The following is a 275,049-nucleotide window of genomic DNA, read 5'->3' as shown; positions in this document are numbered from 1 at the left end:
CCCATGTGGCAGACCTGGAAGAAGCACCTGGCTCCTGGCTTTGGATAGGCACAACTCCGGCCATTGCAGCCATTTAGGGAGTGAATCAGTGGAAGGAAGACCTTTCTCTCTGTCTCTCTCTCTCTCTCTCTCTCTCTCTCTCATTCTCTCATTGTCTGTAACTCTACCTGTCAAATAAATAAAAATAAATCTTTTAAATAGAATAATTTTCTGCCTTTATATCCATGCCCTAAAGTGATCTGACACCTAGCAGTCTTGACACTGTAGTGGTAATTCCTTTTGATGAGCCCACCTCTCCTTGCCAAACTTAACCCAACCACTTTTAAGTACTGCCTCCTCTTGTCATAGTATGGTATCCAGTCCACTCACTGCAGCCTAGGAGAAAATGGCTGAGTGTCCTCTCAGAATGAAAACCAAGGGGGAGAGCTGGAATTTAACTTCGATAGGGCTTCCAAAGGAATTCCGCCTCCTCCACCCTAGGGCCAGACCTTAGCAGCTAAATTTTCCAGATTCCAAACATTAGGACAGTTGCCTGGCCAAGCTAGCTGTTCCTAAAGCTAGCCAATCCATTTGGAGGAATGTTTTCTGTTTGAGGGGCCCTGGGAGTTCACTTTCAACAGGAAGCCTTGAGATCTTCCTGCACTCTCTTAAAGTGCTAAAGTGTTTTAAATATTTTTTCTCCATCAATGGGAAAAAATATTTAAAGCACTTTAGCATTTTTTTGTTAGCCATAGCGAGACAATTATTCCTCCTTGCCTTAAACTATACATCATCTTGTAGCCGGTGTTCAGATGCCTGCCTCCCCTTGGCCCAGCTCCTAACTCTGTCTTCCTGCTAATGCAAACTCTAGGTGTCTTGAGTGGTGATGGTTCAAGTAATTGGGTTCCTGCTACTCCTGAGGGAGACCTGGATTATGTTTCTAATTTCCAGCTCTGTCCCAGCCCACTCCACCTGCCCCGTGTGTCATTGCAGACGTTTGGAAAGTGAACCACCAGGGGCCAGCGTTTTGGCATAGTGAGTAAAGCCTCTGCCTGTAACACTGGCATTCCATATGTTCACTGGTTTGAGACCCCGCTGCTCTACTTTCCAGCTCCCTGCTGATGTGCCTGGGAAAACAGTGGAGGATAGTTCAAGTGCTTGGGCCCCTGCACCCCTGTGGAGACCCAGAGGAGGCTCCTTCTCCTGGCTTCAGGCTGGCCCAGCTGGCCATTTGGGGACTGAGCTGATGGATGAAGGATCTCTTTCTCTGTTCCTCTCTGTGTAACTCTTTCAAATAAATAAGTAAGTCTTACAAAAAAAAAAAAAAAAAAAAAAAGAATCAACAGATTTCTCCCCCTCCCCACAGCACACTCTCAAGTAAATAAATTTTTCGACTCTCACCTGATGCCCACCCTTTTCTGCTCAATACACTCTGTTCCCACGATTTATCTCTTCCAGGACTGGAATCCAATTTAGCACCCTTTGGCTACCTTTCCACCTGCTCCTATTTCCACTATATCCCATACTATAATTCTCAACTCTCTGTAATTCTCCATTATTAGAAAGGCCTTTTTTCCTATCCTTAGGAAAATCTGTTTTAACTTAATTGTACTTTATTTTTTCTCTCTGGATCAATACATCTTAGCCACATGGCAATTCTTCAGATGTCACTACTGAATTTTTTTTTTTTGATAATTCAATAGTAGTACCCATTTAGATTATAATCTCTTACCTTTGTTGATCCAAATCTTCTATTAAGACTGCTTATCCCAGTCCAGGGTGCTTGATAGCTCTGCCAGAATTAATATATTTGAAACAATGTCTTCTTAAAGAAGTCTGTACCCAACTTGTGGCCTATTATAATATTTTTTTTGATTGTTCCCCCTGGGTGATACTCAGTGTTCCTGACTTGGCTTTACTCTTGAACTTTATCCTCCTGCAAGGCCTTACTAACCTGACAGTCTACTCTAGTTCTTGGTTCCACATTAACTCTAAGCTGCTTCAGTTACTCATTTTAACCTAGGCATTATCCTGGCTCCTCCTGATTTCAGTTGAACTTCAAACCTAGCTGTAAGGCCTTAGTTAGAATTCTGGTATCTCCTAGTCCTGAATAGAAAAATAAGACCTAGGGTTGGGCATTTGGCACCATGGGTAAGCTGACACTTGGGATGCTCATATTCCATATTGGAGTGCCTGGGTTTGAGTCCTTCCTCCACTCTTCATTCTGGCTTTCCAGCTAATGCCCACCATGGGAGGCAGCAGGTGTTGGCTCAATTAATCGGGTTTCTTCGACCCACCACGTGAGAGACCCAGGTTGAGATCCTGGCTTCAGTCTGGTGCATCCCTGGCTATAGCAGGCATTTGAAAAATGAGCCAGCAGATGGAAGATAGATAGCTAGATCTCTCTCTCTCTCTCTCTCTCTCTCTCTACCCATCCTCTACCCTCTTCCCTCTTCCCCCTTCCCCCTTCCCCCTTTCAATTAAATAAATATTTTGTTTTTTAAAGATTTTAATTTATTTATTTGAGAGGTAGAGTTACAGACAGAAGGAGAGACAGAGAGAAAAGTCTTCCATTTGCTGGTTCACTCCCCAAATGGCCATAACAGGCAGAGCTGGGCTGATCCAAAGCCAGGAGCCAGGTGCTTCTTTCAGGTCTCCCGTGATGGTGTAGGGACCCAAGCACTTGGGCCATCTTCCACTGCTTTCTCAGGCCATAGCAGAGCGCTGGGTCAGAAGCGGAGCAGCTGGGACTAGAACCAGCACCCGTATGGGATGCTGGCACCACAGGCAGAGGCTTAGCCTACTGCACCACAGCAGTGGCCCCTAAATAAATATTTTTAAATTGAAAAAAAGAATAAGAGTGTAGACTACAGTCATTTATTAAAGATCTACTGTCCAAAATTCCCCCAATCTGTTGTCTTTTATTCATTCTCCACATCTGAACTTCACTAACATTCCTAAGCAAGTTTCTTGATCTCTCTAAGCTTGTTTTCTCTTCTGTAAAAGGAGAAATATGAGGCCAGTATCGTGGCCCATATGGGCACCAGTTTGAGTTCCAGCTGCTCCACTTACAATCCAGGTTCCTGCTAATGGCCTGGGAAGGCAGTGGAAGATGGCACAAATACTAGGGTCCCTGTCATTCATATGGGAGACCTTGGTGGAGTTCCAGCCTGGTGCAGCCCTGCCATTGCAGCTAATTGGGGAATGAACCAGATAAAAAGTTTTTTGTTTTTTTTTTTTTTTAAAGGGAGCAACTATAACATCCATCTCATAAATCCTTGTAAAGATTTTATTAAGGGGCAGGCACTGTGGCATAGTGGGCTAAACCTCCCCCTCTGGCTCCGGCATCCCATGTGAGCACCGGATCGTGTCCCGGCTGCTCCCCTTCCGATCCAGCTCTCTGCTTATGGCCTGGGAAAGCAGTGGAAGATGGCCCAGGTGCTTGAGCCCCTGCACCTGTGTGGGAGACCCAGAGGAAGCTCCTGGCTCCTGGCTTCAGATTGGCTCAGCTTCTGCCATTGAGGCCATTTTGGGAGTGAACCAGTGGATGAAAGATCTCTGTCTCTCAAATAAATAAAATATTTTAAATATTCATCTTTTAAAAATATTTTAGTAAATAACATATATGAAGTGTTACCTCTGGGCTTAGCCCTTGATAATGTTAACCGAATATGATTGTATTATATATTTATGGAGTTTGACCAAGTTTCAGAAATTCAGAAAGCTCTTTATCAGCAACTCTCTGCTGCCCCCGTGAGGATGACTTTTTCTAAAGTCCATGACGAAAACGCCCTGTCTTTAACACAAGCATCTAATTAAAAATTTAGTCAATTTCTATTTGATAGTTTCAATTAAATGAAATGCATATTTATTCCATCCCATTCTTCTTTTTCTCAAATAACATATCAGAAAACTTCAATTCTTCTGAAAATGAGAAATGCCATCTCCATGATAGTCTTCTAATTTATTTTTTATTATTTTTTTATTTTTATTATTTTTTTTTTTTGACAGGCAGAGTGGACAGTGAGAGAGAGAGACAGAGAGAGAAAGGTCTTCCTTTGCCATTGGTTCACCCTCCAATGGCCACCGCTGCAGCCGGCGCACCGCACTGATCCGATGGCAGGAGCCAGGAGCCAGGTGCTTTTTCCTGGTCTCCCATGGGGTGCAGGGCCCAAGCACCTGGGCCATCCTCCACTGCACTCCCTGGCCATAGCAGAGAGCTGGCCTGGAAGAGGGGCAACCGGGATAGAATCCGGCGCCCCGACCGGGACTAGAACCCGGTGTGCCGGCGCCGCAAGGTGGAGGATAGTCTTCTAATTTAGTAATCTAGTAACGCTGGGGAGAAAGGAAAGTGAGTCATTTATGTTATCAATTTGTGTTAAGCATTTGTTGATATCAGGTACTGCGATAGGCATATGGGATAAGATGTACAGTGGTTAACAAAAATAAATAGGGTCCATGTCATCTTCTTGGAGCTCACTGTTTACAGGGGTAGACAGCAAGGAAGTAAACTAATCAGTAAACAGTTATAGATTGAGTTGGGTACTATGAGTAAAAGAATGGAACATTATGACAGAGAGATGAATGACAGGAGGATTCTTTTTGAGGAGGTGTGGTGGGAGCTTCAACCCACAAGACCGGAAGAAGCCAGCCGACTCATGGAGAGTGGGGAGCAATGCACTAGGCTGAGCAAAGGACACCTGCAAAAGGCAGGGAAGAGCTGACAACCTGAGACATTCACTTCCCCACGAACCCGTTTAGCTGCTGGAAGTCACTGCTTTTTAATGTTGCTACTCATAAATCTCTATTTAATACTGTTCTTTTACTAAAAATCAATAATGTTACCTTTTTGATCACTAGAACTCACCATCTATAATTTTCCTACTTGAAAATGTGGCCCATTAAAATACTAAGAATCCTGTTATTTTTGTAATTAATCATTCATGAACTTAAACAAAATGGGTTTTCCCAATTTTTTATATTATTTCTTAATGTTTTATTCCAGGCTTTAGATTCTTACCTACATTTTTATATAATGAAAATAATGTAATTATCATTACAAGTGGTAACCTGTTTACCTAGATAATTCGTGAAAGTCAACAAAGTTATTATAGATAATAATAGACTTTAGTACAGTAGAAAATAACATGTGAAAAGAAATATTCATTATGTGTACAAATTAAAGTTATAATAGAGAAAAAGACCTAATAGTAACAAACAGATAAAATGCCTGGGAATAACCTTAGCAAGAAATGTGTAAGATCTCTCTGAACAAAAAAAAAATTTTTTTTTTAATTTTTTTTTGGGCTGGTGTTGTGCACAATTAAGCTGCCTCTTGTGATGCCAGGATTCCATATGGGCACAAGTTTGTATCCTGGCTGCTCCACTTCTAATCCAGCTCCCTGCTAATGGCCTGGGAAAAGCAGTAAAAAATGACCCAATTGTTTGGGCCCTTGCACCTACATGGATGAAGCTCCTGGCTTTGGCTTAGCCCAGTGCTGGCCATTGCAGCCATCTGGGGAGTGAGCCAGCAGATGAAAGATTTCTCCCCCCCCCCACCTCTGTAACTCTAACTTTCAAAATAAATAAGTATTAAAAAACACCACAGCATCATGAAATTTAAAAAAAAAAAAAAAAAGTCATGGATTTTGAGAGGTAGAGAGACACAGCTCTCCCATCTGCTGGTTCACTCCTTTAGTGCTTGCAATGGCCAGAGTTGGGCTGGGAATTCACTCCAAGTCTCTCCTGTGGGTAGCAGGGACCCAACTACTTGAGCCATCATCTGCTGCCTCCCAAGGCCTACCTTAGCAGGAGTCAAGTACTGGAGCTGGGTATCAAACCCAGGCACTTTATTGGGACACCAGCATCTTAACTTCTAGAATAAATGCCCACCTATGAACAAAATTTTTAAATGTCCACTCAAAGAAAACTTGAACTCATGCAGAGGAAATAGTATTGTGTTCTCAGAATGTCAATTTCCCAAAGTTGTCTGTAGCATTAATAATATCAACTAGTATCAGCAGTATTTTTGAAAACAAAACAGCTTATTTTAAAGTTAACATGGAAAAATAAAAATAAAAATTCTGGGGATAGGTGTTTGGTGTAGCTGTTAATATGCTTCTTAGGATGCTCATGTCACATATCAGAGAGCCTGGATTGAAGTCTTCCAATTCCAGCTTCCTGATAATGCACACCCTGGGAGGCAGCAGAGTGCCAGTTCCAGTCCTGGCTATTCTTCTTCCAATCCAGCTCTCTGTTAATGTGCCTAGGCAATTAGCTGAAGATGGCCTAAGTATTTGCAATCCATGTGGGAGACCTTGATGAAGCTCCAGACTCCTAGCTTCAGCCTGGTCCAGCCCTGGCCATTGTGGCCATTCAGGGTATGAATCAGCAGATGGAAGATACTCTCTTTCTCTGTATGTCACTCTCCCCTTCAAATAAATAAATGAGTCTTTAAAAAAAAAAAAAAAAGCCTGTTTACTAAAAATGCATTATAAAGCTATAATAACATATAGTTGCATATTGTCCTATGAATGAACAAATTGAGAACATAATAATAGGTCAAGGTGCCACTATAGCTCAGCCCAAAAAGGCGGGCTTTAATTGCATCAAGACAAGGCACTTCCGTAAAGAAGTCTTTAAAATTTTTTTCTGCCAAAAAAGATTCCTAGTATTCATAGAGGTATTCCCACCACAGTTTAAAAATGCCCCTGGCTTATATACTCGCTGTAATAAGAGCAATCATTGGGCCACTCAGAAATGCAGATCCAAATTTCTTAAAAGCGGAAAAGGTGCCCCGAAGCAGGGAAATGAGCAGAACGGTGTCCCCTAGCCTCGTCAACAACAGGGGGCGCAAGTCCCACCGCCATCAGCATCGCAGGCTTATCCTGCGGCGTAAGCAATTCCACGGTGGATTCACTCTTCCGAGCAACAGAGAGGAGTGCCGGACTCGATCTGAGTAGTACTGTGGGCACCAGCATCTTAACTTCGTCCCCGGGGTCCCCGGGATGAAACGACAAGCCGTTCCAGCGGGGGTGAATGGACCTTTACCTGCAGGGGCAGTTGGACTGGTCCTCGGCCGAAGCAGCTCTGAATCACCTGGGGTTACTGATTATACTGGAGAGATCAAAGTTACGACAGAATCAAGTTTATCAGAGCCTCCCTGGGGGTCGTATAGCTCAAATTATAATCCTGCCTCTTTGGCAAATAAGAAGAATAATGTGAGAATCTCGCGGAGACAAGGGGTTTGGCCGTTCTGATGCTTATTGGGCACAGCAGATTACCATGAGCTCCTACTCTCTGCCTACACGTGCAAGGCCGAGCATGTGAGGGTCTCCTAGACACCTGGCCGATGTTTATATCATTGCTTGGCACAGCTGGCCCGGTGACAGGCCAGTAAGAGAAGCAAATGGGAGGTTGAGAGGACTGGGACCTCCAGGCAAGACCTTTAGAAGCAGTGCTGCCCACGTTGGCAAGGCCCAGATGCTAGTCAGGGCCATTTTGAAGCATCCATAGTAGGAGACATTGCAGTGAATCTTTGGGAAGGGATGTCTTGTCTGCTCTTAATGTGCATATGGTTAGTGAAAAGGGACAAAAAATGTTGACTAAAATAAACTAAATTAGGTCATGTCTCAAAAATAATACAGCCTATTCAAACAAAAACAAGCTCCAAAAAGTAGGCTTAAGATACCAACCATTCTAACAGTAGTCATTGATTGTTCTCCACACCCTCGTGTGCACCCAATAATTTGGAAATCTGATGAGCCCATAAGGGTGGATCAATGGCCTTTCTCCAAGAAGAAACTTGCTCACATTCAACAGTTAGTTAAGGAATGACTTGATGCAGGTCATATAGAACCCTCCAACAGCCCTTGGAACACTCCAATTTTTACTATTCCCAAAAAGGAAATAGAGATTACTTGACCTAAGAGTGATCAATGCAACTTTTTTTTTTTTTTTTTTTTTTTTGGACAGGCAGAGTGGAGAGTGAGAGAGAGTGAGAGAAAGGTCTTCCTTTTTGCCGTTGGTTCACCCTCCTCCAGTGGCTGCCGCCACACCAATCTGAAGCCAGGAGCCAGGTGCTTCTCCTGGTCTCCCAAGCGAGTGCAGGGCCCAAGGACCTGGGCCATCCTCCACTGCACTCCCGGGCCATAGCTGAGAGCTGGCCTGGAAGAGGGGCAACCGGGATAGAATCCGGTGCCCCGACCGGGACTAGAACTGGTGTGCCGGCGCTGCAAGGCGGAGGATTAGCCTATTGAGCCACAGCGCCAGCTTGATCAATGCAACTTTGCAGCCTGGTTTGCCTTCACCTGCCCAAATGCCACTTTAATGGTGATTGATTTAAAAGATTGTTTCTTTACCATCCCCTTGGTGGCCCAGGACACCTTTTTGCCTTTTCTGTGTGGGCTATTGATAATATAGCTCTAATGCAGACATCAGTGGAGAGTTTTGTCTTAAGGCATGGCCAGTAGTCAGTCCTACTCTATGTCAAAATACGTTGACTAAGTCCTTTAGTCTGTATGCCAATGTTTTCAGAGGTTTACCTCATCTATTCTATCGATAATATCCTGATAGCATTTCCTTCTCTAAACTCAGACAGGTTTATCCATACTTAACACAGGCCGTGCAGATGTGGGAACCTAAAATTCCCAAAATTCAATATACCCAACTTTCTGCTATTTGGGAACTTTAAACAAGGAATGTTCTATTAAGCTACAAAAAAATACAAATTGGACATGATAACTTGAAGACATTAAATGATTGGCAAAAGTTATCAAGAGACATCAACTGGATAGGTCCGTTTGTTAACTACAGAAGACCTCTCTGGGTTTTTTACAACCTTTCAAGGAGACTCAAATTTAAACTCTTCCCAAAAATGCACCTCTGAGGCCCTCAAAGGGATCCAAAAGGTAAAAGGGGCATTACAGTCTGTTCAAGTATCCCAAGTCGATGAACAATTACTGTTCCTTATACAGATTAATCCCACCTCAGTTTCCCCTACAGGTGTTGTCTGCCAGGATCCTAAGCAGGTACAGATCATAGAATGGGTACACTTAGAGCCAGTGCTGTGGCCTAGTGGGCCAAGCCCACCAGCATCCCATACAGGCACCAGTTCAAGTCCCAGCTGCTCCTCTTCTGATCCAGCTCTCTGCTATGGCCTGGGAAAGCAGTAGAAGATGGCCCTAGTGCTTGGGCCCCTGCATCCACGCGGGAGACCCAGAAGAATTTCTACCCAGTGAAACCTGGAAGAAGCTACTGGCTTCTGGTTCCTGGCTTTAGATCGGCCCAGCTCCAGCCATTGCATCCATTTGGGAAGTGAGTCAGTGGCTAGAAGACCTCTCTCTATCTCTCCCTTTCTCTATCTGTAACTCTGTCTCTCAAATAAATAAATATTTTTTAAAAATCAAGAATGTTAGGGGCTAATATTGTGGTACAGTGGTTCATGAGAGTATCCACTTCAGGGTTGGTTCCAGAATTAAAGGAGCTAATGTTTTAAAAATGTTTGGGATAGTGCATAGAACATAATATGCAGTCTGTGCATTTTAAAATTTTCTTTACCTGTTTATTCTAAGTGTGAACCTAATTTCCCATAGCATTAACAGAGAATGAGTTATAATTTACAATAATTATTTGTTGAAGTTGCCTGAGTAATCATAGGCAATAGAAAAAGCAAAGATTTCCAAAATCGGCTACTCATCTCTAGTGACTCTCTCTCTAGGAAGATGTCTCCCTGTAACAGAGCCCACATTGCATTCACCACTCTGAGGTATCTTCCAACATACTGGAGCCCAGACCAATGCCTTAAAGACCAGAGAGAGCACATGTTTTGAGCTCTTGCTCTGATGGTTAAGATGCTGATTAGGTTGCCTGCATCCTAAATTAAGAGTGCCTGGGTTCAATCCCTAGCTCCAGATTCTATCTTCCTGCTAATGTGGACCCTAGAAGGCCATGGTAATAGCTTAAATAATTGAGTTCTTCCTAACCATCTGTGGATTTGGAGCATGTGGTGAGTAAACCAGTGAATGAGAGCTGTCTTTCTGTCTTGTACTCTGTCTTTCAAATAAATAAATAAATATTTAAAAGAAATAAAAGTCTCTATGTTTATATAATCCTAAATTTCTTCCCCTAATGCAATATTTTTATCTCTTTCTGTCCCAGGAAGCTACCTTTTCTCATGTTGACTTACAAAGGAACTATCAACTATATTTAGGGGCTCCTCATGCACACAACTGTCCTGTACCACCAGAACAATGGTTTGCCATTAGTGCATTTCCTGAAACTGAGTTATTTAATGAATCCTGTCTAAGTCCTTTTTTATAGCTGTTTTAGGATAATTTCCATGAAGACAGAGACTCTGCCTGCCTTGTGCATTACTGTATCCCAATGCTTAGAACATAGTAGGAACTCTATAAACATTTGCTCATGAATGAATTATTCTTCTAAAAAATGGTGAATCTCTGAGAACTGCACAGGTCCTTTGTGCAGCTCAGGTGGCAGCACAGGTAAGTGCTGCACCAACTGTGGGCTAACCTGAGGCATTGATCACCTTGGAAGAGAAGAGGTGAGGGTGAGATTATGCCAATAAAGTTGATCATACCCTCCCCACTGCTGAAGTCAGAGGAGATCTACTTGCCCAACTTGAGTGTCACCCTGGATACTCACCCCACCCTGGAGCACTAACCAGCACTCTCTGGCTACACCCAGCACATACCTCTGGGTGTTCACTGGAACAGCAGACACTCCACTAAGCCACAGAGGAATAGTTCAAAGATAAAATCCACTCAGAAAAAAACAAGTATTTCCACAAATGCCTAAAAAATAAATGTAGAAATTCAATAAACAAGAATAAGGGGCCGGCGCCGTGGCTCAATAGGCTAATCCTCCACCTTGCGTCACCGGCACACCGGGTTCTAGTCCCGGTCGGGGCGCCGGATTCTGTCCCAGTTGCCCCTCTTCCAGGCCAGCTCTCTGCTTCGGCCAGGGAGTGCAGTGGAGGATGGCCCAAGTGCTTGGGCCCTGCGTCCCATGGGAGACCAGGAAAAGTACCTGGCTCCTGCCATCGGGTCAGTGTGGTGCAGCCGCAGCGCGCCAGCCACGGCGGCCATTGGAGGGTGAACCAACGGCAAAGGAAGACCTTTCTCTCTGTCTCTCTCACTGTCCACTCTGCCTGTCAAGAAAAAAAAAAAAGAAGACAACGTGACCCTCCAAAGGAACACACAATATTTAAATATTAGAATATGAATATGAAGATATTGGTGAAGATTGATCATAGGATTACTCATAAGCAATGAGAGGGGCTGGCGCTGTGGCACAACAGGTTAACGCCCTGGCCTGAAGCACTGGCATCCCATATGGGTGCCGGTTTGAGACCTGGCTGCTCCACTTCTGATCCAGCTCTCTGCTATGGCCTGGGAAAGCAGTAGAAGATGGCCCAAGTGCTTGGGCCCCTGCACCTATGTAGGAGACCCAGAAGAAACTCCTGGCTCCTGGCTTCAGATCGGCATAGCTCCAGCTGTTCCAGCCAATTGGGGAGTGAACCATTGGCTGGAAGACCTCTCTCTCTCTCTCTCTCTCTCTCTGCCTCTTCTCTCTGTAATTCTGAATTTCAAATAAGAATAAAATATTTTTTAAAAAGAAGCAATGAGAAACAAATTCACAAGTTAAAGAAATCAATATATGACGAGAAGGAAAAATTTCCCATGATATCGAGATTTTGAAGAGAAATAAAACAAATATTAGAAATCAAGAACTCATTTGCCAGTGGCGCGGCTCACTTGGCTAATCCTCTGCCTGCGGAACCGGCACCCCGGGTTCTAGTCCTAGTTGGGCTGCCGGATTCTGTTCTGGTTGCTCTTCTTCCAGTCCAGCTGTCTGCTGTGGCCTGGGAAGGCATTGGAGGATGGCCCAAGTGCTTGGGCCCTGCACCCGCATGGGAGACCAGGAGGAAGCACCTGGCTCCTGGCTTCAGATCAGCGCAGTGCGCCGGCCATAGCAGCTATATGGGAGGTGAACCAATGGAAGGAAGACCCTTTTCTCTGTCTCTCTAACTCTGCCTGTCAAAAAAGAAAAAAAAATCAAGAATTCATTAGGTTAAATAAAATACACAGTGAAAAACTTTAACAACAAGACTTAGTGAGGCAGAAGAAAAATAGCCAATGTCCAAAGACCAATCTTTGGATATATCACAGGCCAAAAAAAAAAACAAAAACAGTGTCCCAATGTATGAGTCTTAGTTTCTGAAGGTGTGGAAAAGATAGAATGGGTTAGAAGGTTTATTCAGTGAAATAATTACAGAAAACTTCCCCAATTTGAAGATAGAAAGGGACACCAAACTACACGAGTCACCTAGAAATCCTAATAGATATGACCAGAAAAGATCTTCATAATACATTGTAGTCAAACTCTCCACCATAAAACAAATAAAAGATTTTAAAATGTGCACAAGAGAAATGGCAGATTACTTTCAGAGGATCTCCAATTAGCTGATTTCTCATGAGAAACACTACAGGCTAGAGGAGAATGGAGAGACATAGTCCAAGTCTTAAGAGGAAAACAAACTATCAACCCGGAACACTGTACCCTGCCAAGCTGTTATTTATGAATTAAGATGAAATAAAGACCATCCATAACAAACAGAAATGGAAAGAATTTGTCACCACTGGCCCAGCCTTACAAATGATGTTTAAGGATGTGCTACACACAGAAACACAGAAAGATAGTCATCATTATGAAACAATATGAAGGTATAAAAATCTCACAGTGAAAGTACAAAGGAAATCCAAAGAAAACAATAGGAATATTTATAGGAAAATGGCAGGGCCAAATCATTACATATCAATAGTAATCTTGAATATAAATGTCCTAAATTCTCCAATTAAAAGATACAAACTGGCTGAATGAATTAAAACACAACACATTATTTACTGTCCACAAGAAATACACCTTGGGGCCAGCGCTTTGGTGTAGTGGGTAAAGCTGCTGTCTGCAGCACTGGCATCCCATATGGACACTGGTTCAAATCCTGCTCCACTTCTGATCTAGCTCTCTGCTATGGCCTGGGAAAGCAATAGAAGATGACCCAAGTCCTTAGGCTCCTGCACATATATGGGGTACCTGGGAGAAGCTCCTAGTTCCTGGCTTCAGATAGGCCAGATCTGGCCAGATCTGGCAGTCATTTGGAGAGTGAACCAGTGGATGGACGGCCTTTTTATCTCTCTCTACCACTCTCTGCAACTCTACCTCTCAAACAAATACATCTTTTTTAAAAAATAGAAAGAAACACACCTCATCAACAAAAATACACTCAGACTGAAAGTGAAAGGATGAAAAAGATATTGGGACTGGCACTGTGGCGTAGCGGTAAAGCTGCTGCCTGCAGTGCCAGTATCCCATATGGGCACCAGTTCAAGTCCTGGCTGCTCCACTTCTGATCCAGCTCTCTGCTATGGCCTAGAAAAGCAGTAGAAATGGCCCAAGTCCTTGGGCCCCTGCACCTATGTAGGAGACCCAGAAGAAACTGGCTCCTGGCTTCAGATCGGCTCAGCTCCAGCCATGGCAGCCAATTGGGGAGTGAACCAGTAGATGGAAGACCTCTCTCTCTCTCTCTCTCTCTCTCTCTCTCCCCCTCCCTCCCTCCCTCCTTCCCTCCCTCTCCTTCTCTCTATGTAACTCTGACTTTCAAATAAAATAAATAAATCTTTAAAAAGAAAAATAGAAAAGATATCCCATACTAATGGAAAGCAGAAATGAACAGGTATAGAAATTCTAGTATCAAACAAAATAGACTTTAATGCAAAAACTGTTAGAAGTGACAAAGAAGGGCATTATGTAATGATTAAGGGATCAACAAGAAGGTGTGACTATAAAGAAATGTATATGCACCCAATATCAGGGCACCTGGCTGTTTAAAAAAAAAATGTTAATGGATCTAAAGGGAGACATAGACTACAATACAATAGTAATGGGGGACTTCTACACCTGACTTTCATGAATGAACAGATCAACTAGACAGAAAATCAACAACAACAACAACAACAACAAAAAAAAAAAAAACAGGGTTAATCAACACTGTGGACCAGATGGATCTAACTGATATCTGCAGAACCTTTCATCCTATAGTTGCAGAACACATATTCTTCTCATCAGTGCATGGAACTTTCTCTAGGATAGATCATATGCTAGTCTTTAAAGCAAGTCTCAAGAAATTCAAAAGAATTGAAATCATAAAATGCATCTTTTCTGACTACAATGGAATGAAGCTGGAAATTAACAACTCAAAAATCTCTAGAAAATATGAAAGCACATGGAGACTGAATAGCATGTTCCTGAATGAACAGGGGTCATAGGCGAAGTCAAAAGAGAAATTGAAAAAATTATGGAAACCAATGAAGACAACAACACAACATATCAAAATATATCAGATACAGGCAGGAATGACAGGCTAACAACTAAGTACAAAACCTCCTGCAGTGCTGTGCCTTCTCTTTCAAGCACACGCAAACCCAAAGCAGGTAGCTACATATGTCAGAAGGTGGGATTGTGAGAGGTGATTAGGTAGTGCCTCTGGAACACTCTGGGGGAAGAGGGACTCTATCTGAGCAGCAGTAGAGGTTGATGCATGAATCTAGTGTAGCACTAGATATCCAGTCAACCCTACTTGTCAAATAACCTTCTTTTACAATCTGGTTTCTGTGGGGGCATTTTATTCTGTGAGAGAGACTGTATTCTTTTTTTATATAAAGATTTATTTATTTTATTTGAAAGAGTTACAGAGAGAGAGGCGAGGCAGAGAGAGAGAGAGAGGTCTTCCATCCGATGGTTCACTCCCCAAATGGCTACAACAGCCAGAGCTGTGCCGATCCAAAGCCAGGAGCCAGGAGCTTCTTCCGGGTCCCAGACATGGGTGCAGGGGCCCGTGGGCCATCTTCCACTGCTTTCCTGGGCCATAACAGAGAGCTGGACAGGAAATGGAGCAGCCGGGTCTCAAACCGGTGCCCATATGGGATGCCGGCGCTTCAGGCCAGGGCGTTAACCCACTGCGCCACAGTGCCGGCCCCAAGAGAGACTGTATTCTTAATGATTTATTAATAAATTGCCATTCCACTTTAAAAAAGAAACAAAATGTATGGGATACAGCAAAAGCAATGATAAGAGGGAAGTTTATAGTAATTGGCGCCTACATTAAGAAATTGGAGATGCATCAAATAAATGAGCTATCAGTGTATTTCAGAGACCTAGCAAAACAAAAACAAACCAAACCCAAAAATAGTAGGAGGAAAGAAATAATTAAAATTACAGAAGAAATAAACAAAATTGAAACAAAAAAGAAAAATCAGTGAAATGAAGAGCTTTTTAAAATTTTTATTCAAGGTAAGCAAACTTCATGTATTTCATAGATACAGATCTAAGAACATAGTGATAACTTCCCACCCTACCCTCCCTCCAACTCAGGCTTTACCCTTTTCTCCTCCTTCCTGTCTTATCCCCTCTCCTATTTTACAGTGATCTACTTTCAGTTTACTTTATACTCAGATTAACCCTACACTAAGTAATGAGTTCAACAAATTGAAGAAAAAAACACTGTTCCTCAACAGTCGAGACAAGGGCTGTAAAACAATCATTGAAACCAAAATGTCAATTTCAATCCTATACATTACCTATTAGGTACTCTATTACTTACCACAGATCAGGGAAAATACATGTCTTTTTGAGACTGGATTATTTCACTAAGTATAATGGTTTCCAATTGCGTGCATTTTGTTGCAAAAGACAGGATTTCATTCTTTTTTATGAGAAGAGCTGGAATTTTGAAAAAATAAACAAAATTGATACACCATTGGCCCAACTAACCAAAAAAAGAGGAAGAAGACTCAGATTAATAAAATCAGAGATGAAAAAGGAGATGTAACAATGGATACCACAGTAATAAAAATAATAACCAGGGATTACTATAAACAGCTAATGCCAACAAATTGAAAAATATTGAAGAAATGGATAGATTCCTGGACACATACAATTTACCAAAATTGAGTTATAAAGACATAGAAAACCTAAACAAACCAATACTTTCTGATTGAATCAGTAATTATGACCCTCCCAACAAAAAGAAGCCCAGGAATGAATGGTTTCATTGCTGAATTCTACCAGACTTTTAAAGAAGAACTAATTCCAATTCTTCTCAAGCTATTCAAAACAATTGAAAGGAGGGAATCCTCCCAAATTCTTTCTATGAAGCCAGCATCACCTTAATTTCTAAACATGGAAAAGATGCAACAGAGAAAAAGATTTACAGACCAATTTCCCCTATGAACATAGATGCAAAAATCTTCAACAAAATATTTGCTAATTGAATCCAACACTATATCAGAAAGATCACTCATCAGACCAAGCAGGATTTATCCCTGGAATGCAGGGACAGTTCAACATACACAAATCAATAAATGTGATGCATCAAATTAACAAACTGAAGAATAAAACCATTTGATTATCTCAATAGATACAGAAAAAGCGTTGGATAAAATACAACATCCTTTCATGATAAAAACCTCAAGCAAATTGAGTGCAGAAGGAACATTCCTCAACACAATCAAGATACCTTAAGACAAACTTACAGCCATCATCTCATTGTATGGGAAACAGTTGGAAGAATTTCCACTAAGATCCAGAACCAGACAAGGATGCCTGCTTTCACCACTGCTATTCAACATAGTTCTGGATGTTTTAGCCAGAGACATTAGGCAAGAAAAAGAAATCAAAGGTGTACAAATTGGAGAGGAGGAAGTTAAACTATTCTTATTCACAGATGACATGATTCTATATAGAGAGAAACCAAAAATCTCCACGAATAAACTATTGGAATTCATAAAAGAGTCTGATAAAGTGGCAGGATATAAAATCAACACACAAATTCAATAGCCTTTGTATACACAGAAAATTTCATGGCTAAAAAACAACTTCTAAGATCCATCTCTTTCACAATAGCTATTAAAAAAAAAAAGTACCTTGGAATAAATTTAATCAAGGAGGTAAAAGATATCTACAATGAAAATTACAAAACATTAATGAAAGAAATAGAAGAAGATACACAAAAAGAATGGGAAAATCTTCCATATTTATAGATTAGAAGAATTAATATCATCAAAATATCCATACTACTGAAAGTTGCAGATTCAATGAGATCCCAATCAAAATACCAATGACATTCTTTTCAGATCTAGAAAAAATGGTGCTAAAATTCATATGGAAACACAAGAGACCCTAAATAGCTAAAGCAATCTTAAAGAACAAAAGCAAATCTGGAGGCATCATAATACCAGATTTTAAGACATACTATGGGACTGGTGCTGTGGCATAGCAGGTAAAGCCGCCACCTGCAGTGCAGGCATCCCATCCGGGCACTGGTTTGAATCCAAGCTGTTCCACTTCTGATCCAGCTCTCTGCTATGGCCTGGGAAAGCAATAGAAGATTGCCCAAGTCCTTGGGCCCCTGTGTCCGCATGGGAGACCTGGAAGAAGCTCCTGGCTCCTGGCTTTGGATTGGCACAGCTTTGCCGTTACAGCCAACTGGGGAGGAGTAAACCAACAGATGGAAGACCTCTCTCTCTCTCTCTGTCTCTCTCTCTCTCTCGCTTGCTCACTTTCTCTGTCTCCCCCTTCCTCTCCTCTCTCTGTGTAACTCTGACTTTCAAGTAAATAAATAAAACTTTAAAAAGGGGGCATACTACAAGGCAATTATATTCAAATCAGCCTGATACTGGCACAAATAATAGGCATGTAGACCAATGGAACAGAATAGGAACTCCAGAAATCAATTCACACATCAACTAATCTTTGACAAATGAGCTAAAATGAATCTCTGGAGAAAGGACAGTCTCTTCATTTGTTGACAAATGGTGCTGGAAAAATTGGATCTTCACATGCAGAAGTATGAAATAAGACTCCTACCTTACACCTTATATAAAAATCCACTCAAAATGATCAAGGATCTAAGCCTATACCCCAGTACCATCAAACTACTAGAAGAGAGCATTAGGAAAACTCTGGGACCCCTGACCCGCATGGGAGACCTGGAAGAAGCTCCTGGCTCCTGGCTTTGGATCAGCACAACTCTGGCCATTGTAGCCATTTGGGGAGTGAACCAGTGGATGGAAGACCTCTCTCTCTGTCTCTGTCTGCCTCTCCTCTCTCTGTGTAACTCTGACTTTCAAACAAATAAATAAATCTTTTAAAAAAGAAATGGTCAAAGGACTTGAAGAGGCATTTTTCAAAAGAGGAAATTCAAGTGACCAACAGACACATAAAGAAATCTTCAGGATCACTAGACATCAAGGAACTGCAAATTAAAACCACAATGAGGTTTCACCTCACCCCAGTTAGGTTTGCAATCATCCCAAAATCAACAAACAATAAATGCTGGCAAGGTACCTCAATCCACTGTTGATGGGAGTGTAAACTAGTACAGCCATTGCGGAAGACAATATGGAGATACCTCAGAAAGCTGAAAATAGATATTCCATATGACCCAGGCATCTCACTTCCAGGAATTTACCCAAAGGAAATGAAATCAGCATATGAAAGAGTTATCTGTACCTCTATGCGTATTGCAGATCAGTTCACAGTAGCTAAGATACAGAATCAACTCAGATGTCCATCAACTGATGACAAAATGTGCACACACACACACACACATACATATAGTATACTACTCTGCCATAAAAGAAGAAGGAAGCCTTTCTTTTGCAACAAAATTGATGCAACTAGAAATCATTATACTTAATGAAATAAGCCAGTCCCAAAAAGACAAATACCATGTTTTCCCTGATCTGTGATTACTAACAAAGTACCAAAAATGTAATGTATAAGAGTGCAGTTGGGCCGGCGCCGTGACTCACTAGGCTAATCCTCCGCCTTGTGGCGCCGGCACACCGGCTTCTAGTCCCGGTCGGGGCGCCGGATTCTGTCCCGGTTGCCCCTCTTCCAGGCTAGCTCTCTGCTGTGGCCAGGGAGTGCAGTGGAGGATGGCCCAAGTACTTGGGCCCTGCACCCCATGGGAGACCAGGATAAGTACCTGGCTCCTGCCATCGGATCAGCGTGGTGCACCGGCTGCAGCGCGCTGGCCGCGGCGGCCATTGGAGGGTGAACCAACGGCAAAAGGAAGACCTTTCTCTCTGTCTCTCTCTCTCTCACTGTCCACTCTGCCTGTCAAAAATTAAAAAAAAAAAAAAAGAGTGCAGTTGGCATTTTGAGATTCAATGATCATTTATAGCCTTTTGTCTACTGTTGAGGAACTTTTCTATTTGTTGAAATCTTTACTTAGTGTAGGGCTAATCTGAACTTAAACTGAAAGTAGATCATTGTAAAAATTAAGAGTGGGGATAAGAGAAGAAGGAGGAGGAGTGTGGGGTGAAAGTATCACTATATTCCTAAATCTGCATGTTTGAATTTCAAGAAATTTGTTTAGCTTAGATAAAAAATTAAAATAAAAAATGGTGACTCTGAGGCCTGCACAATCTTTCAATCTTTTCCTGACTCTCCTTGTCATGCAATAAGCCTGTTCACTTGCACACACACGTACAAAACACACACAACTTACTACAAAAACACTGAATTCATCTTCTGATAAAGAGAATGTGTATTATTTATTATTGCAGGCCTGCAAAAAGACAGGAAAAATAACATTCAAACCCAAATCCCATTCAGAAAAGGATTTTGGAATTTATAGAGTTAGAGCAAATGGGGTGACACTGGTAGAAACCAACAAAACATGATAGACACAGAGGAAAGATGTGGGGCAAGTCCATGTGCCTTCACATGCGTCACATGTTCAAAGACAGCTGTGTGATGAACCATAAGGAAATTCTCTGGACAGTCTTGAGTTGATTCCTATAGGCTCCAGTTACAGTGTTGGCTGCAGCTACTTCTGTCCAGTTTTATCAGGAATCCTAAAAAGCCCAGTAGAGTTTCAGTAAAGACAACTATTATGGGAAAGGAAGTTATTATGCAACAGGCAGACAAATGACTACTATAAGCTGTTCATTTGTTAGGTGGTTGCTGTTATTTTTCATTTATTTGAGAAAAAGACAGACACAGCTGGCATCTGCTGGTTCACTCCCCAAATGCCTACAATGGCAGGGCAGGCTGGGCTGATGCAGAAGCTGGAAGCCAGAGCAGAACATGATCCAGGTCTCCTACATGGGTGGCAGAAACCCAATAACTTGAGCCATCTCTGATGCCTTTCAGGGTCTGCTTTGGTGGGAAGCTAGAATCAAGAGCCAGAGCTGGGTACCAAACCCAGCACTTCAATATGGGACATGGGTGTCTCAACTGGTAGGCTAAATGCCCACTCCCTTGCTTCTGATCTCTTCTGAGAATTACTTAAAACATGAACAAGCTAAACCCAGGGCCTGTGTTGTGGTGCTGCAAGTGAAACCACTGCCTGTGATGCTGGCATCATCCCATATCAGAGTGTGAGTTTCAAGTCCTGACTGCTCTGCTTCTGATTGGTCTGGCTCAGCCCCATACTCTTGCAGCCATTTCCACTCTTTAGGGAGTGAACCAATGGGTTAGGGACTCTTTCTGTCACTCTACTTTTCCAAATAATTTTTTTAAATCTTATTTTTAAAAGGAAGAGGCTAAATCCACAATTTAAGAACAAACTGTGCCGACGCCCCGGCTCAATAGGCTAATCCTCCGCCTTGCGGCGCCAGCACACCGGGTTCTAGTCCCAGTCGGGGCGCCGGACTCTGTCCCGGTTGCCCCTCTTCCAGGCCAGCTCTCTGCTGTGGCCAGGGAGTGCAGTGGAGGATGGCCCAAGTGCTTGGGCCCCGCACCCCATGGGAGACCAGGAGAAGCACCTGGCTCCTGCCTTCGGATAGGCGCAGTGGGCGGGCTGCAGCGCGCTGGCTGCAGCAGCCATTGGAGGGTGAACCAACGGCAAAAGGAAGACCTTTCTCTCTGTCTCTCTCTCTCACTGTCCACTCTGCCTGTCAAAAAATAAAAATAAAAAAATAAGAAAAAAAAAAGAACTAACTGTACTCCAAAAGAAATTTACAGGGGTGGTTGTTGTGGTTCAGCAAGTTAACCAGCATTTGGGACACCCACATTCCATACTGAGTGTCTGGGATTGAGTCTTAACACCTCTGTTTCCTATTCCAGCTTCATGTTAATGCACACCCTGGGCAGACAAGTATTTGGCTCTCTGCCACCCCGGTGGGAGACCTGAATAGAATTCTAGGCTCTTTGACCTGGCCCAGCCTTGGCTGTTGCAGGCATTTGGAGAATGAACCAGTGGATGGAAGATTTCTCTGTCTCTTAATCTGCTTTTCAAATAAATGAAAAATGCACTTTAAAAAAAAGTTTACTCTACAAAGCTACAACCATGCCTTTAATAGAGACAGGAATTTTCCCTGCCTTGGGTCTCCTACGTGAATACTGGGGCCATCCTCTACTGCTTTCCCAGGCACACCAACAGGAAGCTGGATTGGAAGTAGAGCAGCCAAGAGACTCGAACCAGAGCCCATATGCGATTCTTGCATTGCAGGCTGTGGCTCAACCCACTACAAGACAACACCTGCCTGAGACAGCGTTTTGTATTATACGTATAAGCTCTACTTTAAAAAAAAAAAAAAAGATTTTATTTATTTATTTGAGAGCGTTACAGCCAGTGAGAGGGAGAGACAGAGAGAAAGGTCTTCCTTCTGTTGGTTCACTCCCTAAATGGTCACAATGGCCAGAGCTGCACTGATCCGAAGTCAGGAGCCAGGTGCTTCTTCCTGGTCTTCCATGTGGCTGCAGGGGCCCAAGAACTTGGGGCCATCTTCTACTGCTTTCCCAGGCCACAGCAGAGAGCTGGATTGGAAGAGGAGCAACTATGACTAGAACCGAGGTCCATATGGGATGCCAGTGCCGCAGGTGGAGGATTAACCTAATGTGCCATGGTGCCGGCCCCAGCTTTACTTCCTTAAGTGATCTAATGTAATTTTTCAAACCAATGGGGGTGGGGGTGGGGGAGACAGCGTGCAGCTTTAAAAAGACAGCATTTCTGATGCTTATCTTGTGTTAAGATATTCACTAATTTTTTTTTTTTTTTTTTGACAGGCAGAGTGGACAGTGAGAGAGAAAGAGACAGAGAGAAAGGTCTTCCTTTGCCATTGGTTCACCCTCCAATGGCCACCGCAGCTGGCGCACTGCAGCCAGCGCACCACGCTGATCCGATGACAGGAGCCAGGTACTTCTCCTGGTCTCCCATGGGACGCAGGGCCCAAGCACTTGGGCCATCCTCCACTGCACTCCCTGGCCACAGCAGAGAGCTGGCCTGGAAGAGGGGCAACCGGGACAGAATCCGGCGCCCTGACCGGGACTAGAACCCGGTGTGCCGGCGCCGCAAGGCGAAGGATTAGCCTAGTGAGCCGCGGTGCCGGCCGATATTCACTAATATTTAAAATATTGATTGACTACTTAATCTGTGCCAGGCACTGTATTAGGTTTTAGAAATATAGCATCTGGGGCCAGTGCTGTGGCGCAGTGGGTTAAAGCCCTGGCCTGAAGTGCCAGCATCCCATATGGGCGCCAGTTCAAGTCCCGGCTGTTCCTCTTCATATCCAGCTCCCTGCTATGGTCTAGGAAAGCAGTAGAAGATGGCCCAGGTCCTTGGGCCCCTGAAGCCATGTGGGAGACCTGGAAGAGGCTCCTGGCTCCTGACTTCATATCGGCACAGCTCTGGCCATTGCGGCAAATTGGGGAGTGAACCAACGGATGGAAGACCTCTCTCTCTCTCTCTCTCTCTCTCTCTCTCTCTCTCTTCTTCTCTCTCTCCTCTCCCTCTCCATGTCCTCGCTCTGTGTAACTCTTTCAAATAAATAAAATAAATATTTTTTAAAAAGAAATATAGCATCCAACAATATTGAAGAATAATCCCCACCTTGATTGAGCTTCCAGGATATCAAGATAATTAAAAACCTTATAAAATATGTTATGGTCATTATAGAGGAAGTATTTTCAGGGCTAACCATTTCCTGCCTGCCTTTGAGAAACACCAGCTAGCACTGATCACTTTCATGCTTTGATATTACAAGTAAGATTTTGTAAGTCTGGCTTCACTATTACATAAAAGCCATTTATCTGAATTTTATCCTGAAAGTCTGTTAAGTGAATGAATGAAGGGTCATGGCATATGTAGTTACATCAGCCCTATAAGCATAATTAATCTCCTTTTAAGAGCAAAGAAAATGCATTTTACAGAGTTAAACTAACTCTCCAAAGCTTTATGACAATTAAATTACAAAGCTTCATTCCAAATCTTTTCTCTCTGTACCACACCACATGCGTATACCTGAAATGGAATGACTTTGTTTACCCTGGGAGAGAGATCTTTAGTGAAAATATTACAAAGCTTTGCCTTAGCCTTATCCAAGTTTTTATGAAAGAAATATATAGCATGCTAACAAAAGATGGAAGCCACAGTATCATCTCAATTCATACAGAAAACACATTAAAAAAAAAAAAAAAAAAAGCCCTAGCATCATTTACAATGAAAACTGGCAACACACCAGGAGCAGAAGGGGATTTCCTGAATCTGGTAATCTATGAAAAGCTACACCTAATATCATGCTTCAGGGAGAAATACTGACTCATTTTCCCTCTAAAATCAGGACAAGACAAGAATATTTGCTCTAACACTCTTTTTAAAGAAAGAATTTTATTTATTTATTTATTTATTTATTTATTTATTTATTTGAAAGGCAGAATTACAGAGATGGAGGGGGAGAGAACTCCTGCATCCACTGGTTCACTCCCTAAACAGCTACAATGGCCAGAAGTGGGCCTGTCTGAATCCGGAAGTCTGGAGCTTCCTCTGGGTCTCCCACATGGATGCAAGGACCCAAACACCTGAGCCATCCTCCACTGCCTTCCCAGATGTATGAGCAGGGAGCTGGATGGGAAGTGGAGCAGCTGGGACCTGAACCAGCACCCACATGGGATGCTGGCATCACAAGTGGCAGCCTCACCCATTACACCACAACGCAAGCCCCAGCACTTTTTTTCAACAGAGGTTTCAGCTAGGGTTATTAGACAAGATGTAGCAAGATTATCAAATTTGTAGATGTACTATAGAATTTGTTGATTGCTAGAACAGCATCCAAAATTAGTGCCACAGGCTTGGAATGACTCAATAAACAAGATACTTAGAGTCAAAATCTTTGTATTTATACTTTTAGAATACTTTTTAAAAGATTTATTTGAAATGCAGAGCTACAGCAGGGGAGGTGGTGGACAGAGAGAGTAAAATCTATTTGCTGGTTCACTCCCCAAATGGCAATAATGGCCCTGACTCGTCCCTGTGGAAGCAAGGAGTCCAGAACTCCATCTGGGTCTCCCACCGGGGTTACAGGAGCCCAAGAACTTGAGACATCCTCTGCGGCCTTCCTAAGCACATTAGCGGGGAGCTGGATCAGAAAAGGAGCAGAGGACTCCAACTGGTGTTCCCATATGGGATGTAGCAATGCAAGCAGTTGTTTAGGTTTTAAAACCCACTGGAAGGTATAAAAGTTTGCAAAGGATTGCAGAATACTCGTTGTGCATATGATTTGTTTTTGGATGAATTAATTCTACACTAAAAAAATGTCTATGTCTAGAGCTGTCCATGAATGTCTATTCTAGGCTAGCCAAAGCCAAGTTTTCCAGTGACTTTTATTCTTAAAATTTATTTTATTTATTTGAGAGGCAGAGACAGAGAGAGAGGTCTTCCATCTGCTGGTTCGCTCCCCAAATGGCAGCAATGGCTGGAGCTGGGCGGATCCACAGCCAGGAGCCAAGAGCTTGACCCGGTTCTCCCAAGCAGATGCAGGGACCCAAGCATTTGGATCACCTTGTACTGCTTTTCCAGACCATAGCAGAGATGCTGGATGGAAAGCGCAGCTGCCGGGACTTGAACCTGCGTCCATATGGGAGGCCGGCGCCGCAGGCGGACGCTTAGCCTACTAGGCCACAGCGTCAGCCCCTCCAGTGACTTCTACATTCCTGTAGCAGTGATTAAGGACTCTCCAATTCCATCGTGCTAATTCTTCAGGACAGAGACGGCAGGAGTATAACTGTACTTTGATTTCGTTTCTAATAATTATCCAGGAGTTTATAACCTTTCTGATGGATAATTGCTTCGGCTTCTCCCACCTCACCGGAGTTCATGTAAAACTAAGGAAGTTTCTTCAAAGTGGAAACACGAAAATCGTGCGTTTCAGGAAGGCTGAAGAGTGCCTTAGAAGAGCCAGAAACAACTCTCTCGGGGTTTGGGGAGGTGCCCGGAAGAGTTTTCTGAGGTCGCTATTCTGAGCATGAACGGAAGTCACCCTTGAGCTGCCTGCCAGTGATTTTAATAACAGGTACCGTATTCAAGAAGTGGTAATCCGTTTCCACTCAGTTCTTCCTGATGCACCCACAAGCAGGTGACCAGGTGACAAATTTCTTTATTATGAGGAACTAGATTGCATTTAGAGACATCTAAAAGAGACCTAACGCCTCACTTTCCCATAGTAAAGATGGTGGTACTCTGAGCCTAAATACCGGTAACACCACTTCCGTGATTCCCTTGTGCCCTGGACCAAGATGGCGGACGAGGCCACACGGCGTGTTGTTTCTGAGATCCCAGTGCTGAAGACTAATGCCGGACCCCGAGATCGAGAGTTGTGGGTGCAGCGACTGAAGGAGGAATATCAGTCTCTTATCCGGGTCAGTTGTATTTCTGTGGCCAGCCGCGTCTCGGACGGGTTGCGGGTAATTGGGTGTCCTTAGAAATAGGCTCCGTGTGGAAGCCGTTTCCGGTTTTGAAGTTTAACGCCTAAGTTCATAGAAATGGGATGATTTTGGGGCTGGGGGATTCTGGAGGGATGGTGGGGAGGAGGCTGAAGAGTTTAGGGTAGGATCACCGCGGGGCCAGACTTAGAGACTAAACACAGCAGTTACGTGACGGACACGCCTCCTCGGAAGGTGACGTGTCTCTCTGACTCCGGTGTTTGCTCTCCTAGATGTAGAAGAGAGGGTAAAAAGTACTACTTGGGGCCCCAGGTTTAAGTCTGCCTCTTTTTGCTCCCTCCACTCTGTCTGAGGGAGGGACGCTCAGGAGGGCTGGAAACTCAAGCAGGTATTCCTTGCAGAGAATTGCAGATCGCAGCTCCTAGTTAGAAACGAGACTTTTCAGCTAATTTTTCTGCTATCGAAAGAGAAGAAAATTCTTTTCCCATATAGTGGTCTCTATGTTTCATTGGCCAGCAGCTCTCCCACGTATTCATTCACGGGGGAAAAATTTTATTATGCACCTCTTACCAGCTATGGAGGGGATGCAAAACTGAATAATATGGATTCTACTGAAGTAGACGAAACATTATCCTACAGTGGTTAAGTGGAGAGTCAGGGATAGACACGGAAACAGCTAGCATGTTTTGACAGCTTGAGATACCCAATTCAGTATGGGCTTACTCAGAGAAGACTTCTTGAAAGAAGTAATACTTGAACTAAGGTTTAAAGGGTAAACATAAGTTAGCTTCTAAAACATAGGGGTAGGAGGATACTCAAGGCATAAGGTCAGTGTAAATAAAGGCATGGAAGCTAGAAATGGCTTGAAGTATATGAAGAAATGCGAGTGCTTCAGAGCGGCTAGGGCACCAAGTGTGAAGCAGAGAGTAGTAAACAAGGCTAAAGAGATAGGCTTCAGAACTTGGATTTTATTTTGGAGGCTTTGGTAAGCCATTAAGCTAAGGAATAACATGGTCAGATTTGGGGTTTTTTTATTATTATTATTAATTTATTTACTTGAAAGGCAGAGTTGCAGAGAGAAAAGGCAAGAGAGAGCTTCCATCTGCTGGCTCACTCCCCAAATGGCTCTAACGGCCCAAGCTGGGCCTGGTCAAAGCCAGGAGCCTGGAGCTTCTGACTTGAGCCATCCTCTGCTGCTTTCCCAGGCTCATTAGCAAGGAGCTGGATTGGAAATGGTCTCAAACTGGTGACCATATGGGATGCCCGCCTCGGAGGCAGCTGCTTTACCTGCTATGCCACAAAGCTGGCCCCCAAATATTTGATTTTATGTCAATCACAGTGACATTACGGAGGGAAAAAAATGTTCTTGGCAGGGGTAAAATTGAAGGTAGAAGATAAGAAAGGATGCATCATTAATCCAAGGGAAAGAAAGACGATGATCTAAGCTAGGCAGTTGTGGTGAGGCTCTGAAGACCGTTCCAAAGGGAAAATCAGAAGGACTGGTGGAATGGAGGAGAGAGGGTCCAGGCTGATTCCCAGGATTTTGGCCTGGGTAACAGTGACTACTAACACTGCTGTCTGAGATTGAGTGTGCAGGAAGAGGGATGGGTCTGAAGGAACGTTATCAATTCCAGATGGAAGTGCTGAGTTTGAGGTGCCTGTGAAATGAAGGTAGAAATGTTGATATACAGTTAGATACTGTAGTCTGAAGTTCTAAGGCAGGGGTGGAACATCCAACCGCATTGGCTTGTGAAGCCTGTGAAATTGTTTGAACTGGTCCTGCCAACGCAACTGCAGGCAAGACTCGAAATTCAGTAAGTCTATCACAGTCTAGTTTGCTTTATTTTTTTAAGATTTATTTATTTATTTATTTATTTGAAAAGCAGAGTTGCAGAGAGAGGGAGAGGCAGAGAGAGAGAGAGAGAGAGCTAGCTATCTATTCACTGGTTTACTCCACAGATGGCTGCAACAACAGGATTGGGCCAGGCTGAAGCCAGGAGCCAGGAGCTTTATCCAGGGCTCCCATGTGGGTGCAGGGACCTTAGCACTTGGGCCATCTTTCTCTGCTTTCCCAGGTGCATTAGCAGGGAGCTGGATCAGAAGTGGAACAGCTGGGAATAGAACTTGTACCCATATGAAATGACAGCACTGCAGTTGGCAGTTTTAGCTGCTCTGCCACAGCGCTGGCCCACAGGCTAATTTCAAGTTGATAATTTTATATGGCCCATGGATGATGTTATAAGTGTTCTAATGGCCTTGGCAGAAAAATGGTTCCCTACCTCTGCTCTAAAGAAAGTTCTAGACTAAAAGTAAAGATTTAGATGTTATGAGCATTTGGTGCTAGCAGAAGCCAAGACTAATATTGTCTCTAAGGGGAAGGTGTACCATGAAATGAGATGTGGGTTGAGCACAGAACTGTCAGAAGTAAAATAGGCTGGTGTTGTGGCATGGTAGGTTAAGCCACAGACTGCAATGCCAGCACCGCATATGGACACCAGTTTGAGTCCTGGCTGCTCCACTTCCAATCCAGCTCCCTGATAATGTGTCTGAGAAAGCAGCTGAGGATGGCCCTAGTGCTAGGGTCCTTGCACCCATGTGGGAGACCCTGAAGAAGTTCCTGGTTCCTGATTTTGGCCTGGTCCAGCCCTGGTGATTGCCACCATTTGGGCAATGAAAGATCTCTCTCTGTCTCTCTCTCTATCTTTCAAATAAATAAAAAATAAATCTTAAAAAAAAAAGTTAAGTGGCATAGTGGGCTAAGTTTCCACCTGCAGTGCTGGCATCCCATATGGGTACCGGTTCATGTCCCGGCTGCTCTTCTTTCAATCCAACTCTCTGCTGTGGCCTGGGAAGGCACTAGAAGATGGCTCAAAGGCTTGGACCCCTGTAGCTGCGTGGGAAACCCAGAAGAAGCTCCTTCTGCCTTTCAAGTAAATAAGTAAAGCTTTAAAAAAAAAAAAAAAAAAAAGACTGGCCATTGTGGCCAGTTGGGGAGTGAACCAGTGGATGGAAGACTTCTCTCTCTGCTTCACCTTCTCTCTGGGTATCTCTGCTGGGACTCGAACTAGCACCCATATAGGATGCTGACACTGCAGGTGGTGGCTTTACCCGCTAAGAAAAGCTGGGAAAACATACTGAAAGAGAAATTATTTTATTTTGTTTTGTGTTGGGGGAGGACTGCCCTCGCCTCCCCCTCCCCCTCAAAGGCTTCATTCTCTGCTTTTAGTATGTGGAGAACAACAAGAATGCGGACAATGATTGGTTCCGACTGGAGTCCAACAAGGAAGGGACTCGGTAGGCAGACCCTCTTGGGAGGTTTGGGTTGGGAGTCTTACCTATCTTATGCATTTTAGTGTCCCAAAGCCACGGCCAGAGCTTCCCTGTCACATGTTAGCTGTCCCCACTCTCACAACTTCACAGTTCCCCAGTTCCCATCCCATGAAATCCTCCAGGCTGGTGGCCTAAGCCACGATGTTATTGAGTGTGGAAAGAAAGGGAACACTGAACTGAGGTTTGGTCTTTGTTACAGGTGGTTCGGGAAATGCTGGTACATCCATGATCTCCTCAAATACGAGTTTGACATTGAGTTTGACGTGAGTGTGTTGGAGTGGGAGATAGGAAGGTTAGTAGAAGGGGCAGTAGGTGATTGTTCACAAGGTCATCTTTCTTGAAGGGACCAAAGGTTCTTCAAATGGGAGGGGAAAGCCGAGGTTTGAAGCAACTGTAAGTTACAGTTACTGACCCCCTGGTGTGTACAGGCTGCTTGGGGAGTTTATGGAACATTTCAGTCCGACCAAGGAACACATGTGCTTGATTAGACTAGTTCCTTGCTCTCCTGGTCTCTGTCTTACGAAGGCTTTGTGATTCCTCCAGATTCCTATCACATATCCCACCACTGCTCCAGAAATTGCAGTCCCTGAGCTGGATGGAAAGACAGCAAAGATGTACAGGTAGGACCGCACGGAAGACGAGGAAAGGTCAAACCAAGCTTTAGGAAAGAACTTAGGAGGCTGAAGATTTTGAGTCTGCCGATCAGAAAGGCTGCAGCCTCCCTCTGATAAGCCTGGGCAGAGGACTTGGTTACTTGGTTTTTAATGCTGACCACTGGTAGTCTTCCTATTTCACGTAGCAGCACAGAGGCTGCTGCTGTGGTGAACTTTGCATGTCAACACCTTCCTCTTGTACCTCTCACAGGGGTGGCAAAATATGCCTGACTGACCACTTCAAACCTCTGTGGGCCAGGAATGTGCCCAAGTTTGGACTAGCTCATCTCATGGCTCTGGGGGTAAGTTTGTATTTTAGTATATGAAGGGGAGGCCCTGAGTGGTACAAGACAAGTAGCCGAGGGTAAAACAAGGAATACCCACCCACGTTGCCCCCTGGGCATGTTCGCTCAGCACCTCTCTCCAGGAGGGAGAGGCTGATGGAACAAGAGGCATTGACTGGGTGGTGGTAATCTCACAGGGTCTCCCTTGTATTGCAGCTGGGTCCATGGCTGGCCGTGGAGATCCCTGATCTGATCCAGAAAGGCGTGATTCAGCACAAGGAGAAATGAAACATCAAGCCACTGAGGCGCCGGCAGACTACGTTTCTGTTTTCCTGTGCATCGTTCTTACTCATCTGACTGCTCCCTCCCATACTCCCCCTCCTCTAGACGTTACTAAGTAGCTGCAGCAGGCATTGCTGGGAAAAGGGGAAAAAAATACACAGTATCACAATTGAGTTTCTAAATTAGGCTGCACAGGGAAGGGAAGGACTTGGGCCTAGGGAAACCCGGAGGCGATTTCTATGCCCTCCCCAGGTGGAGATCCTGGAGGCATAAGGGGTGTACATAGCCCTTTTCGTTTTCGGAAACAACCCATCAATAAAATAAACAGCTGCTTCCTCGGTTAGCCTGTGGTCCTCATTGGTGGCTGTTAATAGAGACCCATGAACAGCTACACCAGGTTGGAAGGGAGGGGGAAATGGAACGTGCTGTGGTCAGGAGCCGGGCAGTGTAAGGGAATTCGACCGCTGTCCCTGCTGCTGCTATCTGCCGTTGACTTTTAGCGGTGAGCCGTGCTTCCCCCTAGTGCTTTGTCCTGCGAGGAGCTTGAGGAATGGTTTTTGCAGAGCCAGCATTCCTTGCCCTCCGGGAATCTTCCCGTCCCTATGTGGAGTGCTAGATGCTTCTCCGCTGTTCTGCAGGCTAGACCCAGGCTTGCAGCCGGCCACACCAACACCACTGTTGTCTGGGAAGGATCTGTGCTGCGAGCCTGCGACTATCGGGGCCGCGCCATTCTGGGCCACGGGATAGGGCGAAGGGACGCAATCCCTCAGAAACTGGCTTTGCAGCAGTGTTAAAGACCACTCTGGGCTGGGCTGGGAACTAGCGGTCCTAAAGTTGGCTGCGTTTCCATGGTGTCGGCCGCGGAGCCAGCGGGGCGGGCCCACGCAAGCGCCAAGGAGGTGGGTGGGAGGACGCCGAGCGTGGGTGCGCAGGCGCTCTGAGAGACGGTGAAGCCGGTGGCCGGTGGCCGGGCGGGACCAACAAAGATGGCGGCGGCCCCTGCGGCGGGAGAGATCTGGGCAACAGCTGCGGCTAAAGCTGCAGCCAGGCCCGCGGGTGGGCTGCTCGGGGGCAATAGGGGGTGGCCCTGAGCTGGGGCCTGGCCCCCAGCTGGCCTCCCCCGCCGCCTCACCGGGGGACAGGTACGGGTCCGGGGCGTTATGGCGTGGGGAGGGGGACGGCCGAGGGAAGACTGCTCCAAGACCCAAGAGGACTCTCGCCACAAAGGCAGAGGTGCCGGCGAGCCAGCGGGGCCTGGGAGAACTGGGCTGGAGGGACAGCATTCCCCGACCGCGGAGAATACGCGCCGGACCCCGTAGCCAATCAGCGGCCTCGGCCTTTCTGCCCTCGAGGGGGGCGGATCCGGGTAAAGCCTTGGTGTGGTGGGAGAGGTGCAGAGATTCGGGGTCAAGGAGTTGTGCCTTCTTCCAGGACCACTCCCTCCCGCTGAGCCCTGACACCATGTCAGTGGTTGGAAGTGGTTGGGGGGGGGGGGGGATGGATCGCAAGTCGCCCGTTTAGTCTGCCTCATTTGCAACGAGGAGGGGCCGGGGCTGAGGATGGAATATGCTGCCTTTTGAGCTACCCTTGCATCCACACTCCCGTCTGGCCAGAGGTCCTAAGTGACCCAGGGCACATTGCACTTGGCTAGCCAGGTATGAAAGCCCTTATTAGGAGCTTATAGATGATTTAAAGACCACCCCTATAGAGACTCCCGCTGGCTTCTCTGCAAGGGAGGGGGTGCAGGATACAGAAAGGATCAAAGGCATGGGCTGCTGTCATTCATTCATTTGCTTAGTCGACGGATACTAAGTATTTCCTTTGTGCCAAGCACCATGCTGGGTATGGGGGAAATAGTAACTGATTGGTTAGACACGCTTCCTCCCTCAGTGCATGTAGAAGCTAGGACTGTAGCTTAGGTTCCCATCGCTGTCCATCCCCAAATGCTCACCCTCTCTTCTCCTCCCAGGTCCAGCCTGTGGTATCCACAATGCCCCAGGCCTCTGAGCACCGCCTGGGCCGGACCCGAGAGCCACCTCTTAATGTCCAGCCCCGAGTGGGATCCAAGCTACCATTTGCCCCTCGGGCCCGCAGCAAGGAGCGCCGCAACCCAGTCCCTGGGCCAAACCCCATGTTACGACCTCTGCCTCCCCGGCCAGGTCCCCCAGATGAACGGCTCAAGAAACTGGAGCTGGGACGGGGACGGACCTCGGGCCCTCGTCCCAGGGGACCCCTTCGGGCAGATCATGGGGTTCCCCTGCCTGGCTCACCACCCCCAACTGTGGCTCTCCCTCTGCCATCCCGGACCAACTTAACACGTTCCAAGTCTGTGAGCAGTGGGGACTTGCGTCCAATGGGGATTGCCTTAGGAGGGCACCGTGGCGCTGGAGAGCTGGGGGCTGCACTGAGCCGCCTGGCACTCCGGCCCGAGCCACCCACCTTGAGACGCAGCACCTCTCTCCGCCGTCTTGGGGGCTTTCCTGGACCCCCCACCCTGTTCAGCATACGGACAGAGCCCCCTCCTTCCCACGGCTCCTTCCACATGGTATCTGCCCGGCCCTCTGAACCCTTCTACTCTGATGACAAGATGGTGAGGACTTGTGTGCCCATGCTCCCGTGCCTCTAGTTTGCCTTTCCAGATCCCCTTCTCCCTAAGTTCCTTTCTCAGCCCCTCATTACACCAGTGGACTCTCTCCTTCCCTATTCCTAGGGTCTCGTAGACCCTTTTCAGGTTTTCCAGCATCGCGTGCCATTTTGGTTCCCAAGGAATTAACCCAAGTGTTCAGAATTCTTCTTTGAGTCCCCAGATGCTTCCTGTCCCTTGCTGCTGCTCCTCCCCTAGGACTCTGCCTAGGCCTAATGAGTCTCTGGAGCTGAAGAGGGGCGGGCTTAGAACATCTGAGCTAATGTGGTTGCCCATTTTCCTGAGCTAAGTGAGCTGGACTGACTGCAGCTGGAGCCAGCAGGAAAGGGCCACGGGGGCAGGAGGGGGTTTTGGGGGTAGCAGGGTGGGGGTGGGGAGCAGCTGGGCCACAATGCCAGTGCTGGGAGAGTTGCCCCAGGAGCTGCAGCGCAGACTAGCTGGGCAGAGGAGGAAATGGGGCACAGGGGGGACAGCCATGGCTGAGTCTGTGGTCCATTCAGCCGTGATGGGCCTACTGCTCATGACCAGTGAGGTAGGGAGACTGGAATACCCAGTGAGAGAGGCACATGTTGGGTGGGGGAGGCCGTGGGCAGCAGGTGCCAGGTAGAGCGTGTGGGAACTTGCTGATTGTACCCTCGCCTCCTAGGCTCATCACACGCTGCTTCTGGGCTCTGGTCACGTTGGCCTCCGAAATCTGGGAAACACGGTGAGAGCCCTTCTGTCCTCTAGAAGGAACGTGGAGGTGTATTGGGCAGCGGGCAGGAGGGGCACCTGCAGGCTCCAGCGGGGGTGGGGGCGGGGCGGGGTGGGTGTATGGAAGTGGAGTCTGGAGAGATGATGGCAGTGTCGCTCCCGCTCCCCAGTGCTTCCTGAATGCCGTGCTGCAGTGTCTGAGCAGCACTCGGCCTCTTCGGGACTTCTGTCTGCGAAGGGACTTCCGGCAAGAGGTGCCTGGAGGGGGCCGGGCCCAAGAGCTCACCGAAGGTGGGGCAACAACTCCTGCTTCCTCCGTTTAGCTCCCTCTCCCCCTGGCTGCCAGTGCTGGTGGCCCCCAACCCTTTAGTCGGGCACTTCTGTATCCATTTTTCCCAGTGCCTGCTTTGCCAGAGGCTTTTTTTTCCTGCCATCTGAGCCTTCCAGTGCTGGCCTCTTCCAGACATTTACTTCCGCTCCCCTTCCCACTCCCTCCCCAACAGCCTTTGCAGATGTGATCGGAGCCCTCTGGCACCCTGACTCCTGCGAAGCTGTGAACCCTACTCGATTCCGAGCCGTCTTCCAGAAATACGTTCCCTCCTTCTCTGGATACAGGTGGGAGAGTCTGGCCATGTCTGAGGGTGAGGCCAGGTGGGGGCCTGGGCAGTATTGTTCTGGGCCTGGAGGTGTTTTTATCCTGCAAGTGGGGACCCCATCTGGGCAGGGCTAGTGTCTGGATGAGGACGGATCGTGGCCCACACTCTCTCGTCTGGCTGTAGCCAGCAGGATGCCCAAGAGTTCCTGAAGCTCCTCATGGAGCGACTACACCTTGAAATCAACCGACGAGGCCGCCGGGCTCCCCCGATCCTGGCCAACGGTCCAGCTCCCTCTCCACCCTGCCGAGGAGGGGCGCTGCTAGAGGAGCCTGAGTTAAGGTAAGGGCCCGTCCCTGCCCTCGTACCCCCGGGAGTTCCGCAGCGACATGCAGCCTTCACAGAACCCTGCTAGTCCAGACTGAAGTGGCAGGGGCTGGGAAACCCTTTAGTGTACAAAATGGTTTAAGAAGCAGTGCAGAAGTGAAAGGAAGGACGTGGGGGAGGAAGACTGAGGGGTGCAGATGGAGGCAGAAGATATGCTGGGGACGTCACTCAGGAGGGAGGGGACAGTTTATAACAGAGCTCCTTAGAAGGGTTTGAAGCTAGGTGGAGGGAGACAGCCTGTTCCCTTGTGTACATTTTCCTTTCACCTTGGATTTCCCCCAGAAGTCCCTTGAAGCATGACTCCTTTGACTTTTCCTGGAAGTCCAGGGGAGGAGCTGGGTTGTGGGTGGCGTGCAGGGCTCTGTGGTGTTGGGGGTTCCCAGTGCTCCTGCTGCCTCACGGGTGCTCCCCACTTCCCCTGATCTGTGGTAGTGACGATGACCGAGCCAACCTAATGTGGAAACGTTACCTGGAGCGAGAGGACAGCAAGATTGTGGGTATGGAATGGGGGGAAAATGTGGGAACACGAGTGGGGGTGGGGGAGGGGTACACAGGCTTCAGAGGAAAGAAAAGCTGGCATTGTCAGGGGGGTGAGAGCAGGACCGGGTGATGGAAACCAGAAATAGCGTGGGGAGTTTGTTTGGAGTGTTGGTGGTGGGAACGGACCCGGCCAGGGAAGAGGCGGGTATCAGAGAAAGCTTGTCAGGCCCCCAACAGTGACTCGTTCTTCTGTCCCTTTGCTTCTGTCCAGACCTGTTTGTGGGCCAGTTGAAAAGTTGTCTCAAGTGCCAGGCCTGTGGGTATCGCTCCACGACCTTCGAGGTTTTTTGTGACCTGTCCCTGCCCATCCCCAAGGTGGGATTCCAGAGGATGCCAGGGGTGGATGGGACGGGGGTTCTGTGACCCGGCCCTAGCCACCTCCAGAGTGCGGGCGGGACTCCTGTGGGTCTCTGGAGCGGAACTGACGCTGGACTGATTGAGAAGAATCCGAAAAGGAAATGGAGACCACACTGACCCTCCCTTCCCTGTTGCCCCCTGCTCTGCAGAAAGGATTTGCTGGGGGCAAGGTGTCTCTGCGGGATTGTTTCAGCCTTTTCACCAAGGAAGAAGAGCTAGAATTGGAGAACGCCCCAGTATGTGGGGGTTCACAAGGGATGTAACAAGGGTGGGACAGGAGGGGGCCTCCTGGGGAAAAGGGACCGCGAGATGCCTTAGTGTGGGAAGAACTCACATGTCTGGGCTTGTGTTGGAGCCTCTGGTACACGGCCTGGTGCTCCTAGGGCAAGGGGGTGCGGCCGGGGTTACGGCAGCAACGGGGAGCACACCACATTTGAGAGTGGACTGCGCTGGAGCCGCCTGGGGGGAGGAGCGCATCAACCTAACACCATTTGGCGTTTATTCAGGTGTGTGACCGGTGTCGGCAGAAAACGCGGAGTACCAAAAAGCTGACAGTGCAGAGGTTCCCCCGAATCCTCGTGCTCCGTATCCTAATCCTCAGTTTCTTATTTCTCTTAGGCTATCTCCCCTGCGTTCTCTTGCAGAGGCTGGCCACGGGGAGCTGAGGTCTCCTTAGGAAAAGCCTAACCCCCAGCCTTCCTTCCAGGGCGCCCAGTATGGGTCGGGGGAGGGGAGAGGACACTATTCAGGCCCAGTCCCCTCTAGAGATCCCCCCGCCTCCCAATGCTCCTTAACCAGGGCTTAGATCTGAATCGATTTTCCACCTCCCGAGGCTCCATCAAGAAAAGTTCAGTAGGTGTAGACTTCCCGCTGCAGCGACTGAGCCTAGGGGACTTTGCCAGTGACAAAGCCGGTGAGTCTGGTGGGGAAGGCCCCATGGAACCCTGAGAAGGGGGCACTGCACTGTTCTAAGGAGTTCTCCAACCCCTCAGGAAGCCCTGTATACCAGCTGTATGCCCTTTGCAACCACTCGGGCAGCGTCCACTATGGCCACTACACAGCCCTGTGCCGGTGCCAGACTGGTTGGCATGTCTACAATGACTCTCGGTGAGAACAGCCTCCTCTTGACTCCCGCCCGTTCCTGCTGCAGCCCTGACACCCTGCCGTGAGGCCCACGGGAGCAGAGTGCCTGGGGACAGGCGAGCTGGGGTCTCTCCTGAGCGCTCCCTGGATGCCCTGGGGTTGTCTAGTGGGGAGGAGGGACTCTACAAGGCTGGTGACAAGCCTCTCTCCCCATCTCCCTTCCTAGTGTCTCCCCTGTCAGTGAAAACCAGGTGGCATCCAGTGAGGGCTACGTGCTGTTCTACCAACTGATGCAGGAGCCGCCCCGGTGCCTGTGACGGTCCCTTTAAGCCCTGGCACCTGTGAAACCCTTTCAACACCCTTCAGCCCCAGGCTTCCCATTTACCTCAGAGACGTCTATTTTTGTGTCTTTTTAATCAGGGAGGGGGGGAGGGGGTGGCTGTAGCTCCCGTTATTTTTTTTATTAAAAAGTACCCTTCCAACCTGGAGGCTCCCTTGTCTCCCAGCCCCCTGTACAGAGCTCACCAGGCCCCGGCCCATGTACAGCCCCCAGACCCTCTGCAAACTCACTTTTTTGTGAATAAATTTATTAAGAAAAAGTGATGTCCATAGTTGCATTTGTGCCTAGTGGATGGAGGTGAATGAATTGGGCCCGGGGATCTTGTTGGGACCCAGTTCTCTCTCTGAACAGATGGGGGGAGGGGGTGCTCAAAGTCCAAGGGGAAGGGTCGCGGGGTGGGGGCGGGGGGCGTGGACCCGGACATGTGTGCCTGAGCAGTGAAGGTTTTGTATTGGAAGAAGGAAAACTCCGAGGAGGCCAGAAAAGGGAATGCAGGCACTGGGGCCGCGGGTTTCGCCGGCCATGGGGGCTGCCCCTGGAGGGCGAGACACCCAAGAACCCCTGTTGACAAACATAGTACGTTGCCGGGCGGCCCTAGCTCCCGTAGGCCCCATCTGTTGCTAACATCAAGAAGCTGTTTGTGGAGCCGCCTCCCCGCGGACTGCCTCCAGTGTCTCCATCTATTTTCCCTACAACCAAACCTCACGAGGCCCTGCCTCCAGGGCTCTCGCCCTTATCTGGGCCTGGGACGCCTGAACTGGAGAATGCGAGCTGCAGGATTCTGCGCGGGCCCTGGGACGGGCAGGGCCGGTCACGACTGCTCGCTCCCATTTGGCACTGAAGCAGTTAACCTCCAGTTCCACTGGGCGGCCTCTTAGGCTGCCGTCGCTCCGCTGGGCGGAGTCACCGCCCGTTCAGTGTTTTCATTGGTGAATGTGATCCGGGGCCTTCAGGACCCACCAATCCAGAGGCAGGAAGAGTAGAGTCAGACGCGTGCCGCGAGAATAGAGTGGACGGAGAGTCGGAGGGGCCGAAGGTTTTGGGGGCGGGGGAGTGGCGGTCTGGAAGCACTTGTTGGCCGGGTGAGGTGTGGGGAGGCAGAGCGCCCCCACGCTCGGGCCGGCAGACCGCCGTTCGACCCCTGCGAAGGCAGATAGTGTAGGTGTGGCCCTTATCAGCCACTCAGCGGAACACCCGGCGGGGTGAAGTCTCACGATTTCCACCGCCTCACGTTCCCCTACCTCTCGTTGACGAGTCCTGGCCCCTGAGCGGGGATCTCACCGTTGCACTAGCCCATCCGCGCGAGCTGCCTTGGCTTCTCCAGAAGCAGTGAGTGGCCGGGGTGGAACGCGGAGCCGGCGGGGCCTCTGGGACGCGGGGCGCTCTCCGATCTGCCTGTCCTTTTCGCCCCCTGCTCCCAGGCTTCCCAATGGGTCGGACCGTGGTCGTGCTGGGCGGAGGCATCAGCGGCTTGGCCGCCAGCTACCACCTGAGCCGGGCCCCGCGTCCCCCTAAGGTGAGTGCCCCACCCGTTCCAGAGGGAACCTCATTTGGTAACTCTTCTTCACTTCCAACCAAAGCTGGGTGGCCCCTGGCCCGCCTCTTTCCGCACAACTGCAGGCATGCAGCAGTGGCTCCTTCTCTTTGCCAGGTGGTCCTGGTGGAGGGCAGCGAGCGTCTGGGAGGCTGGATCCGCTCAGTCCGAGGGCCGGGTGGTGCAGTCTTTGAACTTGGACCTCGGGGGATTCGGCCGGCGGGAGCGCTGGGAGCCCGGACCCTGCTCATGGTGAGAGGCCTGCGGAGTGCCGAGGAGCCAGGTTGTGGAGGGGGCTCTCACCAGGGGATCGCGTTGAGGGGACGGCGACTGTGTCGTTGGGTGAGACCTTTGCTTAGTTTCTCCTCTTCCTGAGGGCGTGTGGAGAGTAGGTTTCCGAGCTTGGCTTGGACTCGGAAGTGTTGCCTGTCCGGGGAGACCATCCAGCTGCCCAGAACAGGTTCCTGTATGTAGGCGGCGCTCTGCACGCCCTACCCACTGGCTTCAGGTAACAGGGTCGCCTCCTCATCCTACTTTGCACCTACCCTCGATTCCTTCATTTCTTCATCTTCCTGTCGACCCTCTGGAGCTGGGCTTTGGGGGGGGGGGCTGTAACTCAGGAGCCCCCTCCTCACTGTGCCTTCCTCCATGCAGGGGGCTCCTGCGCCCTTCACCCCCTTTCTCCAAACCTCTGTTTTGGGCTGGGCTAAGGGAGCTGATCAAGCCCCGGGGCAAAGAGCCTGATGAGACCGTGCACAGTTTTGTCCAGCGCCGTCTTGGACCTGAGGTGACACTGCGCGAAGCCCCAACCTACTGCAGAGCCCCACCCCTACTGAAACTTGGCCTGTAGGGGCTCCTCTGTACCATTTGGGGATGCCCACTTTTCTTCTGCCCACCCCCAATAGATCCCAAAGCAGTGTAGGGAGTGGATGCTTCCGCTTTCTTCCCACCCTTCAGTTGTGGGGGGCGGGGTGCCCTCCAACTCAAACCCCACCCACCCCCAGGCCCCACCGAGCAGGGGCAGTGGAAATCAGTCAGCGCAGCTTATTCCTTGGCCTCTCAGTTCCAGTCTCACCCTTAAGGTGGCGTCTCTAGCCATGGACAGTCTCTGCCGCGGAGTGTTTGCGGGCAACAGCCGTGAGCTCAGCATCAGGTCCTGCTTTCCCAGCCTCTTCCAAGCTGAGCAGACCCATCGTTCCATATTACTGGGGCTGCTGCTGGGGGCAGGTGAGGGGCGCATTGCTTTAAAGGGTGAAGCCATTAAGGACTGCCAAGGTGAGGGACTGGGATGGCCGTAGGTGCTACTATCTTCATGGTTCTTTTTTTTTTTTTTCCTCTGTAGGGCAAAGTCCACCGCCAGACTCAGCACTCATTCGCCAAGCCCGGGCTGAACGCTGGAGCCAGTGGTCACTCCGCGGTGGACTGGAGATGTTGCCCCAGGCCCTTGACACCCACCTGACTAGTAGAGGGGTCCAGGTTCTCAGAGGCCAGCCAGTCTGTGGGCTCAGCCTGCAGGCAGGAGGGCGCTGGAAGGTAGGAGAGCTCGCTGATAAAGCTGTCTCAGCCTGTGTCTGAGTGGTTTCACTGGGCCAGGGTTGACGGGACTGGGGTCACTCATTGTCTTCCTGCCTCGGGAGCTGCTTAGACATACTTTGTGAATCCCTTTGATGCAGGTCTGCGGTTAGAAGCAGAGCTTGTAAGTGGCTCAGGGCTGGGGAAGAAACCACGCAGCTTGGCTGATGAGTTCAGGCAGCTGCTGGCGCTCTCTGGCCCACCCCCCACGGTGTAGAGAGGCGTGGTTTCTGTGCAGACTATACAGTCATTCCATCTCTTCATCCTGCGTCAGCACCCAGTCTCTCCTGCCACTTGACTGCATTGGAAATTGAGTGAGGCAGCTAAAATCTGTTTACCCATAAAATTCTCATTATCTCCTCTTGTCTCTCACATGGTTTGTCGCCTCAGGTGTCTCTCGGGGACAGCAGTCTGGAGGCTGACCATATTATTAGTGCCATCCCAGCTCCAGGTAACCGGGTTGCCATCTTCCCCTTCTCCAACCGGCACAGGAAATAGCTGTACTTTCCTGGGACAGGGCCACCCCCACCCCAAACTGGCCATCCCTATGGGTGTCTAATCCCAGAGGGTTGAAGAAATTGCAGTAGGGACTCCTCCTGAAACCAGGCCTCTCCCTGGTCTCGTCCAGCGCTGAGCAAGCTGCTGCCCGCTGAGGCTGCGCCTCTGGCTCGTGTCCTGAGCACCATCACTGCCGTGTCAGTAGCAGTGGTGAACCTGCAGTATCGCGGAGCACATCTGCCGGTGCAGGTACGACGGAGAGGAGCAGGGGGGCCCCGGGCTCCAGGAGGAGCCCTTCCTTCCTGACCCATGCATTTCCTCCCCTGCAGGGATTTGGACATTTGGTGCCATCCTCAGAAGACCCGGGGGTCCTGGGAATCGTATATGACTCAGTTGCTTTCCCTGAGCAGGATGGGTCTCCCCCTGGCCTCCGAGTGACCGTGAGAGAAGAAAACTTTGTCCAGTGGTATTTCCAAAGGGCTCCCCTATGCCCAAGTGCAGGCCAGGCCGGGCTGGTCAGCGCTGTGTTCCCTCTCTAGGTGATGCTGGGAGGTTCCTGGTTACAGACGCTAGAGGCCAGCGGCCGTGTCTTACCTCAGGAGCTGTTCCAACAGCAGGCACAGGAAGCAGCTGCCACACAGCTAGGGCTGAAGGAGCCACCGAGTCACTGCTTGGTTCATCTGCTCAAGGTGGGTCGGCGTAAATTCCCCTCAGCTCCCCGTCGAAGGCAGGGCCTGGTGTGTTTGCTCCTGTATGCCAACCAAGGCCTGGGACCTCAATAATAAACTTTCCCCTGCATCCTCTCCTCTCTCCCCAGAACTGCATCCCGCAGTATACAGTAGGCCACTGGCAAAAACTGGGTGAGTTGGGACAGCAGCTGGGCTGAGGAGGGCCACGGAAACCAGACCCCCCCCCAGCCATAATGTTCCTTATCCCCCTCCCAGCCATAACGTTCCTTGCCTCCTTTCCTTCCAGAGTCAGCCATGCAATTCCTGGCTGCTCAGAGGCTGCCCCTGACGCTGGCTGGAGCCTCCTACGAGGGGGTTGCCGTCAATGACTGCATAGAGAGTGGGCGCCAGGCGGCAGCCAGTGTCCTGGGCACAGAACCTGACTCCCACTCATGAAAATAAAGGTTCCTGCAACTTAGCTTGGTCTGGCTGTTCTGTCCCCAAAGGGCATAAGGACAGAGAGGGACAGAGAGAGGCAGAGTATGCCTGGGAGGCAGAAAGCGGGAGCAGAGGCGAGACAAAGTCCTTTATTAGAAAATATATCAAAATCCCAGCCCCCTGAGCCAGGACCAGAAGAGGGAGCTGCTCCAGCAAGGCAGAAAGTGCCGAGGGAGGGGCCTCCTTCACCAACCAACTTCCCAGGAACCATAAATAGAATAAATATTCACAGAGGTCCCAGGAGAAGCCAGATCACTCATGGAGGAGAGTGTTCTCCACGGAAGAAGAAGGGGCTTGGGGTCCAGCCCTGCTCCTACCCCAGGGGCAGGGGACCCCCGGGAGTTGTCACTTAAAATCATGACAGCAATGATTCACAGTCATAAGTCCTGGCAGGTGATCCTAGAAAGAGGGACCCCCAGGTCTAGAGGAGCCCAGCTCCAGCCCAGCAGTGAGGAGAGGCTCCCGGCCCCCAGTGTAGCACTAGCGTGCAGGGTCCTCACATCCCTCCAGGAGCAGCAAGGACCTGAGGGCGGGGAGACACCCCCCCTTGGATTCAGTTTCATGATTCAGGTGGGCACGAGGGAGGGGTCAGTGTGAGCCACGGGGAGCTGTGTGGTTGGCAGTAGGTAGAGGTCCAGGCCTGACTGGGGGCCGGCGCTGCAGCATCTCTTGACGGAAGGCCTGGGAGGAACCAGGTGGGTAACGGGGACCAGCGGGGGCCTGGGGACCCCGAGGGTCAGTCCCAATGTCTGCGGTGACGTTGGTGTAGAGAGGACCCAACTCTCGAGCCAGCAATCGGTATGTCAGTGAGTTCATCCCATCTTGTGTCCAGGAATTCTGGGTACGGACCAGGAGGTCAAATCTGAGGGTCAGAGGTTGGAGACTAAGTCCCAGAAAGGAAGAACCTTTAGGAATCTCCTGTCCAGGGCCACAGAGCCCCGAGGACCGGTCCACCCTCCCTACCTGTGGGGGTTTTCCTCGTTGCCCTTGTCTCCTCGGTGCTTCACCATCTTATAGTGTCCTACGGAAGTCGGGGGCCGAGAGATCTTCATGCCAGCCAGGCGCACCCTGTGGGGAAAGCGAGTGGCTCTTAGAGGATTCGAGTGGAGGAAAGTTGCCGACAGGTAAACGACAGGAGCTAAGGCCGGCAAGGAAGGGATTGCACGTTTCTGTCCAGAAAGAACAGCTGTTTCTAGTTAGGTGAAAAAGCTATCAGGAACTGGGAGGAGGGAGGTCAAATGGAAGGAAATGGCCAAAGAAAATATAAAGGCTGATGTCTCTGAGTCCTCCGGACCCAGTGCCAGGCTCCTGGGGCCTTGTAAACAGCTGGCAGAGCTAGGTCTGCACCTCCTAACTTTGCTTCCAGAGCAGCTCCCAGGAGAGGCCATTTTGGGAAAAGGATCGGACAAGACTGGGAGTTGCTGACCCACGCTCGGCAATTCTTATTTGGAATAGTGACTGAGCGACCCCAACTCCTGCCCCCCTAGGCCCTGTGTTAAAAAAATGAGGGGTGGGTGGCATTGTGATGCAGTAGGTTAAGCAGCTGCTTGGATGCCTGCATCCCATATCCCTCATCTCATATTGGAGTTCAAGTTCAAGTTCCAGGTACTCTGCTTCCAATCCAGCTTCCTGCTAATGGAAGTCAGCAAGAGATGGCTGAAGTGCTTGGGTCCCTGCCACCCATGTGGGAGACCCAGATGGCATTGTGGGCTTCTGCTTTTGACCTGGCCCAGGGGGGTGAACCAGTGAACAGAAGATTCTGTCTGTGTGTGTGTGTGTGCTCTGCCTTTCAAGTACATAAAAATAAACACACTTTAAAAAGAAAATTTTTAAAAAGAGGGTAGAACCAGATAATCAAGACTTAAGTGAAATAAGCCCCAATTCTTGAAGCACAGAAGCAAGGAATGAAGGCAGCCTGGCTGGGAACCAAAAGAATGCATCCATTTAGCATTTGCTGGGTGCTTTACATACAAACAGAGGATGGGAATCCACATCTTCACGTCGGGTGTCCTCCCAGAGGACACAGAGGCAGGGCAGGCAGTGGCTCCAGCATACCAAGCCCCAGTATTCACACCACAGACATGAATCTAGGTCAGCTGAGGCTGAAGGTTAGAATGTTTCACATGCTAAAAAAGCAGAGTTGGCATCCCGCCAATGGCAAGGCCTTTTGTTTTTAAAGTGATTCTGGGCTACATGGAGCACAGCCATTTCCCCCATCCCTCAGGAAGTGGTCTGGAAGCAATGCTAGCAGAAGGCAGGACTAAACTGTCCCAAGCTCCTTTCCAGCTCAGAAACCCAGGATGCTATTCCCTGTCGATCTCACTGCCTCTCCCAGCAGTAGGACTAACCAGATCTGGGAGACTGAGGGGTGACAGAGTGGGCAGCAGTGTGCGAAGCCTGAGCTGGGTAGACTAAGGGGAAGAAATGGGTTTGGTGCAGGACCAGGGAGCTAACGGTCAGTGGCTGAAGGGCGATGGCCAAGGGCGGGTCTCAAAGGGCAGGGACCCGGCTGGAATAGGAAAGGAGGCGGTGGCAGGAAGTCTGACCTGGTAGCGATGTCATCATCCTCACCGCCCCAGCCCCAGTACTCGTTGGGGAAGCCGTTCATCTTCAGGTACTGGTCAGGAGTGAGCGCCGAGACCCCTCCGAAGTACTGCGGGTATGGGAGGCTAGGGAAAGAAAGATGCTTGCACTCCAAAGGCTTCTGGGAAGACATCCCTGCCCACAATCCTCTTGGTCCCCCTCCTTCCACTGGGGTGTTTCCCTGCTTCCCCAGCCACACCCTCTACCTGTATCCAAACTTGTTCATGGCAACAGCAACATGGCGGGGTCCACGGGGGTCACACACGTACAGGTTGTGGTCATTTTCAGGCAGGAGGTCCACGTCATGTAAGAATAGGCAGTCCCACTCTTCATCCCGCAGGGCCTCCCGCACCCCAACATTCAGCAGCTTTGCCCTGTTAAATGTTCCATTTCCAGCCTGAAAGATGACAAGGGAGAGAGATCAGGCTGTGTCTTTGGCAGCCTTAAGAAGAGAGGCCTGATATATGAAAGTGGAAAGAGGGATAGCAAAGTGGAATGTAGGGCAAGGAGAAGTCACTGGACAAATTCTTGCATATCAGTGTGTGCCTGACCACCAACAACCATGTGGAACTGCTAGTGTGAAAATCATGGCCGGCACTGAGGCTCACTAGGCTAATCCTCCACCTATGGCGATGCCACCCAGGGTTCTAGTCCCAGTTGGGGCACCGGTTCTGTCCTGGTTGCTCCTCTTCCAGTCCAGCTCTCTGCTGTGGCTCGGGAGGGCAGTGGAGGATGGCCCAAGTGCTTGGGCCCTACACCCACATGGGAGACCAGAAGGAAGCACCTGGCTCCTGGCTTTGGATTGGCACAGTGTGCCGGCCGTGGCAGCCATTTAGGGGGTGAACCAATGGAAGGAAGACCTTTCTCTCTCTCTCTCTCACTAACTCCGCCTGTCAAAAAAAAAAAAAAAAAAAGTTACTGCTCTTTGCCTCTTCTTAGAGGGTTCAGTATCTTGCTCAAGGTCACAAATGGCAGAACTAGAATTTTAGACCAAATCTGCCAATTCCAAATTTGCACAGGTTAGTCTAAAAATCATAGAAAGGTACGGGCAGCGGGGATGCCCTAAGCAGGGTTAAGTGTGAGACTAACAAGTTTGGAGGAGCAGTGCCAGGTACTTCTCCACATTTGACAGTCTGCCTTCTTTTTTTTTTTTTTTTTATTATTATTATTTTTATTTTTGACAGGCAGAGTGGACAGTGAGAGAGAGAGACAGAGAGAAAGGTCTTCCTTTGCCGTTGGTTCACCCTCCAATGGCCGCCGCTGCAGCCGGCGCACCGCGCTGATCCGATGGCAGGAGCCAGGATCCAGGTGCTTTTCCTGGTCTCCCATGGGGTGCAGGGCCCAAGCACCTGGGCCATCCTCCACTGCACTCCCTGGCCATAGCAGAGAGCTGGCCTGGAAGAGGGGCAACCGGGACAGAATCCGGCACCCTGACCGGGACTAGAACCCGGTGTGCCGGCGCCGCAAGGTGGAGGATTAGCCTATTGAGCCACGGCGCCGGCCAGTCTGCCTTCTTAAAATGATTCCAGTGATCCCGGAGAGTGAAGTGGCATTTGCCTGAGACGTCCTTACAGAACAGCCAGGGTGGGGGTAGCGCTCAGAGGTACCTGGTGAATGACATAGATGCCATAAGCAAGCTGCTGGCGCTGCAGGAAAGGGTGCAGGTGGTAGAGCAGCAGGCGCAGGTGATGCTCCCGGGCACGATGGGGCACAATAATGGCTGTCCGGGACCGAGGCTCGCACCCTGCAGGGCGGTACCGGCCCCCTGGTTCCACCCGGGGATTCCGTGCCACAATCTCAGCCAGCGATGGCACTGGGCTAAAGGACACCGACACGGGACCCACTGTTGGGAAGGAATGGCAAGTTCAGGGGTTGGAGGGGCAAGCCTGGGAATACTTCTACCCCTGGCAGCTTGGTTCTGGGGTTCACTGGGAAATCTCATAAGCCTTGGGCTCCCCATCACTGGGACAACTGAGGCCCCTTACCTACTGTCCCCTTAGGTTAGTGTTATTTCCTCCTGCCTCACAAGGTTGCAAACTACAAATGGGGGAGGGAGAGAACAGGGCTTCCAACTAAATCATTAAACCAGGGTTCATCTACAAGGGAAATAATTCTAGCCTGGAGCAGAAAGTCCATAAATGGGCAGGCTATGGAAAGCTGTGACCCAGAGCAGGAGCACGGGCTGTATTCCGCGTGTCCTCTACCTCGTTCCCAACCACCAGAGTACCTTACTCTCCTGGTGTCACATTCAGTCCTGCCACTCCACGCCTGCCCTGGGCCGCCCGTCCCCACAGCCTGTGCTGTGCATCACCTCCTCCTCCCTTTGGCACTCACCTAGGAGAGGAGATCGTTCTGGACAGTAGGGCAGACCTTGAGGAGCTGACGGCCCCCCTGCCGCCCCAGGGGCCCCAGGCAGGTGACTGAGGTTGCTGTAGACATCTCGGGGGTGAGAATAGTCAAACGTCGGCCCCTGATCTCGGCCAAACAGGGCGCCGAGGCTCCGGAAGCCTCCCAGGGACAGGTACATCATGACGGCCAGCTGGGAGCCCACAAGCAGGGCCAGCGTGCAGGGCCGCTCCAGCAGCCTCCGCAACATCCTGGCTCAGGTCTGGGGAGGCAGAGAGGAGAGTTCTAGGGACGGGCAGGGAGATCAGTGCATGGGGATGAGGGTGGTGCCCGGGCAGGGTAAAGAGTAAAGTCGCTGACAAGGAGCACACAGGTGTACAGTCATGCAAGGAAAACAGCCCAACCACCACCTGTCACTCCCCCCAGTTCTGCTCCCCTCCACCTCTCCCAAGCCCCTCCCACCATCTACACTCAGTCCCCGCCCCCAAGAATGCTTACATCATTCCAGTCCCAAATCCATTTCCAAGAGTGTCAGGAGAACCCCTCTTGCGACTGTAGAGGGGGCAAAGATAGACTTACCTATGTTCAGGCTGTCGTCTTCAGGGTCATGGGGACTCCAGGAGGGCCCCGGGGAGCGGAGATGTGAGGCATTATCTAAAATTGGAAACGTCACAGAGGACAGAGGAAGGCTCCATCCAGCGCTTCACCAGCGAACCCTGGACCAGCTGGAAGAGAAGTGGTTAAGGATAACCAGCCACCTGCATGGGCAGAGATCAGAAAGAAGGGGCAGGCGGTCTCCCAGCAGGGAAAGCGAGGGAAAGTGACTGGGAAGAAAGCAGGAGAGCAGATGATGAACTCGCCTTCCCCCCAACCTGTCCCAGGCTATCCTGCAGCCATAGTGCCACACTGTCCGGTCCATACTTAACCGTCCCTACCCCCACTCCAACAAGACGGACTTGTCTGAGGGCTGCGGACGAGGCAGCTCCTGGAGACACTGCTGCCCACCTTCCCCTCTGCCCCGGATCGAAAAACCATATGAGGGGCGAGACGGTCACGAGGGGGCTGTGGAGCAGCCTCAGGAGAAGCCAGGGTGAAGAGGAAAACAGGCTCCTTCCGTTCTTCACACGCCGGGGAACCTGCTCCGCAGGTGCAGCGTGCGTGACCACCTGGGACCTACACGCAATCAGCCCCAGAGTGCGGCGGGGAGCAGGGTGGGGGTGGCGTCCTCTACCTTCCCTACCTTTCCCCGGTCCCGGCCGGGTGGAGAGAGCGGAACTGCTCAAGGAGAAGCGGAGAGAGGGAGGGCCAAGGCAGCGGCGGCCGGGGGTACCTGGGCGGGCTCACCTGGAGGGGCGTGGTCAGCGCTCTGCAGGGGGTTAGAACCCAGTCGGACCGAAGCACATCTCTCCCCTGCCCGTCTCCTCTTTGCATTTGCCCTACCTTGCAGTGTGAGCCCACCCGGCCCCAGTGCAGACTTCCATCTGAGACCCCGTCCCTGCTTAAGCTTGGCTCCAGCCCTTAGCTGAAACTTCTCACCCTCCTGACCTCCCAGACGTTTCTCCGGGGCCTCTCCCTCCACCGTCCCCAGCCCACGCACCTCGGTTTCTGCTTCCCAGTCGTCACCGCCACCCCGACAGCCGGGCAGGGTTCGCTACCGCCATATTGGAAGCGGGCGCTGTGGGCGGGGCCTCGCGTCACGGGGCGGGACTGCGGGCGGAGCCTCCTGGGCCGGCCCAGCTCGGGGTCCCTGCACTTGATAGTATGGTGCTTGGGACCCCAGGGGCTCGTCCGCCGGCTCTAGTCAGTTGTGGTGAAACTGGAGGCCGGAAGGGGCCTGACCCTTCGGGGAATCTGCGCAGGGGCTCTTGGGCACCTTGCAGACTCCTAGCGGAATCCCATTTCCCACCCCTCAGAATTGTGCAAGCAGTCGCTCAAGGCCTTCATTTTCCTCAGGCCCGAAACGGGACCGAGAGACCGGTGGGTGGGACGGTTTCTGGGCCTTGGAAAACCTCACTGCCAGCCTGGAGCAGGCTGAGCCCCTCTCCCTGAGTGTCTGTAGCGCCCGCTGCGGCTTGGTGCCACTTAGTATCACAATGTTTCGTGATCAGGTTCAAAGTTGCACGCTGTTCCTAGTATCCTGCAGGCCTTGAAATAGAAACTGTCAGTTAATAAAACAATGAAACATTGAGAGAAGGAAAGGGCAGCGCCTGCTTTGATGTAAAAATGTATTTCCCCAGATGTTAGAGTAAAATGGACACGTTGATATGCAACATGTTTTATCTTGTGGCTTCCACTACCTCTTACCATTTTGTGTTCCTTAGCAAACGTTCACGCTAGGGACATAATAGAAGGCTTGAACAACTCAAAGTCGGCCTCAGAAAGATATGTGCATGCACTGGGGGAGGGAGGCATGTAAACAATATAGTGTTGGGGCTGGCACTGTGGCTTAGTAGGCTAAACCTCCCATGTGGACGCTGGTTCATGTCCTGGCTGCTCCTCTTCCCATCCAGCTCTCTGCTTATGGCCTGGGAAGGCAGTAGAGGATGGCCCAAGTGCTTGGGCCCCTGCACCCACGTGGGGGACCAGGAAGAAGCACCTGGCTCCTGCCCTCAGATTGACCTGGCTTGGGCCATTGCAGTCACTTGGGGACTGAACCAGCGGATGGAAGACCTTTCTCTCCATCTCTCCCTCTCTCTGTCTGTAACTCTGACTCTCAAATAAATAATCTTTTTTATAAAATACAGTGTGATAACTATGATAACCCAGAAATGACACCCAATGTACACTTGGAGATTCCTGGAAGGCTGCCCAGAAGTGATGGATAGTGGGAACTCCAAGGGACTTGTCTATAAGCATATCCTTCCACTTGATAAGATTCTGTTTTCATGAGAGTTATTCCACAACACTTGGAGTTAACTGATCTGCATGCAAATTCTGCCCTGACTGGTGAGTTCAATTAACCTACTCCCCACATTGTGGAGGGGAAAAAGGTTCTTGCCTTCATTTTCCTATTCATTTTTTTTTTCAAAGATTTATTTATTTATTTGAAAGGCAGAGTTAAAGAGAGAGAAGGAGCAACAGAGAGATCTTCCATTCACGGGTGCACTCCCCAAATAACTGAAACAACCAGGGCTGGGCCAGTCTAAAGCTGGGAGCCAGGAGTTCTTCTGGTTCTCCAACATGGGTGCAGGGGCCCAAGGACTTGGGCTATCCTCCATTGCTTTCCTAGGCACATTAGCAGGGAGCTGGATCAGAAGTGGAACAGCTGAGATTTGAACCAGTGTCCATATGGGATGCTGATGCTGCAGGCTGCGGCTTTAATCTGCTTTGCCACAGCACCAGCCCCTCCTATTCATTTTTGTATTCATAATCTGAAAATTTTCTGTTCTCTAGATTTTCTCTTGTACCAGTTATAAGATCTGCCACTTCCTTCTTGAGTTAAATAAAATCAATGCATGTTCATTTTTATAGGTGTTGGCGAAGACTGTCTCCTAAACTGAACTTTTAACAGGCTGCTCTGAGCCCTCTGTTTTGATTAGGTCTTGGTCCTGGGCCCTATCTTGAGCCTGCCTAGCCAGTTTTAGAAGAATCCTGCCAAGTCAGTGAATAAGAATCTGCCCTCCCCTGCCCCTCCCTTGATAGCGAATCACTGTCATGTGACTTCAGCAAGAATCCTGTTAAGTGGGTTCAGCAAGAATCCTTCTACTCATGAGGCAATTTTCCTACTATACATTGACTTCCTGTGCCCAGGGACTATAACTTCTTACTTGGAGCTGGTGTCATGGCACAGCCAACGATGCCAGGATCCCATACCAGATCGCTGTTTTGAGTCTTGGCTGCTTTGCTGCTGGTCCATCTCCCTTCTAACGCACCTGGGGAAAGCACGGAAAGATGACCCAAGTCATTGGGCCTGCCACCCCCGGGGGGACCCAGCTGGAGTTCCAAGCTCCTGGCTTTGACCTGGCCCAGCCATTTGGGGAGTGACCCAGCAGATGAAAGACATCTCTCTCTCTCTCTCTCCCTTTCTGTCATTCTGCCTTTCAAATAGATAAAAAATAAATCATTAAAAATAATCCCCGCCTCTTGCTGTATTAGGATTTGAGCCACACACACACCCCCTCCTTATTAACGAAGGCAGGCACCTCCTCCAGGAAGACATGATCCCGTATTCCATGCTAGGTGCCCCTCCTCTCTTGTGGCACATATTACACAAGTCCAAAAGTTTTGCCCTACCTGATTTTCTCAGCCACAGATTGTGAACTCTCTGAGGATAGGAACCACATGGGACCATGTTTTCCCTTTTATCCTCCCCTGAATGCAGCTCAAAACTTTTGACAGAAATTCTACAAAAAGCCCATCTTAGATGTAGACATTCCCTTGGTATATTCAATTTATCATGCTAATGTAGGAGTTGAAGTGTGGGGAATTGGATGTAGGGAGCAAGCAAAGCAAAAGATCCAAGGAAAAGAGAATCAAAACACATTGGCCACTAACTAGAGGCCGAAGAAGGGCCAAGCATTTACATGGTTGTATGAAGTTCTGACAGTCTCTCCATCAGCCAGGTCATAGTATATCCATCGTACAGAAAAAGAAACCAGATCTAAGGTTATATTATTATATGCGCATAAGCAGCAATGCTCACATCCAGTTTCACTCACATTCAGTTTTCCTTTCCAGGTGCTGGGAGAGCACAATTACAATAGTTTACAACCATTACACAATCAAGATTAGTCTGTTTGCCTATGTAGGTTGGAGAGCCAAACACCAGAGCTAGTCTTTCGTGGAAAGAAAGTGTGTTGTGGGGCCAGCGCTGAAGTGTAGCAGGTAAAGCCGCTGCCTGCAGTGCTGTCATCCCATATGGGCACTGGTTCAAGTCCTGGCTGCTCCTCTTCTGATCCAGCTCTCTGCTATGACCTGGGAAAGCAGTAGAAGATGGCTCAAGTCCTTGAGCCCCTGCACCCATGTGGGAGACCCAGGAGAAGCTCCTGGCTCCTGGCTTCGGATTGGTGCAGCTCTGGCTGTTGTGGCCAATTGGGGAGTGAACCAGTGGATGGAAGACCTCTCTCTCTCTCTTTGCCTCTCCTTCTCTGTGTAACTCTGACTTTCAAATAAATAAATAAATCTTAAAAAAAAAATTGTATTGTGAGATGCTCAAGAAAGAAGTGAGGAGAAATTCTCAAATCTTATTCCCTGGACAGTTTTACAGAAGATATTTATTGGAAGCAAGGAGTGGAGAGGGGGGGACATGGCAGTCAATTGGTTAATAAGAAAGAGGACTTCCTGGCCCGGTGCCATGCCGCGCTGCGGCTCAGTAGGCTAATCCTCCGCCTTGTGGCGCCAGCACACGGGGTTCTAGTCCCGGTTGGAGGACCAGATTCTGTCCCGGTTGCCCCTCTTCCAGGCCAGCTCTCTGCTGTGGCCAGGGAGTGCAGTGGAGGATGGCCCAAGTGCTTGGGCCCTGCACTTGGGAGACCAGGAGAAGCACCTGGCTCCTGCCTTCAGATAGGCGCAGTGCGCTGGCCGCGGCGGCCATTAGAGGGTGAACCAAAGGCAAAGGAAGACCTTTCTCTCTGTCTCTCTCTCTCACTGTCCACTCTGCCTGTCCAAAAAAAAAAAAAAAAAAAAGAGGACTTCCTGGTTCTCTTGTGTAGGTGCAGGTCAGCTGCTACATGGCTTTTTGTACAACACAATATAAAAAAAAATGGAGGCCTTGAGCTTGGCATTTGGCCTACTTACTTATCAATTAAAATGTGTGTAGCCTCTATCAGAGTGCCTTGGTTCAATACCCAGCTCCAGCTCCTGCTTCTGGCTTCCTGCTAATGCAGACCCTAGAGGCAGTGGTGGTGGTTCAAGTGACTGGGTTCCTGACACCCATATGGGAGACCTGGATTGAATTCCCAGCTCCTGGCTCCAGGCTGTTGCAGGCACTTGAGGAACTAGTGGATAAGAGCACTTTCTCTCTTTGCAGATAAATACCTTTTTTTTTTTTTTTTTTTTTTTTTTTTTTTGACAGGCAGAGTTAGTGAGAGAGAGAGACAGAGAGAAAGGTCCTCCTTTTTACGTTGGTTCACCCCCGAAGTGGCCGCTACAGCTGGTGCGTTGTGGCTGGCACGCTGCACTGATCTGAAGCCAGTTTCCAGGTGCTTCCTCCTGGTCTCCCATGTGGGTACAGGGCCCAAGGACTTGGGCCATCCTCCACTGCTCTCCTGGGCCACAGCAGAGAGCTGGACTGGAAGAAGAGCAACCAGGACAGAATCCAGCACCCCAACCAGGACTAGAACCCAGAGTGCTGGCACCGCAGGCGGAGGATTAACCTAGTGAGCTGCAGCGCCGGCCAATACTTTTTTTTTTTCAGTACAGGTTCTTGATTTTTTTTAAAGATTTTTATTTATTTATTTGAGAGGTAGAGTTATAGACAGAGGGAGAGACAGAGAGAAAGATCTTCCTTCTGTTGGTTCACTCCCCAAGTGGCTGCAACGGCCAGAGCTGTGCCAATCTGAAGCCAGAGGCCAGATGCTTCTTCCCAGTCTCCCACGTGGGTGCAGGGGCCCAAGCACTTGGATCATCTTCCACTGCTCTCCCAGGCCACAGCAGAGAAATGGATTGGAAGAGGAGCAGGGCCAGCACTGTGGAGCAGTGGGTTAAAGCTCTGGCCTATGGTGCCGGCATCCCATATGGGCACCGGTTTTGGTCCCGGCTGCTCCTCTTCCGATCCATTTCTCTGTAACTCTGCCTTTCAAATAAATAAAATAAATCTTAAAAAAAAGAAAAAAAAAAAAAAGGAAGAGGAGCAGCTGGGACTAGAACCAGCACCCATATGGGATGCTTGGTGCCGCAGGCGGAGGATTAACCTGCACCATGGCACGGGCTTATCCCATATAGGTACAGGGCCCAAGGACTTGGGCAATCTTCTACTGCTTTCCCAGGCCATAGCAGAGAGCTGGATTGGAAGAGGAGCAGCCATGCCAGCACTTATAGACAGCAGCCACAACACCAGCCCCCAAGATTCTTTTTTTTTTTTAAAGATTTACTTTATTTATTTGATAGACAGTTACAAAGAGAGGTCGAGACAGAAAGAGAGAGGTCTTCCACCCACTGGTTCACTCCCCAGATGGCAGCAACAGCCAGAACTGTGCTGATTTGAATCCAGAAGCCTCCTCCGGGTCACTCATGTTGGGTCAGGGGCCCAAGGACTTGGGCCATCTTCCACTGCTATCCCAGGTCATAGCAGAGAGCTGGATCAGAAGAGGAGCAGCCAGGACTCGAACCAGTGCCCATATGGGATGCCAGCACCTCAGGCCAGGGCTTTAACTCACTGCGCCACAGCGCCGGCCCCTGCCCCCTATATTCTTAACTGTTCAGCTTCCCAATGTGTATTTGCATCTACATTATCTAGCCTGTCTCTATGAAGTTGTACGTGTGTGTCCCTTGTGGGTTTGTGGGGCCTGGTGCTGATCAATCAAAGACTGTGAGAGATGCAGAAGTCTATTTCCTCCTCTCCCTTTCCTCCCTAAGGCTACTAAAGTACCCTGGCCTGTCCCCATATAAGGTCCTGTTTGGGGAAGTGTTCAGTGTTGTTCCCTGCACCCGCCTCCCAGATCCCCCTGTCTCAACATTTTTAGAACTGGTGGTTTCCTCCAGCTGCCAGCTGGTTGCTCTTGCTGCCAATGATTTTGGCTCCCCCCCAGCAACAGTCAATGGGGAAGGTATTTAATTGGCTCAAAAGCATCCTCTTAGCCAATAAAATGTTAATACATGGAAATCCACTTCCTTCCCTTTTCCTCCCCCATAAGCCCCCAACCAATGAGATGCTGATTTTGTCGCTTAGTGTTGATCTGGTATTTTAGAAAACAAAATACTGTAATACTGTATGGAGATTAAAAGAGTGGGGCCAGAGAGGGAACAGGAGTGCAAATGCCCATTCCGCAGCACCCTGCCTCTCCCAGCTCCGCCACAAAAATAGTGGTTGGACCAATGCCCAGATTTCTTCTACTCTAACCGCAGAAGCAGAGAATCTCAGTGGAAGGAGAAGCTTAAAGAAATTGGCCCAACTGATTTATTGTCTCAATCCCCTTCCCTACGTCAAACACACACGCACACCACTGTGCAACCATAATGTGGTTGTTCAAACCCAGCTTGAACTTCTCTAGGCTAGGGAATATGGTGCTTCTTCTCTTGTCGCCCACCAGCTCTTCTTTGTCCCTGTTCACCTCTCAGACCAAACGGAACCATCTCAGTGCCTCCCTTTCCTCCTGTTGGTCCTCTGTCTACTCCTGCTAGAACATTCGTGTACATTCCAGCTCAGGCCTGGAAGTCAATAAGTAGTCAGACTGTGTAGACAGAGGTCACCTTGGCCGTCCCAGGGAGGTAAGTGTTCCCCACATTCCTAGCGAGGACTTGTTGGTCTCCTGACTTCCGGACATTTCGTAGAGGCTTTAAGCTATGTCTGGGAGCAGTGATCCTTCCACAGAGGGGCCAGACTGGCCTGGGACTCGGGGCTGAAATGCCCATGACTTCCCTCTGAGGATCTAACTCTTGCTGTCCCCCTTGCACCCTATACTCTCATCCATCTGCCCAATCACAGATGTGGTGTGTGAGATCAGTCCCTCTCTGGAAAAAATCTCTTTATGCTAGTAAGAACCATACTCAGTGAGCAAAGGGCTTGCTTCTTCTAAAAATAACGCATGTGAGGGGCTGGCATTGTGGCATTAGTGGGTAAAGCTGCTGTCTGCAATGCCAGCATCCCCTATGGGTATTGGTTTGTGTCCTGGCTGCTCCATTTCCAATCCAGCTCCCTGCTGATGGCCTGAGAAAAGAAATGTAAGATGGCCCAATGTCTGGACCCCTGACACCCATTGTGGGAGATCCAGTTGAAGCTCTTGGCTCCTGGCTTTGGCCTGGCCCAGCGCTGGCTATTGCAACCAGCAGATAAAATATTTCTCTTTGCCTTTCTCTCTCTCTCTCTCTCTAATTCAGACTTTCAAAACAAAGAAATCTTTTTTAAAGAAACAAACACACATGAAAAGTGGTTTACAAGGGGTGACTCACCACCAGTTGTACAGAAAGGTGAGATGGTATGATGGTGAGCTCCCATGGGCCCTGCCCAAGGCTCACCTTCCTTATACCTTCATAGCCCATCAAGTGTGGGACATGGTCCCTGAGGCGTTCATTTGGCCTTTTAAATCTTAGAGTTCCTTGTACTGCCCCACGGTGGCTCTTTGTGGAGACGTGGTACTCAGGATTCCATCCCATGCTCCTAGTGGTGGTGTTTATGCCACAGAACTCTGCTCACTGCACTAGAAGCTCAGAGCGTCAGGGCCCATAAGCACATCCACGGTGGTCCAGTTTAGCTAACTAGGTGAAACACCGGGAGCTCCTGCTCCCCCATTGGGGAGAAGGCCAGGGGTCCACACCCAGCGGCGGGAGCCACATTCTCTGGGGAGAAGAGTGTGGGTGGCCATGTTCTCTTGCTGCAGAGGGAGGAGGCGCTGTGCCAGGTCTGGGAGAATACAACATATCACAGAAGGCTCTGCATGGTACAGAACCGGGCTCACAAATCCTAGCCCCAGGGAGCACAGCACATACAACCGCCACAGCCTCTGTGGCCGGCCCCAGCAGTGTCTGGCAGCCCAGCTGGAGGGTGCCATGCAGTGTTAAGTGCTCTGGGTTCCCTCATTCCCCACCCCACATCCTCTGTCCATCCCCTCAAGGTTGTTTTTTTTTTTTCCACCTGTAGTTCATCACTCATCTCCACATTCAATCTTATCCCTAACCCCTAGCAGTCCTGCTTCTGCCACTCAGAACTCCAAGTTCTAGCAGGGTGCACCTGCCACCCTTGGCCATCCCTGTTCTGTCCGTGGCACACACACCCAGGACTGCCCAAGTTTCTTCTCAAGAAAAGTTGCCTGCTCGGACGGAAGAGCAGAGCTGCCCCTGTGCCCTACTGCCCCTCAGGTGCTGTGCACCACCTGACTCCCTCCCCTGAGTCTTCTTTGCGCTGTTCTGTCTGCCTCCCTCCCTGTCCCCTGCCACACCTTGTCTTGTTACTCTTACGAACTTCCATTCTAATCTCACAACAAAGAAGTCTGTTGGGTTTACACTGGTTGATTCTGGGGACACTGCCCCAGTCTCTCAGCCTTCATAAGGCTAACTTGTCACATGGCTATAGCCTTTACTATTTGGGAAAAATCTCTCATTTTTTGTACCCAGACCAGCCCTGTGGAACAGGTATTACTGGTCCCATTCAATGTATGGGTAACTCAAGGCCAAGGCTGTGCATCAGACTCGCCCACCAGCACCCAGTGAAGGAGAGGCTGAACTGCAGCTCAGTCAGGCCATGGGCCCCAGCTCCAGTGCCCTGTCTTCCACTGCGGTTCCCCCCAACCCCTCACCACTGCTGTCGCTACCAAGTGCCTGTTGGTGTTGATGCATTTGTCCTGTTCTGGTCCATTTTACGTGCAGCCAAGGGCTTGTTGTCTTCGTGTGACCCAGAACTTCCGGGGTGAGGCCCAGCAATGCCCTTTCTCTGACCAAGTCCTGCATCCAAAGGAACTGAGCCGGGTGGCCAGGGCAGGCACCACCTGCACCTGCTCCGCAGCTCCTGTGCCGAGTGCTAATAACCAACAGCAGCCGCCAGTCGTTGAGCATGTGCCAAGTGTTGGGCATTATGCTAGCTCTTTATTTACATTGTTTAATCCTCAAGACACATTTCTAAGGGAGGTATTATTATTATTGGCAAATGAAAAAACTAATGCTCAGAGACGTGGGGCCAAGGTGCAACCCACATCTGTCCGACTCCAAAAGGAACACATAAATAGCAGGATTCCATTTACATATTAAAAATATGGTCACCTCTCACTCACTGGAGGCCCAGCCCGCCCTTGCCTCGTCCTCCCCCGGGACATAAAATTCAGGAAGAGGGAAGGAGGGCACGTTGCACCTCACCCCCACACACACTCACACACACATGCACACACACACACACACTCACACATTTTCTCACCCACAAACACACTCAGATCACTTCTGACCAGCACCACCAGCCTGGATTTCCTAGCCAGGGTGTGGGCTGTGAGGGGAGGAGGTTAATTCCCCAGGACCCTAGTCCTCATCCCCTTCCCTGGTGCTAACTAAAAGTGAATAAATACTAAATAAATACAGCAAGGCCCGGGCCTACCCTGCCTTCCCCCTCCCTCCTGTGACCTGCAGGGCAGAGGGGGCAGTTAAGATAAGGGACTGTCCCCCAGCCCCTTCCATCCGCCAGCCTGTCACTGCCTCCCAGGGCAGGAAACCAGGGCAGGGCCAGCCTGCGTGTAGGGCTGAGAGGAGGGGCGGGTCTCACCCCGGGGTGGGGCGGAGAGCCCTTCCCCACTGTGTCCCGGCAGGAGGCAGCCGCAGGAGCCCCCTCCTTTCTCCCAGCTAGTCCAAGGCCCCGGTGCCCAGAAAGGGCAGCCGGGACGGTGAGGTTATTTCCTGCCTGCCCAGGGGCGCCGTCGAAGAATCTCCAGGATCTGCGCCCTGCGGTGCACCCAGTCCTGGGGAGTGGGGCGGGGCGCTGAGGGCTTCGGCCGGGGCACGAAGAAACTGTAGCGGAGGCGTGCGTTCTGCGGGTTGCCAGCCACCAGGACTTGCAACGTCAAGGGCTGGGCCAGCGGCCCGTGGCCTGACAGGGTCTCGGAGGCTGCGGTTGCCCCGCTGTAGTGCAAGCTGACTGCCCCGGGCAGGACCACGTCCGTAGGGGAGGGCATCAGTGTGTATTCCCCGTTGAGGGCATAGGAGCCATCTGGGAGCTTCAGGGCCAGGTAGATGCTGCGGAGGCTGGGGGCCCCCTGCTGCCGGACAAGTATATGGGTGGCCCCGGCGGGGATGGTGACCACGTTGTTGTATCCATACCTGCGTGGGAGGAGTAGACAGGCAATTTAGCATCTCCCAAATCCCTCAGGCTCTAAGCTGTGTCTGTTAGGGTGTGTGTGTGTGTGCGCGAGTGTGTATCCAGTCTAGATCGGAACTGCCTGCAGATGTGGACATGCACAACTTCTGCCCAGTTCACTGAGGGGCCCATCTAGACCCCGCCTCCTTGGTGCCTGTCCAGTTCCGATTCTCTCTCTCTCTCTCTCTCTCTCTCTCTGACTCAGCTCAGAGGTCACCTCCAAGGAAGTCTTCCCTGATGCCCACCGGGGTATGCAGCTTCCTGTGCCAATAGCCGCCACTGGCCCCCCCGAGGTGGGGGTGGGGGACCCTGTGCTGTAACCACCTACTCTGCCTCCTGGCTAGATGGTCAACTCTTTGAGGGCAGAAACAGGGTTGGGTTCACCTCTGCAGGCCCAGGCCCTAGCACTGTGTCCAGGCAGGTGGAGAGAAGGAAATGGTGTAAGAACCTGAATTTTCTGAAGGAGCCGGACTGCTTGCTGCAGCCAGAACCATCGCCGCCACACACCATGCACTTGTCAAACTTCTTTTTGGAGCCAATGACTCGGTCACAGCCAGCATGAATGCAGCGGCCCTGGACGCAGACTGAGGAGCTGTCCGGGGAACATGGGGTGCCATCTATCACCTGGGGAGAAGAGAGGGAACAAGACAAAGGGTTTTTTCCTGAGTCAAGGAGGGGTCAGCGCAGGGTCAGTCCTATGACGCAGTAGGTTAATCCTCTGCCTGCGGTGATGGCATCCCATGTGGGTGCCCATTCTAGACCCAGCTGCTCCTCTTCTGATCAGCTCTCTGCTAATGGCCTGGGAAAGCAGTAGAAGATGGCCCAAGTGCTTGGGCCCCTGCACCCACATGAGAGACTGGAAGAAGCTCCTGGCTCCTGGCTTTGGATCAGCTCAGCTCCAGCCGTTGTGGCCATTTGGGGAGTGAGCCAGCAGATGGAAGACCTCTCTCTGTCTCTCCCCTCTCACACTGTCTCACCCTCTCACTGTCTGTGACTCTACCTCTCAAATAAATAAATAAAATATAAAAAAAGAAAGAGGGGTCAGCACACCAGCAGAGAAGCTGGATGAGGTAGGGGGTGTGCATGGGGTGCAGCTAATGGATGCCAATCCCCATGTTAACAGTCACTGTAAATGCTGCCGTTTTCAGAGCACTAATTACGAGTCAGGCAGTGTGCTAAAAACTTTTTAAACAGTTCCTGTGATTTACGTTCAGTAAGTCACTCAACCACTGTTTGAGGCTTCCAGAAATGAAACACTAAGGTTTAGAAAGATCAAGGAACTTGTGCAAAGTTTTCATAGATGGCAAGCAGAGGAGCCAAGAAGGGACTTGCAGACGTAAGACTCAACAAGCCTTAATCTTGATGGCACTGCTCCTAGATAGACACTAGAGGGCGCCCAAGCTGTAGGAGTTCACCCTGGACTTGCTTCCCCCTTCTCCAGCCTTCACCCCATCCCCCCTCTCACAGGGAGGGAGGGCAGGGCCATCGGTGGTGTCCAGGAGGCCGGACCTTTGAGGGGCTTGGCTGACTGTGAGCCAATCATGCCTCCGCTGTAATTTGACAGGGGTAAAATGGACAGTGGGTGGGAGGTGGGCTTGCCCAGAGCCACACACTGTCACCAAATGCTGTACTAAAAGATGGAAGAGAGGATAAGAAACAGAGGCAAATGGAAGACTGGCACAGCCTCATTGGCCACTCATCCAGAGTCTGAAGCTTGCTTTGCCAATGCCCACACACACAAGTCCAAGCGAACCCCTGGGCCGGCCTGGCGTGGCTGAGGGAATGCCAGCCCTGGTGCTGTTTCAGTCGCCATCAGAAAGCAGAGGGAACCCGTAGGGCGTGTGTGGGCATAGAAGGGCCTTGGGGCATCCTGGTCCTCACCCGTGGTTCCAGCACGTAGTAGTAGCCCAGTGCTCGGGCCTGGCAGGTGAGTTTGCACTGGTCCTGGGGGGCCACACCTGTGTAGCGAGGGACCCAGTCCATGGGCCCTGGGAAGTTCTTGAAGAGGTCAGTGCGGTGGTTGAAGGCAGCACACTGCTCCTCGCGGAAGGTCAATGCTACCAGGGCAGAAAGCATGGTCAGGGCCGGCCCCTCCCTCCTTGTGCTGCCCGGGAACCCCTCGCCCCGCCCCCTCAGAATTCTAGACGTCTCCCCACCCAGTGCCAGGGTAAAGTCGCTGCCCCCAACAAGAGGAGCAATCGACACCTCCTAGGCCCCACCCCCAAGGGGCTGTCCTCCAAGGGCTCACAGCCCTGCCAGGCTCACCTGAGCCAGTCGGGCAGTTCTCCGTGTTGCAGGAGCGGAAGCGGGTCCGGCGGCCCTCACAGTACTTGCCCCCATTCCGGGGGACGGGCCGGGTGCAGTCCCGGGAGGATAACTGGACGCCGCCCCCGCAGCTCCGAGAGCAGTCGCCCCAAGGTCCCCAGGGACCCCAGCCGCCGGCCTGTGGAACCTGCAGTGGCACAGAACAGGAGAGGGTAATTAAGCACTCACTCCTGGGATCAGGGCCAGTGCGCCCGCCCCGCACTTCCTTTACCCCACTGACTGCTGCCCTGGGATCTCACATTGAAGTCTTGGAGCTGGTCCACGTGGAGGCAGCGGCCGCCCATGCAGGCTTGCGTGGGTCCACACGGCGTGCCGTCAGCCCAGGGCGAGTGCTTGGTCTGGCACATGGCATGGCCGTTGAGGTGGCCAGAGCACCAGAGGGCAGCACAGGGCGGTGGCAGCTGTGGACAGTGGTGCGAGTCGGGCCCGAAGGTCAGCTGGCACTGGCGATCAGCATCATAGTCCTTGCCAGGGAAGGTCGCGGGCAGATGCAGGGGAGCCTCTGGCTTGTCCAGCAGACAGTGTCCTAGGAAGGGGGTTGGGCACCAAGTGGGCAAGGGCTTGAGGACAGCATTTAGGATCAGCAGCTGAACACTTAGGCTCCCTGGGCCTGGTGACAACCCCTGAGGGCTCTCAGAGGCTTTCAATAGCAGCCACAGCTTATGGGATGCTTTGTGTGTGATGAGCATGGGCTAAAGGCTTGGCCAGCACGGTCTTATTTACTTAATCATAGCAAACACCTACTGGGCAGTGCCCATCGTTGTACCTATTTTACGTAGAAGCTACAGTCACAGAGACATAGAGCAACATCTTCTGTCACGCCTCTGACATCTCAAAGACACGATCAGGACCGAACCCAAAGCATCTTCCTCCCTCTTCTTAGAAAGCTCAGGAATTCTCGAGGCTGCTTCTGCCCAGCGGGAGTCAGCCTGCTGTTCCTGCACACCTCATTGGGTGACAAAGGTGCGCTCGCCCCCCTCACAGCCAGCCCGTGCTAGCGCTGGACGATTCTGGCGCTGAGAAGCTCCGATCTCATTCTATGGAGCCAAAATTTGCCTCCCCTCACTGTGCTATTTATTCCTGAAGGAAGTGGGAACCGTTCAAAGCCAGCAGCATCCCACACCGCAGAGGAAGCATGGTGGAGGGACTCAGAGTGGCCCACGTGGAAGGTGGCACAAGCGAGAGGACGGGGTGGGGGCGTGGGCAGGAACCCAGTCCTCCACGGGCCAAGGCGAGCGCCATCTGCCTACCATAGCCATTGTCCAGGAAGTTGGTGATGAAGTGGGCGCTGCAGGGGGACCAGGGCTCCTCGGGATCCACGTGCGCCATCACGGGAGCCATGACGTGGCGAGAGGTGCTCCCGTGCCCGTTCAGACTGGCACACTGCTTAGAGTTGTCATGCAGCATGTTGAAGACGTGGCCTGTGAGGACAGAGGCTCTGCTCGCACCCAGCACCCCTGTGCTTGCAGGGGCTCCAGCCCAAATCTGCTTGCAGTTGTGGAGAGTCATTCCCCACCCGACCCTGCCCCCACTCCCCTGCTGGGGTTCGGGGGGGTATTCCTCGACATGTAACCCCACAGCCTTGTCCTCCCTCTCCCAAAAGGAAAGCCCCTGCCTACACCTTGTAGGCGACATTTCCAACCTCGAAAGCACCCATTCTGCCACTGACTCCCCCCCAAACACACACACACACACACACACACACACACACACAGAGTCCACAGGCGGTTTAACACACTATATTATTTAATAGGAACATCTAAATATCTAAATGTTTGCCTACATCCAGAGCAGAGAAAGATAATGGCCCTGAACCTAGGCCTGGGAAGAGGAAGAAATACCTTGGACCCCAGCATGTGAATCCTGGGAGCCCACGACCCCTTCACCCCATCCCTGGTTCCTCTCTCATCCAAACCCCAGGTCCCCCATGGCCCACTCCTGCCTTACCCAGTTCATGAGCAGCAGTGAAAGCCGACTGGAGTCCATCATCTTCCACGATAGCACAGCTGCGGGCAGGGTCACACACAGTGCCCACATCAGCCATACCCAGAGTGTCACAGGTGGAGACCCCACACAAGTCCTATGGACAAAGAAGGACACAGAAGGTGCATGAGAAGCCAAGACACTGGGGGCCACTGGGCTGAGATCCAGCTGAGCGGGGATGTGGGTACCAGGTCCCCGGCCCTGTCAGGACCCAGCCGGCTCCATGAGGCTGCATGGCTGGGACCGGGTGCTGAGCTGTGCAGCTCTGCTGGGCCACGTCCATCCCGGGGCACACAGTGGTGCTTCTCGGGGCTGTGCAGGGCCCTTACCTGACGGGTAAACAGGATGGCTGTGTCGAAGTGGTCAGGGTCCGAGTCGTTCAGGGTGTTGAGGCCCCGCTGCCAGGCACAGAAGCTGCGTAGGGTCTGTGCAGCACTGGGCCCCACCTGGGGGCCCTCCTTGCCTGACCCCAGAATCACGAGCCGGGTCACCACCAGGCTGACGGGGTTACGGATGCTTGGGTGCTTGAAGGCCTTGGCCGCTGCTGCCATGACCGTCAGCAGGTAGCGCTTCAGCCCTGCACCATGAAATGCTGCCATCTTGTCATCGGCCACCACCAGGGTCTCCACGAATCGGCTCAGAGAAGCAAAGCGCTAGAGAGGGAAAAAAAATGGCAGAGGAAGATCCTGAAATAGCCTTCCAGACTCGTGCATTCTCCCTTTTCCCCTCCCTCGCTTCCTGGGTCTGGAACTCAGCAGAGCCAGCCAGGCCCCACATACCCCCACGAGATTCCTCACGGGTCTGGCTTGGGCCCTCCCCCGCCAACCCCAAATCCCAGGGCTTTTGCGGTAACTCTGAGGAATCAGCTGTCGGCTCTGAGAAGGGGAGGAGTGGGGGATGCCACGTCCCAGGGCTCTGCGTGGGCCCCAGAAGCGAAGAGCAGCTGGGGCTGCCTCCTCCTCCGGGAGGGGCTCTGGGGTCTCCCAGGCCTGAGTGTGGCTGGAGCCTGCAGGACTGGGAGCGTGAGGGCTGGGCTGCAACGTGTCTGCCCTGTGTGGTTGGAGGAACAATTCAGTCAGCAGCTAGGGCCAGGGCCAGAGCATAGCGTGGCGGGTGTGGGGGGAACGTCTGGTCTGGATTAAAACTAGAGAGGGAGGAGGGAGGAAGAGAGTGGGAGGCAGGAAAGGATGGAGCCTCAGGCAGTCTCTCAGTTGGTCCGGTCCGCAGAGTGGGAAGGGGGCTGACCAGAAGGAGCTGCGGGGTGCCTTTCCTCCCCCTGCCCACTCCCGTTCTAGGTTGCCAGAACAATTTTAAGGACAGCAGCAGCGGCCAGAAAGCCCAGCGGCCAATCCCCCACTCAGACCTCAACCCTCACTCCTTTTAACTGGGGTGGGGGTGAAAGTCACCGGACAGAGAGAATGGAGCCATGGCCAAGGCGAAGGCCAATGGGGCAATTAGGAGAGCTTGATTGCGGAGGACTGTGCCAGAAGGGGATGCCATGGCCAGGCACGGGTGGGGTGGGGCAGTGGTTAGTCCCAGCCTAGAGACTCTGACCCACCTCTGGGAACCCTCAGAGCAGATCAGCGGTCCTGCTGGCAGAGGACCAGAGCAGGGAGAGTCCAGAGCCAGCCCCAAGGAAGGAGGTGAGAGGAAAGAGGGGAGGCAAGGCAGAAGAGAGGGCAGGCGTGGCGGAGGGTGGAGAGGGTTAATAGGGGTCAGTGGGGCAGACATGGCGGGAGGGCGCTGCCTACCTTGGCTCTTCGGGGGCTGGGGCTGGGGTTCCCAGGAGGAGCCTTGACGTTGCACATGGGACCCTGGCCGCTGGCAGGACTCTTCCGGCGGAGGATGTGAGCTCCAGGCCCCCCAGCAGAGTTAAGGGTGCCCCCCTCCAGGGGCTGGAGGTGGAGTTCAGCCCCCCGGTACTGCAACACGCCTAACAGGGCTCCCCCATCCCAGTGAAGAGATGCCACTGACTCCGGATCGCCGTTGATGGTGCCGCTCAGGTAGGTGCCTGGCTCTGCCCCGCCCAGCAGCTCAGGCGCCTGGCCCAAGTACTGCACTGTCAGCCCCTCGACCCGCACGCCGGGGTCCTGCTCCAGCTCTAGTAGCAGCGTCTCCCCGAAGGCCGGCAAGCGGTACAAGAGCCTGGCAGAGGCGCCCGAGCCAGGCAGGATGCTGCCGTTGAGCTTCTCTGGAAACACGATCTCCTCCTCCCGGGGGAGGGGGCTGGCGGGCCAGGCTGAGGGCAGGAGGCAGGCCAGCAGCAGCAGCAGCGGCGGCGGCAGCGGCAGTGGCGGCGGTAGAAGCGGCCGCCGTGGCCGCACCAGCCTGGAGAGGGGCACGGCGGGGAGCAGCAGGCGGGGTTGGACTCGACACAGCCGGTGCCCCGCCAAGCCCCTCCCGGGATGCGAGCCCGTTTGGGACATGGCACTGGTGCTGTAGCTGGGAGGGACTGAGGCCGTCTGGGGCACCAGGTCCTCCACACCTCGCTTTGCAAAGTTCCTCTCTGCAGCCTGGGGGCTCGGACTAGTGCCAAGGTCAGGAGCAGAGTTTGCAGAGGGGCTGGGGACCTTCAGAGGAGACGGAGAAAACTTAGCCCTTAGGCTTAGGGGAGGTGCCTAGGGGTCTGGCTCCGCTGGTCTCTCCTCCTGCGCTCCCTCTCCTGGATCTTTGTCTCCCTTGCCTGTGCCTTCCGCAGCTTCTCTGTGCAACTCTGTCTGGTTTTCGCCTCTGTGCCTGCCCTGCCTCTGCCTCCTTCCGCTGTGCCTTTGTCTCTGTCTCTCTCCTCCTCTGTCTCTCCCGTGTCTATGTGTCTGCGGGTGTCCCTGTGGGCTCTCCCCAGCCTCTCTCCGCGCCAGCTCTTTTAAGCATCCAGCAGAGTGCCTGTGATTGGCTGATCTGTAAGCCACTCAGCCAGTAGCTCTGTCGGTGGGACTCAGACGCATGTATCACTGCTTCCCAAAATCCTAGTTTTTGTTTTCCTTTAAAAAAAAAAAAAAAGTGGGACTTACCCAGAGGAGGGGAATCTCTAACAGCCGGATGGATTATAGGCACCAGGCCAGCTGATGACCTAGCCTTTTCCCAAACCCCACAATCAGCTCTCAGCTGTTTCTTTCCCTTTTTGGTGGGACAGAGCCCCAGGGGAGTTTGGGAGTCAGGGAAGGGTCTGGCCAACACGCACAGATAGAGTCATGGTCCTGGGAGAATTCCTGCCCCTACTGTCTAACCTGCGTGACCTCCCCTTTCTCAGGGCTCCTTCCCGACACTCTCTGACCCTGGAGATGACGGGGTTTCCAGAGTTGAAGGGACTGAGTGGACGGCCCGGGGAAGAGGGTGGGAAACAGGTAAGGAAGTTTGGAAAGGAGGGAACAAAGGAAGGCGGGAGCTTGACTTGGCTCTGAACTGGAGAGAGTAGAGGAGGCAGTGACATTGGGGGGGGGGGCGGTGAGGAGCCAGTGATCTGGGCCCTTACTGCCCAAAGGTAGGATGAGTCTTAGAATGGACCTAGGGAGGAGGGGCTAACGACTTTTCTATTTGGTGGGAGGAGGGTCCCCTTTCCTGAGTGGCCACCACCCCACTCCTCCAAAGGCCTGGACAGCCATTCAGCCTCCATTTCCCCTCAGGGCCCCCCCCCCCAACTTCCTGACTCCCTGGCCCAGCTCCCAGTAGCTTCCCCCAGGCTCTTGGCCCTGCTCCTACCCACTCCCAACTGCCCTAAACCCTCCCCTTAGCCCCAGCCCAGGCAAGACTTGCTGGCTCTGGAAGCCAGGTTTGCCCAGTGTGTCTGTAGCAGGGAATCCCCACCTGGCTCCCTCCTCTAGCCCCATCTTGCCCCAGAACCCACTCGTTCCAGGAATATCTAGTGATCTTTTGTGTCTCATTCTCCATGGGGCAGGGAGAAAGTGGAGGCAGCATTGTGCCTAGCAGGAAATCAGGGCACTAAGAGCAACCGGAATCTAGCACCTGGGGTGGAACCTAGCGCCTGGGGTCAGGGAGCGTGGCCAGAGCCAGAGAGGCAGTGCTAGAGGAAGGAAGCAAATGATTTTTTTTTGCTTTTGGATTGGAGGGGACTCAGAAAAGAGATCTTGGGGAGGAACTCTCAAGGCAAGGAAGTAAAGGTTTCAGAAGTGGGGCGCTATCTTGCTCCCCTTACCCCAGGGCCACTCCTTTCCCCAGGAAATCCCCAGGAAGGAGGGTGCAGTCAGCTGTCTCTTCCCTTTTCCAGAGAAGGACCCCCCACCCCATGTTCCCATTCTCTATTCACTCTATGCCTCGTCACCTCCCGGCCCCCACATCATATCCGCCAGGATACTTCCTCTCCCTCTCCCTTCCTGCCCAGGTTACTAACACCTGCCCTGGTGTCCACCGCTTCCTGTGGCACCCACTCCCTTGGGACTACCAGACCCACCACTTGACCCCCCACATGCTCAGACCCTGGGGCCGGAGGAGTGGGACAAGGGATAGGAGAGCAGAAGCAGCAGGGGCAAGAGGCGCTATCACCAGAGGACTCTTACTGCCCCTTCCCACCGCCCCATCGAGTGAAGGACAAAGGGGGTGACTAAGCAGTGAAAGACAAAGGGCCTTAGAGTCACAGCAGCAGTGTGTGTGGGGGGTGCTGGCAGCAGGCAGGAGGCACAAAAGAGCCAGTGTCCCAGGCAGCCCCCAGGAACCCTCACCCCAGTCCTGGCTCAAGCTGCCCCCAGGGCCAACCAGCCTAGAGTCTGTCCTGACTTCTCCCAGGCTGGATTAAGGCAAAGAAGTGCAGTCTGCCCCATCCCCCCAACCCCCCATCACCACATTTACCGTTTCAAGGGCAGAGGGAAAAGAAGCTCTGAGAAAGGGTGGAGAATGAGGGGCCTAGGAGGACCAAGCTCTGCCCTGGCTCCACGGGGGCTGCCTCATCCACCCCAGGCCCTGGTCAGTTCCCACAGCCAGGGATCTGGCCCCACCCTTTGGTCGGGTTCCCATTAGGTCAATTCCCAGGCTAGAAGTCTGGCTTTCCTCTTTCTCCGCCGCGAAGAATTCCCTGTGTCTGCTGCTGCCCTGGTTTGTCTGCCCCACCCTGCCGCCGCTGCTGGTGGGCTGCGTCCCAGGGACTCAGTCTAGGCAAGGCCTCTTTCCAGACTCAGGGTGGGAGAGTTGTACACGGGTGGGTGGCCCAGCTGGAGCTGGGCTTGGAGGCAGAGGGGGAGAACAGCAACTGGCCTTGGAGGCTGGGAAACCCTTTGTCTGCACAGAATTGGGATAAACCTCTTGGTGCTACTTCATCTCTGTGCTGCTGTCCACTTCCCAGAAGGGCTGTGGTGAGGTCAGAAAGACAAGGGGTAGAGACTTGAACCAGGGCGGAAGTGGGGTGTGAGACATCTCCGAGGGTGCCTCATAGGTCCCTGATTCCGTAGGCTCAGGGGGGCAGGAGGATGTCCCTGTCAGTGGGGGCGACCACCCCTCCCCCATCTGGGATGAGGTGGCTCCGACACACCCAGGCACCCTCCCCCTCCTCGAACGCTGGTGGCCTTGGCATCCTACTCTTTTTTTTGTTTGGGCTTGGCTGGAGCTCTCAGACCCGCCCAGCCCCACTTGGGCCCCATTTCCCTATCCCGACTCAGGACATCTGGAAATTAGCTGGCTTTCCGGCTCCAAGTCTTTGGGATTCTGTGATGGGGAGGTAATTGGCAAAGTCTGGGGCTACCCCAGAAGGGCAGGGCACAGACACAATTTGGAAAGCAGGACGACCGCAGGAAGGTGGCCAAGGCGGAAGAGAGCATGGAAGGAACCCCCACGCGAGCGTGCGCGGGGACGGGGTGGGAGGGCAGTTTCCAAGACGCAAGAAGGCGACTGGGCGAGAGAGCGCCAGTGCTAAGTTTCGCTTGCTCCGGTTTAGAGAAGCCGGCAGACAGCGGTAGCAGGAACCTGCCCTCAGTAAAGATGACGGCAGTCACTGTTATTTAAGCACAAGTGAAGCCGAGGCGCGGAACCCGGATGTTGCCAGGTTCGCTGGCAACGACCCTGCCAGCTTCCAAGAGGGCGGCTCCATTCTGCCAATAGGCAAGAAGCCCACAAGGAGGCGCGCAGGAGTCACTTCCGCCCGGTTCTCCTTCCCGCAGGCTGCAGCCAGGGTAAGATGGCGGCGCTGAGGGCTCTGTGCAGCCTCCGGGGTGCCGCGGCCCAGGCGCTGCGACCCGGGGCTGGTGTCCGACTACAGATCCAGCCCAGCAGGTGAGACCGAGCGCAGCCCTCGGCGCGCTTTCCCCACGGCTAAGGTTTCTCCCGTCTGGGGACACCCCGCGGGCCCCTTGACCTCCTAGGTAAGAATGACCGAGGCCTGTGACTCCCTCGCCCATGCTGGAGTTTTCGGCCTCAGTATGCATTTCGCGCCCAGTCCGGCCATCAGAGGGAAGGGGGTTTTGGTGTCTTTGTGCCACGGGAGCAGTCAGTGGAAGGCTGGAGTCTGCCCCTCGGCTCGAGTTACTGGAGTGCCCTCTCCTGTTACACCTGAGCAGGGCTCTGCAGAGGAGTCAGAATGCCCTTTCCTTCTTTTCTTAGTGTTGACCTTGCATGAACGCCGTCCTCGCATTCGTATTCACCTGGAGGAGGACACGAATGTGACGGCAGTGTGCGCGGGGTGATGGGGGCAGCGATTTCAGCGCTAAGTTGTGAATAGAAATGAAACGGCTAGAGTTCGCGCTTATCTTGCCAAAGCGTCTCCAGCTCGTGTCAGTGACTTGCGTTGAAGACCCCAGGGCACTTTTCCCTGGGCCCCCTGAGAATGAATGGGGATAGAGGAACCAAGTGCTGCCTCGTCCCTTACCCAGCATCGCCCTTTGACTCCCCAGAGGTGCCCGACAATGGCAGCCGGATGTGGAATGGGCCGAGCAGTATGGGGGTGCTGTTATGTTCCCCACCAAGGAAACAGCCCACTGGAAGCCTCCCCCTTGGAATGGTGAGTGCCCAGAACCGCAGTACCAAACCACACCAATCCCTGCTCCAAACCGAATGCTTTTGAGCTCTCTGTCTTAGGTAGGTTAAACCTTAGCGCCTACTTTGCCTCACTTTTTCTTTTTAAGATTTATTTTTATTTATTTAAAAATCAGAGGAGGGGGTAGAGATTTTTCCATTCATTGGTTCGCTGTCTACGGGCTATGCTGACCAAGGCTGGACCAGGCCAAAGCCAGGAGCATCTGGGTCTCCCACATGGGTGCAGGGGCCCAAGGATGTGGCCCATCTTCCGCCACTTTCCCAGGCCATTAGCAGGGAGCTGGATCTGATGTGAAGCAGCCAGAACTTGAATCAGCGCCCATATAGGATGGCATTGGGGCAGCAGCTTAATTCCTTAGGCCACAGTGCCTGCCCCTTTGTCTCTTTCATCACACACTGCAACAAAAATGATAGCAGTGGTAATGTCAGGTAGAGAAGGAAAGCAAGGGCATTCCAGAAGAAAATAAAATGTAGATCCCAACCAGTACCCAAAAGTCTCCATCAAATTAAAAAAAATTTTTAATGTATTTGTTTGAAAGGCAGAATGACAGGAGGAGAGAACCTGCTGGTTCACATTCCCAGTGTCTGCAACAGCCGGGCCTAGCCAGGAACTCCATCCGAGTCTCCCTCCCACGTGGGTGCTCCTTTCTCAAGCACATTAGCAGGAGCTAGATCAGAAGCAGAGGAGCCAGAACTTGAACTACTACAATATGGGGTATTTAACTCGTGCCACAACACCTGCCCCAAATTATTTATTTATTTATTTTTAAAGATTTATTTGTTTATTTGAAAGAGAGTTATAGAGAGGCTGAGGTGGAGAGGGAGAAAAAGAGAGAGGTCTTCTCAAATGGCTGCAATGGCTGGAGCTAGGAGCCAGGAGCTTCTTCTGGATCTCCCACGCAGGTGCAGGAGCCAAGGACTTGGGCCATCTTCTGTTACCTTCCCAGGCCATAGCAGAGTACTGGATCAGCAGTGGAGCAGCTGGAACTCGAACCAGTGTCCATATGGGATGCCGGCACTGCAGACAGTGGCTTTATCCACTACACCACAGTGCCGTTCCCATCTGCCCCAAATTTAAATCTTTACCCTTAACTTTTTCCAGTTCAATCCATTTCTCTCTTCCTTTCTGGGCGATGGAGTTTTCCCACTGGCAAATGAAAATCTGAATTCAGACCATTTTTTTCCCCAAAACTAGCTCTTCCATTTGGCTTTTTGATTTTTATTAGCACCCTTATTCTCTTAATCCTTCAGGATTGAAAGTATTTATCTTTGGCTCTTGTTTCTCTCCTTCTCATAAAGATTTATTTATTTGAAAGCCATAGTTACAGAGAGGAGGGAGAAAAAGAGAAAGAGATCTTCCTATCCACTTGGTTACTCCCCAAATGGCTGCAATAGCCAGGGCTGGGCCAGGCCAAAGCCAGGAGCCTGAAACTTCCTCTGGGTCTCCCACGTGGGTGCTGCAGGGGTCCAAGCATTTGGGCCATCTTCCACTGCTTATCCAGGTGATTTAGCAGGGAGCTGTATCTGAAGTGGAGCAGCCGGCACTTGAACTGGTGTCCATATGCGATGGTGGCACCACAGCACTGTCCCCACCGCTCACCTTTTTCTTCAAAATTTATTTATTTTATTTGAAAGGCAGAATTAAATAGAGAGGGAAACAGAGAGAGAACTTCAGTCCGCTGGATCATACCCCAAAATGGCCACAGTGTCCATAGCTGGGCTGGTCCAAAGCCAGGAGCCAGGAGCTTGGCCCAGGAACTTGACCCATCCTCTGCTCCTTTCCCAGGTGCATTAGCAAGGAGCTGGATTGGAAGTGGAGCAGCTGAGACTCGAACCGGCACCCTCATAGGATGCTGGCGTTGTAGGCAGAGGCCTTACCCGCTGTGCCACAGCACTGGCCCCCTGTCATCAGATTTATCTTGCAGTAGAGCTTGATTATTTCAGTGGTCCATTTACTGGGTTTCTGCCACCCTCTCTGGGATCTTACATGGTGTCATCACCTTCATCCTTCCCAAACATTACTTTATCATGTCAGTTGTTCTGTTGCTTAAAAACCTTCAAAGGCAATTCCAGTTACCTTTAAAAATGAGTAACAGTGGCTGAGTGCTTACCACGTGCTCAGCAGTTTTTAGTGCATTATTTCCCTTAATGCCCACAGCAGCCCTGTGAGAATATGTGTTGTTCCCAGTATGTGGAATTTATGGTGCTGGGAGGTGAAAATCTGATTAAGGACACACAGGCAGTCTTGTACTCAGATCTGTCTGGCTTCAAAGCCCATGGTAAAGAACTTTAGTTGAGGGGCTGGCATCCCCTGTATGGGTGCTGGTTCAAGCCCCAGCTGCTCCACTTCCCATCCAGCTCTCTGCTAATGTGCCTGGGAAAAGCGGTGGAAGACGGCTCAAGTCTCTGGGCCCCTGCACCCACATGGAAGACCTGGATGAAGCTCCTGGCTCACGGCTTTGGCCTGGTCTAGCCCTGCCCATTCTGGTTATTTGGGGATTGAACCAGCAGGTGGAAGATCTCTCTCTCTCTTTCTCTCTCTCTGTAACTTTTTTTTTTTTAAAAGAACTTTGGTTGAAAGGTGAGCTCTGGTTTTAAATGTCAAATGCATTTACCTGTGAATAAAGTACCTACAGTATTTCACATTATTGTAAGGATTTAATGAAGTGATAATGCGTAGTGCCTGGCACATGTAAATCCTCCTTAAACGGTAATTGTTATTAATGTTACTGATGATTAAACCACTACCCTCTACTGCCTCTCCACCTTATCTACATTTTGGGAAGTCCTTATACAAGTTTCACAGGTACTTCCTTGCTTCTAAGATGTGGCCTGTGTTGATTTCATAGCCTGGAATGCCTCTTCTCTCTACTTTTCTGAATCATTTCCTGTATTTAAGAAGCCGTTTATAGCCTACTTGGGACACCTGCCTCCCCTATCAGTGCCTGAGTTCGAGTCCCACCTCCACTCAGAATTCTAGCTTCTTGCTAATGCAGCAGGTACTTGGGTCCTGTCATCCATGTAGGAGACCCGGATTGCAGACGTTTGGGGAGTGAACAGGAAATTTTTCTCTCTGCCTTTCAAATGGGTGAATAAACTTGAAGAAGAAAAAGAACCAGCTCCTATCCTATCTACATGAAGTTGTCAGAGTGCTCTCTTCCTTTAAAAAACTTGATGGGGGTGGGCATTCGCCTAGCAGTTAGGACATTTGCCTCCCATATCAGAGTGCCTGGGTTTGAGTCATGGCTCTGTTCCTAGGCCATCTTCCTGCTACTTTGCAGCAGGTGATGACTCAAGTGATTGGGAGACCTAGATTGAGTTCCTGACTCCAGCTTTAGCCTGGCCAGCCAAGCCCTAGCTTTTGTGGGCATTTGGGGAGTGAACCAGCAGATGAGGGTCCTTTCTCATGTTTGTGTGTATCTCTGCCTCCCAAATAAATATTTTTTAAAAAAGATTTACTTAGGCCAGCGCTGCAGCTCACTAGGCTAATCCTCTACCTGTGGCACCGGCATCCCGGGTTCTAGTCCTGGTCAGGGCGCCGGATTCTGTCCCGGTTGCTCCTCTTCCAGTCTAGCTCTCTGCTGCGGCCCAGGAGTGCAGTGGAGGATGGCCCAAGTCCTTGGGCCCTGCACCCACATGGGAGACCAGGAGAAGCACCTGGCTCCTAGCTTCAGATCGGCGCAGTGCGCTGGCCACAGTGCGCCGCCGGAGCTGCCATTGGGGGGTGAACCAACGGAAAAGGAAGACCTTTCTTTCTGTCTCTCACTGTCCACTCTACCTGTCAAAAAAAAAGAAAAAAAAGAAAAAAAAGAAAAGATTTACTTAGTTACTTGAAAGGCAGAGTTACAGAGGTAGATACAGATCTTTCATCTGCTGGTTTGCTCCTCAAACCCAATCCAAAGCCAGGAGCCAGGAACTTCGTCCTGGTTTCCCATGTGGGTGCAGGGGCTCAAGCACTTCGGCCATTCTCTACTGCTTTCCCAGGCGCATTACCTGGGAGCTGGATTGGAAGTGGAGTGGCTGGGGCTCAAACCAGTGCCCATTTGAGATGCCGGCGCTGCAAGTGGCCGCTTCACCCACTCTGTACCACAGCGCTGGCCCCCTCTCCCAAAGAAATTAAAAGCAAACAAAGAGGGGCCAACGCTGTGGTACAGTGCGTTAAAGCCCTGGCCTGAGCACCAGCATCCCATATGGGCAGCGGTTCATGTCCCAGCTGCTCCACTTCCCATCCAGCTCGCTGCTGTGGCCTGGGAAAGCAGTAGAAGATGGCCCAAGTGCTTGGGCCCCTGCACCCATTTGGGAGACCTGGAAGAAGCTCCGGGCTCCTGGCTTAGGATCGGCACAGCTCCGGCCATTGCAGCCATCTGTGGAGTAAGCCAGCGGATGGAAGACCCCTCTCTCTGTCTCTACCTCTCTCTGTAACTCTGTCTTTCAAATAAATAAAACTAAATCTTAAAAAAAAAAAAAAAAGACTCAATGGCTAAACCACTTACTTGGTAACCTGTAAGTTTGACCTTTGTTATTAGTTTTTCACATGTACTTATTTCCCAAATTAAAGTGTGAACTTCTTGAGGATAAAAACTGCCCTTTAGTGATAAGAAGCAGTAAGTGTAGTTCCCTGGTGGCCACTCTTCAGCTACATTGGAAGGATAACCTACGATAATAGTTAATGTGGGTCTTGGAGCTGAATAGTCTACATTCAAATTCCTGATTCTGCTACTTAGTAACTAGCTCTGTGATCCTGGAGAAATTGTTAAAGCTGTCTGGCCTCCATTAATAAAGTGCTACTGATGGTTGTTCTGAGAATTAGATCAGGTAAATAATAGAGTTCGTACAGTGGTAAACAATAAACTGGCACATAGTGAGGGCTGTGTATAACTATTACCATGAGTAAAAAGGATTTTGAGAGACGATGGAAGAGTGAGATCTGTGGTCCTTCTCCCCAGAAAGCTTAGCTCTCCCTCCCTTTTCCCGCTGTAGTGATCCTCTTCCTGCTTATGTTGGAAATTGGGAAATTACAAGGTATGGAAGCTGTGTAGGGAGAGGCTAACTCCTTCCTGGAACTTGGGGTTCCCAAGGGAATGACTGTTTCAACTGTTTCCTGCTTCTCAGATGTGGACCCTCCAAAGGATACAATGGTGTCGAACCTGACCCTGAACTTTGGGCCCCAGCACCCAGCGGCCCATGGAGTCTTGCGGCTAGTGATGGAATTGAGTGGGGAGATGGTGCGGAAGTGTGACCCTCACATTGGGCTCCTGCACCGGGGCACGGAGAAGCTCATTGAGTACAAGACCTACCTGCAGGTGGGTGGGTTAGCTGGGGCTGCAACCTGAGACCTTGCCAGTTTGCTGCCTCCAGACCTCAGAGGAGGAGGAAGAGGAGGTTTTTGGCCAGGGGAGCCCCCTGAGGGTATCTGGGCAGTCTGGGTTGGGAGGCAGGAGGGAGCTGGCTGGGGATGCTTGAGCTAGCTGGGCTTGGTTTATCCAGCAGCCATGCTTTGGAGCCGGAGCAATAATATTCCGGCTTTTCCCTGGCTGACTTTTGGCTGGCCCCTTTACACTTAACTCTAGTGCCTCAGTTTCCCTGTTCCTATATCACACGAGTGCGTCAGAGCTGGCGTCCTTAGGGGCAGAGAACGAGGAGAGAGACGTCAGCTCTCTAGAGTTAACAGCTGATTCTCGTATCCTCCAGCTGTCTGAGTTTGTTTTTGAAACATTCAGTGAGTCAGAACGGCCGCGCGCGGGTTTGTGACAGAGTTCGCCGTCTTGAGGAGAGCCGTGTGACTCAAGGGCTGAAGGTCACCTTCGAAGGCACTGGGTCTGGCATCGGAGCCTGATGTTTTGTTTAACGACCATGAAGAAAACAGATAATAGAGGGTGGTGGGGTTAGGGTCGAGAGCTAGCCCACTGTTGGGGCGAACAGTAACCGAAGGAGATTCTTGCAGAGTCGGTGCCGTAATGATTTCTAGGACCAGCATTCATGGGTTAACGCACGTCACAACGACATTAGGGCGAGAACAGGCTGTCCCAGAGAGGGAAGTCTTAGCTCCACCTCTTTCCTGGAAGCCAAAGTTGCTGCAGCAGACGGCCAGGACCTAACTTCTTGACATTCTGGGAAGGCCCATCTTCTGCCTGGGACTCCGTCTTCCTTAAACCCTTCACTCCCAGGTAGTCCGAAGACTAATTACCTCCCTTGCTTCAGTATCGTCATTTTAAGAGACTTGAAAGAGGGAAACGGAGAAGTCTAAGGCACTCATCTTCCCAGAGGCGCCACTCAGACCCCTGGCCTGTTGACAGTGGTGTGCTGGAGGCAGCTCCTAAATCTTCGGGGATTTTAGGAGTTGGTTGTTGAACGCAGCCACTATTAGCAATTGAAGGATATAAGCTCAGGATTCAATACGTTATCATAAAAGCCAAAGTAGGCAATACTAAAACTCACCACGTCGGCACTTCAGTGTTTTCCTGTGCTGTGCCTTTGTATCTGTAGAGTGGGAATGCTATGTACTGCGCCTGCGTCTCAACCTAGTGCTGCGTTCTTACGTGTAAGCAGAGAGCTCTCTGGTCTCTCTCTCTCTTTTTAAGATTTATTTGTTTATTTTGAACTTAAAACTGGCCACGGTGGGAGGATTTTCACGTGGACACTGGTACATATGATAAATCAGGGTCCTCCCCCACTTCGGAGAGCCAGCGTAGCACTGGTCGTTGAGGTGTCTTGTTCCACCTTGCCGGGGCCGCTGAGTGGTTGAGAGGGCTCATGCAGCATCAGCTTACGATGCCCCCTGGGAGTCTGTGGGCTCCTGGGCCTGCTCGACGTGACCCGGGCTCCTCCCTCTTTGCAGGCCCTTCCCTACTTTGACCGGCTGGACTACGTGTCCATGATGTGTAACGAGCAGGCCTATTCGTTGGCAGTGGAGAAGTTGCTAAACATCCAGCCTCCTCCCCGGGCACAGTGGATCCGAGGTACAGCCTGCTCTGGCTTGCTTCACAGCGCCTTCCCCAGCCCTTCCTCATCTTAGGACCATGGAACCCACACTTGGTAGTGAGACCCCGGGCTTTGCTCTGTCACCCTGGGTCCTGGGCTCCCAAGTCCTACTCTCCTCCTCGTCTTCACCTTCCCACAGTGCTGTTCGGAGAAATCACGCGGCTTCTGAACCACATCATGGCTGTGACTACACATGCCCTGGACATAGGGGCCATGACCCCTTTCTTCTGGATGTTTGAAGAAAGGGAGAAGGTATGAGAGGGGGGGAAGGATAGGACTAGGGAAGGAAGTACAGAAAGGTACAGAAAAGTCGAGAGTAGAAGGAGAGGGCGAGCAGAGAGGAGAAGGTGTATTGAACTTGGGTTGTGTTCTCGGGGACTCTGTCATGGTTGGGCACAGGAAGGCATGGGGCAGGGGAGAGAGCCATGCGTTGTTGGCTTTAGGGGCCCAGGACCTTGTCACTAATTCCCAGTGTGTCCTATCAAGATGTTTGAGTTCTATGAACGAGTGTCCGGAGCACGAATGCATGCTGCTTACGTCCGGCCGGGTGGAGTGCATCAGGTAAGTGGGCTCCCTGGCCTGGCTGACTTCCATCCCAGGCCTGTTTCCTCTGTGGCCACTGGGGGGCAGTGCTGGCTGGGGGGAAAGGCTAACCCTGCACACCCTACCCCTGCCAATCTCCACCGAGGGGGTCCAGGCTGGCTTACCTTACTGGAGGCTGTGCTGTGCTTCTTTGGCTTCTAGGACCTACCCCTTGGACTAATGGATGACATTTATGAGTTTTCTAAGAACTTCTCTCTTCGGATTGATGAGGTGGAGGAGGTAAGATAGAAATGAATGGGGGTGGGGGGGGGTCTCTTTTTCCCCAAATAGGCTTGTAGGCTTTTAGTTCCAGTTGTAAAGAAACACAGCGGTATTTGAAGAGTATTTGTGGAGGGTTTTAACATGTCCGTTTTGTTGATCAATAGATGCTGACCAACAATAGGATCTGGCGGAATCGGACAATTGACATCGGGGTCATAACAGCAGAAGACGCACTTAACTATGGTTTTAGGTGGGAGGAGCGCAGCTTCTCTCCTGGGGGTGGGGGAGTTCTGGGGCTTTCGGGGATGTGTGGTACCCTTCTTGCCGGGCTCTGAGTGGGTACCCCATGGCTGGAGTGTGGGGAGGGAGAGAGGAGCTAAGGAAGTTACTGGAGAGCGGCCCTTACCCCTGCCACCCCCTCCACAGTGGAGTGATGCTGCGGGGCTCAGGCATCCAGTGGGACCTGCGGAAGACCCAGCCCTATGATGCTTATGACCAGGTCGAGTTTGATGTTCCTATCGGGTCTCGAGGGGACTGCTATGATAGGTAAGGCCCTTATCCTTTCCCAGCTCACTGTCCAGCTACTTCTTCCCCTGCGTGACTTTCCTTTGCCACCTTCTTCATTCGCCAGTGTGCACTGGAGCACATATGTGTGTTAAGCAAGGTTGCTTGTCAAAGCACTTTCCACACTTGTGGCATCATCTTATTTGACCCCTACATTTTCCCTGTCTTAGGACTAGTCTGGATTGCTTGTTATGGCTGAGAAGGCTGCGGCATATAACTTGGGGATTAGTCTGGAATTATTCTGTTTGAGTGGTTGAGACTAGAATCTTCTGGATTCAGTGTTCTTTCCACGAGATTCTAAGCTTCAAATCCCTCTCCTGTTTACTGACACTTAAGTAAGATTTACTGTTTTTCTGGTTTTGAGTCCCTTTGCCTCTTACCCATTCTGTAGTATAAAAAGTGTCTAAGGGGATAATTAAACAGGGGAAAATACTACCGTTGGTGGTCTGAGAAAATAAGGAGAGGATTTGGGGAAAGCCTCAGTAGAGTTAAAACACTGCACATTCTGTATGGGCAGCCAAGCCGCAGAGGTCCTGCAGTTTACCCAGCTCCAGTGAGGTTGGCCGGAGGGCACCCTTCGTAGCCCCAAAGCCACTCCCCTGACTGCCCTTCTCTTGCTCTGGGCCTGTGTCACCCACTTCAGGTACCTGTGTCGGGTGGAGGAGATGCGCCAGTCCCTACGGATCATCTCTCAGTGTCTGAACAAGATGCCTCCTGGCGAGATCAAGGTTGATGACGCTAAAGTGTCTCCACCCAAGCGAGCCGAGATGAAGGTTGGCTGCAGGGAGAGGGAAGTCTGGGGTATGGGGACGAGACCAGGGCTGGGGAAGAGCATCCTGACAGCTCTCCTCTCTTACAGCTTACGTGTGGGTGTGTAGCCTCCCTGGGGCAGAGCTTGTTCTCTGAGACAGAGCTTGGCTCCCGTTTGCTGACTCTCCCTTTCTCCTCTTCAGACTTCCATGGAGTCATTGATTCATCACTTTAAGTTGTATACTGAGGGCTACCAAGTTCCTCCGGGAGCCACATACACTGCCATTGAGGCTCCTAAGGTGAGGCGACGAGGGGAAGGAGAGGCCTGTACGAGGAGTGAGTGACTGGAGACAGGTGCCACAAATCACCTGTTCAGCAGTGAGGGATGAGTAGGGAGGTTTTGTTGGCAAAGAAAGATGTTCTGCTTATGGAAGCACCCAACCTCCTTCCTTGCACAGGGAGAGTTTGGGGTTTACCTGGTGTCTGATGGCAGCAGCCGTCCTTATCGATGCAAGATCAAGGCTCCTGGTTTTGCCCACCTGGTAAGAACCAATCTCCATGACTGAAACATTTTTAAATTTATTTTTATTTGAAAGGCAGAGAGATGGGGGGAGACCGACAGACAGACACAGAGAGATCTTCCATTCCCTGCTTCGCTTCCCAAATGCCCGCAACAGCTGGGGCTGCACTGGGCCAGAGTCAGGAGCGGGAACACTGCAGGTCTCCCATGTGGGTAGCAGTCCTGAAGCGCTGGGACTAGAGCCAGGCACTTTGATACGGGATGCCAGCCTCCCAAGTGGCGTCTTAACTGCTGCACTAAACGCCCACCCCCTAATGATTTTAACTCCAATAACTGAATGACTTTGGTTGAGATTTTTGTGAATTCTTCGTCTTTTTCCTCCCACCCTGCAAGTCTTGCCTAACACTGTTGCTGTCTCAAATCTTCCCAGGCTGGCTTGGACAAGATGTCTAAGGGACACATGCTGGCGGATGTCGTTGCCATCATAGGTAGGAGGCCTGTTGTGTCGTATAGGTGCCCTGGACAAGTGCGTTTGGGTCTCCCCTGGGGAACAGAAATTGGACGAGTCCTGTTCGTCGTAGACTGGCAGGGACTCAGGCCCTCAGTTTCCCGGGATCTTTGCTGACGCCCCTTTTTCCCTCTGCCCTCTGACCTAGGTACCCAGGATATTGTGTTTGGAGAAGTAGACCGGTGAGCAGGGGACAGCGTTTGTCGTCCCTTGTCCCATCAGCTTCTTCTGTGGAGCCTGTCCTTCACTGGAAGTGGGGCTGTGTGTGCGTGTGTGTGTGTGTGTGTGCACGGACATGTACACCCAGCTGCTGGGCTTTCTGTGCATGTACCACAAAGGAGAAATTACAATAAATTAGCCGCCTTGCGGCCCCAATGCCCAAACTTCTGTTGTGTGGGTTTTTTGTTGTTGTTGTTTCTTTGTTTTCTATCTTCCTGTGCTTCCCTTTGACATAGAGCCTGAGTGTCTGTTTGCATTCGGTTTCTCTTCGAGGCGCAGCTCTTGAGTTTTTCCTGTTCCTCTCTACCCCTTTCTCGGACTCCGTTCCACTTCTCCATTTCCCCATTTTCTCTTTTCCCCTCTGTTCGCTCCTGCCCAGACCTCCTCAGTGCTCATACAAGTTGGTGAGCTCAAATCAGGACGGGGATAGAGTTCTGGATTGGAGGACAGAGGGCTGTGGCGACACCTGAGGGGTCTCCAGGGGGCAGCGTACCTGTTTTCTGAACAGGGGTGCAGTGACCGATGGCGGAGGCCACCACCTCTGTGCAGCACCATAGTCTCACATGCTTGGGAGGGTTGGTCAGTGAAGGGCTGGGGCTTAAGGGCCCAGATCTCCCTGCTCCCCCAGTTGGCCCTTCCGGGAGCCGCCCGGTCTCTAGTGCAGGAAGGGGAAGGGGCCGAAGCGCAGGGGAAGGCGTGGCAGGAAGAGGGGAACTCTGTGGTCAGGGAGCCGCTGGTGGAGCACAGCTGCACAGCGTGTCAGAGCGCCTGTCGGGTCAGGCTTGCGGACCCCCAGCCCTGCCTGTCGGGTCAGGCTTCTGCGGACCCTCACCCCTGCCAGGATGATTCCCGCAGTGCTCCTGCTCTTGCTCCTTCAGGTTCAACAAGCAGGTGAGAGGGTTTGGTGGGGGACAGCGAGCCGGGCTCCAGGGGCAGAGCCGGAGGGCTGAATCCAGCACAGGCGGAGGAGAGCCAGCAGTGGGCAGGTGGACACAGAGATGAACATGGAGACTGGGGCGGGTTCTATCCGGCCCTCACCCGAGGCGCTCGGGTCATCGTTCCCTCCTTTCTTGTCCCTTACAATCAGCATTTCCCAGTGGGTTGGTTATAGTCTTGCCCACTGGGAGCTGATCTCTAGCTGGTTAAATGTACAGAGCCCCGTTTAGGAGATCAAAGGTAGTCAAACCGCTGTCCTAGCTGTTTCTGTGGGTCCTCACGAATGCACCGGACCTGTAACAGCTTGGGGTGGGTGGGCAGCAGGGAATGCCCAGTTCTAGAGATCAGAGCATTAGCTGAGCGGTAGAGGCAGACATGGGAGGGGTCCAGTTCCAAGAAGCTCCCGTCACGGTCACCGCCACCGTTTAGGAGCGCTCCCTTCTTGATCACTTAGAGTTGTCTGTGCCAGGGTCTGTATGATCGGCAGCTGGGCAAACTTCAAGGAAACTGGGAAGGTTGAAAGAAGCCCAAGGAGCTCCACCAGTCCAGCTGAGAAGGCGGAGGAAGGGCGCAGGGAGCCCCGGGGTGCTGCTGTGGCTGGGGCAGGGGGTGGGGGAGCAGAGGACCTGAGGTGGAAAGGAAAGCAACAGGCTTTGGAGACCGGGAGCCTAAACGGGAGCCACGGCTCTGGCGCTGAACGAGTTACTTAGCTTTTCCGTACATAAAATGGCGATGACGTTGCCCTCCCCGGGTAGTTTTGAGACTTGTGCAATATCGCGCGTGTGTGAAAGTGTTACAGAATGAAAAGTTCTTGGCCAGTGTCAGGACTTGACCGGTGTTGGTCACAGTCCTTCTGATTGGGCCGGGCGCAATCCCTGGAGCCTGGACCCCGTGTGAATATTTTAATTGCACAGAACTTCCCTTCGGAGGCCCAGGGTGAGTAAGGCAGGGTAGCAGGAGGTGGAATGGTAGCAAGCGGTCATTCCCTCAAGTGTGGGGCCAGCCTCCCAGCTTCGTGTGCAGAGGCAATGGCGTCCACAGGGCTGGGGAAGCAGGCTCTTGGGTTTTGACATTTGAGTATCTTTATGGGACTGAAAGCCATGAGGCCGAGGCTGAGAGATGACCAATAATAGAGTAATTGCCTTCCCTCCCTTCCCCAGCACACATCCTTCCTGTCCAGCCCTCAGCCACAGGTCACAGGACTTAGCAGAGACACTGCTGTGGTTTCTTTGCTGAAACTTGCCACTGCCTCTCCCTCCCCCTACCACTCTGGGCTGAGGTTTTGGTTTCAGCCTAGTGAACTCCGATGGGTCCCTTGAGGTAGATGAAGTGCTCAATGGTGCCTACAGAACCCACAGTGCTTAAAAAAAAAAGAGAGAGGCCGGCGCCGCGGCTCACTAGGCTAATCCTCCGCCTAGCGGCGCCGGCACACCGGGTTCTAGTCCCGGTCGGGGCGCCAGATTCTGTCCCGGTTGCCCCTCTTCCAGGCCAGCTCTCTGCTGTGGCCAGGGAGTGCAGTGGAGGATGGCCCAGGTGCTTGGGCCCTGCACCCCATGGGAGACCAGGAAAAGCACATGGCTCCTGGCTCCTGCCATCGGATCAGCGCGGTGCGCCAGCCGCGGCGCGCTGGCCGCGGTGGCCATTGGAGGGTGAACCAACGGCAAAGGAAGACCTTTCTTTCTGTCTCTCTCTCTCACTGTCCACTCTGCCTGTCAAAAAATAAAAATAAAAAAAATTAAAAAAAAAAAGAGAGAGAGAGAGGCTGAGGTGGAAGTCCCCAACTCTTCTTGAAAACTTGTGTTTATTTGAAAGGCAGAGTGACAGAGAGGGAGAGATGAAGAGTTCTTCCATCTGCTGGTTTACTACCCAAATGGACTGGGCCAGGCTGAAGCCTGGAGCCTGGAACTCCAGGTCTCCCATCATGGGTGGTGGCAGGGGTCCAAGTACCAGGGCCTTCATCCACTGCCTTGCCAGGTGCATTAGCAAGGAGCTGGGTTGGAAGTGGAGCAGCCGGGACTTGAACTGGTGCTCTGATACGCTGCTGATGTCACAAGCGGGGGCTTAACCCACTGTGCCACAACATCGGCCCCAAATCCCCGGCTCTTAGTTCGTGTAAGTTGCATCAGGCTTCCTACCTTGCCCCTACCCATGGATGGGAGAGAAAAAGGAAAGGCAAGAGAAACAGGAGTCCAGGGGGTAAGAGAAGCTTCTTCCCTTTGGAGGGCTCCTTTCTAGGCCCTACCCTACCTCCCAGAGCCCTGGCCCTTCTCTCCGAGCACCAGGTGGCCCCTGGTGCACTGACCCCATGGGCACCCTCTGTCCCCTCAGCGGCCCTGGGAGAGCCTCAGCTCTGCTACATCCTGGACGCCATCCTGTTTCTGTACGGTATCATCCTCACCCTGCTCTACTGTCGGCTCAAGGTAAGGCAGGACGGGCTGAGGGCTAGATGGAGAAGTGGGTGGTGGCAGCAGCACGGATTTGAGGAAGGGGAACAACAGGGGCTCCCCCTACAAAGTTTGAAAGGAAGAGTGATGGGGCCATTAACTCCCTGTTATTAATGACCTTTTTTCTACTTCAGATCCAGGTGCGCAAGGCAGCCATAGGCTATGAGGTATGGATCTTCCCACACCGGGTGTCTACATTGTTGCAGACTTTCAGCCCTCCTGGGCAAGCACGTGTCTTCAAGTCCTGATGTGCATACAGCTCAGCCCCACAGCCAGAGATCTAGCAGATGATGGGGGAAGAACTGAGCATAGGGTGACAAGCAGCACATGCGAGAGTTGTGTGTGTGTAGCCACGTGGGCCAATGTGTCTTCATGGCCCAGAGTCGTCGTGTGAGTGCTCTCTGGTGCATGCGGGCTCCCTTTCCTTGGCCACAAGCCACCTTAGGTGGGCAGGGGGAGGCTGGGGGGCCCTGGAGGAGACGTGGGTCTCTAAAGTTGCCTTGGGCTTTTTGTCTCTGCAGAAATCAGAAGCCGTTTACACGGTGAGTGAACCTGCCCCCACCGCTCGGGAAGTCCGCAGACGGATGGGACTTTGAGTGACATTTGGCAGGGGTAGGGACCGGGGGAGGGGTGTAGGGCCTGTGATGGGCTCGACCTCCTGATCGCCCTTCACCTCCCACCCCCAGGGCCTGAGCACCCGGACCCAGGAGACGTATGAGACTCTGAAGCATGAGAAACCAGCACAGTAGCTGCCCTTGGTCACAGCCTTCAGCTTCCAGTTCTCACAGCCCCTTGTGGCTGCTACTGCATATGCCTCCATGCGATTAACACCTGCTGGTCCTACCCCCGTAAGAGTGCTGTGCTCCAGATTAATGTACATCAGTGGTTCCCCCTCCCTGTCAAAGACTCAGACGCTACTCATTGATGTTTATATTCTAGTCTCACTTCCTTGCCCCACCCTTCTCTTCCCAATCCCCAACACCCACTTAACCATGGGAAGGGAGTGTGCCCAATAAAGCTGCCACGGACTGGGCTGTAGCCATTCATTTATCACTATCACGTGTTTATGCAGCCGCAACTGAGCGCTAGGCTTGAGGCGGAATGCAGTGCCGTTTTTGAGTACGGCAAGCTCGGCTGCTGACCTCACGGATCTCACAGTCTAATGGGCTTCACGGCTGTTTTGCTCAATTGCGGGATGAATGCTGGGGGAGGGATGAGACCTTTGCCCCCCCGCCCCCCCCCAGCTGTTCTGGGACAGAGCTGGAGCAGGGAGTAATGTGTTGGAAGTCTAGAAACATGCACAAACGTTAGAATCTAAGAAATGCCTCCCGCACCCAGCGCGGCATTCTGTACCTAGAATCTAGAATGGATTGTGGGCAGTCTGGCTATTCAACCCAATAGTCACCAGATGCAGACAGAACCAACCTGGTACACGCAGAAAGTGTAGAAGAAACGGCGTGACCAGGGGCTCTGGGGGGATCCTTTGTAGGGTTTTATGAGAACAGTGGGTTTTTGGTGGGTTCTGAGGCAGGAGGGAGCTTGGAGGGCCAGCTAGAGTTTGGAGCTGAATAAGGCAAAGGGAGTAAGGTTGGACAGGTCAGGGAATCCCCCTGTCAGTGCCTGTCCCGTTTCAGAGCTGCTGGAGTCCTCAGCCTCACCTGTGACACAGCAGTCCTTTCCGAATGAGTCTAGAATCTCCAGGCTTGGCCCTGGCAGCACCCATGCCCACTGCATGCTGGGCAATCGTTTGCACCCCCTGGTGACTTAACAGTTTCCACAATGCTTTCTACTAGCTTGTTGTACCATCTGATCTGCTCATCAAGCCCAGCTTTTCTGAAGTTAATTTGCCTTGCAAGTGACCAGCTGAGATCTCTTAGTCCCTGCCTGTTTTGAGAAAGAAAGTGGGTGTTGGGAAGGAGAAGGTGAGGGGATTGATCATAAACAGTGAGGGTCTCGAGGGTCAGACCATGAAGGTTGATCAATAGAGAAGACACTAGAGGCGTCTCCAATGTCAGAGAAGTGATATCAGATGAAATACAAGACATAAGGCAGGGTAGAGAAGTCACTGTGTGAAAGGGGTAAGAAACTTTTAGTGGGAAATGCCCCATTTTCCCTTGGCCTGCATTTTGGGATTGTAAATCTGCCCTCCGTTCACCCAGTTTGATTTCCATTGCATTTTCTTATTTAATCCAGGTATCTTGGATTCTAAAGTGTCTCTAGTCTCTCATGTCCACCAAGCTGGATACCTGTTAGACCTTTAAATGGCTGCCATGGCTACCAGCTCCAGGCTCCAAGGCAGGGTCAGGCCAGTTCTATGAATAGCACCTGGGTTGAGGAGGGCTGGGGGCAGGGGAAGCTTGGAGTGGGTCATCCCCAGACAGAGTCCAGAGGAAAGGTTTTGAATGGAGGAGCTGGAGCACCCTGGGGGAGGGGAGTGAGCCCAGGTCTTCTCCTTTACTGTGGGATGGGGGAAACACAGCATTTCTGGTTCCGAAGGGGAGGGTCTTGGGTGATAGCTCTGGGTTCACTTTTTGGAAACTTTCTGCTCTTCACAGAATGATGGAGAGGACATTCTGCAGTGCCCTCATTTCTTGTGACCTCTAGAACTCTAGGGATTCAGCTTAGGAATCCTGCATTCCTTCCATAGTTCCATGTCCAGTGCAAAGGTTCTTTAGCACTCCACTGCAGAGCCATTCCCAGGCCTGGAGGAGACTCCTTGGGTCCCAAGAAGAATCACAGGCCCCCTCACCCTGTTTGTCTCTCCAGTGCTTTCTCCACACCTCTGCACCAGTCCTCCGTCCTTTCAAGAAGATTTCTTCTTCCTTTCTCTTACTCCTCCCCCACTACCCACTTCTCACAGTCCGCTAAACACACCATGCTCACAGGTTGACTCCTCCACCATTTATTGTAGAAAACAGGGATAGGCAAGGAGGGGCTGCAGGCCTGGCCCAGGGGTGCTCAAGAGGCCAGCTGGAGTTGGAAGACAATGGTGTAGACCCCCTCACGGGGCAGCGGGCTGTGTTTTGAGATCCATGAAATTGCTCAAGAAGTTAAATAGATCAGTTCCAGCCTTCTTGACCAAGGGCGTCAGCTGCTCCTGTGTCTTTTCAAAGTAGGCCCTGGGTAGGGAAGGGATTTTGTTGGTGGGAAGTCAGAGCAGATGAACCCCTAATCCCAAATCCTAGTGCTTGGTCCATCCTGGACGGCAAAGCCCCTCCACTGGGCAGAGGAATAGACCCTAGGGATGAAACTTCCAGGCGCTGTTCCCACTGCCCCTACCTGTCCAGGAGCCATGTGGCATCTTTTGAGTGATGCAGAAATTCGACTCTGCAATTTAAGCTTCATTCTCCCTAACCTGCGTCCCTCAGCTCAGTCTCTGTGGGAACCTCCCATCTTCCCTTTTTTCCATCCTCCGGTGCACAGCCCCGCAACCCCTTTCCCAGAGACTTACTTGGCCTGGGCCTGAAGCTCGGGGGCCTTGGCCTTTTCCATCAGGTCCTTGCTGTAGTTGGTTACAGTCTGCAAGTACTGAGAGACCAGGCTCTGCAGGCTCTGCTCCTCTGCCTGCCTTCGAACCAAAGCCCCTGTGCAAGCACACACACACACACATAGACTCTCTTAGCTGGGTCCATGGCAGTGAATTGCGGCCTCCTGCTACCAACCCCAGCTCTCAGCGCCCTCCCCAAGTAGGCTTCCAGCCAGCTCCTTGGAGGGGTTTTGTGGGCTTCAGAGAGGGAGTACTCTTCCTTCTGAGCCTTCAGGTTACCAGACCTGGGCAGCTTGGCAGCTAGGACTCCCGGTACCGTCTCCCCGCCGGCGCCCCCTCCCCGCAATACACCCACCTTCAAGGCTGCAGATGGTGAGGAGCAGCACCGTCATTGCGAGCAACTTCATGGTGGTGACAGTGCCAAGATGGTCTGGGGACAGTGCCGAGAAGGGAAGGAACACTGAAGCCACACGCTCTCAGCCCCTTCCCCAGGATCTCCCTACCTAAGTGCCTCCCCCTGCCCCGCCCTGGTTCCCTCCCTTTCCACAATTAAAGCCCAGTGCTCCGTGGATGCTGCCTGCACCTCTCGTTCCCTTACCTTACTTAGTCAACGTCTCCGTCCTTGGCGTCAGTGCCTGGCCTGGCTGGAGGGGCAAGGGCTATATACCTGGCAGTGTCCCCACCCTGTCAGGTGACAGAGACTGCACAGGGGCCCAGCGGGTTAGGGCCCATGTTGGAGTAAACAAGTTGAAGAAATGGAGGAGGAAAGGAGACTGGAACGCGGGCCGCATGGCAATGGGCTGAGAGGCAGGAAGTGCAGGCCTTACTGTCTGAGATTCAGTCTTTTGGAGACTGGCGCTAGCTGGGCAGTCTTTGGATTTGCTAATAGCAGCAGGCGGGATTCCTCATTCTTTGGACTCTGAGCCTTCAGCCCTGGGCAACTTTAGTCCATGCTGGGCTGATTTGCTCTGCCAAGCCCCACTCCCCTTTACCTCCACTTGGCAGTGGGGAACTGGGGACTGAAGAAAGGAGTTACAGTCGGGGTCAGGGGAGTAGGGAATGGGGGTTGAGGGAAAGGGGGATGAGGCAGAGGGCAGCTGTGACTGACTGTGTCCCTTTCCGAGTTAATGTGTAAAAGGGGACAGGGTGGGGGTGGGGGTGTAACAAGAGCCCTGATCAATGTGTATACCCGACCCCCAACAAAGCAAATTCAGAAAATAGCCTGTGCGTGCCTGCCCTCCCCCACCACCTGGAGGGCTCTGGCAGGAAGAGAGGTGAGTAAAAAGTTTCCACCTGGATAAAGGTTGAAGGTGCCTGGTCATTTGATCACCTTATCGGTGCTAGGTTGTGGTCAGTCAATATTGAGTAAGCAGGGGCAACAGCACCTCCCCCCACCCCCTTCCCAAGACCCTGGCCCTTATCCCAGCCCTGATTTGAGGGAGGGCAGAGGTTCATCCAGAGGCTCAAAGCATTTGGGTGAAATCAACTGAATCGGTATGGGCAGCATTTGTGTCTTCACCTTTTTGCCCTCGAAATGTATTTCCTTTGCGCCTGGCACATTCCTGAGAGACGGTGGTGGCGGTGTGGGAGCTGGGGGGGCAGCAACCAGAGCCCTTACTCCATCTCCTGTCATTGCTCTGTGGAGTGCATGGTGCTTGCAAGTCACTTCACTGGCTTGCCTAACCCTGGGGTGGAGCGCACTTGGGGGCTGGAGGCCCCTTCCTGCAGACTCAATGCGGGAAGGGTTAAAATTAGAGGGCAGCTGTTGCCGGAATAGCTCTGCCAGAACCGTGTGGAGGAATAGGTTTGCCACCACTCTGCTTCTCTACCGCAAACTCACACTCCACCAAGAGGGCCAACTTTGGAGGGGAGGTGTGGATCCGCGTCCGAGGGACAGCGGTGCTTCAGTAGCGCTCATCTTGTGCGGAGAAGTTTCTAGGGGCCCTTCCGGGAACTGGGGAAGCGATACCACCCAGGATTCACAGGGCTCCCAGCTTGTAGTTTCACTGTAGTTTCAGGGTGGAAGTTAGCTTCAGCGGTCCAAACTCCAAGATGCTCCCCCTAGCGTCCCATACACGCAAACGCTTTTGGCGACCTTGGAGAGAGAGGCCTGGCGGGCTAAGGCCTTCTATTTAAGTCTAAGGAGCCACCAATCAAGTTCCACCCGCCTCTGCAGCACGGAGGTTGAAGCTCTCGGGCCATCAGACCTGCCAATCCTTCGCTTCCTCCTCTCCCATTGGTTCCTGGGAGTCCGAAGCGCCTTTTTTTCCCCCTGATAGGGCGGGACCCAATCAGGGGAGGGTTGGGTCTTTGCGATCTTTCTTTGCCAGGTCCCAAGATGGCGTTTGTGGCTATGCTGAGAGTGCAGCGTGAAGCTGCAGTTCTGCCATCACTCAAGATGGCTGCCCCCATCAAGATGACCGGGGTGTGCCGGGGGGAAAGGGGCAGCTTGATGGTCTGAGATGGTAAGGGTTACTGCTCCATTGCGGGCCTGGTCTTGGGGTCTGGGAATGAAAAGCAAAGGGACTAGGCGGCTAGGTGCGGTCTGTCATGGGGGCTAGGATTACAGAGAGGGAGAAGGGACAGAGAGGGGTGACAGGTGGGGCTGAGGGATCCAAGAGTGGGCGGGGGTGTGCCTGGGGTTCGTTCTCCCCATCTTTCCTTTCACCCCATTCTTCCTTTTCCAGGTCTAGCGTCGGACCATGTGGAAGTTCCTGGGACTGGGGAACCAGATGATGGGGGGTGGGGCCCGGGGTGGCTAGAGGGAGCAGTAGCTTCTTTCCCCAGGCTAACCCTCCCTCCCTGTCCTCTGGACTAACATGGGGAACACACTGGGCCTGGCACCGCTGGGGACTTTGCCCCGCCGGAGCCCGCGCCGAGAGGAACCTCTACCCAACCCTGGGAGCTTCGATGAACTGCACCGGCTCTGCAAAGGTGAGACCTAGGCATCTGGGTGTGTCAAGTTGGTGGGGCAGGGGATGGGAGGGTTCTTGAATGCGGGTATCCGGTAAAGGGAGCAGGCAGGGGAAGCTCACAGCTGGGGCACTCAGCCTCAGGGAGGATCAGGTGCCCAAATGAAGTGGAGCGTTTGGTTGCTGGACTTGAAAGGAGGTCAGTTCCTCCACAGTGCCTCCTGTGGGATTGAGAGGGAAGAAGACCTCTTGGGTTAGGGGTTCTTGTCTATGCTCACTCCCTGCCTCCCCCCTCCCTTCAGATGTCTTCCCATCACAGATGGAGGGAGTGAAGCTCATTGTCAACAAGGTGCTGAGCAGCCATTTCCAGGCAGGTGCTCCCACTTCTTTGGCCTCCCCTTACTATTCCTCCCTACCCACCCCTGTGCCCTTTTCTCCTTCCTTTTGTAGTCCAGGCTTAGCCAGGCTGTGTGGGACAAATGAGGACATGGGGTTCTCTCTCTGTGCTCTCCCTCGCGTGTGGGACTTGTTGCTTTTTGTCTGCCACGTATTGGAATATTTGGGATTCTCCTGTGAATGGGGAGAAGACGCAGGGTGGCTGAGGGATGAAAATGGAGCTGGGAGGGTCTCTCCTCATCGCCTCTTCTTTCCTCAGGTGGCTCACACCGTGCACATGAGTGCCCTGGGTTTGCCGGGCTATCACCTCCATGCGGCCTATGCAGGGGACTGGCAGCTTAGCCCTACGGAGGTGAGGACTCTACACACATGGGAAAGCTCCCTAAACATCCACTTGGGACCCAGGCCTTGAGGAAGAGGATATGTGTGTGTTATGGGGAAGAATGGGCAATATAACTGATTTCTCTGTGTCTCTTCTGAATGGGAGAGTACAGAAACTGTGAAGAACCCAGAGTTTGTACTTGTGCTTCCACCAGGGGGCGCTGGATACTATTAATGAAATCCTATAGTATTTGGATGTCTGCTGAATGGTACCACCCAGCTCAGCCGTGTTGTCGACACTCTTCAACAGGTGTTCCCCACCGTGGTAGGGGATATGGACAGCAGTGGCAGCCTCAACGCCCAGGTCCTGCTCCTCTTGGCAGAGCGGCTCCGAGCTAAGGCTGTCTTCCAGGTGACCCTCAGTTCCTGCTTCCCCCCAGGAAGACCACTCCTCCTCCTCCTCCATGAGTGTCCTGCCCTGGGGGGCCCAGGGGAGGAGCTGAGGCCATGATGATCATAAAGAGGGAGGGAGACTTGACTTCTTGCTCTCCCACCCAGACTCAGCAGGCCAAGTTCCTGACATGGCAGTTTGATGGCGAGTATCGGGGAGATGACTACACAGCCACTCTGACCCTAGGGAATCCCGACCTGATTGGGGAATCAGGTAAGTGATGGCGACAGGGCTCTCTCTCTCTCTCTCTCTTTTTTTTTTTTTTTTTTTTTTTTTTTATCAACCCTGCTCACTTGCTAATGTGGCAGTACCTCACCATCTTCTGTATAGCTTAGGGGACTAGAAAAGGAACTCCGTGGGCAGACTGGGATAGGGGTCTCTGGCCTGAGTGTTGGCTTGAATGTTCTCTCTGTGACTGACTCTCCGTGTCTCCCCGCTCCCCCACAGTGATCATGGTCGCTCACTTCCTGCAGAGCCTCACTCATCGGCTGGTGCTGGGAGGAGAGCTAGTGTACCATCGGCGGCCGGGCGAAGAGGGGGCCATCTTGACACTGGCTGGGAAGTACTCGGGTATGGGGCAAAGTGCTATGGTGACAGGAGGGGGAGGGGCGTTTGTGGACTGTGCTGGGGTTCTTTGGGTCCTCCTACAGTAGTACTCATTTCCCCCTGTACTTTGGTTTTTACAGCTGTACACTGGGTAGCTACGTTGAATGTGGGCTCAGGTGGGGCCCATGCAAGTTACTACCACAGAGCAAATGAACAGGTGAGACCACTGAGCTCACCCCTACTCCAGCAAATGTTCAGTCGTGAACCTCTGTCCCTCTGGACAGCTCCAGGTCCTGCTGACCCTGTGTTCTTCCTGCCTACACTGTGTATATATTTTTGTGTGTGCCTTCATTCTGTAATCCTCTGTTAGGACCCTGCTCATCTCCTTGAGGCTGATCCCTCTCTGTGATTCGCAGGTTCAGGTTGGAGTGGAGTTTGAGGCAAACACAAGGCTCCAAGACACAACCTTCTCCTTTGGTTACCACCTGACCCTGCCCCAGGCCAACATGGTGTTTCGAGGTGAGGGTGGCTGCGATGGCCTTCGGATCTGCTGTGAGGGGTCAAGGGTTACAGGGGGAGGGCATCTCTGCTTCCGCCGACTCTTCCAAGCCCTGTGAAGTCACCTGGGTGGTGTTCTCTTCCCCGCCAGGCTTGGTGGACAGTAACTGGTGTGTAGGTGCTGTGCTGGAGAAGAAGCTGCCCCCGCTGCCGGTCACCCTGGCCCTCGGAGCCTTCCTCAATCACTGGCGCAACAGGTTCCACTGCGGCTTCAGCATCACGGTGGGCTGAGCTTGTCCCTGAGCCGGCCCCACGGCAGCTGGAACCTCTGAGTTGGGTGCCCCACGGCCCGGGCTCATCCTGCTGGGTTGCCTCTCGATCCCAGGAGCAGAGTGGGGCTCAGGACCACGCCCTCCTCAGAACTGGGGCTGCCACAGGGGCAGCCGATGAGGCGGTGGCTTGAGGCTTTTCCCTCGGCCACCAGCCCCACTCTCATCTTCCCCGTGCTCTTGTGGCTCTGGACTAAGGGAGAGGGATTAAGAGGAGTGTCGGACTGAATCCCAGCCCCCCTTCCTTCCTCGTGTCCCTGAGCATTCAAGCTCTGAACCTCTTTCTCTTCAGAGCAGAAAAGTCTGCCTGGGGTTAGCTCCCCAATGCTGGGAAAAGCGGGGCTGAAGGGCTAAATCTTTGGCCTCAGAAAGTGGGGCCCACCCTTCCCCAGAAGGAGCTTTCTTCTTAGGGAAGGAGGAAGTCTTCGAACTATCTTCTGTGCTTCCAGAGAGCAACGTTGTCTCCATGGCCCCCGACACCCCCCCACCCCCCACCCGACCGCATGAAAAGGCAAGATATTGCTTTAGTCTTTCATTGCAACCACTGGGCTCCCTTTGCACCGGCCCCAGCCTTGTCCCCTCTGCAGTCCAGCAGGTCCAGGTGGGCTGGGGGAGGAGGTGAGCCCGGCCTCAGCTGCAGATCTCCTGGAGCAGCGGCATCATGGCCAGCAGTCCCTGGATGCGCTGTATTTGGTACCAGTATGCGTCGTTGATGCTCCGAAGCTCGGCCAACAGCCCCAGCAGCTTTGCGTACAGAAACCTTTGGAAGAAGTAGTGGGGTCACCAGGGAAAGAGGAGGAAAATAAGGCAACTGGGAGTCTTATCCTAAGGCCCTGCCCCTCAGTGAAGCTGGGGCTGAGCCTGAGAGAAAATCATGCTCTGGTATAACAAATTCATCAGAAATTAATTACACAGGTCCCCAACGGGCCTCTGTCTGATGGCGTCTTCTGTCACTATGGCTGGCTCTTCCTGGCCTCAGAGCTCGGAGGACCAGGCGTGAAAAGAGTCCAGAACTTTCTGTGCTGTGGAATCTGAGGGTCTGGCCTTCTAGAACATGTTCTAGAAGGTGGATGTGTTCCATGGTGTAGAGCATCCCTTTCTGGCCAAATTGGCTCATTGAGGAATGCGCAAGAACCGAAGTGGCACGTACCTCAGAGCCTGGGTTGATCATGGACTGGGGAGCGAGGGAATGGCTTTGGCTGTGAAACGATGACCATAACTTCAAGGGCAATGAGAAAAGAAAGGAGTTGACCCAAATGAAGAGGAGAGGCAGGGCCAAGGGAAAGAGTAGCCAGGACTCTTAGAAGTGTCTGGAGCAGTTGGAGTGGGGGAGGGGAGGGGTGTCATCAGTCTCAGGAATGCGGTCATACGGAGCCTGTGAGCTACTACTTTGCATCTCTACTGAATAAAAACATCTGGAAAAAGTGAAATCAACCAGCCGTAAGAACCATTTGGATGCTGGAACTATGTGAGATGGGGTTGGCCAGAGGGAAGGACAAGGACCCAAGGGACTCGGTTTCCCAAATGGAAAGGCAGTTAACAACATTCATCGTGACCTGAGCATTTCCCTAACCCTTCTAGCCTCAGTGCGGCCTCCGAGTCCCCAGTCTCCCACCATACCGGTCCCGAGGCCCCGGCTGCTGGCCTTTGATGTGGCTGTCCAGGGTCAGTGCCATCTCCTCCTGCAGTTGATCAATCTCCTCTCTCTGGGTAACTCCAGGGCGGTCTGCAAAACAGGGAGCTGGGAAGGACAAGGTGGGGGGCAGGGCTGGGCCTGCATAGCCCACCAGAGGCCAAGGCTGGTGTAGACCCGCTGTGAGGTTTGAATGCTAGAAGACTTGGGGTGGTTGTATTCAAGGAGCTGAGCGTGGGCAGTGGTGGTGGGCTTTAGGAAATGCTCACCAGGAGAGAAGAGAGCCATGGCGACCATGAGCACATACTCGGGCTCCTGGAGCTGTAGTCGTCGCAGCGTGTCATGGAAGCGAAAGAGCAACTCCATAAATTCTTCCTGGAACCCCACTGTGGGAGACACCAGACTTAGGAGCCTCCAGGTCACCTCGCCACATCCCATGCCCTCTGCTGCTCCAGCCTATCTCACCATGGACTCCGTCTTCCTTCGTGTAGTGAAGAGGCCCACAGTGGAAGTTTTGTGTTTGGACACAGAAAGTGGTATTGAGCAATATTTGGCAGATTTCCACAGCTGCCCCCTTGAGGAGGGAGATTTGGTCCTCTATGGGCAGGGACCTGTTGGGGGTGGGAAACAGAGGGCCCCTTAAGCTCAAACCTGAACTTCACGGAGGGAGAGCAGCTCCCACTCCCAGCTGTCACACTTACAAACTCAGCTGGGGATTTGAGGCCTGGTGTTGGGGGTATGAGTGTGGACAGTGACCTGGGGTGGGGACTGTGTGATTTACTGAAGTGTGTGTTCCTGAACGAATGAGGGGTGGTGGTTACTCACCGGAAGAGGGGCAGATCCTTGGTGAACTTGACGATTTGCTGCACCATGTAAGTGTTGATGTCTGCAATGTGTGTGAGCAAAGGCAGCACAGGGACCAGGGTGGGCAAAGACTGGTGATGGATGAACAGATAAGCTGGAGGCTGTGGAGATCTGAACGTGAGCCAGAGCCCCCTGCCCTGGGGCTCTCCTGCAGGCCTTGCCGGACTTCTCTTGGAAGGGTTCTTTGCTGAGAAGCCTGCCCAGGTTGGGGATCTATAGAAGTCCCGTCCCCTAGATGGGTGCAAGGCACACATCCCTCTCCCTCGGGCCAACCACCTTGGACACCCTTTTGGTCATGCCAGCCCAAGTCCTGTACATGCTCACCTTGAAATGCACAAACTGTTCAAACACGGTGCCCATGTGGCGAGTGTGGGCCCCCAGGAGTATCTGGATCAGTTCTTTCTGCTCCTTACTCAGCTGCACTGGTGTTTGCCGTGCCCGCCGCTGGGCCTGCTTTGCTCGCCGCAGTGCCAGGGCTTCTGCTGACATTATCACTGTGCCAGGGGAGAGAGGACAGAACTGTTGAAACAGCAGGGAGCACCCCTCTATCTGCTGCTCTCCAATGTGGGATCCCTCAACTGCTTTGCACAGTGGAGGATGTGGGGAGGAAGGAGAGTTCCTGGGGCTTCCTTGGGCATAAGTCCTAGAGACTCCAGATAGCAGAGGATTCACCCACCTGTGAGGCATTGCAGAGGAAACAGTGCACATGGGAGAGAAGGGAAGGGTGGCCAGGAAAGTAGGAAAGAGGTGAAGAGATGTTTAGCTTCTAGGGGGACATTGAAGAGGGTCCTAATAACCAAAGCCTCACTAGTGCTTGCATAGCATAATTTCAAAGATTCTGAGGCTCAATCTCACTGGGAGACTCTGTGGTAGACAGGGCAGATATTAATATTTTTCCAGAAATGTAAACAGGCTTAGATTACAGTGCCAAGTCCACAGTCTCTAAGTTGGTGCAGACTGAACTCAAACCAAGATCTTTGATGTCTACAGTTTCCACTGCTCTGTGGTAAAAAGTAGAGTGATAGGTATCATGAAAAAAGCAAGAGTTTGGGAGTCAGACAGACTTAAGTTTGAGTACTGCAACTTTTTAGCTGAATGAAGGTGGGCAGGTTCTGTGAGCTCTAGTTACATCCTCTGTTGGGAGCATCCAGAAAGCATGAGTCCATTCAATAATTGCAAAGTACCTACTAGATGATTGGCACCTTACTTAAGAGACAGAAGAAATAAAACAGGCCACATGAGTATCTAGAGGAAGAGCTTTTGGGACTGGCAAGTGCCAAGATTTCTGGGGAAGAGCTATTGATTGGTTCAAGGATGGCATTGAAGTCAATGTGGCTGAAGTGGATTGAACAAGGGGAAAAGTGAGAAATAGTCTGAGACGTGGGGTGTGGGAGTTAGGTCACGAGATTGCACATTTTGAGAGAGACCCTGAGAGCCATTGGAGGTTTTGAGCAGAATAATGACATCAACCAATGCATTTCTAAATGTTTACTCTGCCTGCTAGGTGGGAAACACACTATTGGGAACAAGGACAAAGCAGAGTGGCACAGTCTATGGATTGTTGGGATGGGAGGGAGCCAACTCACTGTCTTTTCTCATGCCAGCAGCTAGGCACTTCTGCAACCTGCAGGCTGGGCAGTGGCGCCTCTGGGCCCTGCTGACCTCACAGCTTCCAGCAAAGGGGCAGGTGAGACCGGGGTATTTATTGACCGTTCGTCTGTGGGAGACAGAGACGTTGTTAGGTCTGGGATGGCAGTGATCAGGCGGGTGGCTGTGTGGGAAGCTGAGATGATGTGGTCTGAAAGGCCTGGAATCTGCTGAGTGGACTCATCTGGGCTGTGCTCAGAGTCCCTGGGGCCCAGGATCACTCAGGAAAGCCGAGTGAGGGAGTACTAGCTAAACATTGGAGCAAATAATCTGTTATTGTGTCACCGGTTTATACAGTGTCTGGTTGGCAAGAGGTAGGGTGCTGGCCACAGAACAGATACACTGTGAGACGCAAGACCAATACAACTGCGCAAGCTTGGGCAAGTGCCAGGGTCTAAAGTCTAACGGACAGGCAGTTTCACGTGGTTTCCAATGAGACCAGGTTCTCACCTGAAGAAACCCTTGCAGCCTTCACAAGTCAAGGCGTGGAAGTGGTAGCCTGTGGCTCGGTCTCCGCACACTGCGCAGTTCTTTGGCTCATCTTCCTCACTGACCATGGCTTCAGGTTTGGGGATGACCGTCACAGGTTCCTGAGTGTGAGAAGGCTTAGCGGTCAGTTCTGGGTCACCCTTGGCCCTGTTCCCTCCCTTCTGCACAGTGTCTTCTAGAAACTTCCCAGGACCAAATCCCCACCAGCACCCAAACTGCTTTGAGGCTGTGGGCCCCGACAGGTTTCTTACCTGCTTCTCTTAGGCGGCTTCCACCTGCAGGCCACAGATATGATGCGAAATACCTGTCCCCAGACTCCCATGCTTACCCTGCCTTCGCTCTGATCTCAGGAGCTGCCAGTGATTGGAGTTAGGGACTGTGGCTCCCGGGACGTGGACAAAACAGGCTTCTGTTGTATCTGACTGCCAGTTGTTCTCAGTGACTGTTGGTAGGGCGCAGACTCTGGACCCAGGGCAAAAACCTGGGTGGGAGGTTTTTCCCAGCATGCCCACAGTGCTGGTTGGTGGCACATGGGGGAAGGACTTAGTGGGTGGGGACTTCATGACTTGTTAGAAGCCGCTCTTTTTTTTTAAATATATATTTATTTGAGAGAGAGAGAGTTACAGACAGTGAGAGGGTGAGACAGAAAGGTCTTCCATCTGCTGGCTCATTCCCCAAATGGCCACAATGGCCAGAGCTGGGCCAGGAGCTTGTTTAGGTCTCCCACAAGGGTGCAGGGGTCCAGGTACTCAGGCCATAGCAGAAAGCTGGATCAGAAGAGGAGCAGCCAGGACTAGAACAGTGCCCATATGGGATGCAGGGGGAGGATCAACCTAATGTGCCATGGCGCTGGCCCTAAAAGCTGCTCTTTATCAGACTCAAAAGCTATTTGTGCCGGCACTGTGGCTCACTAGGCTAATCCTCTGCCTGCGGCACCAGCACTCCGAGTTCTAGTCCCAGTTGGGGTGCCAGTTCTGTCCCAGTTGCTCCTCTTCCAGTCCAGCTCTCTGCTGTGGCCCAGGAAGACAGTGGAGGATGGCCCAAGTGCTTGGGCTCTGCACCTGCATGGGAGACCAGGAGGAAGCACCTGGCTCCTGGCTTCGGATTGGCACTGCACACCGGCCTTGGTAGCCATTTGGGGGGTGACCCAACGGAAGGAAGATCTTTTTTTCTGTATCTCTCTCTCACTGTCTAACTCTGCCTGTCAAAAAAAGAAAAAAAAAAGGCTATTTGAATATTTTGGGAATGGGCAATATGCTATCAGACTCCTGAAGATCTACCCTACTGCTGAGCTTTAAGCTAGATCTGCAGCCTCCTCTCTACGTGGATTCTAGACAAGCAGAGAACAAGCTTTTTTTCACATGCAGTACGCCAGGAATTAGAGGATAGGTGTAACAATTACATTAGGCTCCCCAAAGCAAATTTCTTAAAAAGAGACTGTGGCCTAATTAAGAGCCTGTTCAGGGGTAAGCATTTGGCCCATGGATTAAGATGCCTACATCCATGGGGCTGGTGCTGTGGCATAGTAGGTAAAACTGCCGCTTGCAGTGCCGGCATCCCATATGGGCACCGGTTAGAGACTTGGCTGCTTCTCTTCTGATCCAGCTCTCTGCTATGGCCTGGGAAAGCAGTAGAAGGCCCAAGGCCTTGGGCCCCTGCCACAACATGGGTGACCTGGCTTTGGATTGGCTCAGCTCCAGCTGTTGTGACCATCTGAGTGAACAAGTGGATGGAAGACCTCTCCTCTCTCTCTCTCTCTCTCTCTCTCTCTGCCTCTACCTCTTTGTAACTCTGCTTTTCAAATAAATAAATCAATGTTTTTTTTTTTTTTTAATTCCATATTGGAATGCCTGAGTTTGAGTCCTGGCTTGATTACGATGTCCTACAACCGTGTACCCTGAGAGGGATCAAGTATTGGCTCAAGTAATTTGGTACTTGCCACCCATGTGGGAGACTCAGACTGAGTTCCCAGCTCCTGGCTTTAGCCTGGCCCAGTGCCAGCTGTTGTGGACATTTGGGAAGTGAACCAGTGGATGGCAGCTCTCTGGATGTCTGTCTGTCTCTGCCTCTTAAACTAAATCACTTAATAATAAAGAGCCTATGCAAAGAGCCAGAAGGAATCGTACCTCCTTACTAGGGAGGGCTGAGAATTAAATCAGAGTGACCTCTAATAAATTCCCTAAATAACCACAACAGTGAGGACTACTCCAGGCCAAAACTCAGTCCAGATCTCCCAAGTGAGTGGGAGGGCCCAATCACTTGAGCCATCACCTATTGCTTCCCAGGGTGAGCATCAGCAAGAAGATGCATGACCAGCGTAGCTGGGACTCAAACCCGGTCACTCTGATGTGGGATGTGGGTGTCGTCACCAGCATCTTATCTGCTGGACCAATGCTCCCTGCCCCCAGACACCCAATGACTTTTGAACAAGACCCCCCAAATTTTGTATGTAGTCCTGTCTGGAGTCAAGATAAAGACTTCTGATGAATAAGTTTAAGAAGCAGAAGTAGAAGTCTTCACTATGATTGTCTAGTACTCCATTTTCACTGAAGAATATTTTGGTAAGTGTGTGTATGTGTTCTCCCAGCATCTACAACCAGAAAAGTCATTTCAAAAGCTATTTGGATGTTCTCATGATGAGCAATTTGTTGGATAAATCTGATCCCACACACATTAGAATGAAGCCCAAGCTCTCAGTTTTCCACTTTGAAGGTTCTTCTTACTGCAGATTTCCGAGGGCACTTGCTATATCTGCACTACGCAATATTTTCCTACTTGATATAACCCCCATGTTTCCTTTTCTTTTCTCTCCTTCTCTCTCCACTGTCTTTCACTTCTTTAGTTGAGTTAAATTATAATCAGTTTTCCCTAAAGGTGAGTTAAAACCCCCAAGTTCAGATCAGAGAAATAAACACACACGGGGTGGGGTGGGGAGAGAATGAGAGAGAGACAGAGAGAGGGGGAGATTGAGTTTAAAAGAGCCTCGTTTAGGTTCCTAGAGTGAGCTGGTGCAACATCCAACTTTGCATAACTTTGCATTTTGAAGTGGGCTGAATTTGAGAGAGCAGACGTGCTTGGATCTGGTCCTTGGGAAGTGGTGAGTATGTTTATGTATGTTGTGTGTATTTATCAACTGGTGTCTTTGCTCAAGACTCTGAGAATTCCTATAATTCATTCAGTCAACAAACACTGAGAACTTACGATGTAAGCCTCTCCTGACCTCAGGGAGTTTAAACACTAGTGATTAAGTAGAGCTTTAAGCAGATAAGAAGAAATGCAATCAGGTCAAGGATGGTTCTAGGTGCAGATCATTATGGGATGGCAGAAGGCCTTAATCCTGATTTGACAAAGAAATGTTGAGGAGGAAGCAGGAGATGCTTCCAGGAGTAGCAGCAGAGTGCTTTTTAAAGGATAATAAGGAGTGAACCAGGAGAAAATGGAAGTCGCTCTGGGTAGAAGGTACAGGTGCGAGAAGTTCAAGAGACCAGATGCAAAGAGGTAGATATGGTAGAGCCACATGGGAGCCTCTCTCCCTGGACCATAACATTTCTTTTTATTTTTTTTTTTAAAGAGATTTATTTATATTTGAAAGTCAGAGTTACACAGAGAGAGGAGAGGCAGAGAGAGAGAGAGGTCTTTCATCTACTGGTTCACTCCCCAAATGGCCACAATGGCTGGAGCTGCGCTGATCCGAACCCAGGAGCTGGGAGCCTCCTCCGGGTCTCCCACATGGGTGCAGGGGCCCAAGGACTTGGGCCATCCTCTACTGCTTTCCTAGGCCATAGCAGAGAGCTGGATCAGAAGTGGAGCAGCCGAGACTTGAAACAGCGCCCATGTGGGATGCTGGCACTGCAGGCGGTGGCTTTTCCTGCTACAGCACAGCCCACAGCGCCTGGCCCCTGGACCATCACATTTCAGGCTAGGTATGAGAAGAAATAAGACTAGAGAGATGGGATGAGAGATTGAGGGACAAGCAGGGCCTGATCACAGGAGACCTGAAGTGTTAGCCTAAGCAATTTTAATTTAAAGATTGATTTATTTATTTGAAAGGCACAGTTTCAGAGAGGCAGAAGTGGGGGGGGGTCTACCATCCACTGGTTCACTCCCCAAATGGCCGCAATGGTCGGAGCTGGGCCAATCCAAGGTCAGGAGCCAGGAGCTTCCTCCAGGTCTCCTGCAAGGGTGCAGGGGCCCAAGGACTTGGGCCATCTTGTACTGCTTTCCCAGGCCATAGCAGAGAGCTGGATTGGAAGTGAAACAGCCAAGACTTGAAACAGCACCTGTGTGGGATGCTGGCACTGCAGGCGGTGGCTTTTCCTGCTATAAAATTTGGTTACTACCAGTATGTCTGGGTGGAGAAAGAGAAAGAGGACTTAGAAATAACTCCATGGGGTAGGCATTTGGTGCAGCAGTTAAGTCAATGTTTGGGATGTCCACATATCATAGGAGTGCCTAGTTTCAGTCTGGGCTCCTCCATTTCCCATCCAGATTCCTGCTGATGCTCACCCTGGGAGGCAGCAGATGACAGCTCAAGTAATTAGGTTCTTGTCACCCATGTAGGAGTCAGTTCTAGGCTTCTGACCTTGCCCAGCCCTGATTGTTGTAGGCATTTGGGGAGTGAATCAGTGAATGGAAGATCTCTGTCTTTTTCTATGTGTTTCTGTGTCTTTCAAATAAAATGAAGGAGCTGGCGCTGTAGCACAGCAGGTAAAGCCACTGCCTGCAGTGCCGGCATCCCACATGGGCGCTGGTTTGAGTCCTGGCTGCTCCACTTCTGATCCAGCTCTCTGCTGTGGCCTGGGAGAGCAGTAGAAGATGGCCCAAGTCCTTGGGCCCCTGCACCCACGAGGGAGACCTGGAAGAAGCTCCTGGCTTCAGATCAGCACAGCTCCAGCCATTGCAGCCAACTGGGGAGTGAACCAGTAGATGGAAGACCTCTCTCTCTTTCTGCCTCTCCTTCTCTCTCTGTGTAACTCTGACTTTTAAATAAATAAAAAATATTTTAAAAGCAAATAAAATCAAAATAATTTTTTAAAAAATTTACAAAGATAACTCCAGATTTATAGCAAGAATGATTGAGTGGATGGTGGTACCACCAACTGGGAAAGAGGCTGCAGGAGGAGGACAAAGGTTCTCTACACTTGGCCCTGATCCACTCCCATGGCTTACAGGATACTCTAGCATTAAGCTATCAAGTGCTTACTCTACAGTTAGGCACTATGAAGAAGGAAAAAAGAGAAGGCCCTTCTTACAGACAAATTTGTAGCCTAATTATGGAGATTGAATTGATAAGTTGAACCTCTGGATATCAAAAGGAATTAAACTAAATTTTTCAGGAGATTGTGTACATTATTAATTATGTACATTATAGGTATTAATTGCTTCATCTGTTTTTTAAAAAACTATTTACTTATTTGAAAGAACTGGAGAGAGAGAGAGAGAGGGAGAGAGAGAGAGAGAGAGAGATATCTTTCATTCACTGGTTCATTACCCCAATTCTCTCAACAGTCAGGGCTGCCCCAGAGGAAGATGGGAACCAGGAACTCCATCCAAGTCTCCCATGTGAGTGGCAGGAACCCAGATACTTGGGCCATCAATCAGCTGCCTCCCAGGTACATCAACAGGAAGCTGGATCAGAAGTGCAGTTTAGTTGGGACTTGAACCAGACACTTCAGTAAGGGTTGTAGATGTCCTGAGTAGGGGCTTAACCCGAGTATGACACTAGGCACCCTTTATCTTTTCTCACAGTGTGCAATATGAACAAAATGTTATGTCTTAAATCTGCATCTATGAAATTTTTTCACCTTATATAAATAAACTTTTAAAAAAATCCTTACCTGTTATGTTGCATCTATGGGTAATATAATTTTACAGCTGAGAAAACTGAGGCTCATAGAGTTTAACTTGTACAAGAATCAAAATATTCAAGTTCAACATGTCCAAAATAGAGCTCATTGTCAATTCCCCACAAGCTAACTTCTCCTGTATTACCTACCTTGATGACTATCCCAACACAAGAAAACAGCAAGAGCGTGGGTTTTGAAGTCATACAGACTTAGGTTCAAATTCTGACTCTGGTTCTTGCTGACTTAGTTACTTGATTTGCTCCTTCCCTAACTGACAGGACTGAGACCCAGTTTCCCGGGGGCTGTGGGAATCAGATAGCATCAGGCTGAGCAGACCCCAGACCAGAGAAGGCAGGCGTACTTCCTCCTCCTGCAACAGCATTCGCAATGCTGAGGGCTGCCTCTCAGTGAGGTGGCCAAACATGTTTCGGCCCTCAATGTCCCCCTCACCTAGAGTCTAGGGATGACCCTGAGCCTTGTTCTGTTTGAAGAAGGCTACCTCGCCATTCTTAGAGCTGGGGTTGCCTTTGAGACACAACCCTCTGAGCTCTCTTCTATGTACAGAAATCCTCCCCCAACCCCAGACTCTGTCTTGTGGAGCAGAGGGAGACTGGCAGCTGCTGCAGGATGCCCTGGCACCCATGGTGAGCAGGCTTTCAGGCTTAACCGATGTCTTCACTGTCTTCCAATGTGTCTAACCCAGGCCAGGATCTGGAAAACACACGTGTTAGTTGTGGCCTGGTCGGTTAAGCTTTCTGAATTAACTGTTTTTTTTTTTTTTTCTCTAGAAAAAAGAATTAGTTATACTCATTATCCAGGTTGGTTGAGAAGACTAAACAAAGTAATATGTGTAAAAATACATACATGTTACCTGGAACATGAAAGAAAGATGCTGTTTTTTTATTCTTTTTTTTTTTTTTAGGATTTATTTATTCATTTGAGAGACAGAGTTACAGACAGAGAGAGGGGAAGAGACAGAGAGAGAGGTCTTTAATCTGCTGGTTCACTCTCAAAAGCTGCATCTGCCAGAGCTGGGCTGATCTGAAACCAGGAGTCAGGAGCTTCTTCTGGGTCTCCCAAGTAGGTGTAGAGGCCCAAGGGCTTGGACCATTTTCTACTGATTAAGTAGGTGTAGAGGCCCAAGGGCTTGGGCCATTTTCTACTGATTTCCCAGGCCATAGCAGAGAGCTGGATTGGAAGTGGAGCAGGCTGGACTCGAACCGGCACCCATTTGGGATGCCGGCACTGCAGATGGTGGCTTTATCTGCTATGCCACAGCACCAGCCTCCACCAGTTCACTCTTGAAATAGCTTCAATGACCAGGGCTAGGCCAGATTGAAGCCAGGAGCTGCTTCTGCGTCTCCCTCATGGGTGCAGGGGCCCAGCACTTGAGCCAGCTTCCACTGCTTTCCCAGGACAAATAAAATTAAAATAAATTTAAAAAATTTACAAAGATAATACCAGATTAGCAGGGAGCTGGATTGGAAGTGGAGCAGCCAGGACTTGAACCAGCGCCCATATGGGATTCTTGTGCTGCAGGCAGAGGCTTAACCTACCATGCCACAGTGCTGGCCCCTGTATTTATTCTTCTACCCTCTTTATTTCCTTCTCCTGTACTGCCACTCTTTCCTGGGTGCCAAGCCAGAAGCTAGAGGAGTCACCTGGCCTCTTTGCTTTTCTTCCCACTTTCCTTAAACATGAACAGATGCTATGACCCATTATTCCTGTCTTCTGACCTCTAAATGCCCACTACCTCTTAGCTAAGTTCTAGCCCTCATTTTTTGCATATTACTGTAGTCACCTATTAAATTGTTCTCCCTGATCCCTGCTTTGTCTCTTTCCAACCCATCCTCCACGCTGTTGCTATTTCTAAAATGCAAATGTGATCGTGTCTTTCCCCTGCTTAAAATTCTTCATTTGCTTGCCATCACCTTCAGGAGAAAATCCAATCTCTTTAGTGTGTCACACAAAGTTCTTTGCATCTGGCCTTTGTTTTGTTTTGTTTTCTCTCTCTGGCCTCCTCTGTTCCCTCTTTACTTCCCTCCCCTGACCTAGCACATCACACATTGGCTCTAGATGTGCTTGCGTATCCGGAGTTCCCTGAACAAGCTGTGCTCACTCACCTCTGAACATCTGTCCTTCTTGTTCCTTCTGGGAACTGCCTGACACACTCTATTTCCAGACCGTCCTCTGTGGTCCTCTGGTCCTCTAGGCCCTACAGACCTGAGTGCAACAGATGACCCCTGGAGCCTGTGGGTTACGGCTACACCTCTGGGCACAAATCCGTTACAGAACTCATTACAGTGAAGAACAGTTTTTTCTGACTCTGTCAATCAACTGTGAGTTGTAGAATTGGCTGCATCCGTTATTTTTAGATCTTCAGGGTCTTACATGCTCCAGGCCCATTTTATAAATGTTTATGGAGTGAATAAATGGGCTAGGATATAAATTAAAATCTGATTTCAAACACGTACTCTTTCCATGTGGCATCTAGTGCAATTATTTGTAGTGTTCATTCATTCAAGAAATATTGAAAGACACAGTCATCCATTCGGTACCTATTTAATGGGTATTTGCTTTGTGCCATGCAATTTGCTAACACCATGTCATCAGGATACATTCCTGTTTCTCTCTTTGCTGCTGTCTTTCATGGCTGATTACCCTTCGTTGTCCTATCTTTCTGGCAGGATCCCATTCGTGTTCTAGTCTCATCCCTGTCTTCTTCCTGAGCTCTGAACTGTTGGTTTCTACCTGCCATGTTTGCACTTGACGTCTAGCTGACCTCACTCAGATGTCCATGAGCCAAATTTCCAGTATAGGCTTAACCCATCCTGTGGGCCCCACAGATACTGGTACAAACACTTCTTTGAACAGGGAGGGTTCCTTTCCTTTGAGCCTTGTAATCTGCTTTTAGTCTTGTGTCTTTAAACTCACTGATGGTCTGCTGTGGTCTGTTGAATTCAATAGGCTTTCTCTTATGTTCTCCCCTACAGCTTTTGACCCCCACCTGGATACTGCATTCTCGTCTTTGAAACTCTTTCTCCATCACCTCTGTGATGTTTTGTGTTCTTGGTTCTTCAACTCTGTTTCTAAAAGCTCTTTTTTCCTTTCTTCTCTAATGATCATTTCTTAAGCCTAGAGATTAGGAAAAGCCATGTGTTTTTCTCCAGGGCTTAAGCTGAACCTTCCCATGCTTCTTCTATGTTCTTCCCTAATGATTCATCTATTTACAGAACTCTGGTAAAAGGTAAAAATAGCTAACGTTTTAACATCACAGTTTACAGAGTACCTTTATGTGCTTTATTTCATTTTCCCTCATCTCAGTATGTGAATGCCTCCAAAATCTACAACTCTAGTACCATGAAATATTATTGCTATTGATGGTCACTTCTGATGCCTCTGCAGGTCAAATCTCACTCTTCCTTTCTCTGGCCTCCCACTACTCTTGCCCAGATTTTTTTTTTAAGTTTGTGAGGCAGAGAGTGGAAGATAAAGGGGGAAAACAGAGAGACAGGTAGAGAGCAACAGAGAGAGAGAGAGAGAGAGAGAGAGAACTCCCATCTGCAGGTATGTTAATCAAATGCCCACAACAAATGCAGCTGAAACTGGGAGCCAGGAACTCAATTCAGATCTCCCATGTTAGTGGCAGGATCCAATTTCCTGAGCCATTATTGTTGCCTCCCAGCGTCTGTCCTAGCAGGAAGCTGAAGTCAGGAATCCATTATGGGATGTAGGGGTTTTAGCTTTTAGGCTAAATGCTAGCTTCCCTTGCCCAGATTTCTATCATGGTACCACTAACAATATCTTGCCTTGGCAGTCAGGTGACAGTCTCTCTCCTACTAGACTGTAAGTTCCATGTTACATGGGATTATTTAAAATACCAACACCTAGCTTAGATCCTAGCCATAATGTGGGCTTAATCATCAATGAGTGATTGAATAACTTTCCTGGTTTCTGGGTCATGAATTCCAAAAGGCACACTGAATCCTTCCATAAATCTTCTTAGCAAATCTTTTTGATTCGTTATGCCATATGTTTCTTTTTTAAAAAAGATTTATTTATTTATTTGAAAGAGTTAAACAGAGGAGAGGCAGACAGAGAGAGAGAGAGAGAGAGAGAGAGAGAGAGAGAGAGGTCTTCCATCCTCTGGTTCACTCCCCAACTGGCCACAATTGGGCGGAGCTGCTCCGATCCGAAGCCAGGAGCCAGGAGCTTCTTCCGGGTCTCCCACGTGGGTGCAAGGGCCCAAGGACCTGGGCCATCTTCTACTGCTTTCCCAGGCCATAGCAGAGAGCTGGATCGGAAGTGGAGCAGCCGGGTTTTGAACCAGCGCCCACATGGGATGCTGGTACTTCAGGCCAGGGCGTTAACTTGCTGCACCACAGCACCGGCCCCGCCATATGTTTCTTGATGCTATGCCTTCTCTTCTGCTGTTGTCATCATACTCACTGACACCTTCATACTTTCTTTGTACAGCTGCAATATCACCATGTGGGCCTTCCTACTCCTGGTCTTTGCCTTGTCAAACCAGTCCTATATATTCCCCATTAGAATAATTAGAAATGCTGTATGTGTGAAGATGAAGCTTAAATTTCTTATTCTGGGGCCAGGGTTGTGGCACAGTGAGTTAAGTGTTGCTTGGGTTGCCTACATCTCATATTAGAGTGTCGGTTGGAGACTTAGCTGCTCTGCACTTGTCATTAGCATTCTGCTAATGTGCTTGGGAGGGCAGATCACAGCCTAAACACTTGCATTCTTACCACTGATATGGAAGACCTGATGGAGTTTCTGGCTTCAGCCTGGCCCAGCCCTGGCCATCGAAGTCAAGTGGGTAGTGAACCTGCAGATGGAAGATCTTTTTTTTTTCTGTGTCTCTGTATCACTCTGCCTTTCAAATAAATAATTAATTAAATAAAGCAGGGGGTGGGGGAGAGAAACCTATCTTCCATCTGTGGGTTCACTTCTTAAATAGTTGCAATGGCTAGGGCTGGGCCAGGCCAAAGCCGGGAGCCAGGAACTCCATCTGGGTCTCTCCCATGGATGGCAGGGGCTCAAGCACTTGGGCCATCTTCCACTGCTTTCACAGGCTTATTAGCAGGGAGCTGGATTGGAAGTGGAAGAGCAAGGACTCTACTCAGCACTCTGATATCAGATGCCTGTGTAGCAAGTGGGGGAAGAACAGCAGTCCCAAATAATTAAATCTTAAACTTGAAGTTCTTAGTCTGATATTCAGGGCCCTGCAATGGCTCCTAAAACCTCATTATAAATTTGAGTTTTCTTTCATTATTTTTCTCTGGTTATCACCCAGCTACCACATCTCCCTCTCCTCCCTTTCTCCCTTCCTCTACTTCTCCTTTAAGACCTACCCGAAATCCCACTTCCCCCAGGAAGCTTTTGACTCTTTTGGTCCTGGTTGATGTCTTGCTTCTTTAACCTATTGCTATTTATTATTATACAGCCTATTGTGTTAGCATACTTGAACATTTAATCATCTATGACAGGGATCGGCAATTTATGACCTATGATCCAAATCTGGCCTGCTGCTTGTGAGCTAAGAATGGTTCCACATTAAAATTTAAAAAACTAGAATAATTCATAAAACATGAAAATTATGTGACATTTAAACTTTAGCGTTCAAAATCAAGTTTTATGAGAATACAACCCTGTTTGTTTACATACCATCTATGGTCACCCTCAAGCTATCACGGGAGTCTTGTGTCATCTGGAAAGACCATCCATATATGACCTTCAAAGCCTAAAACATTTATCATCTGGTTATTAAGGAAAAAGCTTGCTGATCCCTGATCTAGGATCTTGACTTCTCTCTGTCATCTTTTCACAGTTGTTTAAAAACTTTGGAGAGCTCTGCTTCACTGAAGACGATGCTTTCAAGCGAATTAATTGTTCATTAGAAATGGGGAGGAGGGAAGGAGGGAAGCTGGAAGGGTTGGCAGCATGGAGTGAGCAGGAGCTCGGCCGGTTAGAATGCAGAGTCAGCGGGTCTCAGGGGCATGAGGGAGAACAGGTGACCCGACATGGAAAATATAAAAGCCCAGGGGTTCCAGAGCAGAACGGGTTGTTCTAGGTCTTTTTGAGCTCTGGCTTTTGAGAAGAGATCCTTGGTTTCTGGCTGAGAGAAGCTCAGCAATTAATGTCTTAGTTCTAGCAGGCCATGAAAGAAACTTTAACAAAAGTGTGTAACTGCCAAAGCTGAATGTGTTTGGCCTTGGCCGACTGAAGCTGTAAATGAACCAAGGTTTTACAACGCCTGGGAGAATCACAGACGAGAATTTAAAGGGATTAAAGAAGAAATGAAAGCTGGGTAAACAAGAGTAGCAGCTGAAATTACCCGAGTGTTCATTCTTTCATAAAAATTATAAACATAGTAATTACTTAGTAAAGTTCCATCTAATTGGAAAATGATGTATACAGATTGGATTGTGGGCTTTCTCTTTCTCATCTGCTCCCTACACCCTGGCAGCCTGGGCACTCAGATATGGACTAAGAAATCAACAAATGGGGAATTGTTACAGAACTGCAGGAAGAAACAAGTTAGATCCTAGCAACTAGGACTTGGGGATTTTAGTGGCAACAGTGAGGCAGAGGTCATACGTGTGTGTGTGTGTGTGTGTGTGTGTGTGTGTTTAGAACTTCACATTCATGGCACAGTGGAGGGCTCAGTGCCAGACTGGGACTGAACGTAGAAGATGTAAGCTAATTTATTTTTAAATTTTTAAAGGTTTATTTATTTCTGAATGTCAGATTTAAAGAAAGAGAGAGAGGGAGGGAGAAAGACAGAGAAAAAGAGAGAGAGAGAGAGAGAGAGAGGTCTTCCATCTGCAGGTTCACTCCCCAAATGGCCACAACGGCCGGAGCTGAGCCGAGCCAAAGCCAGGAGCCAGAAGCTTCTTCTGGGTCTCCCACACAGGTGCAGGGGCCCAAGCACTTGGGCCATCTTCCACTGCTTTCCCAGGCCATTAGCAGGGAGCTGAATTGGAATGGAGCATCTGGGACTCGAACCGGAGCCCATATAGAATGCCCAACCTACCACATCACAACACCAGTCCTTCTTTTAAACTTTTAAAAATTATTATTATTTATTTGAAAGGCAGACGGGGCCAGTGTTATGGCATAGTGGATTAAGGCACTGTTTGTGACACCGGCATCCCATATCAGAATGCCGGTTCCAGTCCTGGCTGCTGTGCTTCTGATCCAGTTCTCTTATAATATGTCTGGGAAAGCAGCAGGAGATGGCCCAAGTGCTTGGGCCCCTGCCACCCACATGAGAGACAAGGAGGGAGTTCCTGACTCCTGGCTTCAGCCTGGCTCAGCCTGACTGTTGTGGCCATTTGGGGAGCGAACCAGCAGATGGAAGACTTCTCTCTCTCTCTCTCTTCTCTCCCCTTCTCTCTCTTGTAACTCTGCCTTTCAAATAAACAAATAAAAATTTTTTTTTAAAGGGAGACAGAGACAGATCGATCTTCCATCCACTGGTTCACTCTCCAGATGGCCACAACAGCTGGGACTGGATCAGGCAAAAGCCAGGAGCTGGGAATTTTTTTTTTTTTTTTTGACAGGCAGAGTGGACAGTGAGAGAGAGACAGAGAAAGGTCTTCCTTTTTGCCGTTGGTTTACCCTCCAATGGCCGCCGCCGGCGTGTTGGGGCCGGCGCACTGCGCTGATCCGATGGCAGAGCCAGGTGCTTCTCCTGGTCTCCCATGGGGTGCGGGGCCCAAGCACTTGGGCCATCCTCCACTGCACTCCCTGGCCACAGCAGAGAGTTGGACTGGAAGAGGGGCAACTGGGACAGAATCCGGTGCCCGGACCGGGACTAGAACCCTGGTGTGCCGGCGTTGCAAGGCGGAGGATTAGCCTAGTGAGCCAGGGTGCCGGCCTGAGACCCAAGTTCTTGAAGTTCTTGAGCCATCACCTGCTGCCTCCAAGGGTGCACATTAGCAGGAAGCTGGAATAGGAAGTGGAGCTGGGATGCTATGGGATGTGGACACCTCCAATAGCATTTTGACCGTGGCATCAAGCCGCCACTCCTGAAAGAGAGCAACATTTTGATTTTTTGCATTTCATGGGAGATGGATTTTGACGAATCCTAAAGTGTCTTCGAACGCCTCAGATGTATGATCTGCATCGAACAGGCACTTGCGATTTTCCTGTTCTTTGCCACAGAGCACTGACCATTTGTTCCAGCCTCCACGCCCGCACGACTCTTATACAGACTACCTTCCCACTGCTAAATCTTTTTTTTTTTTAAACTTTTATTTAATGAATATAAATTTCCAAAGTACAGCTTATGGATTACAATGGCTTCCCCCCCATAACATCTCTCCCACCCGAAACCCTCCCCTTTCCCACTCCCTCTCCCCTTCCATTCACATCAAGATTCATTTTCATTTCTCTTTATATACAGAAGATCAGTTTAGCATACATTAAGTAAAGATTTCAACAGCTTGCTCCCACACAGAAACACAAAGTGAAAAATACTGTTTGAGTACTAGTTATAGCATTAAATCACAATGTACAGCACATTGAGGACAGAGATCCTACATGAGGAGTAAGTGCACAGTGACTCCTGTTGTTGACTTAACAAATTGACACTCTTGTTTATGGCATCAGTAATCACCCTAGGCTCTTGTCATGAGCTGCCAAGGCTATGGAAGCCCCCTGAGTTCACTGACTCTGATAATTTTTAGACAAGGCCATGGTCAAAGTGGAAGTTCTCTCCTCCCTTCAGAGAAAGGTACCCACTGCTAAATCTTAATCTGCCGGGTCTCTGCCTCCCCCCCCCCCCCTTTTGATTCACAGTTTCCTCCTTCCCGTATACCCTCTTGATTTCTTCCCAGCTCTTTTCTCTTCTTTCTTGAACTCGTCACACTCCTTCCTTCCCCCTTCCTCCTTCCCTCCTTCGTGTGCTACTCCTTCCCTCGCTCTCACTGCTCCCCCTACTTGATTTTTGTCTCCCTCTCCGTCCCGCTCTCTGCCAGTCTTACCCTAGTTTGGAAATGCAGCAGACCTCCGGGCCTGCCACTATTGGATGCAAAGGGCTGTCACTCTGCAGTAGAAGGAGCTCCTATTGGCCTGGCTGGAGGCGGGTACCGGAGCTGATTATAAAAGGTGGGGCCCGGAGGAGGTTCGCGGAGGCTCTGACAGGACCGGGTCGTGAGGGCACGCTTGGCGGGGAACTGAGAGCTGAGAACGTGCGGGGCAGGCACCGGAGCAGCGGCTCTCTGCACTCTCTTCTCCCGGTCAGCCGGGCCCGTGTCTCAGAGCCCACCAACTCCTGGCCGCCGTCCGTGCAGCTCCGAGGGCCCCTCGCCTCACCTGCGCGTGCCGCACCCCGCGCGCCCTGCCCGGCCGCCGCGATGAGCGAGGTGAGCGGCGCTGCCCGGCCCCGGTGCTCTAGGTGGGGGCTGCAGCGGGGTGGAGGCTGCGGTTCGAGGTCCCAGGGAGGCGAGGGAGAGCGCGCCAGACCCTCTGAGGGCGCTCCGCTTCTCCTCTGGGCAAGCTCTCACCTCGGGGCTCTGGGGAGCGATGGGAACAGGGGCGCTTTAAGTCCCCCAACTGTGGATGGCACTTTTGGGGTGACTGGCACCAGCTGTAGAGTGACGGGGCTGAGCTTTCGGGTGGCGAGCCCTCTCCGCGGGATGCTGCTTGTCCTAGAGCCCTGAGGTTTTTCTCACCCCCTTGCTCCCCTCACTTCTCTCTATCCTCCCTCTCAGGGCTGTGTGCAGCATCCAACAAGAACTCCATCCCTGGCCGGCTTGGGATGGCCGCTTTCCCCCTCCCTGCCCTCTGCGCATTGAGTCAGGAATGGTGGCGGGACCCTTTCTGATTGTAGAAGCCCCCGCAGTGGAGGTGTGCCCAGCTCCTGCCAGAGTAGAACTCCCTCTGCAGAGCCTGTTACATCCTAGATCTTCCAGCCGGCTCCGTGGTGTTCACTGGAGCCGGACCCGGTCCATTAACGGATGCCCTCTTTTCAAAGCATACTGGCCAGGGTGGCTGGCGGGCTCCAAGCAGAGGCGTTGGACAGACCTCACCCATCTGTATTTGTAGGTGCTGGCCCAGATCCAGAAACAAGGAGGGTCCTTCCGAAGTGCAGTCGGTCTGGACAGCGGCCCCACAAGCTTAGCCAGGTCCTCGTGGAAATCCAGCTTCTCAGTTGTGTGCCAGATCCCAGCTCTACTACCTACTTGCTGGGTGGCTTTAGGCAAATTACACAACCATTCTGTGCTTCAGCTTATCAGTAAAAACGGGAGGATGGTGCTTGTTCTATTTAAGGAGGTAATATAAGCACCAAGTAGGCACTTAGTCTGTGTTAGCTGTTAGCTCCCTGATTCTTTTTTCCTTGTTAGAGTGTTATGGAAAACAACCAACAGAAATCCCAGGGACAGCTGGTTAGTGAAGGAATAGGCCCTGGAGCCTGCATCCCAGCTTAGATATAAAGATGGAGGCTTTTAGTAAGAACTGTGCAAGCTCCTACCAAAATTGTCATCTGGGGAGCCAATTAGTGCCGACTGCTATGTTGTCTTGGTTGCCATGTCCACTAAGTGTATCCCGAAAAATTCAGCTATTCCAGGGGGCTGAGGAAGACCTGAGCTGGTCTCTGGCACCTCAGCTGGTTATGGCTGTGCCCATGACAGTCTTCCAAAAAGAATGGGGGTAGGGGATAGACCTCCTTTTGGATCTTCCAGCTCTAACATGAGAAATGGGATTTTCTTTGCCCACTTTTCACTGAAGTCTAGGATTCAAACCACTCCTCCCCTCCCAAGCCTTTCTAAATCTGATAGTTGTAATCCAAGCCATCCCCTGGGAGTTTATCTTAAGGCTATGCCAATATGAAGATTTGTACTTGGCCTGTACTTTCGGGGGAAGTGCATGGCCCCTCTGTAGGACACACCATGAGGGTTGGTGTTTAGCTTGGGATTTGGTGGAGTGCCAAGGCTGTTTTGTGACAAGGAAAGCAATTTGATGTTGGGGGGAGTCAAGTCTTGGGGTCCCTCCTGATTCAGCGGCTTCACTGTGTTAGCCTCAATGAAGCGGCTCAGTAGAACTCAGAGTCAAATGCTCGCCCGGGTCTCTCTATATGCAAGGCTGCCAGGCTCTTAGGCTGTCTGGAGAAACTGGTTTTAACTAGTAATTTAGCCGTCGAAGCTACCTCCTAATGCAGAGCCGAGCCTGGCTTCAGGGATGAGTATATATAAAATCCAGAAGCAGCCACCTGGGTGTACACAGAGACCAACCGTCTCTGAATCAGATCCCTAAGGGAGTCTCTCTGCTTCCCTAAAGGGTAAGACCCAGCCTGTCTTCTTCCTCTTGTGAACCGTATGATGAAAAGCGGAAGTGTTGCCCAGAACACTGGAGCTCTAGGGAGACTCCAAACCGCTTCAATTCTCCCAGGCCAGCCCCATGGGTCTCCTTCAGGTTGAAGCACCCAGCCCAGGGAAGCCCTGTATGTCTTGAATCTTATGTAAGTTTCATCTCCCTCTCACCCCCAACCTGCTTATATTCTTGCTTCAGAGACACAGCGTGAAATGAGAGGATTTGGGATGTCTTTGGGAGATTCTCATTTCACCTGAGGAACAAAATCTGGGGAGGAATCTGCAGATCCCAGGAAAACGAACAACGGAGGGGTTCTGGTGGAATTCCTGGGGGAGATCTGTGGCTCTTTGCTGTCACTTAGTACTGCTGCAGAGCATTTCCCTGTGAGTGTGTGTGTGTGTGCGCGCGCGTGTGCGTGCGCAGAGGAGCTGCAGGGGCTCATCTCCAGCTTGTCTACATTCACAGCTGCAGGCAGGACTGGATTGCCGTGGATCACAGCCTGTCTCCTCCAGTTTAATAACTTTTCCCTAGTTTCAGTGAAGGATGGGAACAGGAGATGCATTCAGTCCCTGAGGGCTCTTGCCTTTATAATCTCTTTCCACGCCGTGTAGCTGGCTGCTGGAGGCAGAGATGCCGGTTCTTCTTGTGATCCTGTTGCATTTCTCATCTGTGAGGAGCCTAGCAGGAGAAATCCTGGGTGCAGCAGTCATTCAGCTCTGATGGGAGCCATGCATTATTGGTGACCACCCTCCCAGTGTCTGTCCTGTGTTTTGGCTGCCAAGGCGCAGATCAACTGGAAATCTCATTAGAGGAGAGCTTAGAGCTAGTGCTTCCTTCGTGATTCTGTTTGCTGTCTTCTTGCCTAATGGGCGTGGGATATCACACTTTGGGGACCACATTTTTTTCCTTTGCACATCTGTGTCCATCTGCAAACTTCTCCACAATGGAAGTTCAGTCAGAGTGAATGTCAGTGGTATCTTTTGTGAGATCATTGTTAGGGAACTTGGTAGGGACTCAGAGGAGGAAATCCAAGTTTCTCTTTCTTAATGGGATTTTATTATTATTATGGTTAGATTGGACACATGAAATAGAAGGGTTAGCTACTTGTTATTGAAATGCCTTGTGCCTCCAGAATTGCCAAAGTAAGGGAAAGCAGCATGTGGCTTCCCTCTCCTGGTCACCCACTTAGGTTGTTGGCTTTAGCTGCTCGGACAGGGCAGTCTGTGACTTAGAAGTAGACAACATGTCATCCTGTGACCTGAGAATATGGATGATTTTCTCTAAGCAGCAGCTGCAGCCGGTACCTCCTACAATGTCAAGACTCTATAGGGGCAGGTGATCCTAGGTAATGTGGCTAGAGTCCAAGCACACAACAAACCTGATGCATCTTTCATGTCTGCCTGTGGAGAAAACTTAACTGATGAAAAGGATGGAGATAGCATTGCTGGTGGAGGGAAAGAAAATAGATCGATAATTATCTCTGCAAGGCGGTGCTTCTGCGAATGCCTCCCTCTGGGTTTTCCACCTTTATTTTCATTTCCAAAGTAGCTTTCAAAATTCTGCTTCATTATAGAAAAAAAACCTTACTTTTGAGAAAATGTTTTAAGATAGAGAGGCAGGTATATTGGGGCTGGCACTGTGACACAGCTGGTTAAGCCACTACCTGTGATGCTGGCATCCCAGATGGGCACCGGTTCAAGTCCTGGCTGTTCCTCTTCTGATAAGCTCCCTGCTAATGTGCCTGGAAAAGCAGCAGAGGATGGCCATTTGGGGAGTGAACCAGCAGATGGATGATTTTCTCTCTCTCTCTCTCTCTCTCTCTTTCTCCTCTCTGACTCTGCCTTTGAAATAAATAAATAGATCTTAAAAAAAAAAAAACACAGGTATGACTTCTACTAAGAAAATCTCAAATAAAGTATCAAAATATTTTCGTGATATGATTTGAGAATTGTTAAGGAGTCCTAAAAATCACCTTATCCAATCTTCTTCTTCTTCTTTTTGACAGGCAGAGTGGACAGTGAGAGAGACAGAGAGAAAAGTCTTCCTTTTTTCCGTTGGTTCACCCCCCAGTGGCCTCTGCGGCCAGCGTGCTGCGGCTGGCACACCGTGCTGATCTGAAGCCGGGAGCCAGGTGCTTCCTCCTGGTCTCCCATGTGGGTGCAGGGCCCAAGGACTTGGGCCATCCTCCACTGCCCTCCTAGGACACAGCAGAGAGCTGGACAGGAAGAGGAGCAACCGGGACAGAATCCAGCGCCCTGACCAGGACTAGAACCCGGTGTGCCAGCGCTGCAGGCAGAGGATTAGCCTAGTGAGCCACGGCATCTGCCCCAATCTTATTTTGCAAATAAGGAAATTGAGGCCCAAAACTAATCTGAGTTTTCATAGAACCAAGACTAGGGTAGAGTATTGCTGACTTTTCATCCTAAAAGAACTTCCCACAGGACTTCTTTAACTTGTTACCCCAGTGAATGTAGAATGACTTGATTTATGTGCAGCTTTTAATGAATGTTATGCATGCTTTATGTAAGAAATATAAGCAGTGTGATTTAATAAATACTGAGTAAGGGGTTGGTACTGTGGCGTAGCAGGTGCCAGCATCCTATATGGGTGTCTATTCAAGTCTTGGGTGCTCTACTTTCGATCCAGCTCTCTGCTGTGGCCTGGGAAAGCAGTAGAAGATGGCCCAAGTCCTTGGGCTCCTGCACCCATGTGGGAGACCCGGAAGAAGCTCCTGGCTCCTGGCTTCCGATCAGCACAGCTCCAGCTGTTGCAGCTATTTGCCTTTCAAATAAATAAATAAATCTTAAAAAAAATACTGAGCAAGAGGCAAGAGAATAGAGAGAGAGGAGAAACCAACTTAGGATACCAGCATAAGACCATTTAAGGATCCTTTTATTAACAGGGTACATATTGGCAGAATGCTAGGCAAGGCAGTTCGTGTCCATTTTCACTTTTGTTTGTTTTTAAAGATTTATTTATTTATTTGAAAGTTGAAAACACAGAGAGGGAGAGACAGAGAGACCCTCTATTGGCTCACTGCCCAGATGGCCTCAATGGGCAGTGCTGGGCCAGGCTAAAGTCAGGAGACAGGAGCTTCTCTCAGGTTTTCTATGCAGGTACAGGGACTCAAGCACTTGGGCCATCTTCTGCTGCATTTCCCAGGCCATTAGCAGGGGCCTGGATCAGAAATGGAGCAGCCTGGACATGAAGCAACATCACATAAGATGCCGGCATTGCAGGAGGAGGCTTTACCCACTGTACCACATTGCCAGCCCCTTATACTTCATGAATTTTTTTTAAGATTTATGTATTTATTTGAAAGGCAGAGTTACAGAAAGGCAGAGGCAGAGACAGAGAAAGGTCTTCCACCTGCTGGTTCACTCCTCAAATGGCCGCAACACCTGGAGCTGCACCAATCCAAAGCCAGGAGCCAGGATCTTCTTCTGGGTCTCCCACACAACTGCAGGGGCCCAAGGACTTGGGCCATCTTCTATTGCTGGATTGGAAGAGGAGCAGCCAGGACTTGAACCAGCGCCCATATGGGATGCTGGCACTGCAGGCTGCAGCTTTACCCACTATACCACAGCAATGGCCCCTATTCATTCTTATGCAGGATGCCAAGTCACCTTAAGAGCTGGTGTGGTGACTACTAGAGTGGAGTAGGTGAGCTTGTAGGAATGAGGGAACAGAAAAGCCTGGAGGCCTTCAATGCATAGAATCTTAGTTTCCAAAATAGCAGAACATCAGGAATCAGAAAGGGAGGTTTCATTTCTGAACCATGACAGCAATTTTCTTAACTCTGTTTGACTTAGAGGACCCAGTGTAGGAAAATGGGTATTGAAGCACAACTGGTACACCAGATAATCAAACAGATTGTGGGTATTTAGTCCTCCATCTGGCTACTTGACTTCCAAGAGAGGAATAGAAGAAGTCTGGGAGGAGAAAGGTACAAAGAAAGGAAAGAAGGATGTATTAGACTGGCAAGCTACGTGATGAAAGCCTACTGGAACTCCAGAATCCTATGTGCATGGTTTCCAGATCTGCGGCTCAAACTAGCTTGACTTGCTCCAGAATTACTGTTGCTGCATGAGTAAGCTAAGGCAGGAGCAGACCCAAAACCACTTTTCCCAAGAAATTTGCATCCCTGCAAGGTGCCTATAAACAGCAGCCTAGAAGCCTAGACTTCGTTACACTCTCCTCACTGAAGCCCAGTTTCTGCTTCCCTCCAGCCTGTTGTTCGCTGCAGGCATGCCCACCTAGATTTCCCAGTCCTCACCCAGGGAAAGAGAGGTGCCATTTACCAGTCTGCCATCCTTGGTGATGCTTCTCTCCCACACAAAGCCCTCCAGCTGAGTGTTTGCTTTGTAGGCTGTGGGGGGATTAATACATTTATTTTGGGACATTAACACCATGGTGGAATGCACATTGAAGATTATAGTAATAAATGATGCTTTGGCACTAGTCTCTCTCCCACACCCCCTAACCCCCAGTATGGGGTAAGGCACAGCTCCAAGCCATGTGCAGAGTGCCATGAATAACCACTCATTAAACCGTGGCAGCCCATGCTGGGGGGAATGGGCTGGGTCTGTTGACTCACTGCATACCATGAGCTGGCATGGCCAAGGAATTCTGCCTCTGACTCCAGGGGGGTACTGCTATTCCAGGAAACAGGGGTGGGGTAGCCGAGGGAAGAAGGACACACTGGGGGCTTGGTTGCTAGGGCAGTTTAGATTCTATTCTTAATCTTAGCAGGCCTCTGAGATATAGGGCATCCAGATTATAGGCCATGTATTAGAAGAAGAATGTATGTATGTAGAACCTGGAGTAAGGATTCCCAGTTCTTTTTCTGTTATCTTGACTGTGACCTTGAACAAATCTTTCTGAAGCTGTTTGAGGACTGCAGCTGGTTGCTGCACAGAAAGAATTGAAACCGTTCCAACAGTGCTCCAAAAACAGCAGGCTGGGGTCATGCAGGGTCACCAGGAGATCCCAGAGGCCTCTCTGAAGTCCTTTAGCAATGACCTTCATTTAACATTGGGGGAGAATATGTCAGTAGAGATATAAGGGTCCCTGGGGTCTCGGGGTGGGAGTAAAAGCCTTTTTGTTGCCACTTGGAAGCAGATCCACTAACTCCAGGCCTGCTTCACTTCCTGTACCTCTAGAGCAAGCAGCGAGTTTATGAAGCCTAGGATTTATGTCAATACAAAGGCAAGAATAGAGCCCTGTTTGGGCTCATATTTAGACTTTTTAGAATTCAAGCTCTTTTTGGGTTTCTCTGTCCTGCACTGTAGGACAGGATTCTAAGTGCCTTTGTGGAGTCATCTAAACTAAGCCATTCCAGCAGTACTATACTGTTTTCAATTGCACTGCATCCAAGCTGCGTCGTAAATGCAGAGTGTAAGTGGTTCAGGTAGGATGAAGTGAGCCTTGTTCCTGTTTATTGCTTCTGTTAACAACCTGTGATCTGTCTTTAAAAAGCCGTGTGAGATGAAGGGTATGGGGAAATCTGGAAATTTATGCTTCCCAAGGATAGTTCTAACTTGCTGCTGGAGCAGAGAGGGTGGCAGTGTCTTCCTTTTTCTGGTGACAATGGTTGCTGTGGCAACACCATTAAAGATGAAAGCAACAAAGGAAGGAAGAAATACAGCTGGAGAAGCGGGCGGGGTGAGTTGGGCTGGAGTCACGGGATACCTATTCCCCAATAGCTGCAGCAGGAAGGCCGCCCCGAAGTTGCTAACGCTTTGACTGTCTTTAGGTGCTTTGCCAAGACAATAATACCTTGTGAGGCAAAGAATAGACAATCTTCTTTGTGGTACAAAGGTGGATAAAAGGACTTGGTAAAGGGGATAAGGTTTATTTGCTCTTGATCACTGATCTCCTTCCTGTCTTCTCTAACTTAAAGGAAGAAAAAGGAAAGGGTAAGAGTACACAGAGGTTTAGAGCCATTCTCGGTGTTTCTGGAGACAGACATTGGGAAGAGCCTTCCTGAAGCCTTGTGGTAGCATAGGATGCATGGGGCTCTTTTCTTTTCTTTTTTAAAGATTTATTTATTTGAAAGTCAGAGTTATATACAGAGAGAGGAGAGACAGAGAGAGAGAGAGAGAGAGAGAGAGAGAGAGAGAAAGGGGGAGGAGGGAGAGACAGATAAGATGGTAGCACCTATCTGCTAGCTCCCCAAAATGCTCATGATATAGACCCCAGCTGGGGCCAAGCTGAAAGCTCAATCCAAGTCTCCCATGTATCAGAAACCCAGCTACTTGGGACTGGCAGCTGGCACTGTGGCATAGCAGGTAAAACTACCACCTGCAGTACCGGCATTTCATATGGGCACTGATTCAAGTCCCAGCTGCTTTATTTCCGATCCAGCTCTCTGCTATGGCCTGGGAAAGCAGTGGAAGATGGCCCAAGTCCTTGGACCCCTGTACCCACGTGGGAGACCCGGAAGAAGCTCCTGGCTCCTGGCTCCTGGCTTCAGATCAGCCCAGCTCCAGCCTTTGTGACCATTTCAGGAATGAACCAGTGAATAGATCTCTCTCTATCTCTGCTTCTGCCTTTCTATAACTCCACCTTTCAAATAAATAAATAAATTTTTCAAAAAAAAAAAAAAAAAGAAAAGGAAAGAAAAGAAAAAGAAACCCAACTACTTGAGCCATCACCACTGCCTTTAAGGTTCTGCATTCGTCAGAAGCCAGAGTCAAGGATCAAAACCAGGCACCCTGGTGGGGGAATGGGAGTGCTTAATGTAGGCCAAATGCCCACCCCTAGATCTATTCTTATATTCAACCTAGGGATATAATACTGCAGACTAATATCAATCTATATTAACGTGTACTAGGCATTTTATATATGCAAAGGTTTCAAAAAGTTCATGGAAATTTCATATCATCCTTTAATTCTTTTTCATAAACTTTTTGAAGCCCCTACTTATGTTTTCTCTAATTCTTTTCACCTTTCAAGATAGATATTATCTCTCCTCTACAGAGGAGGGTTCTGAGTACAGCAAGGCCAGATAATTTACTCAGTGTCACACAGCTAGAAATGGCAGAGCTGGGGTTTGAACAGATATGGATGCAGATCCAGGGTTTTACCCAGATCTTTTTTTTTTTTTAAGATTTATTTATTTAGTTATTTGAAAGTCAGAGTTACACAGTGAGAGGAGAGGCAGAGAGAGAGGTCTTCCATCCACTGGTTCACTCCCTAGTTGGCTGTAAAGGCCAGAGCTGTGGCAATCCGAAGCCAGGAGCCAGGAGCTGCTTCCGGGTCTCCCACATGGGTGCAAGAAGAGCCCAAGGACTTGGGCCATCTTCTACTGCTTTCCCGGGCCACAGCAGAGAGCTGGATTGAAAGTGGAGCAGCTGGGACTTGAACCGGCGCCCATATGGGATGCTGGCACTGCAGGCGGCGGCTTTACCCAGTATGCCACAGTGCCAGCTCCTTACCCAGATCTTATTCCTCCTGATATGCCTCATTGCACCTTCAGGTGTTGAAGCCTGAAAAAATTTAATTCACATGGACAAACATCTATTTAGTACTTACTATGTACAAGATATGGTTGTAGTTTAGAAACTACACAATTTATAAATGGAAAATATGAACTATCCTTTCAAAGAAATATAATCTAGTGGGTTGCTGAGGGTAAGGAAAGGGAACTAAGACAGGTGCAACAGTAACTACAACACAGCTCACTGGGAATATCCTTCCTGAGAAGGCATTCCCTTTACATCAACTCTTTCTCAGTCACATATGCTGCAGTGAGAAAGAAAGCAAGGACCAGACATCTGGTACCGTCTCCCCCACAACCTCAGGTCCAGCTACCGGATGGAAGTCCTCAACTGTGTGAAAATATGACTTCAGAAATTTGGATTAGGTAGCAAATAAAGCAGAGTGGAAACTCTATTCATTCAATAAATATTTAGTATAAATCATACGCAAAGAATAAGTAGGAATTGACTATACAAAAGGGTGACAGGGCTAAGATAACCATATGCCAGGGTCCTGAGGAAGGAACGTCATGTATTTCAGAGCTGAGGTTACTGAGGCCACCAATGGTTGCATAATGTAGGGCCTTTTAGGCCGTGTTAACAGTTGTTCATCCTAAAAGCATTGGTAACCACTTGGACTGTTACTGTGGTCCATATATAAGAAACAACTTGTGTTAGGATATACAATGGTCTGAATATTTGCATCACCTCCTGAAATTCATATATTAAAATCCTAAACGCCAAGGAATGCTTTTGGAGGTGATAGATGATGAAGTCAGGGCCCTCATGAATGGGAGACCCCAGAGAGATCCTTCTGTCCTCCCACCGTGTGAGAAGACAGCTCTCTAGAAACAGCTCCTCCATGTTGGGCTTCCCAGCCTGCAGAACTGTGAGGAATAAATTTCTGTTGTTCATAAGCCACACGGTTTATGATATTTTTGTCATTATAGCCTGACCTGACTAACTCAGGGTTGTAACAATGGAGAGAAGTGAATGGATTACAAGATAATTAGTAGAAAAAATTAACAGTACTTAATAGTGAATTGGATATACAATGAGAAGCAAAGAAAGGTGTAAAGAACAAATTCGAGGTTTCTGGATTGTACAACAGGATGAGACAGAGTAATATTCGCAGAGGCCTGGCTTAGATGTATAGGGTTATGAATTCAGTTTTTAAAAGATTATTTAAAAGGTAGAGTCACAGAGAGGGATGGAAGGAGAGAAAGAGAGAGAGAGAGAGAGAGAGAGAGAGAGAGAGAATCTTTCATCAGTTAGTTCACTCCCCCAATGCCTGCAATAGCCAGAGCCAATAACTCCACCTGGGTTTTCCATGTTGGTGGCAGGAATCCGAGCACTTGGGCCATCATCTGCTGCCTACTAGGCACATTAGCAGGAAGCTGTATTGGAAGCAGAGGTGGGGACTGCATCACAGTCACTCTGATACGGGATGCAGGCATCCCAAGTGATGCTTTACCCGGCTGTACCACACCATCTATGCCATGAGTTTGGCTTGAGGCTCAAGAAGTTCCCTTAAAACATCCAAGTGGATATTTTCAAAAGTTCAGAGGGGAGAGCTGAGCTAGAAGCCTTTATCTGAGTCTTCAGCTTTCTGTGCTAATATGGTAGCCAGTAATCATATGTAGCCATTTAGCTTTAATTTTCATTCATTAAAACTAAATAAAATTGTAACTGTGAACCCTCAGTTGCATGAGGCACATCTCAAAGTACTTGATAGAAGGGTGAGCCTAGCAGACACCATACCAGACAGCAGATAGTAAGCATTTCTATCACTGTAATGGGCCAGATATAAATACTTTTTTTTTTTTTTTGACAGGCAGAATGGACAGTGAGAGAGAGAGAGACAGAGAGAAAGGTCTTCCTTTTTTGCCGTTGGTTCACCCTCCAATGGCCGCCGTGGCCAGCGTGCTGCGGCCGGCGCACCGCGCTGATCCGATGGCAGGAGCCAGGTGCTTCTCCTGGTCTCCCATGGGGTGCAGGGCCCAAGCACCTGGGCCATCCTCCACTGCACTCCCTGGCCACAGCAGAGGGCTGGCCTGGAAGAGGGGTAACCGGGACAGAATCCGGTGCCCTGACCGGGACTAGAACCCGGTGTGCCAGTGCTGCAAGGCGGAGGATTAGCCTAGTGAGCTGCGGCGCCGGCATCAGATATAAATACTTTTGATTTTGTGGACCCTGTGGTCTGTGTTGCAGCTACTTAGCTTTGCTGTTGTACTGCCAAAGCAGCCACAGATAATATGGAAACAAGTGGGCATGGCTGTGTCCCAGTAAAACTTCATTTACAAAAACAGGCTGCAGACTAGATTTGGCTCATATGCTGTAGTTTGCCCGTCTTTGTTCAGTTGAACAGTGTTGGTACAAATGGTAACCAAGGTAGTAGGTCCAAGATAATCTAGGAAGAGGAAACAAAAGAGGGCCCAGCCCCAAACCTTGAGACACCTCCACATTTTTTAAAAAGATGCATTTATTTTATTTGAAAGTCAGAGTTATACACAGAGAGAAGAGGCAGAGAGAAAGAGAGAGAGGTCTTCCATCTGCTGGTTCACTCCCCAATTGGCCATAATGGTTGGAGCTGGGCTGATCTGAAGCCAGGAGCCAGGAGCTTCCTCCGGGTCTCCCATGTGGGTACAGGAGCCCAAGGACTTGGGCCATCTTCTACTGCTTTCCTAGGCCATGGCAGAGAGCTGGATTGGAAGTGGAGCAGCCAGGACTTGAACCGGCGCCCATATGGGATACCAGCACTGCAGGCAGTGGCTTTACCCGCTATGCCACAGCGAGGGCCCTGACACTTGCATGTTGAGCAGAAGTATTCAGAAAGGAAGGAGAAGAACCAGGAGAAAACTATGATGTCCTAGAAAGTAAGAAAGAATATGCATCATGAAAAGAGAAATGACCAAGAGTGCTGAATACTTCAAGAGGTCAAGACAAGTGGAGTTGAAAATTTGGCAATTTATTTATTTATTTTTATTTTATTTGAAAAGCAGAGAGAATCTCTTCCATTCACTGGTTCACTCCGCAAACGCCCACAACAGCCAGGACTGAGCCAGGCTGAAACCAGGATCCTGGAACTCAATTCTAGTCTCCTACATGGGTGACAGGGACCCAAATCCTGTGCATTAGTAAGAAGCTGGATCAGAGTAGCCAGGACAGACAGGGCACTCTGATATGGGATGTGGGTGTCCCAAGTGGAAACTTGACCACTGTGCCAAATGGCAGTCCCTGCATTTGATTTAGCCACTGAGAGCACTGGCTATCTAAAGTCATTTTAATAGAGAAGAAGAGGCTGGATTGAAGGGTCTCTTCCGAGAAGTCGGGCTCTGAAGAGAGACAGGAGAGGCCCCTGAATCCTGCCCCCACGCACCATTATTTCTACCCTGCTTTCTAACTGCTCTGTCTCCTTCTTTGCTAGTCAGTTGACCTCTCCATATTTTTCCCCATTAAAAAATTAAGATATAATTTACACACAATAAAATGTACCTTTGTCAGTGTATAGTTCTGTGAGTTTTGACAAAGTTTATAGTCACATAACCACAATCAAGGGCCGTTCCATCTTTCATGAATCCCCCATGTCTCACTGTAGCCCTCTTCTCATGACAGCAGCCTTTAGCCATCACTGATCTGTCTACTGTAGTTTTTTTCCTTAAGATTTATTTTATTATGTATTTGAAACATGTAGTTATGGAGAAAGGGGGAAAGACACATAGAGAGAGATCCATCTACTGGTTCATTCCCCAAATGGCCACAGTGGCCAGGACTGGGCCAGGCTGAAGCAGGAACCAGGAGCTTCTTCCAGGTCTTCCATGTGGGTAAGGGGCCTAAGCACTTGGGCCCTCCTCCACTGTTTTCCCAAGCGCATTAGCAGGGAGCTGGTTAGGAAGTGCTGCAGCCTGGTCTCAAACCAGTGCCTGGCGCCCATACTGGGGGCCAGCCTTGCAAGTGGTACCTGCTACATCACAATGCCAGTCCTTTTCTTCTGTAGTTTTGCTCCTTCAAGAAATGTGAAGGGTGGGTGTATGGTGTAGCAGGTTAAATGCTGCTTGGGACACCAACATCTCATACAGAGTGCCTGAATGAAGTCTTGGCTTTATCTCTGACCTGGCTTCCTGCTAATGCACCTGGAGGCAGCAGATGATGGCCTGGGTATTTAGGTTCCTACAGCCTACTTGGGAGACCTGGGTGGAATTCCTGGCCCCTGGATTCATTCTGGCCCAGCCCCAGATATTGCAGGCATTTGGAGAGTAAACTGGCTGAAGAAAGATCTCTCTCCCACTCTCCTCCTCTCTCTCTTTTTCAAATAAATAAATACAACTTTTGTTTTTTTAAAAAAGAAGTTATGTAATTGGAATCACCCAAGGACAATCTGTGCACAGACTTTTGAATCTGGCTTCTTTTCACTTATCATAATAGATTTGAGGTTCATCAGTATTGTTCCATACATCAGTAATTCACTCCTTCTTTTAATTGCTCAGTGGTTTTACACTGTATGGATATATCATAATCTATCTCTCCCTCAGTTGAGGGACATTTAAGTTGTTTTCGATTACAAGTAAAGCTGATATAAATAGTTACAGGTTTATGTATGGACATAAGTTTTAATTTCCATTGAGTAAATAGGAAGAAATAGGATTGCTGGGTTGTATGGGAAATGTATGCTTAAGAAACTGCCAAGTGGGGTCAGTGTTGTGGCCCAGAGGTTAAGTTTCTGCTTGTGACCCGGCATTCAATATTGGAGTACTAGTTCGAATTCTGGCTGCTCTGCTCCAATCCAGCTCCCTGTTAATGTGCCTGGGAAGTGGGAGATGGTCCACTGGGGGGAGTGGTTGACCTGGGTGGAGTTCCTGTCTCCTGGCTTCATCCTAGCCTGGCCCTGGCTTTTGTGTCCATCTAGGGAGTGAACCAGCAGATGGAAGATCCCACTTTCTCTGTCATTCTGCTTTTCAAATAAAACAATAAATCTTCACAGCACATGGTATTGTCATTTTAAAAAAATAGGTGTATAGGGGCCGGCGTGGTGGCGCACTTGGTTAATCCTCCACCTGCGGTGCTGGCATCCCATATGGGCACCAGGTTCTAGTCCCGGCTGCTCCTCTTCCAGCCCAGCTCTCTGCTGTGGCTGGGAGGGCAATGAAGGATGGTCCAAGTCTTTGGGCCCTGCACCTGCATGGAGACCAGGAGGAAGCACTTGGCTCCTGGCTTCGGATTGGCACAGCTCCGGCCGTAGCGGCCATTTGGGGAGTGAACCAAAGGAAGGAAGACCTTTCTCCCTGTCTCTCTCTCTCCCTGTCTGTAATTCTACCTGTCAAATAAATTAAACAAAATAAAAAATAGGTGTATAATAGTGATTGTGATTTTGATTTGCATTTCCCGGATGACTAGTGATGTTACTCAACTTTTCATGCGATGATTTGCCATCCAAGTACCTTCTTTGGTTAAGTGTCTGTTCAAGTATTTTGTAAATTTAAAAAACTATACTCTGTAGCACAGTGGGTTAAGACACTGTTTGCGATGCCAGCATCCCTTATTAGGGTGCCAGTTGCTCTGCTTCTGATCCAGCTTTCTGCTAATGCATCTGGGAAGGCAGTGCTTGGACTCCTCCCATGTGGGAGACTTGAATGGAGTTCCTGGCTCCTGGCTTCAGTCTGCCACAGACTTGGCTGTTGTGGTCATTTGGGGAATGAACCAGTGGATGGAAGAGTGCTCTCTTTCTCTCTCTGATAGTCTGCCTTTCAAATAAATAAATCTGAAAAAAAAAACTCTATATTTTTATTGATATTTAAAAGTGCTTTCGGCCGGCGCCGCGGCTCAGTAGGCTAATCCTCCACCTAGCGGCGCCGGCACACTGGGTTCTAGTCCCAGTCGGGGCGCCGGATTCTGTCCCGGTTGCCCCTCTTCCAGGCTAGCTCTCTGCTGTGGCCAGGGAGTGCAATGGAGGATGACCCAAGTACTTGGGCCCTGCACCCCATGGGAGACCAGGAGAAGTACCTGGCTCCTGCCATCAGATCAGCGCGGTGCGCCGGCCGCAGCACGCCGGCCGCGGCGGCCATTGGAGGGTGAACCAACGGCAAAGGAAGACCTTTCTCTCTGTCTCTCTCTCTCACTGTCCACTCTGCCTGTCAAAAAAAATTAAAAAAAAAAGTGCTTTCAAAACTTGTTCTGGATACAAGTCCTTTATCAGATATACAATTTACAAATATTTTTTCCAGTCTGTAACTTGTATTTTCATTCTCTAAGAAGTATCTTTCAAAAATGAGTTATTAACTTTTTAATTTATAATTTTTTCATAGTTTTTTTTTCTTCAAGATTTATTTATTTGAAAGGCAGAGTTACAGAGAGAGAGGGAGAGAGAGAGAGATTATTGGTTCATTCTCAAAATGGCCACAATTGTCAGGGCAGGGCCAGGCTGAATTCAGGAACTAGGAACTCCAACTGGGTCTCACACATTGATAACAGAGGCCCAAGCACTTGAGCCATCTTCTGCTGCTTTCCCAGGCACATTAGCAGGGAGCTGGATCTGAAGTGGAGCAGCCGGGACTTGAACCAGCACTCATATGGGATGCCAGCAATGCAGGCAGCATCTTAACATGTTGAACCAAAATGCTGGCCCCTATAAATTTTTTCTGTTATGGACTGTGCTTTTGGTATATCTAAGAATTCTTTGCTTACCCCAAGGTTGCAAAGTTTTTCATATATTTTCTTCTAAAAATTTCATAATTTTATATCCATTTTCAGTTAATTTTTGTATAGAGTGCAAGCTATAAATTGAGGTGTTTTATTGATCTTTTTTTTGTATATAGCTGTCTGTTTGCTCCAGCACTATTTGTTGAAATGATCTTCCTAACTTTTTTTTTTTTTGATAGAGTGGACAGTGAGAGAGAGAGAGAGAAAGGTCTTCCTTTGTTGGTTCACCCTCCAATGGCCGCCGCAGCCAGCGCACTGCGCTGATCCGATGGCAGGAGCCAGGTACTTATCCTGGTCTCTCATGGGGTGCAGGGCCCAAGTACTTAGGCCATCCTCCACTGCACTCCCTGGCCACAGCAGAGAGCTGGCCTGGAAGAGGGGCAACTAGGACAGAATCCGGCGCCCCGACTGGGACTAGAACCTGGTGTGCCGGCGCCTCAAGGCGGAGGATGCCTAGTGAGCCGCGGCACTGGCCGATCTTCCTAACTTTTTAATATTTATATTCCTCAAGGCTTGGTCCTATACCTGCTTCTTTTCACTCTATTATTTAAAATTTTTACTTACTTACTTACTTACTTTTTTATTTATTTATTTATTTTATTTGACAGATAGAATTACAGACAGTGAGAGAGAGAGACAGGGAGAAAGGTCTTCCTTCTGTTGGTTCACTCCCTAAATGGCCACTACAGCCAGCTTTGCACTAATCCAAAGCCAGGAGCTAGGTGCTTCCTCCTGGTCTCCTTTGCGGGCGCAAGGGCCCAAGCACTTGGGCCATCCTCCGCTACCTTCCCGGGCCACAGCAGAGAGCTGGGCTGGAAGAGTAGCAACCAGGATAGAATCAGGCGCCCATATGAGATGCCGGCGCCGCAGGTGGAGGATTAACCAACCAAGTGAGCCACAACGCCGGCCCCTACTTATTTATTTTTTAAAGATTTACTTATTTACTTGAGAGGTAGAGTTACAGACAGAGGGAAGACACAGAGACAGATCTTCCATCCACTGGTTCACTCCCCAAATGATAGCAAAGACCAGAGCTGGGCCAATCCGAACCCAGGAAGCAGGAACTTCTTCCAAGTCCCCTACATGCGTGCAGGGGCCCAAGCACTTGGGCCATTTTCCACTGTCTTCCCAGGCCATAGCAGAGAGCTGGGTCAGAGGAGGAGCAGCCAGGACACGAACTGGTGCCCATATGGGATGCTGGTGCCACAGGTGGAGGGAGGCCTAACTTACTGCACCACAGCTCCAGCACTCTCTTCACTCTAATGATAACTGAAAAGGAATTCAGATTGAAGGAGGCTATTTTTTTTAAGAGAGAAGTGCTTTTAAAATTTTATTTACTTATTTATTTGAGAGGCAGAGAGACAAAGGTAGGGAGCTTCCATCTACGAGGTCACTCCCTAAATGCACACCTCCACTAAGGCTATGCCAGGGCTGAAGCCGGGAGCTGGTAACTAATCCTGATCTCCTACCTGGGTGACAGGAACCCAATTACTTTTGAGCTATCTCCACTGCTTCCCAAGGTACATATTAGCAGGAAGTCAGAATTCAGAGCCAAAGCCAGCCATCACACCAGGGCACTTCAGTGTGGGATGTAGATGTTCTAACAGGTTCTTAACTGCTACACCAAATACTCTTCTCAAGAGAGAAGCTTTGTGTATAAGACAGTGAAGGGAATTGATTACCAGGATTCCTGAGAAGGAGAAAGGGAGTGGGATCTAGGGCTCAGATGAGAGGAGGTAGACAAGATGAGTACATAGTGCTTTCCTTTGTTGGAAGTCCATTTAATGCTGCTGTAGCAGAATACGAAAGACTAGGTAATTTATAAAGAACAGAAATTAATTTCTTGACTGTTTTGGAGGTTGGGAAGTCCAAGATCAAGACCTTGGCATCTGGTGAGGGCCTTCTTGCTGTGTTATCCCTTGGAGAAGGGAGAAGGACAAGAGGATATGTGTGCATGGGAGAGGGAGCAAGGGGAGAGGTGAATTTGCTTTCATAATATACTCATTCTCACAATAGTGGCATTAATACAATCATGAAGGCAGAACTCTCATAACCTCTTAAAGGTTGCATTGGAGATGCCGTTTTCAACGCATGAACTTCGGAGGACACATTCAAACCATGTCAGGGAGGAAACAAATGCCATCCTCTTGGGGAAAGTATTAGGGAAGGAGAGGACGTGCAGTGTCCTATCTCCCTCTGCAGTCTCAAAGACTAAAGACAAAAGGCCCCTAAACCAGTAAGCCTCTCTCCTTTTCCTCCTTCCCCCTGGGAAGGAAGAATCTGCAACTTGAAACTGGAGAGGAAACAAAAGAAGACTCATGGGGAATTAGCAATTACTGCCAAGATGATGGAATGGAATATTGTTGTACATGAGGCCCAGAGGTGAGGAGGAACGGAACATAGGAAGGCAGGCAAGGAAAGAAACTAGGGCCCTCTAGGGAAAGGCGAGGGCTGATGCACCTCACAGTTGCTAATTAGTGTTTTGTATGTATTGAAAAATGAGAAACATTTAGTCCTGTGTGGGCAGTGAGGCTGAACTGAACCAAGCTCCGTGCTCACCAGACGTTTCGAATAACAGGCTTGAATGGAAGCAAGGGAGTCATGTGAACTGGAAGGCAGTGGGGCGATCCTGCAAAATCCTAGGGGAAGCTGGCGTCGCAAGTGGCAGCTTATCCCGCTGCACCATGATATCGGCCCCACAATGTTATTTTATTAATAATCACATATATGTACTTACCAATCACTGCCAATCACTTTTCTATGCACTTTTTTTTTTAATTTTTTTTTTTGACAGGCAGAGTGGACAGTGAGAGAGAGAGAGAGAGAAAGGTCTTCCTTTGCCGTTGGTTCACCCTCCAATGGCTGCCGCCCCCGGCGCGCTGTGGCCAGCGCACCGCGCTGATCCGATGGCAGGAGCCAGGAGCCAGGTGCTTCTCCTGGTCTTCCATGGTGTGCAGGGCCCAAGCACCTGGGCCATCCTCCACTGCACTCCCTGGCCACAGCAGAGGGCTGGCCTGGAAGAGGGGCAACCGGGACAGAATCCGGCGCCCCGACCGGGACTAGAACCTGGTGTGCCGGCGCTGCTAGGTGGAGGATTAGCTTAGTGAGCCGCGGCACCGGCCTTTTCTATGCACTTTTAAAAATTAACACATGGGATCATTCTAATAGCCATATAGAATAGGTATTGTTATTACTCTCATTTTACAAATAAGCAAAATGAGGTCAAGAGAGGTCAATTTTCAGGGCCTGTGTTGTGGTGCAGTGAGTTAAACTACCACCTGTGCTACTGGCATTCCATATGAGCACTAGTCCAAGTCCCGGCTGCTCCACTTCCAATCCAGCTCCCTGCTGATGTGCCTGGGAAAGCAGCAGAAGATGACCCAAATCTTTGGGCCCTTGCACCCATGTGGGAGGCCCAGAATAAGCTCCTGGCTCCTGGCTTCGGATCAGCTCAGCAACGGCCATCGCACCCATTTGGGGAGTGAACCAGTGGATGGAAAACCTTTCTGTTTCTCCCTCTCTCTGTAGCTCTACCTCTCAAATAAATAAGATCTTAAAAAAAAAAAAGTATGGACTCAAATCAGGCTGCCTGGGTTCAAATCTTAGCTTTGTGACCTGGTTTTATGACCTTAGGCAAGAATATTAACCTCTCTTTTTAAAAGATTGATTTATTTATTTGAAAGGCAGAGTTACAGAGAGAGAGAGAGAGAATGACCATCATCTGGTTGACCCCCCAAGCAGCCACAGCAGTCAGGACTGGGCCAGGCCAAAGCCAGGAGCTAAGAACTCCATCTGGGTCTCCCATGTGGGTGGCAGGGGCCTAAACACTTGGGACATCATTTGCTGCTTTCCCAGGTGCATTAGCAGGAAGCTGGATAAGAGGTGGAGCAGCCCTTAAGGGATGCTGGCGCCACAGGCTGAGGCTTAGCCTACTATGCCACAGCACTGGCCTGGAGTCCATATTTCTTGAACATTATGCTATGATATCCCTGAATCACCAGGCAACCTAAAGCATGGACATGTGTGTGTGAACACTGCAGGAAGATGTCCGGTGGGAGAATGACTCCACTAGACAAGTTCTTCCACGCAGAGAGCATTCCCCAGGTTGAAAGGAAAGCCCTACGGATCATGACTTTCTTTCATTCTCACAGTTAGGAATACAAGGCCTAGCATCTCTACCCACAGTCCCCAATTCTTCCTCCCTCCCTCCTTCCCTCCCTCCCTCCCTCCCTTCCTCCCTTCCTCCCTTCCTTCCAAAGTCAGAGTTACATAGAGAGAGAAGGAGAGGCACAGAGAAAGAGAAAGAGGTCTTCCATCCATTGGTTCATGCCCCAATTGGCCTCAATGGCTGGAGCTGCGCCAATCCGAAGCCAGGACCCAGGAGTTTCTTCTGGGTCTCTCACATGGGTGCAGGGGCCCAAGGACTTGGGCCGTCTTTTACTGCTTTCCCAGGCCATAGCAGAGAGTTGGATCAGAAATGGAGCAGCCAGGACTTGAACCGGCTCTCATATGGGATGTCGGCATTGCAGGCAGCGGCTTTACCTGCTATGCCATAGCGCCCCCGCCCCCCCCTAATACTTTCTTCAGGTATACTCCACAGGAACATGGGCAATAGGGCCCCACCTATCCTCTCATGATAGGGTAATCTTACATGTTCTTTGAGGACCTCATCCCAGACCATGTCTACTGACTCAGAATCCTGCTGTTAGTTATTCTAACCACCTGCATCTGGCTTTCATCTTGATGTTTGCCCAGTGGGGCTCCTGACACTTAACAGGCTGACCCTTGGGGGAAGGTCATCATCTCTGTATGTGTTCTTCTCTCATGTAGAGATCCTAGCCCCTAGCTTATTTTACTGTGAACCTTGTCTCAAGTATGGCTACTTCACATTATCTCCAGTCATGACCATCCTAGTCCGGGCAGTCTTGCTTATACTAGTGCAAGATCCTCCTGACTGTTTCTCCTGGTTCCTCTCTTGCTCCTCTGCAGTCAGAGCAATCCTTGACAAGCATGCCAGAACAATGTTTTCCTCTGCCCCAAAACCTGTGATGCCTTTACATCAACTCAGAAACAAACAAACAAACAAACAAACAAAAACAGTCTTTGCCCTGTTCCAAAGACATGCATTGTGGCTATCTACCCAACCTCATTTCTTGTGCTCTCTCCCTTACTCAGCTCCAGTCATGATGATTTGTATTCTTCCTTGAACATACCAGGCACAAACCTGCCTGGAGACTTTCTACTCTATCTGCCCAGGAGGCTCTTCTAGACATTCACCTGGCACAGTCTTATACGTCATTCAAACCTCCGTTCAAACGTCAGTGTTCAGAGACCTTCTGTTTTATTTTCTTTAATGGTATTTGTCACTAACTGATATATTTGTTTAATGAGTGCAGGGACTCTTCCCTTGCTTACGTCTGCATCTCAAATGTCTAGAATAATCCTTGGTATTAGGCGCTGACATATCTGTAAATGAACCTTTGATTTCTTAAATCTACACTCTTCGAATGCAAAGAATAGTACTGAACACAAGTAAGTGCTCAATAAATTTTTATCAAAATAAGATGGAGGGGGATGGTGCTGTGGCACAGTAGATTGATCCTCTGCCTGCAGCACCGGTATCCCATATGGGCACTGATTCTAGTCCCGGCTGCTCCACTTCCAATCCAGCTCTCTGCAATGGCCTGGGAAAGCAGTGGAATATGGTCCAAGTGCTTGGGCCCCTGCACCCACGTGGGAGACCCAAAAGAAACTCCTGGCTCCTGGCTTTGCATCAGCGCAGCTCCAGCCTTTGCAACCACTGAATGAACCAGCAAGTGGAAGACCTTTCTCTCTGTCTCTCCCTCTCACTGTCTGTAACTCTACCTCTCAAATAAATAAATAAAATCTTAAAAAATAAAATAGGATGGAGGAGCTGGTGTTTGGCATAGCACTTGAGACCTCACGTGGTACACCTGCATCCCATATTGGAGTGCCTGAATTCAAGTCTTGGCTCTGCTCTTGATTCCAGACTCCTGTCATTGTGTACCCTGGAAGGCAGCTGGTGATGGTGCAACTATTTAGGTCCCTAGTACCAATGTGGGAAACTCCCAGCTTTCATTTGGCCCAACCCTGGAGCCTCAGTTTTTATAGGCATTTGGGGATTAAACCAGTGAATGGAGAACCCTGTCTTTCTCTCTGCCTTTCAAATAAATAAAATAAGTAAATAAAAATGTCTCTAAGAAGTTCTACCTAGGAATGCCTTGTCCAAAAAAAAAAAAAAAAAGTCGGATGAAAATAGCATAATCTAAAAAACATAAACCAAGGGCTGGCATTGTGGCATAGCAGGTAAAGTCACCGCCTGTGGCGCCAACAACACATATGGGTGCCAGTTAGAAACCTGACTGTTCCACTTCCAGTCTAGCTCTCTGCTAATGTGCCTGGGGAAGCAGAAGAGGATGGCCCAAGTACTTGGGCCCCTGCATCCACATAGGAAACCCAGAAGCTCCTGGCTCCTGGCTTCAGATCGGCCCATCTCTGGCTATTGCAGCCTTTTAGTGAGAGAACCAGCAGATGGAAGATCTCTCTTTACATCCCCCCCACCTTTTTAAAGATTTATTTAATTTATTTGAAAGACAAAGTGACAGAGAGAGGTAGAGACAGAGAGAGAGAGAGAGAGAGAGAGAGAGAGAGAGAGAGATCTTCCATTCACCGGTTCACTCTCCAAATGGCTGCAATGGCCAGTGCCAGACCAGTTTGAAGCCAGGAGCCAGGAGCTTCCAACAGGTCTCCTATGTAGGTGGCAGAGGCCCAAGCAGTTGGGCCATCCTCTGCTGCTTTTCCAAGCACATTAGCAGGGAGCTGGAATGGAAGTGGAGCTGCTGGGGCTTGAACTGGTTCCCATTTGTAGGCCAGGGCTTTAACCAACTACGCCACAGTGCTGGCCCCTCCCTCTCTCTTTTTGTAACTCTGCCTTTCAAATAAATAAATATTTTTTTTAAAAAAAGAACATAAACTGAATTCCACCAGCTTCTTAAAGCAGAATCTGCACATCTGGCAGTCATCCAACAAAGATTTGCATTTGTAAAATGGAGGTTAATACTGTATACTCCATTGAGCTGTTCCAAAGATTAAATGAGAAAACATTTATGAAAGCACTCAGTTCCTGTATTTTGCCAAGTATTAAGTGCTCAGAAGATTGTGGAGTCTGAATAAATAGACGCCAAGGGCACCAAGCATCCTGTAGGAGTGACCGGGTCTCGAGATGAATTGTGCCTTGAGACTGATGAATGTTCTGTGAAGCAGTTCTATTAATAGAATCCTAAGGAAAGGGAATTACTACTGTGTTTAACTTTCCATCTGAGCAGGGAAGCTGGAAAAAAAAAGCATTTATATCAGCTGATGAGTCTCATTTCAAATTCATGACCTGCTGCCTTGTGAGAGGCATTACGGGACTGTTCCCTGGTCCGTCCACTCAGACGCCCCTAGAATGTTTCATCCCACCTTCGCCCTTCTCTCCCTTAGTACTCTCCTCTCATCCTCTTGGATGATGACCTTGACCTTGTTACTTATTTTACTTCAAACACAGAGGCAGTTATGGTGGGCCTTCCACATGTTCCCAGCTGCCCCCATCTGGAGCCATACGCTCTGGCTTCCCTATGTAACCGGATGACCTGCTCTACACAGCGCCTGTTCAAGGCCGCTCCTCCGCTTGTGCATTCGATCTCCTCCTTCCTTTTCATCCCAGCAGTGATTCTCTTTCTCCAGAAGTTTTCTTTCTCTGCTGGATCATTTCCATGAGAATATAAATACTCTGCGATTTCTACCATCTTCAGTAAAATCTTGTGACCTCATAATACCCTAAAGCTACTCCATTCTCCCTGCTATGGTTTTGGTGTGTCCCCTGTAATTCACATGTGGGAAACCTGATCCCCAAAGTCATGTGTCAATAGTTTATGGAGGTGAGGCCTTTGGGAGGTAATTAGGATTAGATGAGGTCATGAGGGCAGGGACCTCATGGTGGCATTAATGGCTGTACACCAGAAGCAGAGGCTGGCCCTGGCCCTGGCGTTGTAGCATAACTGATTAAGCTGCTGCCTGAGATGCCAGCATCCCATGTAAACACATGGTTGAGTCCTGGTTGCTCCACTTCCAACCCAGCTTCTTTCTAACGTGGCTGGGAAAACAGAAGAAGATGGCCCAAGTACTTGGGCCCCTGCCATCCACAGAGGAGAGCCAGATAGAGTTCCTGACTCCTGGCTTCGGCTTGGCTCAGTCTTTGCTGTTGCAGCCATCTGGGGAATGAATCAGGGATGGAAGATCTGTCTTTCCCTGTGTCTGTGTACCTCTGCCTTTCAAGTAAAATAAATACATCTTAAAAAAAAAAAAAAAGCTCTTGATCCTCTTCCTATCACCTGTTTCCTCTTCCTATCACCTGTTCCCACTGCTATATTTTCCACCTCAGGACATGGCAATTCCATTTATTCAGTTTCTCAAGCCAATGCTTGGAAGTTGTCCATGACTCCTCGCCTCACAATATCACTTATCCAAACAAATCATGTTGGTCATAGCTTGAAAATATACCCAGAATCTGGGGCTGGCGTTATGGTATAGAGAATTAAGGAGCCACCTGCAGCACCAGCATCCCATAAGGGTGCTGATTCGCTCCACTTCTGATCCAGCTCCCTGCTAATGCACCTGGGAAAGTAGTGGAGAATGGCTCAAGAGTTTGAGCCCTTGCACCACATGGGAGACCTGGAAGAAGCTACCAGCTCTTGGCTCCTGGCTTCAGTCTGGCCCAACTCCAGCCATTGTGGCCATTTGGGGAGTGAACCAGCAGATGGAAGATTCTCTCTCTCTCTCTCTCTCTCTCCTCTCTGTAACTCTGCCTTTCAAATAAAAAATAAATCAAACTTACGTATCCAGAAGCTGACCACTTACCACCTCCTGTGCCACCATGCTGATTTAAGATATGATCATCTCTTGCTTGGATTTCTACAATAACCTCCTGATGCCTCTTTTGTGCAAATCAAAGGTCTCCAGTGGCTTTCCAACTCACTGCTAGTAGAAGTCAAATTCCTTGAAAAGACTCCAGAGGCCCTACACAATATGCCTCACCCCTCGTTAGCTCTGATCTCATCTCTGTCCATCTTTCCTCCTTCTCTCTTCACTTAAGCTATATTGGTCTTTTTTTTTTTTTTTTTTTTTTTTTTTTTTTTTTTTTTTTTACAGTTAGAGTGGATAGTGAGAGAGAGAGACAGAGAGAAAGGTCTTCCTTTTGCCGTTGGTTCACCCTCCAATGGCCGCCACGGCTGGCACACTGCGGCCGGCGCACCGCGCTGATCCGATGGCAGGAGCCAGGAGCCAGGTGCTTTTCCTGGTCTCCCATGGGGTGCAGGGCCCAAGCACTTGGGCCATCCTCCACTGCACTCCCTGGCCACAGCAGAGAGCTGGCCTGGAAGAGGGGCAACCGGGAAAGAATCCGGCGCCCTGACCGGGACTAGAACCCAGTGTGCCGGTGCCGCTAGGCAGAGGATTAGCCTAGTGAGCTGCGGCGCCGGCCTATATTGGTCTTTTGCTATTCCCCAAACAGGCTAGTCACACTTCTACTCTGGGGCCCTTGAAGCTCTTACCCCAGGAATCCGCAACCCTTACTTGCTCATCTCTGTCAGCTCTTTGCTCATATGTCATCCTTCATTCCTCCATATCTTTTTTCTTAAGATTTATTTAATTACTTGAGAGGCAGAGTTACAGACAGAGAGAGGGAGAGACAGAGGTCTTTCACACATTTTTCACTCCCCAAATGGCTGACACAGCTGGAGCTGGGCCAATCCAAAGCCAGGAGCCAGTAGCTTCTTCTGGGTTTCCCACATACGTTTAGGGGTCCAAGCACTTGGGCCATCTTCTGCTTTCCCAGGCCATTAGAGGGAGCTGGATCAGAAGTGGAGCACCTAGAACTCAAACCAGTACCCATATGAGATGTTGGCAGCGCAGGCAGTTGCTTAACCATCTATGCTACAGCGCTGGCCCCTGTATTCCTCCATTTCTACTCCAGCGCTCACTCTTCCCTTCTATGCCTTTTCTCCATAGCACTCATCACCATCTATCAGGGTAGACATTTCCTTCCTTCCTTCCTTCCTTCCTTCCTTCCTTCCTTCCTTCCTTCCTTCCTTCCTTCCTTTCTCTCTCTCTCTCTCTCTCTCTCTTTCTTTCTATAATCTAACAGGTGGAGTTAGAGAGAGAGAGAGATAATCTATCTGCAGATTCACTCCCAAATGGCCACAACAGCCAGGGCTCAGCCAGGCCAAAGTCAGAAGCCCGGAACTCCATCCTGGTCTCCCATGTGTGTGCAGGGGTCCAAGTACTTGGGTCATCATCTGCTGCATTCCCTGGCACATTAGCAGGGAGCTGGATTGGAGGTGAAACGGGCAGGACTTGGGCAGGCACCATATGGGATGCTGGCATACTTGGTGGCTTAACCCACGGCATCACAATGCTGGCCCCTTGTTTCTTTGTGTATGTACTAGAATTTAAGTTCAGTGGGGACAGGGTTTGTTTGCTCTGTCCTCAACATTTTCCCTAGCATAATTAAATATTTATTGAATGCTTTTAGATGACTTTTCTTCGGCTATCTGATCTCAAGATCCACTTCTTCAAATGACAAGTGAATGTACCAGGTCACAGGAGAGCTTGAGAACGACTAAGAGGGCTAAGGGCGTGGTGTCTTAGTACTTCCATGGATATCTAATATTCTGATTTTTTTTTTCTAGCTTAACACTAAAACATCCCCAACAACCAACCAGGCACCTGGCCCAGAGGAAAAAGGTGAGTAGGGTTGGGTGAAGCAATTTGCAGACTGGGGGAATGTAGGGATGTGAAGACAAGTCTAGAAGCTCCTCAAGTTACACGTGAAAGGAATAAGAATGTGGGTAAGTGAAACAAAGAACTAGGTTAGAATCACTTTATCTATGTACTTCTTTTCCCTTTTAAAAAAAGGGAAAGTTTGAAAAATGGGGAAGGAGGAAGTAAACATATAACTATACTTAAAAAAAGGTTTGCTTATTTATTTAAAAGGCAGAGTTATAGATCGAGAGGGAGAGACAGAGAGGGAGAATCTTCCATCTGTTGGTTCACCACCCTAATGGCCACAACTGCTGAAGCTGGACCAGGCTGAAGCCTGGAGTCAGGAACTTCACCCAGGTCTCCCACAGGGGTGGCAGGAGTCCAGATACTTGAGCCATCTTCTGCTGCTTTGCCCAGCCCATTAGCAGGGAGCTGGATGGGAAGCGGAGCAGCTGGGATGCCCATATGGGAGACCGGCATGCAGGCGGTGGCTTAACCTGCTACGCCACAACACTGGCCCCAACCTGCCAGTATTTACCCCTTGATTTTAGAAATTGGGTCTGGAATGATTGGGGACGCAGGTACAATGATAAGAAGAATCCCATTCGATAATCCCAACTGGCTCCACCTGAGATAGAAGGAAACTAGGGAAGGTGAGTGTACTTTAGGGCCTGAACTGTAGGATTTAGTTAAAAGTGATGATAGAAGACATTTGCCTTCTGGTCCAAAGTAGCAAAGCTCCCCTGAGTAACAAAATAACTCCCGGCCTAGCTGCCCTGACTCGAACTTCCAGGAGTGTTATTAGGCGTTCGTAGTCCTAGCAAGGATTAGAAGTCCAGGCACAAATGGGCCTTCACTGCTGTATTTGGGGGCTGGAGAAAGGGGCTGCCGCAAGTCGGGTGAACTTGCTAATGAGTCTTCCAACAATCTACAGGGAAAGCTGGCCATGCCAAGAAAGCTGAAGAGGAAGAAGAGATTGACATTGATCTGACAGCACCAGAGACAGAGAAGGCTGCCCTTGCTATTCAGGGCAAGTTCCGGCGATTCCAGAAAAGGAAAAAGGATCCCAGTTCCTGAGTGGCCAGCCTTGCCCTTCATCCTGTTCCCTTCGCTCCTCTTCTCCACAGCCCTAGGTCCGATGTGTTTTTGTCTCCTTCTCCCCGTAGCCCCTCAGTGAGGCAAGTTCAGCTCTTATACGTTATTTTCTTTGGCACCCTTACCCCATCACAGCAGCAGAGGCACAAAGAATGTATGGAACATGAGGACTTCAGTTGACACCCACTTGCCTAATGGCAGTTTCTTCTCAAGATAAGGCTCCTTGATCAGTATCTATCTCTGCCCTGTGGGTTTGAAGAACAACGAACAGGCTTTGAGGCTGAGATGGGGGCTCCCCCAACAAGGTGGGGAGGAAGGAGTCTTCAGAGTAGGGTGCCTGGGTGGCGCATGCACTGTTCTGCCAGTTACAACAGTCACACTTTAGGTAACATGTACCTTCTCCTTCAACTCTTTCTGCACCACTACCTCCCACTTCCTTCCCATGAGCAAAGCCACAGTGGGGACTGGAACCTCCCTTTCCCCCTAAGCAGACCCAAACCAAGCAGCTTGACCACAGTAATGCATGCTGGGTAGCGCAGTCCCTAGGAAAGGAGACTGGGGCTGGTTAAGGCAAGGAAGGGTTTTAGCCTAGGACCATAAGAGGCAGAGACAGACAAGTTCCAGAGGCCACAGGCAGGGAGATGAGAGGTAAGGGAGCTCTAGGGAGGAAAGAAAAATTAAGGGGACATCTCGGAAGCCACAAGAGTTCCTGCTGGTAAATGCACGACCTGAAGGGTTCTTGGGGCTTTGCTAACCTGCCTACCTCCAGAACCCGCCCCAAGTCTACCGTCCCCAGCGGCCACACAAACCAGGTGACTCCTGTAGTTCCCACCTGCCCATGGTGAAGTCAGGGCAGAAATGGAATAACCACTTTGTGATTTGAGCATGTTTAATAAGTGTAACAATAATAATAATAAAAAAACTCAGATGGGATCATTTAGCCTCTACGAATGTTTTTTTCTTGGGAAGAGTACACATGTAAGGCCGAGCTGAGGGTGGCAGAGGGACTGTGTGGATTCTGTGGTGGCCCAGGGAATTAACCATGTCTGAGCGATTGCAGGCAGAAGCCGACCCTATCTTCCTCCCTCTGCCCTTGCTCTCACCTTGACCTGCCACCCACATCGTCTGTCTCTGCAGCTGTCACCACCCAGAGTGTGCACCTGCGAGTGTGCTCATCTTCTCTTTCTCCTTCCAGCGGACAGAGTGCTTGGTACATATCCCTCTGGAGGCAAACCTACCTTTGCTCCCTATTCCCAAATGCCCTATCTTAGAGTTCCCTCCTGCTTTGGCTTCTTCCTGTAGTCTCCTCTCCCCTCGCACCATGTGTCAAACTGAAGACAAGGAGAAGATAATTCTGGTCCCTAAATAGTACACTGTGAACGCTGAAGAGTTTAAAAACATTATAAAATTATGTATTTATATTTATTTATTTGACAGAGAGCAAGCGAGCTCCTACCCTCTGCTTCACTCCCCAGATGCCTGCAACAACTGGGGTTGAGCTGGGCTGAAGCTGGGAGCTGGGAGCGCATTCCAAATCTCCCAGGTGGGTGACAGGAACCCAATTACTTATGCCATCACCTGCTGCCTGCTAAAAATTAACAGGAAGTTGGAGTCAGGAGTCGAGCTGGGGCTTAAACTTAGGGACTCAGGGCCGGTGCTGTGGCGCAGCGTGTAAAAGCCCCAGCCTGCAGTGCCAGCATCCCATATGGACGCTGGTTCGAGTCCTGGCTGCTCCACTTCTGATCCAGCTCTGTGCTATGGCCTGAGAAAGCAGTAGAAGATGGCCTAAGTGCTTGGGCCCCTGCACCTGTGTGGGAGACCTGGATGACGCTCCTGGCTCTTGGCTTTGAATTGGCATAGCTCCAGCTCTTGCGGTCATTTGGGGGAGTGAACCAATGGAATGGGAGACCTCTGTCTTTCTGGCTCTACCTCTCTCTGCAACTCTGTCTTTCAAATAAATAAAATAAATCTTTAAAAAATAAGTAAATAAACTGGCCGGCGCCACGGATCAGTAGGCTAATTCTCCACCTAGCGGCGCCGGCACACCAGGTTCTAGTCCTGGTCGGGGTGCCGGATTCTGTCCCGGTTGCCCCTCTTCCAGGCCAGCTCTCTGCTGTGGCCAGGGAGTGCAGTGGAGGATGGCCCAAGTGCTTGGGCCCTGCACACCATGGGAGACCAGAATAAGTACCTGGCTCCTGCCATCGGATCAGCGCGGTGCGCCGGCTGCAGCGTGCTGGGGGCGGCGGCCATTGGAGGGTGAACCAACGGCAAAAGGAGGACCTTTCTCTCTGTCTCTCTCACTGTCCACTCTGCCTGTCAAAATAAATAAATAAATAAATAAATAAATAAGTAAGTAAATAAACTTAGGTACTCTACTATGGGAACGGAGTCCCAACTGCTGGCTTTAACTGCTACACCAAATGTTCACCCCACACTAAAGATTTTAAACTATGAATTAAATAAAGCAATGGCTTTCAAATGAGCTTACATTGCTGAGAAAATATCTTTGTGTTGAAACTAGAAGCCAAAAATCTTCACTATTTGCCTCACTTTTTTTCCAGTTTTTAAAAAAGATTTTTAGGGCCGTTGCCGTGGCTCACTTGGTTAATCTTCCGCCTGCGGCGCCGGCATCCCATTTGGGCACCGGTTCTAGTCCCGGTGGCTCCTCTTCCAGTCCAGCTCTCTGCTGTAGCCCAGGAGGGCAGTGGAGGATGGCCCAAGTGCTTGGGCTCCTGCACCTGCATGGGAGACCAGGAGGAAGCCCCTGGCTCCTGGCTTCGGATTGGCGCAGTGCCGGCTGTAGCGGCCGGCCATTTGAGGGGTGAACCAATGGAAGGAAGACCTTTCTCTCTGTCTCTCTTTCTTTCACTGTCTAACTCTACCTGTCAAATAAAAACAATTTAAAAAAATATTTTTAAATTTATTTGAAAGGCAGAGTTACAGAGAGAGAAGGAGAGACAGAGAGACAGAGATCCATCCCTTGGTTCATGCCCCAAATGGCCTCAACAGCTGAGGCTCAGTCAGCCTGAAGTCAGGAGCTAGAAGCTTCTTCTCGGCCTCCTAAGTGGGTGGCAGGGGCCCAAGGGCTTGGGCCATCTTCTGCTGCTTTCTCAGGAACATTAGTAGGAAGCTGGATAGGAAGTGGAGCAGTCGGGACTCAAACCAGCACACATATTGGATACTGGCACTGCAGGCAGCAATTTAACCCACTGTGCCACAGTCCCAACTCCTCCAATTTATTTTTTTTTAATTTTTTTTGACAGGCAGAGTGGACAGTGAGAGAGACAGAGAGAAAGGTCTTCCTTTGCCATTGGTTCACCCTCCAATGGCCGCCGCCCTCGGCGCGCTGCGGCCGGTGCACCGTGCTGATCTGATGGCAGGAGCCAGGTACCTATCCTGGTCTCCCATGGGGTGCAGGGCCCAAGCACTTGGGCCATCCTCCACTGCACTTCCTGGCCACAGTAGAGAGCTGGCCTGGAAGAGGGGCAACCGGGACAGAATCCGGCACCCCGACCAGGACTAGAACCTGGTGTGCCGGCGCCGCAAGGCGGAAGATTAGCCTAGTCAGCCGCGGCGCCGGCCTCCAACCCCTCCAATTTAAAAAAAAATGATTTTAAGCTGCAGCGCGCCGGGGGCGGCGGCCATTGGAGGGTGAACGAACAGCAAAGGAAGACCTTTCTCTCTGTCTCTCTCTCTCACTGTCCTCTCTGCCTGTCAAAAAATAAATTAATTAAAAAAAGGAAAAAATTATTTTATTTATTGGAGAGGTAGGGTTACAGAGAGAGACAGAGAGATAAAGAAAGGTCTTCCATCCGCTGGTTCACTCCCCAGATGGCTCCAATGGTCGGTGCTGAGCTGATCCAAAGCCAGGGCCAGGAGCTTTTTCTGGATCTCCCATGTGGGTGCACTTGAGCCATCCTCTCCTGCTTTCCCTGGCCATAGAAAGAAGAGAGCTGGATTGGAATAGGAACAGCTGGGACACAAAGTCGCCCCCTTATAGGATGCCAGCCCTGCAGGTGGAGGTTTAACCTACTGCACCACAGCGCCGGCCCCTCCAATTTTTTATTGTGGTAAAATATATCTAACAAAATTTACCATCTGAACTATTTTAAAGGTTATAGTTCAATAGTATTAAATACATTCATGTTTGCAAGCACCACTATTCGTCTCTGTAGCTCTAATCCTCTTATAAAAGTGGGACTTTGGTTCCGGCATCCGTATGGGCACCGGTTCTAGTCCCAGTTGCTCCTCTTCCAGTCCAGCTCTTTGCTGTGGCCCAGGAAGGCAGTGGAGGAGGACCCAAGTGCTTGGGCCCTTGCACCTGCATGGGGAGACCAGGAGGAAGCACCTGGCTCCTGGCTTCGGATTGGTGCAGCTCCGGCCGTAGCGGCCATTTGGGGGGTGAACCAATGGAAGGAAGACCTTTCTTTCTGTCTCTCTCTCTCACTGTCTATAACTCTATCAAATAAAAAAAATAAAATAAAAGTGGATCCTTTCTATAGTCTCTCTCTCCCATCCCCACTTTTCCACCATTCTACTCTTCCTTTATGATTTTCCCTCATTTCTTAATACTTGCCCTTCCCTTTTTTAAAAGGAATTTTTTTTTTGACAGGCAGAGTGGACAGTGAGAGAGAGAGACAGAGAGAAAGGTCTTCCTTTGCCGTTGGTTCACCCTCCAATGGCCGCCGCGGCCGGCGCACTGCGGCCGGCGCACCGCGCTGATCCGATGGCAGGAGCCAGGAGCCAGGTGCTTTTCCTGGTCTCCCATGGGGTGCAGGGCCCAAGCACCTGGGCCATCCTCCACTGCACTCCCTGGCCACAGCAGAGGGCTGGCCTGGAAGAGGGGCAACCGGGACAGAATCCGGCGCCCCGACTGGGACTAGAACCCGGTGTGCCAGTGCCGCTAGGCGGAGGATTAGCCTATTGAGCCGTGGCGCCGGCCCAGGAATTTATTAATACATTAGATCCTCAGGGTCACAGCAAATGCATGATAATTACTACAACACAATTCTCGTGTTAATGTGCTAATACAAAGAACAGATTCATTGTAGTTCATAAATACAATTCTAAGAATCTAATGATACTTTCCTTCCTCCCTCCCAACCTCCTTTGCTCTTGGCTTCTTGGTTCCAGAATACAGAAGTGCAAACCATGTAGCAGCTGTGGCTAGAAACAAGAGACATGATCCCTGGAAAGCAATCTATATCCCAAAGTTGAGCTGTGCAGAGCAATCCCATGGCTATAGGATATAAGGAGAATTGAATAATAAGTAATTCACGGGCAAAGCTTGTGTTAAAGGAAATACTTCCTCCTCCTGATGCCAGACGAGAGGAGGAAGCTTTACTCTTATATTTGGAATCTATTCTGAGTACAGCATAGTTCTGATGGAGGCCTCTAGACCTAGCCTCATAGACAAATAAAGAGAATCTCATTGCCACGCCTGGCATGTGTCCAATGTATGAATCAAGAGTATTCCCTATGGGAATAGGAGAGGAGGAGGAAGAAGGCTGGGAGCATAGGGACGGAGGAGGGTCGGGTGGGAAGTGTCACTCTGTTCCTAGATCTGCATATGTGAAATACATGAAATTTGTATACCTTAAATAAAATTAATCACACACACACACACACACACACACACACCCTACGCCACACGAGCAAGGGTATTTCCTATTCCCTCCATCCATGGACTCCAGGTGAGAACTCACTGGTGTTGCACCTTGGTCCTCCCCATGGACACTTAGGTACTGTAGGCTCCCTGTTCCTGGTGTGTGGGCTTGTGAGAGGTGGCTGATGCTACGGCAATGGCTGAGTTCTCTGTCACCGGCCCCTCTCCTGGAGATGCTGTTGCATGGAAGATATCTGCCGATTTGGATTTTGCCACACTGATCTGAGCTGTGCATTGCTTTGCACTGAGCATAGTGCCAAAATGATTTTTCCCTCAAGAACAGTGTTATGCTTGTCCCCATAGATACTTTTCTTTTTTGACAGGCAGAGTTAGTGAGAGAGAGACAGAGAAAAAGGTCTTCCTTCAGTTGGTTCACTCCCCAAATGGCCGCTACAGCTGGCGCACTGTGCCGATCCGAAGCCAGGAGCCAGGTGCTTCCTCCTGGTCTCCCATGCAGGTGCAGGGCCCAAACACTTGGGCCATCCTCCACTGCACTCCCGGGCCACAGCAGAGAGCTGGCCTGGAAGAGGAGCAACCGGGACAGAATCTGGCACCCCAACCGGGACTAGAACCCGGTGTGCCGGCGCCGCAAGGCAGAGGATTAGCCTAGTGAGCCGCAGCACCGGCCATCATAGATACTTTTAGTAAGACACATGGTAGCAGAAGCATAATCCTTGCTTTAGGACACGTAGTTCTGACCAGGCAGACTGAGGCATCATGTGATGAACCAATGGTAGTCCTCAGTAAAGGTTTTCTCTGGTAGGCTGCTTAATCCTACCATGGGCACTCAAATCCAGTCTTTGGCATTCCCGTAACTCCTCCTTGAGGCCCTGGACTTGAGTTGGAATCTTTTCCTTGTGGCTGTAAAACCCTGCTTTTCTTCCCTACCCCTTCAGGACCTTCTAGTAATAATCACAGGGGAATTATTCCTTTTTTAAAAAAAGTGCTTATTTATTTATTTATTTGACAGGCAGAGTTATAAAGAGGCAGAGAGAGAGAGAGTGCGAGAGAGAGAGAGAGGTCTTCCATCTGCTGGTTCACTCCCCAGATGGCTGCAACGGCCGGTGCTGGGGGGCCAATCCAAAGTCAGGAGCCAGGAGCTTCTTCCAGGTGCAGGAGCCCAAGGGCTTGGGCCATGTTCCATTGTTTTCCCAGGCCATAGCAAAGAGCTGGATTGGAAGTGCAGCAGTTGGGACTCAAACTAGTTCCCAGGAATTATTCTTGAATGCTTTGTTTTTGTGCAGCAATAATTGCAACTGAATGCTACTGTAATTTGCTTTGCAGAGGGACAAGCATAAGAAACAAAGAAAAGCGGGGGGGGGGGGGCGCTGGCGCTGTGGTGTAGCAGGTGAAGCTGGCACCTGCTGTGCTGGCATCCCATATGGGTGCCAGTTCAAGTCCCAGCTGCTTCAATTCCTATCCAGCTCTCTGCTATGGAGTGGGAAAGCAGTGGAAGATGGCCCAAGTCCTTGGGCCCCTGTGCCTACATGGGAGGCCCTGTGGAAGCTCCTGGCTCCTGGCTTTGGATTGGCACAGCTCTAGCTGTTGTGGCCATTTGGGGAGTAAACCAATGGATGGAAGAACTCTCTCTCTCTCTCTTTCTCTCTGCCTCTCTGTAACTCTGCCTTTCAAATAAATAAATAAATCTTTTTTAAAAAGAAAAACAGGAAAGCTAAAAAGAAAAAAAAAACCTCTGTTATTCTTATATTTAACATTTTTAACACCAAATGTGTGGCTTTCTCCTTGACATTAAGCAGTTTTCCATCTTTCCAGACACTGACAGGGTGTCCCACAATTCAATTATGATACTATCCGGTGTTAATGTCAACTTCAATTCCATGGCTGTGACCTGCACTTCTGGCCAACCAGCTGCACTTCAAGGTTCCTGCAGGAGCACTAGTTTGATTCCCAGCTGCTTCACTTCTGATCCAGCTCCCTACTAATATGCTAGGGAAGCAGTGAAGGATGGTTCAAGTACTTGCACCATGTCACAACTCATACGGGGAACTGGAGTGGAGGTCCAGGCTCCTGGCTTCAGCTTTGCCCAGCCCCGGCTGTTGTGGCCATTTGAGGAGTAAACAAACAGATGGAAGATTTCTCTCTCCCTCTCTCCTTGTTTCTCCCCCACTTTCTCTGTAGCTCTGCTTTTCAGATAGGTAGATAGATAGGTAGGTAGGTAGGTAGATAGATAGATAGATAATAGATAGATGATATATAGTAGATAGATAGATGATAGATAGAACGATAGATAGATAGATGAGACTTGAGAAGTGACATTTGGAGGATGTTGTCCAACTTAGCCTAGAGGGCGGAGCAGGCAGAACTTCCCTCAGCTGAGCTCAGACAGGGTCTGCTTGGTCCCTTGCAATCCAGAGCTGGACCCTCTCTGGTCCCACACTCTTGCAGGTGAGCACCGGACCCTGGCTTTACCTGGCTACTGTATATCAGTGCCTCGTTCTCTGGAATTAAACGTGGTTTGAAGTGAGATAGATACAGAAATGTGGCTCAGAACTTGGGGTGTAAGGGCTGATGTGTGGCCCTTGAAAGAAAGGTCTAAAGACCCTCATTAGGATAGAATAGAGAGCAGATGTGGGTATCCCGAAGTAAAGCTAAATTCTTCCCTTCCTCACAGTCTCATGGCCCTGAATCAATTCTCAGCAGGAGGATGTGCTGCCCTCTAGGGGATATTTTGGGAATCTCTGGGGGATATTGTTATCCCAATTGCTGTTTGTATGGAGGCATTGGTGATGCAGGTTCTGGTAGGATAGTAGTGCAGTGAGCAGGACAGTGCATCACAAAAAAGAATTGTCCCATATGTTGCATGACTTTTAAAAGTCCTGCTGCATATTAATGTAGGTAAAAGCCCTCCTATTAACTGAGGGAACTGAACACCTCACTCCATTTTAGATATAAATGCAAAGTACTTTTTTTTTTTTTTTGACAGGCAGAGTGGACAGTGAGAGAGAGAGAGAGAGAGACAGAGAGAAAGGTCTTCCTTTGCCATTGGTTCACCCTCCAATGGCCATCGCGGCCGGCGCGCTGCAGCTGGTGCACCACGCTGATCTGAAGGCGGGAGCCAGGTGCTTCCTCCTGGTCTCCCATGGGGTGCAGGGCCCAAGGACTTGGGCCATCCTCCACTGCACTCCCTGGCCACAGCAGAGAGCTGGCCTGGAAGAGGGGCAACCGGGACAGAATCTGGCGCCCCAACCGGGACTAGAACCCGGTGTGCCAGCGCCGCTAGGCAGAGGATTAGCCTAGTGAGCCGCGGCGCCGGCTCAATGCAAAGTACTTTTTTAAAAAAGTGTTTTTTATTTATTTATCTGACAGATAGAGTTATTGAGGGAGAGAGACAGAGAGAAAGGTCTTCCTTCCATTGGTTCACTCCTCAAATGGCCGCTACGGCCGGAGCTATGCCAATCCAAAGCCAGGAGCCAGGTGCTTCCTCCTGGTCTCCCATGAGGGTGCAGGGGCCAAGCACCTGGGCCATCCTCCACTGCCTTCCTGGGCCACAGCAAAGAGCTAGACTGGAAGAGGAGCAACCAGGACTAGAACCCGGCGCCCATATGGGATGCTGGTGCCGCGTGCAGAGGATTAACCAAGTGAGCCACAGCGCTGGCCCCACAAAGTACTTTTTATCACACTTTAGACTTTAAATTTCCCAGCAATGCAACTCATGTAAAGATTTAAAAAGTATTATGGTTTGTTCAGAACTTTACAAAGAGTTGTTTACCATTTCAGAAATGCGTGTCATTAATGACAATGCAACTTGTGATATTTCAGGGGCTGGTAACCCTGCCTCTGTCAGTTTGCACATGTTGTCACTGCATTCCAGTGATTTGATGTACAGATATGAGCCTCTGGCTTCTTCATCATATACTTCCAGTGTGGTCATGCCTGAACACTACATTTTAAAATATTTACAATTTTATTATAATTTCATCTTTATTTTACCTTTATACTATCATTGGAATATTATTTTTAGGGGCCAGTGTTGTGGCGTAGCAGGCAAAGCTGCTGCCTGCAGTGCCAGCATCCTCCCATATGGGTGTCAATTCGAGTCCTGCCTGCTCCACTTCCGATCTAACTCTATGCTATGGCCTGGGAAAGCAGTAGAAGATGGCCCAAGTCCTTGGGCCCCTGCACCTGCATGGGAAACACAAAAAAAGCTCCTGGCTCCTGGCTTCGGACCAGCCCAGCTCCAGCCATTATGGCCAGTTGAGGTGCAAACCAGTGGATGGCAGACCTTTCTTGCTGCCTCTCTGTAACTCTGCCTTTCAAATAAATAAATCCTTTAAAAAAGAATATTATGTTTTCTTTTTAAAAAACTATGGGCCGGTGCTATGGCTCACTAGGCTAATCCTCCACTTGTGGCGCCGGCACTCTGGGTTCTAGTCCCGGATGGGGCACTGGATTCTGTCCCGGTTGCTCCTCTTCCAGTCCAGCTCTCTGCTGTGGCCTGGGAGGGCAGTGGAGGATGGCCCAAGTGCTTGGGCCCCTGCACCCTCATGGGAGACCAGGAGGAAGCACCTGGCTCCTGGCTTTGGGTCGGCGCAGTGCCGGCCGTAGAGGCCATTTTGGGGGTGAACCAACGGAAGGAAGACCTTATTCTCTGTCTCTCTCTCTAACTCTGTCAAAAAAATTTATGTATTTATTTGAAAGACAGAGTTACAGCAAGGGAGAGAAAGAAAGAGAGATCTTCCATCCACTGGCTCAATCTCCAAACAGCTGCAAAGGTCAGGGCTGGGCCAGGCTGAAGTCAGGAGTGTCATCAGGCTGAAGTCAGGAGTGTCCCACATGGGCAGCAAGGGCTCAAGGACTTGGGCCATCTTCTGCTGCTTTGCCAGGTGCATTAGCAGGGAGCTGGATGGGAAGTGGAGTAGCCAGGACTTGAACTAGCACCCATATGGGATCCTGGTGTCAAAGGGGGTGACTTTATCTACTGTGCCATAACACAGACCCCCCCCCCCATACTTACTTTTTGAAATTAAGTGTAAAGGTTGTATTACACACTTTAGGATAGTAAAAATGGGCACTGGATTTGAGGGGACTGGGAGTATTACCCTTGGCTTTTGGGAAGCCATGGCTAGCACTAGCCTGAAGATTCAGGAATTCTGTGTTTCTCCTGCCTCCACTTCTATTCTTTCTAAAAAAAAGTCCTCCAAATCTCATTGCCAAGCTGTAGGTCATTACCATGTGCAGGACACTCAGGAAGGGACTGAAAGGTAGACACTGGAGGTGCTGGGAGAATCACACTTAATGCCTAGAAAGGAAAGCCTTAAAACACACACACACACACACACACACACACACAGTTGATTGATTGATTGATTGATTGATCTGAAAGGTAGAAAGACTGAGATAGAGCTGTTTCATCTCCTGCTTTGTTTCTCAAGTGTCCACCACAGTCAAGGCTGAACCATGAGCCTGGGATCCAATGCAGATCTGGAAGCTGGAGTCAGAAGTGGAGGCAGGATTCAAACCCAGACTCCCCAAAATGTGATGTGGGTATTCCAAATGGGGTCTTTTAAAAAAAATTTTTTTAATAAATTTATTTATTTGAAAGGCGGAGCAGAGAGAGAGGTCTTCCATCTGTTGGTTCACTCCCCCAGATGGCCATAACAGCCAGAGCTGTGCTGATGTGAAGCCAGGAATCAGGAGCCTCTTCTGGGTCGTCTATGCAGCTGCAGGGGCCGAAGGACTTGGGCCATCTTCTACTGCTTTCCCAGGCCATAGCAGAGAGCTGGATTGGAAGTGGAGCAGCCAAGACTTGAACTGGAGCCCATATGGGATCCTGGCACTGCAAGTTTTAACACGCTGTGCCACAGTCTGGCCCCCCAAGTGTGGGGGGGATCTTAACCACTGTGCCAAATCCCATTCCCAAAGCAAAGCCTTTGCAGTACAAAGTGGTGGCAACTGAGTGGTGACGGGGTCTGAGTCATGAAGCAGTGAAGTGCTGGACCACCGGACAGTGAGCGAGGCCCTGATTCCTGAGTGTGTGTTGGGGCGGTTTCATCCTTTCCTTGAATTGAACTGAAAGAGGAAGTAGAAGATGACCAGGAATTAGCATGGGTGGTGCTCTAAGCCGAGTGCTTTCCTCAGTGACATGGTTTATACATCTTGTATTTTAGTGCATCCTCCTGTTTCTTCTTTTAAACACACCTTACAAAAAGATATCAACTTAATAAAATACAAGGTTCTGGAGAAAAGTCATTTGTCCTAGGGCATCCAGAGGAAGCTATAGCAAGAATTGAATTGTTGAAATGGGTCTGGTTTGGTCCTAGTTTTAGATCTTGCCAAAAACATGGGTGAGTCTCTAAATCATGCCTAATTTTGTCTCTTTTTAAATAAGCAGCAGGAAGATTCAAGTGAATCAGAGTCTGTTGAACTTTAACTCTACACCTCAAGCAAGCAGTATTAAACATGTATATTATGGACACTAGAATCAACCCCTCCACTGCTTCCCACCTCCCTGTGTGTGTATGTGTATATATGTGTGCATGTATGTATGTGTATATGCATGTATGTGCATATGTGAGCATGTGTGTAGTATTATGTGTATATGTATTTGTGTGTGCATGTGTGTATGTATGTATGTGCATATGTGAGCATGTGTGTAGTATTATGTGTATATGTATTTGTGTGTGCATGTGTGTATGCACGTGTGTGTGTGCGTATGTATGTGTGTGTATTTGTGTGTATATGTGTATATGTGCATGTGTATATGCATGTATGTGCATATGTGAGCATGTGTGTAGTATTATGTGTATATGTATTTGTGTGTGCATGTGTGTATGCACGTGTGTGTGTGCGTATGTATGTGTGTGTGCATTTGTGTGTATATGTGTATGAGTATGTATGTATATGTGCATTTGTGTGTATATGTGTGGGTATATGTGTGTATTGAACATCTGCTCAGTCCCAGACTCCCTGCTTTAGTGAGGGAAGATTACGCACTTGACTTTGCCCACGACCAAGTGACTACTTCCTCAGGGAAAGGTGTTTGAATCCCCTTTGTCTCCTGAGCGGGGATAACTGGGTAGGAGGAAATTTAGTGAAAACTCCGCTGTCTCAGCGGAGCCTTGCCCATTGGGTAAGGTCCTCTCTCTCTTTATCAGCAATTTCTCACCGTCACTTTGCAAGCAGTGCATGTTCTATTGATTTCAATACACAAAACTCTGTCCTGGGGAGGACTGTGTAACACAGGTTTTGGTATGGCTTCTTCTTTCAGTCATTTTTTTTTTTTTTTAGTAGAGTGATGAGGCTTTGTTAGGGACAGGGCATCCGTCAGAACGGAAGGGACAGAGAGAGCACCCAGTCACTCGGACTGGGAAGAGTGAGGTTAGTTACCTGGTTGAATGGAGAAAATACACCTGGGCGGGCCAGGAGGGCGGCTCAGCAGAGAGCAGAGGGCTGAGCTTGCCTCAGTCATGTTTTAAATTTTGTTTTTCCAGGAGAAAAATCTACTAGTCATACAGTAAGTTGCAGAAGGATTTCAGGTCTAGAAATTTAAGTATGACTGAAAATATTCTAGATGACTCCAAAGCACTTTCCGAACAAGGAAACTTTTTTTTTTTAAGATTTATTTATTTATTTGGAAGACAGAGTTACAGAGTTAGAGACAGAGACAGAGAGATCTTCCATCCGCTGGTTCACTCCCCAAATGGTCACAACATTTGGGGCTGGGCCGATCCAAATCCAGGAAGCAGGAGCTTCCTCCGGGTCTCCCACATAGGCGCAGGGACCCAAGAACTTTGTCCATCTTCCACTGCTTTCCCAGGCACATCAGCAGAGAGCTGGATCGGAAGTGGAACAGCCAGGACTCAAACTAGCACTCTGTTACAGGATACCAGCGTCAGCAGTGGGGGTTTAACCTGCTGTAACACAACTCCAGCTCCACCAATCTGATAATATGACATTCCTTGATTCTCAATGAACAATTATATGGGATCACCCTGAGTTTACAGATTCCGAGAGGTTAAATAACACCCTTAAAAGTTCAGGGCTTTTGATTTCATAATTTGTGTTTTATTCTGTCTCCTAATGCTTCCCTGTTGGCCTCCTGAATTCAGACATTAACTGGTAGGAATGTGAGTCTTTCTGGAGACCAGTGGGGCACACCCAGTGCCCTTGAGTGAGCCCGCAGGGAAAGATCGGATGACATTGGGTCACTCAGGACCTGGGTGTTGTTTAACCACAGCAGCAATTTATCCTGAAATGGAAAACGTATTACGTCATGGTTAACTTTAAGGGTCAAGGGGACTGGAGTACCAGGGGCTTCACATTATCCTGTGAGTGTTGGTGAGGGTGTTCCTGGGTGAACCAGTAGAGGTGGGTGGACCTCACCTTGTCTGTTCAAGGTCTGATGCTTTGTTTTGTTCCCACAAGCAAGAACCTAAGGCAACTAACTAGAAAGAGAAAAGGCTTGTTTAGCTCACGGTTGTGCAGGTGCAAGTTTAAGGTTGGTGGCCCTGTTGCTTTGGCCTCTAAGGAGGGCAGTGGATGGCAATGGGAGAAGATATGTGGATGAAAGGTCACATGGAAAGCCAGGAAGCAGAGGGAGAGGCTGACCCAAATGCAGGCTTTTATAACAACCCCTGGTGAGACCCACCTTCTGCGGTCATCCTCCCAATGACCTCAGGGCCTCCCACTAGACCCGCCTCGAACCACCGGACCTGCATTAAGTACCATTAGCTTCACAACTTTGGGGTTTAAAGTCCGGCATTAGGATGCCACTTGGAGTGCCACATCCCTTGTCAGAGTGCCCAGCTCTGCTCCTGATTCTAGCTTCTTCCTAATACACACTTTGGGAGGCAGCGATGATGGTTTGAGTAGTTGGGTCACTGTAACCAGTGTGGGGGACCCAGATTGATTTTTCTGGCTTCTGGCTTCAGCTTGGCCCAGTCCTAGCTGTTGTGGGCCTTTGGGAAATGAAGCAGTAGATGGGAGATCTCTCTTCTCTCTGTCTCTCTCTCTCTCTGTTTCTTTCTCAACTGAATAAGTTAAAACAATAACAACTGAAGTCCTGCATTGGTTTGGGGGGGGTCAGAAAATCTGAATATCTGGTTTCAGGAATCAGGGGGTGGCAGTGGAAGAGGCTCTTTCATCACTACACCTAACAACACACTGATAGAACGTTTGTTTCCTAGCAACGTCAAGTTCTGCTGGTCTGGGGGACTTAGTCCCAGTAGGAGACTGCTTCCACCAGTGATCTCAACAATGGTCCTGTTAATTGGAAGCTGAGTCTGCCACCTGCCCACTTGGAGTTCTGTACACCCCTGAACCAAGACCTAAATCCATAACTAAGTTTGCTGGCTGGTGTGATCGATCCTGGAGACCAGGGGATTCTCTGGAGGTGAAACCAAGCCGCTCTTACTGAGCCTTGAACACACTTGCTAGAGCCCATCCGATCCTAGTCTCTCACGGCCCCCCAGCCTCCCCGCATTACCTTGAAGTGTCCTTGCCCTGCCTTTTGATGGCCAATCAAGCACTTACTAAAATTAACTCACTGTATTGAGGGAGCAGTGCAGCTGGCCTTACAAGGTTCTAATCATGGGACTCGTGAGGTCACTTGTTTCTCCAACAGATAACATCCCCATGTTCAGTCTTGTCTCCAGGGGTTTCTTTTCCAGGAACTCCAGGCCTGGAACAAAAAGCAACTACCACCTGCATGTAGCCCCCAAATGACTGAAGCCCTCTTTGCTATTATCAAAATTTCCTAAAGGACACGATTCAGCCAACCAGTTGAAGGAGGGTCACCAATACTGCAGAACACCCAGTATTCTGGACACAAACTGAATGTGCACCTCTCAGTCCCAACCTCAATCTATAAGAACCTTCATCCCTAATCCCTTGGGGAATATTTTAAAGATACTTAATGATGGAAGACAGTTTTGTTCTACTACATCCTCTTGAGTAGAATGAAACATGTATTTAAAATTTATTCTCAGATCAGAGCCAGCATTGTGGTGCTGGTTAAAATACTGCCTGGGATACCAGCATCCTATACTGGTGCACTGGTTCGAGTCCTGGCTGCTCAATTTGCAATCTATTTCCCTGATAATGTGCCTGGGACGGCAGTGGATGATGGCCCCTGCTACCCACAGGGGAGACTTGCATGGAGTTCTTGGCTCCTGGCTCCAGCCTGGTCCAGCCCCAGCCATTGCAGCCTATGGGGAGTGAACCAGTGCATGGAAGTTCTTTTTGTGTTTCTTCTTTTCTATCTTTGTCATTTTATATTTTTCAGGGTCAGTGTTATGGTGTGGTGGGTAAAGCCACCACCTTCAATGCTGGCATCCCATATGGGTGCTGGTTCATGTCCATATCATTAATCAGATGCTGGCTTCACAGGTTGCAGTTTAACCTGCTGGGCCACAACACTGGCCTCCCAGTATCTTAACCACCAAGCCAAACTCCTGCCCCACTTAAAAAAGGAATGCATCCTTCTTTGATATAATTATTTCTTTCCCCCTAAGTTAATATAATTAATTTTGTTAGATTTCCTGATACTGACACATTCTTTCATTCCCAGTTAATTCTTCATGTTCATAATTTACTATTTTATCAACTCACTATAAGGTTCTATTTGCTAATATTTTATTTGCACTTTTGTACATATATTCATAAATTGAGTTATAAGTTTTATTTTGAGATTTTTATTAAAAGACACTTTAAATTATTCTCAAAGTATTCATATGTCTGGAGAAAACTAATATTATTAATAATGCGCTGAGTATCATAAATGACTTATTTAATAGTAGCAGTTAGATGGCATCCAAAGTATCTCATATGATAATGCCATTTCCCTATATGTAAGTCATTATTCTAGGCCTTATGTAATGCATTAGCATATAGGAGAGAAAATATGTGCTTTTCATTTGTGGAATTGTGAGAAATGGGCACAGTCTTGGGTAAAGTCATGGAAGTATGCAATACTTGTGAAAATGCATAGTGAACAGGTCGTACAGTGCAGTTCCAGGAAACCAGGAATCCAAAAGGAATAAGGAATATTAAAACAATCTAGGGTGGGCGTTTGGCATAGGGGTTAAAACACCACTTGGGATGCCTACATCCCACAACGGAGTACCCAGTTTTGAGTGCCAGTTCTGTTCACACTTACAGCTTCCTGCTAATGTGTACCCTGGCAGGCAGCAGGTGATGGCTCAAGTGTTTGTGTCCCTGCTTCCCATGTGGAAGACCCAGACTGGGTTCCCATCTCTTGGCTTTGGCCCGGCTGGCTCTGATTGTTGCAGGCATTTGGGGAGTGAACCAGCAGATGGGAGCTTGCTCTCTGTCCCTCCCTCCCTCTCTTTCACATAAATGAAATAAAAAAACAATTGGGAAACTGAGCTGATAAAATGCAGGAAGCTGAGCATTTTTAGAGTGAAAGTGTAATGCAATGAGAAGCTGTGGGCTGTGCTAAATCTCAGAAGTGACACACATCTCATCTGAGTCTCAAACAGGGATGTTTAAGTGCAGTACCCAGCTGCAGCAATCTAACCAACACTGATCCCTTTAGTATCTTAACTACTGAGCCATCTTTAGCTTAAATGTTCCCAACTTGACTGAGTTGCTGCTAAGCTCCCTCTACTACTCCCTGAAAAGCTATCTACAACCTATTAGCTTTTATCTTAATATGAATTTGGATGACTTTTTCTTCTAAAAGAAGATAACATCCTTCAGATAAATGGAAGCACTTTGTGATTTGGCAAAGCTGGTGTTAACCACATCTTTAGCTTCTTAAGAAGAAATTATCTGAGGGAGTCTTGGGACTATTTTGCCAACAGCGCTCCCCAGGGGACAACGATACTCATACTTGTCTGTTTTTATATACTATAATTTAAGGGTTCCAGGGTATTAAGGTTGTTCCTAAACCAGCATATCAACAAATCAGCTAATGAGTTATGCTAATAGTACACCTAAAACAGTATATCAACAAAACCAAGTTGTGTGTGTATTTCTGGAGAGATGAATGAGATCCGTGTTTAGAAAGTTTACTCCTTTAGGCAAGAGCTAGAAACATCTTTAAGGAACTGACCCTAATACATTAGTTGTAAATCAATTTATAGTTTACACTGTTCCCATACACAGTATCTCAGTGGATTCCTGCAAAACCCTGGGAATGAAGCAGAGTAGGTATCATTATCTCGGTTGTTTATAAATGTATAAACAAGCTTACTGAAGTCCAGTAACCATCCTGGTCACACAGCTGGTGAGTGCTGGGATACTTTGAAAATTCTGATGTTCATGAAGAGAGATGGAGCTTCCTAACTCACGTAAAAGTAGAGGCTGACACCATGCAGACACGGTGTGAGCTCACTGGACATTTGTTGAATGTATGTTGTGCCTGGCGAGCCCATTCCTGAGTTCCTTCTACTATATATTATACAAGCCCAGACCAGCAGAGGAATTGTGGGAGCTTGGGATGGGATAAGAGGCAGGGATTATTCCCATGAGAAACAGGAAATGCAAGATGGAGGCCGTGGTTTCTGGAAATGTCAGTGTTTATTAAACATTTAAGGACATTTGGAGGTTTTGAGAAGAAATATACAGAATGTAGAAAAATCCTAAGAATCTCCTATGGTGAGGAGCGCAGCCTCTTCCTCCACTCCCTGCCCCGCCCCCATCTCCTGTTTGTGTCTCCGCCTTCTGCTGGAGTGTTTCAAGGCCATCTCTTCAGGTTCATTTTCCCTTCCTCCACCCTCTGACCTAGGAGGGTGCATCCCTCTCTTTCTGTGTCTCTGTCTCTCTCTTTCTTCCTGACCTGGAGTCCCAGAACGGTGCTCCCAAGTGGCCAGGGGGTGCCAATCCCATAGCTGAGATTTGAGAATCAGGGGCCCCTCTGGTTGGGCTGGCTCTAGGTGAAGGGCTTAATGGGGGTGGGGGAATTGCAAAAGCCACATGACGTCATTGGTCCTCAGTCATGGGGGTGAGGGCTGAACGGGCATAGATAAACAAACAAATGAAGAAAAGAATGGATTAAAAAATAAAAAAAAAACATTATCAACAATCTAAATAACCCCTGAAGGAGAGTATGGTCTGGGTGATGTGGGTGTTAGCAGGAAGAAGAGAGGGTGGAACTGGACCACCTGATGGAGGGGAGGGGACTGGAGAGGAAGGAGTTGGGGGGAGTGCAGCGGATTGGGAGGTCTGGTGGCTTAGAATTGAGGCAGGGTGATCAAGGTCCCTTTCTTCTCGGTGCCGAGGGGCAGACACCAAACACACAGCCCTTGGGGCAGGTGAGGGGTAGGATCAGCCCCTAGGCTCCCAGAAAGCCCGGGGGCGGGGAGGAGGGCGTGACGGTGGGGGAGGAACGAATTCTGGAATGAAACTTACATCTCCAAGGTAGGCGAGGACAGGCCAGGGCTGGGGAGCAAGGGAGGAAAGCACCTAGACGGGTGAGGGGAGGAGCCTAGGTCCCCCTGCTCTGGCAGGGCCTGGGGGTGGAGGTCACTTGTCCGAGTCCAGGCCCATCATGTTCTTGAGGGCGTTCTTGAGGCTGGTTCTGCTGGGGGACTTGACAGCGGGCCGGAGCTCCGAGCCCGGCTCGTCCTTCCGTAGCTCCATCTCGATGACCACCACCTGAGCGCCTTTGGAGGCCTCCGGCCCTGGCCCCCGCCCCCCCGCCCGGCCCGCTAACCGCTATTTCTTATCCTTGCGAGACTCCCCCAGCCCCTTGGACTTCTTCTCACTGGCAGCTTTGGTGCTTCTGCTGTGGTCCAGCATGGCATACAGCACGGGCGTCTGCCGGGGAAGGGCGCGCGCATCAACTCTCGCACTGCTGGGCTACACCCACCCCTCCCCGCTCACCCGCGCCTCCCGGCTCCCGCCATGCTCTCCTCCCCCGCTGGTCCTGGCCCCAGGTCCCGCTCACCTGACGCCCGCGTTTCGAAGAGTCCTTCGCAGCTTTGTGCAATTTCCCCTTCTCCATGGCACTGCAGGAGAACGGGGTGCTGTGGGTTGGGCCTCGCCAGAGCCCCTTGCACCACGGTCCCTGCTTGCTCTTTCCTTTGCACCCCCCCCCCCCGCCGCCGCCTCCCTCTCTCCCCTAGGAGTTTCTGCTCTCGTGGGAGAAAATGCGCTAGGTGGAGGACGTCAGGCTCCGCCCCTTACCTGAGCCTCCTCTGCAAGGCCGCCTGCCTGCGCAGCCAGCAGTACCGAACCAGGTAGAACAGCAGCAACACCAACAGCACCACCCCGAGGACGCCCCCGATCACGGCTCCCAGCACCACCCCGTACCTAGTTGGCACTAGCAGGGGGGAGGGCAAAGAAGCAGGACAGTGAGTGGAGACCTGTCTCTGTGGTTGCCAGCCCCACACCTATTCCCTGGGGGTGGGCTACCTTCTGCCCACCCTCCCGGAGCCTGGAGGTCATTACGCCATGCGTATTGCCTCTTCCCACGGTCTACCCATCCTCCCTGGTCCCCTCCCAGACACCCTGCCCCCGTGCCCCCTCACACCTTTTTCAAAGACATAGAGCGTGACCTGAGAGGTCTTGCCCACTATGTCGGGTGGGTTTTTGACATCACAAGTGAAAGTGCCGTTGTCACTGTAATCTAGATTGTGAATGACAATGGAGCCATCCTTCCAGCGAGGGTCCCCTACCCACTGGATGCGCTCTTTGAAGGTCCCCACCTCGTCGATGTAGGGCTGTCCCTTGGCATAGTGGAAGATCTGTGTGAGAGGACCCAAGTGAGAACAGAGCAGTCAAAGCTTAGCTCCAGCCTCAGGGTGGGGAGCCCCAGGCAGGAGAGGGGGGTACTTGAGGAGGAACGACAGCGCACACAGGCCCCCATCAGGATGACAAAGACTGCCGCCTACCTCACCAAAGTTAGGGTTATGGCTCATAGAGGATGTCCTCCTCTTTAGCCCAATTTCTCATTTCTGTTTTTGAAGCACGCTTTGAGTTAGCTGACCCCAGGATTGTCCCCAGGCACTCACCGAAATGGCATCTCGGCCCCCTTCGGGCTGGTAGCGCCAGGTGAAGGAGATGTCATCTGAGACCCACTCACTGGACCAGAAGGAGCAGTGCAGGGTCACCCGGGAGCCCACAGCACCATGGACCTCCCTGTCCGTGTAAACCACAATGGCCTGCGCTGGGGATAGCACTGCAAGCACAGAGGGGGAACCAGATGCAGCTGCGGCTCTCCTCCCCCCATGAGGCATCTAGAGAAGGGGAGAGCGCTAGGCAGCCAACGCTCAGCAGCCACGGCAAAGACAGAAACAACACGTGCTGGGGCCCCAGTCCCCTGGCCTAACTGAGTCCAGGCCTGTACATGCTACGTCTGTTAAAACTCTTCATCATGTCTGCAGCAGAGACAGAATGTTCTGGAAAACTTCCGGAAGTTGGGTTGTCTCCAAGTCTCACTTTCGCTTTGGGTTAGAATGTAGGAATTTAAATGTTTTAAAATTTTTATAAATTATACAGGTCATAGATATCACATTCTTCCTATCAACTATTGTAATGCTAGAGATAAAACTAACATCTCCCTTGATACCCTCCCTATCCAGGTCCTTTCCTGTAGTCCCCACCCAGATATAACCACTGTTACCACTCTAATGGGTGTGCTTTTCCTTCTATCAACTCAATAAACTCAAAATACATGTGTATTTATAACAAATAATTTTGTTTTGCTTTCCTTTTTTACACATATTATATATATATTCATGTATATAAATATATATTTATATTTTACACATATTATATATACACATATATATTTTAAGTTAAGAATATATGTGTATATATATGTCTGTATGTGTATAGCTGAAGGAGCCTTCTATGGTGATTCATAAGCATCAGTCTTATTTTTAACAGCTGCATAGTATTTCACAGTATAATGAATTCAAATTCTTGCAGAAAAAAAAACCATGAAAATAACTAGACAATGGCAAACTGCTTCCCTAGTGTAACCATTCTCCCAGCTTGCTCTTGACTAAGGAAGTCCCACATCCCTCTCAGGGGATGCTGAATACAGAGCACGACCTTAAGGCCAATTCTCACATGACTGCATGTGAGCCTCTGTAGATTGACTGTCCTCACCCTCCTCTTGGCCATTCTGGCCCAGTGCCACCTCCAAGACTCACCCACGCAAGCCAGGCCATTCCTGGGAGACTATGTATGTGGGCTGGCCCTTGGTGGGGGCAACTGTAGTCCCTTTTGTTCTACAGGAGGGGGAGGAGGCAACCAAGCAAACAAAGTCTCATTGTCTGGCCAATGTTGGGGACTCATGCCACCCCTACCCTTGCCCCCATAGTCCTGTCTTCCATCTCAGCATGCAGTGTCATCACTCACCTCCTGGGACTTCCACCTTGGAAGCTTCTTGGGAATCCCCAGTGTTACAAGGGAAGTTGCTCATTGTTTCTAACGTCTACTCCTCCTGCTCTATGAGTCATTCCCCTCTCAGTTCTGCGCAGTGGCTTGGGACAGAACTCTCCCTCTCCATACTTCAAGATTCCTTCCTGCTCCCGTTTCCCTCATATGCCCTTTTCCAACTTCCTATCCTTAACATTTTCTCCTGGTACTTCAGAATAGTCCAGTACAGCCCGGAAGAGTCTAGGTTTGGGGCTTAGGATGCAAGGCGCTGACAGCAGAGAATCCTGGACAGTCTGATCTCCCCACCCCATTGCAGCTTGCCTGATATTCACCCACGGCACTAAGATTCAGGCCAGTTCAGAAAAGGGAAGGAGCCACTGAAGGATCCAAGCCTCCTTTGACTTTGTCTGGATCACCCAACATCTGTCAGGGGGCAAGGAAGGGGCTGATCAACTTATGAAGGGTGTTAGCTTTAATGCTGTGAGATCCTAGAGTCTCATAAACCTCCCCTTCCATTCCATTCACCCACAAGATAGACAAGGAGCCACAGAGAGAAACTGAGGCACAAAAAACAAAGGATCAGAGCAGCTGAGACCACAAACCTTGGGCTCCCTCCTCAGCTCATTGCTTTTTCTCTTTTGGGAAACTAAGCCTGAACTCCTAGGGGCCAAATGGAGACCAGACCTGATGTTCAATCCTGTTCTGTCCCACGCTCTAACACTGCTTCCTACCAGGCTCTTGGCATGGCTTTGGGGACACACGTTTCTAAGCTGGGTGGGTCCATCCATGTCCATTCAAGGAAGTTGTCTACACCCTCCTTTACCATTTGCCTTCATAGAATAACTTTACTGCCTTCCTCCAAATAACATCCCTCCCCCATCCCCCTGCCTGAGAATAATATCTTCCTGCTCCTGCTCTCTCTTTTTCAATTGCAGTGCGGAATGCCACAAAGTGGGAGGCTGTTGAGAAACAACCTGAATCCCAGGGTTCCCAGACTGGGGCGGCTCCACTTACCCACAGAAGAGAAGAGCAGTACAGCCAGGACAGGGCTGGGGCTGGATGAGGGAGCCCCAGCAGCCATAGCTGGGGCAGGGGCTAGGGCCCAGCACAGCTGCGGGGTGGGGAGAGTGGGGGACCAGGAACTGAGCGGGGGTTTCTGGAACCCGCTTAAAATCCCCCGGGGCCCCAGTATGAGGGGGCTGTCCTGAGCCAGTAACCAATGGCAGCCTGGCATGTGCAGTTGAGAGGTGGTGGGGAGGGGGGAAGAGTGCAGGAAGCAGAAGGGGCATTGTATACTCTTGGTGGAGGGGTGGGGGACACATACCACCCCATACACAGAGGGCTTTGTGTCTACTGGCCTCCCCCTACCCCATGCTGGAATGTTGGGGGGGTGGTGAGGGAGAAGGACAGAAAAAGGGACACAGACACACTTCTCTGAGAGATAGATGGGCAGGGAACCTGAAGCCAAAAGCCATGAAAACGGATTCTTTCTTGGTCTCCTTGCCTAAGAGTGCCTTCCCCAGAGACCTAGGAGCCTGAGGTGGGTTTCCCCCAGAGAACTCTGAAAATAGGCTCTCCTATGTTAACTTGGCTACCATGAACTACGTTACAGATTCTTTTTTTTTTTTTAAGTCTTTATTTATTTATTTGAAAGGTAGAGAGACAAAGACCTTCCAACTGCTGGTTCACTCCCCCAAATGCCTGCAACGGTTGGGTTGGGCCAGGCTGAAGGTGGGAAAGGAGAACTCAACACAGGGCTCACACATGGGTGTCAGGGACCCAACTGCTTGGGCCGTCACTTGCTGCTTCCCAGGTGATTCTTTCAGCTCAAAGTTTTTCTCCACTGGAACACCCCGGGCAGAAAGCCCTTGACTTTCCCCCATCAAGAAGTCCTTCAGTGTCTCATGCTGCAGTTTAAGACCATTTCAATTCAGAGCAAGGCAACAGCTAAAGGGAGAGAATGGGAATGCAGGTAACAGGAAGAAGAGGAAGAATCAAGTGCCCCTTCCAAGTTCAAAATCTCATTTGGGGAATTAGAGGAGGATCAGAAGACAACCCCATCAGTAATCAACCATAACAAACCATGACATGTGCTTTAGTAATAAGTGAAATGTACAGGATACAAAGAAAGGAACATACTGTTCAGTATCAGGAAGATTGAGTAAAAGTATGTGAGAGATAAAAGTAAAAATAGGGGCTGCTGTTGGGATGCCAGATACCATATTGGGGTGCTGGGTTTGAGACAGGGATATCTGCATTTCCTACCCAGCTTCCTGTGAATGCATCTGACAGATAGCAGATGATGACCAAAGTACACAGGGTCCCGCCATCCACATGGGAGAGACCCAGATGGAGTTCCTGGCTCCTGGCTTTGGCCTGGCCCAGCCCTCGCTGTTGTGGGCATTTGGGGAGGGAACAGAGAATGGAAGATCTCTCGATCTCTCTCTCTCTCTCAAATAAACAAACAAAACTTGAAAATAAATCTTATTTAATAAAAGAAGTTCAGAGGAAGATGTCGTCTTGTCTAGGGGGCAATGTTAGAAACCGACCAACCTGGAAGGATGAGTGCCATTTTGAAAAAGAGAGATGGGTAGGGAGGGTAACCAGACAACAGCAAAAGCAAGAACAAAGGGATGAGGTATAAACATGTGCCATTCACTGTGATTTGGTGATCTGGGGGAATCCTATGGACAGGAAAGTTGAGGCCAGTTTGTGAAAGTCCTTAAATAAGGCTGGCGCCGCGGCTCACTAGGCTAGGCTCACTAGGCTAATCCTCCACGTTGCGGTGCCAGCACACCGGGTTCTAGTCCCGGTCGGGGCGCCAGATTCTGTCTTGGTTGCCCCTCTTCCAGGCCAGCTCTCTGCTATGGCCCGGGAGTGCAGTGGAGGATAGCCCAAGTGCTTGGGCCCTGCACCTGCATGGGAGACCAGGAGAAGCACCTGGCTCCTGCCATCGGATCAGCATGGTGCGCCGGCCACAGCATGCCGGCAGCAGCGGCCATTGGAGGGTGAACCAACGGCAAAGGAAGACCTTTTTCTCTGTCTCTCTCTCTCACTGTCCACTCTGCCTGTCAAACATAAAAATAAATAAATAAATAAATAAAGTCCTTAAATGATACACTGGGAGGGGGAACTTAATTTGATACATCATCTAAGTTTCTTGAAGGTTTTAGGGTGAATTTATGGATGCAAATGTTTCCATGACCAGAGTCAAGCTTTAAGACACATCTGGCCAGAAAAGTATTTTAGACAGAGCCCTCCTGACTGTGAATCTCCTTCGTCTCCACCTTTGCAGATTTGCCGTTTCGCCGAACCTCCTATCCCTCTCAATTGGAATTCCTTTCAATTCATCCTTCTCCGTCCTTTCTCTCACCACAAGCCTTGGCTAGAGACTGCTCTTCCTCCTCCTTTCTTTTAAGATAAGTTCTGATGATATGGATTTTGACTTAATGGATGTTGGGTCTGAATTTCAACGTGATCTGTTTCCTGTGCAGGTTAATCTGAGTGGAGAGGTCACTGCTCCACCTGTGAGACTACAGCTGGCTCATCCACGGAAAGCCACAGTCACCTGGCACCTTCTTGGCATCCCAGACCACAGATCTGATAGGTCCAGTGATTAGTATTAGATTTAGGTTATAGAGCTCTAAATATTAGGTTTGATCATAAATTCCACAGGCAAAGTCAACATCCCAGCTCCTCAGTTGTAACTAACCACTTTCTCCTTTTTTGGCTACTCTCTTTATGGAGTTGCTATTTTCTTTGTTTGGTTCTTTTTTAAAAATACATTTTACTTATTTATTTGAGTGGTAGGATTACAGAGAGAGAGAGATCGTCCATCCTTTGGTTCATTCCCCAAATGGCCGCAACTGCTGGAGCTGAGCCATTCAGAAGCCAGGAGCCAGGAGCTTCTTCTGGGTCTCTTACATGGATTCAAGGCCCCAAGCACTTGGGCCATCTTCTACTGCTTTCCCAGGCAATAAGCAGAGAGCTGGATTGGAAGAGGAGCAGCTGGGACACCAACCTGTGCCCATACGGGGTGCCGGGACCATAGGCAGAGCTTAGCCTGCTTCGCCGCAGTGCCCACCCCTGTTGTGGTTCTTTGTTGACTGATCCCGCTAGGGCTACAGCCTTCTGGAAGACAATATACATGGCTGCATCTCTGAAGCCCTTACAGCACCTTTCACAGACTCTGGCAAAAAGCTAGTGGTACACATATGTTAGGTGAAATTATTTAATGAGCTAAGTGAAAGAGGCATTCATTGGATACTAATGTAAAGTTCCAAAGGTCCAAAGGAGGATGGGTGTCTGGAAGTCCAATATCAGAAAACTGTTTTTTAAGATAACAGCTTTCTAGCGATTAAGCTGTTCAGTAAATGAAACTTGTTTTGGGGGTACAGATCACAGAATGTGTTGAAGCAGAGTCTCAAAGATCAGCAGGCGTTCATACCACAGAGAAAATCCCTGCACTGGATAAAAACTTGTCCTTGAAGCCTCTAAGGTCTTTTCCCATTTCAGAATCTACGAAAGTGCTTGCTTTGTCAAGCATTACAGAAATGCAAAATAGCATTCATTCGATACAGAAATAAGTGAGCTTGTGCTATTTAAACCCGACAGCAAAAATGCAAGAGTACTAAATATAAATAGACTCTGAATGTTAATACAGCTGAATAAGTTTTATTATAGACTAGGAATTGCTAGTCTATTGGGGGCTAGCCCCTTCACCCTTCCCCACCCTACGCCCCTCAAAGGGCTAAGAACTTTTGCACTCTGTTTTGCTTTCTAACGAGCTCTCAACTGATTCCTGCGCCTGTGTGGCTCAGAACTGTTTATATACAATGTATAAATCAAAGTGGGTTCTCCCCCTCACCCCGGGATCTTCGGGCTGTGGGTGTCGCCTACACAGCCCTGAACCAAGGAACAAGGGAGCAGCTGTCTTTGGCTAGTGGGCGTGAACTCACGCGGTAGCTCTAGCCCAGGAATTCTGCGGCCCCATGAGGCGGCTCTCGTCCCTGGGGATGAGGGGAGCTCTGTGGGGTCCTCTCGCGGCCCCTCCTCACACTCAACTTGGGTCTCAACTTGTGTACCACTGCGATTTGGTGTCGGGGAGCCTTCACACCAGACCCGAACAAAGTCCAAAGTCTCTTTTTCCCCGCGTGTCTCCGCCAGCCAGCCACGACGCTCTCAGGCGGCCGTGGGAGGGAGGAGAGTGACGCCAACACTGCCAAGTCCTCAGTGAAGAATCTGGGCAAATCCGCTGCGCTGCTGTGCGGCGCAAAATGAATACACACACACACACACACAGGTGCAACGAACACGGTCAGGTGCATGCCTGCCAAAAGCCGGGATTTTTCTGGTAGAAGTCAGCAGAGGGAGGCGGGGAAAGAGAAGAAAAAAAAAAAAAACCAGCCCGGAGCTGAGCCCTTTTAACGGGCTCCGCGAGGTCACGTGACACGCCTCCTCCCGCTCCGCCGCTGCCCTGTGCAGGCTGGGACGCGCCTGGCGTAACTTCCGTCCACGCCGGAACCCAAGATGGCTGCGCTCTTGCTGAGGTGACTTTAGTATGGGGCTGGGAGTCCGTGCCCGCGGCTCTCGGGAGACCTGAACTGGCCCCTTACGTCTTACCGACTGCTGTTTACCCAGTGCTTGGGCGGGGAAAGGACCTGTGGTTGTGGGGGACACGCGCTCTGGAGTCCCAGGGACCCCCCACTTCCCATCCCCCGCGTCCAATCCGGAGGGCTTTGGGGTCACTCGGTACCGTGGAGTTGCGCGGGTTCTCGCTCCCTTTACTTCTCCCACCTCGAATACGTCTTCCCAAAATTGCACTGGGGGCCGCACCCTGAATTGAGCCCGGAGGCCATCGGTAGCTCTAACTTAATGTCAGCGGATGAGGGCCCGACAGTTTCGAGATCTCATTGAGGGGTTGCGCCTGAAGAGAGAGTTCTTGGTGTCTGCTGCCTTTGCTTCTAACACCTGTGAGCACCCGCGGCTGCTGTCCGGGTTCCTAACGGGCCCCAGCCAGAGGGTGCAGAAGGCCGGAATTCTTCCTGGCCTGGCGGTTAGCAAATGCACCCAGAATACTGCTGGGCTTCCCAGAGTAGCCCAGGGGGCTCATTTTTAGCTCATCTTTTCACTTGGGGGTGGGGGTGGGGAGGGCCCCCGTGTTTCTCTGAAAGACTTCCTTCCCTTCTGAGCTCTCCGCTGCCTTCGGCTCAGTTTCTGCTCAGAGCCTTTCTAGTACCTACCAGCGCCTTATAAGACACTTCTGGTACAAGTCCCAGCCAAGTTCTGTGCCAGCTCTATTTTTGGAAGCTATTTGTTATGGAAAGTTAGCTTCGCTAATGTTTGGATTTCAGTTTTTGATTTCCCCAAATATCTTCTCATTGCTCTTTCCACTTCAATCACTCAATATAAGAAGAGAGGGAGTTTAATTTTTCTCTGTGACAATTATTGGAGTTGAATCAGTTTTTTTTTTTTTTTTTTAAGATTTCTGTATTTATTTGAAAGGCAGTGTTACAGAGAGGCAGAGAGAGTCTTCCATCCACCTGGTTCACTCCCCAAATGGCCCCAACGGCCAGAGCTGGGCCAGACAGAAGGCAGGAGCCAGGAGCTTCTTCCAGGTCTTCCACGTGGGTGCAGTGGGCCATCTTCTACTGCTTTCCCAGGCCATAGCAGACAGCTGGATGGGAAGTGGAGCAGCCAGGACTTGAACTGGTGCCCATATGGGATGCCTGCATTACAGGCGGTGGCTTCACCTGCTATTCCACAGTGCTGGCCCAGATCAGTTATTTTAATCCTTAATTTTCTCCCTGTCTTTTCCTCTCTGCCCCTTTTTTTCCTCCCTCCCTCCCCTCCCTCCCTCCCTCCTCCCCTCCCCTCCCTCCCCTCCCTCCCTCCCTCCTCCCCTCCCCTCCCTCCCTCCCTCCCTTCCTTCCTCAGAGAGAAAGGTCTTCCTTTCAGTGGCCGCTTCGGCCGGCGCATTGCGCTGATCTGGAGCCAGGAGCCAGGTGCTTCTGCTGGTCTCCCATGCGGGTGCAGGGCCCAAGCACTTGGGCCATCCTCCACTGCACTCCCGGCCCACAGCAGAGAGCTGGCCTGGAAGAGGGGCAATGGGGACAGCATCCGGTGTGCTGGCGCCCAGGCGGAGGATTAGCCTATTGAGCTGCGGCGCTGGCCTCTGTCTCTTTTTTTCTAACATGCCAAGGCCAGTCTTGCTAGAGCTGTACTCTGTATTTCAGATGATTTGACAGTAATTGAATGCATTTGGATTCTTTGGTATATCATATTTTGTTAGCTTTTCGGGGCTTTTGATGGGATTAATATTTGGCTTGAAATGATCATACTAGTTACAAACAGTTCATTTTAACAGTTTCTGCCTGAGTATTTAGAAGTAGAGGATCCTTACACAGTCAGCTCGCTCTGTCCATAGGTTCTGCATCCTCATAGTCAACCAACTGTGTATTAAAAAGAGAAAAAAAGAAAAGGAAAAATACCAGAAAGTTCCAAAAAAGCAAAACTTAAATTTTCCAAGAGTGCTATGCTGAATGTATGTGAATGAAGTTGTGTGTAGGCACACTGCTATAGCTTCTCACCATTTCACAGGTCCTCCGTCTCTCTTTGGCACTGATTTGAACGTTGCCTACTGTCTCTGTGTACCGTGTAGTTAGGCCTGTTGTATTGATGGTTGTGTTTGTATTGCACATGTGCACACTTGTCATTCCCTAAACAATAAAGTGTTCCAACTATTAACAGGTACATTGTATTGGGTATATAAGTCATCTAGGCATGAGTTAAAGCATATAGGAGGATATGTGTGTGTTGTATGCAGGCATTGCCATTTTATATAAAGGATTTGAGCATCTTCGGATTTTGCTATCTGCTGGGAGTCCTGAAACCAATCTCCCTTGGATACCAAAGAAAGACTGTACTAATTAAGTGTATCCAAACAATGTCATTTGGAATTGTGTAGCACTGGACTAGGATTCAGTGCCAAGAAATAGACTTCTTTTTTGTTAGTTGTAATTTGAAGCTCTCATGGGAAGGGTGCCTCTTCCTCCATTTCTCAGAAGTGCTTTTTTATGAGAAATAGGGGATTAAGAACATTATGCCCCAGAAATTCCTAATCTAATTCCCTTTCACTAAAGGGATTTGGAACTGTGTAAAATGTGCTGACTTAACCTCAAAGGAAAATACCCTCTGAGACATTTGAGGAGCTGGTTTCTAGTTCCGGAAGTATCACTAATTCCATTTATTTTCGTCGAGTCGAGGTCATTGATTCCATGATTATGATTTCAACTCATTTGTGAGTTGAAAATAGTAATATCTTGGGCCCGCTTAAGAGAAACATGGGTTAAACTTTTCAAAATTTTACTTAATTTTAAGTGACAAATCTATATTTTTATGGTCTACCATATTAAATGTATTTACACTGTGGGCTGGATGGAGCTCATTAGCATATGTGTTACTTCACACACTTAGTTTTTTTTGGTGGTGAGAACACTTGAAGTCTACCCAGTGAATTTCAAGTATACAATAAATTGTTATTAACTGTAAATTTGTTGTACAGTAGGTCTCTTGAATTTATTCTTCCTGAGATTTTGTGTCCTTTGACTAGCATCTCTCCAGCCTTTCCCACCCTTGGTTAAATGTTAGCAATGCTTGGTTAGTTAAAATTTATTAGTTACCAGCCAGGTAACAGTAACTCCCCTGGCACTCAGTCCAGGACTTGCCAAAGCCAAGAAGGAGACAGAGCTAAGCTGAAGGCAGCTGGGTGTCTTACCTGATTCTTACCTAATGTTCAGCTGTGTACAAAGTCACCAAGAGTCATTCACTGGCCAGTATTATGTTAAGTGTAATGTGTGAAGGTGCTCTTAATAATATGACTTAACTCACAATTCAGGAGACTGCTTTTAAAAATAAGCATACTCATTCACAAACCTTTTTTTTTGAGCCTCTCCCGTGTGTCAGACATTATAGATGCAATAGATAAAGTATTCCAGTCTTATGCTTGAAGAGTTCAAAGTCTGCATGGGAGGTACATAAGTAGATTAATTATTAAATAACATAATAAAGGTTAACAAAGAGAGATGAACAAGTAGTGTGGTTGCATAGCAGATGCAACAAGCAAGGCTAAAGAAGTGATTTTTGCCACCTGAGAGTTGGGTTTTGAAGGATTGCTTTATCGGGGTGTGAGGACGGTTCCAGTTAGAGAATAGCATGAGCATTGGCATGTAATCCTAGGAGGGCTTGCTTTATCTGAGCATAATGTAGTGTTCAGTTTGTCGGAAGGATAGAGGACTGAAAGGGAATATGTGAAGGTTAGGTTTGGGGAGTTGGATTGGGCCCTGTCCAGAAGTGCGTTGTTTGCCCACTGTTAGGATCTTACTCTGTAGCAATGGCAAACTGTTAAAGACTTTAGGCAGAAGAGTGATGAGATCACCTTCATTTTTCAGGATGTTACCATTGATGATACTGATTGGTAGGGAACAAATTGTTACTAGGAATGTCAGTTTAGGACTTTTTGTTAGAGTCTTCGGAGAAATAGAGAGGATGTGGACTAAAGCAGTGGACTGAGGTTTCCTAGATGTCAGTGGTAACTGCATATATATGAGGGTGCTTCAAAAAGTTTATGGAAAATTGAGTTAAAAGATAAGCTTACTTGGTGCAAAAAAATTTGAAATCCATCTTTGAGAAAGTTCATGGAAATGTATAATATGAAAAAACTACATAGATCACAAAATTTTTGCACTGAAATAAACTGACTTTAATTCCATTTTCCATGAACTTTAAATAAAGTATCCTTATTTATGGGAATGAGAAAAAAAGGAGAAATCAGGGATGACTTAGGTTATAACTTGGATGGTAATAATCATTAAAACAGAACTTATTTGTGCAAATGATTGCTTTTTATTGTGTCATTCAGGTTAAATATCTGTTTTATTGTTGATGTTACCTAGACATTTTATGAAACTTTGTGGGATTCTATTAGATTGAGGTTAGATATCATGTAACAGAAACTTATATTATGGTCACATCTTGTTTTGGACTAAAAATAGTATTCAATTTCACATAGACTTGGCTTTGAATAACTTTTTTTCCCCCAGAAGTCAGATCCATTTTCAGCAGATGAATATTTTTGTCACCACTAAGGCTTTCTTTTTTGAAAAAAATCTGATGAGAATTCTAATGACCTCAGGGAGACAAATGAAGTAATAATATTTTATCTGTACAAGTGATATACTGTAGTTTAGAGAATGTTTTCCTGTGCGTTTCTCATGATATTCTCCCACCAAGCAATTAGGCAGGTATTATCAATCTCATTTATAAGTGAAAAGCCTGAAGCTTGGTGACTCCCTCAAATTGTACACTTCTTGCAGGCCTAAGACTCTAACCTGGCTTTTTTAGTTTCCAGTGTTCTTACTGTAATACTGTTGGTGCTCCTATCTGGAGGAAAGGGTGTTTTGTTTTGTTTTTTTTTAAGATTTACTTTATTAATTTGAAAGGCAGAGTTACAGAGAGGCAGAGAGAGAAGGGGGAAGGGGGGGGGGTCTTCCATCCTTGGTGCACTCTCCAGATGACTGCAATGACTGATCTGAAGCCGGGAGCTTCTTCCAGGTCTCCCACGCAGGTGCAGGGGTCCAAGGAGTTGGGCCATCTTCTACTGCTTTCCCAGGCCATAGCAGAGAGCTGGATGGGAAGTGGAGCAGCCAGGACGCAAACCGGCACCCACATGGGATGCGCAGCACTGCAGGTCGTGGCTTTACCTGCTATACCACAGAGCTGCCCCCCCCTCCTTTAAAGATTTATGTATTTATTTGACAGGCATAGTTACAGAAAGGCAAGGAGAGACAAAGAAGTGTTCCATCTGCTGGTTCACTCCCCAAATGACTGCAACAACTGGGGCTGGGCTGGGCTGGGCTGAAGCCAGGAACCTAGAACTCCATCTGGGTCTCCCACATGGGTGTAGGAGCCCAAGCTTGGGCCATCTGCTGCTGCTTTCCCAGGTATATTAGCAGGGAGCTGGATCAGAAGCAAAGCAGCTAGGATACAAACTCATGCTCTTATGGGATGTTGGCATTACAGGTGGTGGCTTCACCTGCTGTGCCACGACACTAGCCCCAAAGAAGAGTTTTTAAAATGATAGAATGATGATTATATTTTTGGAGAGACATATATAATATATTTGGAAGAGGACAGTACTAACTAGATATTATAAGTTCTGGCTTATTAATTAAAAATAAAATACTGTCACTTTCTAGTTATAATCAACTTCATTCTTAGGTTGAAAAATAACTATTTTTATTTTCTTTTTTTAAAAGCATTTTATGGAAATCCAGTACACATACCAAGAAATACACCTAAATGTAAAGATAAATGAGTTTGGAAAATAAATTTTTTCAGAGATCCTGATTTCACATGAAAAGCAAGGCTAGTTATCTACTTTTGACATATTTCACATAAGGTTATGGAGTTGGTGCAAGTAATTTCTGTAAGGGCCTTGTTGAATGTTTACATTGGTATTTGAGAAACAATAGCTCTAGACAGAGAGCACGCCATAGATTCCCACCCACATCTGCAAACTCTTGCTGGACAGCTGACGGGCTGGGCCCAGCCTGCTGTGAGGAATGTGTGCCCTGCAACTGGAGAGTGACAATTCAATTGATTTTTGAGAGATTTGTTCCCACTTCTTTCTTTCTGGGGGAGCCCTGGGTGCACAATGCCTGTATTCACCTCTTGCCTCCAAAGCTGCAAAGAGGGAAGGGCTGAAGAAGGAATTGTTGGTTGGATTTTTCCCTTCCAGTAGCGGGCCCTTCTAGTGTGCTAGTGTAAAACATACGGCTCTTGAAGTGTTTCTGCATCTAATATCAATGCTGTGAGGGCATCATGAGCTCTTTTAGAAGATCATTGGATCACATAGCTTTCACACAGTGGGGACCTAATAAGCTTTCATAGAATCAATATGCTTTTAATTTTTAATCCCAGCATTTCACTGTCATCGCCTTCATCAGTGCTTTCGGAAAGGTTTGATACAGTGATGTGACCAAAGACTATAGTGGTTGTGTGTTTTTCATAATGCTGTGCACACTTGTTCCTTAGGTAAAATGCTTGGTGACATCTTAGTTTTTGATTTGGAAAGCAATTAAAGGGGCCAGTGTCGTAGTGTAATGGAAACTGCCTGCTTCGCCGGCATCCATCTGGGTGTTGATTTGAGACCAGGCTGCTGCACTTATGATCCAATTCCCTGCTAATGTGCCTGGAAAAGCAGTGGAAGATGGCTCGAGTGCTTGGGTCCCTGTACACACATGGGAGACCTGGAAGAAACTCCTGGCTTTGGTCTGGCCCAGCCCTGGCCATCATGGCCATTTGGGGAGTGAACCAGCAGATGGAAAAATCTCTCTCTGTCTCTCTCTCTATGTATAAATGTGCCTTTCAAATAAATAACAACAAATATGAAAGCAATTATAACACTGATGTATACATTTCAAAATTAGCAGCTTTTTAGTGGTAAACTTGTGTATCCTCTTTAAGTGCTTTTCCGTGGGTTGGGAGAAAAAAATCTTTGCCTTCTCATGCTTTCTACACTGGTGTATGAGAGGCTTTTTGGCTTGAAGTTTATTCAGGTTGTCTGGAACTTACTGGTTCCTGATATGACCTCACTTAATATTTAGGACCCTTGTTCCACAAATTCCTTGTTCTGCAACTTTTTAAATTCATTCATTTGCAACATGTGTCCATTATAGCTCAACCACTGCTGTCGCCAGTGGCTTACTCTATATTTTCTTGGTTGTTGCTTGCTTATCTTAACCTGTCTTTTAATCATTACCTCCTGGAAGAGCCAATTAAAAATGAAACCACTATATTTCTCTGTTGAATATTACCAATTCTGATTATTCTTTTCCCATGTATTATTTATGTCCAATTAAAATGGTATTCTGATTTATAGGTAATATTTCTGGTTATTCACAAGGTAGAGTTGCAGCTTTTCAACTAGAAAACAGTCTCAAGGACACTGATACTATTATCGTTTACATCTTATTTTAAATCTGTCCCTCTATCCGTATTATTCTCTAATTCAGTACAAAAACAGGGAAGTGGGGCAGGCATTGCAGTGAAGCAGGTTAAGCAGCCTCTTAGGATCAATATACTTCTAATATTTTTAAAGATTTATTTAAAAGGCTGAGTTAGATTTTCTACCTGCTGGTTCACTCCCGAAATGGCCACAATGGCCAGGAATGGGCCAGGCTGGAGCCAGGAGATTCTTCCAGGTCTGCCATGTGGGTGCAGAGGCCCAAGCACTTAGGCCATCTTGCACTGCTTTCCCAGACTCATTAACAGAAAGCTGGATCAGAAGCGGAGCAGCCGGGTATCGAACCAGCACACATCGCAGGCGATGGTTTAACCTGCTATGCTACAACCTCGACCCCACTGGATAGGCTTTTTAAAAATAGATGTTAAAGTACTGAAGTTGATTTCTCAATGTGTGTTAATTCTTGATTCTCTTACCTTGCAGACACGTTGGCCGTCATTGCCTCCGAGCTCACCTTAGTCCTCAGCTCTGTATCAGAAAGTAAGTTTCTAAGTCTGTAGAGATGATTATTTAACTTTTTTTTCCCTCAGAGAAAAGCAGTCATTGTTGAGTTAGAGTTGGGGGATATGTGTGGAAGCAGGCAGGTGTAGGCAGTTGACTGAAGGTAGTAATCATGGTCACTGTTTTCCTCAGCTCACAGCAGAAGGAAGGCTATTTCTTCTAGATTTTCCTCACTTGCAGATTTTCTACTATCTTTAACTTTATGGATTTGCTCTGACTTTATTCTGTCCTTGGTATTGAATTTTCTGTTTGGTTTTCTTCCCTTGATCCTTTTTTTCTCTTGTAAACTTTGAGCAGTTTCAGAACGTGGTCTTTAAATATATTTTTTCTTGTTAAACATTCATTGCTAGTCTGTTGACCTCAACAATTATCCCTGTAATTTTTTCCGTAACTTTTTATTTTAGAAATATTTTATACTTTCGGAAAAGTTGCCAGAAAAGTACAGTGGAGTTCTATGTAGCTTTCACCTAGATTCATCAGTTGCTAACATTTTGCTGTGTTTGCTTATCTCTCTAGATATGAAAATGTTATTTTGTAGATCAAAACTGGTCAAACATTGATAATTTAATGTGGATCAGGATAATATATTTAATTATTGTTGTTTGCATTGAGTCTTTTAAGAGTAAGTTGTGAATATCATGACCCTTTACCTCTAAATACTTATCCTAAGAACAAGGAAATATGTAATGTAATTATATAAGCCTGATTAATAAATTTTGAAAATTTAAGGTTGATGAACTCTTATTTAATAAATAGGGTTTTTTAGATTTATTTATTTATTTGAAAGTCAGAGTTACAGAGAAAGAAGGAGAGGCAGAGAGAGAGAGAGAGAGAGAGGTTGTCCATCCACTGGTTCACTCCCCAGTCAGCTGCACTGGCTGGAGCTGCGCCGATCCAAAGCCAGGAGCCAAGAGCCAGGAGCTTCTTCCTGGTATCCCACGCAGGTGCAGGGGCCCAAGGACTTGGGCCATCTTCTACTGCTTTCCCAGGATATAGCAGAGAGCTGGATTGGAAGTGGAGCAGCAGGGACTCAAACTGGCACCCATATGGAATGCTGGCACTGCACGTGGTGGCTTTACTTGCTACACCACAGCACCAGCCCCTGTAGTTGGTTTTTCTATTTTCCATTTGTCCCAAATAATGTAATTTATAGAAATACAAATCCTCTTCACCCATCCAGAATCTAACTAGATGTGCATATTGTACTTGGTTTGTTTTTCTTTAATATTTTAAATATGGACTTGTTTTTTAGCATTTATCTTTTATGACATTGACATTTTTGAAGAATTCAGGCCAGTTTTGTAGTGTTCAAGTTAGGTTTGTCTGATTGTTTCCTAATGATTAGATATACGGTGAATGGAAGAACATGTTCTTCTAATACTGTGGATTTGTCTAGCCCACTTTACCTTTTTAAAAAATTTCTTGTTGTGCAGAATATTAAACCAATGCTTTCAAAACTTTCTTGTTTTGTTTTAGTGCTGTTCCTTTGGGAACCACAGCCAAAGAGGAGATGGAGCGTTTCTGGAATAAGAACACGAGTTCAAACCGTCCTTTATCGCCCCATATCACTATCTACAGGTAAGGGCTTTGGAACGGAGACTGTAGAGGTAGTGAGTGAGGGTTCTCGAGATGGGTTCTCAGTCTCCTTGTTATTGCCCTCACTTTCACTTGGTATCACTGTTGTAGGTGAGGTGAACTCCTCAGGATAGAGGGAAATAACTTAAGGGTTATCTCAGGCCTTTTTCATGTGGAAATGACTACATTTTATCTTCAAAAGGATAATCTATCCTGTAAAATTACCATTCAGAAAATTCTGGTAAGTCAAAAGGCAATTCCTATTAATTGAAAAAAACTTTTTTGAAACTATTTCAAATTCACATAAGAATTGCAGAAATAATCCAGAGTTTCCATAAAAACTTTCCCACAGATTCCCAGCTTGTTAACATGTCTGAATGATTTAAGAATAAGTTATAGCTAGAGCCGCGGCTCACTAGGCTAATCCTCCGCCTTGCGGCGCCGGGCACACCGGGTTCTAGTCCCGGTCGGGGCGCTGGATTCTGTCCTGGTTGCCCCTCTTCTAGGCCAGCTCTCTGCTATGGCCCGGGAGTGCAGTGGAGGATGGCCCAAATACTTGGGCCCCGCACCCCATGGGAAACAAGGAGAAGTACCTGGCTCCTGCCATCGGATCAGCGTGGTGCACCAGCTGTAGCGCACCGGCCGTGGCGGCCATTGGAGGGTGAACCAACGGCAAAGGAAGACCTTTCTCTCTGTCTCTTTCACTGTCCACTCTGCCTGTCAAAAAAAAAAAAAAAAAAAAACAAAAAAAACGCCGCGGCTCAATAGGCTAATCCTCTGCCTGCGGTGCTGGCACCCTGGGTTCTAGTCCTGGTCCGGGCGCTGGATTCTGTCCTGGTTGCTCCTCTTCCAGTCCAGCTCTCTGCTGTGGCCCGGGAGTGCAGTGGAGGATGGCTCAAGTCCTTGGACCCTGCGCCCTCATGGGTGACCAGGAGAAGCACCTGGCTCCTGGCTTTGGATTGGCGCAGCACGCCAGCCTCAGTGGCCATTGTGGAGTGAACCAACGGAAAAGGAAGACCTTTCTCTCTGTCTCTCTCTCTCGCTGTCCACTCTGCCTAAGAATAAGTTACAGAGATGATGCCCCATTACTCCCATATTAGTTTCCAATTGCTGCTATACCAAAGAACCTTTGTGGTTTAAAATAGTACGCTTACTATCTTCCAGTTCCATAGTTTGAAAGTGTGATGTGGATCTCATCAAGGTAGAATTAAGATGTTGGCAGGAGCTGTATTCGCTTCTGGAGGCTCTTGGGAAAACTTGGTTTCTTTGTCTTTTCCAGTTTCTAGAGGCCACCCACATTCCTCAGCTTACAGTCTTCCTGCATCTTCAAAGCAGGCAGTGGTAGAGGCTTTCTCATTTTGTATCACTCTGACCTCTTCTACCTTCCTCTTCCACTTTCGAGAACCCTGTGGTTACATTTGGACCTACCCAAACAATTTAGGACAACGCACCTATCTCAAGGTCCTTAATTTACTCATACCTACAAAGTTCCTTGTGTGATATACAAGGTAAAATATTCACAGATTCTGGGGGTTAAGACACTGAGGCCTTTGGAGGAGGGGCAGTAACATCACTCTGCCTACCTCAGTCCACCTCGTGGCCCCTCACAGGTTATGTATATACCATGTGCAAAATTAATTCACCCCATGCCATTGGCCTTTAACCCACTACAGCCTTCAGCCCATTTCAGCATCAACTCAAAAACCTTAAAATTTCATCTAAACCTTACCATCTAAATTAAGTATGGGTGATGCTCTAGATATAATCCCTTCTGGGGCACAATTCCTGTTCATTTGTGAAACTCAAGAAACAAGTTACCTGCTCCCAGGATGCAGTGGTGGGATAGACATAGGATACCGATTATAAATGTTCCCGTTCAAAGGGTGAGAAAATGGACGGAGACAAGGAGTCTGTGGTTCCAGACAACCTGGGGGTTCGGCCAGGCAAGCTCCATTTGGTTTCAGGGCCTACGAGTGATCCTTTGAGGCTCCTGGCTCTGCTCTCTGGGCTTTAGCTCCACCTTCCGTTCTCCCTTTTTCATGAAAGGTGGTACAAGTTTTTATGGTTGAGTAGTTTTATTTCTTTTTTCGTTTGTAGCTGAGTAGTTTTGTCACCTGGTTCTTGTCTGTGGAATTTTAAGAGTATAACAACCCTCTTTCATTTCATCTTCAGTCACTTTTAGTTGGTGTTGGCAGTATTTCTATTGGTATAACATTCTGAAGAACCTTGTGGGTTTCCTGTGTGTGTTGTGGGAATTCACTCCATTAGACAAGACTGCCTTGCGGGTCTTTTCTGACGAATCCCATCTGCTGAGAAGATCTGGAGAATATTTTAGTAATGTGTTCAATCATGCTATGCAGCCTTTTATGTGACTGAATATCTGATCTTGTGGTCTTTGTGAGGTATTAACAAAAAAGTATATGGCCACGTTCTTGACTTTCTCACTCAACAGTGAAGTTTTTTTTTTTTTTTCTTCTATCTGTGAAGGCTAAGAATTCCCTAAAAATCCTGTTATCTATCTGTCTGTCTATCTATCTATCAATCTATCTTATCTGGAGGGCAGAGTGACAGAGGGAGAGAAACAGAGCCATACAGAGAGAGATTGTCCATCTGCTGGTTCAGTCTTCAAATGCCTGCAGCTGCTGGAGCTGAACCAGGACAAAGCCAGAAGTCTAGAACTGCATCCAGGTCTCCCTCATGGGTGCACCTGCTGCATCCCAGGGTGCACATCAGTAGAAAGCTGGCTTGGAAGTGGAGGGAGGACTTGGGTCCAGGCACTCCAGTACAGATACAGGAGTCCCAAGCAGCAGCTCAAGTGCTATGCTGCAACACCTGTCCACCTACCACCCCCCCCCCCTTTTTTTTTTGGGAAAGCAGAGAGAGACACAGAATATACTTTCTGTTCCTTCCTCAAATACTCCCAACAACTGGAGCTGGGCTGAACTGAAGCCAGGAACCAAGAACTCAGTCCGAGTCTCCCATGTAGGTGGTAGGGACCCAACTATTTTTTTTTTTTTTTTTTTTTTTTTTTTGACAGGCAGAGTGGACAGTGAGAGAGAGAGACAGAGAGAGAAAGGTCTTCCTTTTGCCGTTGGTTCACCCTCCAATGGCCGCCGCTGCAGCCGGCGCACCGTGCTGATCCGATGGCAGGAGCCAGGATCCAGGTGCTTTTTTCCTGGTCTCCCATGGGGTGCAGGGCCCAAGCACCTGGGCCATCCTCCACTGCACTCCCTGGCCATAGCAGAGAGCTGGCCTGGAAGAGGGGCAACCGGGACAGAATCCGGCGCCCCGACCGGGACTAGAACCCGGTGTGCCGGCGCCGCAAGGTGGAGGATTAGCCTATTGAGCCATGGCGCCGGCTAGGGACCCAACTATATGAGCCATCATCTTCTACCTCCGAGGATTGGCATTAACAGGAAGCTGGAATCAGGGCCAGAGCTGGGACTCAAGCCCAGATCAAGACTCTGATGTGGGCCACAGGCATCTTAACTGCTAGGCCAAATGCCTGTCCTCTGGTTCCTTTTTGTTTATCAGTTCTCCCATCAGTCTGTGTTTTTCCTTTCACATTTTACTTTATGCAGCAGGGAACAGTCAAGCTGCAGCTTCAGGGAGTTCTGCTTCCCACTTCACTGCAGGACGTAATTCTGCTAAGCTTTCTGCCCTGTTCAAGTGTAACAAGGATTCCTTTTCCACAGTTTTTAGTAACATGTTCTTCATTTCGAATGCTCACCAGTAGTATTTTTAACATCTATATATATATTTTTAAGATGAAGTGACTTTTTAAAAAAAGGTGTATTTATTTATTTACTTTTATTTTGAAAGAGTTACAGAGAGAGGGAGAGACAGAGAGAAAGATCTTTCATCCACTGGTTCACTCCCCAAGTGGCTGCAACAGCTGGGACTGGGCTAGGCTGAAGCCAGGAGCCCAGAACTCCCTCTGGGTCTCCCACATGGGTGGCAGGGGCCCAAGTACATGGGCCATCTTCTGTTGTTTTCCCAGGCATGTTAGCAGGGAACTGGATTGGAAGTAGAGCAGCTGGGACTTGAACCTGTGCTTTTATGGGATGCCAGGTTGTGGGCGGTAGCTTAACCCACCATGTCACAATGCCGACCCCCCCAACATCCATATTTCTACCCACACTTTGTTCTTGACAATGTAGGTATTTTCCAAGACAATATGTGCTTTCTCTTCCATACTACTCATTTCATTCTGAGTCTTCACTAGCTGAATTGTTAGCATCCACATTTATTTTTTTGAACAGCTTTCTTTTGTGGTATCACTTGTATGTCGTATAATTCACATACTTAAAAGTGTAAAATTCAGTGACTTTTGATACTTGCAGAGTTGTATAACCATTACCACAATCAACTTTAGAGTATTTTCATCACCACCAAAAGGAACCCACACTTTTAGCTGTCACCAGCAATCCCTCATCTTCCTTCTAGATAACCACACAATATATGCTCCTTTGTCACTGCCTTGTTTTACTTAGCATGACATTTTCACAGCTCATCTGTGATATCAGTGCTCCATTCCTTTATGTAGGCCAAAGAATATTCCAATTTATGGACATATCCATTTTATTTACCCATTCAGTTATTGGTGCACATTTGAGTTGTTTGTGCTTTTTAGCTACAATGAATAATGCTCCTATGACCATTCATAATTAATGTTTCATTTCTTTTGATTACATATGTAAGGGTAGAATTGCTGCATCGAGTGATAATTCTGTTTGGCATTTTGAGAACATTTGCCAGACTGTGTTCCCTTTTGGCTGCATCCTTTTACATTCCCACCAGCAGAGCATGAGGGTTCCAGTTTTTCCACATCTTTAACAACACAATGTAACATCCATTTTTTAAAAAGATTTATTTTTATTTATTTGAAAGAGTTACAAAGAGAGGTAGAGACAGAGAGAGAGGTCTTCCATCCGCTGGTTCACTCCCGAGACGGCTGCAACGGCCAGAGCTGTGCTGATCCGAAGCCAGGAGCCAGGAGCTTCTTCCGGGTCTCCCATGTGGGTGCAGGGACCCAAGGGCTTGAGCCATCTTCCACTGCTTTCCCAGGCCACAGCAGAGCTGGATAGGAAAGGAGCAGCCGGGACTAGAACCGGCACCCATATGGAATGCTGGCGCTTCAGGCCAGGGCTTTAACCCACTGTGCCACAGTGCCAGCCCCAACATCCATTTTTCTGTCAGCAGTCTTTTTAGGGCAACTTAGGCCTTTTTTTTTTTTTTTAATTGTGGTCCTAAATATTCTCCCAGCATCTTGAACTGCCCAATTTTAAATTCATTCCCACATTTTGGGGTGCTTATTACAACAGCACTTCTAGGCACCACAATCTGTTATTTTCTGTTTGCTGCCTGAAGCAAGTTACAACCAGCAACCACCTTCATAGGTTCTGTATCCGTGGATTCTATGAACAGAACTGAGGAGTAAAAATATTTGGGGGAAAAATTGTGTCTCTACTGAACGTGTACACTCTCTTTTTCTTGCTCTCTTTCTTTCTTTATCCCTCTCTCCTTCCCTCCTTTCATTCCTTCCTTGCTTCAGATTTATTTATTTGAAAGGCACCATGACAGAGAGAGAGAGAATGAGATTTTCCATCTGTTCCCATCACCCCCAAATGGCCACAACAGCAGGGCTGGGCCAAGCCAAAGCCAGGAGCCAAGAACTCCATCCTGGTCTCCCACATGGGTGGCAGGAGCCAAGTACTTGGGCCATCTTCCACTGCCTGCCAAGGTGCACTTAGCTGTAAACTAGATTGGAAGCAGAGTAGTTGGGACTTAAATCAGCCTCTAATATGGGATGCTGGCTCTGCAAGCAGCGACTAACCTGCTGTGCCACAACACCGGCCCCTGGACCTGTTTATCTTTATTCCCAAAACAATACAATGTAACACCTATTTATATAGTATTTGCATTGTATTAGATATTCTGTTTTTTAAAAAGAAAATACTTATTTATTTGAAAGGCAGAGTGACAGAGAGAGAGAGAAATATCTTTCATCCCCTAGTTCACTTCCCAAAAATCACAACAGCCAGAGCTGGGCCAGGTCCAAGTCAGGAGCCCAGAACTCAATCTGGATCTCTCATGTGGGTGGCAGGGGCCTAAACACTTGACCTATTTTGTGCTGCATCCCAGAATGCATTAGCAGGAAGCTGGATACTTGACCCCACACCCTGATATGGGATGTGGGCATCACAGGCTGGCCTTAACCCACTGTACCATAGCATCTCCTCCTGTATTAGGTATTCTTGATGATGTGCGGTATGTGGGAGGATGTGTGTAGGTTTTGTATAAACACTATGCCATTTTATATCAGGGATTTGAGCACCTGGGATTTTGGTATCTATGGCATTCTTGGAACCAATGCCGTGAGAATACCAGGAAAACCTATACTGCAAACTTGGTGGCTTAAGTTTGACACAAGCCTCCCTGAGCTAAAATTAAGGTATCAGCAGAGCTGCATTTCCGTCTGGAAGCTCTGGGAAGAATCCATTTCCTGTCATTTTCCAGCTTCTTCAGGTTGCCTGAATTCCTCGGCTCAGCGCCTCCTCCTTCCACTTGCAGAACCAGCAATGGCGGGTTGAGATTTCTGGTTACTTCCTGTTGACCCAGTTCCTGTCATTGCATGTCTTTTTGGGATCTCCTTTTCTGTCAGCTTCTTCCACTTTTGAAGACCTGTGTCATGTTGATGGGCCCATCTGGATAATCTAGGAGCCAGGAGCTTCTTCCAGGTCTCCCACAGGGGCTTAGGGGCCCAAGTATTTGGGCCATCTTCTACTGCTTTCCCAGGCCTAGCAGAGAGCTGGATCAAAAGTGGAGCAGCTGGGACTTGAACCGGTGCCCATATGGGGTGCCAGCACTGCAGACAGTGGCTTTACCCACTACACCACAGCACAGGCCCCTATAACTGTTATTATTTTGATATTCAAATTATTTGATATTTGGTCAGTGGCATTCTTCAAGAAGGATCCTGTGAAATAAGTATCTGAGAAATATTTATTCCTATAAAAAATCGCTATCTATATCTATATGGTCTCAAACACTCCCCCAACATCCGTGATATATGTAAGTACATACATAAATGTGTACCTCTCTGTTTGTCTATTTTCCTCAGAAGTGGTGTGAATAACTGATTTTGCTCGTGTCTTCTAAGGAAAAAAAATCTCAATAGGTTTGTTTTTTTTTTTTTTTTTTTTTTAAGGCTAACCCAGCAAAGTGTCTTGAGCTCTCCTACCCTGTTTTCTTGGATTCCTTCCAGGGAGGCTGGCCATTTTTTAACCACCTCCACAAATACCACAACCCTTCAATTTTTTTCCAACCCAGATTCCTGGGATAATTCTGATTGCAAAAGTGAATATTCTGCTAAAACAGAAGAAAGCTGATATGTGATCTCAGTTGTTGCTTCTTCATGATGAACATTTTCTTTTTTCCCAGAGAGTAAAGATTTGGGGGAGGATTGTAATGATGAAGGATGTCCCAAATTATTCTGACTCTGTATTTAAGGCCCTGACCTTTTTTCACAGTTTTTTTTTTTTTTTTTTTTTTTTTAAGATTTATTTATTTATTTGAAAGGCAGAGTTACAGGGCGGGGGGGAGAGAATGAGAGAGAGGAAGGGACAGAGGGACAGAGATAGATCTTCCATCCACTGGTTCACTCCCCAAATGGCTGCAACGACTGGAGCTGGGCCAGTCTGAATCCAGGAGCCAGGAGCCTCTTCTGTGTCTCCCACACGGGTGCAGGGGCCCAGACACTTCGAGCCATCCTCCATTGCTTTCCCAGGTGCATTAACAAGGAATTGGATCAGAAGTGGAGCAGCCGGACCCAAATGGGATGCTGGTGCCGCAGGCGGAGGCTTTACCTATTATGCCACAGCGCCAGCCGTGGCTTCACAAGTCTTCTAAAGAATACTAGTAGCTGGATAAACTGAATCTTTTTGCTACCTTGTTTTCTTTTCCATTTTTGAAACCCCAGACACACTTGTGGAAAGAAGAAACAGCAGGGGACATGGGGTTATTTCCAGTGATATGTCAGGGAAGATGTTTGAGATATCTGCAATCACATTTTCTATTATTAACTTTTAGAGTTTTTTGCAAGAGGCATGGAAATAAATGATTAGTGATGTTGAGCATCTTTTCATTTATTTATTGGCCATTTGTATATCTTCTTTGGAGAAATGCTTTTAATTTCTTGACAGTATTATTTGCTGTTAGATCACTTGCTGAAATTCATATATCCTATGCCTCTGGCATTCCTTTGATTAATAGTCTGTTGAAGTCAAAAAAGGAGGGGCTGGCACTGTGGCATAGTGGGTAAAGCCTCCACCTGCTAGGCCAGCATCCCATATGGGTGCCGGTTCAAGTCCTGGTTGCTCCTCTTGGTTTTTTTATTTTTATTTTGCAAGATTTATTTTATTTATTTGAAAGACAGTTACAGTGAGAGGTAGAGACAGAGTGAGATCTTCCATCCTCTGTTTCACTCCCCAAATGGCTTGCAAACGGCAGGAAATGAGCCAATTTGAAGGCAGGAGCCAGTAGCTTCTTCCAGGTCTCCATGTGAGTGTAGGGGCCCAAGGACCTGGACCATTCTCCACTGCTTTCTCAGGCACATTAGCAGGGAGCTGGATTGAAGGTGGAGCAGCTGGGACTTGAACCGGCACCTGTACAGGATGTTGGTGCTGCAGGCCATCCCCCAGTTGCTCCTTTTCTGATCCACCTCCCTGCTAATGGCCTGGAAAGCAGTGGAAGATGGCCCAAGTGCTTGGCCCCTGCACCAATGTGGAAGACTCAGAAGAAGCTCGTAACTCTTTGACTTCAGCCTGGCCCCAATGCTGACAATTATGGCTATCTAGGGAGTGAACCCGTGGATGGAAAATTTCTCTTATTTGTGTCTCCCTCTCTGTAACTCTGATTTTCAAATGAATAAATAAAAAATTAACTTAAAAAAAGGAAAGAAAGGAACTAAAATTAATACAAGTTCATGTGAATAGAATTGTTTGCTCAGAGTGTGCTTGGTACTCTTTTAGGAGTTGGCACTGTAGAGCTAATTAAGAGAATCTTTGTCAAAGGATCTCAGCATTACCTGTAAAAACTGTTTATCTTAATGGAAAAAATCCTACTGACCCCCTAGGGATCACCTTTCTTTAAGTGAGTTAACGCAGTCTTGATTTTTAGATTCTTACCTGTTGTTTGCACGGGGAGTGGGGAGGATGACTTGGCTCTGTTCTAAGATATTTGGGCCCTTACCTGGAAAACAAAGACTGGGAGCTGAATTAATACAGAGATCTAGGGGCAGGTGTTTTGGCACATTGGGGTTAAGCTCTGCTTGAGATGCCCACATCCCATATTGGAGTTCCCCGTTTGAGTCTGGTGACTCTGTTTCTGATCTAACTTCCTGCTAATGTGCCTGGGAAGCAGTGGATAGTGGCCCAAGTACTTAGGTCCCTGCTACCACATGAGAGACCCGCATGGAGTTCCTGGCTCTTGTCTTTGCCTGGCCCAGCCCCAGCTGTTGGGATCATTTGGGGAGTGAACCAGTGGATGGAAGACCCCTCCCTCCCTCCCTCCCTCCCTCCCTCTCTCCCTCTCTTCACTCCTATTTCCTCCCTCCCTCCCTTCTCCTCTCTCCCCAGCCTTCTATCACTCTTAGTACCTGCTCATTACTAAGCAAACCAAATATGATATAAACCATTTTTAAAAATTGTGGTAGCATTTGAATTCAGCCAGCTCTTTCATTCACGGGATTTAGTTCATCTGTGCCAGTAGCTGTACAAGCATTTGGAATGCTAAGTGATGTCTTAAAGTTTCCTTACTTTTTAGGGTTTCGTTTGTTTCAAGTCAATATTTGTTTTTTCTCAGTCTGATAATCATTCTCCTTGACAAACAAAACGTTGAGCAATATGTTCTGCACTCTGTCATCAAGTAACATAAATTGTTTCTCTGGGTTAGGAGGCTTGCTTTTTCTGAATACAATCTTAAAAGCCCCTTTTTGTTCAGGATATTTTCGCAAGCCTCAGCTGGGTATTAGTTTCCTGATTCTTCTCACCAAGTTATGCCATTGTTTTCTGTTTGTCTTTGGTTGCATGGCTCTTCTCCCACCTTTTGAATTTATCCTGTTAAATCTGAGTTAAACGGAGTGGTATCTTTTTCTTTTTGAGTTCTTTTTCAATCTCATTAAATTTCTCCTCCTTAAGAGTGTTGAGTATATTAAGTATGTTAAGTAAGTATGTTAAGTATATTAAGAGTGTTGAGTATTCCATGTTTAAACTGACATTCAGGATGAAAGTTAACTTTCTCCAAAGACTCCTGTTCTTTCCATTTTACCAACAAGTTCTCTCTTCAGCAGGAGAACTAACAATGTTGCTTGTCCTTCTGTGGAGATACTTTGGCAAATTGATGATTCCTGGTTTAAAGAGGGGTTGATGACAAAGTAGTTCAGAACTGCTCTGGATTAAGAAATATATACTACATCTAAAATTGGGTGTAAAAATATGGACTAGATAATTTATATGGGAATAAGTGGGATGTTCAGTTTGGATAGTTGGGGGTATATATTAAGGGAGAAATCAAGGATGACTACATATTGTATGAAACCGTGGATAAACAAAATTCACTTAGGTTTTCTTCTACTGTGGTGTTATGACTAGAGAAACACAGGGACCCAGAGATTGTGTTCCAGTGATTACTTTCCAATTGTACCAACTTTAATTGGTGTCTTTGACTAATATTGCTTCTCCTAATATTGCTTCTCCGTGTACGAGTTTGTAGAATTGTTGCCTCCTCTTAGCTCTATCTGATGCAGTCTGGTAAAACACATTGCACATTCCTTTAAGTAAAAAATCTGTTTTTTTTTTTTTTATTTTCATATTAGAAAGCGGAGTCCTTGGGGCGGGCGTTGTGGCACAATGGGTTATGCCACTGTGTGATACACCTGCATCCCATATGGGACTGATGGTTGGAGTCCTAGCTACTCTGTTTCCAGTTCAGCTTCCTGCTAATGCTCCTGCTAATGCAGTAGATAATGGCCTGGTACTTGTGCTACCCACATGGAAAACCCTAGTGGAGTTCCTAGCTCCTGGCTTTGGCCTGACCCAGCCCTGGCTGTTGTGGGCATTTGGGGAGTGAACCAGCAGATGGAAGATCTGGCTCTCTTTCTGTCAGTTTACCTTTGAAATAAATAAATAAAATCTTAAAAAGTGGAAACCGACGGCAAAAAGGAAGACCTTTCTCTATGTCTCTCTCTCTCACACTGTCCACTCTGCCTGTCAAAAAAAAAAAAAAAAAAAAAGTGGAAACCCAGGAATATGAATGCTGTTTTGTTTTTCTGAAAATAGTGCTTATTTCAGACTTAGTTTATGTTCTCTTTGCCCAGATGGACTCTACTGTGGTGTCGTCTTCTCCTTTCTAAAATTGTCTTCATGTGTTTCTTTGCAGTTGGTCTCTTCCCATGGCAATGTCCATTTGCCATCGTGGAACCGGTGTTGCCTTGAGTGCAGGTACGTATGTGTCCTTTTTTTTTTTTTTTTTTTTTAAGATTTATTTATTTATTTGAAAGGCAGAGTTACAGAGAGGCAGAGTCAGAGAGACAGAGAGAGGTCTTCATTTGCTGATTCACTCCCCAGATGGCCATAATGGCTGGAGCTGTGCCTATCCAAAGCCAGGAGCCAGGAACCTCTTCATGTCTCCCACATGGGTACAGGGGCCCAAGGACCCGGGCCATCTTCCACTGCTTTCCCAGGCCATGGCAGAGAGCTGGATCGAGAATGGAACAGCTGGGACTCAAACCGGTGCTTATATGGGATGCTGGTGCTGCAAGGCGGTGGCTTTACCCGCTCGCCACAGCAGCAGCCCCTTGTATGTGTACTTTTTTTTTCTTTTCTTTTTTAAATTTTTTTAAGAGTTACACGCAGAGAGAAGGAGAGGCAGAGAGAGAGAGAGATCTTCCATCCGCTGGTTCACTCCCCAATTGGCAACAACGGCTGGAGTTGTGCCTATCCAAAGCCAGGAGCCAGGAGCTTCCTCCAGGTCCCCGACAAGGGTGCAGGGGCCCAAGGGTTGGGCCATCTTCTACTGCTTTCCCAGGCCATAGCAGAGAGCTGGATTAGAAGTAGAGTAGCCGGGACATGAACCGATGCCCATATGGAATGCTGGCACTGCAGGCGGTGGCTTAACCTGCTATGCCATAGTGCTTCTTTGAAGAATTTTGCTGTTTCTGTGACTCTTATCACAGACCGCTTTGCAATTCAACAACTTAAATTAGAGTGAATGATGGTCCTTTTATTCATTTATTCATTCACTTCCTTAATAATTGAGTTCCCACTATGTTCAGCTTCTCTTAGCAGATTTTTATTTTAAAAAATGTATTTGAGGCCGGCGCCGCGGCTCACTAGGCTAATCCTCCGCCTAGCGGCGCCGGCACACCGGGTTCTAGTCCCGGTCGGGGCGCCGGATTCTGTCCCGGTTGCCCCTCTTCCAGGCCAGCCCTCTGCTGTGGCCAGGGAGTGCAGTGGAGGATGGCCCAGGTGCTTGGGCCCTGCACCCCATGGGAGACCAGGAAAAGCACCTGACTCCTGGCTCCTGCCATCGGATCAGCGCGGTGCGCCGGCCGCAGCGCGCCGGCCGCGGCGGCCATTGGAGGGTGAACCAACGGCAAAGGAAGACCTTTCTCTCTGTCTCTCTCTCTCACTGTCCACTCTGCCTGTCAAAAAAATAAAAAAATAAAAAAAAAAAAAAAATGTATTTGAGGGGCCAGCGCTGTGGTACGGTGGGTTAATGCCATGGCCTGAAGCGCCGGCATCCCATATGAGTGCCGGTTTGAGACCCAGCTGCTCCACTTCCAATCCAGCTCTCTGCTATGGCCTGGGAAAGCAGTAGAGGATGGCCCAAGTGCTTGGGCCCCTGCACCCAGGTGGGAGACCTGGAAGAAGCTCCCGGCTCCTGGCTTCGGATCGGCGCAGCGGCCGATTAGGGAGTGAACCAGTGGTTGGAGGACCTCTCTCTCTCTGCCTCTCCTCTCTGTGTGTAACTCTGACTTTCAAATAAATAAATCTTTTTTTAAAAAAAAGACGTATTTGAAAGGCAGAGAGACAGATATGGATGTCCCATCTACCAATTCACTCCCCAAATGCCCTTAACCTTAACAGCCAGGGCTGGGCCAAGAACCAAGAACTCAACTTCTGTCTTCCACGTGGGTGGCAGGCACCCAAGTACTTGAGCTATCACCGTTGCCTCCTGGAGCATGCATTTGCAGGAAGTTGGAATCAGGGACCAGAGCTGGGACTTGAACATTCTGAGCAGCATCCCAGTTGCTACACCAAGCCCCTACCCTGTCTTAGCAGATTTTTAACTCACTTCCTAGTACTTCCTGACGTTATATTTTTTGAAAGTGTAGAGAACAGAGACAGATATATAATAAAGATGGATTGGCTGGCTGCTCACTGATGAAATGCAGTCCCAGGTCAGTCATCACCCAAATTCTTCCAGAAAGTCAGTTTCAGCACCATTCTGTCACCTAGAATTGATCAGACTCCAGTAGATTTACTAACCAGTTTCTTGAAATCTTGGTTTACACAAAAGAATGCGTATTTATTCTTTTAGATAATATGAAATAGAACTGCAGAGTGAATTGGTCTTACATAATCAGTACGTCCTTTTAGGTAGGAACATTTATTCCATGAAGTGTGGATTATAAGCAGGTTTCTGGGATTTGATGTATCTTCACAGCATATACTTGAAGACAGTAGGCTAGATTCTTTAGTTTTCTCTGGCCAGTGCTAGAGACAGGCACATATTTGCTTTTTTAGCTTTCCTCTAGCCTTTATAGCATGTATTATTCCTCACTCCACCAAAAAGGGGGGAAAAAAAAACAACTAGATCAGGTTCCTTAGATACATGCTCTCAAAGCATTCTGGTTGTAATTTGTTCATTGTCATTCTACTGGATTGTGTGTTCTGTGAGGGCTTAGATTGCATCTATCAGAATTTTTATCAAATAACTCTTTTTTTCTTCAAAAGATCATGGGAAATATGTATTATGAAAAAATTGAGCGGCCGGTGCCGCGGCTCACTAGGCTAATCCTCCGCCAGCGGCACCGGTATCCCGGGTTCTAGTCCTGGTTGGGGCGCCAGATTCTGTCCCGGTTGCTCCTCTTCCAGTCCAGTTCTCTGCTGTGGCCCAGGAGTGCAGTGGAGGATGGCCCAGGTCCTTGGACCCTGCACCCCATGGGAGACCAGGAGGAAGCACCTGGCTCCAGGCTTCTTATCAGTGCGGTGCACCAGCCGCAGCGGCCACTGGGGGGTGAACCAACTGTAAAGGAAGACCTTTCTCTCTCTCACTGTCCACTCTTCCTGTCAAAAAAAAAAAAAAAAAGAAAAGAAAAAAAGAAAAAGAAAAAACTGAGCATGGGTTTCAAAAACTTGTGCACCAAAATAAATATCTTTTAATTCTATTTTACATGAACTTTTGATGTCCCTTTGTGTTTGTTTTCTAACTGGCTTTGGCCATATTATTTTGCTCCCTTGCAACTGATTATAGGCAGCTATCTAACTAGTATTCAAGTACTGCTATTTCTGTATGTATGATTACTGGTTTAGCTGAAATCTGCTCTTTTCAGTGGGAGAAGAGATTATCAGGCATTATTAGAGAGCTGCATAGGTAAATCTGAGTTTGTTCTCTGTAAGTCTCCTTGAAATGCCTGGTGAGCTTGTGTTCTCTCTTCTAGCAAATGTAATTCAGTACATGCATGGTGCTCTCACATAGAACAGATGCAAACCAAGAGTGGTGAAATGCTTGAGGGGCCAGCATTGTGGCACAGTCACTAAAGCCACTGCCTGGGACACTGGCTTCCATATGCATGCCTGTTCGAGTCCTGGCAGCTCTACTTCCCATCCAGCTCCCTGCTAATGGCCTGGGAAAGCAGCGGAAGATGGCCCAAGTGTGTAGGCCTTTGCCACCCATATGGGAGACCTAGAAGAAGCTTTTGGCTTCACCCTGGCCCAGCCCTGGTCATTATGGCCATCTGGGGAGTGAACCAGTCAATAGAAGATTTTTCTGTCTCTGTTTCTGTCTGTCTGTCTCTTTCTTTCTCTAACTCTTTCAAATAAATCTTTAGGAAAAAAAAAAAGATTTACATATAGAGAGAAGGAGAGTCAGAGAGAGAGATCTTCCATCTGCTGGTTCACCCCCCAATTTCCTGCAATGGCCGGAGCTGCACCAATCCAAAGTCAGGAGCTTCTTCCAGGTCTCCCATGTGGGTGCAGGGGCCCAAGGACTTGGGCCATCCTCTACTGCTTTCCCAGGCCATAGCAGAGAGCTGGATTGGAAGTGGAGCAGTTGAGACTCAAACCAGCAGCCATATGGGATGCTGACAATACAGACGGTGGCTTTACCTGCTATGCTACAGCACTGGCCCCTAAATAAATTAAAAAAAAAAAAAAATGCTTGAGCTGCTAGCACGCATTCTGTTCCAAGTTGATAGTACTAGATCCTTTGCTGGCAAAGAAGAATAAGCTCATGACTTTGAACACCATATAAATCCCTGCTATCCGTACAAGCTTTTCTCCTATGAATAGTCCCCTGGTTGTCTTTGACTTTGGCCTAGGGAATAATAGAAAATATCTTGCCTGTAATCGGTATGAAATCATATACTGAGAGACACAGGCCCCACCGTTTACCTGTGTAAAACTTCAAGTCCCTCTACTTCTTTCCTTTTGATACTTCAGCCTGGGAGCAAAGCCTTATTCATGTCAGGTATCATGACCAACTTGTCAGGAGGTGGCCCATTGAACAGAGTAGAGCAGATGACAGCCCTTGAGTCCCAGCATGTGGTGTGCTCGCACTTCAGAAACTTGGTGCCAGCTAGAGTTGTCGGGTAGGAAAGGGATTTCTCTTCAATTTGCTTTGGTGAAGTAGTGGTGGTATTGGACATGGACTTTGTTTTTTTTTTTAATTATCTGATTGATTTATTTGAAACCAGTTACAGCAATAGAGAGGGAGAGAGAGAGAGATCTTTTATTTGCTGATTCACTTCCCAAATGGCCGCAATGGCCACAGCTAGGCCAAGCTGGAACCAGGAGCCAGGAGCTTTTTCCAGGTCTCCCACGTGGGTGTAGAGGCCCAAGGACTTGGGCCGTCTTTTGCTGCTGTCCCAGGTGCATTAATGGGGATCTGCATAGAAGCTGGAGTTGGGGGCTGACATTGTGGCATAATGGGTTAAGTCACCATCTGCCAATGCCAGTATCCCATGTGGGTGCTTGTTTGAGTACTGGATGTTCCACTTCTGATCCAGTTCCCTGCTAATGTGCTTGGAGGATGGCCAAGTGCTTGGGCACCTGCACACAAATGGAAGATGTGAATAAAGCTCCTGGTTCCTGTCTTTGGCCTGGCCTAGCCCTGGCCATTGCAGCCATTTGGGGAGTGAACCAATGGATAGAAGATCTCTCTTTCTGTTTCTCTCTGTTACTCTGCCTTTCAAATAAATCTTTGAGAAAAAAAATGGAGCAGGGGCAGGCATTATGGAGCAGTTGATTAAGCCACCGCCAATGATCGAAGAATTCCCCTTGGCTCCAGTTACTTCTTTTTTTCTTTTGTTATTATTTGAGAGACAGACAAAAAAGAGAGAGCTCCTATTACAAATTGAACTAGATTTGCTTCCTTAAACTCATGTGGACGTTTGAACCCCAAAGTCTTAATGTTAAACAGTTCTAATAGCTGATGGATTAGGGTGGAGACTTGATTCAGTCATGGTATCTGAAGATGGGGCCCTTGAGAAGTGATTGGATTAGGCTGCTAGGGTGGAGCCCGAGACTGAATCAAGATGGCATGATAAGGAGACGCCACACTGAGGGGTAGAGGAAGAGTGTGTTTCCTTTGTCTCTGCTACCTGGCTTATGCCATCATTCCTCTGCACCTGTTTCACCATTGCCTTCCTCTACCAGATGCCAGACTACTGGGGCCACCTGGTCTTGTACTCTGATCCTCCAACTGTTAGCCAAATTAAACCTTCCTCCTAAGTTGCTCCTCTCAGATATTTTTGTTAAAGGAACAAAAAGTAAAATACGGTTCCCATCTGCTGGTTCACTACCCATATGCCTGCTGTGGCTGGACTGGATTGGGGCTGGAACCAGGAGCCAAGGGCACAAGCCAGGTCTGCCACTTGGGAGGCAGGAACCTAATTACTTGAGCCATCACCACTGCTTCCTAGGTCTGCACTGGTGGGAAGCTGAAGTCAGGAGCTAAAGCTGGGAGTGACACCCAGACACTGATGTAGGATGTGGGTATCTAACCACTAGGCTAAATGTTTTTCGTGTCTTTCAGGGCCTCTCCTACGCTTCTGGAGACTGTGTTTGTTTGTTTAAGGGTTGCTTATTTGAAAGTCAGAATTACAGAGAGAGAGACATCTTCCATCCACTCGTTCACTCCCCATATGTCCACAATGGCCAGGTCTGCGCCAGGCTGAAGCCAGGAGCAAGGAGCTGCATCTGAGTCTCCCACATGGGCGGCAGGGGTCCAAGCACTTGGGTCAGCCTCTGCTGCTTTTCCCAGGTACATTAGCAGAGAGCTGATGGGAAGTGGAGCAGCTGGGACATAAATTGTCACCCATACGGGATACTGGTATCGCAGGTGGTGGCCTTACGCCTTACCCACAGCGCCGCCAGCCTCAAGACTGTGTTTACTGAAGTGATCATCAGTTGGGCAAGTGGCTCTTGTGTAGGGATCCTACATTTAGGGAGTTGCAGCTGAGACACTGGCAGGAATTACCTGAAACTAAACCTGTGCTGTTTGCAAACAGATACATGCACGCACATACACACACAGAGTTGAAAATCATGTAAGGATAGGAATTCCTATCTAAGATCTGTTGCCACTATTCCTATGCTATCATGGGATGATGGAATCCAGGTGTAAAGATGATTGGTGTTGCCTAGGAATCCATGTGTAGTACCTGGTTTTTAACTTACTTGCTCTGAACTGATAGAGTAAATTTCAAGATTAGGCCATTCTAGGTGTAAATTCATAATTACTTTTATTTTTGCTTGCTTAAAAAGTTTTAGGTTGATGAAGAAATTTTTAGATTGATGTTTTCTGCTTGGTTTAGTGGTATTGATAAACAGATTTGAGGCTCAAAATTACTGGAATAAGAACAGTTTATCGGACTATAGTTTTCCTTATTATGTCAGTGTATTTGTCACTACTGAATAAAAAAAGGATACTGATTCTTTCATAGACTATAAAAGTATTCATTTGCTAAATATGGCTAAAGGTGAATATTTCACAGCTGTGCTTGATAGTTAACTTGCTTTTTTGTATCTGTCACCCTTTGAATGGCCTTGGTATTCATCAGCGTGTATCCTAATTTTCCCAAACCTTCTTCAGTAATTCTGTGATAGAACATAGCTGCTTTCTATAGGATGGTAGTTATCCTTTTTTCCTTCAGATGCCAAAGGTCTCTTCTTCAAAACTAGCAAAAAGCCACGTGGGTGACTTGCGCAAATAATAACTCTTTGAAATTCAGTTTATTCCTTATAAAGTAGGCATATTAATAATGCCTATGTCAGAATTGAGTTTATACCCTGAATATTGGCTTATAGAAATAGGATGGAAAAGTATGATAAATTTAATGGCAATGGACTCTTAAGAAGATGTTTTCTGAACCAAATGGTGAGAGAAACTGCATTATTTTGCCTGAAATGAAGTCCGTTTCAGCTACTGTGATCTTGGCATTCTTGTGGCCCTCTTACCTTTTCTTTTTCACATAGCAGGAGGCAGTCTCTTGAAAAATAAATGGAAGTCATGTCACTTCCTTGTGTGGAATCTTCAGTGACTAAATTAACTTAAAGTTCAGATCTCCACCACAGCCTCTGCCTTGCCAGGTCTGGCCCTTGCCTGACTCCCTTGTGCCATTCCTCCACGTGCTCACTCTGCTCCAGCTGCCTTCCTGGGGACAAGCAAAAACTTTTCCACCCCAGAGCCATTGCAGGTTTTGTCCTGTCGGTCTGAAATGCTCTTCCCGACCCTCTGCTCTACTGTTGTGATTGGTTCCTTCCCGTCCTTTAGATCTCCATCCGACTGTCAACTCAGACTACTTTGCTTTTCACCATCTCTAAAGTAGTAGCTTCTTTGTTAATTTTTTATTTCACGGGGCTATTCCATCATAAGTATTATCACACTGGTTCTTTCTTGCATAGCTTTTATTAAACTGTTTGTAATGATTTTGCATGGTAACCTTTTATAGATCTGTCTCATTACACTGTAACCTCCTCCGGGAGCGGCCACTGCATCTTTTTATTTACCATTCGTACCCTCGAGTACTCAGGAACATGTTAGTAAATCTTTACGTACTAAATGAATACACTGTGTAAATCATTTTGCTCATAATGGTCACTTCAGGAATGTTCACTCTTTTACCTTCTAATTAATCTCTTCTTATGCATTATAAATTAGGAATAATACATACATAGCCTCTACCCTCAAGGGTAGAGAAATATGACATATTTGTAATGCACTGTGATATCTTTTTAATAAGAGGTATGGAATCCCAGAGGAGAGACCAGTAAATACCCTGGAGGAGTTGGAGAGCTTGGAAGAAGGAGAATTAGGAGAATGGGTAAAGAGGAGGTGGGGAAGGAGTCCAGCAGAGAAGCTCTCTTGTACAGCGTCACAGGGATTAGAAAACACCCGGAGAAGTTGGATAATGATCACGAGGTTTGGTTGCATTGGAATTATATGTGGAGTGGGTGCTGTGACATTGCAGTGGGCTGAGCTGCTGCTTTGGACACCTGTATGCCATATCAGAGGGCCTGGATTGAAGTCCTGGTTCTGCCCCCATTCCAGCTTCCTGCTAATACTTTGGGAGCCACGTTGGTTCACCCCGCAAATAGCTGCCACAGCCAGCGTGCTGCGCTGATCCAAAGCCAGGAGCCAGGTGCTTCCTCCTGGTCTCCCATGTGGGTGCAGGGCCCAAGCACTTGGGCCATCCTCCACTGCACTCCCGGGCCACAGCAGAGAGCTGGACTGGAAGAGGAGCAACCGGGACAGAATCCGGTGCCCCGACCGGAGGATTAGCCTATTGAGCTGTGGCGCCGGCCCGTTACTGCTTCTTAAATAGGATTTTTTATTTCAGAAATCCTGGTCATTCCAGACTGAGGCGTTGGAGAGAAAGTGAGAAAAGCACAAACTTTGGAATGAGACAGAACTAAACTCAGTCCTAACTGTGTCACTAACTGGCCATAAGATCCTGGACAAGTTACTTGTCCATCCCTCACACGCAACCTCACCCTTCGCCCCCAGCCACCAGCATCAGCTTTTTTTGTCCACAAGTGTGGGTAATAACTTTTTGCCATACATGGGGGCAACAATGAAAATTTCTAGATAAATTCTAATATAAATTCTTTCACAATGTGTATGATTTGCTGTCTATTGGAATAAACCAAAAAATTTATAGATGTGTCACTGAATAATGTACAGCCAAAACATCAGTAAGAGTTCATCAAAGTGTATATATTAGGTATGTACAGCTTTTCTGTGTTTTAGTGACATAGGAACAGATTGTAATTGAAATTAAGGCAAAAATCCAGTCAGCAGAATTATATTCTATTTCAGGGCACAAACTGGCAGCCTATGGACCATATTTGGTTAACAGATGTATTTTGTTTAGTTGTACTGTGATTAAAAGAAAAATTCGGGGTCCTTTGCCCATTTTTAAATTGAATTATTTGTTTTCTTGCTGTTGAGTTGAGTTCCTTGTGTCTTCTGCATATTAACCCCTTGTCAGATACACAGTTTGCAGATATTGTCTCCCATTTCCTGAAGCTTTTTAATGTAATCCCAATGGTTTTTGCTTTGATTGTACTTTTGAGGCCTTACCTTAAAGATCCCTGCCCAGACCAGTGTCATGAAGTGTTCTCAGAAGCTTCTAGTTTAGGGTCAGCCTGCCTGTAGTTAACAGTAACGTATTGTATATTTCCAGAAAGAATACAACTTTTTAAAAAATGCAACCTGTATACCCACCCACGCATCCTCAACAATCTGCACGAACTCCATCAGTCTGTACTGCCTTAACTTCCTTGTGCCATGCTTGATTCAAACACTGAGTGGCTTCTGCAATTTGGGTTTGACCTGCCCATTGGGAGGTGCAAAGGTTGGGGAGGGAAGTGGTGACAGTGGTGGAAAGGGGGAAAAACAAAGGCCAAGGAATGAGACGTTGAGTATTTTATTCTTTAAAGAGTCTGGGGCAGAGAAACACTGAACCTGGAAGACACAAATTACTCAGTCAATGGAGAAGTCTAATCTTGTACACGTGGGTGACTCAGATTTCTCAGGCCTTATCTTGGGCCAGGTGACATTTTGTTTAAAATTGTTTCCTCCATTTGCTCTGATTTGCTGGTTTTTTTGGTTTTTATTTTTATTTTTTTTAATTTTAATTTTTATTTTTTTTAGAACTTATTTATTTGAAAAGCAGAGTGGCCGGCGCCGCTGCTCAATAGGCTAATTCTCCGCCTGCAGCGTCGGCAGCGCCGATTCTGCAGCGTCGGGGCTCCGGATTCTGTCCCGGTTGCTCTTTTTCCAGTCCAGCTCTCTGCTGTGGCCCAGGAGTGCAATGGAGGATGGCCCAAGTGCTTGGGCCCTGCACCCCATGGGAGACCAGGAGAAGCACCTAGCTCCTGGCTTTGGATCAGCACAATGCGCTGGCTGCAGCAGCCATTGGAGGGTGAACCAACGGCAAAAAGGAAGACCTTTCTTTCTGTCTCTCTCTCTCTCACTGTCCACTCTGCCTGTCAAAAAAAAAAAAAAAAAAAAAAAAAAAAAAAAAGAAAGAAAGAAAAGAAAGGAAAAAAAAAAAGGAAAGCAGAGTAACAGAGTTGGGGGTAGAGGGGAAGAAAGAGAAAGATCTTCCATCCAGGTCTCCCATGTGGGTAGTGTGTGGGTGTTAGGGGTCCACATACTTGGGCCATCTTCCACCACTTTCCTAGGCAACATTAGCAGGGAGTTGAACTTGAAGCTGAGCAGCCAGGACTTGAACTGCTTCACCTGCTCTGCCACAACGTTGGCCTCCGATTTGCTAATTTTTATTTTCACTTTCTGGGCCTTGGGTTTTTGTTGTTGTTGTTATCAGAAGAGATATCCTACAGTGTATATTAACCTATTATAGTCTATTTTATTTTATTTTATTTTATTTCAGTCTCTTGTAATTGAGATAAGACTAAAGACCAGGTAGGCTTTGAACTGTAGAAAATGCATCAAGAATTTTTGTTACCTTTGAGATCTTGAGATATCTTTTTTTTTTTTTTTGGACAGGCAGAGTGGACAGTGAGAGAGAGACAGAGAGAGAAAGGTCTTCCTTTTGCCGCTGGTTCACCCTCCAATGGCCGCCGCTGCAGCCGGCGCACCGCGCTGATCCTGGCAGGAGCCAGGAGCCAGGTGCTTTTCCTGGTCTCCCATGGGGTGCAGGGCCCAAGCACCTGGGCCATCCTCCACTGCACTCCCTGGCCATAGCAGAGAGCTGGCCTGGAAGAGGGGCAACCGGGACAGAATCCGGCGCCCCAACCGGTACTAGAACCCGGTGTGCCGGCGCCGCAAGGTGGAGGATTAGCCTATTGAGCCACGGCGCCGGCTCTTTTTTTTTTTTTTTAAGATTTTTTTTTTAAAGGCAGAGTTACAGAGAGGCAGAAGTATAGAGAGGGAGAATCTTCTATCTGTTGGTTCACTCCCCAAATGGCTGCAATGGCTGGAGCTGAGCTGATCTGAAGCCAGGAGCCAGGAGCTTCTTCTGGGTCTCCCACGTGGGTGTAGGGGCCCAAGCACTTGGACCATCCTCTGCTGCTTTCCCAGATGCATTAGCAGGGAGCTGGATTGGAAATGGAGCAGCTGGGACTCAGCCATATATGGAATGCCGGCACTGCCAGCCCCTCTTGAGATCTTGAAAGAAGTTGGAGACCTTCTCATCTGTTAGATCACCATTTCCTTTTCTATTTAGAGTAATGCCTAGTTGGGATTATAAGATTTAAATACGCTGTTGGAAGTTCCTAGCACAGGCCGGGTGCTGACATTAACTGCACTAAGAGTTGAACAGTTAATACTGTACCTCTCAGAACACGGCTGATCATTTGTGGTTAACATTCTCATTCTCAGCCCTTCCTATTTGTTTGTGACTGTCATGTCTTTGTCGATACATTACCAAGATTGGATGACTTGGGAACACTGTGTCCAGAAGAGGAAATTCTCAGAAACACTTTATCTCAGTACATGGATATTCCTGACCCAAGAGAGGTTGTAGGGAAGCAAACGGCAGCGTACTTCTTGGTGAGAGTCAAGCGTGCCACTTGAGGTGAAGGGGCAATCAGAGGCTGTCAACGAGTCTTAATCATCACCGGGGCTCTCGTTTCGGTAACTTCGCAGGGACTTACTAAGAAGTGTCTGAAAGGGCTTTGGGTGGCTTCTGGAAGTGGCAGTAGCACTTACTGAGAGTCTGCACAGTCCAGGATATAGCATTTACTTGTGGTTGGGCCAGCAGGAGCTGTTCTTGGCAACCAAGCGCAAGTACCATTTACTTTTTTCTTAGTGATTAGATGCGACAGCTTCAGTGGCTCTGTCTTCCCAATTTAAATTGTTTCGCTTTTAGAGGAATGGCCACTCTACAGTACTAACCATTAGAAGAGCAGACTCTGATATGGCTGCCTCACCCTAGGATAGCACCATCTACTCTCCACACAACCTACCAAAGTAAAGTTTTGAAATACCTCCGTTTCCTGTGAACTTCGGGAAGGTCCTTCTATGCATGAGTGTATGCATGAGAGATGCCTATTTTGATCCTTTACTCTTTTAATGTTTGTTTTTATTTATTTTGAGAGATAGAAAATTCATCCCCTTGGGGCCGGTGCTGTGGTGCAGCGGGTTAATGCCCTGGCCCGAAGTGCCAGTACCCCTTATGGGTGTTGGTTCTAGTCCCGGCTGCCCGTCTTCCAATCCAGCTCTCTGCTATGCCCTGGGAAAGCAGTAGAAGAGGGCTCAAGTATTTGGGCCCATGCACCCATGTGAGAGACCTGGAAGAAGCTCCTGGCTCCTGGCTTCGGATCGCCGTAGTTCTGGCTGTTGTGGCCAATTGGGGAGTGAACCATTGGATAAAAAAAATTCATCCTCTTTTACTTTCCAAATGTTGCAATGTTCAGGGCTGGGCTGGGGCTGGAACCAGGAACTGGGAGTGAAATCCAGGTCTCTCACAAGGGATGCAGGGATCCAGTTACTCGAGTTGTCACTGTTGCATGCAGGGTCTGCATTGGTGGTAAACAGGAGTTAGGAATAGGGCATTGGACCCAGGCACTATGATGTGGGAGATATGTGTCTTAACCTTTAGGCTAAATGCCTGCTCCCATTTTAAAATTGGGTTATTTATCCTTTTAAAGAATTTATTTCATTTTATTTGAAAGAGAGAGAGAATTCTTCTGTCTACTCCCCAAATGCGCCAGGCCAAAGCCAGGAACCCAGAACTCCATCTGGGTCTCTGCCATCGTTTGTTGCTTCCCAGGATTCATGTTAGCAGACAGCTGGCTCAGAGCAGAGCGGTCAAGACTCCAACCAGGAACTCTGAACTGTGCCCCTGGACAAACACCTGCCCCCTAGTAATCTTTTTGTTGTTGAGTTGTAAGAGTTCTTCATATATTCCCTTATCAGACATATGACTTGCAAATATTTTCTCTTGTGCTTATGGATTGTCTTTTAACCTATTGTTTGCAGCACAAAGGTTTTTAACTTAATGAAGCCCAATTTATCTCCTTTTGTCACATTTAAGAAACCACTGCCTAATCCAAGATTGTGAAGATATTTGTTCCTGTTTTTTCATCTAAGAGTTTTATCGTTTTAGCTCTAACACTTAGGTGTCTGGTCCATTTCGATTCAGATTTTTGTGTGGTAGCGTATGAATGATTTGAAATTTTTTTTCACTCTCTACACTGGACTTTTTTTTTTTTTTTCCTTCCGTTGGTTCATCCCCCAAATGGCTGCTACGGCCAGCGCTACACCAATCCGAAGTCAGGAGCCAGGTGCTTCCTCCTGATCTCCCATGCGGGTGCAGGGCCCAAGCACTTGGGCCATCCTCCACTGCCCTTCTGGGCCACAGCAGAGAACTGGACTGGAAGAGGAGCAACCGGGACTAGAACCCTGGGTGCCAGCCTGGTTTTACTTTTTCTTACTGAGATGAGGATGTAGGTGCAGCAAGTTTGTTCCAAACTGGCCAGTGAGGTTTTCATAAGGAGGGTTGTTGAAAGCAGCAGTGTGTATTGAAACATGGCAAGTTTACATTACTCTCAGATCCCAAGTAGACTCTCACCGTAAACTTGAACACGAGTTTGAATTTTCTCTGTTTTGAAAATGTTTTCGAACTGTACGAGGCGGCAGGGGGAGGGGTAAAACTGCATCCAGCATTGCGCTGGTTGTGCCTGGGTTCGGGGTGGGGATGGGGCAGCTGTGATGGGCTGCTTGGTTTTCCCCGCAGGTGTCTCTCTTTTTGGCTTGTCGGCCCTGTTGCTCCCGGGAAACTTTGAGTCCTATTTGGAGCTTGTGAAGTCCCTGAGTCTGGGGCCTGCACTGGTCCACACGGCTAAGTTTGCCCTCGTCTTCCCTCTCATGTATCACACCTGGAATGGCGTCCGGCACTTGGTGAGTCGATTGTGGATTTTCTATTTTCTAGGGGAGGGGAGAGGGGAGGTGGGAGGCTGAGAGGATTCTTTGCTGGATCGCTGGGCTTAGTGGTGTTTTTAAAGTGAGTTGTACTGGACCTTTTTACCAGATCCTCCTGGGGAAAGCTAAGCAAGACTTCCCGGGCATTGGGTGTACAGCTGAGTGGTGGGTGTGGGCCAGGCAGGTACCTGCAGGGTCTCCGTGTGAGCTCCAGTGTTAAGGGGGTGTTATTCAAACAGACCTCTGAAACCGGATCCCAGGTCTGCATGCTTATTGGAGAAATAGTGTTACCTACTAGGTGTCAAGTATTGCTCTGGGCCTGGAGGAGACAGTCTAACATTCCTGTCAAAGAAAAACTAAAGGACAGTAGCAACAACAAAAATAAATAAATAACATTCTTGTCAACTCCGTGAAAAGTTTGGCCAGGCTCCCTTTATTACCTTTTGTTATCTTGACATCAGATTGTAATTTAGCTGTTTTTGTTTGGTTTGAGTGTTTGGTTTGAACTTTAATAGAAATTGAGTGCCAAGGATCCCCGGTTTTAATCTTGTATTTAGGGGTCTTTGGGTGGATTGAAAATGGTCCATACTGCCTCCTGCCTGACCTTGCTGTCAGCTCAGCTCTAAACTGATGTCTTTCTTCCCTTTCTGAAGGAAGTAAAGCTGAACCGAGCCTGCCACAGGCCATCAGTCCCTCTTCCAGCGTTTGAAGACCTTCTGTTTTGTGATCTCCCTACCCCTAGTCTTGTGTCCTTCCTCAGGAAGACAATTAAAATTCCACTCTTTACATTACTTCTGAACCTCAGCCAACTGTCCGCTGGGTGCTTTTGCCTTAATTGAATCTTTTATAACTTCCACACAGAGCCTTCGAGACAAGCACTTTCTGAGTTTCAGTCTGCTCCAATAGACTGTTTAATGGAATACAAGACGTGAGACTCAGTGGTCTATTAAATTAAGTTGATCTGTCAGCTGTTCCCTGGGACAGTGTTCTGTGTCTTTTAAAATGACTTCACTTGGCAGAAGGGCAGGGGGTGGAGAGGGAGGGTATTTGCCGAACAAAGCTCTCTAAAGAACATCAGCTGAGCAGCTAGCTCCTGTGTCCGGAGCCTGCTGAGGCTGGCGGTGGGGAGGGACTTGCCAGATATTTGCTTTTGTCTCAAAATCGGGGGAGGGAAGGGAAAGAGGTTTTTAAACTCCCAGCACTGGGTCAGGGCCTTGCTACCCTGCTTCCTGCCGGTGTAGGTGATCTCTCTGTTGAAAGCAGTGAGGAGCCTAAAGGCTTTCCCTAATAACTTTTCTCTAAGCCCTTAAATCTGCTTATTTTTTTTTTTCTTCTAACAAGGATTGGCTCTGAGTGTGGGTCGAGGTTTCACCTGTTTCCTGTGACAGCCCATAGTTTTTGGCCTCGATGTAAAAGCAGGAGGTTCCAGCGTTTCTAGCTTTCTAGAGAGTGTCCTCCTGACACCATCACCTCGCGATGGACCCCCCCACACACACACACACACTGTGCCTGTCCTCGCATTAGCAGAACAGCTCTTGGAGTCTGCTTGACTCCTGATCTGAGCTCCACTGAAGCTGTCTGGGGTGTGAGGCAGGGGCATCTTCTCATTTTGATTTTTTTCCCTCTACAGCTCTTCTCTAGCCTCTAGTTAGTTTTATTTAGACTGTGGGCATGGGGCGGTGGTGTGTGGCAGGTGGAACCTGAAGGTGCTACTTTGGCCCTATAGACTCTGACTTAAAATATGTACTATGTCAGTGTTCCAAGGGCACAAGCAAGTCTAGTGTGTTTTTTTGTTGTTGTTTTTTTTTTTTTTGGACAGGCAGAGTGGACACAGAGAGACAGAGAGAAAGGTCTTCCTTTGCCATTGGTTCACCCTCCAATGGCCTCTGCGGCCGGCGCACCGCGCTGATCCGATGGCAGGAGCCAGGTGCTTCTCCTGGTCTCCCATGCGGGTGCAGGGCCCAAGGACTCGGGCCATCCTCCACTGCACTCCCTGGCCACAGCAGAGAGCTGGCCTGGAAGAGGGGCAACTGGGACAGAATCCGGCACCCTGACTGGGACTAGAACCCGGTGTGCTGGCACCGCAAGGTGGAGGATTAGCCTAGTGAGCCGTGGCGCCGGCCTAAGTGTAGTGTTTCTAAAAGGGGGATTTTGACCCACTGAGTAGAAAATCAATGTAGTGAGTTGCTCCTAACAATAAAATAAATTTAAATAGAATAGGAAATATAGAATGTAACACATTAGAAGCAGTAAATTTGTCTGTTTCATAAATTTTTGCTATGTTATACTTGCATATCTACTATATTCCAACTTAAAAGATGTTTCCTTTTTTAAAAAATAATTTTTTTGAGAGAAAGTGAGTTATATAGAGAGCTCTCATCTGCTGATTTGCTCCGCAAATGCCCACAATGCCTGGGACTAAGTGGGGTTGAAGCCCTGAGCCTGGGACTCAGTCTAAGTCTTGCGCATGGGTGACAGGACAGGAACCCAATTACTTGAGCCATCACCACTACCACCATGAGTCTACATGCAGAAAGCAAGAGTCAGGAGCCAGAGCTGGGCATGCGACCCAGGCTCTTTGGTATGGGACATAGATGTCTTAGCCGGCATCTTGACTGCTAGGAAAATGCCTGCCCCTAAACGATATTTCTTAGTGGGGTCATAATCAAAACAAAATTGAGAAGTATCATTCTGGATCCCAAAGAATACTCTGTATAATACTAGTCCTGAGATATACATGATCCATCTATAAACAAGGATTGGCTTTATTTAAGAAATTATCACATAGCATCTCATAACTGTGTACAATTTTTATGTCAAAAAATTTTAAATGAAAAAGCTATGCATATGATATTCCCTATTTATAGATGTACAGTGTACTTTAATAAGTTATGTAAGTGGTCTTGCAGTTAAATGTTTACCAAATTTATTTGCCACAAAACTTCTCTCATCACATAATGCCTTTCAGCACTGTGCAGAACCAGTTTTCCAAAGAATGCACTTTGGGTCACATTGATCTGGATATGTTGTCATAAGAAAATTTTTTTTTTTTTTTTTTTTTTTTTTTTTTTTACAGGCAGAGTGGACAGAGAGAGAGAGAGACAGAGAGAAAGGTCTTCCTTTTGCCATTGGTTCACCCCCCAGTGGCCGCTGCAGCTGGTGCACTATGGCCGGCGCATCGCGCTGATCCAAAGCCAGGAGCTTCTCCTGGTCTCACATGCGGGTGCAGGGCCCAAGGACTTGGGCCATCGTCCACTGCACTCCTGGGCCACAACAGAGAGCTGGCCTAGAAGAGGGGCAACTGGGACAGAATCCGGTGCCCCCATCGGGACTAGAACCTGGTGTGCTGGTGCTGCAGGCGGAGGATTGGCCTATTGAGCCGCGCAGCCGGCCAAGAAAAAGTTTTTATCTATTCGGTGCATAGTGTCTGGCACTCTGAAGAATAGTCCCGGTACCACCCACCGCCACACAGAGGGGCTTGATCTGTCTTTGGGAGAAGTGGGTGGAGGGACATACCATAGGTTCTGAGGAGAGTCAAGGTGGAGCCTAAGGCTAGGAATGCTTTTCCCTAGAGTCTTGCTGAGAGGAGGTACCCGTTTTAGTCGGCAGGTTTACTTTCTGACAGAGAGCTGTGGGACCTGAGTCCTGATTACCGACTTCTTTCTTTTTCTGCAGATGTGGGACCTGGGAAAAGGCCTGAAGATTCCCCAGCTATACCAATCCGGAGTGGCCGTCTTGGTTCTTACTGTGTTGTCCTCTGTTGGGCTGGCCGCTATGTGAAGAGCTGAAGTTTCTAGCATGATCTTCCTACAAATTATTACACTGATTTATATTCATGTTTGCATTCTCCTCTCCAGCCAGGGCAGATCTCTCCTGACTTGCCAGATCCCCCTGTGCTTGCAGATCTCCTGGGAACCCTGTAGCGGTAGAGTAGCTTATGGAATCATAGCAGTGGGAAAGGATCCAGTTTCCCCATTTCTAAAGATGGAGTAGCTGCAAAACCTTGCTTTTCCTGCCCACAGCTTGCAGCCTACTCTGAGCCTAAGAGCCCTTATTCTCTCTCTGTGTTGGGCTTCGATATGTGCTGAGGGTCAGCTTTTGGCTCCTTCTTCCTGAGACAGTGGAAACAATGCCAGCTCTGTGGCCTCTGCTCTGCGGACTGGGGTTGAGGTTTTGGGTGCCACTGCCTGTGGGTTGCTGGCTTAAAGGACAATTCTGTTCATTAGTCAGAGCCCAGGGCCTTTTGCACCCACACAGCGTGACTGAAAGAAGAGATGGGAGGTGGAGGGGAATTAGCCCGTCCCAGCTAGAGGGCGATAAAATGTGTGAGTTGGCTCTTGGGAAGAAGATATATATCTTGATGCAAGAGGAAGACCCAGAAAACTACTGTTGAATATATTAAAGATTATTTCTTTTTCTTGTATTTCCAGAAAACCAAAACTCTTAATACCATGTTTTCAAACCCAAGTTCATGTACCATCTTTTTCTCTAGCTGAATTAAAACACTCATTTTATTTTGGACTCTCCTTGAAATCCAGAGAAACCAAGTGAATGGCTGTTGAGGAGCCAGTTTCCTCCGCTTCCCTCGGGTCTCAGGCATTTACACCCCCCAGTCTGATCTTTCCCAGGAGGGAAGCCGTTTGTCCTACAGCTGACCACTGGAAAAGTTTTCAGGGGATGAATTGCTTGTCCAACTAGCCAGAGACTTAAATATCACAGAGAAGTCTCAGAAAAAGAAGGAGAAAAGAAAGGAGTTCAGCGTGGAGAGTCCCACTGAGGACTGGTTATAAGCTTCATGGGACAGTTCCAAAAATGACCCAGTGAGGGACACCCCAACCAGTGGCGATAACAGCTAAGGCAGTGTCATGTGGGGAGAAAGGAAAGTAGAGATTAAAGGGTGTGGTGAGGGAGGGCATTATTAAACCCAATGAAAATTTAAAATCTAATGGGAAAACCTGCTGCTTTTACAGTCCATCCAGGCCAGGCCTTTGGGTCTCTGAATCCCTTGGCAGGAGTGCCGGTTGATAGTCTTTGGAAACTCTGGAGTAAGAAGAGATCCACTTTGTCACTCTGAGTTGTTGGCCAACTAGTTAAAGCCATGGGTTGAAATGAAAAGGTTCCACTTGACTAGGAAGACCTTACTAAGCTGAGACGAGGGACCTGCTGCCTGGACAGTCTTCCTCCAGCCCTCAAATAGTCTGGCCTTGGGTACGACCCCTTCTCCCTTCTTGCTACACTGGCCCTGAGAGGTCCTGGTAGCCTTCCTCCAGTTTACACCAGCTGCCCTTGTCCTTGAGTGAGGGACAAGGGTTCCTGAGGGTACACTTCGACATTGGGAGTGGGAAAGGTCTGGCAAGGGCAGTGCCAGGAAGATGTAGAATGGGGTCAACGATGCACAGACGTTGGGGGCTGAGCAAGGGAGAGGGAACTTCTTGACTTTTCTGGTGATTGACAGATGAAGGAGTATGGCACAGCATCGTGTGTTACTCTCTTAATTTCTTCTTACCATCCTCTCTTTCTTCTTTGTCTTCTACTTTTTTCCCCCCAAAAAAGCTTTATTTATTTGCAAGGCAGAGTAATAGGGAGGGAGGGAAAGAGAGAGAGAGAGAGAGAAACATCTTCCATCCCTTGGTTCACTCCTCAAATGGCTTCAGTAGCCAAGGCTGGCCCAGTTAAAGCCAGGAGCCCAAAGCTCCATCTGGGTCTCCCATGTGGGTGGCAGAGGCCCAAGTTCTTAAGCCATCTTCCTCTGCCTTCCCAGGCACATTAGCAGGGAGCTGGATCAGAAGCAGAGTTGGGGGGACTCCAAATGGCACTCTGAAATGGGATACTGGCACTGTAGGCGGCAGTTTAACTCACTGCCACGGCACTGTCCCCTTAGTCACTTCTCGATCATCAGTTTTCAAACTTTATAGGGGTACTTCAAAAGCTTATTGAAAAATAGAATAAAAGATGTTTATTTTTTGTATAAAACTTGTTTGAAATCTATATAAGAAGTCTTGTTAGTGAAAAACACATGAAGAAAAAAACTATGCATGGGGCAGGCATTCAGTACAGCAGTTAAGATGCTACTGGGGGTGGGGCAGTGGCAGTGGCACCATGGCGCAGTGGGTAAAGTCACAGCCTGCAGCACCAGCATCCCATAATGGCACCAGTTCGAATCCCAGCTGCTCCACTTCTAATCCAGCTCCCTGCTAATGTGCCTGGGAAAGCAGCAGCAGATGGCCCAAGTACCTGGACCCAAGCACTCATGTAGGAGACCCAGAGGAAGCTCCTGGCTCCCGGCACAGCCCTGGCCACTGCAGCCATTTGAGGACCGAACCAGCAGATGAAAGATTCTCTCTCTCCCTCTGTAACTCTGCCTTTCAAATAAATAAAATAAAGATGCTGCTTGGGACACCTGCACCTGCCTCCCATTTTCCCATCAGCTCTGCTTCTGACCCCGCTTCCCGCGGATGTGCATCCTAGGAGGCAGCAAGTGAAGACTCAACTACCTGCCACCCCTGGGCGACCCAGAGCAGTTCCAGACTTCTGGCTTCCACTGGCCCTGCCCCAATACTGACCCCATTGCTCGCCTTTAAATTGCTTTTTTCCATAAACTTTCTGAGGTGCTCTTTGTAATGTACTTTTTTTTTTTTTTTTTTCTGGACAGGCAGAGTTAGACAGTGAGAGAGAAAGGTCTTCCTTTTCCATCGGTTCAGCCCCTGAATGGCCGCAAGGCCAGCGAGCTGCGCCAATCCAAAGCCCCAGGTGCTTCCTCCTAGTCTCCCATGTGGGTGCAGGGCCCAAGGACCTGGGCCATCCTCCACTGCCTTCCCAGGCCACAGCAGAGCTGGACTGGAAGAGGAGCAACCTGGACAGAACCGGTGCCCCAACTGGGACTAGAACCCCGGGGTGCCGGCGCCACAGGCAGAGGATTAGCCTAGTGAGCTGTGGTGCCGGCCCTGTAATGTACTTTTATTTATATATAAAGTCAAACAAGAACAGCGTCTTCTACTTTGGCTTTCGTGGCTTTTCTTTCCCATCTTTGGGAAGCATACATGCACATACAATACTAAATACTGCTAGTTTTAAAACCATCACACTGGGGCCGGTGCTGTAGTGTAGCAGGTAAAGCCGCTGCCTGCATGCTGGCATCCTATATGGGCACCAGTTTGAGTCCCAGCTGTTCTACTTCCAATCCAGCTCTCTGCTATGGCCTGGGAAAGCAGTAGAGGATGGCCCAAGTCCTTGGGCCCCTGTACCACATGGGAAGACCTGGAGGAAGCTCCTGGCTTCGGATCGGTGCAGCTCCGTCCATTGTGGCCAACTGGGGAGTGAATCATCGGATGGAAGACCTCTCTCTCTCTCTGCCTCTCCTTCCCTCTCTGTGTAACTCTGACTTTCAAATAAATAAATAAATCTTAAAAAAAAAAAAAAAACAAAAAAACTCACATGTGCATGTTCCAAATGAAAACTGCAGGGGTAGAGGTGAGGGCCTGGCTCTGTGACAGTCTGCCTTTTTGCTCATTCAGATTTGTTTTCGTCATTTTGGGGTATAACTGAAATGTCCACGCTGCCCCCCTGCGTGTTCTTTTCCCTACTCCGTTCCCCTCCTTTCCTTCTTAAGGGTTACGAGGCAGACATAACCAGCACAGAAAGCATGGATCGGTAAAGGATTCAGCAAACGTTTATTTTCCAAATTTGCCTCTCTTTCCCCATGATTTCTCTGTTCCACATTTGTGCCTGGAAGTCTGACTTCCCTCGGTCTCCAGACAGCTTATTCAGTGTGGCCCCTTGGTCTCTGGAAGTTCCAAGCTTGCATTTCCGGATCTCGGCGAGATCAGTGTTCTAGCAGACATGGGCTTCCAGGTGGGCTCTTGGGTGAGCTGGCCTGGCTTTGGGGCCCTGGTGTGTGACCTGCGGAGGGGTGTGAGCTTTGGGGTTGATCCGGGGACCTGAGGTTGCCAGCTGGAGAGCTGGGAATCACAGTTGCACTTGGCGCTTGCTGTACAGTCTTTGGGACACACTTCTTCCTGCGTTTCTTCTCACTGTCTGGATCATGGGGCTGGCAGGGGCAGAGTGAAAGAGAATCAGGTTCCTGGCCAGGCCCAGGTTATTTCCAGTCTACCCCAGAATTCTCTGACTCCCTTTCTCTCCCATACATGGACAGAAAATCAGGTTTCCAGTGAGAGTAGTTAAATCTGATTCCCCTAAACTCCTCTTGGGATTAGGTTATTTTCTACTAGAAGGGGAAGATGTCCTTAGTTCACTGGTTCAGGCCTCAGAGGGCGGAGACTCGGCTGGGTAAGAACTGGCTAGAGGTTCCCTCTGCTGGGGTAGTGGTGGTGTAGCAATAGACAGTTTTTTGAGGTTGTAAAGAAATGCAGCCAACGGGGCTTGGGGTTAAATGGGAAGAGGTACCTTGCCAAAGATTTCAGGACGCAGCCCATTAGATGCCTTGAGTAAATCGGGGTTTTTCTGTATCCATGTGGTGAGTGAGGCGGCGGCGGCCGCTGTCCGGGAGGTCAGGGTCACCCGAGCAGGGGGTATCTTCAGAGGCATTTGCCAGGTGCCCAGGAAGGAACCCCAGGGATTTGCCTAAAAGGAAAAGGGATTCTCAAACAGGGATTCCCACTCCCAATAGCTGACCTATTGGCAGAACCCGTGTTTGCCCTACTTCGGTTGTTTACCTTTGGGAATGTGTGATAATGACAGTGGACTGAAAGCGCAGTCTCCCCGTTCATCCTCCCCTCCCCTGTTTAGGTTACCTCTTGTTCTGCCCCTCCCCTCTGTCAAATCCTACATTGTAGGACCCCAGGTTAAGCCGTTGCCTGCAGCGCCAGTATCCCACATTGGAGCACTGCTTCCAGTCCTGGACACTCTGCTTCTGATCCCGCTCCCTGCTGACAGCCTGGGGAAGCAGCAGATGAGGGCCTAAGTGCTTGGGCCCTTAGCACCCATATGGGAGACCCAAATGGAGTTCGGGGCTCCTGGCTTTGGCCTAGCCTCGTCCATTGCAGCCATTTAGGGGAGTGAACCAGCAGGTGGAAGGTCTCTCTCTAAGATTTATTTATTTCAAAGGCAGAGCTACAGAGTGGCAGTGGTGGAGAGAGGTCTCCCATCTCTAGATGGCTGTACTGGCCAGAGCTATGCCAATACGAAACCAAGAACCAGGAGCTTCTTCCAGTCTCCCATGTGGGTGCAAGAGCCCAAGGACTTGGGCCATCTTCTACTGCTTTCCCAGGCCACAGCAGAGAGCTGGATCGGAAGTGGAACAGCCAGGACTCAAACTGGCACTCATATAGGATGCCAGGACTGCAGCTTTACCTGCTATGCCACAGTGCTGGCCCCGGAAGTTCTCTTTTTCTCTGTGTCCACTCTCTATGTTGCTCTTTTGAATAAATTTTAAAAACTAATTCTGTATTCTTAGGCGAAACGAGGCAAGAGCGCACCCACAGTAAGCACCAGTACCCAAGGACTTACATACGGATCATTCGTCAGTGTAAGCGTTTCTGAGTGCTGAACACAACTCCATCTGTTTTGGGAGCTGGCTAGACATTTGGGGGCATTCACAGTAAAACAAGAAGGAGACTGAACTTCCGTTTTCCAGAGAGTGGCGCAGTCTCCCAGTCCCGTGTCTCAGTTTACCTCTCTTGGTGGGGATGCCCACGGGTATCTCACCTTGGAACGGGGCACTGAGGGCAACAGATGACCACGATCGTTGGCGATGATCTGGGTGTAGCCTTCATGGGAAGAGATTCTCTGAGATGGAGGGGGGAGGGAGAAGTGCTCATGAGTGAGAGGACGTCTAAGGGGTGGGGAGAGGAGGGTGTAGAAGTTTAGAGAAAGCTAGCAGGAGTTGGGTGATGAACAGAACTAGAAACCACATATGGAGATACCTCTTTTGTTGGCTTGGCAGGAGACCAGTTCTGCAGATACTTGGGTGAGAAAGCTTTTTCGTACTGTGGAGAGAAAGGTGAGGATCCCTGTGAGGCTCGGAGGCCCCGTACCCCGGAAATGAGGACTCGCATAATTCTTTAGATTTGAAAACCCAACACCTGAACGATCACATAGGTCCTAACTCACTGTAACGAGGGTGGCACTTAATGGACTGCGTGTGTGCGGTCCGACGGGAGCCAGTCACCACACAGAGCTCTTGAGCTCCTGGAGTGTAACCAGTCCACACCAATGTGCTTGGCACTGGACTGGGTGGGCGTTTGGCACAGCAGTTAGGACCCCATTGTGACTTCTGCATCCCACATCAGAGTGCCTGGGTCAAGTCCCAGCTTCTCCACTTGCCATCCAGCTTTCTGGCACCCTGTGAGGCAGTGGATGATGGTTCAAGCACATGAAAGACCTACATTGAGTTCCGGGCTCTTGGCTTTGGCCTGGCCCAACCCTGGCTGTTGTGGGTGTTTGGGGAATGAACCAGAGGTGGAAGATCTCTCTCTCTCTGCCTTTCAAATAAAATTAAAATAAATAATTTTAAATGCACTGGATTTTGAAGATAGTACAAAAAAAGAATGTAAAACATCTGATTATAATTTAAAATGCTAAGACCCTTCTCTCTCTCTCTCTCACTCTGTCAAATAAAAAATTTTTTTTTAAACTTTAAATGCTAATTAAATGTTGAAATTATAATTTGAGTTTCTTGGGTTAACATTAACAATTTTTTTACATAACAACTAGAAAATTTTAAGTTACAGTTGTAGCTCATACTGTTTTTATTGGGACTGGTAAATTGTGACTCGGGGCTAAATTCATATTGATGCCCATTTTTAAATGGCCTGAGAGCTTAGGATGGTTTTCATAGCTGAGCACCTGCAATTGATTTGACGAAAGGGAACACTAACTTGAAATTCCAATTAAGCAAAATGTTTTACCCCCAAAAAGAATTCAATTGTTTTCGTTGTATCACAATTATCATCCTCAATAATGCATTATTTTGAACGTGGTCAAAAATTTTACGGAAAAATGTTTTCTCTCACTATTTAAGTACCTATGTGGTATCTGTGTCTTCACCACTCGGCCCACAAAGCCTAAAACAGGAAGGTACTTCAAAAAGTTTTGTGGATTAAAGGAATTAAAAGAGAAGTTTATTTTGGTACAAAACATTTTAAAATCCATACACAGGTTGTTCATCACACACAGTTTCCATGAACTTTTTGAAGACCCCACCTATTTACTCTGGCCAGTTACAGAGAAATGGTGCTGACTTTTGGTTTACACCCTGTTCCTTTAATCCAAAGACATCCATTGCTATCTCTACGTCCTCCTGACTCTCAGGAGGTGAAAGATTATCTCAGCTCCTCAAAGATCAGAACCCTATGGTGGGGGTCGATTCAAAGGTAGAGATTGAAAGACAAAATTACAAGTTAAAGAAGTAGAAAAAAAGAATTTACCTGGTTAGCACTGTAGTTAGTGGCCATGATCCTGCTGTGTTTACACTGGTTGCCTGGCAACTGCAGAAGCCAGGCTGTCTGGGTGGACCTCCCAGGCTGCCCATTGTTCACTGCCTTGGCCCATGAGACACACACACACACACACACACACACATACCCCGCTTTTTGGTCCATTTTCATTTTAGAGGTGTGAAAGCCCTAGTAAATATGAAAAACGGAGTAGCAGCTCTTTTTTTCTAGCATAATTACTCCTGCTCAAGAACTTTCAGGTTGTCTCTAACTGGCATTTTTAACCAATTTATTCAAAAGGCAGCACTTAGAGGTGGGGAGAGACAGAGCGAGAGAGAGAGAGCTTCCATCTGCTGGTTCATCCCTGATGGATGCAACCAGCAGGGCTGGGCCAGTCAGAAGCCAGGAGCCAGGGGTTTCTTCTTTGTCTCCCACGTGGGTGCAGGGGCCCAAGCACTGGGGCCATCTTCCACTGCTTTCTCTGGTGATTAGCAGGGAGCTGGATCGGAAGAGGAACAGATAGGACTAAACCAGCGTCTACATGGGCTGCGGGCAGAGCAGGTAGCAGCTTGACTTGCTACCTCTTTGCCTTTCCTTTTCAATTTTTACTTATTTGACAGGCAGAGTTACCGGCAAAGAGGGAGTGACTGAGAGAGAGATCCAAATTTGCATTTCTTTTTTTTTTTAAAGTTTTATTTATATTTTATTTGAAAGTCAGAGTTACACAGAGAGGAGAGGCAGAGAGAGGTCTTCTATCCGCTGGTTCGCTCCCCAAATGACCACAACGGACGGAGCTGAGCTGATCCAAAGCCTGGAGCCAGGAGCTTCTTCTGGGTCTCCCATGTGGGTGCAGGGTGGGCCATCTTCTACTGCTTTCCCAGGCCATAGCAGAAGGCTGGATCAGAAATGGAGCAGCCAGGTCTCGAACCAGCACCCATATGGGATGCCGGCACTGCAGACGGTGGCTTTACCCATTATGCCACAGCGCCAGCCCCATATGAGCCTTTTTTATTACTTTTATTTTTTTACCCTTAAAAATGACTTTTTTTTTTTTTTTGACAGGCAGAGTGGACAGTGAGAGAGACAAAAAGGTCTTCCTTTGCCGTTGGTTCACTCCAATGGCCGCTGCGGCCGGCGCACTGCGCTGATCCGATGGCAGGAGCCAGGTACTTCTCCTGGTCTCCCATGGGGTGCAGGGCCCAAGGACTCGGGCCATCCTCCACTGCACTCCCTGGCCACAGCAGAGAGCTGGCCTGGAAGAGGGGCTACCAGGACAGAATCCGGCCCCCCGACTGGGACTAGAACCTGGTGTGCTGGCGCCGCAAGGCGGAGGATTAGCCTAGTGAGCTGCGGCGCCAGCCAAAAATGACCTTTTATGTCTTTACCGTTCACTGTTGGACTATTGATCACTTTTATTAATCTGTTTCAACCCTTTATATATTAAGAAAATTAGCCTTTGTCCAAATATGTTGTACACATTGTCGTAGTTTTTTGTTTGTGGCTTTTTTTTTTTTTTTGCCATTGTCAAGTTTCTAGCATTTTTGTAGTCAAATTTGTTATTTTTTTCTTTCTGCTTCTGTGTGCTTTGAGTGGCTTTTTGTAAATTTTAATATTTAAAAAATAATTCACCGAGTTTTTGTTTCGGCTGACGTTTAGGGAACAGATTGAGGTCAGGTTGCAGATGCCTAACTAGTTGCCTTGGCATTATTTATTAAATGAGCTGGTTTCCCCCTACTGGTTTCAAATGCCACATTTATTGTATTCCCTAATATATTTGGATCTATTTTTGGATCCCATTGTTCTGGGAAGAATGGTAGCCATTTTAGGTTATTTGTCTCTCTTCAATCTAAAATCCCAGGTGCAATCCTGGCTTGTCTTGTGTGAATTCTTCTAGTTAAAATTCCACAGACCCTAGGAAATGATAATAGAAACAGGAGCAGTAATGTGCAGTTTCAAGCTTCTAACTTTGTGTTGAATTTTAACTTCTCTGTAGATGAACTGATTGACTTCGGGTATAGCTGGTAGTCTTTTACTAGGTCCCAGTTTAACTCTTGCAAAGTTGGAAGGGCTCAGAAAGCCTCCAGAATATGCCTTGAAGATATTTTTATCATTCACTTAAATTAGGCCATTAGGACATCTTTTGTTTGGATTGAAATTACCTGCTATTGGGGTGAAGGTTTTTTTGTTTTGTTTTGTTTTGTTTTTCATTGTATTAGAGAGAGAGTGAGAGAGAGAGAGGATTTTTCCATTTACAGTTTCGCTCTTCAAATGCCCACCAGCCAGGGCTGGGCCAGGCCAGAGCCAGGAGCCCAGAGCTCAAGTCAGGTCTTCCACGTGCACAGAGACCCAAATACTACAGCAATCATCCCCTGCCTCCCAGGGAGCAGAGGAGCAGAGGGCTGGCTTGGAAGCAGGGGACCTGGGACCGAAGCCCGGCACTCTGATAGCCAGGCAGCAACTTAACCCCGAGCCAGACGCTTGCCCCCAGTGCACGTTTCCTTAGTCTATGCGTAATGCACGCAGTTGTTCAAGCTGGACCTCAGTGAGGGAAACTGCCCGCATGGGGACTGCAGCCAAATTGCCTGGATTAAATTCTGACTCTGCTGAATGTGAGGCCTTAGAAATCGCATCTCTCTGATACACAATCCTTGTATATGCACTGAGGATAACCTTTGTTGTGAGCATTAAGTAAATGTAACATGCCTACGTTGAGCGGCTGATGCACAGTGAGTGCTCAATAAGTTTTTAGAAGTATTTAGGTATTTGCTTGTTGAATTATTTGTTTGAAAGGCAAAGTTACAGAGAGACAAGGAGCTCTTCCATCTGCTGGTACACTCCCCAAATGGCCTCAATGGCCAGGGCTGGACCAGGCTGAAGCCAGGAGCTGTATCTGTGTCTCCCACATGAGTGGCGGGGCCCAAGTACTTGGAACATCTTCCGCTGCTTTGCCAGGCTCATTAGCTGAGCTGGATCAGAAATGGAGCAGCTGGGACTCAAACAGATGCCCATATGGGCACCCAGATGGGGCAGGTGGTGGCTTAATCCCCTTGCACCACAACATCAGCCATGAGTGCTCAATTTTAGCATTATCACTGGTTTAAGACAGCCCCGTAGAGGGGAAGGAGGGAGGAAGGAAGGGATTATCATTATGTTCTTAGAACTGAATCTACAAATCACATTGAATGTTAAAAACTAAGTAAAAATTAAAGTTAAAAAGAACAAAAATATATTAATTAATTTAAAAACAAAATACTGCCCAGTAGGAAGTTCCTATTCAGGGTACCTTACAGAGAAAAGGGAGGACTTTATTATAAATCCACAAGAGAATTTAATAGATTCTAAAGGTAGGAAGTATCCTTTGGGCCTTGAGGGCCAGGCCGCTGGAAGGCACAATGTAATCAGAGTGACTTTTTTTCCTCTCCCATTGTTTATGTTTCTCATTGCAGTGTTTTATTTTGATTTCTCTTCAAGGCGGCCACCAGGATTTGCTCCCTAGCTGAGAACCACTGTCTTAAGACCATCTGGTTTGTAGCTTTCCTACACCTAGGAGAGTCTTGCTAACGTAACAGGAGAGGATGAAGAGAACACAGAGAATGTTGGTCAGTGTAAGTGGGGAGACCACAGAAGATGAGGTTCTCCTACTTCTGCTTTCACCTAGTGGCTGTTAAAAAAAAAAGTGACAACTCTCTCAGCTATCCATTTTTGTGTAGTTTTCAAAGATTTTGTGTATTACAAAAGATAAAATAGAAATACATTATACATTACCTATTACAGAAATTATAGCAACCATACCATTTACTTTTTTAAAAAAGAATCATTTTATTTATTTGAAAGATAAGAGTTAAAGGCAGAGGTAAAGCCAGAGAGAAAGAGAGAGATCGATCCTCCATCTGCTGGTTCACCCCCTCAAATGACCAAAATGGCCAGAGCTGGGCTGATCCGAAGCCAGGAGCCAGGTGCTTCTTCTGGGTCTCCCACGCGAGTGCAGGGGCCCAAGCACTTGGGCCATCTTCTACGGCTTTCCCAGGCCACAGCTGAGAGCTGGATCGGAAGAGCAGCAACTGGGAACTGGCACTCATATGGGATGCCAGTGCCACAGGCTAGGGCTTTAACCCACTGCGCCACAGCACCGGCCCTATTATTTACCTTTTTTTTTTTTTTTTTTTTGATAGAGTGGACAGTGAGAGAGAGAGACAGAGAGAGAAAGGTCTTCCTTTGCCGTTGGTTCACCCTCCAATGGCCGCCGCTGCAGCCGGCGCACTGCGCTGATCCGATGGCAGGAGCCAGGATCCAGGTGCTTTTCCTGGTCTCCCATGGGGTGCAGGGCCCAAGCACCTGGGCCATCCTCCACTGCACTCCCTGGCCACAGCAGAGAGCTGGCCTGGAAGAGGGGCAACCGGGACAGAATCCGGCGCCCCGACCGGGACTAGAACCTGGTGTGCCAGCGCCGCAAGGTGGAGGATTAGCCTATTGAGCCACGGCGCCGGCTTATTATTTACCTTTTAAAAATTAAAATTTATATTCTAGGTATCACTATATCTTAATGCATATAGAGCTTCCTTATTTTCTATAGCTACACAGTACTACATTGATATTGTATTATGATTATTCAGTTTCTCCTTGTTGAACTGTTAGGCTGTTTGAAGTATTTGCTATTACAACAATGTGGCAATGTGTAATTATTCATGTGTCATTTTGCATATGTTTGAGTATATTTGTAGCATAAATTTATAGAAATGAAATTATGAAGTCCAAGGGTATCTGTATTCTGATAGATAGTGCCCCATTGCCTTCCACAGAGGTTATACCTCCACCTTTTTTTTTTAAGGTTTATTTTGTTTATTTGAAAGAGTTACGTGACAGCAAAAATATGTTGAGCATGAAGATAATAAAAAAAAAAAAAAAAGAAAGAGTTACAAAGAGACAGGGGGGTGGGGAGAGACAGAGGTCTTCCATCTGCTGGTTCATTCCCCAAACAGCCTCAACAGCCAGCGCTGGGCCAATCTGAAGCCAGGAGCCTCCTCTGGGTCTCCCACATGGGTGCAGGGACCCAAGCACTTGGGCCATCTTCCATTGCTTTCCCAGGCCATAGCAGAGAGCTGGATGGTAAGTGAAGAAGCTGGGACTTGAACCAGAGCCCATAAGGGATGCTGGTGTCACAGGCGCAGGTGACGGCTCAACCTCCTATGCTACACTGCCAGCCCCAGGATTTTTGCTTTCATCCCATATCACTTCCTAGATATTAATAGGATTCCCAGCAACTTTTCCCTCAAAAATTTGCATTGTTAGATAAACTATCTCATTTAATGCTTTCTAATTTATCACTGCTAAATGTTAGCAACTTGATGTATCTTCATCCCATGGCAACTTTAAAAACCATAAAAATGATTAGCACCCAACATTTAGTAAACACTGGGGCATCTCTCTCATCTGTTACACAGTGTCACCAGCCATATGATCAGCTCTCCAAATTTCATTCCCCGGATGCAACTCCGAGGGGCCCCCAACACGACCTCACTCAGGCAGATGCTGAGGGGTACTGGATTGGTAATACGGCTTTTGCCTGTTTTCCTAGGTTAACAGGATTTTACCCCACCAAGCTACTGGGCCAATTTTGAACTATTCAAACCCCTTGCTTGTGTGTACTTTCTGTATTTTTTCTATGGGAACTGAAAACAGTTCTGTAATACAGTAAGCTCTGAAGAGCTGCATGCCTACCAACTTCTCTGTGGAGCGCAAATTAGCTGATTAAATTTTCTTTTCTGAAACTCTGGCTCCCTCTATTGGAGACTGCTGTTATATCTCCCCACAAATCCCATAGAAAATCCCCAAAGAATACTAAGAATCCTTCCCGATGTGGCTTTAATAACCAAAATGATCTGAGATATCAGATCTGAGACATCTATTACTATGGTGAGCATTAAATAAATGCTTGCTTGAATAACCAAGAATAAATAAAGGCTATCATGGAAGCAGTATAGTTTGTGATAGCTGTGTGTGTGTGTGTGTTTTAAGGATTTATTTGAAAGTCAGAGTTACACAGAAATGTAGAAAATAACAGAAAATCAAATAAGCAAAATTGGCTCATATGGTGTCGCTTCCCGTCTTCGTGGAGGAACGACACAGGACCCTGCGCTGTTCTTTTGTCTGCTCGGCCCTCCCCGGGTTTGCTGCTGGTTCTTCCTGGGTTGGCTACCGTCCCTTCCACCTCCGTGGAAGGGCGGTTCCCCCTGCCACTTTCCCCACTTCCACGGGGGAGCGGCACACCGCCGGCCGGCTCTCTCGGGGGCTGCACAGGTGTTCCTTCAGATAGATGTTCCTCTTAGATGTTCCCGGTGCATGTTGTCTCTCTCCTCCTTTATAGTCCTCTTCCACCAATCCCAACTCTGCTACCCACACGCCGAGTACGCTGCTCTCCTCCAATCAGGAGCAGGTCCTACAGTTTATTGGTTGAACTGGAGGCAGCTGTGCAGAAGCTGTTTGCTCCTCTCCCAGCGCCATATTGTGGGAGAGCAGATGCATAGAATAAGTCTTAATTCCAGTAACTTACTCTAGTCCGAGTTGCTCCCAGTTGCTCCCCACAATATGGAAACAAGTCTAAACAGACCAATCAACATAAAATTCCAGAAATCAGAATTTTCCTATAAAACAAAAAAGGCCCAGTTAATTTCATAGAGAATGCTACCAAACCTTAAAAGCTAAATCTTTCACCTCTTAAACTATTCTGGAGCATGGTGAAAGAAGGAAAACTCCTTTAATGATTTTATAAAGGGAAGGTGACACTGATTCTCAAACTTGAATTTTGGAGACATGACACAGATCTCAACAGCAAAGACTACTATGGATTGATTTCGCTTATTAATACTGATGCAAAAATCTTATATACAACATCAGCAAGCAGCGTGTTAAAAGAATACTGATTGGCCGGCGCCGTGGCTCACTAGGCTAATCCTCCGCCTTGCGGCGCCAGCACACCAGGTTCTAGTCCTGGTCGGGGCGCCGGATTCTGTCCCGGTTGCCCCTCTTCCAGGCCAGCTCTCTGCTGTGGCCAGGGAGTGCAGTGGAGGATGGCCCAAGTGCTTGGGCCCTGCACCCCATGGGAGACCAGGAGAAGCACCTGGCTCCTGCCATCGGATCAGTGTGATGCACCTGCCGGCCATTGGGGGGTGAACCAACAGCAAAAGGAAGACCTTTTTCTCTGTCTCTCTCTCTCTCTCACTGTCCACTCTGCTTGTCAAAAAAAAAAAAATACTGATTAAGACAAAATGGATAATATACCTTAAATGCAAGCACAAAGAGTCCATCAGTCAGAAGCCCATAAATATAATCAATCATCGTAAGTGATCTAAAAGAAAAAATGTACACTCATCTCCATAGGTGCAGATTGCTAAGTTTTATTACATAATAACAATAAAATCTAAGTAAAAAGACAGCTTGGAAAAATCACGTATACATTACATTATATAAAGATTAATGTCTTTTACTTAAAACTAGAGAAGACAAATTCTAATAGGCCTATTGAAAACTGGGCTGGAGAACTACACAGACATTCCACAAGAGAAAGAAGTATATCTGCTGTTAACCATGTGAAAAGTATTCAACATTGCTCCAGATTTTAAAAAAATCTGGAGATACCATATGTCACCCATGAGATTGGCATAAATCCAAAACTTTGAGAACACCGTCAGTCGGGTAGTAAGGAAGAAGTACCCTAATATGGACAACCTCTGTGATGGGGAATTTGGCAATATCTAGCTAGCACAGTTAGTGATGCCTGTTGATTAAGTGATTTTATTTTCATGAATCTATGTTAAAGATACTCTCACGAAAATATGAAATGAAGTTTGCACAAGGCTCCTTGGCTGCTCTGTTTGTGGTGCAGCTCCCTGCTAACGTGCCTGGGGGCAGTGGAGGATGGCCCAAGTGCTTAGGACCCGCCACACATGTGGGAGACCCGGCTAGTTGCGGACATTTGGGGAGTAAATCAGTGGATGGAAGATCTTCTCTCTCCCTTTCTCTCTGTCACTCTTCCTTTCAAATAAATAAATCAATCTTGGAAAAAAAACGAGGAAAATCATTATATGCTGCTAGGGAATGATGAACAAAAAATACTTTTAAGTGATAAAGTATAGAACATCTGACTAGTGTACTGTTTATCTTTAAAAAGGGAGATATAGATATATAAGCTTCCTATGTAAAAATGAAAAAAATATACACTGTATGATTAAAAAGTGCATGACTTTAGGGAGAGAAGAAATGAGGCAGAAGGGCCAGAGGTAGAAGATAAACTTCTTTCAACATGTTTTGCTCTTCCGAGTTGATTGTGCAATTATGTAGTTATCTTACACAATTATAAAACAAAGTGAAGTCAAAAAAGCAACCCCTAAAATTTAAAAAAGATGAATGCTCTATATTTCCACAATAAAAAGACTTTTTAAGAGATAGTGGGCTTCAATACAAAAGCTCTATAAACAAGTTAGCACCTCTACTTTCAACCTGACAAATTTCACAGCCAGTTGTTTTTCGGGGTATTTTTCCTTGAGGTTCAGCGGAGACTGGTTTCCTATCCCACAAAGGCAGAACCCCTTTGCCATGTCCCCTAAATGACACAGAGAGTAGTCAGGAGAAGGATGTGGTGAGAGACCCCAGCACTGGGAGAGCCCAGTGAGGGCGTTACGTTTTAGAAGTGGAGGGGGAGGGGCGCTCTAAGAGCCAAGAGGATTTGAGTCATTCAACTCAGAATGGAGAAAGACCTTCAGCTTCATGTTGATTTAAAAAAAAAAAAAACCAGCACCTCTGCCCAGAAGGTGACTAACGTGCTGGCGTCACCGTGCCCTGGGCGGGGCTCGCTGCCCATGAGGCACTAGCTTAGGGAGAAAGTGAGGAGCGGGGGCGGCGGGGGTTCAGAGGGCTGTCCCGTGTCGGGCCCGCCTCCGCCTTCAGTGAGGGCAGACGCGGGAAAGCTCAGCCTTCTCTGGCGGCCGGCGGCGGGGAAGGACAGAGGGACGGCACAGCCACGCCACTTCCCAGTAGGGACGGGCACGGCCCAGCCCACAAAGTGGTTTTTGAGGCAGAAGGGGAGGCTCCTGGAGTCCCGGGCTACCCCAAGTCTCTCATGACCTCAGTGTGGAAATTACTCAGTGGAGAACCCCTGAGCAGGGAGTGTTCAGAGTGGACTCTTTCCCAACATCGGTCTGGTTTCTAAAGGTACGCCCCGTTCTTCCCCATTCCCTGTCTCACTAAGCATGACCTCCCATCACAACTGCATTGTCTTGCCTTCACTTCCTCCCTTTAAGAGGTGGATTTCTGGGGCTGAGGCTGAGGCTGTGACATAGAGGCTGCCTGCAAGCCAACCCATAGAGACGTTGGCTCAAGTCCCAGCTGCTCCACCTTTGATCCTGCTCTCTGCTTAAGGCCTGGGAAAGCAGCAGAAGATGGCCCAAGGTGGGAGACCCGGAATAACATCCTGGTTTCTGGCTCCTGGGGAGTGAACCAGCAGATAGAAGGACAGAAGAAAACTCCAAGGAGTGAACCTGGAAAAGCTCTCTCCCTGTCTCTGTAACTCTACCTTTCAAATAAAATTTTTAAAAATACGAATTTCTAGACAGATTGAAAAACTGCAAGAAAAAAAAAATAGAGCTGATAAAGTACAGGAAAATCTTTCCCCAGATATGCTGGCTGCAAGAATTCCGAAAGTAACAAGTAATGTGTGGGGCGAGCGTTTAGTGCAGGTGAGACTCTGCTTGGGCCGGCCACATCCCCTATCTGAGTGCCTGGTTCAAGCCCTGGCCCCTCCACTTTGATTCAGCTTTCTGCTTGTGTAAACCCGGACAGGCAGGGCATCATGGCTCCAAGTACTTGGGTCCCGGCCACCCCCGTGGGAGGCCCCGATAGAGATCCAGTTTCAGCCTTATCCAGACCTGCCTGTTGTGGCCATTTGGGGAGTGAACCAGCCGACGGGAGTTCTGTCTGTCTGACCTTCAAACAAATAATACATACAATTTTGTCACTACCATCTCTTCAAACTGGCTGAAGCCTTGCCTGTTGCCATACCCCTCACCAGAGTGGATTCAGTGCCTTCGCTGCTTACTCCCCTGGCCTGCTGCCAGTTCCAGCTACAAGAGCTGGAGAGAGAATCTGGGAGTTTATAGGGGAAAGCTCTTACATGACAGAGGGAGACCCTCCAAACACTGGCAGTAGGTTCAGAGACTCGATTGTCAAAAGGAATCAGAAATATTCAAATAGAACCACACAAGTGTACATGACTCTCATTCTTTTAAATAGCTGCCTAGGATTCCAGAGTACAGCTGGACCACAATTGTGGACACTCACATTTCCCTTTTGCCAGCACAGTGTTGTAATAAACATCTCTGTACACTTTATTTCCTCTAGGCTAGATTCTTTTTTTTTTTTTTTTTTTTTTTTTACAGGCAGAGTGGACAGTGAGAGAGACAGAAAGGTCTTCCTTTTGCCGTTGGTTCACCCTCCAATGGCCGCCGCAGCCAGCGCACCGTGCTGATCTGAAGGCAGGAGCCAGGTGCTTATCCTGGTCTCCCATGGGGTCCAGGGCCCAAGCACATGGGCCATCCTCCACTGCACTCCTGGCCCACAGCAGAGAGCTGGCCTGGAAGAGGGGTAACTGGGACAGAATCTGGCGCCCCGACCGGGACTAGAACCCGGTGTGCTGGCGCCGCAAGGCGGAGGATTAGCCTAGTGAGCTGGCGCCAGCCTAGGCTAGATTCTTAAAGTGCAGTTATTTAGCAAAAGAGAATGGGTATTTCTATTTGCAGGATATAGTGCCAGATTACTTGAAAAAATTACAGTAATTTATGTTCCAACCAGAAAAATACAAATGTACCTTTTTCTTTCATCTTTTCAGTCCCTGAATATTGTAACTTTTACCAATCTTATGTGTGAAAAAAATGATGTATCATTATGAATTTCTAGTTTCTTGACTACTAGCACCTTTTTGCATGTTTTTGAATACATGGTATTTCTCTTTTATGAAGTTTGCCTATTTCCTATTGGTCTGCTTCTTTTTCTTGGAGATGTTCTTTATCGGTTATATGTGTTGGAATCACATCTCTGTGCATTCATTTAGTTTTTAAACTTCACTTATGGTATCTTAAGTTTTTAAAAAATATTTCTTTATCTGAAAGATGCCAGCACTGTCGGCAACAGCTTTACCTGCTATGGCACAGTGTCAGCTTGGTATCCGAACTTATTTTAAGTAATTATCTCTTTTCCCTTATAGTGCCTCCATTTCCCACTGTCTTTCTTGTTTAATAAGGTGTTGGCCCCTCCAGAGCCTGCTGTGATCCTACAAGGCCTGAGAAGAGTTTTTGATGTCTCCTGTGTGGCTGGAGTGTCGTCCAATGCTCTTCTTTTTTTAAGTAGCAACCAGGGAACCAGCAGGCTCTGTGGTTCAGGACTCCAGACTGGACAAGGTATTTTTTTGCCCTGCAGAAAATAATGTTTTCCTCTACTCAAGCCATTACAAGTGCATTTTTGAACTGTACCCATCAGGATGGCCGTTGGAGAAAGACATTCTCAGAGTTTAAAGAAACTTCACAGCTTTTTTTTTTATATAGTTATTTATTTGAGAGGCAAGGACAGAGAGCAAGTGAGCGTCTATCTGCTGATTCACTCCGCAGATGCCTGTAATGGCTGGGGCTGGGCTTTGGAGCCAGGAACTCAATCTAGTTCTCCTATGCGGGTGGCAGGAAACCAATTACTTGAACTATGACCACTGCCTCCAATGCGTCTGCATTGTCAGGAAGCTGGAGTCAGAAACCAGATGTAGGCTGGTGCTGCGGCTCAATAGGCTAATCCTCTGCCTGTGGCGCCGGCACACCAGGTTCTAGTCCCGGTCGGGGTGCTGGATTCTGTCCCAGTTGCTCCTCTTCCTGTCCAGCTCTCTGCTGTGGCCTGGGAAGGCAGTAGAGGATGGCCCAAGTGCTTGGGCCCTACACCTGCATTGGAGACCAGGAGGAAGCACCTGGCTCCTGGCTTCAGATCAGCATGGTGCGCCGGCTGCAGCACGCTGGTCGCAGCGGCCACTGGGGGGTGAACCAACGGTAAAGGAAGACCTTTCTCTCTCTCTACTCTGCCTGTCAAAAAAAAAAAAAAAAAAAAAAGAAAAAAGAAAGAAACCAGATGTAGACCACAGGTGTCTTAGCCAGCAACTTAACCTGGAGGCTAAGTATTCAATACTCCCTTGTTTTGAAGTAATTTTTTTAAAGATTTATTTTATTTATTTGAGAGGCAGAGTTCTAGGAACAGACAGGGAGAGAGTGAGAACAAGAGATCTTCCTTCCATTGGTTCAGTCTCTAAATAGCTGCAATGGCCAGGGCTGGGCCTGGCTGAAGCCAGGAGCCAGGAGTTTCATCGAGGTCTCCCATGTGGGTGCAGGGGTCCAAAGACTTGGGCTTTCTTCCACTCCTTTCCCACACACATTAGTGAGGAGCTGGATCAGAAGAGGAGCAGCTGGGACTGGAACCAACACCCATATGGTATGCTGATGTTGCAAGTGGAGGCTTAACCCATTATATCACAATGCTGGCCCCTAAAATAATTTTTAAAAATTTGTTTAAGGGAGACAGAGAATGAATGAGACAGAGAAAGAAAGTTTTATTATATACTAATACATGACAATGACATTGGGCAAATAAAAAACAAAAAACAATGCCGAGGCAGCTCAGGAAACCAGCAGTCAGAGGATGTGTTGGGGTGTGTACACACTTCTGCTTCCACACTTAGTTTCGTGGGAACCCTTCGATATAAAGAGCTTTGAGGAACATCTTAATCAGCCACTGCACATCTGGTAACAGTGTCTACCTTGTCTTTACTGCATTGATTCCTAAGCCTTTCCTCCACTCATATCATGTGCATGTAGTGCGTGTTAAATAAAAGTGATACTGAGAAAAAAAGTTTTTGTTTTATATTTCTTTGGTAAGAGAACAAAAAATTTACAGTAAAACGAACAAACAAAAAGGCCCTGAAGGGGAAGCCTGAAGACCATTTTCTTAGGTCCAGTCATACTGCTAACCACTTACAGCCTTGGACAAGTGACCAAGCCTCTCGGTCTCACAGGATAACCATCTCCCCCTGCCTACTTCACAGGGTTGTAGTATGGATAAAAGCAGGTTTTAAATAAGCGAAGCTTTTTGAAAAATATAAATACAGGTTAGAAAATTACAAGCTATTATTATTATAATGTTTTCCCTAGTGAATGGTGACGTGACGAGTAAGGAGATCACCAGATCTAGTAGTCCTGTCTTTCTTACGCCGCTTACTGATCTGAATGCCCTTAAGCAACTTTCTGAGCTTCCAAGAGGTTTTTTTCCCTCACACTTGAAATCAAAGAGTTGGTTTCTAAGTTTTCTTTCAGCTTTAAGGATCTTAATATGTTATACTGAAGTCACTAATAAGAAAGTTACATACTTTTTTATATTAAAGGCCTATTCTTAGGATTAGGTGTTTAAATTACATATGATAAAAAGACACATAGGTGGAGAATGTATTGAAAGATGGATTCACAGAAGCTGATTACAGGGGCAGCTGTGGCACAAGGAGCTTAGCCGCTGCTTGGGATTTCCACATCCATATTTGATGTGCTAGCTTGAGTCCTGCTAGTTTGAGTCCTGGTTCCTCCACTTCTGATCTGGCTTCCTGCTAATGTGCCTGGGAAAGCAGTGGAAGATGCCTCAAGTCCTTGGGTCTCTGCCACCCATGTGGGAGACCTAGATTGAGTTCCAGGATCTTGGCTTCAGCTTGGCCCACCCCTGGCTGTTGAGGGTGTTTGGGGAGTGAACCAACAGATCTGCCACCCTTTCAAATAAATAAAAAATAAATAAACATTAAAAAAAAAAACTGGAGCTGGCATCGTGGCATAGCAGATTAAGTTACTGCTTTCAATACCAGCATCCCATATGAACATCCTGTTCTCAGGTGTACTGGCCTGGCCTTGTCCCTCGGTACCTCGTGCTGAATAAAGTGCAGATTTTTCTGTTTGGACTTCTGCAGTATCATTCTGACATTCCTTGCTCAAGTCCATAAACCCAACCCATTCATTTATCTTGTGAAAGTTTTTAATCAAAATGGAGTTGCTAGCCAGCGCCGCGGCTCAACAGGCTAATCCTCCGCCTAGCGGCGCCGGCACACTGGGTTCTAGTCCCGGTCGGGGCACTGGATTCTGTCCCCGTTGCCCCTCTTCCAGGCCAGCTCTCTGCTGTGGGCCGGGAGTGCAGTGGAGGATGGCTCAAGTCCTTGGGCCCTGCACCCCATGGGAGACCAGGAGGAAACACCTGGCTCCTGCCTTCAGATCAGCGTGGTGCGCCAGCCGCAGCAGCCATTGGAGGGTGAACCAACGGCAAAGGAAGACCTTTCTGTCTCTCTCACTGTCCACTCTGTCTGTCAAAAAAAAAAAGGAGTTGCTATGTCAAGTCCAGGACAAACATTAAGTAAGTTAGGAGATTATGAAAAAGGGGATCTCCTGCATATAATGGTACTTCAAAAGATTTGTGGAAAATGGAATTAAAAGTTGATTTTGGCACCAAAAATGTTTGAAATCCATATTTATGAAGATTCTTCAAGCAGTATATGAGAGATGCATGTTATGAAAAAACTATGCATGGATTTCAAGGTTTTCAAACCAACATGAACTTATTCCACTTTTTTCCATGGACATTTTGAAATACTCTCAAATGCCTGGTAACAAGAACTATTAATCAAAAATTCTCCCAGAACCACAACCTTGCACAAAAAGTGCTGCAACCACACTTCCACAGGGTTTCTGCTGAACAACTGCCCAACCAACCTCAGGCTGACAGTACCTTGTTGTTAATCTTCTGGTCAAGGATCACAGTTTCCAAATCACTTATGCAATCCTTATTTTGTCTTTAAGCTTCCCTGTACCCTGTTCCCGTTGAATATAACGACATCTATTCCCACTGTCATGTCTATCCCCAAATAAGCATCACTGGAGTGTTGCTTAAACCCTGACAGGCCGTAGCCACAAGGTTTCTCCCCGATGGACTTCTCTTATTCCCAGACTTCTACAAAGACACTTGGGTGCAGGGGCCGAGGGACTTGGGCCATCTTCTACCACTTTCCCAGGACATTAGCAGAGAGTGGAAGTAGAGCAGCCAGGACTCGAACCAGCACCCATACGAGATGCTGGCACTGCAGACAGTGGCTCTACCTGCTACCACACAGCGCCAGCCCCATTTATTCTTGTCTAGGTGTCTTCCCTTGGAATTAGACAAGAATTTACTAGGTTCAGAATCCATTCCTCTCCCTTCCTCCCAACTTCCAATGAGACTGGGTGAGGTTCTCACCACCTACTTCTAAGGGGATTTTTATTCATTTCTCAGACGCAGGAGGGTGACATTCTTTCCATTATTGGTTGCACTGGAGTATCTGGAAGCATCCTGCAAGGGGTGTGGAAGTGAGCAGCTGTGTCTGTTGAGGAGCAAGAATGACTGCTTGCACCCCAACCTCAAACCTCCTGCAGCTTTCTCATTGCCTCACTTCGTGGTCAGAAGCCAGGCAATTCACTCCCTCCATGGCAGGGCTGGGGCTCATGTTCCCAGCTTGGCCTGGGCGTCACCGCTGTCCCCTCCCAGGCCTCAAAAGTGCATTCTTTGTAGGACAGGTTTCGAGTGCTGCTCCAATTCTAAAGGGATTTCAGCATCGATGACCAGGGTTTGGATCTAGCTCCATCATGGAACGGGACCTCAAGCATATCTCTTTATAATGTTATTCCTTCATTTCGAACATTCGGAAGATAATGGTTATTTCACAAGATTACAAGGATTAAATGACACTGTAAATTATTTAGTCCTACACAAAGTAACGTAAAACAACTTCAGTTATGATTAGAAAGCTCCTACTAGCAAATTAAAGGCTCTGAACGCTGTTTTTAATTAAGAACTCCTTCACTCTGTGGAACTGAGAATTTCCCTGGTTGATAAGTTCACAGAACCCTTTTACATAACACACCTATAATTGGGCTAAAGGACGATTAGGGTGGAGAGAGAGGAGCTGGAGGGAACAGGACTCGGCTGGAACACGCCCACGCACCAGTAGGAGCTGTGCGGGGAAAAACGCGGCGGGTTCTTCCCGCCCTCCTGGGGCAAAGCCGCGAAGGCTACGCGAGGCTGCCGGGCCAGCACGCTGGGAATCTACCTCCTCCCGGCCCCTCGCCACACCCGGGGCTCGGCTTGCTCCCTCCGGCGGGCGCGCGGCCAGTACCTTCAGTCCGGTCCCCACTATCGGGAACTGTGGATCAGCGCTTCCAGGACTTCCGGCCCTGACGCCAGCGGCACTTACCGGAAGGCTCCCGACTTCCGCAGGGCGGGGCGTGACTGGGCGGGGCCGTCCGCGAGCGACAGGTCGGGGGTACCAGAGAGGGCGAGAGATGGGGCCGGGCCGGGCGGGGCCGGGAGAGGCGGAAGGCGGGGGGCGGGGCCTGACGGGCGGGGCGCGTGGGAGGTGGAGGGCTGGAGGGGCGGGAGCGTCAGCGAGTCCGAGAGGGAGGGCGGGACCCCGGGAGAGGAGGGGCGGGGCGGGGCGGTCCGCAGGAGGGAAGCTGGGCCTGGCGGTGCGGGCAGGGCGCGGTGGGGCTCCCTCAGAGCTCCGGGAAACCCTGGACCTGGCGTCTCCAGGCGTCAGACGTTTCGCAGAGGATTTGGCGCCCCCTAGCGCCCTCAGGAGTAGGAAGGCGAATTTACCGCGTGACAAATTAATTTGGGGAAAATGCGCGTTTTTGCATTTTAAAAAAATGTACCCATGTTTTATCTTTGTAATACGGAGTTTGAAAGATACAGTCTCGAGATGCCTCTCTCTTTTTTTTAACCTTAAACGAAGTCGCCTGCCCACTCCAGTTTGCGTTGCGCTGGTATTTTTCACTTAAAGGTAGATCACATACCCTTCCCATGTTTCTATTTAACCTTAATGTTTTTTTTTTTTTTAACATAAATATCCTTAACAGGTAATATATAGATGTAAGAAAAACAAATTCGCATTAGAAAGCTTACGTTGGTCCCCCTTATCTTGGACTGGGGGTGGGATGGGGAGCTTCATTCCGAAACCCTCCGTAGGTGCTTGAAGGCTGGATCGTACTGGATTTTATATTTTATATATGTGTGTGTGTATATATATATATATATAGTTTTCTCCTATGTATACCTATGATAAAGCTTAACTGATGAATTAGGCGCAGTGAGGGATTAATGCCAATAACGAATAATAAAATAGAGCAATGTACAATATACTCTGTTATTTAAAGCTCGGGAGTTGTTTATCTCTGGAATTTTCTGTGTAACTGAAGAACCAAAGTGACTCCATTTTTAAACAATAAAAAAAGCAGCCTCTGTTTCCCATAGCAGACCCGGGTCCTTGTAAAAGCAGGCATTCAGGCATTCTGGAGATATCAAAGCTTACCAGGGACAGCTAGCTCGGTAGCCCAAGGACAGCACAGTAGAGATTGCTAAACAAAGTAACTCCCTGTGCCCAAAGCTCCCCTGCTGTAAGCCCCCGCTGTAACCCCCTGTGCCCGAAGCTTCCATAGTGTATGTAACTCTTTTCCTGCTGATGTAGCCCCTTTTTTCCTTTAAAAACTCTCCCAAACAAAGACCGGGGCCTCACTCCTTCCTCCGCTGTGCCGGTTGGTTGGATGGGGTCCCTGTCGCAGCTTGTACTCCCGAATAAACCTTGCTTTTGCAGTTCGGTGTGATCGACTCTCTGGGGGGTCTCTGCAGGGATCTAACGATCTGGGCACAACATATTTTTTGGTGCCCAACATAACATTTTCAGACCTCTGTTGACAAAGCTGCAGAAAGCAAAACTGTGGAGCAGGGAGGACTACTGTGCACCAGGGAAAGTCTCTTCACCCGACCCTGAGCTCCCCATTCCCCTACCGGAAGTAACCACTGTTGGGAGTTTCTTGTATGACTTTCATAAATCTGATCACCTATACATACATGTATGTATGTGCCTAAATGTTTCTCCTCCACTTTTCCTTGCCCAAATAACACATCCTGTGCACACTGTTCTGCACCTGAGTCTTTTCAGTTAACAGTGTATTTTGTTGAATCAATTCCAGACCAGGATGAGGGGCTGGCACTTAGCCCCTAAGGTAACAGGCTGACTAAGATCCCTGCATCCCACGTGCGAGTACCTGAATTGGATTCCTGGCTTTGCCTACTGACTCAGCTTCCTGCTAACCCAGACTCTGGTAGGCAGCAGGTGATGGTTCAAGTGGTTGGGTCTCTGCCACCGTTATGGGAAACATGGTTTGAGTTCCTGGTACCCCTTGCAGGCATCAGGGAGTGAAACCGTGAACAGGAGCTCATTCTGTGTCTCAACAGCAAAAAGACCAGAATGAGATGCAAATGCAGAGTGACTTAAAACGGGGCTTTAAATCACTTCAGTTTTGTCAGTGTAGGCAGAGGATCTAACTATGAGAATTAAAGATACAGTTCTGGCTTTTGCCATGCATTGATTGTTTCCAAAAAGGGGAAGTGTTTCTGGTAGTCTTACTGCAGTTGGGCGGGATGGTGATGCCTGAGTTTCCTGACAGCCAGATGGAGTTGGTATCCCTAACAGCCCATACTCTTGCCTGAAGGATCCAAACCCCCGTCAGATAACTGACTTGGGCACTGGCTTCCCTAAAAGTTCAGGCTGCTTTTCTAACAGTAAGAGATCCTTAGGTCTCCCTCAGTAGGAAGCAGCTGTGTGGACCAGTCCTTTCAGGACCATAGCGTGTATAACCAATCTATTAACTGAAAAAGCAGAGGCTGGTTGGAAAGAGAAGTGAAGTTGAAGTTTACTCAGCAAATCTAACTGAGGATTTCAACCTGGAAACAACAGGCTGTTCCACGAGCCCCAGCTCCAGATTTCATATTTTTTCTTACAGGGTGAGTCCATGTACTGAATCAGGGGTAAACAAATGGATTTATCATGCACGGCTAGCGATCACATTGAAAGTCAAAGAATACTTTATTAAAAATGGAAGTACATCAGGTAATAGTCAATAGGTTTGATTATGGACTCCCAGAAGGAGTACATTCCATTCCCATATGTGATGCTATCTACATTCAGGAAGAGGCAACCAATGGGGTCATTAGTCATTTTTCCTGTACTGGCCCTAAGATGTAAAGCTCACCGTCTTCCACCATGCAGATTTTCCTATGCCCATGGCTGAGGTTTCCTTGTTCCCACGTGGTTGTGGGTCAGTGACAAGGTCATGTTGCCTGGGAACCAGCTGCACGGAATCTTCACAGCACACACAGCATCCTGGCTGACTTAGGCATCCGCGGGTTTAGGTCCACAGATCCAAATATTTTCCTATTTCTTCCCTCCCCTCCTCTCTCCTCCCCCCCCCCTTCTTCTTCCTTTCATTCTTTCTTTGAAAGGCTGAGATACAGAGACAGAGAGAGAGCTTTGTCTGCTGGTCTATTCCCCAAATGACCACAACAGCCCAGGCTGGGCCAGGGCGAAGCCATGAGCCTAGAACTCCGTCTGGATCTCCTACTTGGGTGTCAGAGGCCCAAGGACTTGTTTCCCTGCTTTCCCAGGTACATTGACAGGGAGCTGGGTCAGAAGTGGAGCAGCCAGAACTCGAACCAGCACTCATATGGGCTGCCATTTTCCTTTTTCTTAGGAACTCCTTGTTGATTCTACCTTGACCACATCAAAGGCTCATTATATGAAGGTACTTCAAAAATTTTACTTAAAAAATGGAATTAAAATATAAGTTTGGGGTGGGTGCTGTGGCACAGAGGATTAAGCTGCTGCTTTGGGGTGCCAGCATCCCATATTGGAGTGCCTGGGATCCAATTCAGCCACTTCACTTCCAATCCAGCTTCCTGCTGATGTACCTGGGAGGCAGCAGACAACGGCCCAAGTACTTGGGTTCCTGGCACCCACATGGAAGGCCCAGATGGAATTCCTGTTTCCTGGCCTTGGCCAGCCCCAACCCCAGCTGTTGTGTGCATTTTGGGGAGTGAACTAATAGATTCTCTCTCTCTCTACTGATTTATCAGAAGGCCAGATAAAGAACTTTGGTGACACTGAAGTTTAGCATGAGTGACTGGTTTGCTGAGGTCTAGTTACAGGATGCCAGTCTAAAACAATGGTTCCTGATAAATTTTAATGAACACAGTACTAACTGATATTTGTCTTACAACTTTCATGGGAAGCCATAGTCTCATTTCCTCTCACAAACAAGGCCTGTCCCCTTGTCCCTGGCTTTCTCTCTTGTGTCCTACCAAAGATCAGACTTTGGGAAATTCTGGCCTGCCTGGGTGGTACAGTTCCATCACCCTGCTATTTCTTTGTACTCACCATGAGCTCCTGACACATTCTGACCAACAAGGATGGACAACTCTTCAGGGTCGTTCAAGAGCTCCGAGAAGTTGCCCCCTGCTTTTCCTCTCCCGCCACCCATGTTACTGGTGTCTGCTTAGAAAAGAGCTAGTGGTGTAGATAACCCAGGGGTGTGCAAGTGGTTTGTGTGAGTCAAGGGGGAGGGACAGGAATCAGCCACTTTGGGCTCAGGATGGAGCAGGAAGCAGGACTACTGGGGAAGCACGGATTCATTTTTCTCTCGTTCTGTGTCCTTCCTGAATCCTCAGAGGTTAGAACAATGCTTGGCCCCCAGTACACACTCAATCTATGATTAATAAAGAATGCTTGATGGCATTGTCAGAGCAGGGAGGGGGAGAAAGAAAAGCAAAATGGTTGAGTACCCACGATGGAATCATTTACAGCAGTTATAAACAAAGGACCAAGTGTGCACACAGCAACATGGTTGGACCTTTTGTGAGGACAAAGCAAATGAAAAAAATTACATGCAACATTAAGGAACCACTACACAGAAAAAAAAGAAACTATGCATTTTACAAGGTACACATACATTCAGGATAAATATGGAACACATTGGACAGGAGGCCGCCAGAATAGGGATAAAAGGAAACAATTAAGACCAAAACAAAGCAAGAGAGAGGACTTGCACCCACTCAAATGGACAGAAGGCTATGACTTGAGATTAACACCTAAAGATTATTTAACATAGAGAATATGATTTTGTTTCATGCAAAATGTTTTGAGGGGCCAGTGTTATGGCACAGTGGGTTAAGCTGCATCCTGCAACACTAATATCTATATGTGCGCAGGTTCACGTCCCAGCTGTTCCACTTCTGATCCAGCTCCCTGCTAATGCAATTGGGAAAGCCACAGAAGACGGTTCAAGTCCTTAGGCCCCTGGAAGAAGCTCCTGGCTCCTGGCTTTGGCCTGGCCCAGCCCAGGCTGTTGCAGCCATCTGGGGAGTGAACGAGTGGATGGAAAATGTCTTTCTGTCTCTCGCTCTCTGTAACTCTTTCAAATAAAACAAAATAAATCTTTAAAAAAATGAGTACCCAGAACAGGTTTCAAATATGTATTTTTTTTCTGAGAAGCAGAAAATTTTTCCACAGTTATTTTAAGGCATAAGTGACATAGGATGAACTGGATATCTTTAAAATGTACTAGTTTTGAAACTGAACCCCTTCCCTAAAGCCTTGGAGGTAGAGTTTGTCAGGTCACAGTCTCTCTTCTTCAATATGCAGTTCCCCTGTCTCTGCTACAGTGGTTATAATTCAACTCATTACTAAGGATTAACTCACTACAATAAGGGAGCAGGACAAGGGGCCTGCTGGCCCCACAAGACTCCAAATTGCAACTCAGAATCCCTGTATCGCCTCTGTGGCTAACATCCTATTTTGAGATGTTCTGCAGGAACCTCAGGCCCCAATCTAACCAAGTAGTAACCAATCCACTTGTTGGACTCAGACAGGTGGGCGCCCCCTTTGCCAACACAGTGATTTCAGAACACACTGGCCTGCTGTTACTGACTGATCCAAGGCACTGGGAACCAACAAGAGATCTGCACACCAGTTGCTCATGCACTGTTCAACCCAGCTCTAATCTGTAAGAGTTGCCACCTTTAACCCTTTGGAGAATCTGGGAATTAGTCCATCGTGGCCTGACAACTCCCTGCTCCACATTTTGCAAAATACACACTGCTTCCCCAGAGCCAGTGCCTGGCTTGCTGCACATCCAGTGGGCAGACCCAGTTTGGGCGGTTTTGTAACGATTCCTCTACAGGTTTGAGGGGTGTTCTTTAATAGTTGTGGGGGGATGTTTGGCCTAGTGGTTAAGATGCCTATGTCCCACATCAGTGGGCCTGGGTTCAATTTCCAGCTCCAGTTCCTGACCTTGGAAGGCATCAGTGAATGTTCAAGTGATTGAGTATCCACCAGCTGTGGGAACCCTAGGTTGAGTTCTTGGGTTCGACTTGTTCCAGCCCTGGCTGTTGTGAGCATTTAGAGAGTGAATCAGTGGACGGGAGTTTGGAGTTCTCCTTCTCTCTGTCTCTCAAGTGAATGAAAAAAAAAAATCTTTTAAATAAACGTACAGGTTTTGGCACCTGTGAAACCATCCCCACAGTCCAGTGCTGTCTGACTCACTAGGCATAGTAGGCATTGTTCATAGGGTTCCTAAGAATGTTTTATTTCAGGGGCCGGTGCTGTGGCGTGGTGGGTTAAGCTCTGCCTGCAGTGCTGGCATCCCATAAGGGCATCACTTTGAGTCCCGGCTGCTCCATTTCCGATCCAACTCTCTGTTATGACCTGGGAAAGCAGCAGACAACGGTCCAAGTGCTTGGGCCCCTTCATCCATGTGGGAGACCTGGAAGAAGCTCCTGGCTCTTGGCTTTGGATAGGCCCAGCTCCAGTCATTGCGAGCATTTGGGGAGTGAACGAGTGGATGGAAGACCTCTCTCTTCTTTCTCTCTCTGTAACTTTGTCCCTCAAATAAATAAATCTTTAAAAAGTGTTTTAATGTATTTTAAATTCCAAAGAAGTAAATGAAATTTTATATCAAATATTTTATATAATGAGATTTCTTTACACTATGCAGCTATAAAATACTTTTTATATTAATATGTTAAATATTTTAATATTAAGATTTTTACAAAGGAAGCGGTCCACAAAAGTAAAAGTGTTCAGGGCCAATGAAAGTCATCACACAGCCCTGCCATAATTAAGATAATGAACATATCCATTGCCATTTTCCTCATTTCTTTGTGTGTCTGTCTAACCACTACCCCTTGCCCAGCCTCCTCCCCCATTCTCAGGCAAGCATCGATCTTTCTTCTGTCACTGTAAACTGGTGGTCATTTTCTAGCATTTATACTAAGGTACTTCAAAAAGTTCATGGAAAATGAAATTAAGAGATATTTACTTTGGTGCAAAAATTTTTCAGATTGGGAGATTTTCAAAAAGCTCATGGAACATGGATATTATGAAAAAAATGCATTGTTTTCAAAAGTTTTTGCACCAGAATAAGCTTATCAGCGCAGGTGCGGCACAGTGGGTTGGGATGCCCCCAGCCCAGTTTGGAGCACCTGGAATTGAGTCCCACCTCTGCTTCCAATCCAGCTTCCTGTTCATGTGCATCCCGTGAGGTAAGCAGATAGTGACTCAAGCTTTCCTAACGGGAAGCTCCGATGGAGTCCTGGCTCCTGGCTTTGGCCTGGACCTACCCTGGCTATTGCTGGCCTTTGGAGAGTGAACTAGTAGTTGGAATATCTCTCTTGTAATTCCGTCTTCCACAAAGCCTTTGAAGTATATTGGTATAAATGGAGTCATCCAGCACTATCCTAATTGAGCTTCTTTTACTTGGCATAATTACTTTGAGATTTGTATTACTCTATCAGTGTTTCCTTCCTTTCATTCTTGTATTTGCTGAGTAATAGTCCATTGTGTGACTTTATCTTGCACCTGTTTGTTGACATTTGCGTTGTTTCCAGTTCTTGGCTATTACATATAGCGCTGCTATGAGTATCTCGTGAACCGCCTTTGAGTGGGCATACGCTCTGGTTTCTCTGGTTCATACACAGGAATGGAATGACCGGGTCATATTGCAGTAGTTTAGCTTTTTAAACAGACTGCTGAACTGTTCCAAAGTGGATGTACCATTTTCCGTTCCTACCAGCAGAAGTGCTTGAGTGTTCTAGTCCCTCCACATCCTTGCCAATTTGGAATGGTCAGTCTTGAAGTTTTAGACTTTCTAATATGGGCATAGTACTCTCACTGCATTGTTAATTCGTATTTCCCATCGCAGTCCCAGAAGAAACCGGAGCCTGGGCAGCATCTGAAAAAGGGACTGGTCGTTCAGGACTCGGCTCTGAACCGGAACTTGGTCCTCAGGGGCCTGAGTGGGAACCGTAGCTCAGGTACCTACTGATCACCTCTCACTGCTCCGGAGGAACCAAGTGACCTAGGGTCATCTCCGTCGCCGCTAGGGGGCGCACTGACCAGTCGCTTGCCCTGAGCCCGCTGGCCAGGACCGGCCGGTCAGCTCCAGGTGCGCCTATCCCCTTCCACTACTTCTAGGACCCGGATGCCCAGGATCTCACTGCAATCTAAGTGAATTCTAAAGGGATTATTCTAGCGGAACCAGAAGGAAACAAGAAAAATGAAAAAGTGATACCTTAGCTGTTTCCGCCCGGTTTCGAACCGGGGACCTTTCGCGTGTGAGGCGAACGTGATAACCACTACACTACGGAAACCCGCTGGAGGACAGCCCTTCGCGAACAACCCTTGAAGCATAGCGGTTCCTCACCGTGTTCCCTGATCTGGAAGAAAGTCCCCGCTGGGCTTGCCACAGCTCTAGTCTCACCATCGCCCCGGGAAGCAGCCAGCAAGCCCAGGTCAGGCCGGGGGTGCTGCGCGCGCACACCTGGTGATTCCGATGGTGCCCCTTCAGGAACCTTCCACATGTACGGCTCTAGCGCGACCCCGAGGCCGTGGGCCAGGGCCCAGGCTTCCGTGGAGCCCTTGGTGACGTTTTCGGGACCCTCTGGTTCCCGAAGGAACGCTCGGCCGGCCGGGCTCAGCCCCTGGCGGGCACTTGAGCGCCTGCGCCCCGCCGCGGGGACTGCGGGTGGGAAGGGACCTCGGAGCCCGCCGTGGGCGGAAGGGGAGCCGGCTCGTATTTAGACAGAATAAAAGCATTCTGGTTTGTCCAGCCCTTCACTTAGAAGGCACGCACACTCTCGCGGTTCGTTTTTGTAACTCTGCTGCGAGGAAAGCATTCAAGCCTGTTGTAAAGAGGCTGAAACGGAAGTGACTCGCCTAGGACGCAACAGCCGCGTTTACCCTGGAAGCGGCTGCGCCCTCAGCTCAGGTCTCTGGATTGCACCTTACTGTCCCAGGAGGCCAGTGAAGAGCAGAGGACGGAGAGTTGGACTGGAGCGATTGGGGCTGTCTCTGTAGAGGGGAGGCAGAACCCCCAAATATGTTGTGTGATATTTGAGGGCAAACGGTGTCATCTTCTCCACCTGTTGGGGATGCAATGTGAGGCGGTAGGGGGTGCAGGCAGTCGGGGTGGGGGGCGTGTGAGAAAGGCATTAGGAAGTCAAGAAGAGAGGGGTGCGGGACTCGCGGGCTGTTCAGCGAACGGATGTCGGGGTGTGGGGGATGGCAGACTGCTCTAGGCGCGCTCAGCTGGCAAGAGCCGAGAGGAGGAAGCTGGGTGTGGGATGTACAAACAAAGGCCCGTGGATGTGATAGTGTAAAGAACTTCAGGGAGTAGCTGACCGTGGGCTGATCCTGTGTAGAACGTGAAGAGACGCAGGCAGGTCTAACGGACTGAAAGCTAGGCAATAGCAGAGATGTCATAGGTTTGAGGAGACAAGGATCAGAAAAAGAGATGGAGGAACTATGTTACCAGTCCCTCTCTTAGGGTTGCCTCTACGATGCCTCCCATGGCCACACCTGAAATCAATATTTTGGCAAAGCCAGCAGGAAGATATCCAACAAGGCTGAGGCCCACTGTGTCCCCAGGACGACCTGTAGCGTATTATAATAAAATCACCATGGCTGACGTGCCTACTTCCATCATGCACCTGATGCCGTGACACTGCAATGACTTTTGCCTTAAAAGGGCAGTCATCAAATTCCTGGAAACTCTGCTCTTATTTGGAAAACTAAACCCAAAGCACCAGTTCACATTTAAAACGATGACCCTGAACTCCACGGGTTCGGTTCCTTCTAGAGTGTGCCAGCACGCCCTCTGAGTTACTTTCACTTTGCTAATAAATCTTAACTCCTCTTGCTAACCCTTAGCTGTGTCTTGTTCTCTGCTTCTTTCATGCATCAGAGCCAGGAACCTGGATCCCTTGACCCCCACAACAGAGAGCTTATCTATTTAAGGCACTATAAGAGGAAATTCATTTTAATTGGCTAAATAATAAAGAGAAAAGGTTACCTCACAGTCCTGGGTAGATCTGGCCTTCAAACAAGTCGTTACACAGGCTTAGCACCTTTTTGGTGTTTCTTGGTCCTTCCTTGATGTGGATGCCATTCTCAAGCAGACTATCCACTCGTGTTCTCAAAATGCCTGCCTTGAGTCACTTGGGCTACAAGTGTGCTCTGTTCCCATCTTGCAGGAAAAGTGTTTATCTCTTGCAGAACTCATTATTGGCCAGCGATTGTGCTATGTATGAAAAAGGATGAAATAGGCTTCGTTTAAGCCAGTTACTCCTGAAGTTTGGGATAAGATTAACCCAACTTGAACTCTTTGGCTAACAAATTCCCTAAGAAGGGAAAAGGAAGTGGGGATGCTTTGTGACAACCAGCCAACCTTCTTTCCAGAGGTGAGACCACAGTGAAACAGAGGATGAGGAAGAATTGCATGTGCTTTTAGAAACTGGGATAGATTTCTTTCTTTTTTTTTTTTTTAAGTTTTTTTATTTAGTTATTTGAGAGGAAGAGTTACAGACAGTGAGAGGTAGAGACAGAGAGAGATCTTCCATCCGTTGGTTTACTCCCCAGATGGCCACAATGTCCGGAGCTGTGCTTATCTGAAGCCAGGAGCCAGGTGCTTCTTCCCGGTCTCCCATGTGGGTGCAGGGGCCCCAGGAGTTGGGTCATCCTCTACTGCCATAGCAGAGAGCTTCTACTGCCATAGCAGAGAGCTGGATTGGAAATGGAGCAGCCGGGACTTGAACTGGCATCCATATGGCCCCTATCTTCCTTTTTTTTTAAAAAAAAAAAAAAAAAAAAAAAAAAAGGATTTATTTATTTACTTATTTGAAAGTCAGAGTTACACAGAGAGAGAATAAGAGGCAGAGAGAGAGAGAGAGGTCTTCCATCTGCTGGTTCACTCCCTAATTGGCCACAACAGCTGGAACTGCGCCGATCTGAAGCCAGGAGCCAGGAGCCAGGAGCTTCTTCCAGGTCTCCCATCTTCTACTGCTTTCCCAGGCCATAGCAGAGAGCTGGATGGGAAGTGGAGCAGCCGGGACTTGAACCGGTGTCCATATGGAATGCCGGCACTTCCAGAGGAAGGTAGGGGGGCTGGCACTGTGGCGCAGCGGGTTAATGCCGACCCCTCTACCTTCCGTTCTGAAATTAACTTTTATTCTTCTAGATTTCACTCCCTTAATTTGGTACCATCCAGCCTTTCAAAGCAACACATTGTTTTGGTTAGCTGCATAGAATATGAAGCAGAATCAATAAATTATTAGCACCAATAAGAGTTCAACAAAGTTATTGGCTACAATATCAACATATAAAAATTAATGGTTTTCTATCTCATCACCAGTAAGCACCTAGAAAATATAAAAGGAAACATCATTCACAGAATCATTAAGTACCATAGAACAAACCACACAACAAATGCACCTTATTTTTGTATGGAGCGCAATTTTAGATTATCGAAAAATAAAAAGAACTAGCTCAGTGAAGAGATTTACCTTATTCATAACTGAGGTGACAGTATTGTGAAGATGCTAATTTCTTCCAAATTACCTACACAATCCATGAAATAGCAGCGCTCCAACAGGGCGGCTGTGTCCCTGAACTGTAAACTTTACGTGAATGCATCAGTCCATGGAAAATCAAGGAAATGTTGCCACAGGAAAATAAGAGATATTAAAATATATGAAAATACAACAGAGGGTGGGCACTGTGGCACAGTGGGTTAAGCAGCCAGGATGTTTTTGGGATCACTTTGCTTCCTTAAATCTTCAGTTTGATTATACAGGAGTTAGCATGATTTGCTCTATTTTGATTTGGTTTGGTCTCTTGGGGCCTAGTGCAGCAGCTCAGTCCCAAACAATGGTCTCCCATGATTTTTGGTTAACAAATCCTTACCAACAAAGGGCAAGGGACAAGTGAACTCTTCAGAAGCTAAGTGCTAAAAGAGGTAGTGGTGGCTGTGAACCAGGATACTGTACACCTTGCTGAAAAACGACTAGGAAAATGTAATTGGAAACTCCCAAATTCATTAAAATTAAGGGACTTTTAGGCTTTTCTGTCCTATTGGCCCTCTCCACTACTGTGGTCTCTGACCCCTGTTTTGTGAAGCCACAAATTTTGCTGTGTGTCCATGACCCTTTGAGGTGTTGTCTGGGGGCAGTCTTGCTACATAACAGTCAATCTCCGAAACCAGGATGCATCAGCTACAGCTGTTTGGACAACTGCTAAAAGGTCTGTCAACTTCATTTCCTTCTAATAGGAGGATTGTATTCAAGCCACTTGAAAGATTTGTTTCAGGGGCATGTGTTTGGCCTGGCAGTTAAGATGCCTGCGTCCCATGTCCGAGTGCCTGCTTCATCAGCTACCTCTGCCTCCTAACTGTAGCTTCCTGTTAATGCAGACCCTGGGAAGCACTGGTGAGGGCCCAAATAACTAGGCTTCTGCCACCTATGTTAGAGACCTGGATTGAGCTCTGAAGGCTGAAAATGTCCAGAGTAATTCTAAAGCACCCCTCAAGGGGCTGGGCTCACCTCCATTGAGAATCCTCGATTGGCCCTTTTGTTTAAATTTCCCCCTGATTGATGCAAGTGTTAAGCCATATGTCAGGGATCTTCTAAATCTAGAAAGGGTAGAACAGTGGAGGTGCAGTAATAGTGATGAAACTTGCCCCACTTTGATATCAGTAAACTGGTTGAAATTATGGAGTTGTAGGCAGTTTGTAGGAGATTTACCTTTCCACTTGTGACTGTCACCAGGTCTTTAAGATGCCTCATTAGGGAAGTCTGGGGCCCTTGAATATCCTTGCTGGGCTCACAAAATCAGGGATGTCCTACTTACTCCCTTTGGATTTTTTTCTAAAGTAGTGATAAGAACACTTATCCAGATGGTAACAGATTGGTTAACTTTATTTGTAGTCTAGGAAATAAAATGAATAAACAAAAATGATGTGGATAAGGAATGAAATCCAATCTCTCCGGACAGATGGGAACATTCACCACCATGCTAAAAAGAAAGGAGATGGGGCTTTAAATCTCAAATAGGCACCTCCTTCAATGGCCTACTTCTACCCTGGGCCCAGCTAGGCACAAGGCATTGACTACTTTTATCCCATTTGCTCCCAGGCTACACCACGTGCTCCTGGCCTCCTGCAGCAGTATGAGAGTGGAAAACCAGCCTAGGAGTGGCAGGTAGGCTGCAGAAATGTTGGAAACATTGTTGACTGTCCACTCCCACCTTCTGCCCTACAAAACCACCTGTGCCCCACACCAAGGTTCTGGCGGGTGGGATTCTAGCCACAGTTTCCCCCTCCTCCCACCAGTGGGAGGAAGTTGGGTGGCAGCAGCTGAGACGTGTTAGGCTGTGACCCCCAGGAGTGGGGGCAGCCAGAGCCCAGGAGGATTATTAGCCTTTCATGTTCTAGCCAGGTGCCTTCTCTGCTCTGACGCCAGTGTGCGGAAGGCAGGGAGTAAGATGCAAAGAATTGACAGGCACAAATAAAAACGCAGCCAGTGGGATACAGGGCCCAGCTTAACTCCAGGCTGCAAGGCGGGGCCTGGTGCTGTTTGAGCCCCAGCACCATGGACGGTATTGAGGGCCACAACATCAAGAGCTTAGTGCTGGGAAGGAAGAAGAATATACAGTAAAAGCAAGACACGAGCTTTGGCTGGGAAGTTTGAGAAAGAAACCTTAACCTCATGGTTCTCATGTATACCAGCAAATTCATCTTCTGGCACCGAGATCACCTGTATCATTGTGGGACCCGATGGAAAATGAAGATGTAGTCACTTTGATACAAACAAGAGAAGTGTTGTTAAAGCAGAGAAGGTTTTTCCTTCCTTCCTTCCTTCCTTCCTTCCTTCCTTCCTTCCTTCCTTCCTTCCTTCCTTCCTTCCTTCCTAGTTGTCTCTCAATTTGCTGCTTAATGTCATTCAATGAAAAGAAAAATTAAGAATCTAAATATTAGCATAGTTTTTACCCATTGTTTCTATTGTATGCATTATTCTGCTTTTTATTACTATGAAGAAATACCCAAGGCAGCCTAACTTCATAAAGAAAATAAACTTGTTTGTTTCATGGTTCTCGAGGTGCAAAGGCTAGGCGCCTCATCTGACAATGGCCTGCTTGCTGTAGTGTGTAGTGCCACAAGGCAAGAGAAATGGAGTGTGCGTATCTCTCTGTGGTGTCTCTCCTTGTAAAGCTACCAGGACCCAAGGCCCTAATCCAACCTCAATCACTTTCCCAAGACCTGGTCTCTAAACACCATGGGCAGATTAATTTCCTCTTACTACAAATTACAAAGGCTTTGGGGAATAAACTCCCCATGAGTTTGGGGAAGGGGTGTGGATGGGTGAGGGGTGCAAATCCTATTCAAACTATAGCATTGTGCAATTCCTGTTTCAGATGCTGATCAAGTGCTCACTATTGCCCATTTCTTCTCCTGTGCCTTGTCTTGGTCTAACTTGGGCTTCTCTTGCCCAGGCCTGTGAACTTTGAACTTTGCCCAGGCCTTTGAACTTGGACCTGCCTCTGTGCCTGCACCAAGAGCTAAAATGCAGAACATGCACCCCTTACCAGTGTATCACGAGAACTTGCTGAGCAGATGAAACACATTTCCTGGGAAACTGCCCCAACCATGCTCTCTGTTCCTTCCAAGTGGCTTGCCCCACTTCTCCTTAAAAGTGTCTGCTAAGCCCTGCTGATCCTCCCCTCCCCCCCATCACAGAAATGTTCTTTTCTATTTGATGCTGAGACTCTTGGTGGATTTCTGAGATCAGAGCATTCCACCGACTCGAAACAGTCTTTTTGAAAAGTCCCTGCTGACTTAAGTCCGGATTTGCGTAAGTCCGTCTCAGCTGTAACTCATGTACAGAATCATCAAAAGTGCGCCATTCCTGTTTCGTGGCGCTCTCTGCCCTTGGCAGAACAGTGGAAACGCGGCACAAGCTGAGCTCAGCTGTTTGTATGTCCCTTCTCGATACACACATTCTGTCGTGCCCTTCTACCTCGGCCTGCTGATGCGTGGGGAAGAAGGACAAGGAACCATGGTTGCTCTGTCTCCCTTCCTTGACTGGCACCATTCGCATCACAAATAGAGGCTAACAGAGAAAGTACTAAGACAAAGGCCATGATAGGATTCTTCGGTCCCTCGTGTTTCTTAGAACACTTGCTCGCTTCTTGCCTTTGAAGCAAACTCTGGTTTCTGTTCAGCTTATTCAGCCACAGAAGCCGGTGCTCACCCTCCAGTCACTGTGACTCTCTCTTAAGTCCCATTGCACGGCGCATCTGCCCTGAGTTCTGGGCTCATCAGGCATCACACACGCATTACATACAGGTGGATGACAAGGACAGCAGACAAGAATATTGCTTCTCTGATCACGCACAGGCATCAGACTGTGCTGACAAAGCATACACTCAAAGATAAACATTTAAACTGGTAAGAACATTTTTCAGAGCCTCTAAAGAGATTCTAACATATGCTTGGAGTGGTTAAAGCAACTGTTGTAAGATCATTTTCCAGAATATGCTGTCTATGGCACTCAGACGTGTCTCCCTGGTGGTCTAGTGGCTAGGATTCGGCGCTTTCACCGCCGCGGCCCGGGTTCGATTCCCGGTCAGGGAAGCTGCCTTACTCATTTTCCACAGTGGCTGCAGCTCTTCAGTTTTGGCCAAGGCTCAGCCGTATGCACTCCACAAGTCACCACTGAGGTCCCCCGCTGAACTACAGCAGATTCCAGGGAACGGGAAACCTGTATGGAATTAAAGATTTCTCCATGCAGTTTCATACTCTCTTGCTCACTCTGAAGAGAATTACTGATTTTTTAAAAATAAATTATTACAAGTAATTATTGCATGAAACAAATGAATTATTTCAAATGACTTCTACCTGTAGAAAGGTTTGATTGGCATAGGCCCACTTTTAACTCACGTCATTTTCGCCCACTCTTTGCAACACTAAGATCATTACAGTAATTGAAGAGATGTAGACTGGTAATTTGACCAGACCCATAGCTGTTTTCACTGGTAGTTGCAGCCAGTTGTCCCAAATGTCCTGATTATGGAGTCCAATCGATCCATTATATTTACTTACACGTTTCAAGCATGGAAAACCACTCTGAATCCATTTGGTCTTTTGTAAAAATGGGAACTCACTTCAATACAATAATGAACCAATTCCCTTTATCTGTAAGATGAACTATAAAATAGATTAAGTGATCTTCTTACAAGGACAAACATTCCATGGCCCCCTGTGACCTTTCCCTGGGATTCCCCAAACCGACCTCAGGATCACCTGGCTCAAGTCTGAAATGCGTGTGGACTTTGCTGCCCTGAACTGAAGCTCAGGGAGCCTTCACTCAGGCAGCCTCACAGTGAGAAACAGGTAACGCCTTGGCGAGAAAACGGTGCCTTCTCTGAACTCGTCAGTAGGGGGCGTCAGAGGTAGAGTAGAATCTTGGCTAAAACTGAAGTGCCTCCAGGCACTGCAGGAAAAAAAAAAAAAAAAAAAAAAAAAAAAAAAAAAAAACCCTCTAAAAATAACTTCCCTGACCGGGAATCGAACCCGGGCCGCGGCGGTGAAAGCGCCGAATCCTAGCCACTAGACCACCAGGGAATGGTAGGTAACAGATGTAGGCAACATGTTCTGGAAAAGATGATGGGGATGGTTCAAGCCTGTTTTAGAAACTTCCGGCCTGGCCGAGGAGTACTTTGAATTGGTACAGGTGGTGCTAGGTGGTGCAGGTGGTGCAGGACTGTGCCACGGGTAGGGGTGGCAGGAAGCCTTAGTGGCAGAAAAGTTGGAGGGAGCCAATGAAGCCAGATGTGAAGACAATCTGTCCTGCACCAGTTTTGTTACTGATCTCCTCTGACCCCTGGCATTTCTCAAACTTGCCCTCCCTCCCTCCCTCCCTTTTCTCTCTCCTGTTCTTCATTCCTGGAATCTGTGTGCCGCTACCACTTCCACCGTGTCCCTAGAGTTGACTGAAGACAATGGGTCCCTCCTTTGCCCCCTTCCCACCCCCAGCAGTTCTAAGTATGCCCCTCCCTAGTGTAGAGGCACGAGCATCAGGGCCCAGAGGACATGCAACCTGGAGCTGCAGCCCTCTTCCAAGCCATGCTCTGTTCTGGGGGCCCTGAGCAGGACCTGCCCAGATGCCTGCAGCCTGCAGATGGCTCTCCCCAGCATCACTATTGCTGGAGGTGGAGCCGGCCTCCAGTGTGTGCAGGGGAGCATGGCTGTTGGCAAGGGTTTGGACAGAACTTCGACCAAGCGGGTGCCCATCCACCTGCACAAGACCCTTCTTGGTGCGGGAGGGAGCCAGAGTGGAGTGAAGAGACTCGCTCTGTACCACCATGCTCGGGCACAGAGTGTGAGGAGTCTTATAATTCTACACGCACACCTGGCCTCACGAGTCCTTACGAGGGTATTTTCATCAAGGTGGGAGGAAAGATATGATTTTTGTTGACTGTTTTTGCTGAAATGCTAAGTTTAAAATATATTCAGACGTCTTATATGTGGGCCTCCATCTGTGTTCTTCCCACAAAGACCAGTGCACACCTCCTCGGACCTGCGGGCCCAGCCTTGGATCTGACTTGGAGAATCCTCACGACTATTAGATCCGAGGTCACTGTCTCCCACACTAGGATCTTCTCCACTCCTCAGCCAGGAACCTTCCCAGGAGTTCCAGCCCTGGTGAGTCACAGCACCCTTGGAAGAATATGCTCATAACCTTTCCCTACCCATGACACCTGTTAAATCTGCAGTCTTTTTGTTGTGCCTGAGTGAGTGCAAACACAGGAGCACCACACACTGGTAAAATCTGACAATCCTTTATGGCTGGAGGGGAGAGCGACCCCAAAGCTCAAAGCAACAGGGTTTATAACCACTAAGAGGGGAGGGTATACACGATTGCTAGGGTCAAGCTGACCTAAAGTGTATGCAAAACTACTTCCAATTACAATCTTGACATTAGTCCAGGTACTGACCCAAATCATATGTGGGAGGGACATAGGCCAATTACAATCTTGACATTACTCCAGTGCAGCCTGTTTTAAGCTTGAGCAATCATGTTAGGGGATTTTTATGTTTTGCCAAGCAGAATTGGTATTGTCCTAGTTTTAGACCATAGTTAATTTCAGACCATAGTCTCACAGTGGGGGTTGTGCTTTCTCAAGTTGGAGTCTTGAGTGCTCTAAAATGGAGTCCCTCTTGTCAATCAGAGTCACTTCACCTTGTGTTTTGACCTTGACAGCTTCCCCTCCGTGAGCCACTGCCAAATCCCGAGAGGAGGATTCTGCAGTTCAAGTACCCCATGAGGTTTGAAGGGGTGTGCATTTTCCCAATTAGAAAATACCATAAAACTACTTTGGTTTCCTTTAATCCCAAGAACCCTCAGATTCCCTGAAAGAAAGAACTTGTAAAGTTTTGCACTGGGTGAATGTTCTAATAGAGTTCTCCAGAGAAACAACCAATACATGGATGGAGCTGATAGATAGATATAGAAAGGTGGATGGATAGATATACAGATAGATGCATGGATAGGTACATAGACAGATAGTTGATAAGATATCAGCTCCCAGGATTATGGAGGCCAACAGTCCCAAGATCACAGGGTGAGTTCACAAACTGCCTCTACTCTGTTAGAGTTTGGACAGGATTTGGTTCCTCAAACTCAGGTTTAACCCCCCAAAATCTAATGTTAACAGTTAATGGGTTAATGTTAATTGTTGATGGATTAGAGTAGAGGCTTGATCCAGTTATGATGTCTGAAAGGGGGGAAGCAGTTGGGAAGCAGTTGGATTGCACTGGAGTGCTAGGGTGGGCCCTGTGGTCGAATCACGATGGAATGTTATGGAGACTACATAGAATCATAGAAGGTAAATAAACAGCATGCTCCTATATCTCTCTGCTTCCTGACTCGCCTCTGACCGTTCATCTGCCATCCTCCAGCTTCGCCAGATGTCCACACCAATGGGGGTCCCCAATCTTGAACTATGAAAATCCAAAGCAGGGTGAGAGTTTGGCACAGTGGTTAAGACACTGCTTGGGACGCCCACATCCCACTTGGAGTGCCTGAATTTGAGTTACAACTCTATTTCCAATCAAGAATTCCTGCTAATGTGAACCTTGGGAGGCAGCAGGTGATGGCCTTAGTACTTGGGTCCTTGCCATTCACACGGGAGACCTGGATTGGATTCTGGATTCTTGACTTCAGCCTGACCCAGCCCTAATTATTGTGGGAGTGAACCAGTGGATGGAAAATCTCCTCTGTCTTTTTGCCTTTCAAATAAAAGTGAATAAATAATTAAAAGTTTTTAAGAAGGAATAAAACTGTAGGATGAAATAAACATTCTTCCCTCCTAATGTGCTCCTGTGAGATATTTTAGTTAAAGTAACAAAAAGCTGACTAATACACACCCCAGTAGAGCCCCTTCACTATTCTAGACACACATATTTTCCCATTATCAGTATCTAAATTGTAATGGCCTTGGCTATAAACAGCATAAGTAAACTCTATCAAATGAGCAGAAAAGGAACTAATCAAGAGGTTATTGGGTAAGTCACAGATTACTGAGCACTAGATGCAGATAAAAGGATTATCAAGGGGGAAGTGTCAGGGCTCAGAACATGGTATCCCCAAATATGGTACTTTGCATAGTGAATATTTTAAGCTGCAGGAATTTGATGCTGCTTGTGACCTAGCGCCCTGTATTGGAGTGTTGGCTTGAGTCCTGGCTGCTCTGCTTCCAATCCAGCTCCCTGTTAATGTGCCTGGGAAAGCAGCAGAGGATGGTCCAAGTACTTGGGCCCCTGCCGCCCATGAGGGAGAATTGGATAGAGTCTCAGGTTCCTGGCTTTGGCCTGGCCTAGCGGCCATTTGGAGAATGAACCATCAGATGGAAGACCTCTCTCTCTCTCTCTCTCTCTCTCTCTCTCTCTCTGTCTCTCCACCCTGTCTCCTGTAACTCTCTACCTTTCAAATAAAGAAATAAATCTTAAAAAAAAATAAAAATAAAGAGGATTTCCCTGATCAACCTTCCTGAAAAGTGGGCCACGTGGGCCTCATTCCACAGTGGTCCAGCCCTATACTCACAGGCCAAGAAGAATCTGAACAAACAGATCTTGCTTTATCATCACTGACTGAGACCCTCTGTCCCCCAGCCACACTGCTGTGTGACAGTCCACACAAACGAAGTTTTCCCGGGGTCTTTGGGTCTTCAATTCTGATGGTACCAGTGCCATATGAAACTTGGGTTGAACAATTTGTTATGCTTCTCTCCCATTAAATTCTGTTACAGGTGTCTCAGTCATGAGCCTTACCGAAGGAAATACTTTATTTTTTCTTGCCCACAGGAGCCAAGAGGCCAGAAATACATAAGTCAAACTTATGCCAAGGAAGTGTTTGGTTAGGAGCCTACAGAAACTGTCCAAGATGGATATTGGTTTTGGTTTTCTGGATAAATTAAAGCTAAGTTGACTGATTCATTGGCTCTTGACTCAGAGTGTAGTTTACAACTGGCTGAGCTAAAAACACATATTAATGTAGAAAATATGTCTTCTTTAGAGGAAAGTGGTTCCTGAGCCTCATCCAAGCTTGTGTTTGTATTTCTCAAGCTTGGAGGACCACAAGAATGAGAAAAATCTAGTGCCACTGGTTTTGATTTTGGGATCAAAGAATTTTTACTTCCCTTGGTAGGTAACTCAATCCATTTTTAGATGCGTGGTCTTGCGGATATTTTAGCTTATTTTATTTCAGTGTAGGATGTGGGGGACACAAATTTGAGAACTGCCTGTATCACTGCAGACACAGGAGCAGTGAGATCGCAAAACAGCACAACATCAAACAGGAGTCGATTGTCCCAGACGGTGATTTCTGGGCCCTTACTGTAGCTCTGTGTGTAAGAGCAGTGTCCAGCTACAAGTGAGGAGCTGGATTTAAATTAGGACACAGTAATGCATGGAATACTGGCCTTTGGAGGAGTTAAAAATATACCACTCTGGCACACTGACTATTTAAGTTAAAGGGCACTTGAAAAAAGGGTACAAAAAAGCTCACTCTGAACTCCCTACTATTTCTTAAAAGCAGGGGTTGAGATGCCTATGTGAAAGGTCCAACATCCCTATCCTCAAGGGGCAGTCAAGAGAATTCTGTGTCAACCTTGTTACAATGACTCTCCTTTTAAATATTTAAATATCTATTTATTTTATTTTGAAAGCTAGGTTTGAGGAGAGAAGAGACAGAGCAACAGAGAGACAGAGCTCTCCCAACTGGTGGTTCACTCCCTAAATGCCGGCAATACCTGAGGCTGGGCCACTTTGAAACCAGGAGGCTGGAACTTAATGCAGGTCTCCCACGGGTGTTGTAGGGTCCCAGCTACTTGAGCCATCACCTGCTGCCTCCCAGGGTGAGCAGGACCAGGAAGCTGGAATCAGGGCTGGGCTGAGACTTGAGCCCAGGCACTCTAATATGGGATGAAGGCATCCCAAGTATCATCTTAACCATCGCACCAAACCCCTGCCCCTTGTCAAAATAACTTATCCTGGGGCCGGTGCCGTGGCTTGCTTGGTTAATCCTCCACCTGAGGTGCCGGCATCCCATATGGGCGCCGGTTCCAGTACAGCTCTCTGCTGTGGCCCGGGAGTGCAGTGGAGGATGGCCCAAGTGCTTGGGCCCTGCACCCGCATGGGAGACCAGGAGAAGTACCTGGCTCCTGGCTTTGGACTGGCGCAGCTCCAGCTGTAGCGGCCATTTGGGGAGTGAACCAAAGGAAGGAAGACCTTTCTCTCTGTCTCTCATTGTCTATAACTTTACCTGTCAACTAAATAAAAAATTAATTAAAAAAAAAGAAATAACTCATCTTTTAAGCAGAACACATCGCTTCTTCACAGCTGTCTACTCTGTTCAGTTCAGCACGGAAGTTAGCGGTAGCTGCTTTGTGTCTTCATTTCCCTAAGAAAGCTTCTGTGCCACATACAACTTGCATGGAAAACTTGTGAACGCTTTTTTCCTATTAACTTATTTTACATTGATTTAATTCTCCAGCCCATGCAAGAACCTAAGAGGATAGAGGTGGAGTTTACTGTCCTTAACACCCTTGAAAATCGGGCAGAGGTGCTGGGTTGCTGCAGCTGTTTGGTATGTTATGAGATTTGATTGAGGGGGGAAAACACACACAGTTGTTTTCTGCAATTCCAGCGCCACCTGCTAAGACTCACCGGCCGTGAGCTTCTCAGGGAAAGACGCAGAGGCTTGCTTTAGAGGGGAAAAGTGCACGCGCCTCTATTCCAGCCCCTGATAGCTGCTAATAAAATGTATAGAGAGTAGTCGGGGCTGGGGAACTTGTTATATCAGATAACCAACCTGTAGGCTTTGGTTAGAAGTGGAACTTGCATTTGAGAAGAAAATTTGACAAAAGTAAGACACACAGAACATCCTCAGCTGAGGATGTGAACCAGGAGTTCCAGCCGTCCCTGGGTGGGCTCGAACCACCAACCTTTCGGTTAACAGCCGAATGCACTAACCGATTGCGCCACAGAGACCTGCCCTATGGCCTCATGCCTTGCAGATTGTACTTACAGGTCTTTAGTGACACCAACATTCTTGCTGCCTGGATTTCCTCACTCCGCGATTGCAACTTTAGGTGTGAGTTGGGTAATTCTAAGCCCCAGAACTTCAAACCACCCTCACTGCATGATCTTGAAGTCCTGCCTGCTTTCTCTTCCCAGTTCCTCAGCGACAGCAGAAAATGATGCTGCTTTCTCCAAAGCTGAGACTCAGATCCAGAGAAGAACCAAGTTCACCACCAGCTTGAGGAGCTTGGAAAATGGAGCGAGGGTGGGGTGGCGTGGGTGAGTGTGGGGAAAAGAGCTTGCTGCTGATTTGAACCAGGGATTTCTGCTTGCCAGGTCAGCCTGGTGTCTTTAGTCCTGCCCAGTTACATTGTTTATTTCTATAGTCTAAGCCCAGATGTTGATGGTTCAGCGTATGTCTGCCACCTGCTGATGGCCCGGGACAGGTCTCCAGCATTAGGCCAGACCGTACAGGCTCCTGCCATCATGCAGCTTAGAAGACACTGATTTCCTACTTAAGGACCGGTGGCCTCAAATCACTGCCGTAGGTGTAGTCACGGATGCCAAACTTTCCATTTGCAGTCCCAAGAGCAAGATCCTGTCCACCCCTACATCCCATAGTGGGAGCGGCCAAGCTGCCGTGGAATCAGAAGCCTTCTGCCAATATTTAGACCCCAGATCTACTCGTCTGCCTGAGTGCGCGGGCAGAACACTGAGTGCCTCACTGCCTGCATGAGACCTGTGGCTACCCCTGAGGACCCCTCTGTTGCTGAGTCCCAAGCTTTTGGGTGGCTCCTGGACTGGCCGTGAACAGTATCAGAAGATTAGTACTGTGCTCATCATCAAAGGATTCAACTACGGGGTTATCTCAGGCCATGAGTGTAACTCAGAGGGCGGCGACTTCGGTTTCCAGGCTGTGAATGGTATCTTTCTTTGCCTTCTGATTTTCTCTCTCTTCCTCCAGGGTGCACTGTAAGTCATGTTCTCCGGCCTCTGTAAATAACTTAGTAGTGGTCTCCGTTGCAAGGCAGTGAGAAAGACCCACCTGCCTCTTCCCCTGGCGCCTTCCTTCTCTAACATCTCCCCCAGCACGTGCAATGTTTTTTCTATATGAATGAGCAAGCCATCCACTTCAGTCCATTCCTGCGAGGGGAAGGGGGCCCCAGGCACACAAGGCTATAACCAGATACTCGGGGCTGGGCACCCCCAGTTCCTGCCTTGGGGTGGGGGTGGGGGTGGGGGTGGGGGTGGAGGGTGAGGGCTCCATCTTGGCCTAAGACAAATCCTGCGGACTACACCAAGTGTAACACAGAAGCTCAGCTCCAGGAAGATGAGGGCCAGATTCAGACAGGCCAAAGAACAACCGAGGCACCGATCACAGATTCATACCTCTTTATTTTCCCAGCTGCGGGCAAGCAAACAAAAGGGATCCTGGCTCAGCTATGCACACAGCATCTTATATAAACTTACAGACAATAGTACCAGGTAGACAAGCGGTTACCCAATGGATGAGGGCTTATTGCATAGCTATGATGAAATAATAATAATAAAATGACCTGCAGGTCAGCTTCTGGGCCTGGCTAGGGACAGCTGGGGAACCTGGCTGACTCTGCGCTCCTAACGGTGAGTTTCTGTGTGTTTACCTGCATGGAATGCCCCTGGGGAGGAGAAAGGCTGCCCAGCAGGGCCCATGAGGCAGAGAAACGGCACAGAAGAGGGAGAAGCCGAGGACTTGAAGGTGGGATGGATGAGATAGGTGGAGGCAGAGGCAGAGGGGCAGGACTCGGGCTGGGCCTAGGGGCCAGCGTGGGAGTCGTTGGGCGTGGGAGAAGCTAGTCAGCCATGGTGTTGTGCAAAGGCGGGAGGAGGGTGTGGCAGGCACCGGCGGGCTGGTGGATAGGCCCAGAGGAAGACGACTTCCCTGACCACACCGGGAACAGAACCCTGGTCCCAGAGGTGCAGAATCCTAACCACTAGACCACCAAGGGGTGTCGGGCTGCGCCCTGGCTTGTGCCTGCTGCAGCCAGCGTGTAGGTGCCAGAACCTCAGAGCTCGTTTGCTACGGAGCGCCCGACCCTGTTTCTACCACCATGGCTAACCAAGTTCTTGCTCCTTGCTGAGGCCCAGGCTTCCCGCGTGCCCTAGCAGATCTGCTCCCACTGAGGGCCTCCGTTCTCGGCACACACACAGGCCCGAAGCCCACGAAGCCAAGTTTGCTGCAGGGCTCTCCCTCTCTGCAAAAGGTCTGCGGGGGTTATAGACCGGAATCGGACGCGGGTCAACGGCTTGGAAGGCAGCTACGCTCACCACCACACGCCCATCCTCTCACAGCCCTGCCCCAACTACGCGTTCCCCCGCAGCTCCGCTCTGCCCCAGCCCCACCATAGGTCTCACGGCGCCCCACTTGCCAACTCCAGCACGGCTGTGGGTTCTGCGCACACCCGTGCGCACTGAGGCTCGCCTCCAAGCCCGACAGATTTGCGCTGTGCCCGCGCGCCCAACTTCGGAGACCCTCTGGCTGTCTTGCTGCTTCTGGGCCGTGCGTGCGCTCCGGACACCGCGTGGCTCCGAGGCACGCGCCCTCCGTCACCTGACTCGCCGAAGCCCCTCTCCATAAGGGGCCCGGCCAGGCGCAGCCGCATCCACAGGGTCCCTCAGTCCTGCCCGTCTCGGGACCTGTGGGTCGTACAGAGGCCATGCCCACCACCACTCGTGGGCCGGCCGCCTGTCGGACGCCATTGGTGTCCTGCGTCTGGGGCAGAGATCTAGAGGCAGCAGCTAAAAACAGCTGCCGTCTTCCCGTTGGGGAACCCACCCACGCTTTCCCTCGTGGGATACTCAGCTGCTGCCCCGGGGCGCCACGCGGCATCCAAACCCGGGCTGTAGGGGTGTCCAAGTCCCAGCTACCAGTTTCTGTTCACTGGGATTGCATGAGACCAGCGCGACTGTGGTTTCTGCGTCGGGACCACAGCCCGCTTGCCGCCCGCCAGGCTTCCTGTGGGCCCGGGGACACCGGCCTCAGCTCGGATCCCCAGCCAGGCAAATGACACCACGCTGTCGCCGGTTGTCAGGATGGCTGAGTGCGTTGCGTTCAGGTCGCAGTCTCCCCTTCTCCTGACAAGTTCACATTTTGGCCCGCTCCAGCCCGGCCCGAAACGCGCCAGTCTCCGCCCTCCGCCACCCGCCCACTCCGCAAACGCCAGGTCCCTCGCGCGTGTACGCCACGACTTTTCTGGAACATCGTTTTGCTTTTCTTTTGTTCTCCTCCCGACTCCTTCTCCCCTCCACGCCCGACACAGCGACGACCCTCCCCATCCCAACATCAGCCTCCGTGGCTACCCAACCCCATCACGCTGCAGCGCCAGCCGGTCTGTTGTGTGGGGCGGATGGGTCCCACAAGCGTCGACGCAGGTAGCTTGCAGTCGTTGGGAGTTCGGACAGGGGCCAGTTCCCATCCAACCTACCCCCACCCAAGCGCCAGCCCGAGAGCCCTGTGTACAGCTGTCTACGGCAGGCAGTAGCCAGCAGTCTGGCCCTTTAACAAGCCTAGTAGTTCCAGATTCCAGTGCATGGGTGGTTCAGTGGTAGAATTCTCGCCTGCCACGCGGGAGGCCCGGGTTCGATTCCCGGCCCATGCAGCTTGTGGTTTTGGCTACAGCCAATGCCCCTCGCCAAGCTTGGCTCTGCATTTTTATTTCCTCCTCCTCCCACCTTCCGGCAGGTGGCCCCCGTTGTCCCCTTTTTGGGGGCTCCTGCCCTGGGCCCTAGGTGGCACAGGATGTCTACCCCAAAACAGAGGCTTTCCTCCAGCAGTGGCATGCTCCCATCACACACTTAGCGGAATCACGGTGGTCAGGGCACCTGCCAGCCCCCCACATCCCCACCGGGGTGTCACTGAGCACCGGAGTGTCTCCAGGCCCTGTTGCTGTGTGCATGAGGAACCTTGGCAGGGGGAGCAGACTGAGCTCTGCACTTCACTTTGGTGGAGCAGAGTAGGACACTGACTGGGATGGATCGAGGGACCAACAGTGGCCTAGAGAGGTACGTGTTTAGGTGGGAAATGGAAAAGCTACAGATTGGATGGAGGCGCTGGCCAGGAACAGTAACCTCGTGGGTTGGTTGCCTTTTCAAGAGCAACGGGAGTGGAATTCGAATCCACCGTCATCTACCTGTGAATCGACTCTGCTCCTTGTGCTGTTTCCCACACTTGCTGTGGTCGTTGGTCATTGGCTGTTTGGTGTTTCTCCCTTCTCCAGAGATGGGTCCAGGTGGTCCAGCTCACTGGACCTCTCAAGCTTCAAGGCCATACTTCTGCCTTCCCAGTGCCACAAGCTGAGCCCATCCCAGGCTGCTCTCGGCTCTCATAGACTCCCGCTCCCTTCTGCCCTCCCACCCCCCACTGCAGCTGGCCAAAGTCAAGGACACAGATGCAGTTGAATCCCAGACAGGAGCTCTCAGAGATTGGCTTAAGGTGGAAAAGGCCACTTGCCAACTCGAGCTGCAAAGTACAGTCCACAATGCCCCGTCAGGTGGACCGACAGATAAATGCAGACTCCTAAATGAGGGAGAGAAGTGTGGCCTATCTGTGGCTTGGGGTTTGCACTCATTGCTGCTGCAACAGAATCCCAGCCCATTCGCTGGCCAGAGGAGCGTGTGCTAGGGAAGGGAGCGTGAAGACACATGTTGGTGGCCTGGGGTGTGGATGGGCAGGGGTGTTTGCGACAGGGAGGGGGTGGTGGCAGCACTTCTTCTGAAAACCCCGGATGTGGTGATGGTGGTGGTGGTGAACTAGTGTATGAGGACATGTGCCTGAGTGTGTGTGTGTGTGTGTGTGTGTGCATGTGCACTGGTCTGTGTGTATTGGGCGTGTGTCAGCAGGCTGTCACAGATGTGTGTAGTCGTGGTGTCCTACGTGTGCATGCTAGTATGTGTGTGGGCACGCGCAAAACCTTTGTGGATGTGTTTGCTGCCAGCCACTGGAAGAGAAAAGATGCTCCTAGCAGTACGGAAGAGGCTGAGGATGAATAGGAGCTGGGACAGGAGGAGAGGCACTGGCAGAGAGAAGAGAGAAAGGACCAAAGGTGATGAGCCAGGCAAAAAGGACAGGACAGATGGAGGCGGGGACAGATGGGCAGGGCTTGGGCTGCGCCAAAGGGAAGTGAGTCTGCTGTGGGAAATGGAGAGAAAATGTGGCAGGTATGCAGGAAGAAAAGAGTCTTCCCTGACCGGGAATCGAACCCGGGCCGCGGCGGTGAGAGCGCCGAATCCTAACCACTAGACCACCAGGGAGAACTGAACTATACCTTGACATGTGCCTGGATCCAGCTACAAGCCTGCTACAGCCAGCGCTGAGTGCCAAAAGCTCTACAGTCCCTTGAAGAATGGGGCCTGGCTCCTGCTGCTGCTCCCATGGAAAACCAACTCGGGCTTCCTCTGCAAAAACGAGAGCTGTTGCGTTGGCCGGGAATCGAACCCGGGTCAACTGCTTGGAAGGCAGCTATGCTCACCACTATACCACCAACGCCTGCCGCAGTGGCTGGTCTCCCTGAGTAACCTGAGTTTCCAGAAGCGCGACGCTACTGCGGCTTCGTAGAGCCTTGCCCGGACCAGGCGCCCATCCGCAGTGCCTGGCTTCCACAGCACCACGAAACGCCCTAGAGCGCCCCATTGGCTCACGCCAGGACGCAACCACGCCCGCCCGCCCGCCCGCCCGTCCGATTCTTCGTCAGCCCGCGTCCTCCCCCGGGGGCTGCTCTACTGCTCGCTGCTCTTGGGTAGTGCGCTGTGGATACGGCATACCCGAGGCAGGCGTCCACCCTCACCTGGCTAGCCGAGCCCTTCACAAGGGGTCCGCCTAGGCGACAGTTCGTACCCACAGAGTCCCCTATTCATCCAACTCCCTCCTGTCTCAACGGCGGGCACCGTTGGGGAAGACCAAGCCCCTAGCAACTGGGAAGATCGGTTGAAGCCTGGCAGGCCCGACGTCCCTTGGCGTTGAGTCGTTGTCACGGCAAAGGAGAAGGAAAAAAAAGAAACGAAATAAAAAGCACTACGGCCTCCCCGTCGGGGAATCGAACCCCGGTCTCCCGCGTGACAGGCGGGGATACTCACCACTATACTAACGAGGATGGCGGTAGGCTTGTTGCTATCGCCTTGACCCCTGTTACCCGCCGAGGTCTGGCTGCGTCCTCTCCCGCAACCTGACTGCTCCCTGTTGGAATTTCCAACCACAGCCAGCCGGTTCCACTGACACTCATTCGTCCCATGGAGCGGACCACCATCAATCCTATCTGGACCCCGACCCACCACTGCATCCCCGTGGAGTGACACCAACCACCCAAGCACCCCGGGGAGGAGGAGAGGGAGGAGGAAGGGAGACGGGGAGCAGGGGGAGAAGTGGCGGGAGGTGGGGATCAGGAGGTGGGAGTGAAGCGGGAGGGGGAAAACCAGGGTGAATCAGGAAGAGGACGAGGAGCCGGAGGATCTGAGCAAGGACCACGAGGCGGGTAAAATGAGGAGGTGGTAGGGGGCAACAACAATACGAAGAGGCGCAGCTGGGGTCCGGCCACAGGGCCTGTCAAACGTCTCCGGCGGCAACCAGACCTGCGATCCGGGGGCCTCCAAACCCTTGCCAGCCAGATCCGTTCGCTGGGATTCCCCGAGAACGGCATGTCCTGAGGTTTGCGTTCTTGGCCGCTGCTAGCCAGCCAGGCGCCCGTTCCCACAAAGCCCGCTGGCTTTCACACATGGTGCTAGTCAGGCGAGTGACCAACAACTCTGGTCCACTGTCAGGATGGCCGAGCGGTCTAAGGCGCTGCGTTCAGGTCGCAGTCTCCCCTGGAGGCGTGGGTTCGAATCCCACTCCTGACAAGCACGCCTTTTAGCCCATTCCAACGCACCAGCTCCGCATGCAACCCCACCTTTGCTGCCCACCTGCAGGCCTAGCACCAGAGACCCCACTACCACGTGCCAGCAGCGCCTCTCACCCTCTCAGCGCTGCCATGCGCCTACCCACACACCTTCCCTGACCTCACCCCATGCCACCACTTTTCTGGACTTGGCTCCTTGGCTCCTGGCCTCCCCTGACCTTCCTGTCCCCCTACGTTCAACACCACCACGACCCTCCGCCTCCCAACCTCAACCCCCAGACTTCATACCCCGCCTGCATGCTTGGGATATTGCGGTGTCCAGCCCGCTACACCGCGGTGCCAGGGTTTCTTCTGCTTGGAGCCCTTTGCTTTAGGTGGCACGGAGGTCCATCAGGGGCAGGTCAGCAGCGGGAGGTGCCCGTCACCCACTCGTGGACTTCCTTCTCCCTCGGGACCGCCTGTGCAACACACTGCATGCCCACGCGCCAGGGACTATCATGACAAGCAGCATGGCCAGCGAGGCCCATGTTCGAGTTCTCGTCCATGCAGCTCATCACTGGCTTTCGGTCCTTCAGCTCCAGCCCCTAGAGGCTCTCCGATCTGCCGCCAAATGACCAAGGCACACGCAACACTGGGCCCTGATGCTCACCTTACCCTTGCAACTGGAAACCAGCACCCCTCCAGCGAGGCCTTCTGTGCTACACCTTTCTCATCGCTACACCTTCCTCGCCCCTTTTCTCTGCCACCCCTACGATCACACGTGCTGCACTTCAAATCTCTCGGCTTCACCACCGGCTGCCTGACCTCGGCATTGCATCAGGTCGCCTGGCCTGCTGGGCTGGCCCTAAGTGGGTCTCAGCTTTGCTTGGGCAAGGAGACTATGCTCTGCACCTCACCTCCGGGAAGCAGTCATAGAGTAGGACAATGACAGGGATGGATGGAGGGACCCACAGCCACTCCACAGATGTATATACTAAGATAGGAAAGAGGAAATCCATACACGTGCGTTTCCTGGTGAAATCTGACTGTATCCGGCTCCCCTCATTGCAACTTCTGCCCACACATGCTGCTGTCATCTTGGCTGTTGGGTGTCTCCCCAAGCCCACCCTGTCCCCTCCTAGATAAGGCTCTTTTATTTCCTGGGCTCTGCCTGTGCTGCCCAGTGGTCCAGCTCCCCTACCCTCTCAAGCCTCATGGTCACACTCTGCCTCCCCAGTGCCAGGAGCAGGGCCCCTCCAGGGCAGGTCTCCACTCCCACGTGTGTGCCACCTCCAAGCTGGCCAAAGTCACAGACACGGGTGCAGCCCAGTCTCCAATGGGAACTCTCTGAACCTGGCTCTTGGTGGCAAAACCAGAGTGCCTGCCAGTTTGAATGGTGACTTCATGGACCACAGCCCCGGCAGGTGGCCCAACTGGTAGGTGTGGACCCTGCCACGAGGCAGAGAAATAGCCTTTTCGGGCATCTTGAGGCTTGTCCTGGCACAGCACCACTGCTGGCCCATTCACTGGCTCCAGTAGTGGAGAGGGAAGGGAATGTGAGAACAGGTGTTGGTGTTCTGGGGGTCTGTGCACTCTGGTGTGTGTATGTTGGGTGTGGACTGGTGGTAGTCTGCCGACAGTCACAGGTGTGTGTCTGGTGGCAGTAGTGGATGTGGTGTTGATCCTGCATGTGAAGACATGTGCCCCCGGGTACGTGTGTGCATCCTGGTCTGTGTGTTGAGCGAATGTCCACTGGGAAGTTATGGGTTTGTGTGATGGTGGTGTCCTGCATATGTGTGCTACCGTGTGTGTGTGTGTGTGTGTGTGTGAGAGAGAGAGAGAGAGAGAGAGAGAGAGACCTACAGTGGGGTCAGGCAGTAGGAGAAAGGAAGCTCTGAGCAATGTGGATGGAATGGAGGTAGAGCAGCGGGAGGTGGGTGAGAGTCGGGAGCACTGAACAGTGGAGAAGCCCAAAGGCCTGAAGGCAGCAAGGCACAGGGGACCTCAGCCACTAGTGCAAAAGGCTACAGAGGGAAAATAGAAACTTCCCTGAACAGGAATCGAACCCGGGCCGCAGTGGTGAGAGCACCGAATCCTAACCACCAGACCACCAGGGAGCATTAGGCTGTAACTGGCATGTGTCGCAGCCAGGCATAGGTGCCAAGGGCTTGGAGCCCCCTGGATGCTGAGCACTTGCGCAAGTGGTGCCTAGCCACAACCCAGGCCTCCTGCTGGGTGCCCCAGTGACTGTACTCCTCTGTCCACGGTGACCTCAAAACACTGCACTTGACCTTTCTTGCACCATGCAGGCAACCTTGAGCCAAGTTCGTCCCCCGAGACCTAGCCTTCTGTAAAAGGTCGTCCACTGGGGGAATCAAACCCAGTCACAGCTTGGGAAGCAGCCATACTCACCACTATACCACCAACCCCATGCAATGGGTGGGCCCACCAGGCATGGCCAGGGTTGCCAAGAGCGCACTGCCGCAGCCCCACACAGCTGTGCATCAAAGACACGCCCACCGGCACTTCCCCGAGGCCACCAAAGTCCTCCTGGCACCCCCTCACCAAACCCAGCACGACTGCCCGATCCACGCACGCCTGCACACACCCACATTCCCGCCGACTCTCTGTCTGCCTCCGGGGACTCTCGCTGTGTTGCTGCTCGAGTTGTGCACTTGGAACACGGAGTGCCCCTGGGACACGTGTCCTCCCTCACGTAGCTCACCAAAGCCCTCCTCCCCAAGAGTCCTGGCCAGGCGGCAGCTCATACCCAAGGGTTCGGTCCCCCACTCATCTGCCTCCCACCTGTGCCAGACCCTGTGGGACTCGTGGAAGCCATGCCATACACACCTGGGGCAGGCATCCTGTCATTCCTGGGTGAAAATGTCTGGATCAGAGACTCAGAGTGCACTACGTCTGGCAGTCTCCATAAAAAAGGGTTGCCAGCCTCCCCGTCGGGGAATCAAACCCCGGTCTCCTGCGTGATAGGCGGGGATACTCACCACTATACTAACGAGGATAACATGAGAAGCTCTTGGGGACCTAGATTCTGTTCTGCCTGCCCACCCCTGAAATCTGCCATCCAAAGCCATAGATTGGTCTTTGTCTCAACCCCCTACCACTGCCAGCCCTCTCCATCGCTACCCACAGCCACCTGTCAGCCTCAGGCAGCCAAGAACCCCAACCCCACACAGACTCCTGACCCATGGCCACATCACAGCTCTACCCGGTGACATGGAACCAACCAACCAGTGTGCCCTGAGGAAGAGAGGTAGGGGTCAGAAAACGACAAGAACAAGGAGGATGAAGAGAAGGAGAAGGTATGGAAGAGAAGAGGAGGAAAGTGAGGAGGACCAGGAAGACAACAGAGATTGACCAGGAGGAGGGTGACCTGGAGGACAGTGCCAAGGAGGAGGTGGTAGGGGATTGGGGAGTGGGCTGCCAGGCCACAGCAACCGGAGAGGTGCGGCTGGGAATGGCCACAGGTGCTGTCAAGTGCACCTCTGATAATCCAGACCTGGGTAGTGGGGGCGTCCAAGCTCCGACCAGCCAGATCTGCTCGCTGGGATGCCTTGAGAATGGCTCGCCCCAGGACTGGTGCCCCAACACCGAGGCACAACACGAGGGGCTGAATGAGTCCAGGTGTGTGGATGGCCGGCCGAGCGGTCTAAGATGCTGCGTTCTGGTCATAGTCTTCCCTGGAGGTGTGGGTTCTGATCCCACTCCAGTGCTCAAGCCCAGTCTCAGAGTTGGCCTGGAACACGTCCATCACCATGCTGCGCTACCTACCACTCTCTTGCCAATGCTCTCCCTGGCTCACTCCGCAAACCTCAGGTCCCTGCAACTCATACACTCCAATGCAACTGTCTCCACACAAAATCCCACCTTTGCTGCCCACTCGCTGCCCATTCGTATCAGGGTCCAGTATGTAGGGAAACTGTGCTTATCTTCCCCCACCTCTGAAACCTTTTATTTAAGGAATACAAACTTCATGCATGTCATAAATACAACTTTAGGAACATGGTGATTCTTCCCACCCACACTCCACCCCTCTTCCTCCTCCCTCTCCTATTCTTATTTTTACTCTAATCTATTTTCAATTAACTTTATACATACACGATTGACTCTATACTATACAGAGTAAAGAGTTCAACAAATAGTATGAAAAAAAAAACCTGTTCCTCAATAGTCAAGACATGGGCTATTCGGCTGGCACCATGGCTCACTAGGGCTAATTCTCCACCTGCGGCACCAGCACTCTGGATTCTGGTCCCAGTTGGGGTGCCGGTTCTGTCCCGGTTGCTCCTCTTCCAGTCCAGCTCTCTGCTGTGGCCTGGGAAGGCAATGGAGGATGGCCCAGGTCCTTGGGCCCTGCACCCGCATGGGAGACCAGGAGGAAGCATTTGGCTCCTGGCTTCAGATCGGTGCAGTGCACCGGCCGTGGTGGCCATTTGGGGGGTGAACCAACAGAAGGAAGACCTTTCTCTCTGTCTCTCTCTCACTGTCTAACTCTGCCTGTCAAAAAAAAAAAAAAAAAAAAAAGAAAGAAAGAAATAGAAAAAAGAAAAAAGACATGGACTATTCAAAGTCATTGCATCTCAAAGTGTCAATTTCACTTCTATAGATTACCTTTTAGGTGCTCTATTAGTTATCACAGATCAGTGAGAACATATAGTATGTGTCCTTTTGGGACTGGCTTATTTCACTACATATGATGTTTTCCAGTTTCACCCATTTTGTTGCAAATGACAGAATTTTATTTATTTTTAGTGCTGTGTAGTATTCCATGGTGTGCATATCCCATAATTTCTTTATCCAGCCTTCAGTTGATGGACATTTGGGTTGATTCCATATCTTAGCTATTGTGAATTGAGCTGCAGCTCTTTCTTTTTCTCTTTCTCTTTCACTACCCCTCCCCCAAGTTCTACCTATTCCTTGCCAACGATCCTGGGCCCTGCAAGTGATGGTAGCTTCTCCTTCTGCTTGCATGTCTGTTCCCTGCTCTATGGGACCAGCACTGTAAGTGGACAGGGAGCAGCTGTCCATGGCAGGCGTGGTGCTCAGGGCCCGAGTATGTGGCTGTGTGCACTGATGACCACCATGGGTGGTTCAGTAGCAGAACTTTTGCCTGCCACACGGGAGACCTGAGTTCAATTTCTGGCTCATGCAGCTCCTTGTTGTCTTTTGGTCCCCCAGCTCCTGGAGGTGCTGGCATGTGCCTTCTTGCCACTAGGACAGGTTCACTGCTGGCCACGCTCCTGGAAAGCCTGACTGGCCCCCTCCTCCTGCCCTATCTGCATAACTCCACCCTTGGAGCCCAGCGCAAAATGCCTCTGATACCTTCCCCGCTCAGCCATCCTCCTGCCCAACGCCTTCCTCCTTCCTTCCTCAGCCTCATCTGTCACCACGTCAGTCACACACTTGCACTTCAACCTCACTGCTCTGCCAGCCACCCCATCTCTTCCCACTATACCACATCACCTCACAGGCTCACCTCCCCACACCCTGCTCTCACAATTACTGCCAACACACAGGTGCCCCAATGCCCCCCTTGACACGACTGGCCCTAGCATCCTGGACTCCTCCTTCTGCCTTCCAGCAGGTAGACAGGTGCTGGTACCCTTTTGGGCTCATGCCCTGGGCCCTAGGATGCTTGGGATGTCAGCCAACAGATACCGGCTCCATCCCTGGCTTGCGCACTGCACACCTACCCCAAGCGCAGCCACCAGTGAAACTCCCTCAGCCCGCACCCCTCAACCCCACTGTGGGCATGGCTCCATGGCTGAGATGGCACCCTCAGTGTCCCACTGACCTGTTGCCCCCCAGCCATGCCTTAAACGGGTGGTCAGCTTTGCTCAAGAAGGACCTTTGCATGCACACAGAGACTGAGTGAGCTCTGCACTTGACTTTGGCAGAACAGGCAGGGATTAGGACGGAGACCCAGAGTGACCGAGGGACTAACAACGACACACACACACACACACACACACACAGAGATGTACTTATGCAGGAAAAGGAAACTACTACAAATCCAATGGCGCCTGGAACCTTGTAGATTGATTCCTTGCCCTTTTGAAAATTTGGTAGTAAAATTTGGGTGCACCCCATTCCCCTCCATGCAACATCTCCCCACACATTCGGTCTTCTGGGCTGCTGGGTATCGCCCCAACCCCTCCCCCACCTCATCCCGTTTTAGGCTCCCTTATCTTCTGGCTGGCTGCAGGCATTGCCCAGTACTCCAGCTCGCCAGCCCTCTCCAGCCTCATGGTCACATCTCTGTGTGTCCAGTGTCAGAAGCAGGAACTGTCCAGTGTGGGTCTCTGCTCCCATGGGCACCACCCACAAGCTGATCTAACCATAGACACAGCGCAGGAGCACTTTGCATCCCCAACAGGAACTCTAGGAGCCTGGCTCAGCTCAGCTGGCAGTGGGAAAACTGGAGCATGTGCCCCCTGGAATGAGGCCTTCATGGACCGCAGGCCTAGGCAGGTGCTCCAAGTTGTAGGTGTAGACTCTACCAGGAACAGAGTTGAAGGAGTCTACCAGTGGTTGTTGGTCCTGGCATAGCATTGCTGCTACGACAGAATCCCAGGCTAGTTGCTAGCCACAGGGTTGGGGCTAAGAGCAGGCAGTGTGAGAATGCATGTGTTGGTGTGTGTGTGCGTGTGTGTGTGTGCAGGTGTGTGATGGGTAGGGTAGGAGGATGCTACATCTGCAAACAGCCCCAGGTGTGTGTGGCGCTGGTACTGGTGGTGAGTTCCTGGGTAAGGACATGTATCTGATTGCATGCATGTCCTGGCCGGTGTGGGTTGGGGCCTGTGTCTCACGGCTGTCACAGATGTGTGTTCTGGTGGTTTCCTGCACGTGCGAGCTACTGTTTGTGTATGCGTGCCTGTGTGCACCCAGACTCAGTGGGGTTGGAGGTGTGTTGGCTGCACCTTGCAGTGTGGATGGAGAGAGGACCAACACAGTGGGACAGGAGAAGCTGAGGAGCCCAGAAAAGGGGAAATGTTGAAGGCCTCAAGGTGACAGGGAGGCAAAAAGGATGTGATGATGCAGACGGAGGCAGCAGTGCAGGGCTTGGACTGGATGTAGGACCGATGGGAGGTGGACCCAGCCACTGTTGGAGAAGGGAGCATCATGTGACAGGCAAGTACAAAGAACTGGAATCCAACCCAGGCCTCCCTGGCGAAAGTCGAATTCCAACCACTAGACTGTCAAAGAGCATAGGGCCACACATCTGGCCTATGCAGCCGGTGCCCTGTACTGCAGCCAGTGCCTGGGTTCCAATGACCACCGCCTGGCCCATGCTGCTTCCAAGGCAAACCACGGCGCCACGATGACCTTCTGCCAAAAGATGGGCTCCCGCGTTGGCCGGAAATCGAACCCAGGTCAACTGCTTAGAAAGCAGTGGATTGCCTCCCCGTCGGGGAATCGAACCCCGGTCTCCCGCGTGACAGGCGGGGATACTCACCACTATACTAACGAGGACGGCGGCGGCCACCCTCGGGTCCCCTCGACCCCTCTGCGTCCGCCCGCCCGCCCGCACCCGACCCCTGCCCTCCACCGCCCACACACCGGCTCCAGGGCCAACCGCCACCCGTCCCCAGTCCCCAATCCCCGGTCCCCGCAACCTAGTGCCTTCGCCCCACGTGGACTCCCCGGCCCGGGACCACAACATGCTAGCTTCCAGGAGCATAGAGCCAACCAACCGGAGGACCCAGGGGAAGCCAGGGAGGAGGATGAAGATGAGGAAGAGCAGCAGCAGCAGCAGCAGCAGCAGCAGCAGCAGCAAGAGGAGAGGGGAGAAGAGCCAGCGGAGGGGCACAGCGAGGAAGAGGAGGAAGAGCACCCCCAGGAAAACCCAGAGGGAGAGGAGGAGGAGGAGGAGGAGGAAGACCACGACGACCCGCTGGGCGGGGCACAACGGGGGCGGGGGGAGCGCTGCGAACTGGAAGGAGCGGGCGGCCCGTCTGGGATGCGTCCCGGGGTGCTGCCGGGTGCCCCGTGCGGCCTCCAGAACCGGGCAGCGGCGCCCTGCAAGCCCCGGGAACCGCGCGGAGCTGCCCCGGGAGCCGCGCGCCCCGCGCGCCCGGCGGCCTGCGCCCTGGCCCCGCAGCCCAGGGCCCAGGCGGCGCGACGGACCAAGGCCGCAGTCCCTGGCGCGCTCCCCCAGCCAAGGGAACGGCCGCGCCACCCGGCCCGCCGTCAGGATGGCCGAGCGGTCTAAGGCGCTGCGTTCAGGTCGCAGTCTCCCCTGGAGGCGTGGGTTCGAATCCCACTCCTGACAAGCACGCCTTTTTGGCACGCCCGGGCCAGCCTCGCGCCCGTCGTGCAACACGCCGCTCGCCGCTCCGGCTCTCCAGCCGTCGCGAGCGAGACCCCGCCTTGCCGGCCCACACGTGGGACTCGCCACAGGGACCCCCGCTCCAACTGGCCATCAGCGACTTCCGCCCTTCACCGCTGCCCTGAGCACACACTCACGCCCGCCCACCGGCACACCCCACCCACCTCTCCCCACTCTCACAGTGAAACACCAGCGTATGCCACTCCCTCTCCTCGACATTGTCCCCACACACTGGCTGGCTGTCATCTTGGCTCTCGGGAGTGTCCCCAAGCCCTCTCCCACCTCATCCCGGATCAGGCTCCCTTATCTCCTGGCCGGCCGCCCACAGTGCCCAGTGCTCAGCTTGTGGGCGCTCTCCAGCCTGGTGGTCACACATCCATATTCTAGGGGGTGGAGGTGGGGAGGGGTGCCAAGTGCAGGGCCCCACTGGGACAGCTCCCACGTGTTCAAGCCCCAAGCCGACCTGGGAGCCTGGATCGGCTCATGGTGGGAAAAACAAAGCAACTGCACCCTGGGCTGCTTGGTGACTCTCAGGCCCACGGAGGCCATGGCACGTGGCACCTGGCACCTGGCCCAACGGGCAGGGAGAGAAGGCGTGCTCTCTGTGTCTGTGTGTGTGTGTGTGTCTGTGTGTGTGTGTGTGTGTCCCAGGACAGTGTGTGTCGGCTTGCCTAGCACAGGCACTGCTGCTGCGAAGGAAGCCCGGGCCACTCCCAGGCAGGTGGAGAAGGACGAGGGCAGGGAGCCCGAGAAGGCATCTTGCCGTGCTGGGGCGTGTTTGCCTTGGGTGGGGTTAGGAGTGCTAGGTCTGCTGAGAGCCACCGGGGTGTGTGTGTGTGTGTGTGTGTGTGTGTATGTGCGTGCATCCAGAAGCACATGCGCTCCTGCGCTTGGTGCCAGCGGCAGTGATCTAGTGAGTGAGGACAGGAGCCTGAGTGCGTGCAGGCACCAGCTGTTCCGGGATTGTGGGGTCCTGGGTGTGCGCGTGGATGTGTGTTTGTGCGCGTGTGCCCACATCTGGGTTGGGGGTGTTCCGGCTGCCCAGGAGTGTCACAGAAAGGCTGGCAGGGGCACTTTGGACTTGGTAGGGGAGTCGCGGGAGCAGGGGGACAGTTAGAAGCCTGGACTTAGGGAGTGGCCGAAGGTTCTCAAGTAGTGCAGCTGGCGAAAAACACGTGATGGCGTAAGCAGAGACAGAGGTGCAGGGCTTGGGCTGGCACGGACAGGGCACGGGCGCAGTGGGTGTTGCAGTGTTGCACTAACAGTTGGCGCGCTTGCGCAAAAGTGATTGGGCCGTGCTGCGGGAGGCAGAGCGGCGGGCTGGCCTGTGTGCGCGTGCGCAGGAAGAAAAGCTTCCCTGACCGGGAATCGAACCCGGGCCGCGGCGGTGAGAGCGCCGAATCCTAACCACTAGACCACCAGGGAGCATCAGGCTGCGGATCTGGCCTGGGCCTCTGCCTGCTGCAGCCGGCGCCTGGGTGCCAATGGGCAGCAGCAGCAGCAGCAGCAGCAGCAGCGCCTGGCCTGCCGCGCTGCTTCCACGGCCAACCCCCAACTGTCCTGCCCGGGCCGGCCGACGGGCCCCCGACCGCCATCCACCGTGACCTCAAAAACACACGGCGCGCCTCCGTCTCCTGGCCCCCGCGCACGCCCTGCCCCGCCGCGCTCAGCCAAGTCCGCCTCACCTGGGCGGCCGGGCGCGCGCCACGACCACCGCCTCTGCCAAAAGGTGGGCGCGCTGCGTTGGCCGGGAATCGAACCCGGGTCAACTGCTTGGAAGGCAGCTATGCTCACCACTATACCACCAACGCCTCCCGCCGAGGCCGGCCTGGCCACGCGCCGCCCGGCTTGCCCGCAGCGCCCCGCCGCCCCGCACAGCTGTGTCATGATGGTGAGCCCAGCTGCACATTCCCACTGCTCCTTGGAGGATGCCTGACTCCCAGCCTGCCAAGCCCAGCACGCCTGCCTGATCCTCTTGCGCCCTCACACATCCACACGCCAGCCGACTCTCGATCTGTACACACGCCGGCCTCAGCTGACCCTCAGTGTCTCATTGCACCTGGGCCTCACCCTCTTGAAAGAGTGTGGCCCTGACATGCTCATTGAGGACAAAGGCCTTGTGCACAAGGGAACCGGCTGCCTGACGACAGTCCACACCCACAGGCTTGCTCCCACACTCATCCTACCACCACCCGACCCCGGCCCTGGGCGTCTCACCAAGGCCTTGCCTGCACACACTTGGGGCCGGATGACCATAGAGATGGTAGGAGAGCCAAACTTCCCTGCCGGGCGCTCCCAGACCAGGCGCATCCTGGTGCCTTGCATCTAGGTTGGAGACTGGGGCCATGAGGGTAGCATTCAAAAAGGGAGGGTTGCTTCCCCAATGGGGAAGTAGACGCCAGTCTGCTGCGTAACATGCAGGGATACTCACCACTACAGTAACAAGACAGTGACTTTCAGTCTTCGGCCCTCTCCGCATGCCCATGCTCAGCCCCTCCCCTCCACTGCAACACACCGGCCCCTATCCCAACCGCCAACCATCGCCAGCCTCTTTGCTCGATGCCCATGCAACACATCCAGTCCACACAACGCAGCGCTGTCAACCCCACACGGATTCCCAACCCGTGACCAAAAAATAATCCGCTTCCAGGCGCATGGAACCAACTACCCGAAGTACCCCATGAAGGCAGGCACGAGGAGGAACAGGAGGAGTGGGGAAGGGGGGGGAGATGGAGGAAACGGGGAGATGGAGAGGGAAGCATTGTGAGGAAGCAAACAAGAAGGAAAACTTGGCAAGTGAGGAGGACCACGACGACTGGGTGGACTGTGGGGAGTAGGAAGTGGTGGGGTGTTGGGGGAGTGGACTGCTGGACCACAGCGACCCAGAGAGTTGCGGCTGGGAACCGCCCCCAGGTGCTGCCAGGTGCCCTGCGCGGCCTCCACACCTGGGCAGCAAGGCGGTTGCATTGGCTGAGACTCCCCGGGGAACAGCGCGCCCTGTGGCATGTGCTCTGTCACCTCAGCGCCCAGACTAGGCAGAGCGTCCGACTTAGGCCTCAGTCCTTGGCGAATCGTTCCAGCAGGTGACCTGCCACACACCTAGGCCCGCCGTCTGGAAGGCCCAGTTATTTGAGGCGCTGAGTTCAGGTCGCAGTCTCCCCTGGAGGCGTTGGTTCGAATCCTTCTCCTGACAAGCACATCCTTTGGGCTGCTCCAGCATGCACGCCCAGTGTCGCAGCCAGCCTGGACCATGCCTGTCGCGAAGACGCACCTACCCGCTATTCGTCAAAGTCCAGGCCCCTCCAACACGTGTGCGCTCTAACGCACCAACTCCTCTCGCAACCCATCTCTGCTGCCGACAGCCCGCTAACGCGCGCCAGCACCGCCTCCTACCTTCTTATCGGTGCCAGGAGCGCACACGCTCTCCAGCCCACCGACGTACCCGGCCCACCTCTCCCCAAGACACCACCTTCAGGCATCTGGCTCCGCCCCTTCCAGGAACCTCCGCTCTTCTCCAACCTCCCCGCTACGTTCCACACCATCGCGACCCTCCGCCTCCCAGCCCCAGTCCCCAGATCTCCTCCACCTCTCCCCGCCACCTGCCAACCCCAGAGCGCTGAACCGACGGGCGGCCCGCCCACAGTCCTCCCGAGCGTCCCCTAAACACCTGTCTGCAGCCAGCCCACCGAGAGCAGCGCACTTGGGCCGCGTCCCACCTCCTCGCCCTCGCCGCGCACTCCCGCCTCCCGCCTCCCGCCTGCCAGCCTGTCTGCCTGCTCGGGACAGCGCGCTGCCCGGGATCCTGCTCCTCGGAGCCCTTGGCTGACCCCGTGCTCCCGCCTCTCTCGGCCTCAGCACAGCTGCCTCAGGAGGCACAGAGGCCACGAGTCGGGAAAACCACCTGGGGCAGTGGTTGGTGGCCGGCCGAAGGCCCAGGCGCCCTGCGGTCACCCAGCTGCACACGTTGGCTCTCCTCCACGACCCACCGCCTCCCCAGGGGCGGGGCGGGGGGCTCCATGGGCAGGCGCGCCCCACCCAGCGTGGCGGCCGGCCACACACCCGCCTTCAGCCGGTGCTCCTGTTGCAGCCGTGGCTCACACCCGAGCCCACCACCACGGGGACCGCCCCGAGTCACCTGCTCTGACGGGGACCTGGGCAGAGGGCCGGGTCTGGCCGGCTGCTTCCTGGCTCTCTCTGGGCTCCAGCGCCCCTCCTTCCCCGTGCCCTGGGATGCAGACAACAACCCAGCAGGAGCTGAAGCTCTGTGCTTCTCTCTCTTTCTCTGTCTGCTTGTCTCTCTCTCACTCCCCCTTCCTCCAAGACCCCACCTCCAGCCATCCAACCCCAACCCCCCACCCCCACCCCACTCCTGCCAGCCATCCCCCAATTCTGTATACTGCTTGCCATGTATCCTGGGGCCTAGAGGCCCATGGAGCCTCTCCTACCTGCTCATGAGCACCCTGCTTCACCCAAAGCAGCTGTAAATTGCAATAGAGCAGCTCGTGGTGATCAGGCTCTGGGCCTGTGGCGGCTCCTGGCATTGCCCACTGACGGTGCATGGGTGGTTCAGTGGTAGAATTCTCGCCTGCCACGCGGGAGGCCCGGGTTCGATTCCCGGCCCATGCAGCTTCAATGCCTTTTTGCTTTTCTGCCACACGCATTATGTGGCACTTGCCTGTGCCTCTTCACCGTCCAGGCTTGCACCCACCATTGGCCATGTGCTTCCAAGCCCCCCGGCCCCTGAGCCCCGATCTCCTGGAGCAACTCTTTCCTTGAGCCCCCTGCATCATCCCTCTGATGCCTTCCCTGTTCAGTCTTCCTCCTTCCTATCCTCTGTCTCTCCTGCCACCACTCCAGTCACATGTACTGCACTTCCGACCTCTCTCCTCTGCTGGCCACCCTACCTCTTCCTGCTGCCCCGAAACACCCTGCCAGCTCGCCTTCTCACACCCTGCTCTCACAATGAGTGCCAAGGCTCAGGTGCCCTGATGTCCTGAATTATGCACCTGCACCTCCACAGCACAACTGGCCCATGGAACCCACGGCCTCCAGCACCCTGGCCTCCTCTTCCTGCCTTCCAGCAGGTGGACAAATTCTGTCCCCCTTTTTGGCTTATGGCTTGGGCCTTAGGCTGCTTGGGCTGCCAGCTCCCAGTTCGGACACCTGTCTCCATCTCTGGCACTCAGCACTGCAGCGACCAGTGATCCAAGCCTGACAATGTTCATCTGCCCCACTGAGAGCAGGACCCTGAGATGGTGCCTTCAACTCTGCTGTGACATAGTCTCAGGCCACTGGCTGCTCAGACAAGTGGGGCCTAGGGCAGGGAGCCTGAGAAGGCTTGTGGCCGTGTTAGGGCGTGTGTTCCTTGGGTGGGGTTAGGAGAGTGCTATGTCTGCTGAGAGCCACCCGAGTGTGTGTGCGCATGTGTGTGCCATGTGGCCAGCTGTCACAACTGTGTTATGTTGTGTATACATGGTACCGTGTTTGTGGGAGTGTCTATGTGCACCGGGCCTCACTGGGGTTGGGGGTACATCTGCTGCCTTCAGCCATGGATGGAGAAAGGCTGCCTGGAGCACTGTGGACAAAGGAATGGGAGTGGGAGCCCAGAAGTAGGGAGAAGCTGAAGGTCCAAGGTGGCAAGCAGGGGTTGAGGGGAAAGAACGAGATGGTGGAGGCAGAGACAGGTACGCAAGGCTTGGGTTGGGTGTAGGACCGGCAGCGGCACTGTCGGGGGTTGCACAAGTGAGCCATTTAAGTCAGCTGTGGCTTGCAGGTTGGTAGGGGAAGAGGAAGAAGGGCTTCCCTGACTGGATTCAAACCTGGCCATGGCAGCTGAATCCTAACCACTAGACCACCAGGGAGCACTGGGCTGTGTGCCTGCTACAGCCAGTGCCTCTGCGCCAAGCACTTGGCACTCCCCTGGGCCAAAAGCCTGGCCTGTGGTGCTGCCAGGGCAAACCAAGTGGTACTTTGCCCTGGCCTTGCTTTCCTGGGTGCCCCATGGCTGTGCTCCTGGAGGTGGTGACGTCAGAACACTGCGTGTGTGCCTGCCTCGCACACTCACAGGCACGCAGCCATGAAGTGCCTGGCCTCCATGCTCTGTTCTTCTGCAGAACATTGGCCATTGTGTTGGCTAAGAGTCGAACCCGGGTCAACTGCTTGGAAGGAAGCTAGTCTCACCACTACACCACCAGCACCTTCTGTCAAGAACAGCCTTGCCAGGCACCACCTGTAAGAAAAGTAAGACACTTGTAACCATCTGTGGGGCTTGGGAACCCCAGCTGAGCTCAGAGCAACCCCTGACTAGATTTAGTCCAGCTTCTGTCTTCCAAATATAGAAGTGCAACTGGGAGACACAGATAGAGGTGAGCAGAAAAG

The 275,049-nt window shown here is 49.4% G+C and overlaps 14 protein-coding genes, 3 long non-coding RNA genes and 10 other non-coding genes across 47 annotated transcripts; 15 read left to right on the top strand and 12 right to left on the bottom strand.

Annotated features, from left to right (window-relative positions):
• Window positions 1–24,914: 24,914 nt before the first annotated feature.
• UFC1 (ubiquitin-fold modifier conjugating enzyme 1) lies at window positions 24,915–30,617 on the top strand. 6 transcript variants are annotated; one of them, XM_008264195.4, is made up of 7 exons: window positions 24,915–25,355; window positions 25,507–25,701; window positions 28,952–29,019; window positions 29,255–29,318; window positions 29,599–29,675; window positions 29,920–30,010; window positions 30,209–30,617. In XM_008264195.4, exons 2-7 carry the CDS (start codon window positions 25,579–25,581, stop codon window positions 30,278–30,280), a joined length of 495 nt encoding a protein of 164 aa, XP_008262417.1. In that variant the 5' UTR covers window positions 24,915–25,355; window positions 25,507–25,578; the 3' UTR covers window positions 30,281–30,617. The 6 variants fall into 6 exon arrangements, with proteins under 6 accessions (XP_008262417.1, XP_069933560.1, XP_069933562.1 ...); XM_070077459.1 differs by having other exon boundaries at window positions 25,283–25,418; XM_070077461.1 differs by having other exon boundaries at window positions 25,288–25,355; window positions 25,512–25,701.
• A 550-nt stretch (window positions 30,618–31,167) lies between these two features.
• Window positions 31,168–37,170, top strand: USP21 (ubiquitin specific peptidase 21). Of its 2 annotated transcripts, none has more exons than XM_008264193.4 (13): window positions 31,168–31,416; window positions 32,244–32,864; window positions 33,565–33,624; window positions 33,782–33,902; window positions 34,115–34,226; window positions 34,391–34,546; window positions 35,024–35,088; window positions 35,343–35,446; window positions 35,638–35,724; window positions 35,995–36,073; window positions 36,294–36,401; window positions 36,481–36,595; window positions 36,798–37,170. In XM_008264193.4, the coding sequence occupies exons 2-13, from the start codon at window positions 32,265–32,267 to the stop codon at window positions 36,886–36,888; spliced, it is 1,698 nt and encodes a 565-aa protein (XP_008262415.2). In that variant the 5' UTR covers window positions 31,168–31,416; window positions 32,244–32,264; the 3' UTR covers window positions 36,889–37,170. The 2 variants fall into 2 exon arrangements, with proteins under 2 accessions (XP_008262415.2, XP_002715234.2); XM_002715188.5 differs by lacking the exon at window positions 31,168–31,416 and adding an exon at window positions 31,510–31,640.
• Window positions 37,171–37,893: 723 nt separating this feature from the next.
• On the top strand, window positions 37,894–41,661 carry PPOX (protoporphyrinogen oxidase). 6 transcript variants are annotated; one of them, XM_002715254.5, is made up of 13 exons: window positions 37,894–38,240; window positions 38,333–38,427; window positions 38,563–38,697; window positions 38,838–38,953; window positions 39,100–39,232; window positions 39,528–39,672; window positions 39,788–39,978; window positions 40,408–40,468; window positions 40,646–40,764; window positions 40,845–40,955; window positions 41,055–41,204; window positions 41,333–41,375; window positions 41,491–41,661. In XM_002715254.5, exons 2-13 carry the CDS (start codon window positions 38,341–38,343, stop codon window positions 41,637–41,639), a joined length of 1,440 nt encoding a protein of 479 aa, XP_002715300.3. In that variant the 5' UTR covers window positions 37,894–38,240; window positions 38,333–38,340; the 3' UTR covers window positions 41,640–41,661. The 6 variants fall into 6 exon arrangements, with proteins under 6 accessions (XP_002715300.3, XP_017201224.2, XP_069933549.1 ...); XM_070077448.1 differs by having other exon boundaries at window positions 37,966–38,240; window positions 39,509–39,672; XM_070077449.1 differs by having other exon boundaries at window positions 37,978–38,240; window positions 38,822–38,953; window positions 39,509–39,672.
• Window positions 41,662–41,754: 93 nt separating this feature from the next.
• On the bottom strand, window positions 41,755–48,318 carry B4GALT3 (beta-1,4-galactosyltransferase 3). Of its 6 annotated transcripts, none has more exons than XM_051858453.2 (9): window positions 48,208–48,318; window positions 47,851–47,976; window positions 47,190–47,335; window positions 46,599–46,895; window positions 45,872–46,107; window positions 44,471–44,661; window positions 44,228–44,350; window positions 42,645–42,749; window positions 41,755–42,543 (listed from the first exon to the last, which is right to left on the bottom strand). In XM_051858453.2, the coding sequence occupies exons 4-9, from the start codon at window positions 46,858–46,860 to the stop codon at window positions 42,270–42,272; spliced, it is 1,191 nt and encodes a 396-aa protein (XP_051714413.1). In that variant the 5' UTR covers window positions 46,861–46,895; window positions 47,190–47,335; window positions 47,851–47,976; window positions 48,208–48,318; the 3' UTR covers window positions 41,755–42,269. The 6 variants fall into 6 exon arrangements, with proteins under 6 accessions (XP_051714413.1, XP_051714411.1, XP_069933552.1 ...); XM_051858451.2 differs by having other exon boundaries at window positions 46,599–46,872; XM_070077451.1 differs by lacking the exon at window positions 47,851–47,976 and having other exon boundaries at window positions 48,208–48,314.
• Window positions 48,319–57,246: 8,928 nt separating this feature from the next.
• Window positions 57,247–66,221, bottom strand: ADAMTS4 (ADAM metallopeptidase with thrombospondin type 1 motif 4). Its single transcript, XM_002715171.5, has 9 exons — window positions 64,599–66,221; window positions 63,177–63,500; window positions 62,812–62,944; window positions 62,115–62,285; window positions 61,104–61,390; window positions 60,805–60,991; window positions 60,421–60,596; window positions 58,988–59,163; window positions 57,247–58,502 (listed from the first exon to the last, which is right to left on the bottom strand). The coding sequence occupies exons 1-9, from the start codon at window positions 65,271–65,273 to the stop codon at window positions 58,076–58,078; spliced, it is 2,556 nt and encodes an 851-aa protein (XP_002715217.2). The 5' UTR covers window positions 65,274–66,221; the 3' UTR covers window positions 57,247–58,075.
• Window positions 66,222–68,456: 2,235 nt separating this feature from the next.
• On the top strand, window positions 68,457–80,332 carry NDUFS2 (NADH:ubiquinone oxidoreductase core subunit S2). The gene is made up of 15 exons (XM_002715157.5): window positions 68,457–68,512; window positions 68,952–69,063; window positions 69,681–69,787; window positions 74,935–75,125; window positions 76,661–76,781; window positions 76,943–77,055; window positions 77,290–77,364; window positions 77,548–77,625; window positions 77,772–77,857; window positions 78,034–78,153; window positions 78,815–78,944; window positions 79,125–79,220; window positions 79,380–79,463; window positions 79,872–79,929; window positions 80,098–80,332. The coding sequence occupies exons 2-15, from the start codon at window positions 68,969–68,971 to the stop codon at window positions 80,133–80,135; spliced, it is 1,392 nt and encodes a 463-aa protein (XP_002715203.1). The 5' UTR covers window positions 68,457–68,512; window positions 68,952–68,968; the 3' UTR covers window positions 80,136–80,332.
• Window positions 80,333–80,549: 217 nt separating this feature from the next.
• Window positions 80,550–84,580, top strand: FCER1G (Fc epsilon receptor Ig). Its single transcript, XM_008264191.4, has 5 exons — window positions 80,550–81,059; window positions 83,433–83,524; window positions 83,683–83,715; window positions 84,070–84,090; window positions 84,235–84,580. Exons 1-5 carry the CDS (start codon window positions 81,011–81,013, stop codon window positions 84,295–84,297), a joined length of 258 nt encoding a protein of 85 aa, XP_008262413.1. The 5' UTR covers window positions 80,550–81,010; the 3' UTR covers window positions 84,298–84,580.
• A 1,854-nt stretch (window positions 84,581–86,434) lies between these two features.
• Window positions 86,435–87,953, bottom strand: APOA2 (apolipoprotein A2). The gene is made up of 4 exons (XM_002715252.5): window positions 87,634–87,953; window positions 87,391–87,465; window positions 87,000–87,132; window positions 86,435–86,667 (listed from the first exon to the last, which is right to left on the bottom strand). Exons 2-4 carry the CDS (start codon window positions 87,440–87,442, stop codon window positions 86,550–86,552), a joined length of 303 nt encoding a protein of 100 aa, XP_002715298.1. The 5' UTR covers window positions 87,443–87,465; window positions 87,634–87,953; the 3' UTR covers window positions 86,435–86,549.
• Window positions 87,954–89,214: 1,261 nt separating this feature from the next.
• Window positions 89,215–93,918, top strand: TOMM40L (translocase of outer mitochondrial membrane 40 like). Its single transcript, XM_002715147.5, has 10 exons — window positions 89,215–89,500; window positions 89,723–89,969; window positions 90,250–90,317; window positions 90,603–90,695; window positions 90,975–91,076; window positions 91,223–91,328; window positions 91,563–91,685; window positions 91,802–91,878; window positions 92,078–92,180; window positions 92,311–93,918. The coding sequence occupies exons 2-10, from the start codon at window positions 89,855–89,857 to the stop codon at window positions 92,448–92,450; spliced, it is 927 nt and encodes a 308-aa protein (XP_002715193.1). The 5' UTR covers window positions 89,215–89,500; window positions 89,723–89,854; the 3' UTR covers window positions 92,451–93,918.
• On the bottom strand, window positions 92,584–97,588 carry NR1I3 (nuclear receptor subfamily 1 group I member 3). Of its 3 annotated transcripts, none has more exons than XM_051858458.2 (9): window positions 97,450–97,588; window positions 97,083–97,222; window positions 96,572–96,702; window positions 95,310–95,479; window positions 94,947–95,056; window positions 94,587–94,732; window positions 94,391–94,507; window positions 94,109–94,214; window positions 92,584–93,248 (listed from the first exon to the last, which is right to left on the bottom strand). In XM_051858458.2, the coding sequence occupies exons 2-9, from the start codon at window positions 97,187–97,189 to the stop codon at window positions 93,119–93,121; spliced, it is 1,017 nt and encodes a 338-aa protein (XP_051714418.2). In that variant the 5' UTR covers window positions 97,190–97,222; window positions 97,450–97,588; the 3' UTR covers window positions 92,584–93,118. The 3 variants fall into 3 exon arrangements, with proteins under 3 accessions (XP_051714418.2, XP_051714417.2, XP_002715180.3); XM_051858457.2 differs by having other exon boundaries at window positions 94,947–95,086; window positions 97,373–97,511; XM_002715134.5 differs by having other exon boundaries at window positions 93,008–93,248; window positions 94,947–95,086.
• Window positions 97,589–111,993: 14,405 nt separating this feature from the next.
• PCP4L1 (Purkinje cell protein 4 like 1) lies at window positions 111,994–141,324 on the top strand. Its single transcript, XM_070077440.1, has 3 exons — window positions 111,994–112,350; window positions 139,224–139,278; window positions 140,231–141,324. Exons 1-3 carry the CDS (start codon window positions 112,342–112,344, stop codon window positions 140,371–140,373), a joined length of 207 nt encoding a protein of 68 aa, XP_069933541.1. The 5' UTR covers window positions 111,994–112,341; the 3' UTR covers window positions 140,374–141,324.
• Window positions 141,325–158,538: 17,214 nt separating this feature from the next.
• MPZ (myelin protein zero) lies at window positions 158,539–163,623 on the bottom strand. The gene is made up of 6 exons (XM_008264187.4): window positions 163,382–163,623; window positions 160,993–161,159; window positions 160,512–160,725; window positions 160,166–160,301; window positions 159,927–159,987; window positions 158,539–159,796 (listed from the first exon to the last, which is right to left on the bottom strand). Exons 1-6 carry the CDS (start codon window positions 163,599–163,601, stop codon window positions 159,695–159,697), a joined length of 900 nt encoding a protein of 299 aa, XP_008262409.2. The 5' UTR covers window positions 163,602–163,623; the 3' UTR covers window positions 158,539–159,694.
• Window positions 163,624–167,781: 4,158 nt separating this feature from the next.
• SDHC (succinate dehydrogenase complex subunit C) lies at window positions 167,782–207,718 on the top strand. Its single transcript, XM_051858445.2, has 6 exons — window positions 167,782–167,916; window positions 175,875–175,931; window positions 177,429–177,530; window positions 188,967–189,028; window positions 203,020–203,183; window positions 206,880–207,718. The coding sequence occupies exons 1-6, from the start codon at window positions 167,897–167,899 to the stop codon at window positions 206,982–206,984; spliced, it is 510 nt and encodes a 169-aa protein (XP_051714405.1). The 5' UTR covers window positions 167,782–167,896; the 3' UTR covers window positions 206,985–207,718.
• A 2,570-nt stretch (window positions 207,719–210,288) lies between these two features.
• Window positions 210,289–214,729, bottom strand: CFAP126 (cilia and flagella associated protein 126). Of its 2 annotated transcripts, XM_002715250.5 has the most exons (5): window positions 214,589–214,729; window positions 213,086–213,148; window positions 212,868–212,948; window positions 211,608–211,784; window positions 210,289–211,251 (listed from the first exon to the last, which is right to left on the bottom strand). In XM_002715250.5, the coding sequence occupies exons 1-5, from the start codon at window positions 214,613–214,615 to the stop codon at window positions 211,027–211,029; spliced, it is 573 nt and encodes a 190-aa protein (XP_002715296.3). In that variant the 5' UTR covers window positions 214,616–214,729; the 3' UTR covers window positions 210,289–211,026. The 2 variants fall into 2 exon arrangements, with proteins under 2 accessions (XP_002715296.3, XP_051714404.1); XM_051858444.2 differs by lacking the exon at window positions 214,589–214,729 and having other exon boundaries at window positions 213,086–213,355.
• Window positions 214,730–220,575: 5,846 nt separating this feature from the next.
• LOC138850513 (uncharacterized) lies at window positions 220,576–231,057 on the bottom strand. 2 transcript variants are annotated; one of them, XR_011390336.1, is made up of 3 exons: window positions 230,931–231,057; window positions 221,876–221,942; window positions 220,576–221,238 (listed from the first exon to the last, which is right to left on the bottom strand). It is a non-coding gene; the product is annotated as an uncharacterized lncRNA (long non-coding RNA). The 2 variants fall into 2 exon arrangements; XR_011390335.1 differs by having other exon boundaries at window positions 230,853–230,980.
• On the top strand, window positions 223,607–224,237 carry LOC138850514 (uncharacterized). Its single transcript, XR_011390337.1, has 2 exons — window positions 223,607–223,804; window positions 224,012–224,237. It is a non-coding gene; the product is annotated as an uncharacterized lncRNA (long non-coding RNA).
• Window positions 231,058–239,142: 8,085 nt separating the features above from the next.
• TRNAV-CAC (transfer RNA valine (anticodon CAC)) lies at window positions 239,143–239,215 on the bottom strand. The gene has a single exon. It is a non-coding gene; the product is annotated as a tRNA-Val (tRNA).
• Window positions 239,210–249,034, top strand: LOC108177600 (uncharacterized). The gene is made up of 3 exons (XR_001794349.3): window positions 239,210–239,356; window positions 244,031–244,096; window positions 248,452–249,034. It is a non-coding gene; the product is annotated as an uncharacterized lncRNA (long non-coding RNA).
• TRNAE-UUC (transfer RNA glutamic acid (anticodon UUC)) lies at window positions 246,457–246,528 on the top strand. The gene has a single exon. It is a non-coding gene; the product is annotated as a tRNA-Glu (tRNA).
• TRNAE-UUC (transfer RNA glutamic acid (anticodon UUC)) lies at window positions 247,447–247,518 on the bottom strand. Its single transcript has one exon. It is a non-coding gene; the product is annotated as a tRNA-Glu (tRNA).
• Window positions 249,035–253,372: 4,338 nt separating the features above from the next.
• On the bottom strand, window positions 253,373–253,446 carry TRNAN-GUU (transfer RNA asparagine (anticodon GUU)). The gene has a single exon. It is a non-coding gene; the product is annotated as a tRNA-Asn (tRNA).
• A 3,597-nt stretch (window positions 253,447–257,043) lies between these two features.
• On the top strand, window positions 257,044–257,114 carry TRNAG-GCC (transfer RNA glycine (anticodon GCC)). The gene has a single exon. It is a non-coding gene; the product is annotated as a tRNA-Gly (tRNA).
• A 1,579-nt stretch (window positions 257,115–258,693) lies between these two features.
• On the bottom strand, window positions 258,694–258,765 carry TRNAE-CUC (transfer RNA glutamic acid (anticodon CUC)). Its single transcript has one exon. It is a non-coding gene; the product is annotated as a tRNA-Glu (tRNA).
• A 1,498-nt stretch (window positions 258,766–260,263) lies between these two features.
• Window positions 260,264–260,346, top strand: TRNAL-CAG (transfer RNA leucine (anticodon CAG)). Its single transcript has one exon. It is a non-coding gene; the product is annotated as a tRNA-Leu (tRNA).
• An 8,185-nt stretch (window positions 260,347–268,531) lies between these two features.
• TRNAL-CAG (transfer RNA leucine (anticodon CAG)) lies at window positions 268,532–268,614 on the top strand. Its single transcript has one exon. It is a non-coding gene; the product is annotated as a tRNA-Leu (tRNA).
• A 1,410-nt stretch (window positions 268,615–270,024) lies between these two features.
• On the bottom strand, window positions 270,025–270,096 carry TRNAE-CUC (transfer RNA glutamic acid (anticodon CUC)). Its single transcript has one exon. It is a non-coding gene; the product is annotated as a tRNA-Glu (tRNA).
• Window positions 270,097–273,226: 3,130 nt separating this feature from the next.
• TRNAG-GCC (transfer RNA glycine (anticodon GCC)) lies at window positions 273,227–273,297 on the top strand. Its single transcript has one exon. It is a non-coding gene; the product is annotated as a tRNA-Gly (tRNA).
• The last annotated feature ends 1,752 nt before the right edge of the window (window positions 273,298–275,049 follow it).

Source organism: Oryctolagus cuniculus, chromosome 7 (genome assembly GCF_964237555.1).
Source record: "Oryctolagus cuniculus chromosome 7, mOryCun1.1, whole genome shotgun sequence".
Classification (NCBI taxonomy): domain Eukaryota; kingdom Metazoa; phylum Chordata; class Mammalia; order Lagomorpha; family Leporidae; genus Oryctolagus; species Oryctolagus cuniculus.
The sequence above is the reverse complement of the archived record's forward strand: the minus strand, read 5'-3'. Positions and strand labels throughout refer to the sequence as shown.

What these genes read in the sequence shown, in the direction of transcription:
- UFC1 (XM_008264195.4), top strand. Translation starts at nt 25,579, where the DNA reads ATGGCGGACGAGGCCACACGGCGTGTTGTTTCTGAGATCCCAGTGCTG. An exon ending in AAGACAGCAAAGATGTACAG is followed by an intron (nt 29,676 to 29,919) that starts GTAGGACCGCAC and finishes TACCTCTCACAG; the next exon opens with GGGTGGCAAAATATGCCTGA. An exon ending in CTCATCTCATGGCTCTGGGG is followed by an intron (nt 30,011 to 30,208) that starts GTAAGTTTGTAT and finishes CTTGTATTGCAG; the next exon opens with CTGGGTCCATGGCTGGCCGT.
- PPOX (XM_002715254.5), top strand. Translation starts at nt 38,341, where the DNA reads ATGGGTCGGACCGTGGTCGTGCTGGGCGGAGGCATCAGCGGCTTGGCC. An exon ending in GCCCTACCCACTGGCTTCAG is followed by an intron (nt 38,954 to 39,099) that starts GTAACAGGGTCG and finishes TCCTCCATGCAG; the next exon opens with GGGGCTCCTGCGCCCTTCAC. An exon ending in AGGCCACTGGCAAAAACTGG is followed by an intron (nt 41,376 to 41,490) that starts GTGAGTTGGGAC and finishes CTTTCCTTCCAG; the next exon opens with AGTCAGCCATGCAATTCCTG.
- ADAMTS4 (XM_002715171.5), bottom strand. Translation starts at nt 65,273, where the DNA reads ATGTCCCAAACGGGCTCGCATCCCGGGAGGGGCTTGGCGGGGCACCGG. An exon ending in GAACTGCCCGACTGGCTCAG is followed by an intron (nt 60,597 to 60,804) that starts GTGAGCCTGGCA and finishes CTGCCCTGGTAG; the next exon opens with CATTGACCTTCCGCGAGGAG. An exon ending in ACTACGTGCTGGAACCACGG is followed by an intron (nt 59,164 to 60,420) that starts GTGAGGACCAGG and finishes TCTTCTCCCCAG; the next exon opens with GTGATAGATGGCACCCCATG.
- SDHC (XM_051858445.2), top strand. Translation starts at nt 167,897, where the DNA reads ATGGCTGCGCTCTTGCTGAG. An exon ending in ATGGCTGCGCTCTTGCTGAG is followed by an intron (nt 167,917 to 175,874) that starts GTGACTTTAGTA and finishes CTTACCTTGCAG; the next exon opens with ACACGTTGGCCGTCATTGCC. An exon ending in CCCCATATCACTATCTACAG is followed by an intron (nt 177,531 to 188,966) that starts GTAAGGGCTTTG and finishes GTTTCTTTGCAG; the next exon opens with TTGGTCTCTTCCCATGGCAA.
- CFAP126 (XM_051858444.2), bottom strand. Translation starts at nt 213,217, where the DNA reads ATGCGAGTCCTCATTTCCGGGGTACGGGGCCTCCGAGCCTCACAGGGA. An exon ending in CTGCCAAGCCAACAAAAGAG is followed by an intron (nt 212,949 to 213,085) that starts GTATCTCCATAT and finishes CCTCCATCTCAG; the next exon opens with AGAATCTCTTCCCATGAAGG. An exon ending in GTCCTGAAATCTTTGGCAAG is followed by an intron (nt 211,252 to 211,607) that starts GTACCTCTTCCC and finishes TGCCCCTGCCAG; the next exon opens with CCCCATGATCCAGACAGTGA.
- PCP4L1 (XM_070077440.1), top strand. An exon ending in ACCTGGCCCAGAGGAAAAAG is followed by an intron (nt 139,279 to 140,230) that starts GTGAGTAGGGTT and finishes AACAATCTACAG; the next exon opens with GGAAAGCTGGCCATGCCAAG.
- TOMM40L (XM_002715147.5), top strand. Translation starts at nt 89,855, where the DNA reads ATGGGGAACACACTGGGCCTGGCACCGCTGGGGACTTTGCCCCGCCGG. An exon ending in ACTGGCTGGGAAGTACTCGG is followed by an intron (nt 91,686 to 91,801) that starts GTATGGGGCAAA and finishes TGGTTTTTACAG; the next exon opens with CTGTACACTGGGTAGCTACG. An exon ending in ACCACAGAGCAAATGAACAG is followed by an intron (nt 91,879 to 92,077) that starts GTGAGACCACTG and finishes TGTGATTCGCAG; the next exon opens with GTTCAGGTTGGAGTGGAGTT.
- MPZ (XM_008264187.4), bottom strand. Translation starts at nt 163,601, where the DNA reads ATGCCAGGCTGCCATTGGTTACTGGCTCAGGACAGCCCCCTCATACTG. An exon ending in GGGGCCGAGATGCCATTTCG is followed by an intron (nt 160,726 to 160,992) that starts GTGAGTGCCTGG and finishes CCTCTCACACAG; the next exon opens with ATCTTCCACTATGCCAAGGG. An exon ending in GCTCTATGTCTTTGAAAAAG is followed by an intron (nt 160,302 to 160,511) that starts GTGTGAGGGGGC and finishes CCCCCCTGCTAG; the next exon opens with TGCCAACTAGGTACGGGGTG.
- B4GALT3 (XM_051858453.2), bottom strand. Translation starts at nt 46,860, where the DNA reads ATGTTGCGGAGGCTGCTGGAGCGGCCCTGCACGCTGGCCCTGCTTGTG. An exon ending in AGAACGATCTCCTCTCCTAG is followed by an intron (nt 46,108 to 46,598) that starts GTGAGTGCCAAA and finishes CCTTCCCAACAG; the next exon opens with TGGGTCCCGTGTCGGTGTCC. An exon ending in AACGAGGAAAACCCCCACAG is followed by an intron (nt 42,544 to 42,644) that starts GTAGGGAGGGTG and finishes TCTGACCCTCAG; the next exon opens with ATTTGACCTCCTGGTCCGTA.
- NR1I3 (XM_002715134.5), bottom strand. Translation starts at nt 97,189, where the DNA reads ATGGTCAGTGAGGAAGATGAGCCAAAGAACTGCGCAGTGTGCGGAGAC. An exon ending in AACAGTTTGTGCATTTCAAG is followed by an intron (nt 95,087 to 95,309) that starts GTGAGCATGTAC and finishes AGATCTCCACAG; the next exon opens with CCTCCAGCTTATCTGTTCAT. An exon ending in AAGGATCTGCCCCTCTTCCG is followed by an intron (nt 94,733 to 94,946) that starts GTGAGTAACCAC and finishes CACCCCCAACAG; the next exon opens with GTCCCTGCCCATAGAGGACC.
- NDUFS2 (XM_002715157.5), top strand. Translation starts at nt 68,969, where the DNA reads ATGGCGGCGCTGAGGGCTCTGTGCAGCCTCCGGGGTGCCGCGGCCCAG. An exon ending in AGTACAAGACCTACCTGCAG is followed by an intron (nt 75,126 to 76,660) that starts GTGGGTGGGTTA and finishes CCCTCTTTGCAG; the next exon opens with GCCCTTCCCTACTTTGACCG. An exon ending in CTCCTGGTTTTGCCCACCTG is followed by an intron (nt 79,464 to 79,871) that starts GTAAGAACCAAT and finishes AAATCTTCCCAG; the next exon opens with GCTGGCTTGGACAAGATGTC.
- FCER1G (XM_008264191.4), top strand. Translation starts at nt 81,011, where the DNA reads ATGATTCCCGCAGTGCTCCTGCTCTTGCTCCTTCAGGTTCAACAAGCA. An exon ending in TGCTCTACTGTCGGCTCAAG is followed by an intron (nt 83,525 to 83,682) that starts GTAAGGCAGGAC and finishes TTTCTACTTCAG; the next exon opens with ATCCAGGTGCGCAAGGCAGC. An exon ending in AGGCAGCCATAGGCTATGAG is followed by an intron (nt 83,716 to 84,069) that starts GTATGGATCTTC and finishes TTGTCTCTGCAG; the next exon opens with AAATCAGAAGCCGTTTACAC.
- APOA2 (XM_002715252.5), bottom strand. Translation starts at nt 87,442, where the DNA reads ATGAAGTTGCTCGCAATGACGGTGCTGCTCCTCACCATCTGCAGCCTT. An exon ending in CACCATCTGCAGCCTTGAAG is followed by an intron (nt 87,133 to 87,390) that starts GTGGGTGTATTG and finishes GTGCTTGCACAG; the next exon opens with GGGCTTTGGTTCGAAGGCAG. An exon ending in GAGCTTCAGGCCCAGGCCAA is followed by an intron (nt 86,668 to 86,999) that starts GTAAGTCTCTGG and finishes TTCCCTACCCAG; the next exon opens with GGCCTACTTTGAAAAGACAC.
- USP21 (XM_008264193.4), top strand. Translation starts at nt 32,265, where the DNA reads ATGCCCCAGGCCTCTGAGCACCGCCTGGGCCGGACCCGAGAGCCACCT. An exon ending in TCTACTCTGATGACAAGATG is followed by an intron (nt 32,865 to 33,564) that starts GTGAGGACTTGT and finishes CTCGCCTCCTAG; the next exon opens with GCTCATCACACGCTGCTTCT. An exon ending in CTTTGCCAGTGACAAAGCCG is followed by an intron (nt 36,402 to 36,480) that starts GTGAGTCTGGTG and finishes CCAACCCCTCAG; the next exon opens with GAAGCCCTGTATACCAGCTG.